Source organism: Rhinolophus hipposideros (genome assembly GCF_964194185.1).
Source record: "Rhinolophus hipposideros genome assembly, chromosome: 21".
Taxonomy (NCBI): Eukaryota; Metazoa; Chordata; class Mammalia; order Chiroptera; family Rhinolophidae; genus Rhinolophus; species Rhinolophus hipposideros.
Window position 1 is genome coordinate 36,001,212 of NC_138067.1, and position 256,191 is coordinate 36,257,402.

General features: G+C 49.8%; 19 protein-coding genes across 44 annotated transcripts; 9 read left to right on the forward strand and 10 right to left on the reverse strand.

The window, feature by feature from the left end:
• Positions 1-10,141: 10,141 nt before the first annotated feature.
• On the reverse strand, positions 10,142-23,734 carry PRODH2 (proline dehydrogenase 2). The gene is made up of 10 exons (XM_081032126.1): positions 23,532-23,734; positions 23,259-23,455; positions 22,932-23,070; positions 22,763-22,849; positions 15,742-15,822; positions 15,504-15,659; positions 15,261-15,427; positions 11,804-11,914; positions 11,313-11,398; positions 10,142-10,387 (listed from the first exon to the last, which is right to left on the reverse strand). Exons 1-10 carry the CDS (start codon positions 23,706-23,708, stop codon positions 10,203-10,205), a joined length of 1,386 nt encoding a protein of 461 aa, XP_080888252.1. The 5' UTR covers positions 23,709-23,734; the 3' UTR covers positions 10,142-10,202.
• A 6,062-nt stretch (positions 23,735-29,796) lies between these two features.
• Positions 29,797-48,641, reverse strand: NPHS1 (NPHS1 adhesion molecule, nephrin). Its single transcript, XM_081031894.1, has 29 exons — positions 48,042-48,641; positions 47,717-47,932; positions 47,518-47,640; positions 47,188-47,316; positions 46,636-46,717; positions 46,168-46,271; positions 45,850-45,977; positions 45,589-45,760; positions 45,243-45,400; positions 44,839-44,983; positions 44,612-44,736; positions 43,216-43,402; positions 42,892-43,021; positions 42,564-42,736; positions 41,983-42,123; positions 41,763-41,903; positions 41,122-41,243; positions 40,039-40,210; positions 39,784-39,940; positions 39,537-39,688; positions 37,787-37,898; positions 37,521-37,702; positions 35,881-35,937; positions 34,046-34,165; positions 33,883-33,907; positions 33,699-33,774; positions 33,445-33,538; positions 33,244-33,353; positions 29,797-31,267 (listed from the first exon to the last, which is right to left on the reverse strand). Exons 1-29 carry the CDS (start codon positions 48,097-48,099, stop codon positions 31,136-31,138), a joined length of 3,723 nt encoding a protein of 1,240 aa, XP_080888020.1. The 5' UTR covers positions 48,100-48,641; the 3' UTR covers positions 29,797-31,135.
• A 2,945-nt stretch (positions 48,642-51,586) lies between these two features.
• On the forward strand, positions 51,587-59,528 carry KIRREL2 (kirre like nephrin family adhesion molecule 2). Of its 2 annotated transcripts, XM_081032497.1 has the most exons (16): positions 51,682-51,868; positions 52,103-52,252; positions 52,797-52,946; positions 53,110-53,270; positions 53,677-53,827; positions 54,105-54,210; positions 54,329-54,477; positions 54,799-54,926; positions 55,016-55,148; positions 55,452-55,552; positions 55,715-55,934; positions 56,402-56,506; positions 56,831-56,934; positions 57,243-57,308; positions 58,575-58,613; positions 58,883-59,071. In XM_081032497.1, exons 1-16 carry the CDS (start codon positions 51,817-51,819, stop codon positions 58,952-58,954), a joined length of 1,887 nt encoding a protein of 628 aa, XP_080888623.1. In that variant the 5' UTR covers positions 51,682-51,816; the 3' UTR covers positions 58,955-59,071. The 2 variants fall into 2 exon arrangements, with proteins under 2 accessions (XP_080888622.1, XP_080888623.1); XM_081032496.1 differs by having other exon boundaries at positions 51,587-51,868; positions 58,575-59,528.
• A 1,018-nt stretch (positions 59,529-60,546) lies between these two features.
• APLP1 (amyloid beta precursor like protein 1) lies at positions 60,547-69,687 on the forward strand. 4 transcript variants are annotated; one of them, XM_081031389.1, is made up of 17 exons: positions 60,547-60,816; positions 61,729-61,872; positions 62,703-62,835; positions 63,051-63,163; positions 63,398-63,531; positions 63,641-63,825; positions 64,275-64,405; positions 64,774-64,848; positions 65,745-65,903; positions 65,982-66,110; positions 67,002-67,101; positions 67,889-67,996; positions 68,259-68,285; positions 68,474-68,544; positions 68,789-68,851; positions 68,984-69,127; positions 69,244-69,687. In XM_081031389.1, exons 1-17 carry the CDS (start codon positions 60,670-60,672, stop codon positions 69,340-69,342), a joined length of 1,962 nt encoding a protein of 653 aa, XP_080887515.1. In that variant the 5' UTR covers positions 60,547-60,669; the 3' UTR covers positions 69,343-69,687. The 4 variants fall into 4 exon arrangements, with proteins under 4 accessions (XP_080887515.1, XP_080887516.1, XP_080887517.1 ...); XM_081031390.1 differs by having other exon boundaries at positions 68,262-68,285; XM_081031391.1 differs by having other exon boundaries at positions 60,552-60,816; positions 67,892-67,996.
• A 4,372-nt stretch (positions 69,688-74,059) lies between these two features.
• Positions 74,060-80,356, reverse strand: NFKBID (NFKB inhibitor delta). Of its 2 annotated transcripts, none has more exons than XM_081030962.1 (12): positions 80,250-80,356; positions 79,595-79,695; positions 79,342-79,402; positions 78,671-78,888; positions 78,220-78,410; positions 78,035-78,140; positions 77,771-77,917; positions 77,616-77,667; positions 77,374-77,522; positions 75,801-75,917; positions 75,324-75,488; positions 74,060-74,740 (listed from the first exon to the last, which is right to left on the reverse strand). In XM_081030962.1, the coding sequence occupies exons 4-12, from the start codon at positions 78,674-78,676 to the stop codon at positions 74,687-74,689; spliced, it is 987 nt and encodes a 328-aa protein (XP_080887088.1). In that variant the 5' UTR covers positions 78,677-78,888; positions 79,342-79,402; positions 79,595-79,695; positions 80,250-80,356; the 3' UTR covers positions 74,060-74,686. The 2 variants fall into 2 exon arrangements, with proteins under 2 accessions (XP_080887088.1, XP_080887087.1); XM_081030961.1 differs by having other exon boundaries at positions 80,183-80,356.
• A 2,121-nt stretch (positions 80,357-82,477) lies between these two features.
• Positions 82,478-84,064, forward strand: HCST (hematopoietic cell signal transducer). The gene is made up of 4 exons (XM_081030464.1): positions 82,478-82,593; positions 83,128-83,151; positions 83,567-83,713; positions 83,946-84,064. The coding sequence occupies exons 1-4, from the start codon at positions 82,551-82,553 to the stop codon at positions 83,984-83,986; spliced, it is 255 nt and encodes an 84-aa protein (XP_080886590.1). The 5' UTR covers positions 82,478-82,550; the 3' UTR covers positions 83,987-84,064.
• Positions 84,065-84,239: 175 nt separating this feature from the next.
• TYROBP (transmembrane immune signaling adaptor TYROBP) lies at positions 84,240-86,977 on the reverse strand. Of its 2 annotated transcripts, none has more exons than XM_081031291.1 (5): positions 86,856-86,977; positions 86,441-86,467; positions 86,162-86,296; positions 85,928-85,974; positions 84,240-84,470 (listed from the first exon to the last, which is right to left on the reverse strand). In XM_081031291.1, exons 1-5 carry the CDS (start codon positions 86,914-86,916, stop codon positions 84,405-84,407), a joined length of 336 nt encoding a protein of 111 aa, XP_080887417.1. In that variant the 5' UTR covers positions 86,917-86,977; the 3' UTR covers positions 84,240-84,404. The 2 variants fall into 2 exon arrangements, with proteins under 2 accessions (XP_080887417.1, XP_080887418.1); XM_081031292.1 differs by having other exon boundaries at positions 84,276-84,470; positions 85,928-85,971.
• Positions 86,978-102,136: 15,159 nt separating this feature from the next.
• LRFN3 (leucine rich repeat and fibronectin type III domain containing 3) lies at positions 102,137-110,311 on the forward strand. The gene is made up of 3 exons (XM_081032386.1): positions 102,137-103,268; positions 104,690-106,123; positions 108,463-110,311. The coding sequence occupies exons 2-3, from the start codon at positions 104,706-104,708 to the stop codon at positions 108,917-108,919; spliced, it is 1,875 nt and encodes a 624-aa protein (XP_080888512.1). The 5' UTR covers positions 102,137-103,268; positions 104,690-104,705; the 3' UTR covers positions 108,920-110,311.
• A 4,896-nt stretch (positions 110,312-115,207) lies between these two features.
• Positions 115,208-129,233, forward strand: SDHAF1 (succinate dehydrogenase complex assembly factor 1). Of its 3 annotated transcripts, XM_081030404.1 has the most exons (3): positions 115,208-117,471; positions 120,223-120,314; positions 125,068-129,233. In XM_081030404.1, exon 3 carries the CDS (start codon positions 125,339-125,341, stop codon positions 125,693-125,695), a length of 357 nt encoding a protein of 118 aa, XP_080886530.1. In that variant the 5' UTR covers positions 115,208-117,471; positions 120,223-120,314; positions 125,068-125,338; the 3' UTR covers positions 125,696-129,233. The 3 variants fall into 3 exon arrangements, 2 of the variants coding, with proteins under 2 accessions (XP_080886530.1, XP_080886531.1); XR_013992090.1 differs by lacking the exons at positions 115,208-117,471; positions 125,068-129,233 and adding an exon at positions 122,966-123,532 and having other exon boundaries at positions 119,746-120,314; XM_081030405.1 differs by lacking the exon at positions 115,208-117,471 and having other exon boundaries at positions 119,767-120,314.
• Positions 129,234-131,001: 1,768 nt separating this feature from the next.
• SYNE4 (spectrin repeat containing nuclear envelope family member 4) lies at positions 131,002-135,775 on the reverse strand. Of its 3 annotated transcripts, none has more exons than XM_081030725.1 (8): positions 135,397-135,775; positions 135,074-135,224; positions 134,426-134,569; positions 134,036-134,215; positions 133,692-133,940; positions 132,787-132,864; positions 132,167-132,214; positions 131,002-132,064 (listed from the first exon to the last, which is right to left on the reverse strand). In XM_081030725.1, the coding sequence occupies exons 1-8, from the start codon at positions 135,522-135,524 to the stop codon at positions 131,858-131,860; spliced, it is 1,185 nt and encodes a 394-aa protein (XP_080886851.1). In that variant the 5' UTR covers positions 135,525-135,775; the 3' UTR covers positions 131,002-131,857. The 3 variants fall into 3 exon arrangements, with proteins under 3 accessions (XP_080886851.1, XP_080886849.1, XP_080886850.1); XM_081030723.1 differs by having other exon boundaries at positions 134,021-134,215; XM_081030724.1 differs by having other exon boundaries at positions 132,156-132,214; positions 134,021-134,215.
• A 151-nt stretch (positions 135,776-135,926) lies between these two features.
• On the reverse strand, positions 135,927-141,379 carry ALKBH6 (alkB homolog 6). Of its 11 annotated transcripts, none has more exons than XM_081030726.1 (7): positions 141,100-141,181; positions 140,230-140,339; positions 139,882-139,950; positions 138,490-138,550; positions 137,971-138,122; positions 137,652-137,768; positions 135,927-136,361 (listed from the first exon to the last, which is right to left on the reverse strand). In XM_081030726.1, the coding sequence occupies exons 1-7, from the start codon at positions 141,122-141,124 to the stop codon at positions 136,098-136,100; spliced, it is 798 nt and encodes a 265-aa protein (XP_080886852.1). In that variant the 5' UTR covers positions 141,125-141,181; the 3' UTR covers positions 135,927-136,097. The 11 variants fall into 11 exon arrangements, with proteins under 11 accessions (XP_080886852.1, XP_080886860.1, XP_080886856.1 ...); XM_081030734.1 differs by having other exon boundaries at positions 137,652-137,788; XM_081030730.1 differs by having other exon boundaries at positions 140,261-140,339; positions 141,100-141,175.
• Positions 141,380-141,588: 209 nt separating this feature from the next.
• Positions 141,589-153,803, reverse strand: CLIP3 (CAP-Gly domain containing linker protein 3). Of its 2 annotated transcripts, none has more exons than XM_081030721.1 (14): positions 153,646-153,803; positions 153,119-153,340; positions 149,946-150,085; positions 149,764-149,857; positions 149,390-149,551; positions 148,864-148,982; positions 147,744-147,980; positions 145,458-145,593; positions 145,179-145,304; positions 144,387-144,530; positions 144,195-144,318; positions 143,924-143,988; positions 143,508-143,580; positions 141,589-143,128 (listed from the first exon to the last, which is right to left on the reverse strand). In XM_081030721.1, the coding sequence occupies exons 2-14, from the start codon at positions 153,279-153,281 to the stop codon at positions 143,074-143,076; spliced, it is 1,638 nt and encodes a 545-aa protein (XP_080886847.1). In that variant the 5' UTR covers positions 153,282-153,340; positions 153,646-153,803; the 3' UTR covers positions 141,589-143,073. The 2 variants fall into 2 exon arrangements, with proteins under 2 accessions (XP_080886847.1, XP_080886848.1); XM_081030722.1 differs by having other exon boundaries at positions 153,119-153,357; positions 153,646-153,801.
• A 1,558-nt stretch (positions 153,804-155,361) lies between these two features.
• On the reverse strand, positions 155,362-164,149 carry THAP8 (THAP domain containing 8). Of its 4 annotated transcripts, none has more exons than XM_081030739.1 (4): positions 163,478-163,703; positions 158,043-158,235; positions 157,419-157,811; positions 155,362-155,906 (listed from the first exon to the last, which is right to left on the reverse strand). In XM_081030739.1, exons 1-4 carry the CDS (start codon positions 163,558-163,560, stop codon positions 155,778-155,780), a joined length of 798 nt encoding a protein of 265 aa, XP_080886865.1. In that variant the 5' UTR covers positions 163,561-163,703; the 3' UTR covers positions 155,362-155,777. The 4 variants fall into 4 exon arrangements, with proteins under 4 accessions (XP_080886865.1, XP_080886864.1, XP_080886866.1 ...); XM_081030738.1 differs by having other exon boundaries at positions 155,374-155,982; positions 163,478-164,149; XM_081030740.1 differs by having other exon boundaries at positions 155,379-155,982; positions 157,982-158,235; positions 163,478-163,692.
• A 125-nt stretch (positions 164,150-164,274) lies between these two features.
• On the forward strand, positions 164,275-206,568 carry WDR62 (WD repeat domain 62; the record flags this gene model as incomplete). Its single annotated transcript, XM_081030737.1, has 32 exons — positions 164,275-164,451; positions 167,051-167,142; positions 168,017-168,079; positions 172,602-172,659; positions 172,892-173,062; positions 173,868-174,005; positions 174,435-174,617; positions 175,937-176,097; positions 177,562-177,751; positions 184,692-184,829; positions 186,324-186,502; positions 188,182-188,273; positions 189,885-190,010; positions 192,930-192,997; positions 193,077-193,198; positions 194,039-194,114; positions 194,832-194,943; positions 195,039-195,102; positions 195,794-195,919; positions 197,411-197,544; positions 199,083-199,135; positions 201,074-201,292; positions 202,348-202,475; positions 202,788-202,891; positions 203,239-203,349; positions 203,643-203,777; positions 204,066-204,177; positions 204,291-204,432; positions 204,513-204,573; positions 204,756-205,415; positions 205,965-206,122; positions 206,234-206,568. 32 exons carry the CDS (start codon positions 164,275-164,277, stop codon positions 206,495-206,497), a joined length of 4,617 nt encoding a protein of 1,538 aa, XP_080886863.1. The 3' UTR covers positions 206,498-206,568.
• Positions 206,569-210,772: 4,204 nt separating this feature from the next.
• OVOL3 (ovo like zinc finger 3) lies at positions 210,773-212,474 on the forward strand (the record flags this gene model as incomplete). Its single annotated transcript, XM_081033170.1, has 4 exons — positions 210,773-210,866; positions 210,941-211,005; positions 211,722-211,923; positions 212,239-212,474. 4 exons carry the CDS (start codon positions 210,773-210,775, stop codon positions 212,472-212,474), a joined length of 597 nt encoding a protein of 198 aa, XP_080889296.1.
• Positions 212,475-212,499: 25 nt separating this feature from the next.
• Positions 212,500-214,171, reverse strand: POLR2I (RNA polymerase II subunit I). Its single transcript, XM_081033171.1, has 6 exons — positions 213,666-214,171; positions 213,533-213,587; positions 213,157-213,230; positions 212,997-213,071; positions 212,825-212,876; positions 212,500-212,609 (listed from the first exon to the last, which is right to left on the reverse strand). The coding sequence occupies exons 1-6, from the start codon at positions 213,722-213,724 to the stop codon at positions 212,547-212,549; spliced, it is 378 nt and encodes a 125-aa protein (XP_080889297.1). The 5' UTR covers positions 213,725-214,171; the 3' UTR covers positions 212,500-212,546.
• An 82-nt stretch (positions 214,172-214,253) lies between these two features.
• TBCB (tubulin folding cofactor B) lies at positions 214,254-225,082 on the forward strand. Its single transcript, XM_081033169.1, has 6 exons — positions 214,254-214,503; positions 214,905-215,048; positions 218,059-218,155; positions 218,849-219,040; positions 221,754-221,826; positions 222,016-225,082. The coding sequence occupies exons 1-6, from the start codon at positions 214,390-214,392 to the stop codon at positions 222,128-222,130; spliced, it is 735 nt and encodes a 244-aa protein (XP_080889295.1). The 5' UTR covers positions 214,254-214,389; the 3' UTR covers positions 222,131-225,082.
• Positions 225,083-235,028: 9,946 nt separating this feature from the next.
• On the forward strand, positions 235,029-241,518 carry CAPNS1 (calpain small subunit 1). Of its 2 annotated transcripts, XM_081033116.1 has the most exons (11): positions 235,029-235,150; positions 235,853-236,073; positions 237,027-237,060; positions 237,333-237,422; positions 237,612-237,669; positions 237,763-237,827; positions 238,531-238,599; positions 238,702-238,780; positions 238,911-239,027; positions 240,738-240,796; positions 240,952-241,518. In XM_081033116.1, the coding sequence occupies exons 2-11, from the start codon at positions 235,871-235,873 to the stop codon at positions 240,976-240,978; spliced, it is 801 nt and encodes a 266-aa protein (XP_080889242.1). In that variant the 5' UTR covers positions 235,029-235,150; positions 235,853-235,870; the 3' UTR covers positions 240,979-241,518. The 2 variants fall into 2 exon arrangements, with proteins under 2 accessions (XP_080889242.1, XP_080889243.1); XM_081033117.1 differs by lacking the exon at positions 235,029-235,150 and having other exon boundaries at positions 235,739-236,073.
• Positions 241,519-242,174: 656 nt separating this feature from the next.
• On the reverse strand, positions 242,175-243,858 carry COX7A1 (cytochrome c oxidase subunit 7A1). The gene is made up of 4 exons (XM_081033118.1): positions 243,729-243,858; positions 242,966-243,052; positions 242,760-242,844; positions 242,175-242,307 (listed from the first exon to the last, which is right to left on the reverse strand). The coding sequence occupies exons 1-4, from the start codon at positions 243,741-243,743 to the stop codon at positions 242,252-242,254; spliced, it is 243 nt and encodes an 80-aa protein (XP_080889244.1). The 5' UTR covers positions 243,744-243,858; the 3' UTR covers positions 242,175-242,251.
• Between the last annotated feature and the right edge of the window lie 12,333 nt (positions 243,859-256,191).

Here is a 256,191-nt window from a genome sequence, read left to right on the forward strand (position 1 = left end):
TGCCACAGTGCTGAGGAAGGGGCCAAGAGGCCCTCCCACCAGGGCCCATTTCTCACTTCTGCATGCTGGAGAAGGGACCTCTGATCAGCTAAGAGCTAGCCTCCTGCAGGGAAAAAGGCTGAAGCTGCCAGCCAGTGGCCATGGAGCTCAGGATGGGCCTGGGTGGGGGATGGGGTGAGAGATAGGCTCAGGGTCTTAAGCTTCACCTGCCCTGCTTGCCTTCCCTGCCAGCAGCTTCCGGGGTATAGGAAGCCTCCCTATGGGTCAGCAGGCAAGAGGTGGGCTTCCAGGGCTGGGGGTCCAGCCGAGCAGCCCTGAGTGTGGGCCACCACAGCCTCTACAGGGCTGGCATCTTGGCTGAGAATTTTTGCTCACACTGCTCCACAAAGCCGTGGCTCCCAGCAGGGAGGTTGGGTCCTGAAGGCTGGAGTGGAGGGCAGGACCCTAGGGGAACCAGTGTTGGTCAGGGGTCACAGGTCAGTGAGGGGACATTTGGGATCCCATGGGGGTCCCTGATCAGAGGAGAGACAGCCAGTTAAATTGGGGTTGGTAACAATGGGGGAAGGTGTCACAGGTTAGGGCTTGGATGGTCACACAGGACTCAGGGTATCTATACTGTTGAATTTGGCTCCAGGCAGTGGTGCAGGTGACCGCAGTGGTGGGGCTGTGGCCTGGCCAGAGGCCAGCGTTGGGACTGGGGCTTTTGTCTAGAGTCAAGCTGCTGGCCAAGTCCCCGACTGGGCCCCTCTGGACTCTGCTATGGCCTGTGACCTCAGGAGTCTCCGGGGCCTGCAGAGAGTGATGGCAGAGAGCTCACGTGGGTGACCAAGGTATCCCACAGCTCCCTTGGTCCTCCACATCCCTGTCCTGGCTTCTGCCTGGGATGGGAAGGGGCTTAGGGACGTCACAGTGGGCACAGGCCTGGGTGTAGTCTTGGCTCTGGGAGCCACTTCATAGTACAATGTCTCCGGGGGAACAGATCAGTTAGTTGGAATGGGGAGGGGGTACAGCTGAGCTGTGCCCAGCGCCTGCTACCTCCCCTCCTTGCCCTCTAACCTGGTGGGGAACCATGGGTGCAGGGCACAGTATGGTCCAATTCATCTGGAAGCTCACCTCAGGAGTCGAGTCCTGTCGAAAGGAGACTGGATGTAGGGACATGGTCCCTGCTTGAGGTTCCATGGCTACCACCCTCTCCCCCCCCCGCCAACCTGTCCTGTACCTGGCCATGGCTTTCTGCAGCAGCTATCAGGTATTGTGGAGGCTGCCCCAGTGGTCAGCAGGCCCTCGGCCCAACCCAGCCTGCACCCTGAACCAAGGCCTAATAGGGGACTGGCACCAGGGGTTCCAGAGCTGGGCTCTCACCTACTTCCAGTTTAGCCTTCACCTTTGCAGCCCTGGGCAGCTCTCCTGTGAAGAAGCATAATTGGAAGACCCAAACAGGCGTGGTGCCTCAATGGGGTAAGGTGTAGGGTCCCTCCCTGGCCAGTGAAGGCCTCCCGGGCCAGGATGCAGGAGTTGCAGTGGTCTGCGGTGGTGGCAGGCATGTCACCACAGATGAGCTCAAGTGGCAGCCACGGGTACAGTTCAGTTCAGAAGGCAGGGGCAGCCCTGGGGTAGCCCTGCTGAGGCCGATGGAGGCAGAGGAGCCAGGTGAGCCAGTGGCTGCTAGAGAGGGACGCTGGGCAGGCAGGTAAGACGGGCACTCACCTGGGCCGCAGCCAGTGCTGGTGCAGTGGGATTCATGCTTCAGGCTGCTCACCTTGGCCAGGCCTGGTGGCACCAGCTGCACAGCATGTGAGCTAAGGCCACCATGAGCTTGGCAGTGGGCCTGCAGGAACAGCAGGGCCTCTAGCACCTGTACCAGCAGGCAGCCGGGCAGCAAGCGGGCATAGTACGAGGCCACCCCTCACTCAGTCTCCAGGGGTTGCAGTACCACATGTAGGGAGCCAAGCCACAGGGGCTCAAAGAGAAGGCACAGCCCCAGCAGGTCTGCCAAGGAGCTCAGTGCCATCAACAGCAACAGATTGGGGTGGTGCAGGGCACTGGATGAGAGAACAGGCTACACGGGAGGAGGCCCCAAAACTGCATGGGGTGGGCGTTGCCCCTGGGAACAGATCACCATGTGCCAAGGGCTGCCAATCTACACCAGCTACCAGACAAGAGAGAAACAGACCCTGGGCCACACAGCCTGGCCGTCAGAGAGCCAGCACCCGGTTTGTACTCCATTTGTGGTACCCCTCCCTACACCCACCTCCTCTCTGCAGCCTACAAGACACAGCACACAGAACTGGGCACCCACTTTCCAGGGGAGGGGATGGTCACTCCAGTAGGAGGGCTCCATGCCGGATGCTGGCCCAGAGGTGGAGACTCTGTAACCACGGCCATTGCCACACTCCCTGGTCTTCTGTTTATGAAACATGAGTCAGAATGCAGGAAGGAGACTGGGCTGGCCTGGGGAGAAAGCTGGGGGTGGCAGTGCTGAAGGTCAGCCAACAGCACCTCAGGCTGGGTTCCAAGTGCCTTCAGCTGCCACATGATCACTGAGTGGCCCCTCCACAGGAGGCTGAAGATGGGGAGGGGAGAAAGTGTACATCTGAGACAAGGGGGTTTTCCTTAGGAGGAGAGCAGGAGAGCTGGACTCTTCCCAGAGCTCTTCTGGGCAGCCAGGCAGGGGTGTGGGAGGGACTGTCTCTCATTTGGCCAAGAGTGTGCGGGCACTGCCCTTTATAGGCACAGTCAGGCTCGCCCTGGGCTGTCAGCAGCTCCTTGGGGTCCACCAGGGGGGGATGCCTGTTACCAGCCCCCGTGGCCACAGGACGGTCAGCAATGGATGGGAAGCAGGACTGTGAAGCATGAAGAGGACAGGAGTGGTCCCTGCTCCCCCACCCTCTCTTGCTTACCTAGCTGAACCCCAAGGCTAGGATTTGGTGGGATCTCCTGATTTTCTCTGGCCTTGGTGCCCTGGGGTAAAGGGCAATCCGAGAGTAAGTCTGGGGTAGCTTGGAGTGGTGGGTGGGCAGGCTTCACAGTGTGGATAGTTATCTGTCTGCCTGCATCAGCTGCAGCGAGGACAGGGAGCCACACAGGCTGTGTCCAGAGCCAGCCTGCAGTGGGTGCCAAGTCACCGCCATGCACTAGTGCTGACATGTGGGCACGGCAGAGTTGTAACAGCTCCAGCACCTGGATGGGGGTCATGTGGGATGAGGTAGGGTGGAGTTGCTGGCCCCAATGGCCCCACCCCACCTGGGCCACTGCTCACCTCCTGGCACCACCCTGCTCTGCCCAGTCCCGAGGAGTGTGACCCTGCTGGTCGTGCAGACGCAGGTCACCCCTACCTCCAGGAGGTGCAGCATCACCAGGCTGCGGCCAGAGAAGGTGCCTGAGGGCACAGGTATGCTGCCATCGAGGCAGAGGCTGCAGTAGAACAATGAGAACAGGAATGGATTAGAAAAGGACAGAACAGAGACAAGAGGTGGCAGGATAGGCGCATTGAGAGATGAAAGGAGTCAATGAACATGGTAGGTGGCTATCAGGACAGGAGGGATCGCTTGGGGACCTGGTGGGGTCTTTGAGCGGCTCCCTGTGAGCGTGGGAGGCACCAGGAGAATGGGAATAGTCATTGGAGGACAAGAAGGGGTTAATTGAGAGGACAAAAGGGGTCACTGGAGACAGGAGGATCATTAGGGGATGGGGTCATGGGGGCTGGGATGGGGCCCTGGCTCTCCAGGGCTCACATTCAGGGCCCTGGGAGTGTGGCAGCATCACCACCTGTTCACTGATTGGGGTTGGTGCCAAAGGCTAGCAGGGCTGCGTGGCAGAGCTGTGGCCCAGTAGCATTGAGAGGAAGAGCCCCATCTGCCCAGCAGAATTCTTACCATTTTTACCTGGACAACTGAGGGGCAGCGAGGCTTAGGCCTGTCCCTGCCCTTTACTCCAGGCAATACCTTTGCCAATTCCCAGCCCCACAGTCCCTCCTTGACTGGGTGACTCTTGACCCCAGGTTCCATCCTTGTGTCCTAAAACCATGCCCTCCAGCTTCTGGGGACTCTGCCTCAGAATCCATCTCAATGCAGTGCTCACCATTAAGTCCAGAGAGTTGAAACAAGGGGTGACATCTACCTGCCATGCTGACATCCATCCCCCTTCGCAGAGGTCTCAAAATCACACGGTTACTCAGGGGCCAAGAGGAAGTGGACTTCACTGGAGATTTGGGTTTACAAGAGCCTTGTGCACTGCCGAGGGCAGGCAGCCTCCACCCAGCTCTAATTCAGTGTATGTACAGGTCCCATCCAATGCTTTAAGAAAAGCAAACTCTGGATTTTATCAGGAAATCTCTTGAGTTTATTTTTGAATACTGCATGTAAGAGCAGAATCCAGGTAGCAACCTCCTCTGTACCTCGGTTTCCACAGCCTTGCCAATTCTCTCCCTCCATCATCCTGCTCAGATCACCCCTCCCAAGCCCTCATCTCCGCACCCAACATGCCCCAAGCCCTATTTCTTTGCATTTATCATCCGAGTTCCTCTTCCTCCAGGCCCTATCCCATAATCTCAGGGAGAGCAAATGCATGGCATCCTTATCCTTGCACGCCTATGTTCTTGGTAGACATGGCTAATCAATCATGCATTTGGTCCAATCCAGCTCGGTCTCTGCCACAAAACCCCTCCAAATGAAGTCCCTTGGGAACCTCTGAATCTCACACTCACTGCATCTTATTTTACTCAGTAGTCCACCTCTTTTGCAATGACACTCTCATTGGTTTTCTGCACTTGTTTTGAATAATCCCTGCAGAGGGAGCTTCTTAAAACACAAATCGTTTCTTGATATATATATATATAATTATTACAATGATAAACATTTCATGTACAGATACTCTTACATAAGTTGTTCCAAAAACAGAAAACCAGAAAAAGAGGGGAGGGCTCATTTTATGAAGCTAGTATGGCCTTAATTCCAAAACCAGATGAGAGTTTCCGGAACCGGAAAATGAAATATCTCAATTCCATTTGTGATCATCTATGAAAACCTCTAAATAAAATAAAAGGGGTAACTCAATCAATTTATTTCCAGAAAGCAAGGATGATTCCACAAAAGGAAATCTATCAGTGTAATAAAACACATTCGTGGAGGAAAGGACAAAAATCATGTTTAACTCAGTAGATACAGAAAAGGCAATTGATAAAATTCAACACCTACTAAGGAAAAAACAGCTCAGAAAACTAAGACTAGATTGGAACTTCCTTAATTGATAAAAATTATAAACCAAAACCCAAAAGCAAGCATAATATTGAATGCAGAGACTAGACTTATTTCCCTAAATATCAAGAACAAGGAAAGAATTGCCCATTGGCAACAAGGTTTGGGAGTTCTGGCCAACACCTTATGACAAAAAAAAAGAAAGAAATTAGTTTCAGGATTGAAGGGCTGAGACCAAACTGTCGCCATCTGCCGATAATAAACAATTACTACCATTAAGCAAGTTCAGAAAGTGGCCGAATACACAATCAATTTACAAAAATGAATGAAAAACAGAAATTATAAATTGGGTAATATTAATTCCCTGCCTACAACTCCAATGGTTTTCCATCACACACAGAACAAAATTCATATTCATTTTGAGGCCCTTTCCTGTCTGTACCTGCTGCTTCTTCAGCTTTGGTCCTCTCCCTGAGTCCCTTTGTTCCCTGCTGCTACTTACACATACCCAGTTTGTTTTGACGTCAGGGCCTTCGCACTGGCTATTCCATCTTTCTGAAATGCTCTTCCCCAGCTTTTTGTATGATTGGCTCTAATACTGTGAGACTCAAGTATCACTCCACCCATAAGGCCATCCTTTATAGTGTGTCTACCTCATTCTCGTCACTCTCTTAAATTCCCATAATAAATTTCATTCACAGTGACCCAGAAAGTCATGTTTGCTCCTAAATCTCCATCACAGACAACAAAGCCCGGCACACAGTAGGTGCCTAGTACAACTTACTGGCCAGCTGAAATTGCAGCCTCCATACTGCCCTTAAATCCCCACAGGCAGTTTCAGCAGCCAAACCCTTACCTCTCCTCAGGAGGTGAATGAGGCCCCAGCCTGGACCCCAACAAAGCCAAGCTCCACGGGGAGCTCAGGGAGGGCGTCTGTGGCCTCTTTGTAAGGGTGAAACTTGGTAGATCAAGGTAACTAAACTTAGCCAGTTTACAGTTTAATATTCAGCTGTTTCCTCTTTGTTTCTCCCCTCACTGATTAACTGTGTTTCTCCCCTCACTGATTAACTAACTCCGTTTGTTCCCTTTCTCAAGGCTACCCATATCTTACTAATTAACATCCTAACCTGAAAAAAACAGCGGCTTCTTTTATCTTCAGGCACCCAGGTATGGGGATTTGTGATCTCAACTCCCTAGGAGTTCGTGATAATTTTCCGGCTGTGGACAGTAAGATTTAAGATAACACTGAGACAGACCCGCGGCCTCGTTAGAGGCCAGGGGACGACTTCTCAACGATCAGCCATGAAGCCTGCTTTCCTTTGTTCTTTCCCATTTACCTGCCTATAAAAGCCCTTAATCATTTTGGCCCCGGGAAGGTGGTTCTTTAGACATGAGTCTGCCCTCTTCCCTAGCCACCAGCATCTAGAATAAAGGATGGTTTTTCTCCTCACCAACTCTTATCACTCTAGTGTTTTGAACTCCTCGGGCAGCAAGCTGCACTGAACCTGAGTTCCGTAACATCCTGACTCAGTCAGCTCCTGGGCAGGGATCAGCTAGGCTGTCTCAAGAGGGGAGGAGAAGGAGAAGAAAGAACGCAGCTCGCTGAGAGTCTGGGGGCAGTCAGAAAGGGAAAGGGATTCACGGGGGTGTCTGATTTGGAGGGAGGCTTCCGAATGTGAAAGGAGGGTAGGCTTTGAGAAAGAGCTGCATACTGGATCAGGGGTCTAAGGGATTCTGAGGGTGGGGCACCATCTGGGGAGGGGGTGTAAGGGTTGCAGGGATAGGGTCTGGGCCCTGGAAAGGAGTGGGAGGGAGCCTGGCAAGAGGGTCTGAAGATTACCTATGGGCTGGAGGAAGAGGGGCCTGAGGGTTAGAATCTGAGAGGTAGTGGGGTCCTACCAGCTGTGAGAGGGAATCCAAGGGAGGACAGTCTAAGGCACGGTCTGTGGCCTCTGACAGGATCTGAGGGCGGGGGTGCAGGCTGAGGTTTAGGGAAGCATCTCTGTGCTGGGGTGGAGTCCACCGGCCAGAGGAAAGGACTGAGGGAAGGAAGGAGTCTGAGGACTGTATCTGTGGGCCTGGGGAAGGATCTACAGAATGGAGCCAGGCTCTGATAAAGGGGTGGGGCTTGGGGCTGTAGGAAGGGTGGGGAGGAAGGGGGTGGTCCAAGGGCGGGATCTGAGGGCTGGGGGTGGGGTCTGGCCTAGAGCTTAGGATCCAGTAAGCTCTAAGAAGGTTCTGGGGCCCAGACCCCAGTCCTGGAGGCTTGGCACCTACCGTTGGGCTCTGACGGTGATCCCCATATGATCGCCACGTTACCCTGGAGCAGCAACTCTGGCGATGTGGGCGGGAATCCTAAGCGCAGGCGTATCAGTGGCCTCCAGCCACATTTGCTCTTGTGCAGTGGGCTCCCTCCCCTGACAAGCACTAGTACCCCTACGGCCCTGAGATGACCAGAGAGAAGAGACAGTGATATCCGCCACAGAACTGTCAGCTGCGCCCTACGTGTGACCCGCTTCTTCCCCCCTTTCCAGGATGTGTCTGAGGTGACCGGCCCTTCCTGATTCCCGGGCTTGGTTGTATTCTTCGTGTGCTTCTCACCCACTCCTACGGCCTGTTTCCTCTCTCAGTCCCTACCTCAGCCTCTCCTCTTTGCCTCAGACCTGGAGCTCCACAGTACCCTGGACACCTGGATAGCCCCTGGGACCCTTATACTCCCCGGGTCCCACACTGGCCTCAATATCTCCCCAAAACTGCCTTTCCTCCAGGATTCCCATCTCAGGGTTGGCCCCACTGTCCCCTCTTCAAGCCAGAGCCCTGGGCCTTTCCCTGACCGGCTCCCTCCCATCCAGCCTATCAGCACCATGGCCCACTCAGCCTCCTGATTGACCTTTCTGCCAGCCCCTCCTTCCTGTCCCACTGCTCCTCCCTATGGGGATTTCCTACCCCAGCTTCCCCTGGGCTCCCAGCCTGTCTGCTTCCAGCAGTGGTCCACCCACCACATGGCAGCCAGGGGTGTCTTCCTAAAGCAAAACCTGACTCTGTCCCTCCCTTGCTTGAAATCTTCCCGACTCCCCAGTGCCCTTTGGATGAGGCTCAAGCCCTGTAGTCTGGAATCTAGGACTGCGTCATCTGGCCCTGCCCATCCTCCATCTTTGTCTCTCCACTCCCCAATCTGTTTCACACTTCTGTTTATGCACAAGGCCTTGCCTTTGAATGAATGCTGTTCTCAATATTCACTTGGTTATTCTTATGAATTTTCTGGGAAGCCCTCTTAATCACCAGGTACCTCCTCTGGTCTTGCCCAGCTTTCCTCAAAATCACCCCGATGCTCTGCTTCAGCTTCTCTCATCGCAGCCTGGACCACTCTGGGCTGTCACTGTCTAAAGATGGGTCTGTCTACCCCTAGTAGACTAAGAACCCCAGGAGGCCAGGCCTGCGGTCATCTTTGTGACTGTTGTGTCCCCAGCATTGTTCAGCTCAGAGTCTAGCTCAGAAAGGGCCTCAGAAAATGTTATTAAATGAGAGTGGTTTGCCTCTTCCTTCTGTCCATCCCTGCGTGTGTGACCTTAGCCCAGTGTAGAGAGCATATAAAATGTATTATATATGTTGGATTGAGGTTTGCAAAACAAGTTGTTTTGCAACTTGTAGGGACAGGACTATGGCCGCACATGTGTGAGACTGATTAGAATAAAGTAAAAAACATGTTTTTGTGTGAAACTGAGCATAACAAAATTGAGTGATAAACACATTTACAAAACAACTTCTGGTCATCATCTAAGAGGTAAAAAACTCCTGGAAAACCACTGCTGGCAGTAAACAAGTCCAAGGAAAAGAGGACAAAAGCAGAACTTTAGAGCGATGCTGTGAGTGGTTGACTGGGCGCTCGGCTAAGACCCTCCACGTGGCTCCGGGTGAGACACTATTTGACCGAGTCCTCTGTGAGGTGCAAATCCCGATATTCCAGGACTCTCCAAAATTCATCCTTGCAAGACCAGCTTTCTTCAGTCCCCTCGTGGGCCCAGTCGTCTCTTCCGGACCAGGGACCTTCACCACCTCAATTGACTCTGGGACTTGGTTCGTTATTAAATTCTATTCTATTCTGTATAACCTTCTGTGCTTACCAGAGCATTGGTTCACAAATAAAGCTGTGTTATTCACTGTGGGGACAAAGCCCCAAAAAGCAGTGTCCAGGCTCTCGGCCTCACATAGAAAGGTGCTGGCTTGGGTAGTAAATGGCCATCAACTGTGATCAGATGGCCATCAACTGTGGCTAGTTGGCCGTCAGCTGTAATCCGCAAGCCATTGGCCACTAATATAACTGCTGTGGCTACGCTAGCAGAAAAGATGGGGGCTAGCAAGAGCAGATTGCAGAGAGGCGGATGCCGCCGGTGAGAATATAGTGGTATGACTCCCCTACTTATGGCTCCGTGGGTGTTCCTTTTTGGCCTCACCATGTCCTGCGTTCTTATGTGGGGAGCGGGACCAGAGACCCCGCAGGCCGCCTGGCACAACACTCACTCTATCTGAACCTGTGTGCCGGGACTTTGTTCCCCACTTGCGTCAGGAGTACCACGCAGGGACGTAGGGCCCTGCGGAGGGGTTAATGTCCCCTTGACTTTCAGGAATAGACTGAAATGTGACGACTGCCTTTACATGCGCTCATAACAGCCAGCCTCCAGATTTCAGTGCCTCAGTGTCTGTTCATCTGGGCATCAACTGGAGTGAAGAAAGTTCCTGCATCAGCCACTAACTGGCTGAGTAGAACTGACCCCAGGCCCATCACAGGATAGACTGCCTCAGCATTGGGGGGAGGCGTCATTAGTCTCTGATCAGTGCCCTTGCTATGCTCTAGGGTTACCTAAAGGTCTCTCTTGAGCTGCAGAGTGCCCTCGCTGGCCTGGCTGAGGTCGAGATTAGCCGTTCCCCAAGGAGGTGGCCTCAGTGCAGGGCAGCAGCCTGGGCAGCAGCTCAGGACCTTTATTGAGCACATAACCCCTTGGGGTGCTAATGGGGTACCCTCAGGCCCCGCCCCAGCAGCCTCCGCCGAAGTTCTTGGCTGAGTAGCTCCCGTTCCCTGCGGGCACCCTGTAGCACACTCCGGTTCTCCTGGGCCCTCCGAATCAGGTAGGGGATCACCTCCTCCAGGGAGCCGTAGGGGATGGACTTATACACGGTGTAGCCGGCCTGCCCTGCAGGAAGAGTGTTGGCAGGATGTGGACTCGTGTTTGGGGAGAGGCTCCCCCAGGCCCCATCCAGAACAGAGACTTCCAGTTCTGAGAACATGGAAGACTAGGTGAGTTGGACAAAATTTCCCACTGAAAAAAACTGAAAATTCTGGAAGAAACATTTGAAAAATTTTAAAGTGCTAGCAAGAGAATAAGGAATTTACTAATCCAAGAATTAAGAGAAAGTGAGAACCAGAGAGGGAAGGGATGCCCAAGAAGCCCTTCTGCCCTGAAAGCAAAATTGAGCTGCTATTTGATGATTTCACAGAGTTGAGGGGCTACAGAAATGGAGGCCCAGAGCCTGACCAGGGGGACCGATGTAAAGAAGAACTTCCCCACACTAAACTGGAACACAAAAATGAACACCCTCAGAGTAAGGGTTCATAAGAAACCACCCTTCCCACCTCCCCCACTCCCAGGGAATGGCCCTGACTATAAGTAGAGCAAAGAAGAAAATAGAGAAATCAATCCCTGAGAGGTGGCCATGGGTTAGTCCCCTCACATATTTGCAGCCCAGATTTGTATCCCAGGGATGCCTCAGGCTGTGAATTTAAGGTATAATAGTTTTGTACCCTCTTAGCATCTGGCAGAAGAAAACAAAAGCTCTGCTCTCAGGCCCTGGGGAGCAACATGGTAAAGATAATGCCCACAGGAAACAAGACACCATGATAAAGAACCAGCAAAAACAACAGAGAGCAGGCACAGAGACACAGGTCTGCAAGGCCTTTAGACACTGGAACAACACATTTATCTGGAAGGGTCTGGAGACTAAGCCATCCTCATGGCCAGGGATTGGTTGAGAATGGGGGAAGGGCTTTGGTTGAGGGGAATGAGACCTGGGGCTGGGTGGGGCATAGTAGTTGTGATGGGGAATGGGTCATTCACATACCCAATGCCAGGGAGACGTGGTCACTCATCCCCAGAAGTTGTCCAAAACAGACAGGCCCATCCAGAGGAATGCCCAGCTCCCATATCCTACAGAAAAGGCCACATCATCAATCCAGACAGTGGCTGCATCCAGAGCTGAAAGCCAGTAGGCACCCACATGGCTGTTCCAGTTATTTAAATATTGAAATACTTCTAAACTTAATGATAAGTAACAATTGCTCTGAGATCCCTGAGAGCTCCCCAGTGAGCCCCAGCTCCTTCCCTGGAACACTCTGGCCTCCCCATGCCCTAGTAAATAAGGGGCGATGCATTGTTCAGTGGGGTCTACAAGACTTACAGGTCAAACAGGGATTAAATATTTTTCATATCTTCCCCAGAATCCCTCTGAACCTACTGTCCCCACACTGTTCCTCTTCTTATTCCACATCCACCACCCTCTGCCCATCCCTGGTATGTGAGCGAGGGAGACGAAGGGAGGGGCCCACCTCATACCGTTTGGTTGCCTGGTAAACAGATTCCTCATTGTGGGAAGCCACCATGAGGTGGCACATGGGGCCACGCTGGGACACATGGGTCAGCATCAACTCCAGACAGCGGCTGTAACTAAAGAGAGATGCTCTGTTCAGCTATGGTACCTGGTGAGTGAGGGTCAGGCCCCAGGGACTGGGCATTTCTGTTCTTGGGAGGTGGGATGTCGAAGGGCACGGACTGTGTTGTCAAGAAATACCTTCCTTCCACCTGGACCAGCTGCAAGGGACATCCCTGCTCCAAGCCTTTGTCCTCTCTTATAACAATGCGAGTTCACCTAACATGAGGTCGTGAGGATGGAATGAGAGGAGGGTGTACATAAAGCCTTTGGCCCAAAGGCAGTCCCACAACAAAGGGCCACATCACACACACAAGATGATGTTAACCCAAGGTCATTCACTGTCGTATTGTCTACAGAACATGATTAGCACAACCCAAATGTCCATAAATAGGGGACTGGCTAGATGAACAATGGCACACAGAAGATAGTGGAGCGCTATGCAGCGGTAAAAAGAACGAAGGCAGTCTGGGCACTGATACGGAAAGATGCAAAGACTGGCAAATGCTTTCTGAGCTTGCTGTAGGCCAGCAGCCCCCCGACGGCCTTCATGTGTTACGCTATTGCCCTCCAGATCTGTTCTCTGCTCTTTTTTGTCCCTCAGGAAGCTAACTTCTACGTCCTGTATCACCGATGGAGTCCTAGGAAAGAGATCAGAAGGTGGAAGTAGAAAGAGCTCAGGTGTTTTGCCTCTTAGCCCCCTCTCTGGCCCCCCCGACTGTCCCATGTGTGGCCACACCTCCTCCAGCATGGCCCCTCTTCCTCACCTACAGCACAGAGGTCATAGCAGTCTCAGATTTTTGGGTTCCTGAGCACGTCAGCATTCCCTGTGGGTTCCCTGAACCATACTCCATAAATCCAGTTCCTTCACTAACTTTCCTTTAGGTAAACCCCTTCGCATGGAATCTGTTTCTTCTGCGACCCGGTCTGACACACATATATTCACTCATCTCATTCTCTAATCAACTCTATGAGGTATGTGTTCTTGTTATCCCCATTTTACAGAGGGGGAGATTGAAGCTGAAAGAGGTTAAGTCTCTAGTCCTCAGGTCACACGGCTAGAAGTGGCAAAGCTGGGATTTGAACCCAGGCTACCTGCTGCTCCAGGGCCTGAACTATTCTTTAAGATGCATGGTAGCTGAATGAAACAGCAAGCAGTATGTGGGCATGATGCCTTTTGCACACACACACACACACACACACACATACACACACACAATCTTTGTGTTTGCCTGTATATGCATAAAGGAACTTGGGAGACACATGTAAGAAACTAACAAAAGTGGCTACCTAAAGGGGCCAGGGATACTCCATGATTAGATGGGGATTTGGGTCAAAATGAGATACATCAGTGTATTCATTTTCATAAAATTTTGATTTTTTGAATGACGTGAATGTATTACTTATTTGAAATGTATATTAAAACATGAATGGTACCATGCCAGAAAGGATGTGCAGAAATTGGAACTCTCATAGAGTGCTGGTGGGACTGTAAAATGGTGCAGCCGCTGTGGAAAATCATCTGGCCTCAAAAGGTGAAGCAGGGAGTTACCGTGTCACACAGCGATTCCACTCCCAGAGAATTGAACTTTCAGGAGAATTGAAAATGTATGCTTATTCAAAAATTGTACGTGAATGCTCACAGCAGCATTATTCACAACAGCCAAAAAGTAGAAACAATCCAAATGTCCATCAACTGATGAATGGATCAACAAATTGTGGTCCATCCATACAATGGCATGTTACTGAGCCATAAAAAGGAATGAAGCGCAGATACATACTATAACATGGTTGAACCCTGAAAGCATTATGCTGAGTGAAAGAAGCCAAATACAAAGGCCCCATATTGCATGATAGCATTTGTATGAAATGTTCAGAATGCGAAAATCCACAGAGACAAAAAGATTAGTGGTTGCCAGGGGCTGAGGGGAGGAGGAAAGCAGGAGTGACTGCCAATGGATTTCTTTTTGACGTGATGAAAATTTCTGGAATGAGATAGTAGCGATGGTTGCACAACCTTGTGAATATACTAAAATCCACTGAATTGTACACTTACAAATCGTGAATTGTATGGTATGTGAATTACATGGTGCTTGCCTGGAAGCCCTCACTGACCTTGGATACAAGCCTAGGTTCCAACCATGGCTTGGCCACTTGCCCTGAGAGCTTGGGTAAGTCTCTGCAGCTCTACAAAGCTCTCCTTAATCCGCTGTGAAATGGAGTCAGACTTTGTAAGCTCCTTGAGGACAGGACCTGTGGGCCACCTTGGTTGCTACTGTGACCAGAGTCCAAAACAGGTCCTGACCTAAATCAGACTCTCAGCAAGTATGTGTTGAAGAAATAAATTCCTTCTGCCCAGAGCCATGGAATGGGGATCTAAGGAACTCACTCACATCTTGCCCCCAGCACAGGGCGATTTGAGGTGGGTAAGAGAATGTGGGTTCTATAGCCAGTCTGCCTAGGCTCAAATCTTTGCCCTGCCACTTACTAGCTATGTGACCTGGGGTAAATGATTCCCCCTGTCAGTGCCTCAGTTTCATCCTCTGTGAAATGGGGATGATAATACTAGTACGCACTGTTCAGAGTTGTTTATTTAGTCATTCAGCAGCTCTGTACTGAGTGAGCATCACCATGCAACAGGCACAATTTTAAGCACTGAAGGGTCAGCAGTGAACAAATCAGAAACCCCTGCCCTCCTGAGCCCACACTCTAGCGGGGGAGACAGACAATGAGCAATTTAATATGAAACTGTATAAAAACTCAGTTGCCAATAAGTGTTAAAGAGAAAAATAAATCCAGGAAGAGAGTGGGTGAGGGGGTGTTCTTTTTTACAGGGAGGTCAGGGAAGACTCCCTGAGAAGATACTAATAACTAAAGACCTAAGGAGGTGAGGAATTGAGCCATGCAGCTGTCTGGAGGGAGAACGGTCTAGGCAGTGGGAACAGGAAGTGCAAAGGCCCTGGGGAGCATCAAGGACTAGTGAGTGAGGGGAAGAGTGGAAGGAAAAATTGGAGAGGTGACGGTGATCAGATCATGTAGTGCTTTGTGAGCCACAGTAAGGACTGGAGGTTTAGGGAGGGTGTAATGGGAACCACGGAAGAAGTTTGAACTGAGGGAGGGACGTGATTTGATGGGGTATAAACAAGCTCCTCTGGTTGTACATGGAAGACATAGTGGGAAGTGGGGACAAAGAGAAAGCAGCGAGCCCAAGGAGGAGGTTGCTGTTAGGTGGGAAGTATCCTGGAGCCGGGAGAGGGAGTAATGTGTAGACACACACAGGACGTTCAGCATCATGGCTAGTGAACTCTAGTTAAAGGTCAGATGTTATTATTTGTCTCAGAGGCTGGCCTGACTCAGTCCTACCTCCGACTGGTAGCCTCATAGTCCGGCTGAGTAGGATCTTCAGTCCCTTGGAGCTGGGCCACTTTTCTCTCCTTGTCCAGATACGCTCCTCGTACCAACTTTACTCCAAAGGCCAGGCCAGCCTTCTCTGCAGCCTCAGCGTCCCGCCTCAGCTGCTCATGTGTGTCCTGGCAGAGCACACAGGCAGCTTCAGGTCAGGACGCTGGGACTCTAGCCGACAGCCCCCTGGAGCGCACCACACACCTTCAGATAGGCCTGGTAAGTGTTCCACACCCAGGGCCCGCCTTCCCTGGGGCTGTTACAGCGCAGGGCCAGGGCAGCCACCAGTAGAGAGAGAGCAGGATTCAACGAGGTGTACTCAGCATCTACCAGGAGCCTCACTCGCTGGGCCCGGGCGTGCTGAGGGTGACAGAGACAGTGGTCAGAGCCCCACGGGTACCCAGCAGGCGCAGTGGAGCCAGGTCACGGCAGAAGGCGTTACCTGTACCACTCGTTGCAAGCGGCTCAGAGAGGCCTGGAGATGCTGGTTTTGCTCAGTGCTGAGGCAGGAGACATGGAGGTCCTGGGGGAGGGCAGCAGGGGAGGCAAGAGCAGCTCAGGACTTCCTTTCAAGGCCTACATCTCCTCTCCCCCACCACCAGGAAGGAGAAAAAGTTTAGAAATTGTCAGAAATTTGAAAAGTTGTTATATCACATATATACTGTTTATGGAGGTGTAATACAGAGCTTAGAGCCCAGAATCTGGGTTTGAATCCTGGTTCTGCCGCTTATTGTATGGTCTTGAGCAACTCGTATAACCTCTCTAGCACTCAGTTTCCTCCTCTGTAAAATGGAGATGATAATAGTCGCTACCTCAGAGGGTTGTTGTTGTGTGAATAAAAATGGATTAATATGTGAAATGTGCCTGAACATAAGGACAGGACAGTGCCAGCACATAATAAGCATTCAGTACATGTTGTCATTATTATAATAATAGGTGACTGCATATGCTATCTCGTTTATTGAATTTCCACAATGATCCTAGTAGACAGGTGTTATTCCAAACTTCATTTTCCAGTGAGGTAACTGAAGCTTGGAGAGAGAAGTGACTTGGAATTGATCTATAGAAAGTGCTTAGAGAAGTGCTTAGCTCATAGTAAGTGCTTTAAACGTTTCCTCTTATTCGTCTCTTAGGCCCTCAATATCCTCATTAAATGCCAAAGGTCTCATTGCATCCCACAAAGTGTCCACCCAGTCTGGCCCCTCTGCTTTCACCTCCTTCCACTCTGTCTTGCTCTCTGCCCTCCAACCACAGTGGCCTCCCTGCCATTGAATAGGCCAGATACCTTCCCACCTCAGAGCCTTTGCTCTGGCTGTTCCTTCTGCCTGGAACTCTCTTTCCCCAGAGGTCCACTTACCTCTCCTCCAGGTATTTGTTCCAACATCTGCTTCTCCATGAGGTTTATCCCTGGTTTACATTTGCAACTCCCTATCTGGGGCTTTCCTTTCCCCTTCTTCAGCCTTATTTTCCCCTACAATGCTTATTTATACTTGTTACATATTGGCTTTGGTTTTAATTATGAAGTGTTTCTTGCCCCTTCCTGAGTAGCAAGTGAGTGCCTTGAGAGCAGGGAGTTTGTCTTGGTCATTGGCTCCTCCACGCCTAGCACAGCCATCTGGAACATGGCAGATAGCCAATAAACATTTAGGCAATTAATACATTTGTAACATGGAAATCATAATTGTCTGTAACTCACACTCTTGTTATGGGGATGCAGAGAATGAATGTGAGCTGCTGGTGACTCAAGGAGTCCAGTTGTGTTCAAATAACTTCTTTTGGGAAGTTAAAGAAAGAGGAACAGGTGGGATTTAGCTTCTATTCTATCCAACAGGGTCAATATGGATGACGCAGGACTAAGTCTGCTAATAGAACTCTCCCTGGGGGCAGGTTGATCTGACCATGGCACCCACCCTCATCTTGGGGGAGAAAACTCTCTTCAGGAGGAGGGAAGAGCTGTTTCCTTGAACACATAACAGTAGTCCCCCTTTACTGAGGGGGATACGTTCCAAGACTTGCAGTGAATGCCTGAAACCACAGATAATACCAAACCCTATAGACTCGTATACTATGTTTTTCTTCCTATGCATTCATACATTTTCACTTAGAGGAAGCACTTTATGGCTTCTCTTTGGCATATCTGAATTGCCAGCATCACTTCTCTTGTGCTTTGGGGCCATTCTTAAGTAAAATAAGGGTGACTTGAACACAAGCACTGTGATTCTGCAACAGTCGACTTGATAACTGAGACGGCTACTAAGTGACTAATGGGTGGGGAGCGAATACAGTGTGGACACGCTGGGCAAAGGGATGAATCACGTCCCAGTGGATCAGAGCGAGATGACATGGGATTCATCATGTTACTCAGAATGGTACAAAATTTAAAACTTATAAATTGTTTATTCTGGAATGTTCCATTTAATATTTTCAGTCCACAGTTGACTACAGGTAACTGAAACTAAAACTGCAGATGAAAGGGGACTACTGTATGAAGCACTTAGGACAGTGAGTGGCATGTTGTGAGTGATAAATTCTCCACTGTTAATTTATTGTTTAAAAATCACTTGCTTCATTTATTCACTCATTCATTCATTTAGCATATATCGTATCTTGTTTGGGTGCCAGGGGCTGGGGATGTGGCAATAAACAGGAATGTGGAGAGCAAGGATGGGTGGGGGCTCAGATCTGAGATGGGAGGTGGTAGGGCTGTCTCTGAGATGGAGACAGGAAGAAGGAGTAAGTTTGAGGAGACTCTGAGGCCAGTGTGTGACCCAGCAGCTCTGAGGGGCCAGGGGGATGCCCAGGGTGCTCAGGGTTAGGTCTGGGGCTTGAGACAGAAACACGGGCATCATTAGTGCTGGCTGGGGAAACTGAGGCTGTAGGAATATGAGAAGGCCTCTTTGAGGGGAATAAAGAGTGAAGGAGGAGGGAGACAGGACTCCATTTTTAAGAGACAGGCAGAGAGATTTTTTCCAGTCAAGGTGGTAGAGTACGTAAACACGGCACTTACCTCCTCTCAGGACCACATCAATTACAACTAAACCACAGAACAACCATTATTGAGAATCGCCCGAAGTTTAGCTGAACCGAAGCCCTACAACCACAGCCATATAGAAGAAGTTACCTAAAGAGTGATAGGAGGGGCAGAGACGCAGAACAGACTGGTCCCACACCTGTGTGTGACCATTAAATATCAGGAGAGATATCTCGGCTGCAGAGTTCCCCCACAGAGGAGCAAAGGGTCCTGGCCCCACACCAGGATCCCCAGACCAGGGTTCCAGTGCATGAGAGAGAAGTCCCTGTAACTTCTGGCTGTGAAAACCAGTGAAGATTGTGGCTGAGTGTGACAGAGGGCGGCTGGAGTCCTAGGCGCTCTTCTTAAGGGGCCAGTGTACAGACTTGCTCACTAAATAATTCACTCACACTGAGCTCCAGCAGTGGGGTGGTGGATAGAGGGGCACCAGAGATGTACAAAGGGGAACTGAGTTGTCTGGTTTCAGGGTGAGGGTGGGAAGGGCAGCTTTCTCCAGGACAGAAAGGAGCTGGTGGAAGCCATTGTTTCTTTGTTGAGTCCTCCCCCTCCCTGAATGCAGACGCAGATGCCATATTTGAGACTCTATCAAACTGGCTATCAACTTTCATCTGCTCCACCCTAGATATTCCCTGAGACCCTGCCCCACCTAACTTTTGGGCACACCCAAATCGCTTCCAGTGGCTTTTGCATATAAACAGCCTGCATTGGCTCATGCTTTGGACTTTCCTAAAATCTCTCAAAGGTTCATAAAACCCAAGAAAGCAGCATCTGGGTTCAGCCTGTCTGCTCTTTCTGGCTGAGCAGCCCTAGGCCCAGCATTAATGATAGCTGCCCTTGGTTTAAGACTTGGCATCTCGAGGTACCTCCAAGCACAGCGTGGGTGGTGGATTGCTTTGTGGCTCATGCCAGTGAGCCCAGGCAAGGCACAGACTGTGGCTGAAGTTGGCCTGCATTGGTCCCCTCCCAAGAGGCCCTAGGGCTGGCAGGTCCAGTGGCCAGCTTCTAGCTGCCTCCAGGGATGATATACCCAAAGGGCAGATTGGACAGGCACCAGAGCCTTGCTTAAGTGAACCCTGCTCTGCACCCCAGCTTCTCCACTGTACTCAGAGTCAGTCCTCACAACAAATCAGCCTGAGGGTTCATCCCTCCCATTGACATGCAAGCAGCAACCAAGGCTCAACTACAACAGGAGGGCACATACAATCCACAAAAGGGACACACTTGAAGCACCCAGCTCTGGTGATCAAGTAGACTGCACCACTGGGTCCCACAGGACACCTACTACATAAGGCCACTCTACTAAGACAAGGAGGTTAGCAGCCCTACCTAATACATAGAAACAAACACAGGGAACCAGCCAAAGTGGGGATACAAAGAAGCATGTTCTAAATAAAGAACAGAACAAAGCTCTAGAAAAAGAACTAAACAAAATGGAGACAAGCAATCTATAAGATGCAGATTTCCAAACACTGGTTAGAAAGATGCTCAATAATCTCAGGGAGAACTTCAACAAAGAGGTAGGAAACAAAAATGGAGATAGAAAACATAAAAAAGAACCAGTCAGAAATAAAGAATACAATAACTGAAATGAAGAATACATTAGAGGGAATCAACAGTAGATTAGATGAAGCAGAGGACTGAATCAGTGATTTAGAAGATAAGGTAGCAGAAAACACCCAAATAGAACAACAAAAACACCCAATTACTTTAAATGTAAATGGATTTAATGCTCCAGTCGAAAGATAGGGTGGTTGAATGAATAAGGAAACAAGACCCTTACAAATGCTGACTATGAGAGACTCACTTCAGATCAAAAGACGCACACAGACTGAAAGTAAAGGGATGGGCAAAAGATATTTCATGAAAATGGAGACAACAACAAAAAAGCTGTGCCAGTATTGCTGGCCTAGCAATACTCATACCAGACAAAATAGTTTTTAACAAAACTATTTTGTTAAAACAAATGCTATAATAAAAGACAAAGAAGGACCCCATCGTCCCACTTCTAGGTATTTATCTGAAGAAACCCAAAATGCTACTTCGAGGGGACATATACATCCATTTGTTCATTACAGCATTATTCACAATGGAGGCAGCCTGGGTGTCTGTCAATGGAAGAATGGAGAAAGAGTAGGTGGTATATACTTGCATATACAGTGGAATATTGCTCAGCCATGGAAGAGAATGGGTTCTCACCATCTGCAGTGGCATGGATTGACCTGAAGGGTATTGTGTGTTGGGTGGAGTGTGTCAGACAGAAAAAGACAGATGCAATGTGATTTTGCTTACGTGTGGAATCTAAAGAACAAACAAACAAAACAGAAACAAACTCATAGATACAGAGAACATTTTGATGATTGCCAGAAGGGCAGGGTGTTGCGAATGGGTGAAAAAGCGGAAGGGATTAAGAAGTACAAATTGGTAGTTACAAAATAGTCATGGGGATGTAAAATAAAGCATAGGGAATATAGTCACTAATATGGTAATAATTGTATAGTGCCAGGAGTGTACTAGACCAGTCAGGAGATCACTTCTTAAGTTATAGAAATGTCTAACTACTATGCTATACAGCTGAAATTAATATAAAATAATATTGAATGTCAACTGTAATTGAAAAGTTAAAAAACAAGGAAAAAGGTGAAGGGGAGTAAGAGGTTAAAATTTCCAGTGTAAAACAAGTAAGTCTTGGGGATGTAATGTATAGCATAAGGAATATAGTCAATAGTATTGTGATAGCATGGTACAGTGTCAGATGGCTGCTGGGTTTATTACAGTTGCTGATGATCACTTCTTTAGGCAGGTAAATGTTGAATAACTATGATGTACACCTGAAACTAATATAACATTGTACGTTAGCTATATTTCAATAAAAATCTTAAAATAAAAAGAAAGAAAGAAACAGGCAGAGAAAAACCTAACAAAGACTGAGAATGAATCATCAGTGATTTTAAAAAGAAAACCAGGTGTGATAGCATTGGGGAAGCCAAGGGAAGTGAGTGACACAAGAAGGAGGAAGGCCCCTCTGTTCATTGCAAAGTCGGATGCCAGTCTGGTAGGGCCTTTAAGCCTTTAAAGCACCCTGGGAAGTAGTTGGTAACATTGTCTTCACATGAGTGAACTAAAACTAAAGAGATGAAACTTATTACATTCCAAAGTCAGTTCTCTGAAACACTAAGTCCTGTTTCTATGTGTTTTGTGACATATTTTAAAAAGTACAAGTTAAATAAAATCAAGATTGAAAAAAGAAACATCAGCATGCCCCTGATGCATTGTTTGGGGGGATGGAGACTTGGAGGCCACCCGGGTGTCCATCCCAGCAGAGGTAAACCACACAGCTAGAAGCAGCAATTGCAAGCAATGCATTAGATGTTCACAAAGACACTTGAATAGACTTTAAAATCCAAGTGCTCAGTGGAAAAAGTGTGAAACAGAATGAAATAAATAACATAACACTATTTACGTACATCTTAAAACACATCCCCCAGATTGATGGAGAAGGACATGAGGGACTTTCTGCAGTGATGGAAATGTTCTATAACTTGATAGAGATTTGAATCGCTCAGGTGTTTGCATTTGTGAAAGCTCATCAAATAGTACATTTACAATTTGTGCATTTCATTGTATGGAAAATTTACCTGAAAAGAAATAAAATACTATAAATAATTATCAAACTCTAATTAGTGATATGCATTCTGAAGCATTTGAGGGGGAAGTGTACTGATGTTTGCAACTTACTTTGAAATGCATTGAAAAATAAGATGGATTGATGGATGGAAGCAATGGAGAGAGGGACACATATGACCTAAAGCAAGTATAGTTATGATAACAGTGGCAGGTATATGGGTGTTCACTACAAAATTCTTTCAACTTCTCTTTATATTTGAAAATTTTCGTAATGAAATGTTGGAAAAAATATGCCCCTAAACAGTATATACTTGGCAAACCAAAATCATAATAACAAAGAGATATACATTATACAAGATGGAGTGGGTGCCAATGGCAGGCAGGGTAGAAATAGGACATGGAAATAAAAAGGAATGAAAGAATGGATGGATGGATGATTAAATCAGACCTCATTGATCTAATGATAATTTCCAGCCATCCAGCACACACTGGCATAGCTGAGTTGATTGATAAAATATTGATATACTTTCTTCTGGTTGAGAAAGATCTTCTGTCTCTCACTACTCACAGCTCCCAGCCCCTGGGCCCCTCCCCTAGAACCCCCAGATGACCCATATTCCATCCATTCCAACCATGCCCCAGGGCTATAACCACATTTATTCTGATTGATCTGAACCTGGAAAGTAGTGGTAGTTAAATAAGTTTGAATATCCCACTTGCAGGAATCTGCTACATCCCAGTCCAGGGACTCTGCTTCCCCGAGATTCCCCACCAACCATTCACATCTCCCCCAGCTTGAGATCCTTACCCGCCCGGAATCCATGGCTTCTGCGAGCCTCTCAGAGCTCAGCTCCAAGGAAGCCCCTGGCCTTCTGATCCACGAAGTTAGCTCTTTCTGGAATGACGTGGCGAGTAGAGTGGTGAGGGGGACCTGGTAGGCAGCCACACCCTCCCCCCACATCGAGCCCATCGCTTACACAGAGGCGAGTGCTGGTCAGTGCCGTCACCTTCAACTGCATGAGGATGTTCCCAGTTGGGCCAGGGTTCTCCAGAAGGCCTCGTGACAGGTCCACACACCGCAGCATAGCATTGAGGTTCCCCTCATACCAGGCCTCACTGCTCAGCCAGAGGGTATCAAGTACTGGAGCCCGTTAACCCCTTTCCGCCATCCTCCCAGCTTGCTAGGGCTCTGGCCCCCTTCTCATCCAGTCTTAAAATTTTTTTTAATATAACCTCCCATGACAAGCCAGGGACTAGGCACATGTGGACTGTGATGGCCCCATGAGGGGATTGTGCTTACTCACCCAGTCTTGACAGCTGAGTCTGGCTCCTCTTCAGTGGGCACTGCCAGCAGGGGCCGGAGGCCTAGGGTCTGGAGCTGTTGGACACAGCCCCTCACCTCTTCTGACGTCTCACCAGCCACAAACTGCCCATAGATGGATGCTCGAAGAAGTGCGCCTGAGAGTCGGGAGCCCAGGAGTCGCTGAGACCAGGCCTGGAGCTGGCGGGACAGGGAGTGAGGGCTCAAAGCTGGCCTCTGGGGAACCATTAGACCAGTCCCCAGGATCACTGCTCACCGCCAGGCCGTGGGTGACCAGCGGGGGCCAGGCACACAGCCGTAGCACCAGCAAAGCCCGCATCAGTTCTCCGGTGCCCTTGAGGTGGAAGGCCCCACCGTCAAAGCTCAGGGCCTGCCAGGCCCCAGTGGAGGGGCCGGCCTGGGAACAGAGCACTTGACAGGTCCGGAGCATCATGAACCCTCAGCACTACTACGCCACGTAAAGGGGCTTTGGAGGCAGCAGGGCTACCAGTGCCCCTTGCCCGGCCAAAAGAAGTGATTCATTAACCAGGCAGTAGCCAGGGAAAGGCAAGTCTTTAGGATCACTGGCTCCTTGGGGGGCAGTTAATTATTAACTGATGAGGACAGAGTTCAGAATAACGGGGACAAGAAAGGAACCCCGAATAACAGTCCCAACAACCCTCAGCATCACACCTCGCAATTATTAGGTGCCCACCATGTGCCAATGGGTGCTAAGTGAGAGCTGGGCTCTGGGAGCAAGGACCTCTGGGTTCAAGGCAGTTTGGCTTTGTGTCTTGGGAAAGTCACTTGACTTCTCTTGTTGCAATTGCTTCATCTTAACATGGGAGAGTGCAGTTATCGAATAAATTTGAAAACACACGTAACCTCTAACCCAGCTATTCCATGCTAAGTATATATCCTAGAAAACTTGAACATGATCATTCAGAAATATATATAGGAAGGAATGTTCCTAGCGGTGCTCTTTGTGATAACTCCAAATGGGAATCACCCAACTGTCCATCAACTGAAGAACGGATAAATATATTATGGTATATTCGTACAACAGAATACTACACAGCAATGAAAAAGGAACAAACTACTGATACAATCACATGGACGCCTCTCACACATATAATATTAAGTGAAAGAAGCCAGGCACCAAAGAGGACGTGCTATGTTATTCCATTCAAAAAACGTGAAAGTAGGGCAAATGAAGCACTAAAGTTTTGGGGCTACATACATGGGTGGTCCAAGTATAAAGAAAAAACAAGCAAGAAAATGATTACCACAAAAGTCAGAGACGTAATTACCTCAGGAGTTGGGAAGAGTTGTCACTTTGTAGGGGCTCGTGAGGGCTTCTAGGTCCTTTTTCCTTAAACTGATGAGGATTTACAGTTGTTTACATAAGTATTTTGTAAAGCCATACATCTATAGTTCATACTCCTGAATGTAAAATACATTGCACAATAAAGAGTAAAAAATAATTCATCGTGGGTGGGGGCATGAGGATAAAAAACATTAATCATAGTATCAGTCTCACAGGGTTGTTATGAGGATCCAGTGAGTTCCTGGAGAGACATAGCCTGGTACACAATATGGGCTCAGCATATTGGCTGTGATTGTTACATGCCGTGCGTGAGCAGTCTTATTGGTGCCTGTGCTCCTGGTGAGGACACACCATCATCACCCTTGTGTCTGGGGACCCCAGAAACCACCTCATGTTCAATGATTCACTAGAGGGACTCACAGAACTCAGAAAAGCTTTTTCACTCCTAGTTATGGTTTATTACCCTGAAGGGATACAGATTGAAAATATCAAAAAGAGGAGGAGCATAGGGTCCAGGAGATGCCAGGCACAGGCATCTAATTGTCCTTTCCCGGTAGAGTCAAGTGAACAGCACCCAGCTCTCCCTGCAACAGGGTGTGACAACACACATAGAGTACTGAAACCAGGGATACTAACGTGAGCCTTGGTGCCGAGGCATTTTATTAGGGGTCAGTCACATAGGCATGGCTTAGTCTCCAGCCCCTAAAGAGAGCTGATACTCACAGTCCAAGGTCCCCAGGTAAACCAAAGCACTCTTATCAAGTAGGATCTTCCAAGGGCTTAGAGGTTACCTCCCAGGAGCTGGACAAAGTTAATCCTTTATTGAACAGCCCCATTCACAGATGTTACAAGAGGCTCAGAGAGGTAGAGATACCGGCCTGAAGTCACAGAGCCAGCTGGTGGCCAAGTGTGGGCTGAATGACCTTGTCCTCTAGACCCTAGGCCTCAAGATTTTAACCAATTCTTTCTGCAGTTTTTTCCTTCCGTACACAATTCACAGAACTGAGTGACAAGACTCATTATAAATCTAGCAAAGCCTGAGCTAAAAGAGTCTTTAAACTATTTTTTAAAATTACATGCACAGTTTATATTTAAAAATAAAACAATATAAAAGGGGGCAAAGTGAAAAATTAGTCTTTCTCCCACTCCTGAATTTCAGTCCCTCAATTTCCTTCCTTTAAGGTAATAGGGTATCCTTGCAAAGATAGTCTGTGCATAGAATTGCACCTGTATATCTCCTTTATTTATTACATAAATAAGAAAATTATACTCGTCCCTTTACACATGAATTTTTTTTTACTTAACAATGTTTTTTTAAAAGATCATTCCTGTCTCAGAACTTATAGCTCTGTCTCAAAAATTGAAAGAGTCTATATTATTTCTTCGTTTAATCTTTGATAGAATTCACCAGTAAAGCTATTTGGGCCTGGAGTTTTCTTTTTGGGAAGGCATTTAATCATGAATTCAATTTCTTTAATAAATATAGGACTCTTCATATTTTGTATTTCATTTTGCATTAGCTTTCATTCTTTGTGTTTTTCAAGGAACTGTCATTTCATCTAAATTTTCATATCTGTTGGCATAAAGTTATTCATAATATTTTTATATCCTTTTAATGACTACAGAGTGATAACCTTTTGATATTTTTAGAATGCTATTTTATTTATTTTTAAAAGATTTTTATTAAAAATATAGCTAACAAACTGACTCTGGGTGGTGAACACACAATGGGATTTATAGACGATGTAATACAGAATTGTACACCTGAAATCTATGTAAATTTACTAACAATTGTCACCCCAATAAAATTAATTAAAAAAAATATATATAGCTAACATACAATATTATATTAATTTCAGGTGTACATCATAGTTATTCAACATTTATGTACCTAAAGAACTGATCACCATAATAAGTCCAGCAACCATCTAACACTGTACCATGCTATCACAATATTGTTGACTATATTCCTTATGCTGTACATTACATCCCCAAGACTTATTTCTTTATACTTGGAAACTTGGATCTCTTATTCTCCCCTTCACCTTCCCCCCTTTTAAAATTTTCAACCACAGTTGACGTTCAATACTATTTTGTATTAATTTCAAGTGTACAGCATAGTGGTTAGATATTCATATAATTTAAGAAGTGATTCCCCTGACTAACCTAGTACCTACATGGCACTATACATAGTAATTACAATATCATTGGCTATAATCCCTATGCTTTACATTACATCCCCATGACTATTTTGTAACTACCAATTTGTACTTGTTAGTCCCTTCACCTTTTTTCCGTGGCCCCCAACTCCCCTCCCATCTATTAACCCAATTAATCTAGTACCCATCTGACGCCATATATAATTATTACAATATTATTGACTATATTCCTATGTTATACCCTACATCACCATGACTACTTTGTAACAACCAATTTGTACTTAATCCTTTAACTTTTTTCACCCATACCCAACCTCTCTCCCATCTGGCAACCATCAAAATGGTCCGTATCTATGAGTTTGTTTTTGTTTTGTTTGTTCATTTATTTTGTACTTTAGTTTCCACATAGAAGTGAAATTATATGGCATCTGTCTTTCTCTGTCTGACTTACTCCACTCAGCACAATGCACTCTCGGTCCATCCATGTTGTTGCAGATGGCAGGATTTCATTCTTTTTTATGGCTGAGTAATACTCCATTGTATATATGTACCACCTCTTCTTTTTCCAGTTAGCCATTGATGGACACCCAGGTTTCTTCCATATATTGGCTATTGTAAATATGCTTCAATGAACATATGGATACACATGTCCCTTTGGATAAGTGTTTTGGGTTTTATTAGATAAATATCCAGAGGTGGCATTATTGAGTCCTTTTTTGTCTCTTGTTATAGCCTTGGTTTCAAAGTCCACTTTGTCTGGTATAAGTATTGCTACCCCACTTTTTTTTTTCTCATTTATATTTTCACGAAATATCTTTTTCCTTCTCTTTACTTTCAATCTGTGTGTGTCTTTTGATCTGAAGTAAATCTCTTATAGGCAGCATATGTCAGGGTCTTTCTTTCTTTATTTATTTTGTTTTATTTTATTGGGTAACAGTGCGTTTTTTCCAGGATTAGTCAGCTCCAAGTCAGGTTGTCGTCCTTCAATCTAGTTGCGGCCAGCACAGCCCACCATCTCATGTGGGAATTGAACTGGCAACCTTGTCGTTAAGAACGCACACTCTATCCAACTGAGCCATCCAGCCTCCCCAGGTCTTGTTTTCTTATCCATTCAGCCACCCTGTGTCTTTTGATTGGAGCACTTAATCCATTTACATTTAAAGTCATTGTTGATAGATATGTAATTATTATCATTTTATTATTCATATTTTTTTCTTCTTCTTAATGAAGTCCCCTTAACATTTGGTTTGGTGGTGATGAACTCCTTCAGCTTTTTCTTGTCTGGGAAGTTCTTTATCTGTCTTTTGATTCTAAATGATAGCTTTGTTGGGTAATCTTGGTTGTAGATCCTTGCTTTTCATCACTTTGAATACTTCACAACAATCCCTTCCCGCTTGCCAAATTTCTATTGAGAAATTGGTTCACAGTTTTATAGGAGCTCAGCAGCAACCATGGAAGGTTCTTGAATGACGGTCCCAGATGGTCTGTCTGTGGGTAATTACCCATTTTGTGATGAGAGGGAAAGGGCTTTAATTTAAGTACAGAGGCAGAGTTCTAAGTGGGAGAACAGCTGTGGGGCCAGAGTCTTCTCATTGGTTCTGACTGGGTCACCTGATGACCCTAAGCCAATCACTGGGGTTGGAGAATAAGACACTCTGGTATATCCAGATGATATGCCTATCCATGGAGCCCCAAGTTGAGTGGGCTAGATACAACACACAAAGCCTAGCTGAAATGGGGGACTAGGAACTGCTGCTTCCCAAGAGTCACCACGGAAAAGGGTGAATGGACATTGGATGACAGAACAACTGGGCTCATGACTGATTATGATGGTCCCGGGAGAGAAAACATAAAAAGAACAGAATAGGGATTGGCATGTGGAAACAGCTAAAAAATGGAGTCTGTCGCTGTTTCAAGTATTCAATGGCTTCCTGTCACCCATAGGATAAAGTACAAACACCCTAAGATGACCTTCGTGGTTTATCATTGCCCATCTCACTGGCCTCAATTCCTGCCTTGAGTGTTATTTTCCAGCAACAATTTTGGGAAAATCTCTCTGCACACTGTGTTGCTGTGGTCCTCTATGCCTCCATGCGTTGCACAGCTACTTAGCCTTGAATACTGGAGCTTGGTGACCACTTGCAGAGGTCGCTTGCACCACCCCCAAGTTTTCATCACAAGCACATACCTTTTCGCTGAGCTCTAGACCCCAATATACAACCGCTTATTTAGAATCTCAGGCTAGAATGGCTTTTCTCAAACGAAGCGGTACTGCCCCCTGGTGGGAGTTTGAAAATTTGCACAAACGTTATTGGTTGCCATAGTGATTGGAGAGAGCTGCAGACTTTTAGAGGTCAGGGACCAGAATGCCGGGCACTGCGTCTGCGTCTGCGTCCTGAACAACTTGAAAAATGTCCTTAAATGCACTCTCATGTGGACAAAAAAAATGTTTTATAATTACCTGAAATTATTAATATAACACTTATACATGCATGAAAATGTTTAGTATGGTTGAAAATATACTGACTTTTTCTGAAATGAAGCTATGATGTAAATACCCCGGGTGCCCAAAAAAATTGTGTACATGTGCCTTGTATTCATCTGTTGTTATTGGTATATATTGAGTATTATAATTTTAATAGTTTTTTTCCTTTCTTAAAATGATTGTATACATTTTTCTGGCACCCTCTGTATAATGAAAATTTTTTTTTGTTCAGCACAGTACCACAGGCTGCTCGCCATATCAGAAAACCACAATTCCAGCTATAATGCCATCTATGAAATGTAATGTAAAATTGTAATGATGCGTAACACACATAAAGAAATGTGCCCATATCACAAGTGTTCAGTATGACAAATTTTCAGAAAGTGGTATCTGTGTAACTACATAGCACCCAGGTCAAGAAACAACAATATCAACCTCCTAGAAGTTCTCCTTGTACCCTAGTGCAATCACTCTCTCTCTTTCCCCCAAAGGTGACCACTCTTGACTTCTACTGCCACAAATTAGTTTTGCCTGTTTTTAACTTTAAGTGGATGAAATCATACAGCATGTTCTCTCTGAGTCTGACTTCTTTGATTTAATATTATGTTTGTGACAGAAACAAACACATAGATACACAGAACAAACTGATGTAAGTCAGGCTGAAAAAGGTTGGTATAAAAAGTATAAATTAGTAGTTACAAAATAGTCACGGGGATGTAAAGTACAGCATAGGGAATATAGTAAATAATATTATAATAACTATGTATGGTGTCAGGGGGTACTAGATTTATTATGGGGGTCACTTCATAAATTAAATAGATGTCTAACCACTATACTGTACAAGTGAAACTGATATAATATTTTAAAAAAAATTTTATTGGTGAATATTGGGGGACAGTGTGTTTCTCTAGGGCCCATCAGCTCCAAGTCATTGTCCTTCAATCTAGTTGTGGAGGGCACAGCTCAGCTCCAAGTCTAGTCGCCGTTTTCAGTCTTAGGTGTAGGGGGCACAGGCCACCATCCCATGTGGGAATTGAACCGGCAACCTTGTTGTTAAGAGCTTGCGCTCTAACCAACTGAGCCATCCGGCCGCCCCAGGAGGCTGTTTTTAAAGTCACCTCTGTTGAGGTATAATTTGTGTACCATAAAATGAAGTCATCTGAAGTGTACCTTTCAGTAATCTTCGACAAATCTATACACCCATGTAACCACCACCAAAATCATAATACAGAACATTTTCATCACTCCCCCAAAATTTCCCCATGACCTTTTCCAGTCAATTCCCTTCTCATGACCTCAGACAACCACTGATCTGCTGTCACCATAGATTAACATTGTCTGTTTTAGAATTTCTGTAAGTGAAATCATAAAGTCTGTATTCTTTTGTGTTTAGCTTGTTTTAATAGTCTATTTTATTTTCTATAAAGTCTATTTATGTTTATACATGTGTCATAGTTTATACATCATGCTTTAGAAACTGTGGGAAATGATAAAACAAGTAGGACATAACAATAGGTCACAAATTCTACTTATTATTAGCTATTTCAGATGTAGTTAAACTCAAAATGAACTGAGCTTTTAATATGTCTTTCCCCACTTCTGAAAGTATTACTTTAAGAAGTATAAAAACCTTCAGAATAACTTTTCATTATTATCTTTTACAACTCACTGTGTCCCTTCGAAGAAGTTTAGTTTTTAAAGCTAACCCCAGGAGGTGCCTTGTTTATACTTTGATACTAGCTTGAATCATCTTTTGTAATGTATACACACTCCTCCATGCCCTCTCCTGAAAAAGTCCAGTCCCTTTGTGTTTTATGGGGCTCACTTATCAAGCTCAGCCCAGGCTGGAATGAAAAGGACTACTGGAATATTATGTCCTGCAGTATATGAAAAGGTTGTTGAGAAGCCTCTCACACCAGATGACCCCTCAGCTCAAAGGGGAGAGAATCAGGTTCCATAGGGTCCAGATCTCCTGCCACTTGGTCATAGATTCCTCTTGAATCCTCATACCTGTCCTCAGGCCAGTGGAGGTCACGGGGTCCCTGACAAGCAAACATGTGGTTAGAACCATAAAGAGATGCTCTGTGGGTCATCGTTGCACCTCTGGAGGAATATACACTTCTACTCAACTTCCCAGAAAAAAAAATGTATTACCTTATAATTATGGAAAAATTCCAACATATACAAAGAAGAGAGTGATTATAATGAACTCTTATCCTGAACCCCCATATATCCATCACCTAGCTTCGATATCAACATCTGGCCAATCTTGATTTACCTATATCTCTATATTCTCATCCCTCACCCCCACTAACTGGATTATTTTTAAATATGTCCAAGATATCTCATGATTTCCTGTCAGAAAAATAATTTACGTGTCAGAAATATGAAACTTTTAAAAACCCACAATATCAGCTATGGAAATTTTGGAATATGAGTCATGATTCTGTTAGTCGTACGAATTTCCAAAACATTTCCTCATCAAAAGAAAAAAGAAAAAAGACCATGTAGGGCAGTTCTTACTAGAGATGTGCTTTGCCCTAAGATTAGGAGAAAATGGTTGTTTCAGCTCAGCAAATTTTAGAGCAGATTTGCCCATGGGCCACATATGGCCTGCTGCCTGTTTTTGTACTGTTGAAGAGCTAAAACAGTTTTACATTTTTTAATTGCTGGGAAAGTATCAAAAGCAGAAGAATATTTGTGACATATGAAATTCAAATTTCAGTGTCCAAAAAAAAGTTTTTTTGGAAGTTAGCCATACTTGCTTGTCTCTGTATTGTCTATGGCTGCTTTTACATACAATGGCAGAGCTGAGTAGTTTTGAGGACAACATATCCTGCAAAGCCCAAAACATCTATTATCTGGTCCTTCACAGAAAATGTATGCAGTCGACATCTGTGCTTTAGAGAGCACGTGTGTTTCAGCACCGTGGACAGCATTTTAGGCTCCTCAGTTCTACCCTGGTAGGGAGAACAGTGCCCTGTTACAGAGGGAAATCCTTGTCTCCTAGGTACCAGCATTAGCCAAGGCCACACCGAAAGGTAAGGGTTCTGGGTCCTCACCTCTCTTACTGTTGGGCAGTCGATGGGGTTAGTTGATGGTCAAAGTGCTTGTCTCCTGCTTTTGTCTACCTGGCCACCATGTTCATTTCTCTCTGGGCTGTGGATTGAGTGGGGCTGGCCGCTACTCCTGATGCCATGGGCAGGCACTGAGCCAGACCTGTCCAATTAGCATATTCCATGCCCTGCCTCAGTGGTTCACCAATGAGAATGTGACCAAAGCTAGACCAATAAATGCCGGAAATGGGACTTTGGTGCTATTGGAAAAGAGGCATTCTCTTGCTTTGAAGTTTTCTAATCTAATAGAATACAAACCTGGATTTTCTAGGGACATCCTTAGGGAGTAAATTCTGGGTCCAACTGGGTAGGCTTGAAGACAATTCTATGACTTGACTTTTCAATTGAGTGGGCCAAGAAATTCTTTCTCTATATTTCTCTGATTAACCAGTGTGCTGGAGATGGCTACTATCCAACGAAATGCATACTTTCCTTCCTCCACAGTAATAGAACTAGAATGAGGCATATAGTTGCCAAGATAGGCTACATTTCTCAGCCTCCTTTGCAGTTAGATGTGGTCATGTGACAATATTCTCAGCAGGGGAATGAGTAAAGTGTACAATTTCTGGGCTCAGACCATAAGGCAGGGTTGTACCTCCATCACATTCTTTTTCCCTCTCCCACTGGTGGAAACCCCCAGTGAACTGGTCCATCCGTGCAAACTTGGATGATATGCTAGGGGGTGGCACAGGACAACAATGGAAAGGATTTCTGTAAAAACTATGTGCAGAAGGGCCACTCACCTATGTAAGAAAAAAATAGACTGTCTTCTTTAGGCCACCGCGTTATGGCCAGCCCTGTTCTTTATTAGTCAGCTAGCTTACCCTGACTAATATAAGCAGTAGGATATGGGGTTTGGGCACTAGCCAGGAAAGACTTCTGCTGATACAAATTCTCCTCACCATTGGTACTTCATCATAGAGGGGTCCCCAGGCTCCAGATGGGGAGTACAGTCTTTCCACTTCATCATATAGGTGTCCAGGAAAGGCCTCCTCTTCAAGACCTGTGAAACCTGGAGTGGAAAGAAGGTGTGATCAAGAGACCCAATCCAGCTGTCAGGGGTATCTATGAGTTGGGGGAGTTCTGATGTGGTCATAACTCACCTCGGGGATAAGACACCTCCTCCAGCATTGGTGGCAACTGGGGGCTGAAGTCCTTCATAGAGTGATAATATGGTTCTACATCTGTTGTGCTAACCTGTCAACACCCCCATCCCCAAAAGAAAAACATATGAAACGCTTCCATCCTCTGACTCCCTATTTCCTGGAAAGGGCAATGATAAACCTGAAGCTAATAGCAGAATTTTAGTCCCAGTCAGTTCCCCGTCAGAGGGGCTATCAGGAGCACCCCCACTCACCGTGGAGCTTCGAGTGTCCCGGTCTCCAGACCAGTGGCTCTCCTCATATTCATTCCTGATTTGGTCCTCCTCCGACCTTCAAGGATGGTGGTATGGGGGGCAGTTAGGTGTTGAATCCCTGAGACCTGTCACCTCCAAACCTCCTCCCTCAGAGCCTTTCTTACAGAAAAATATCCCCACTTACCCTGCCTCTGTCTTCTCTGAGATGCCTGAGGGAAGCAGGAAAAAAGGGGTCAGTGACACCCCCTTCAAGCCCACCTGACCCCAGAAAACCTTTGATATGCAGCAGCCCCACGGCTCACCCTCACCCTCGGGCCTCCATCCCAGCGGGGCAAGTGTCTCCTCACCCTCAGCAAGACGTCTCAGTCTCCTCTGCCACAGGAATGCTCCAACACAGGCGGCATTAGAAAGCAGCAGAAGACCACCAACAGCAAACAACATGGGTAGCAGGGGCAGCTCTGAGAAGCCTGAGGGCAGAAGGTACCACCCTCAGTGAGTCCACAACAACTGGCTCTAAGCCTGGAGCGAATTTCTCTGAGAAAGCCCCTTCCTGACCAGGTAAAGCCCTTCTCCTAGTTCAAGGAAGCAGATGGACAGGGGTTTCCATGTCCACTTCTTGCCATCCCAGGGCCAGTGGCTCTTTTCTCAAGTCAAGCCACTAGCTTTGCATGAGCCCTGTGTAGAGACTCAGGCAGAAGCTTCAGCTCCTTAGCTGGGTACTCAAGACCTTCTGTGATCTGGTCTCTTCTGATGTCTCCAGGCTTACCCATGAACCATAGACCCTTGTAGTGGACCGTCCAGCCACACAAACTAACCATGCTGTTTCCAGAATCACTGAGGCAAGCCCACACCCCTAAGCCTTGGAATAGTCAGTCAAGTGTATGTTCTTAAATGTCCTTTCTCGACTTCCATTCACCCTTCCAACTCCATCTCAAATGACTTCCTCTTTGTACAAACTTACATCCCGGACAATATCAGACTCCTCTGCCATACCCCTGAGGACAAGACTAAGTCCCTCTAAGTACACATCTCCTCAGCATCCATTCCCCCATCTTCTGCTAACAGCACTCAATTTCCTTTGAGGAAACAGCCACTCCTCTGCTCTCAGCCTGTATGGCTCTGCAGGACTCCATGGAGGACACATGGCTCAGCCTGGCCCATAACAGCACCCATTCCTTTCCACATTGATCGGTTCAGGGACCAGCATTTGACCCAAAGTGGATTTTTGCCAAAACATTCAGGACATATCTCCACAGGCTGCTAAGAAGTGGAATGGAATGAAAGCTGGAGGTGTATGTGGGACTTCTTTGTACCCTTGATGAAAGACCCTGAGAAGGAAGCCATTAGAGATGAAGGCAAAGTTGAGAGAGAGTAAGAATTAGATCCTTGGTGAATTTTGGGAGCACCTGAATCTAGCCAGACTTGGAGTTTTTAATTTCGTGAGCCAAGCAATTACTTTCGTTGTCAATAACAGCTGAATTTCTGTCATTTGCAACCTTCTCCTCAGGCTCTGTAAGAGATTGTTTGCAAAATGGTCATAATTTTCTTCCTGTATCCATACTCTTGAGTAGTCTCTTCTACACTGACTCTGAGTTTAGTTACTTTACTTGCTTCAGCCACTGAGACAATAGCAAATGTGACAGAATCAGATGCTTAAAAGGTGCTTGTAAATTGGAGCTTGCCCTGTCTTGCTTCTCTTGGGACTTATAACCACCTCCATGGGAACAAGGAGTGACACGTGGCCCAGTTATCTCTGTTGTTCCAACCAAGAGCCAGATTGTCAGACATGTGAAGAGGAGGCCATCCTGGACCAACCAGTCCCAGCTGAGCTGACAGCTGACTGTAATCCAGACCAGAACTGTTCAGCCACTCATAAAATCATGAGAAACAATGTTTGTTGTTATAAGTGCCCATGTTTAGGGCAATTTGTTATGCAGCAAAAGCTAACTGATACAGACTCTCCACAGGCATGAAATCCGCTAATTCTTTCAGAATTAAACTGAATTAGGGAGAGAGCAAATTTATCACATCCAGGCAAGAAGAAGAACTAAAGAAATGGGGGGAGGACCTACAAGGACAGAGCAAAGTCTTAAGGGGCAGTGTCCATAGGCAGAGGGAGCGGGGTTAGAGACCAGAAAGTTCTGTTCTCAGGGGAGAGTTTTACAGGAGATTGAAGACTTGCCTTCAGGCTGCTCTGTGGGCAACTGAGAGTCAGGTTCTCCAGTAGGCTGGTCTAGACCTGGGGGTTGGGTAAAAGGATTGTGAATTAACACCAAGAATCTGGTATAAGTCTTAAATATTTCTCAGTCTCCTATTAAACTTCTCATCCCATTGTGAGACTCATGGGAATAGGTTTATAACTTCCCAGAAACATTTCAAAAAGAGCTGGAAATGCCTGTAAGAATGACAATGCTATTAATAGCTATTCCAATGCCTATTATAATTAATTATTGATGAATGCTTTATGGTGTGCAAGTTCCTTTTAACCTGAATTGTCATTTTTTTAGGTTAACCAAAAAAGATGCTGGGCTCTAAGGATACCTTAATAGAGGTATAACTTCTAGAGCAAGGGAGGTGAATATAGTACTTTCTGATTTAGTACTTAAAGGGAAAACTGGAATGGGGCGGGGGGAGGAGGGGAAGAGAGAAAGGAAGATTATAGAGATGGGAATCGATCCTTACTTTCATGGGGTAAGAGACTGCTCTGTCAAAAAAGGAAAGACAGAAAGAGGGTGCTTTCTTGGGGCAAAGTAAACAGAAGGTGAACAGGAGGCATTTCTTAAACATTAGCATTTACATAGCACTCACTTTGTATAGGGCCCTTTCCTAAACACTTTAGATATATTAACTCATTTAATGCTCACAATTGTCTGAGATATATATACCTTACTTTCAGAAACTGAGGCACACCTTATTTTTAAAAACTGAGGCTCAAACAGGTTTAACTGAAGTTCAAAGAGGTTAGGTAACTTGCTTAAGGTGTCACAACTAGGACTCGGCAGAGCTGGAACTATAAGCCAGGCTTGTCTCTATGATTAACCACCATACCACAGAGCCTGTCAGAGGTAAAATGTTCCTATTAGTCATATTCAAAGAACTTGTCCATTTCATAAAAGTTGTTGAATTTATTGGCATAAAATTGTTCATGATATTTTCTTTTATCCCCTTAATGTAATGTCCCTTCTTTCATTCCTGATATTAGTTAACTTGTGTTTTCTCTTTTCTGGTTTTTGTTTTTGTTTTGCTTTGATTAATTTTATAAAAGTTACTGATCTTTTCAAAGATAAAGCTTTTGGTTTCATTGATTTTTCTCTGTTGTTTTTCTGTTTTTGAGTTCACCAATTTCTGTCCTTACCTTTATTATTTTCTTCCTCCTGTTTACTTTGGGTTTAATTTGCTCTCCTTTTTCTAGTTTCTTAAGATGGACTTACAGTGTCAATTTGAGGCCTTTCTTTTTTTAAAATCTAATATAAACACTTAATGCTATAAATTTCCTGCTAAGCACTGCTTTAGCTGCACCCCACAATTTTCGTATGTTTTCATGTTCATTCAATTCAAATTCTTCTAATTTCCTGTGTGTCATTAATTGTATTCTGACAGTATAATTTAGTGACTAAAGACTATTCTTTGGAGTTCATCTGCCTGAGTTTCAATTTCATCTCTACCTCCTTCCAGCTGTGTGACCTTCGACAATTTCCTTAACCTCTCTGGGCCTCAGTTTGTTCATTTGTAAAAGGAGAATAATAGTACTGACTTCACTATATCATCCTTTAAGTCCTCTCTAAGGAACTCTGCAACGTGCCCAAGATTGTCCCTTCCCACCTGGGGTGGTGAAAGAGATCTGGGATCCTTTGTCAGCTAGTCCGCTGTCCCCCAGGGCATTGCTGGCCAGTAGCCAGACCCTGTATCGAGTAGAAGGCTGCAGCCCAGTCAGTGTGAAGGTGGTGGCCTGGGACGGTAGGACATCCATGTAACGGAACCCTGGGGTTCCCAGAGTTTCATACCTGCACGAGAGAGAAGGCAGTCACTCAGGGGGGTGTCCCCAGTCCTGTTGGCTGCCACCCCTTCTTGCCATAACAGGGACACACCTGATTTGGAACTTCTGTGGCAAGCCCCCATCAAAACCAGGCTTCCACTCCAGCCCCACTGAATGTGGGGTCATGCTCATGACCTTTAATCCCGATGGAGGATCAGGGCGGCCTTTAAGGAAAAGGATGAGGAAAGCAGTCAGAAGATACAAAAGGACTCTGGAAGATCCCTTTCAGATTTTTCCTAAGAATGATTTTAAATAGACAGTCAATTCTCATTATTCACGGGGGTTGTGTTTTATAAAGTCATTGTGAACACTGAATTAGCAAATACCAAAACATTGCTGCTTAGGGGAAATGCAGAGTTAGGTTCCTACAAGCCTATAGTCACAACATTTTTATCAAACAATCACTACATGATCTTGTTTTATGTGTGTTTCTATTGAAAGACACCTTATTTAATATATCACGTGGATTCATTAACATTGAACTCTTATTTGTCAACAGTGCTATAACTCATGCCTGAATGAAGTTTTTCTAACAGAAAGATTTTATTTTCTCCACAAGGCATATAACAGCCTTCTTGCACTTAACAACACCCAACAACACTTCAGCACTATGCTTAGGGGACATTTTAAATAGCAAAGCCACTAACAAAAAACGCAAAAACATGTGGCACTGAATAGAGCTCGAAAACGACATGCATTTACGTATGAGAGCTGAAACAAGAAGACAGAATGTGGCTTTGTTCTATCCCTGCTGAGAATGTGCTCACTGGGTGACTCAGATTTTTCGCCCATTCTGTACATGTCCCTGAATGATTGAGAAAACAGTACGAGTATTGATTTTGGGGTTACAAATAAATTTTAGCTAGTAAACAAATTTGCAAATAAAGACTCCACAAATAATAATGACCAACTACTGTGTTTCCCCGAAAATAAGACCTAAGCAGAAAATAAGCCCTAGCACAATTTTTCAGGATGCTCATAATATAAAATAAGCCCTACCGTATTTCCCTGAAAATAAGACCAGGTCTTATATTAATTTTTGCTCCAAAAGACGCATTAGGGCTTATTTTATATTATGAGTATCCTGAAAAATCATGCTACGGCTTATTTTCCGATTAGGTCTTATTTTGGGGGAAACACGGTATGTAATATATATGTTTCTTGTAATGGATTTTTTTGTGCTTCTCTTACATCCATTCCCCTCATTCTTTCTTGTTACCAAACCTTGAATATCCTTTGGAGAAAAACTCTCCCACATTCTCAGGCCACATGCTTCTGATGGAAGTGACTCTGCTCCTTATAGAATGGACATGTAACCCGGCCTGGACAACCAGAGTGTCTCCTTCCCCTGACTACATGGTTGTTTCAAGGCTAGGAGCCAAGTAGAGCTAATAAATCTTAATTCTAGTACTTTTATACCACTGTTAGGAAGAGAAAAAATTCTCTTTCCTCTAGGAAATCTAACACCCACTTGGAGGAGCCTTAGAAGAAAGCCGACACAGAGAAAAGCAGACCTGATAGATGGAGAGTTCTTGATGACAGCTGAAACTAGATCTGGTGACTCCTGAAAACCTACTTTTGAGTCACTTGGTACAATAAGTCCCCCATCCTTTTTTTCTTTGTTGTGGGGTCCCCTGCAGATCCAGTCTCCACTAGAATGTTCAGGTCAGGCAAAAACTCCATTCTTACTTATAAACACTTCTCAGGTTTCAGGAATGCTGGCAGTCTGGGGACAACTGGAGACTTAAGGACTGACCCAGGGAGCCCCTTCCCAACACCCTCCCAGCCCCCTCCCACCATACTGATGCTGACGAGTTGAATATTGGTGTGGTCCGAGCCAAGGGCATTGGTGGCTGTGCAAGTGAAGAGGGCATAATCATGGGCTGCAGACACATTGGCAATCGTCAAGAGACTGCTGTGGACGCCACCCTGGTGGTATGTGTGCTCCGTGTACCTGGAGAGGAGGTATGGCAGGAACTCAGGGAGAGTGATTGGGGCTGGGAGACCAGAGTTGGGGCTGGGGTGCTACTTGGTTGGGCCTGGGCTCACCTGGGATCCTGGAGATCCAGAGGGACCCCGTTTTTAGACCAAGTGAAGACGATGTTGGGGACACCTCGGGCACGACAATGGAGAGTGGCAGAACTGGTGCTGTCTCCAGCTGCAGCCACCTTACTTAGGGGAGTGGGATGTTCCACCTTGGGAGCAACTAGAAGGGGTTGAGGGCCAACGTGAGGCATATGGAAGAACATGAGTGTTGTGGGTTTAATGGCAGGCCTTGAAGTCAAGGGTAGGGGTGTAACTCACATCTGACGACAAGACGGACGAGCCCTCGGGCTGGAGGTGCCACACCATTGTCCACGATGCACTGATAAGCACCAGCCTGAGCCAGCTTGGCATCGTGAATCCGAAGGCGCCCTGTGGATCCCTTTGACATAGTCTCCATGTCATCCAGGCTCTGGTCTTCCTCCTCTTCTCCCTGGAGGCCCAAGACTCAGGGAGATGGTGCCCCCGTCTTGCCCCAGCTCAATTATTCCTCAAACTGGGTGCCTTCTTTGCCCACTCTCCCAGCCACAATCAACCTTTCCAGAGCTAACAAAGGAAAAATTCCCCCTGTCATCCATTCATCCATCCATCCACTTATCCAACCATTCATGCATGGAGCCATTTATTCACTTATTTGTTCATCTATTTAACCGTCCACTTATTCATTGATTCATCCACTTATCCATCCATCAGTCTATCTCTCCCTCCATGCATTCATCCATTCACCCATTTATTCATCCAACCATTTGTATTCCTTCTATCCATCCATCTGCTCACCATTCTATCTCTCCACCCATCTACCCCATCTATTCACTCATATGTGCACACACTCATAAGCACATGCACCATTGATTCATCCAGCTACCTATTTATTCATCTCTCCATCTCTCCATCCATCCATCCATCCATCATCCTTTAACAGACATCTTTACACTGATGGTGTATCTATCCATCCACGTACTTTCTAATCTAATCCATTCATCTACACATTTCTCTTATTTAGTCATCTAGTCACTCATCTATTTATCCATTTATCTATTCATTCACTTGTCCCTTCATCCATCCGTTATTCCATCCTCTCATCCATCCATCCATCCACCTGTTTATCCGCCCATTTACCTATTATTCCATATACCCATCTACCTGCCTACTCACTCATCTGGTTATCTATCCACTCATACATCCATTTATCTGCCATTCATCACTTAGTTCTTGGCGCATGCCCTGTCGAGTACATATAGTTATACAGGGTCATATAGATGTGATCCCTCCTCCCAAGGAACTCACAATCAAGAAACCACCTCTCCCAGTCCTACCCCCATTTACCAAAGGTTGGCTCCTCACCAGTCTCTCCCAGCTGAACATCTCCGGAAGGATGGGATTGGCATCAACAGTGCAGACTATGTCCACAGAACCCCCAATATTCACCTCAGTGGGATCCTGGAGAGCTCGGATGATGGGAGCGTCTGGAGGAAGCAGGGGCTTGAGGAAGGCATTCCGGCCCAGACAGGCCATGGTGGGAGAGGGTCTCAGGTGGGAGAAGCATCTTAAAGGTCTCCAGGAAAGTTATGAATGTGACATAGTCTAGCCTTTTATGTGGTGCTCTTGGAGTAGTACTCAAGGTTAGTGAAGTTGTGCCCACCCTCTACTGTGCCTCTGTAGTGACAAGAGTAAATCCAGTGAACTTCCGGAATTGTGCGGAGGTGGGGCTTCCACAGTGGGTTTGATGGGAGTAACACGCCCATGTAGGTGGGTCCCCTGTCTAGGCAGATTCCACATAGGATCTCTCTAGTAGGCAGTGGAGCCAAAGTGGGTGTGGTTCAAACACAGGTGGGGCTCCCGGAGTGAGTTGACTCTCCCTGAGTCGGAGGAGCTTCCACAACAAGGAGACTCCACAGTGGGCAAGGTTCCCTGGGTGGGTGTGGTTTCCATGATGGGTGGGGCAACCAGAGCCGCCTAGTTTCCTAAGGTGATGGGGGGCTCACAGTGTACGTCCAGCCGCACTAGGGCTTCAGCGGTGCCCTCCGAGTTCTGGCAGTGCAGCTGATAGAGGCCGTCGTCAGCACGGGTCACATTCCACAGCTTCAGAGCTCCACCAGACAGGATGCGATGCCTGGGGCCGCCAGCTGAAGGAGGTCGGGGTGAGGGGGTTGCTAGGCCCCCTTTCTGAAGCCCTGCACCCCTCTCCATGCCCATTTTGCACACCTGGGCTGAGGCGGTAGCCCCGGAAGGTCCAGTTGAAGGCCTCTGGGGCCGGATTGGCAGATACCAACACGGGCAGTAGTGCTTCACCCTGCTCCTCCGCAGTCACTACAAGCACCTGCTCCCCCAGGAACTCTGGAGGGTCTGCGCCGCCAGGAGTCAAGATTGTTCTTAAGGTTGGGGTCCGGGATGGATTTGAGATCAAGTACAGGTATAAAGGGTTAAAGTCGGGGTTGCAACTGGATTTAAGGTTGTGGACAAAGTAACAATTAAGTTCAGAACTGAGCTTGGGGGTTAGGTTCAGGCTCGAGGTTAGGATCCAGTTTAGGAAAAGGGTAAAGGCCAGAGTCAGGTTTAAGGATGGAGAGCGAGTTCAGGGTGGGGGTCATGGTCAGAGGTTAGGATAGAGAACAAAGGCAAGATGGGGTTTGGGCAGGATAGGAGTTGGTGGAAGGTAGGGGTCAAGATAAAGGTCAGGAAACCTTTAAGGTTTAGGGTGGAGGTCAAGGACAGTGTCAATGTGAAGACTCAAGTGGTATATTGTCAGGAGGAGATCAAGAGGGGTTCTAAGCTGGTGCACATACACAGCACGTTGAGGCGGTAGAAGGCGCTCACGGTTTCCTGTAGCTCAGGGCTGTGGGCGCGGCAGGTCACGCGGTGGCCGTGGTCACGGGATGACATTCTCAGAAGGACGCTCCTGGCAGCGGCAGAGCCTTTGAATGGCGCACTCCGGGGCAGTGCGGCCATGTCTTCCAGCCTGTAGACGCAGCAGGGGGTGGTTGGATCAGGTCAGGGCTAGAGAGGGTGGGAGTAGAGCAAGAGGTGGGCTGGGGACTGGGCAGGACCACAGCATTCGGAAGGTAACGGAGGGTGGCCAGCACCAGAGAGGGACGTGGCCGCTCGCACTCTCACCTCTCTCCCTCCTTGTCCCAGGACAGATTAACGGGAGGGTTGCTGCTCACGCTGACGCACGTCAAGTTTAAGGCATCCCCGGGGCGCAGCGCTGACGCGTTAGCCAGGATCGTCACGTTAGTTGGGGGAACTTTGAGAACCAGAGGGAGGAACGAGGCTCAGAGGCTCAGAGGAGGCCCGGCCCGCGCCGCCCAGCCCCGCGTCCCTGGACGGGTCCTGCGCGAGTCCTGCCCCTGTGGTATCCCCTGTTCCCCCAGCTGGCTCTGGCTCCGTTCCCCGACGCGGCCAAGCCCTCCCACCCGCCCCGGGCGTGTGTGCCCTCACACTGCACCACCAGTTGCGTGGAGGCGCTGAGCTGGCCCGCCTTGCACGTGAACTTGGCCTGGTTGTCAGTCGGGCCCGTGACCAGCACCAGCTCACGGGAGAAGGTGCTCCCCGACTTCTCCAGACTTCCTAGCTGCACCCGCCGCGGCTCCTGGGGCTGCCGTGGTTCTGTCACCGTGCGCGAGTCCTGAGGCAAAGACTGGCTGGAGGGCAGTGGGTAGCCCTGCCATCCCCCCACCCCCGCCAGACGCCCCCGTTGGGTCAGCCGCTGAGCTGGCCCAGATAAAGCTTTTGTGTGATGAAGGAAAGGCACTCCCTTCCACGGGCAGCCGGCTAGGGCACGGGAATAGGGTCTAGAATCGATCACCCTCAATCCAGAATCTCTCTGCCTGACCTGGAGGCCCGGAGCCCAGCGGCTTTGCTGTCTGATCCCGCCTCCAGGCCCACGCCTCACCCCAACCCCGCCTCTTCTGCTCTCCCAGAGGCCGGCAATTGTTCCTGCCCCATTCCTCAAAATCCATTCCAGCTACATTTACCAAAGACCACACTCCAGGAAACTCCCTTAGAATTCCCAAGCCTTTCCCAGAATTCCATCGTTTTTTCCTATCCTTAGTTCTTTTTCTTGAAATTCTCATTTTCCTCAAAGATTTCCTTCGATCTCTCCCTGAATTCCATTGTCTTTCCACAGATTTCTGAATCCCTCCCCAATATTCTCTTATTATCCTCATTTTTTTTGCTAGAATCCTTCGTGTGGCCCAGAGTCTTGGCATGTCCCCAGAATTCCATCCAGTTAAATGTAATTCCGTTTCATTCCTATAACTCCTAGTCTTTCCCCCGGAATTTCCTCTTGCTCCTTAACTTCCCAGGATCTTCCCAGAGTTCTGTCAGAATTTCTTTTAATTTTACCAGAATTTCATTTACTTATCTGCAAAGCCCAGGAATTCAACTTAATATTAATTAATGGATTTTCAACGTTCTGTGCAATTGCTAGTCTTTCCCAAATTTCTAGCCTTTGCTCATTGTCTTTGTTCTTGGAATTCTTAGTCTTTCCCTAAAAATCCCTATCATTTCACCTGAATTCTGAGATTTCACCAGAATTTTGTTTAATTTTAATAAAATTAATTGCCTTTTCTTTAGAATTCCCAATCCTGCTCCAGAATTCCTTCTTTTAAGCTAGAATTCTCACTGAATTCCCAGAATTCCCGGAATTTTCCTAGGATTCCATTGAATTAGTATGTCGTTGTGTCTTTTCCAATTCCCTGCCAAAACTCAAAATCTCCAATATTTTTAAAGAAATTCAGGTTTTTCCAAGATTTCCCAAGACTTTGGAGGAAAGACAGGGCTTCATTCTTCCCCCACATTCCTGGCCACCCCACAGCCATTGCTGGGCACCCACCTTGTACCAGGTGAGGGAGGGGTCTGGGTTGCCTCCAATGGCCAAACACACCAGCCTCACCCGGGTCCCAGCCCGAAGGCGCTGTCCTGCTGGGGGCCCCTCAATCCACAGCTTCTGGGCCGGATCTGTGGGAAAAGCCAGAGAGAGTGGCTTTTCTGTCTGGGCTGGGGCCTGAGGGTGGGGTCTCTAAGGCAGGGAGTACCCCTGGGACGAGGGTGGGGGCTCACATTTTACGTTCAGGGTGAGCGACTTTTTGAAGGTCTCCTTGGTGAAGGCCTCGCTAAAAGCCTCACAGGTGAGAGTCAGACCATTGTCCTCCCGTCGCACCAGGAACGTCAGGTTGGATATGGAGATGTGGCCACCATGAAGACCCTGGCAGGAAAGAGCTTCAGATTGGGGAAGAGGACACTCTCATCCATGGTACCAGAGACCTGAGTCCACCCCAAATCCCAGCAGAGACACGTGAAGCATCTCAACCCCCTCTTCTGTCAGGCTCTGGAGACCCGAGCCCCAGTCCATGCTCCCCAAGGACCAAGGGTCCCAGCTGCCAGATCGCTCTTCTCCGAGATCCAGGTATCATGCCCTCAGCAACTTCCTCCCTCAGACCCAAACACCTGGCCCCCAGCCTCACATCCATGACAGTCTCCTCTGTGGGCAGCAGCTGCCGCCAGCCCAACCACCATCTCAGCAGGACCCGTGGGCGACTGGACTTGGTGATGCATGAGAGAGTCACATTCTTGTTCTCAGACTGGGATGCAGATCCCAGGATGGTAATGGCACTGGGGGGAACTGCAGGGATGATGGGCAGAAGAAAGACACGAAGCTTGGCCGGATGCCTCACAGACCAGACCAGACAGACGGGGATCTAGGGACAGCTGATGAGGTCTTTGGTATCAGACAAGCATGATTTCGGGGCACAAACAAATGGTTCTCTGGGGGCACAAACTGACAGAGGGGCAGCTGGCACCAGGACTCACAGGTGACTTCCAGAGTGACCCCACATTCCTGGACCCCTTCCGATACACTGTTGTGGGCCTCACAGCTGAGCCTCGCCCCATGGTCTTCTGGCCGCACGATCATTACTAGCATACTGCGGGCCACTGCTTGAGCATGCTCTGTGCCCCACGCTGTGGACATGGGCTGGCCATTCTGGAGACAAAGACAGGCCTAGGCCAGCTCCGGGGCCGCTCCTGGCCCCCGCCCTCCTCCTCACCCCACCAGCCTGCCTCTTCCCTCACCTTTAGCCACTGCAGTGTGGCTAGCGGATTCCCTCCTCGGGCCATGCACAGGAGCTCCAAGCTCTGTCCTGCCCGCACATGTCCCTCCTCCAGGCCTGGCCACTCAATCACTGGGGCTCCTGGGGGGACTGGGGAGCAGTTATCACTCAATAGGCCTGGGGAGCCCATCCATTCTTTCCAGGCTCCACAATCTGCCTCTGAACTCCCATGTTTCTCTTTGAAAGCCAGAATCTTTCATAATCCCTGTGCTCCCCCAGAACCCCCCCAGTTCCTGCTCCCTGTACCCAGTGCCCACAGCTTACTCAGTTCCCCACTTACACAGAACATTCATGGTGATTGAAACCTTGATAGGGGTATCCAAAGCTGGGCTGGACCCCTCACAGACCAGTAACTGCCCATTATCCGAGCTCTCGGGTGTTACCCTGGGTGGGAAGTTGGGGTTCTAGAGTCAGAGTCATCACCTGAAATTTAGGGAATCAGGGTGAAGAGGTCCCCACACTTGGTATAAGTCTCCATGCTGATTCCCTCAAGGAGCTGAAGTTCCATGGAAGAGATTTGGGGGATCAGCAGTGAGAATTGGCCCACACGTAGCCAAAATCTTGGCACTTGACCTTGGTACTCTGGTACTAGGGTTCCCATGAAGAAGTGTTTGAGTAACAGGGTGAAAAATTGGGTCCCATATGTTCATACCTGACCCAAGTTTCCATGCTTGAAACCCTGGGACATGGAGTTTTCATGGAGAAATTTAGAGGTCAGGCTGAGGGTGGGGCATCCCAACTCCCATACCTGGCTGTGGCCTCTGTGGTGAAAAGCTTCTCCTGGGACCCCTCATTCACATTAGCAGAGATGTCAGAAATTATTCGTCCACCTTGGGGCAACAAGAAGGCAGGAGGGGGTGCCAGGTTCCCCCCAAGGAAGGTCTTGGGGAGCACGGCCTGGCAGTCATCAGGATGGATATACTGCCCCCCTCTCTGATTCCGGAGGAAAAGCACTAACTCCATTCCCTCCACACAATCAGGCCGCCATGAATCCCAGAGTCCGCAGGGCTGGATACTGGGCCTCTCCCCTTTCTTCCCGTCCTCGCGGGGTGCATCACCCACCCCCATTACCTCGGCTTCTCATGTTTGCAGCAACAATGACACCCATATCTCTGGAGCCTCTGCCTCTTCCCTGTGATCTCCTTGGTGCCTTTCCCTGGATGTCCCCTCCCATCCTCCAGGTCCCACACTGGCCTCAACATCTCCCCCAGCTGTGTCCCCATCTCAGGAATGTCATATTTTCTGGGGCCCCTAGGAGGACACTGGGCAGGGACACACTCGTCCCCAATGCCACACTCACTCTGGAGGAACGCGATGTCAGGTGCTGGCTTTGCATCCCCAGAAACACAGCTGATCTCGTATTCCTGCCCAGCTACCCACGTGACTGTGCTCCCTGCCTCTGGAGTCAGCTGAAGCACCTTGGGGGGCACTGGTGAGAAAGAGTCTGGGATAAGCCGCCACCATGGAGAAGGATCTGAGGATTTGGGCTTTGAGTCTCATGGCTCATGAAATGAGTTCTGCACCTCGCATCGGAGGAAGGAGAGGATTGGGGGCTGGGACTCCTGGGCCTTACGGTAGGGAAGGGCTGGAAGTTCAGATTCATGGGTCCTGGGGGTTCTCTCACCCATACCCAGGACAGAGAGGATCACTCTAGGAGACACGAGCTCAGGGCCTGTCTCTGAGCGGCCAACCTGGCACTCGTACTCTGCGTCGTCACTGAGGTCACATGCTTCAATATGCAGGTGGAATTCACCTGCAGGTGGGACCCAAGGTCAGGGCCATGGTCAGCCTATGCTGGTGACTCAGGGTGTCAGGCTTTGATCTCTTACCTCTAGTAGGGTCCCCTTCCAGGTGGTACCGCGGAAAGCCGGGGATCCTAGGATCAGGGCCTAGGAGTAGTCCATCTTTGGCCCATTGCACCGCACTGCCAGGGGCACTGACCCCACACTGCAGCTCAGCAGCAGCCCCCTCCACCACCGTCATGTTTTCAGGTAGAGCCCAGAAGCCTCGGGAGGGTGAAGCAGGGATCTTCAATTGGGCCAGGCCTAGGGACACAGGAAAGTCAGCAGGAGAGGGCAGAGTGTCTGTCTGGAGAATGTGGGTGGGAAATGAGAGACTTTTAATGCTGGGTCACAAGGCCCGCATCCCACTCACCTGCGGTCAGCAGCGCCATGGGGAGCAGGGGAGCCCAGATGGGGATCCTCAGGGCCATTCTAGGTCCTCTGCCTGTGGCTCCTGAAGTGCCCGCTGCCTGCCCCCTGTGTCTTCTTCTGGTTCTCTCTGGGTCCCTCTCCCTGTGTCTTTGTCTCTTGCTTTTCTCTTTGTCTCTCTTTTTCCATCTGTCACTTTCTGTTTCTTTGTTTTTATCTCTTCCCACGAGTCAGTCTCTCCCTCCCTCCGTCTCTTTCTCCCCTCCTTTCTATCCCTCTCCCCTTCTGTCTTTCCCTCTCCCTGCTCTAAGTCCTCTCCACTTTCCCTCCTCTTGCCGGTGTCTTTCTCTCTCTCTCTCTCCCTAAGGCTCACGCTCTTTCTGTCTGCGTTTCTATCTCCCTTGCCATCAGTATCTATTTCTCTTTCTTCTGTCCTGCTACCCTCACCTCTGTGTTCATCTCACCACTCACAGCCCCTCAGGGGAGACCTGCTGCTCAGACTTCGGCAGGCTCCACCAGCCAAGGAGAGCGATGAGGCCAATGAGCTCAATGGCAGAGATGTGCCTCGTTCTGGGACCCAGGCTGATCCTGTCCTTGCGCTGTCACCTCCCCCAGGCACCCTCTGGAGTCTCCAGCTCAGGGCCTCTGCCCAGCAGGCTCCTCCCGGCTCAGCTGGAGCATGAAATCCCCTGTCAGCACATGCCAGGCATATTCCTCTGTGCCACCCCAACCCCCATGACTCCAAGGGCCTGGCTTGGGCCAGGGATAAGAGGATGCAGGTCAGCCCTAGGCAGTCCCAGCTCAGCATGGGGAGCAGAGAGCTGGGCCTGGAGTGGGGATAGGGCTCCCCACCTCCTCCCTGTCCTGGTACATGACCTTGGCAAGTCCCTTCTTTGCTGAGTAGACATTATCCCCTCAGTGACATCAGGGATGTCTGCTGGAGAGTGTGCAAAAGTGTGTGTGAGAGACTGGGAAAGTGCAGATGTCTGTGTGCACGTGTGTGTGAAGTGCATGTGAGCATGCGTGTGAGTGTGGGGAAGAAGAGAGTGAATTGCGATCTGTGAAAGCATGTGCAGAGTGTGTGAGTGTGTACAAGTGTCTAAGGTGTAAGTGTGCAGGGGCAGGGCAGTCAGAGTGGGTAGAAATGAAAGGTAGGGTCCAAGGCCACCAGCACCAAGTGTGGGTAAGCATTGAGCCCAGTGTGGTTACCCTTTGTCAAGGGCCTGTCAGTTCTGGTCCACGTAGCTTCTTTCTGTCTCTCCAGTCTCTTCCGTGTCTGTCTCTCTCCCTCCCACTATGCATCGCGATTTATCTTTCTCCATCTCTTTGAGATTCTCCTGTCTGTCTGTCTGTCTGTCTGTCTGTCTCTCTCTCTCTCTCTCTCTGCATTAGGAGGTTACATCTTAGTCAACATTTAACAATGTCACTGTCTCTCTCTACATGTGCCTCTATGTGTCTCTGTTTTGCTGTCTTTCTGTTTCTGTTCTCATCCCTATCTCTCCCTTCTACCCCATACTCTCTCACACACACCACGAGCTCAATAAATATTGGTTCTCCGTCATCCGTTGACTACACCTCTTTCTTCTATTTCTCCATCTTTGAGTCCTCCTGATTGTCGCGTCTTTAAATTTTACAACCAGGGCTAATTGGCCTGCCCTCCCCACCCCAGGGTGCTCATGCACGTTCACATAGGATAAACTTCTTCTGCCTGCTTATCTCCTGCAGGAATTGGAACTGCTCGTTTTCTCTCTCCCCCCATGACTCCCCTCCCTTGTTCTTGCTCCAGGAACAAGATGAGACATCTGGCCTGAGCTCCATCCTTGATGCTCATTCTAGTCTTTCTTCTTCTATCCCATTATTGCCTACTGCCCTCCTCCTACATTTCCTCTCCCAACCCCCCCCCTCCTGGGGAATGGACTGGATGCAGAGCTGGAGGTTCTGTCATAAGGGCCCTCACCAGATGGTGTCCTTTGGGGCCAGGGTGTAGAGGTGTCAGTTTCTGGGACCTTTAATTAGCACAAACCTTCCACCCTCCACTCTGGCTGTTTTCCTTCTCTGGATGCTCCTGGGACCCCAGTCTCTCCATCTTTCCATGCCTATGGTCCCAGAGAGCCAGAAAGGGGAAGCGATGTCAGGTGTTTAGAAAAACAGCCTTACTACCTGACTTCCTCCCTAAGCCTCAGGAGTACTGGCTCCAAGCTCATCCTATTTCAAAATCCAAGCGTTGGGTCTCCAGAACAAAAGCGAGGAGTTCAGACCCCCACATCTAGAAGCCTGGGCCCCCAGGACCCAGCCCTCTCAGACTCAGGAGTCCAAGCCCACAGCCCCTTCTCCCCAAATTTCCCGGAGTTCAGGACTCCATTTCCCGGCTCCCCATTCCCCCCCCACACACACACACACAGGACTTAGGGCAGATGTTCACTGTTGATTTTCAAATCCTCCTGAGCCTGTGTGGGGGTGGGAGAGAGATTGGTGCTTAAATCCACTCACCCTAAGACTTAAGACCAGATTTTCTGAACCCCCATCATCTTCTTCCAAAGACACTCTGCTGCAGGCAGATGACCTAGTTGAGTCCCCAGCTCCCCAGAACTTGGAACGTCTCAATCAACAGAGGTCTGAATCCCTAGTCTAAGAATCTTGGAAGTCCAAGCCCCTGCCATTTAGGGACGCAAGACTCTGAGCTCAGGAACAACGGAAAACCCGAGTGTGCACCCCCAATCTCTACAGGTTCTGGAATGTCAGACCCAGGTTCCCAGGGCTACAGGCGCCCCTCAGTGCCTCCGTGTCCCGCCCACCTGCCCGGCCAGCTGCGCAGCGCACCGGTGGCCTGCAGCGTGGGAACGCCCCAGCTGGGCGGCATGCAGCCGTCAAGACAAGCTGCGCGGTTCCCAGCCTCCCTGCCTGCCCCCGCCCGGGCACCGCCGCCTCCCAGCCGTCTCCAGGCAACTACGGCTGAGTGGGGCAAGAGACTGAGCCCCGACTACCCGGTCTTGGGAAAGGAGGGGCTGGGAGCCTGGATTCCAGGATCTTAGGACGTGCTATGGTTCGCAGCGGTAACAGGCAGACAGAAGGATATTTTGAGAAGGGATTTTGTGGCGGGAAGAGCAGAATCCCGCTTCTTCTCGAGGGTCCCAGCTGCCCCCTAGGAATCCCAATGGCCTCTTCCTGACCCGAAGCCTGGCCTCCCCAGGGCGCGGAAACTAGAGAGGCCCCAGGGGGCCCCATTTATAGCTCCGTTTCCACTCTGCGCGGTCCCTGCAGGACCTGGGCTGAGCAAGTTTCTTCCACTCCCTCCCCTCTCTCCTCCTCACCCCGTTGCCCCCGCCCAACTCTGGCAGGGTGCAGGTGTCCAACCCAGCCAGGACCCCCTCCTTCCATCCAGGTGTTCAGGCTCCCATATACCAATTGGGCTGGGGCGCCGGCCGCCGGCAGTGCCTCGGTTCCTGGGCGTCTCAGCCACAGGAGTTTCTCAATGGGAAGAGGGCGGGTCCCCCAGGGGGTGGGGTGCGTTGGGGCTGGGCGAATGGGATCAGACCGGGGTCTCCCAGAGACGCGGCGCAGGCAACTGGCCCGCATTTCCGAACGTCGGAGCCTCGGCTGAGCAGACTTGAGAAACTCCAGGCCAAGGAGGGACAAGGGGGGCCGTAGCCCGGGGTGAAGAATCGGGCGCGAAGGGGTCTCCGGGCTAGAGTGGTGGGAGGTGTGCTGTCGAGGAAGCCGTTGGCAGGGAAGCCAGCGCGATAGCAAGTGTACTGGATCTTAGGGGACACACATTCAGGATGCTGGTTCCCGCCCTGCTCGTTCTGTTCTTCTGCCTCAAAGGGCATGCAGGTACCGCGAGCGGCCGGGGAGGCGGTAAATATGGGGAGGATGGTTTGACAGCTGCTGCTTTACTGGGGTGAATGGGGCTGAGGGCTCGGACTCCTGGATCTGAGGGAGAAGTCTGGAAACCTGGGCTTCTGGGTCTGAGGAAAGAGAGGGTTGGGAACTGGACTCCCGGGTCCTGAATGAGGGAGCTCTTGGACATGCTAAGCTCAGCTCTGCTCCTCGCTCCCATTTTCCTAGGCCTGTTGCCCCACTTCTTGCACCAGCCAGCTGACCTGGTGGTACTGCTAGGGGACGAGGCCCGGCTGTCCTGTGCCCTCGATGCGTACTCAGGGCTGGTTCAGTGGACTAAGGATGGGCTGGCTCTAGGTGGTGAAAGGGACCTGCCAGGTGAGGCTTTCTCTCTACTCAGGGAGAGGCTGGCTCCAGGGTGGAGGTGTTGGGGTTGGGCTATAAGTGAAGTATCTATTTTGACATTTTCAAGTTTGGGAAATTAGTGGGCTCAGGTAAACATTTGGGAGTCCTGAATTTTTAGCTTATACTTTTGGTGTAACCCATAAAGTTTGGGGGTTTTTATTTTTATTGTAAATTATTACATAAATGCAGAAAAGCACACAAAACATAAATGGAAGATTTGCCAAATAATTGTAAAGTAGACACCCATGAAACCACTACCCAGGTCCAGAAGTCCTCCTTATTCCTTTCCCTTATTATAGCCCACTCCCTCTGCACCCCAGAAGTAGAATCTAATCTGACTTTTATGGCAATTGTTCTCTGGCTTTTTTTCTGAAATTATCACCCCCAAGTTTGAAGTGAATCTGGATTGGGAGAGGGTTAGTGTCTTGGCCCAGCACCCACTTTTGGTAGTGTCTTTCTGGTGTGGGATGGGGCTGGGAACTCAGAACCATGGTGACTGCCTCTTCCCTGATTCCAGGGTGGTCCAGATACTGGATATCAGGGGATGCAGCCAGTGGCCAGCACAACCTCCACATTAGGCCTGTGGAGCTAGAGGACCAAGCATCATATGAGTGTCAGGCTACACAAGCAGGCCTCCGCTCTCGACCAGCCCGATTACACGTGCTCGGTGAGGACCCAGCCCACTCATCCCCAGGAGCGCCCAAGGGGGAAAGCCAGTCCTACTTGGGAGTCTAAGAATCCAGGGAGCACAGTAGAGTGGTCAGTTAGAGCTGGGAAGCTCAGGGTCTCTGGGCCCAGGATCCAGCTCTGACCCCAGATCCACCCCACAGTGCCCCCAGAAGCCCCCCAGGTGCTGGGTGGCCCTTCTGTGTCTCTGGTTGCTGGGGTTCCTGCAAATCTGACCTGTCGGAGCCATGGGAATGCACACCCCACCCCTGAGCTGCTGTGGTTCCGAGACGGGGTCCGGCTGGATGGAGCCACTTTCCATCAGGTCAGATGCAAGTCCCTGTGCTAGCCCTTGCCCATTTAGGGAAATGTGGGGGTCCACTCAGACCACAGGCTCATTCAGAGGAGAAAAGGGCCTGGGAGGACAGGAGTTCAAAGGTTGGAACCTTTGGTGTGTGATTAAGGATGACGACTCTAGGGCTGGGCTACCTGGGTTCAAATCCTGGCTCAGTCATTCGCTAGTTTATTGATCTTGAGTAAGTAACTTAACCTCTTCTGCCCCACAGTTTGCTTATCTGTACAATGAGGATAATAGTAGTATGCACCTCATAGGGTAATTTATCGTGAGGATTAAATAAAGTGATCCTTATAAGTGCCTAGGAGAGTGCCTGACACATAGTAAGCACTATATAAGGGTAGATGAAATCATTATTATCATTCATAACCTCCAGACCCTGCTGAAGGAAGGGACCACTGGATCAGTGGAGAGCATCTTATCCTTGACCCCTTCCAGCCGTGATGATGGAGCCACCTTGGTCTGCCGGGCCCGGAGCCAGGCCCTGCCTGCAGGAAAAGACACAGCCATCACCCTGAGCCTGCAGTGTAAGTGCAGTTGTACACTGGGCCCTAAGATGGAGGTCCTTGGGGGAAAGGGGGGCTGGAACCTGGACTCCAGGATATGAAGAAGGAAGAGCTATGGACCTGGAGTTCCTTGGGGGGAATTGGGAACTGGAGGCCTGCCTGGACTCCTAGCTCAAAGGGGAGAGGGGACTGGGGATCCACACTCCTGGGGTAGTGGGGCTGGGAATTGGACCCCCAGGTTTTCAATGGAGATGTTCCAGGTCCTTGACCACTGCTGATTATTGGCCCACTTCCACAGATCCCCCAGTGGTGACTCTGTCTGCAGAACCACAGACTGTGCAGGAGGGAGAGAAGGTCACTTTCCTATGCCAGGCCACAGCCCAGCCTCCTGTCACGGGCTACCGGTGAGGACCAAGATCACCTCTCCACAGCCAGAAGCACAGGCTTGGGGAGGGCAGTACTGGGACATGAGTAGGTGTGCCTGGGGAGCAGAGACAACACTGAGTCCCACCACCTCCACAGGTGGGCAAAAGGAGGCTCCCCAGTACTCGGGGCCCGAGGGCCAATGTTGGAGGTGGTGGCAGACGCTTCATTCCTGACTTCACCAGTGTCCTGCGAGGTCAGCAACGCCGTGGGTAGCGCCAACTGCAGCACCGCCCTGGACGTGCAGTGTGAGCCCCGGGGGATCGGGGGATCGTGGGTGTGATCAAAATGGGACTAGATTAAAGGGGCCGGAGGCTAGAGTGGGGCATGGCTGCGATGGGCTGTGGAAGGAGGTGAGACGAGCATAGTACGTAGGCAGAGTTTGGCTGTGTTGAGTGTTGAGTCAGTGCCAAAGCGGAGCTGGGACGGGGTGAGGGCAGGACCAGGGCATGTAAGCAGAGTCGTGGACAGGAGCCCCATACTTGGGTTCTCGAGGGTGCCCTTTCTGAACGGCGAATCCTGGGTCAGATGTTTCAGTCTCCCCAGTCACGTGACCCTCTCTCCTCCAGTCGGGCCCATTCTGTTGGCAAAACCGGAGCCTGTGTCTGTAGACGTAGGGGAAGACGCCTTCTTCAGCTGTGCTTGGCGCGGGAACCCGCTCCCACGGGTAACCTGGACCCGCCGCGGGGGCGTACAGGTAAGGCCTGATCTGGGGCTAGTGGTGGTGGCAGGCAGTGGATGGAGCTTCCTCCAAGGTCCTGTCCCTGACGACCCTTCTTATCCCAGGTGCTGGGCTCTGGGCCCACGCTCCGTCTTCGGTCGGTGGGGCCCGAGGATTCAGGTGACTACGTGTGCAGGGCTGAGCCGGGGCTCACGGGCCTAGGGGGCGGTGCTGCGGAGGCCAGGTTGACTGTGAACGGTGAGAGAGCGCTGCTTCCTAGAGGATTGGGCAGGTCCTGGGACCGGGATGGGCGAGGCGCCCAAGTCTAACGGGAGTGGGAGTGGCCTTGAGAGGGGAAGCTTTATAGGGCCCGACTGGGGTTACCAGCTGGACCAAGTGACAGAGAGCCTCGGAGAGAGCTCCGAGAGCTTGGAAGTTTGCTGAGAGGCGTGGCCTGGTTGGTTGGGGTTAGTGGGCAGTGCCTGCGCCCGCCTTATTGAAAACTGGCTTGGGGGGGAAGGCGGGGTCTCTCCTCTGATTAGTCCACTATCTCCAAACCAGCGCCCCCAGTCGTGACCGCCCTGCACTCGCCGCCAGCCTTCCTGAAGGGCCCCGCCCGACTCCAGTGTCTAGTCTTCGCCTCCCCGGCCCCAGAAGCGGTGGTAAGGAAATGTCCCTGCTCTCCTGACCCACCCAACAGTGATCCCTGACCTCCCAGCCAGAACCCCCAAATTGCGTGACTTCCTCTGATTTTCCCGAACCCCTCCCCGTCCCCTCCCGCCCCCCCCCCAGTCTTCTCTGACCTCCCTCTTTTGTGCCCCCAGGTTTGGTCTTGGGATGAGGGCCTCCTGGCGAAAGGGTCGTGGGGTCGGTTCCTGGTGGAGACGTTCCCAGCCCCGGATAGCTATGGGGGACAGGGTCCAGGTCTGATTTCTGTGCTACACATTTCGGGAACCCAGGAGTCCGACTTTAGCCAGGGCTTCAACTGCAGTGCCCGGAACCGGTTGGGTGAAGGAGGCACCCGGGTCAGTCTGGGCCGCAGAGGTGAGACCCTAGGCCTGAAGACCCCAGATCTGAGGATGCCACACCCCCAAACGCCCAATCCCCAAACCGAGCACCTCCAAATGCAGAGAGCCACCCCCAAACCTCGGGAGCCTCAAAACTATAAGTCCCTTGAATTCTGAGACCCCCAAACAATAAATGCCCTCAAATAAGGAATCCTAAACCGAGACACCCGTCCTACTCAGGGACCCCAAAGAAAGGAACCTTCAAAGTTAAAGTCCCTCAAATTCTAAGATTCCCTAAAGCCAGGGAGTTTAAACTTGTGGAATCCCAATTTCATGAGCCCTTAAGCCCAGGAACCCAAGCTAGGGGACTACAAACCTTGGGTAGCCCAAGTTTGGCAACCTTTTGAACCCAGAGACCCCAGCCCAAGCCCTAAGTCCCTTTTCCCCAATTCCTCCTCAGTCTTCAGCTCAGCCTCCTCAGAATGTTCTCTCTTCTCTCTGCAGACTTGCTCCCCACTGTGAGGATTGTGGCTGGAGTGGCCTCTGCAGCCATGACACTCCTTATGGTCATCACTGGAGTGACCCTTTGCTGCTGGCGCCATAGCAAGGGTCAGTACCCAAGCTCCACCCCAGCACCCTTGCCCCCACCCCCACAAAACACATTCACCCTGCCCACTGACAAGCCAGGCCTTGGGACCTTGTCCCAGTGCTGCCTCCCGTGGGGCTTGGCTCACTTTCAGCCCCTGGTTCTTCCTTCAAGCCCTAACTCTACTTCCTCAGGGTCACACTCCTTGCCCTCTCAGGCCAGGGCTCTAATTGGTTCCTAGCTCCTAACCCAATCCTGTCTCTTCCTGCTCATTGCTCTCCACAAACTGTGACCTGCCCCATGGCTTAACTTTGTCTCCCCACCAACCCCACTGTTCCTGGCTTCAGCCTCTTTCTCCAAGCAAAATAACCTGGTGCGAATCCCAAGCAGCAGCCATGGCTCCAGTTCTCGGGGCCCTGAGGAAGAGGAGATAGGCAGCAACGAGGACCAGGTAGGAAGCCAGGGTCCCCAGACCTGACTGTGCCTCTAAAACCAAATAGTAACCCAGACCCAACTGGGCCCCTAAACTCAAATTGGGCTCAACATTGACCCCAGACCCAAATGTCTCCCAAATCCAAATACGTCCCTGACCAAGTTATTCCCTAGATCCAATATGTCCCCAGAGCTCTTTGTTTTCCTGAGTCTGGACACCAGCTCCCTCCTGCCTGGTCTCCACTATCCAGTTGAGGGTCCTTGGGTTCCGGACCTGGGGCAGGAGGATCCTCTAACAACTCCCTCTCACTGACTACCCGACCCCAGGGCCCCATTGTGCAGACTGATCACAGTGACCTGGTTCTGGATGAGGAGAGGGCTCTGGAGACCAAGGTGAGTGTTGGGAAGGTCGGACTCACTTCTCTGTGTCTCCAACTCTCTCCCTGCTTCTGTCCCCTCCTTTTATGTTCTATTTCCTGCGGAGCTGGGACCTAGCCCCCTCTGCTCTCTGCTTCCTGCCTTCTGAACTATCTCCACCTTCACAGCCTCAGTTTGCAAGTCTGCTGACTCTGCCCACATATCTGTCCCAGCCATGGCCTTCATTTTGAGCCCTAGGCCAGACCTGTTTCAGGCCTGGATGCCTCTCCCTAGTTGCCTCCTCCAGCCCCCTTCCACCTATCAGGTCCCACATTGGCCTTACATCTCCCCAGACCTGCCCTTCCTCTGGGGGGTCCCATCTCAGGACAGCCCCACTACTTCATTCCCCAGTCCAGAGCCCTTCTCTTTCTCCTCTGTACCTTGCACATGCTTTCTGCTATTCTCTTGGCCCAAAACACTCCCACCTTCTTTCCCACACCCACCTAATTCTCTCCCTCCATTCCTCTGGTCTCAGACATTTCTTGTTCTATAAAGCCCATGCTTCCCTCCTCACAGTCCTGATCATTCTGTCTGTGTTTCAACTGTCACAGCCAGGATCACTCTGATCTGGGTTTCCCATCCCAACTTGATCACTATGCTGAAGGTTCCTCCATCACAGCCCTCGTTACTCTGCCCAGGCTTCCCCATCATAGCCCTGATAATCCTGTCTGTGCTTCTCATCAAGCCCTATCACTCTTCCTGTGTTTCCACCATTGAAGTCCCAGCCACTCTGCCTGTACTCCCCCCATCAGAGCCCAGGCCCCTCTGGGCTCTGTCTAGTGATCTGTCGTTTCCCCTTTGGCCTGGGATCTCCATGAGGGTAGATCCCGGTCTATCCTAGTGATAGATGTCTCCAGGAGCAGCACAGGGCATGACATGGAATCAAAGTCTTGGGACTGTTGGGCAGATGAATGAATAAAAATCTTGGTCTCAATCTCTCTCTCTCTTGTTCGCCCTCCATCTTTTTCTATACCAGCAGACCTATATCCCTCTGTCTCTGCCATTCTCTGCCCATCTCCTTCTGTGTCTTTGTCTCTTATCACTGTTTTTCTGCCTTACTTCGTCTTTCTACTAGTCCATATGTCTGTCTCTCTGTCTCTGGGTCTCTGTCTGCTTTTGTTTCTGTTTTTGTTTTTGTTTTTGTCTCTTGCTAGGTCTGGCTCTATCTCAGTGTGTCTGTCTGTTAGAGGCCCTCATACCCCTATACCCTCACACACTCACAAATCCCATTTATCCCCTCAGGACCCAACCAATGGTTACTACAAGGTCCGAGGAGTCAGTGTGAGCCTGAGCCTTGGTGAAGCCCCTGGAGGAAGCCTCTTCCTGCCAGCTCCCTCCTCCCTTGGACCTCTGGGTACCCCTCCATTCTATGACTTCAACCCACACCTGGGCATGCCTGCCCCCTGCAGACTGTATAGAGCCCAGGCAGGTTATCTTACCACACCCCATTCTCGAGCTTTTACCAGCTACATCAAACCCATGTCCTTTGGAACTCCAGATCTGACTCCTGGGACTCCCCCCTTCCCCTATGCTGCCTTCCCCACATCTAGCCACGCACGTCTCCAGACTCATGTGTGACATCTCTTCAACTGAGGAGTGCTGGGATCTTCAACTTGCCGTAATGGATTGTCCTGGTTTCTGAGGAACCAAAACAAGTTGGTGACCTTACTCCTCCAAAATTGAACATTAAGGAACAGGATAGATCATTACTATTGCCTGGGTCATTGGTGTACAGTTTGTTCGGCCAACGGGAGGCCCCAAGTGGGAGGAAGATGGCCCCTATGCCCACCTATTCCCCTGTGTAAAAGAGATTCAAGATGCTTACTGGGCCTTTTGCAGAGGAATAGGGACAGGAGGTGATAAGAGTTAGAGGCAGGGATGGAAGTTGTTTCCAGAAACTGAAAGAAGATATTTCAAGATAACCACTTGTACTGAGAAGAAAGGTAACATAGGGTAGATTAAGATGGAGTCCAGACCAGGACCTTTCCTGGCTGTCCCTGAGGGGCACTTTGCTTGGCCAATGCTTGTGCCGGCAAGATGGCTGTTCACTCTTTGGGAAGCCAAGATGGCTACCATCTTGATTCCTTCTACCTTCCTTAAAGGCCCTGGAAGAATTGGGCCCAAGGAATGAGGATAGGGTGAGATCTGCCACTGGGTGGGGGTGGAATCTGGGGATCAAAATATTTATGTTTAATTAAAAAAAAAGTCAAAGAAGTGACTGTGCATTCAGGATTCTCTTGGCCTTATTACCCTCCATCAAGGAAAGGATCCCTCAAGCCTGCTCCAAAGCCCTTCCTCTACCCTAAGCTATGAAGTGGCTTTACGAGCAAACTGGGAGCTACCCCCAAACCCCTTGCTACATATTTAATGCTCCAGGCTCTTTTACTATATACATCTACACAAACATACATGGACAAATGTACACATATGACAAGGCTGCCCCAGTTGGCTTGGGGAGGACAAGTATTCTACACTGTCGTTTAAGGAGACAACACAGTGAGACCTGAAAGGGAGGCAGGGGAGGGAGAGGCTATGGGTGGGAAAATAGAAATACCCTGGTACTTAGAACAAAGATGGGTGTCCAGACCCTTGACCTGAGGTGCTAGGTACCTGACTCAGGTCATCCTTTAAAAAGGGGCCTGGGGGCTTTTTGTCATGGATCCTTGAACTAGGAATTAAAGGTCCAGACACCTGAGGGCCTTTGGAAGCAAAGCAGAAGGCCTAGGGCTCTTGGGTCTTAGGGAGAAAGGGCTGGGAGCTTGGTGTCTGGTCCTGAGAGAGACGGTATTTGGGACCCAGACTCCTGGATCTGAGGGAGAAGAGGACTGGGTCTCAACTACTGTGTTTTTGACTGGGGAAATTTTGGAGGCCTGTATTCCTGGGACCTCAAGAGAGGAATTTGTTGGGGGTAGGGGAGTATCTCTGACAGTCCCTGGAAGAGAAAGAAGCTGATTTGTGAGTGTCTGGGTCCAAGGGAGGAGAAAGCTGGGGATGAGGATCCTGAGGGAGCACATAAATCCACAACCGTGGAGCCTATGACGTAGCCTCCTGGCTAAGCCCTAGCATGAGGTGGGACACCTGGAATCTCAAGGGGACGGGGGCTTGACGCAGGCCGCCACCCAAGGTTTCGGAGCTGCTCCACATTGCGCAGAGCTGGCACGCTATTGTCCTGGCCAGGAAGGCGGGGCCGGCGTGGGGCGGGGCTGGCGGCGCCGGCGCAGCCCGGGGGCGGAGGGAGGAGGAGGCGGCCGTGGTGGCGCTGGGAGCTCTTGTCACCGCTGGGGCCGGGCCGGGCAGGGCGGGAGTGCAAGGGACGTGAGGGCGCGACGGCCCAGACATGGGGCACGCCAGTCCCGCCACGCGTGGTCTGGGCCGCCGCCGGGGCCCGCCGCCGCTGCCGCTGTTGCTGCCACTATTGCTGCTGCTTCTGCGCGCGCAGCTCGCCGTCGGGAGCCTGGCCGGTGGGAGCCCCGGCACGGCCGAGGTGAGACCCGGCCGGGTCCTGGGGGATGGGGGAAGGGGCGGGACCCGGCCTCTGGACCCCCACGCGAACATGTCCAGGGCAGAGAGTGCAGTCTTTCCAGCCAGGTGGCCGGCCCCCAGGCACCCCTAACTACACTAGGCATTCATGAACCCAGGAATCCAGGCCCCAGCTCCCCATCGTCTGTCGTCCCAGGCCCCTCCCACCCCCCAGCATAGGAACTGTCTTTTCCAGAGCCCCTGGCCCCAGAAGTCCCGTCCCCTCAGACACTCTAGACCTAAGTGATTTAGCCCCAGCCCCTTCCCACCTGAACATAGGGCCCACCCAGGCAGTAAGACACTTAGATGCAAGAATCTAGGCCCCTTGCATCCTCTGGACCCATATGAGGGCCCTGCAGCCTCCCTGGACCCAGAAGTCGGGGCCTCGAGCCACCGCCCCCCCGACCCAGGATGTAGTTCTCCAGCCCTCAAGGACTTGGTGTCCAGGCCTGCAGGGCCCTGAAGCTAGGCCTTGTCTGTCGTCTTTGCACCGAAGAATGGGAGCCTCAACTAGGGATGGAGAGAGGAGGGGCCAGAACGCCTGGGTTCTGACCTCCTCCCCCGCGATTCAGATTTAACCCCTTCGGGCTTCAGTGCGGCTGCGCTGGAGTGGGGGCGGAGCCTGTCTTCGCCGCAACAAAGGCGCGAGAATCCTGGGGGACCCAGGTCGCCATAGCAACAGGAGAGCTGGGGCGATCCCGCCCCGTGGGAACTGTTTCCCGGGAAACCGTACCTCTACTGAAGCGGGTGCATAGTCCTTGGTGGAGGGGACTAGTTATGGGGGTCTAAACATCTGAGTCCTAGAGAGCAAAGGACCAAGGGACTAGTATGCCAACGTCCCCCGGGCCCTCACTGACCTCTCCGCCTCCACACCCAGGCCCCGGGATCTGCTCAAGTGGCTGGACTATGTGGGCGCCTAACCCTTCATCGGGACCTGCGCACCGGCCGCTGGGAACCAGACCCACAGCGCTCGCGACGCTGTCTCCGGGACCCGCAACGCGCGCTAGAGTACTGCAGACAGGTGGGCGGGACCTACTGAGATGGGCGTGGTGAGCGGGGTTCAGGTGCTGCCGAGTAAGCCCAAGGGAAGCTAGACATGCAAAAGGCTGGGGAGATGAGGGATCTAAGAAGGCTTGGGAAGCTAGACAGCGTGGCTAACAGACAAAGTTAGGGTAGGGCAGGACCTGTTTTTGAGAAACTAGGTCAGGAAAGCGGAGAGCCGTGCAAAGACTACCTAAGGAAAGTATCCCTCCCATGAAATGAGGGAGTTTAGCAGTAGGTGGTGGGTTCCTTAAAAAGTAGGAGTGTAGGTGGACGTGGCCAAAGAAGAGGCGGGGCTAATACAGAAAGACCTTAGGGGCCAGCTAGATAGGAAAAGGGGTGGAGCCCAATGAGAGTGGAAAGTTAGGAGGCGTGGCTATGAAAAGGCAAGTCTAATACAGAGAGAAGGGACACTTGCTGCAAGTACAAGCAAGGAAAGAGGCGAGGCTTAAAGGTTGGTGGAATCTATGGAGAGATGAACCTGACTGGGGAAGGGGGGCCAACTTGACGAGAAGAGAGGTGGGCTTAGAGAAATTGAGCTTATGGGCGTGTGGAGGGAACCTTTGTAAAGAAACTGGACAGGCAAAGGGAAGGGGTCTAAGGATGGCGGAGCTTTTAAGGGAGTTACTAGGAGGTGTGGCCAATGAGCCTGTGGGATTCAGATATTTAAGACCGGTTCTTTACAGAAGTAGGGCCTAAGAATGAGAGGGCCTTATGAACACTGAAGCCTTGAAAAGGGAAATGGCCAGTTATGAAGCACAACTGGTAGGGGCGGGCAGTGGGTTGATCGCCTCCACCCCGTGCCCCCAGATGTATCCGGAGCTGCAGATTGCACGTGTGGAACAGGCGACACAGGCCATCCCAATGGAGCACTGGTGCGGGGGTGCCCGGGGTGGCCGCTGTGCCCACCCTCACCACCAGGTTGTGCCTTTCCGCTGCCTGCGTGAGTCACAGGCTGGGGGAGGGAAATGGAGGTGGGGGTCTTCCAGGGGCGAGATTCTGGACCCCAGTCTCAAGGCTCACATTAAGGAGATGGATGCCTGGGTCCTGAGTGGGGCATAGAAGCCTCTGAAGATAAAACAAAAAAAATCTGAATTCGGAAGAGAGTGGGGCTAGTGGCTGTGGGCAGGTCTCACTCTGGTGCCCCCTATTCCCCAGCGGGTGAATTCGTGAGCGAGGCCCTGCTGGTGCCCGAAGGCTGCCGGTTCTTGCACCAGGAGCGCATGGACCAGTGTGAGAGTTCAACCCGAAGGCATCAGGAAGCACAGGAGGTCTGTCAGAACGCTGGCCCATCTAGCCTCACCCCCCAGACCCTGGAGTCCAGTCCTCTAACACCCTCCCTCTCTAGAACCCAAGAGTCTGGGCCTCAATCCCCTCTTCCCACCAGACAGAACCAGGAATCCAGGCTCCTAGCCCCATCAGCCCCCAAGACTCTGGCACTCAGGCTCCCCCTTTTACCCTTTCCTACTCCGCAATCCTGGCACCTGGGCCCATTCTTCCCACAGGCCTGCAACTCCCAGGGCCTCATCCTGCATGGCTCGGGCATGCTTTTGCCCTGTGGCACGGATCGGTTCCGAGGTGTGGAGTATGTGTGCTGTCCCCCTCCTGTGACCCCCGACCCGTCTGGGACAGCAGTTGGGTGAGTGGGAGGGAATCTTCCATTCCATCCCAAGGCTCCTGAGACAGGAGATGGAAGCCTGGGGGCCTGGGCCAGGGTTCTTATTTCCTTGGGTCTTTTGCTCCCTCAGTGACCCCTCCACCCGGTCCTGGCCCCTGGGGGGCAGAGTAGAGGGGGGTGAAGATGAGGAAGAGGAAGAATCCTTCCTACAGCCAATAGACGATTACTTCGTGGAGCCCCCACAAGCTGAAGAGGAAGAAGAGAAGGAAAGAGTCCCACCTTCAAGCTCCCTCTCTCCTGCAGAGGTCAGCAAAGGTGAGGCCATTTCTGAATCCCTAGTCCCCTCTATCCTGGAGGGAGGGTGATTTGAGAGAGCCTTGGTGTAGGAGAATCTTTGGGAGGAACCTGTAGGGGAGAGGTCTGATTCGGGGAATGGAAGAGATGAGAGCAGCTTTGGATAAAGTAGAGGTGGAAGGGCTGGCCTGTGAAGAATGCAAAGAGTGAGAGTGGTTTGGAGGTACCTGGAAGTGGAGGAGCCATTTGGTAGATCCTAAGGATTATTTTGGGAAAACTTGGAGGATGGTGTAATGGATTCCTAAGCTTTGCAAGAAGAGGCCTAGTATAGAGCTACATTCCCATGATGCCAGGCAGCAGCTATGGACACATGGTGGTCTCCAGTGCACTCTGGGAAATGTAGTTCTCCAGATAGAAAAGGTGACCTGGAGATGGGATTTAAGCTGACCTCCTGATCCCTGGCTTTGCAGTGACTCCTACCCCAAGGCCCACAGATGGTGTGGATGTGTACTTTGGCATGCCTGGAGAAATCAGTGAGCACGAGGGTTTCCTGCGGGCCAAGATGGACCTGGAGGAGAGAAGGATGCGCCAGATTAATGAGGTAATGATACTGGGAGCCCCAAGATCCCCTGCAACACAGAGCTTCCTACATACCAGCAAATTCCTCAGGGACAAGTTGGGACTACCTCCAAAGACTCCCCAAGCCCCCATCACCCCTCAACACCACCCCTAAGATGACGAGGGATCCTTGACTCTTAGAATCCCATTGAGCTGCCCCCAGATTCTAAGGGAACTCTGGTGCATGGTACTCTTCTACCTTAAATTCCTCTGAGTCTTCTTTTCTCTTGGGAACCCAAGAGCCACTGCAACTTAAGGGATCTGAAGCCTATGAGGTCTTGAAGAGGGATTGGGGACTCACCGGGTGAAGCAGGGTGGATTCTAGGATCCTGAAGTTACCCCTGCCCCCAGGTGATGCGTGAATGGGCCATGGCTGACAACCAGTCCAAGAATCTGCCTAAAGCTGACAGACAGGCCCTGAATGAGGTAGGCCAACCTGCAGCGGGTACTACTCATTCATGCCTGTCCACTACCTGGGACACATCGGGTCTCAGCCTGGCTCAGGCCTTGTCCTGGCCTCGTCCAGTCCCACTCCTTTCTATTTACATCAGCCTCTCCTGGCCTCACCCCTACATTTAGCTTCACCCCTCTTGGCCTATGTCAGACCTGACATTACTCTCCTTCTCCGATTGGCCATGTTTTGCCCTGTCTTAACTTGATCCTTACCTCTAAGGGCTGTCTCTAGAGTCCTTTCCCAAGTTGGGCCTCCTGCAAATGCAGCCAGTCCCTCTCAGCCTCTCTTTGATACATTCTTGTCCTTGTTAGCCCCAGCCCCCTGTCTTTGGTCCTGCCCCTCTAATCTCACTTTTAACAATCCGTTCTCAGTAGGCACAGCTTCATGATTCTTCATCCTGCCCGTATCATCCTCACCTTGGTTCAGGCCTAACCCCTATACGAGTAGACCCCACTCAGGTTATCCCCATTCCCTGACTCTTGCTCCCCACCCCTACCATTCTCATTTAGACACAGCCTGTCTCCAATTGGCCCTGCCCAGGCCTAGAGCCCTACCTTTCCTGCAATACTTGCTCCCTTTCATCTTAACACGGGCCAGCTCTGTTCCTAGATTGTTCCCACTTAGTACAGTTTACACCCTCAGCTTGGCTACCAGTTGGCCTAGTCCTTCCCCTGCTCTACCTGGCCCTGTAGCCCCAGCCCCTCAGTCAGCCTCCTGTGATCTACTCCCAACCCCAGGTTGACTCTGCCTAGACCTAGAGCCACTGCACCCACTTTGCTTAGCCCATAGCCTGGCCTTCCCAGAATGCCATTGACCCAGGCTTTCACCCATCTACACCTCTCCTGATCTATGCCCACCCCCTCACCAGCACTTCCAGTCCATTCTGCAGACCTTGGAGGAACAAGTGTCGGGCGAGCGACAGCGCCTGGTGGAGACTCATGCCACCCGAGTCATCGCCCTTATCAACGACCAGCGCCGGGCTGCCTTGGAAGGTTTCCTGGCAGCACTGCAGGGGGATCCACCTCAGGTGTGGGAGCTGTGGGGGCAGAGGGCAGTGGGTGAAAAGGGTTGGGGCAGGCCTGGGCAGCCTTCATCCTTTCCACAGCCAGAGCGTGTCCTGCTGGCCCTGCGGCGCTACCTGCGTGCAGAGCAGAAGGAGCAAAGGCACACGCTGCGGCACTACCAGCACGTGGCTGCCGTGGATCCCGAGAAGGCCCAGCTGATGCGCTTCCAGGTGCTCAGATTCTTCAGCTCCCAAATATCCTGCTAGCCTTCAGACCCCAGTCTCTTTGGACCCCATCCCTCAGACTCTTTTTTTGTCCCTCAGGCTCTTTCCCTTAGACTTCCTTCCTATCCCGGGAATGCCCCCCCTTTTGTGTCTTGGGACCCTTCCCAGTCCCTTGGATCCCTACTTCCTGACCCTGGAACACTGCTCCCCCTCCCGTGTCTTTGACACCCATCTTGTCCCTTGGATTTCTACTTCCTTTTCCAGAATCCCCCTCCTGTGCCTTAAACCCTATTCCTGTCCCTCAATTCTCCTTTCTCATTAACCCCACTTGTCGTCCTTGGAGCTCCTGTTCTGTGCCTTTAGATTCTAATTCCTGTTTCTTGGAAGTTGTCTTCCTGTCCATGAACACTCTACTCTATGCTCCTGAGCTCCAAGTCTTGCCCTTGAACCACATCATTTCTATATGACCCTCCAAATCCTACTTCCTTTTCTGGAACCCCCTCAAACCTCACTTTCTATTCTTCAGACCTTACTTTCTGCCCCTCCTACCCACTTGCCTCTGCTTCCTATCTTCTATACCATATTCCTTATATCCTATACTTACCATGTCTCCTGTACCCCAATTTTCCAGCAACTACTCCTTTCCCTCTACCTTACTTCCTTTCCCAAGCCCTTTACTTCCTGTCCTGTGCACATCTTTTTCTTTTCTTTGTATTCTGCTTCTCCTCCTCCATTTTCCTTCTTCCTGTGGCCCAATTCCTGTCCCTTGTACCCTACTTCCTATTGTATGTGCTACTTGTCCTTGAATCCTATTGCCCTTCCTCCTTCACCCTGCCTCAGTTTCCCTATCTCTAGCCCACATTGCCCAGTTCATTCTCCATACTCACTCCCCCACAGGTGCAGACCCACCTCCAAGTAATCGAGGAAAGGATGAATCAGAGTTTGGGGCTGCTTGACCAGAATCCCCGCCTGGCTCAGGAATTGTGGCCCCAGATCCGTGAGTGCATATGACCCCTGCTTCCCATTCCAGATCTGTAAGGGCAGATGCTGACCCCTAATCTTTGACACCACCCCAACTTGAGTTATCTATTCCTATGTAACAAACACCTGAACTTACTGGCTTGTCAACCATCTCCTTTGCTCTTGAGTCTGCTGTCTGGTCTGGGTTCCGTTGGGTGCTTCTTCTGCTGGTCTTGCCAGTTACTACGTCTGGCTAGCAGGTCAGCTAGTGGCTCAGACTTTGGCACGAATGGGCCTCTCTACCTTTCCATGTAGGCTCAAGGCCTCTCTTCTCCAAGGAGCCCCTCCATGTCATCTTTCCAGCAGGGTGGCTGGACTTTCTACATGGTGGTTCAGGCTCCTCAAACCTGAAAGTGGAAATTGCCAGGTCTTCTTAACACTCGGGCCCACATTCTGTTGGTTAAAGCGAGTCACAAACCCCTTCCATATTCAAGGGAAGAGGCCTACACAAGAGCACAAATACCAGAAAATGTGACCTACCACAGCCCCCAGAACTATTGTGACTTCCCATTGGATGCCCCACACCTTACCCCAATTCTCCTGCTCTTTAAGGAGGCCATTCTCTTGAAACTTGAAGCTTCATCCTCCCTGCCAGGGGTGCTTCCAACCAGCTCCACACTTTCCCAGATCACACTTAGGGCCGCCCCCAATCACTTTACCCTTAAGGTGCCATCCATTCATCTAGTTTTTTGTTGTTTGCTTGTTTGTTTTTGTGGAATCCCTATGCTCATGACCTCAACCACCTTTCTGCGTGCTTCCTTCAGAAGAACTCCTCCACTCCGAACACCTGAGTCCTAGTGAATTGGAAGCCCCTTCCCTCGGGGGCAGCAGTGAGGACAAGGGCGGGTTGCAGGCTCTGGATTCCAAGGATGGTGAGTTAACCCAAATACAGATAAACCCAGTTTTTGGAAACAGGCTCCAACCAACCTCATTTCTAATCCCCCAAAGTCTGGGGGGAGTCTCAGCTACCACAATGAGTGGGAGAGGATGGGGAGGAAGGTCGAAAGTTGTGGAGGCCTCTATAGGATCCTTCATCCTCCGGCCTTGGCGCTGGGAGGGTGTTTCTCCACCCTTTCTTCAATGAAGCCCTCCTCTCTTCACTGTTCCCCCTGCCTTGCCTCCTCTGGCTGCCAGCAGACACCGCCATGGCCCTTCCAAAAGGTGAGTATCTCACAGAGTACACCCCAGCCACCAAATCCTATTGAGTCCCCAAGCCCAGAATGGAAAAGGGTCCATATATTTGAGACCCCATTCCTCCTGGGGTAGAGTTCGGTGTCCCTCCGACCCCCTCCTCAGGCGGGGCAGCACCACTCTGGACTCTCAGGAGTGAGCTAGGACTTGGGGGGTAGGGTCCACAGAACAAGATGCTGCACCCCGTGGGAAGGAGAAGCTGTCCCCCCTGGAACAGTATGAATGGAAGGTAAGTCAGCCCTGTGGGCTCCTGAGGGAGGCCCGGGGAGGGAGGCCTGGGGAGGGGGCCTGGACTCCAAGGTCTGAAGGAGGAGGGTGCTAGGGGTTTGGATTCCTTGGCTTAAGGGAAGAGGGGACTGAAGACATGGACTGCAGAGTCCCAGGGAAGAAGAGGGGGATGCCCTCTTTAGCTCTGGAGGAGGAGGAGTATGGAGCCCAGACTCCTGGGTCCCTGACACCTCCTGCTTCCCCAGGTGAATGTGTCTGCTCCGAGGGGTTTTCCTGTCCACTCATCGGAGATACAGAGAGATGAGCTGGTAAGAGGAGGAATATTTGGGGTACCTAGAAGGAGAGGTCAGAGGTCAGTGGCTACCGTTGTGACTCCCAAAGCCACACGGGGCCCTGGTGAGCCTCAAAGATGACTCCTGCCCCATCTCCTCTCCCTGCAGGCACCAGCCGGGACAGGTGTGTCCCGAGAGGCCGTGTCTGGTCTGCTAATCATGGGAGCGGGTGGGGGCTCCCTAATCGTCCTCTCCATGCTGCTGTTGCGCAGGAAGAAGCCCTATGGGGCTATCAGCCATGGAGTGGTGGAGGTGAGAGACATAAAGACATGGTATAGGGAGGAGTTCCAGAGGTTGGGCATGGAGGGGCTGTAAGATCTCTGGTCAGGTCCCTATGTTCCACTGTCCCTGTCCTGCCCCTATTGCAGGTGGACCCCATGCTGACCCTGGAGGAGCAGCAGCTTCGTGAACTGCAGCGCCATGGCTATGAGAACCCCACTTACCGCTTCCTGGAGGAACGACCCTGAACCAGGCCCCTTCACCCCTCTGCTTGAACCCACACCTTCCCTCTTCCTGGAGCCCCAGAACCCCAACTCCCAGCCTGGGGAAAGGGTCTTGAAAAAGTTCATTTCACACCCTTGTGAGGGGGCTGGAAATTCTTATTCCCTTTCCAATTCCCAATCCCATTCCTAAGAAATCCCCAGGTATTCCCAGCTGCCTCCCTGCTTGGGACCTCCTCACCTTAATTTATTTTGTAAGTTAATTTATTGTTCCTTAAGGTGACCACCAGCTTGATTTCAGTGTCTCTTGTTCCCTGAAATTTATCCTCCCACGTGTCCCCCACTAACATCCCAATAAAGTCCTTTTCCCCACATGGCCATCCTGCAGCTCTGTGGGGAAATCGGTGAGTAATCATAGTTCTGGAAGCTGGTGTACATTCCTGTCCAGGGCTCCTTCACCTCTTTAAACAATAGTAGGAGGGATCTTTAAACTGGGTAGGACCTAGGATAGGCTCTTGCTCCCACCCTGGAGCTTTCCGTGGTGCTGAACAAGCCACCACTTCTAGGCCCCTACCGGCTGGGTCCCAGGGTGGACTCGGGGCTGGGCTCTGGCAAGTTCCCCCTGCCTCCTACTCGCCCTCATACGCAATTACACATACAGCAGCCACCCCCAACCTATGAGCCCAATGAGGGCCTGGGGACCTTGAACCACTATTCCCAAGTATTTCTAATACTTCATCCCTTCTTGGGAATGTGATAGGAATCCCCTTAGGGTGTGGAAATTATAGTTATGTATCCCAGAAAGGGTTATATGGTGTCTGCAAGCACCTACTGAAATTTATTTCCTCATGTGTCCCATTTTGTGACATGTTAGAGTTATCCCTTTACATATGCTGTTACCTGTCCCAGGAGGGTTATTATGAGGATTAAAAGGGTTAATATTTGTGGAGACATTAAAACTATGCCTGCACCTTCACAAATATTTGTTGAATAAATTTTAAAACAGTATGGCAACAAACACTCCTATGGCACTCACCCTGCGCTCGGCACTGCTCTGAGGCCTTTATATGTTGGCATACTTTCATCATTACTCCTACCCATGAAGTAGGTACTATGACTAGCCTCATTTATAGATAAGGAAATAGAGGCAAGACGTTACATCACATTCTCAAGGTCGCCATTTAGGAAAAGTCGGAGCTAGGAATTCAACTCAGACCACCTGGTTCCAGCATCCGTACTCTTGGCCATTTTGCTAATCTGCTGTCTAATAATTTGTAGCTGTCCTATATGGGGTTAAGGTTGTGCACTACAAAATTCCAAGTGATACACTCATCTCCTAAATATTGTAGATTTGCATTTTTACCACAAATTCCCAGCAGATGGCAATAATGTACCTTGTTCTAACGTCAGCACAGCACACAATTTTCTGACAGATGGCTTAGGGCGGAAGCACCTATTTCTTATTCTCTCAAAGGATCTATGAGCTTACAGTGGCTCTTCATAATATATGCATGTAAATGCCAGTCTTGTATATTAAAAATTGACCTGGTAGGTATTGGCAGGAAGATGCCTACATGATTCAAGTTGGATACAATGTCACAGCTTCATTAGAGAACCCAGTTTGCAATGTCATTTGATTATACCTTCACTTGTCCTCAGAAAACCCTAGCAGGAGTCTATGACTAGCACTAGAAGCAGAGGAAAAAGTTGCCTTTCTGGTTTGACAGCCAAGGGTGATCAAAAGGCAAATAGTGGGTAAGGAGCTCCAAGCAGGTGCTATAGCAAATGAAAGACATTTTTGCTCAATATACTCAGTGCCTGATTCCTTAATAATGCTTACATTTTAATAGCGATTCTTGGAGTAATTAATTTAAAAACACTGTTATTGGGGTAGCCGGTTAGCTCAGTTGGTTAGAGCATGGTGCTAAGAAAACCAAGTTTGCCGGTTTGATCCCAGCATGGGCCACTGTGAACTGTGCCCTCCTTTTAAAAAATAAAAAATAAGGGTGGCCAGGTGGCTCAGTTGGTTAGAGCGCGAGCTCTCAACAAGGTTGCTGATTTACTTCCTGCATGAGATGGTGGGCTGCGCTCCTGCAACTAACAATGGCAATTGGAACTGCGCCCTCCACAACTATGATTGAAAGGACAACAACTTGACTTGGAAAAAATTCTGGAAGTACACACTGCTACCCAATAAAGTCCTGTTCCCCTTCCAAAATAAAATCTTAAAAAAAAAAAGACAATAACTACTAAAACTTGGAAATGAATGCACAGAACAAAAGGGGATAATTTGTGACAACAAAAACATAAAGGTGCGCCCCCCCATACATAAACATTAACTTAAAATGGATTAAAGACGTAAATATAAGACCTGAAATAATAAAATACATAGAAGAAAACATACGAGGTCTGACAAGTTCGCGAACTTGTTGCAGCAATGTTGCTAACCTTTTTTGATATCAGAGGGATTATTCATTATGAATTTGTACCAACTGGACAGTTAACCAAGGTTACTATTTGAAAGTGCTGAAAAGGCTGCACTTTCTGAAGTGCTAAAAAGGCTGTGAAAAAGTTAGACGACCTGAACTTTTCGCCAAAAATTCATGGCTCTTGCATTACAATAATGTACCAGCTCACATGGCACTGTCTGTGAGGGAGTTTTTAGCAAGTAAACAAATAACTGTATTGGAACACCCTCCCTACTCACCTGATCTGGCCCCCAATGACTTCTTTCTTTACCCAAAGATAAAGGAAATATTGAAAGGAAGATATTTTGATGACATTCAGGACATGAAGGGTAATACAATGACAGCTCTGATGGCCATTCCAGAAAAAGAGTTCCAAAATTGCTTTGAAGGGTGGACTAGGAGCTGGTGTCGGTGTATAGCTTCCCAAGGGGAGTACTTCGAAGATGACTGTAGTGATATTCAGCAATGAGGTATGTAGCACTTATTCTAGGATGAGTTCGCGAACTTAATAGTCAGACTTAGTAGGTACTAAACTTATGGACCTTGGTCTCAGAGAAGGTTTGACCCCAAAGGAAAGGGAAGCAAAAGCAAAACTAAATGAGTGGGACTACAACAAACTAAAAAGCTACTGAACAGCAAAAGATATCATCAACAAAAAGACAACCAACTGAATGGGTGAAGATATTTGTAAACAATACCTCTGATAAGAGGCTAATATCCAAAATATATAAGAAATCATACAACCCAACAACATAAAAATAAATAACCCTGTTTAAAAAAAAAGGGCAAAGGACCTGGACACTTCCCAACAAGGCATAAAAATGGCCAACAGATATATGAAAAGATGCTCAACTTCACTAGCTATTAGGGAAATACAAATCAAAACCACAATGAGATACCACCTAACACCTGTTAGAATGACTATCATCAATAAGATAAGTAATAACAAGTGCTGGAGAGGATGTGGAGAAATAGGAACCCTTGTACACTGCTGGTGGGAATGTAAATTGGTACACCCACTATGGCAAACAGTATGGAGGTTCCTCAAAAAATTAGGTCCACATGACCAAGCAATCCCTCTTCTGGGTTCTACCTCAAAATTTTAAAAACATTTATCTGTAAAGATATATGTACCCCGACATTCACTGCAGCATTATACACAGTAGCCAAGACGTGGAAACAACCTAAATGTCCTTCAATGGATGATTGGATAAGGAAGAAGTGGTAGTTATACACAATGGGATACTACCTAGCCATAGAAAGGATGAAATACTGCCACTTGCAACATGGACGAAGCTTGAGAGTATCATGCTAAGCAAAATAAGTCAGATGGAAAAGGACAAGAACCACAGGATTTCACTCATATATGGGATATAAAACAGGAAGCAACAAACTCATAGATACAGACAACAGTGTGAAGGTTACCAGAGAGGAAAAGGGTAGTGGGGGGAGGATAAAGAGGGTAAAGGGGGGTCAAATAAAAGGTGACAGAGAGAGACTGGACTTTGAGTGGTAAGCACACAATTTATAGATGGTATATTATAGAATTGTACACTTGAAACATATAAAGTCATTAACCAACGTCACCCCAATAAAGTTAATTAGAAATTAAATAAGGCTTTCTGGGGTGGGGGCCCTTGGGTGATGAGATTGGGATGGAGGCAGAGCAGAGGTTGTGGGGCACATAAGAGAAGGGGACATTGTGGAGGTCTTAGTTTAGTTTTCTCCAGAAGCAGATGCTGAGGCAAGGGTTTGAGATCATTTGGAAGGGGTGATCATTGGGAGGGGAGGCAGGAAGTGACGTAGAAAAGGGAAAGCAGCCAAGAAAGGATATGTTATCAAGTCAGAACCACTGTGGAGAACGGGGGCTTACTTCTGTTGCGGAGCTTTGAGAACCCATGTGAACACGCACCTACAAGTTATCCCCACAGACAGGTGAGGGACCTGGAGTATTTATACACCATCTCCTACCAGTCACTGGACGAGGGCTATTGGAATGGAAAGTTGCACGAACACCCAAGCATGGAAGGCTCACCACACTCATACTTGGGGCCGAGTGGGCACCCGTGATCTGAGAGTACCCACAGGCAAAGCTTCATGTGCACACTGGCAGTCAAACCACCATGTGTTGATATGGAGAGGGTGATGGGATACGGACGTGGCACCCAGTGTCTGCCACATGCCGCCACCCAGGCACATCCATCCAAACACTCCTCGGCCAGGCACCACAGCCACTCCCCTGCACTAATACCTCCAGAGATTAGACGAGGAGAGTTCGAGTCCAGATTGAGTTTAATAGGGCGTTTCAAGGAGGGATTCACTGGCGATGCAGAGGTCTGGGACAGGGGCCCGGCTGAGGTCTGAATTAGAAAGCAGTAGGACCTAGGGGACTCTGATCCAGGAGAGTCCTTCTTACGTCTCAGGGTTAAGGACCTGAAGGGTGTGGGTCTTGGGGAGGTTGGGCGATTATCTGAAGAGCTCTACTGGGAAGGTACTGGGAATTGTTTTGGGATGTAGGGGAATATGAAATTCCCCTACATATAGTACCATGTAGGGGAATTACATCTCGGGTTCCAGGTGCGAAGAGCTAAATTAAGGGAGGAGATCCCAAAAGATCCCACAGGGGAAAGGGTTAGGAGTCCAGGGTGTTTCACAGAAACAATCAAGGGGCCTCGATTTCACAGAAATCATCAAGGGGGCTCCTTGTGGGGGGGGAGGGATATCATACCACCCCAAATATTGGGGACTGTTTACCCCCCAGCAACCATTTTGGGGTTTTAATGTAAGACCCCAATGGCAGGATATTCCATATACATTATCATGGATTTGCAACATTCGCATACGCTGGCTGTCCCACAGGACGGTGGGGACTGGAAAATCAGTCCAGGTTCTGGGTTTGAGTCCTAAGAGGACAGGCCTGGGGCTGCCACACGGCTCCTCTTCAATAGCTGCCGGAGCTGTGAACAAGACAAGGCAGGGGGAGAAATATTGGAGGTTGCCATGCAAGGAGAGGCGGGGGAGGCCCAGCCGGTGAAGCTGGGGGTTAAAGAAGAAAAGCTGAGTCGGGTCAGTTGGGCTTGAAAGTCAGAGGTTCAGAGTTAAGATTTGGGGGTAGGGGTAAAAGTCTGGGTTCACACTTTGAGAAAAGGCGCAGGAGCCAGAAGTGGGGATGAAGGGAAAGGAGTTGCTGGTTGGGAGTTCCCACCTTGGGGCTCACATTGAGGACTGGGAGTTGCAGGGTAGAGACATGGGGTCAGAGGTCACATTTGGGGATCAAAGGTCACACCTTGAGGTCAGGATTTAGGGTTGGAAGTAGAGGTTAAGCTTTGAGGTCATGGTTGAAGTAGAGGTCAGAAGTCATGATTACAAGATAAGGGATCAAATACTGGGATCAGAGGTCACATTTTGAAGTCAGGGTTGGATAGGGGTCAGGGTCACCTGCTGAGATTCTAAGTCACCCTCTAAAGTCAGGAACGCATAGGGTCCGGGATTCACCCTGGTAGGTCGGAGGCCCCTCTGCAGTCAGGGTTCAGCACTCACCCCCTCGAGGCCCGGCCCGGGCCGCAGCAGGTGGACAGGCTGCTCGTTCTCCAGGTTGCGCAGTGTTGGATCCGCCCCAGCTGCCAGCAGGCGCCGCACAATGGCCTCCTGGGGCGGCCCAGGGGGCAGGGCAGCTGCCATGTGGAGAGCTGTGTTCCCATGGGCCTGGGGACAGTGAGGGGACGTCTGGCAAGGATTCAGACTCAGCTGGCCTGAGCCCTCAACATCACACTTCACATTCTGCCACATCCATGGCGCACACTTGTTCCTTCACGTCCACATCCCACACACACTTTCACGTTCCAGAACCTCCTCCACAACGACATTCCACACACCTCTATCTACGTCCATGTCCTACACGGTCCCTGCCCAGGTCCCATGCGTTGTCCCCTCAGCCACAGCCCACAGGACTCTCAACATCCCACCGCCCTCTCTACCATATCTCTCACTTCTGCACAATCCAGCCTTGACCCCCACCTTCATGTTGACAAAGGCCCGCAGGTCTCCCCGTGGCAGCTCTAGCAGTAGCTGAACCAGGGTGGGGTTGGCGGCCTGCACAGCCAAATGAAGAACTGTCTTGTTGCTCTTGATCTCCTGCGGGGAGAGGAACGGCAGAGGTCAGGCCAGTCCTCACACCCAGGCCCCGTCCCAGAGCCCAAAAGCCTTGAGAGACCCTGTCTCTCCTTTGCAAACACTCAGGGGTACCCTTATACAGTTGTATGTGTTGTGCACTATACAAGAATACAACATTTAAGGAAGTGCCGTTCACATCATACATATCCCAGAATTGTACATTTTATTAAGATAATTTTCCAGCCCAAGTGTCTTTAAGAAAAAGGCTCCTTTCCTAATCCACAAAGTTGCTCTCTGGGCTAGCGGCCGCCCTGGCCATCCCACATCCTATTAAGTATTAAGCACAGTAAAATGCACCCACATCCCACATGGACTGTACTTATCTATAAGGATGGGAGTTGAGCAGCATTAATTAGTGAACTAAGACTATATCCACTTCCATATTGAGCTGTTCTCTTCATATTTTAGAGCAAATAAAGCCACTTTCTACAATGAAACTATTATGTGCCTTTAAAGAGTCTGGAATAATAATGAACATTTAACATGTTATGTGTTTATACAGGGCAAAACAACCTAGTTGGCTCACCAAATAAATTATGAAGAGAAAACAGAGATGGAGGGGGAAGCTCTAAATTACGAGTGACTTAAAAAGACATATCATTGCAATATGTGGGCTTTAGTTGAATCCTAGTTTTTGGGGTTTTTTAAATGAAAAAAATAAGTGTATGTCACCTTAGAGCCAAACAGAAATTTGAACACAGTCAGGATATTTGACATTATGAGATTATTAATTATTTTAAAGGTGGAATAATGGTATTGAGGTTAAAAGACTTCTTATCACTTAAAGATACACAAATATTTATGGATAAAATTATATGCTTAGATGTACTTAAAAATAATAAAGTGGAGGAATACGGGGCAGGACTGGCTATGAGTTGCTGGTTGTTGATGATTGGTACACAGAGTTCATTATACTATTTTCTGTACTTGATCTGTGTCAAAATTTTTTAACTGAAAAAACCCCCAAAAACCAAAAACAGTATGTGGATGTTTAATTCTCTCAGCCAGTCTGTAAAGGAGCTACCATCAGGGGAAAGAGAATAAAATAATTGTTAAAAGCTCGATTCTGGGATCAAACCACTTGGGTTCTAATCCCTCTCTGACACTCACAAGCTGTAAGATTTTTGACTGCTTGTGCCTCAGTTTCCTTATCAATAATAAATAACACACACGTCAAAGGGTGTTTGTGAGGATTCAATAAGTTAATCTAAGAAACTCAGTGCCTGATGAATAGGAAGTGCTTGATAAATGTAAGCTAAAATCAATAATATTATTTCCAGTTGACATGTGGGGCAGAGAACAGTGAATAATGTGCTCAAGGACACACAGCTGGGAAGAGGCAAAGTCAGTGTTTGTTTGGAGCCCCTGGACATCCCACACACCCTCCTACGGACCAGCTGCCCACAGCCCAGCTCACCTGACTGGTGTGGTCAGCACCCATGTGCAGCAACATCTGGACGCAAGACAGCCTGTCTCGAGCCTGGGTACTCAGCACCCGGGGACATAGGTCAGATGGGTGCATAGCAACATTGAGGGCCAGGATGGCTGTGTGGAGTGGGGTGAGGCCTGTGGAATGGAGATAGTGAGGGCTCTGCATCTGGAGAGCCCACCCTGCCCAGCTCCACCTGCCACACAGGCCCTGCCCACCACCCAACTTACCCTCGAAGTCTCTGGCTTCTAGGTCAACCCGAACCCCTGAGTTAATCACAGCCTGGGAGGAGAAAGCAGAGCACTGGATTAGGGTCTTTCTAGGCCTCCTAACCCTGAAAGCTAGGATCTGGGCAACGAGTACACCCCAACTGCCATGGCCATACCGAGAGGACTCCTGGGAGCCCATAGGTAGCAGCCATGTGCAAGACAGAACGTCCCTGATGGTCAGAGGCATTGGGCTCCGCTCCCAGGTTCAGTAGATCCTCAACAATCAGGGGTTGGTTGGCAGCAGCAGCCACCAGGAGAGGGGTCTGCAGGTGACAGGAAAGGTCAGTCAGGCCCACAGCCTCTTTCCCTCCGAAAACCAGGAATCCAGGCCCCCAGACCCTCTGTCCTCATATTCAGGAGTCCAGACCCCTGGCACTCACCTTGCCCTTATGCTCACGAATGTCCAGACGTCTATATATTTGGAGCATCTCAGCTGCAGCATATGCTGCCCAGCGAAGCCCCCGAGCAGCGAACAGGTGCAGAAGCCTGAGGACAGGTGGGGGCAGCAGTGAGCATAGCCCCCCCACCTGAGCGAGGATCCCAGACTCCATTCCCCTATACTCACGTGTCTCCCTCCTCATCCTGGGCCAGCAGCTGTTGTGGCCCCAAGGCCAGCATATGAGCACGGGCTGTGTCCAGGGATGGGCCAGTGACCACAGGGGGCAATTGTGGGGGTCCTGAGGGGAGTCCGGAACCTTTCCAAGATCCCGCCTGTGGCATAGAAGGTTCTGCATGAAGTCGAGTATCCAGGGGATCCTGAGGATGTGGGTAGTGAGGAGAGCTAGTCAGCTGAGGATTCCTTCTTCCCAACCCACCACACCCATAGACACCTACAGAGCGCCAGGTAGAGTGGCAACGTGTGCCATCTGTGCCAAGTAAACTTGGACCTTTGGGCCTCAATTTTGCCCATCTGAGGAATGGGATCTTACTCCAGCCCCAGACAATTCAGAATGTTGCATGAAGGCAATTGGGAATTTTGGGGCCCTTCAGTCTCCTGTCCCCACTCTGTATCTCACCTCCATCCCCAAAGGAAATGAGCACGGCCGCCCTGGATCCAAGGGTGGGTAGAAGTCAGGAGTCAGGAAACTCTCAGCAGCAGAAGTAGGGTAAGAGTAAGAACTGTCTGTGTAGGTAGCATGTGTGTTGGGGTCCCAGTCCAGAAAGCTTATGGGGGGGACCAGGCTGCCAAGTCCAGAACCCACAGTCTCCTGGTGTGCTGAGAAGTGAGTATGGCCTGTGTGTGAGAGAAGAAGCAGGGGCAGTCCTGGTTACCATAGTTAGGGAAGTCACAGCCAAGGCTGGAGGACCTGTATGAGGGCCTGGAGTCTCCTAGGGTACTGAAAGCTAGTACTTCTGGGACAGCGAGGGGCTGGGACCTAGAATCCTGGGACATCACGGGGTTGGGAGGTTGGAATTCTGAGACCTGGACTCCTGGGACAACTCCTACGGGTTAAAGGCCTAGACTTCCAGAGCACCAAAAAGTTGGGAGGCTGGGCCCCTGGGACACAAAAGGACTGTGCACGGATTACTGGGCTGCAGAGAATCTGGAAAATCAAACTTCCACTGGGTCCCAGCAAGATCAGGGCCTGACTCCTAAGTTCCCCAAAGTTCCAAGAATTGGGATGTTTGAGTCCCTAAGGGAAGCTGTGGCTGGAAGCTAAGGGACCAGGTGAGTTTCCAGACTTACCAAGCTCACCCTCATTCACAGAGGGGGCCAGGGGCTGGGCCAGGGGAGGCGGGAACTGTCCCTGTAGAGACATAAGCCAAAAGAAACAAGGGTGAATTTATCTGGCAGATTCCTCAGCATCCATTCCCCACCTATAGGGCATCTAAGGACTATGTCCCTCATGAGCCCTGAGGATCCAGCAAGCCAGCAAGTCCCTGACCAACAGGACATGGCCTCTAGCGAGCTGTGGTTGACAGGGTTTCATGGGCCTCACCGGTGCCCCACCAGCGTCAGGCTGTTGCTGGCGCCGCCTCTGTTCTTCCAGTAGCTTCTTCACCGTCTGGGATGGGCAGTGGCTGCGCTCATTCCGGCTCACTGCGGGGGTAGGGGGAGAGAAGTAATCAGACCCAAGTGCGCGGGAGAGGATTTGAGCGTCCTCCTTGCCCTCCCGCGCGGAAAAACTGGCACACTGATGCCGACCGAGAACTCCAAAGCCAATCTAAGATTTAGGGTGCGGCGCCCGCCTCCGCCGTTTCCTTCCTTTTGCTCCGCAGTTTCCCCGCTGACCCAACTTTCCACCAGCGTCGTGGAAACTGAGGACGGGGGAGGAGGGCGCCCCTCTGCGCTCCCGCTACTTCCGCGAAAAATGCCGCCACCACCCCACCCCCCAGATCTCCCACTCCTGAGGCCTCGGCGGTCACTGGACATCACATCCTGGACTTCCCAACATCTCTGCCCAAGAAACTGCTCAGATATTCTTTCTTCGGGAAACCAGACGTCCCCAGCCCCTCTCCGGGGGAAAACCTCGATTTAGTAGCCCCCTAGCTCATCAGAGATCCAGACGTCCGGACCCCACCCCCACCTTCAGACCTAGGAGTCCAGGCCCCATCCCGCAGTCGTCCAAGCGTCTAGCACCCAGGAGTCCGGACCTTCAGCCTCCTCCTTCCCTTGGACCTGTCCTAGTCCCCATACGCCTCGTTCGCCCGGCCCAGGAACTTGGGACCCTCAACCCTCCCTCTTCCGAGTTCTGGCGGAGGAAGGGTTAAGCGGTGTAGGGCAGACTCGAAAACAGCCCAGACGCGACGCGCTGACGTCACGGCGCTCACGCAAGGGAATCTTCCATCTCCCCCCTGCCTCCCTCAGTCCGGCGCCCCAGGTGTCCGGCTCCGAGGTGGGGCGCGCGGCCAAGCGTGGCGCTTGTGGAATCCCCGCACGTGGGGAATTCCTCCTCAGCCCGGGGACCCGGGATGGGTGGCGACTCGGGAAGTCCCGGGGATGGGACCGAGTCACAGCCAGCGTGGACCCTGCGGCCAGGCGCCAGACCTCCACTGAGCCCCGCGGCTGATTTTAAAGAACCACGCCCCCAAGGATTTAATCCGGCCGGGCTTTCTAGGGGAAGGAGTCCAGGCCGCCAGCCCCCTCCTCCCACAGAACCCAGGGGTCCGGGCTCCCGGCCCCTGGGACCCAGCGTCTCGGGTCCCCAGTCCCCTTTCGCCCCCAGGACTGAGGAGTTCAGAATCCCAGCCGGTCCTCCATCATGACCCCGGAGTCCGGGCCCTGTCTCCCCTCCAAACACCGGGTACCCTCAATCTCAGGACCGAGGACATGATGCTCCAGCTCCATCCCTCAGGGTCTCAAGAGTCCGACTCCCAGCCCCTCACTCTTCCGGGGCCGAGTGTACCTCACCTCCCCATCCCTCAAGTACCTCGGGGATTCCGTGGCGCGGATTGCGGGCCCCCAGGGCCCCGACCTCGGCGCTGCGCCAGCCTCGCTGTTACCCCGCGGAGCCGCCGCCGGGTCCCAGATCTTGGGTCTGGTCCCCCGCGAGTTTTTAAACGGGGGTTGTGGCTCCGCCCAGTCCTGGGCAAGGCCCCGCCCACAGCCTGGGAGTCCCCGCGTCGCGCTTGAGCAAACCCAGACTGAATGGGCGAGGCTGACTTTGAGCACCCGACTCCTGAGTAGAGGGAAAGGAAGAACTGGGGGCCTCCCTACCTTTGGTCTGAGGAAAACGGGCCTGAGATACTGGACTCCAGAAAAAGGAGGGCACTGGGGGCCTGGATTTCTGGTTCTCTGTCCCGGGGTCCTGGAGACCTCCAATACTGGGCCCTGGGCTGGGGGTGAGGGTGGGGGCAATATTACTGGGTCCTAGGGGAGGAGGGGACTTGGGGTCCGGACTTCCAGTTCTTCAGGGAGGACAGACAGGTCCGTAGGTAACAGTGATATAAGTGGACTCAAAATTTTCCCTGTTCCCCACATTGCCCTCTCACTTTTCATAGGTCAGTTCTCATTTACGTATTCATCATTTAAAATAATGTGTTACTGCTGGGGAAGCCCTTTGCTGCTGGGTGCTGTGGTGTAGCTGTAAACTAAGCAGGCAGGAATTCCCAGCCCTCAAGCTGACTGACATTCCAGTGGGAGGTGGTTCTCAGTTCCCACCTTGGTGACCATCCACAACACTGACCACGTGAATCATATTTCTCCCGTGCTTTCAAGACTCCATGCTCTCCTGGTTCTCCTCCCTCACTTGCTGCTCCTTCTCAGTTTCCCTGGCTGTTTCCTCCTCTACCCCCATGGGGGATGGGTTCTCTGTCTCACTTTCTTGGTGATCTCATCCAGTCTTGTGGCTTTAAATACCATCCATAGGCCATCAACCCCCAAATTTACATCTCCAGACCAGACTTAACCCCTGAACTCATAGAGGCAGCTGTAGTCATTCAACTTCTCTATAGGGAAATCTATCGCGAATTTCCAAATCAGTGGGCCAAAACCTCAGCAAGTACCCCTCCCCCCCAAAAAAAAAACTGCTTCCCCTTCTTCTCCATCCTATCAAAAGATGCTCCATCTTTTCAGTGCTCAAGCCAGAGGCTTTGGTCTTCCTGGATCCCTCTCTCTCATACACACACTTACGTACTCCATCAACAAGTTTTATTGGCTCTACCTCCAAAAAATCTTTCCAGAATCTCCCCAGTGTCCATGCTGTTGTCCACTTGTCACCTCCCACCTGGACAATTGTAGCAGCCTCCATGGTCTCTTTAATCCTCCCCCCAGTTTGTCCCCAAAGGCAGTCACAGGGACCCATCACATCTCCTCCCACACACACACAGGAAACAGATGGTCTTGCCACCAACAGGGTGACATCCGCTATTGCTGCCTCTCTACTCTCCCACTGTTCCTCAGAACATCTCTGGACCAAAGCCCTTTGCCAGCCCCCTTCTAGCCCCCAGCCCACCATGGTCCCTCAAGGCAACATCCTGTTCCTGCTTTTGCTGCCAGGTGAAGCCAGCAATTATGGGGGGGGAGGTGTCAGGTAGAGTATTGTGAAAGGGGGTGGCTTGGATGGCATCTGAAGGGAGGGGTGCTGAGTGCAGGTCCTTTTCCCAGTGCTCCTTCCTTTCCCAGAGATACATTTTGCTTTGCAGGGGGAGGGGGGGACTGGGGGGAGGGCGTTCATCAGGTTGGGAGTAGGAATAGGGTGCTGGGTAGGCATCAGGAATGACTGAATCCAGGCATCAGGTTGTTGAGGCAGTGGCTTGGGCTCATCTGTAAAACTGCCTGTGTGTTGGGGGTGGGGGGGGAGCTGAGTTCTGGAGTGCCTATCCGTTAATCTCTCCCTTTCTCACTGCTAGGTCTTTGCCTCTTCTGATTTCCAATCTCTCTCTGCATCTCTGGGAGCTCCCCTCCCATTTGGCCCCTCTTTCTCATTTGATCTTTCTGGAGTGGAGGTTACTTCTCAGGCCATCACCTTTCCCTACACCTTATTTTGGGAACCACCTCTCCCTACTGACTAACTTTCCTCTCTTTCCACAGTGGCTACAGCTCAGCTAACTCCAGGTGAGAAATCAACACTCCTTCCCTTTTGCCATGCTACTTCAGGTACCACTTCCTTCCCTAAAGTGTAGCCTGAGGGTCCTGGAACACCCCCAGCGGCTCTCCCGGTCACCATCTTACCTCTCATCCCCAAATCAGAACCCTGAGATGATCTGCAGACCCCCCAGATCCCCATTTCACCAAATTGAAGCCCCAGGGATCAGCCAACCCTCCAGACTCTCTTCAGTAATACCCACAAAGCGCAGCATAAGTCTCACTATGCTGGGGCAACCCCAGACTCTCTCTGGATTTCTATCTCCCTTTTTATTCCCAAGCACAACCCAGGGAATCTGGGACACCCCAGGGACTTCCTCTGCCCATATGCCCAAAGCACAGCCCTGAAGGCTTGGAACCCTACTCAGCCATCTTCTTGTTTTAGCCCCTACCCTCTCAGGTTCCTGTTTCGGATGTGGGCCCCTCTCCCTGCCACTCCTGGCGGGCCTTGTGGCCATCGATGCGGTTGTGTCCCTGCTAATCACCGTGATGGTGTTTGTATGTGCACGCCGACTCAGCAGGCCCACCCAAGGTGCGGGCTGGGACAGAGCAAGGCCTGGTGGGGTGGGGGTGTCCCTAGGGAGGAGGTCCCCATGGAGGGGGCCCCCGGGGAAGCCCTGGAGGCACTGCTGGGGAAACCCTGGGGGCACTGCTGAGGGGAACTCCTGAGGAAACCCCTGAGGCACGGGGTCCCCACGGAGGTAGAGATGTGTGTATGTGTGTGGGGGGGGTCAGGCCTCATGCTTTCTCTCCCCCACCCCCAGGAGATAACAAAGTCTACATCAACATGCCTAGCAGAGGCTGAAACCCCTGGAACTGCGATCTTTGACTTCTGAGCCTCTCATCCTCTATTATGTGTGGTGGCACAGGAAACCCACTCCCCTCTTTGGATTGAAATAAAGTGATTGAAATACCTGACTTCTAATTCTTCCTCAAAGAACCCCAGGGTCCCCAAAGCTTCCCTCCCATTTAGCTGTTTCTGGGTCCATGGCCCAGCCTCCCAGAACCCCACATATCCACATCCCATCAGCCCAGGGATCTGGAATAACTCAACAGTGCTTTGAGCTCCATGTTTATTTGGGGCTGGGGTGGGGAGAAGTCTGATATCTCAGGGGGGGGGCACTCTGTGGATTGTATCTCGGTGGGAGTAGGAATAGGGTGCTGGGTTGGCGTCAGGAATGACTGAATCCAGGCATCAGGTTGTTGAGGGCAGTGGTTTGGGCTCATTTGTAATACTGCCTCTGTGTGTTGAGGTCACTGTAGACATCTGACCTTGGACCTTGGAGTTCCTAAAAGGATGGCACAAGGTGAGGACCATCAGCGGAAGGGGCCACCAAACAAACTTAAAACAAATCCAGCCTCCTCCCAGTGGCCTGCAAGGCCCCTGGTAGCTTCTTCAACCTTGCAGTCATGTTAGAGATCTCGATTTTATTCAAGTGCATTCAAAGTTCCCCTTTCTCCTCTGCCTCATCGTTATGCCCCAGCTTGAGGGCCTTGGCACATAACGTTCTCTCTGCCTGGTTCCTTCTCCCCCTTCAAGTGTCAGCTCATGTCATTTCCTGAGAGAGGCATTTCTTTATTTCCCAATCTGTAGTTTCTTCCCCCCACACCTCAGTCACTGTCACCCCAGCCTGCTTTATTCCTTCCTGATGCCTTCCAAAATGATTTGATTGTTAATTGGCTTTAAGTCCATCTCCCCAATTAGGACATAAGCTCTGCTGCTGTGTTTCCAGCACCTAGCACATATAGGTGCTCAACAAATTCCACCAAAGGTATGAATAAAATGGAGCAATGCTTTGCCCTAAAATTTCACTGCCCCCAGTAACTGGAAAGCCTCTTCAGTCTTCTGGACCTCACAGAGCTGGACTCGAGATTCTTGCACTTCATAAAGAGACTTTTTATCCACAAGTGAGGCAAAGCAAAGCTGGTTGCCAACAAGTAAAACAGAGGTCCCAGAGCAGGGCTCACAGTTGCGGGGGGGGGGGGGGGTCTATGGCCCCAAGAGGCAGGCGTCAGACAGAACCCCTGAAATCACATGCACATGGCCAGTCTGGGTGTGCATGTTTCTGGGGAGGGTTCTTTTTGGCTTCCATTAGATTCTCAGAGGAGCTCATGAGCCCCTAAAAGGTTAAGAACAATGTTGATAGAGAGGCAGGAGATGGAAAGATGCCTGTATCTGCATCATGGTTCTTAAGAAAAGTTTCAAGGATATTTGCACCAGCCTTCAATTATATGCACAATTTTGTGTTTTTGTGTGGATTTTTCTGAGGAGTCTCTAGCTTTCATCAGCTTCTCAAAGGGACTCAGTATCTCTGCCCTGCAAATGGTAGATAGAACTCCTCTCTTTGGAGTTACCAAACCAGGGCTGAATTATATCCTCTGCTCTTATGAGAGCTTCTCCTGGAAATTAGTCTGTCCCAGGAGGGGCTTTTCCAAAGGAATTCGGAGACTGCTTTCTGGCTAAGGCCTGCACTTGCCTTTGCAAAGGCAAACCATCCCTGTATTTCTTCTCCACACATTTTAAGCTGAGCATAAGGTGATAATTCATCACTGAAAGTAGTTTGGGACAGATGCCTCATTAGTCTTCAAGAATTTGAGGAGCTGCTGAGAAAGTGGCTTTAGGGTATACATTCTAGAGGGACTGGGGGCAGGGGTGGGGTGGGGTGGGGTGTGGTGGGTGCAACGTTTAGGACAAATACCCACAGGGCAGGACTGAGATGTGAGGAAGAGAAGCTGGTTTCCTCACCTGATAAGGCGACTCTGTCTCCGGGATGCGCTGTTTCTTGGTCACTGCTAGAGATGGGGAGTGTGGCAGAGTGAGTGAGAAGACAGACAAGGTGGTGAACTGGGACCATTTGCTTCGTGCAAAATCAACCCCTCCATCAACATCCCTTTGGATGGTTGTGACTTGGGACCTTACCCCTCCCCTCCAGACAAGTCCTCAGAGTGTCCCATGCCATCCCCTACCAGCCCCACTCACCCTCTGCGGCCCCTCGCCCCCGAGGGACCAGCCGGCCCAAGGAGTACACGGCCAGGGCGATGAGGAGGGTCAGCACCAAGTCCCCCAGTACAATCCCCGCCAGCACACCAGGGCTCACCACGGAGCAGTTGCATTCTGGGAATGTATGTGGCACTGGGGTCAGGGGAGGTCAATGGGAGTTGGGAATTGGGAGGAGGTGTCAGTAGGGGGAGGTTTGGAGAGATTTGGGAAGAGACAGAGATGAGGAGTAGGGAGGGGAATTTCAGGATCTAGGCATACCGCTTTGTGCCTGGGCAGGGCTGAGACCTGAGGAGAGAAAAAGAAGGTAAACTGGGGCACGAGGCTATGACTGGAAGGTGGGTGTAGAAGCTGGGGAGGGTGGGTCCTGATAGCAAGGGGGTGAGGGTGGAGTCTGGTAGAATCTGTGGCCAGTGTAAAGGCCACTGGACTGTATTATTTCTACACTGACTTGTCCTATTACAACACCCTTAGAGTTCCCTCTCCCTGCTTCTATCAGAGGCCAAATGTTGGGGGCTCAGGTTCTGGGAGAGACACACAGGGTTTGGGGGGCTAGGGATATGCTCCTTTCCCAACCCTCCCCTCCCCTTAGGTTCTCTCTTTCCACCCGGTTTCTTGCCCTGCTCCAAGCTGAGCCCAGGGACTCAGGAGGCAGTTGCAGAAGCCCCCAACTCACCACCCACAGTCAGAAGGAGAGGCAGGAGCAGGAGCCTGTTGGAGGGTCCAAGGTCCCCCATGACGCAGTGACGCTGCTGGACACTACAGTCCAAGGGCCCGTGGGATGTGGTGTAGCGTCCAGCCCAGAGAAGGAGGAAGTCTGAGATGGGTGGTGGCAGGAGGAAGGAGGGGACGATAAGGGGAAGAGGGACAGAAAGAGATAACAGCAGAAAAAATCAGGCCTAGACACCGCACAGACCATGCTACGGCCTCCAATGGCTGAACATGAAGGGCAAAGGGTATGTGTGTCAACTCGTCCTCCATCCCCGATCAGGGGTCAGACATCATTGTACCAGGAGGACCAGTGGCTGGCTATGATAGAAACCAGCTCTGCCTCTCCTAGCTGGGCAACCTTGAGTAAGTACGTCAACCTCTCTGGGCCTCAGTTTCCTCATCTGTAAAATAGGGAGTAAAATAGTACCTACTTTGTAAGGTGTTGTGGGGATCAAATGAATGAATGTTTCTAAAACAGAGACTGACACTTTTCAGCCTTTTATAAGCACCAGCTATAATTATTAATCAGAACTTTGTGATGTTCATAGGATATTAAATGAAAGCTGTTAGGATGTGGGCACTAATGATGTGCAGGCACTCTGTCCCAAGTGTTAACTCATTTAACCCCCACAACACCCTTCTGAGGTGGATGCTCTTATCATCACCTTTTTACAGAAAAGTAAAGACACCTGCCCAAGGTCACACAGCAAATAAGGATGGAAATGGAATGCAGGGCCCAAAGACAAATATTGACCCTTAGAGAGAAAACAAAACAGAGCCAAGATGGAAGACAGTGGAGGAGAAAACGAGAAAACGATGGTAAGACAGAGAAAGAGGGAGAGGAACAGATAGTGACATAGATATACACATCACAGACACAAGATTGGGGGTGGGGTGAGGCAGGTGGGAGACAATGTGGTGACCACTGGGCCAGGCTGGGCTGCCCCAACCAATGAAGAAGTGGCTGGAAGTGAGGACAGAGGGAGGCCATCCAGGAGACAAGGACTTCCAGCCCTTGGCAGGAGCCTGAGCTGGGGCTGCAGAAGAAGGAACCTGAGGTTAGAGCACTGAGGGGGATGGGCCAGCAGCAGGAAGCCCCCCTCCCCCATCCAGGCGTCACACCCCACAGCTCTCTGGGCCTGGGCTCAGGAGAGAAAAGAGGAAACTGGATGCTGGTCATGGGACAGACACTAAGTGGCCCTGTTGGGGAGTTGAGGGAGGGAGGGGATTCGGAGTCTAGAGGAGGGTCAGGGCCCAGTCTCCAAGGCAGCACTGGCTTCTAACTAAGAGAAAATTCTGAGGTGTACTAAATTGAATTACAGCAGGCAGGAGGGTGGAAGGAAGAGACAAGAGAGGTTAATCAGTTCACAGTTAAAGGGCAAAAGCAGCAAAAGACTGCTCACATTCCTGAATGAGTGTTGAAACTTGTGATTAACTTCCAGCAGGCTATTTCTGCAATTATCTAGAGAACGGTGGAGTAGCTCTCTACCAGGCACCACCAACCCCAAGCACCTCAGCTTTTGCTTATGCGTGAACTTTCAGGACTGTTGCCCACAACCAACCCCAAACAGTAAATACTTCTTCCTTATGGACAATACATCTATCCCAGAACTAGCCCTGCCTCATCTCTTTATCTCTAGCCAATGTAAAATCTTTCAAAACAACTTACATCTTTCCTCTCCAGACTCATTGTACAAAAGGGCCGTCAACTCCAGGGTGGTGGACCTGTTATCTTCTCCATCTAACCCTGCTGTTGGTGGTTTAGACTGCATACTCCAGGACCTGGTACTTTTCTGGTTAGCACTTAGCTCAATAAATGCTTTCTTTTAGAAAAGCTTTTGGCTGTGAAAGGTTTTTTTGTTTAACGGCTGCCACGGCCCATACCTGGCTGAGTCCTGCTGCTAAACAACCAACACGCCTGCCAGCATGATGACTATCAGGTCTGGGGTAAGCATGAAGAGAATAGGCCCTGCAGGCCCGACTGGCACCTCAGGCCTTTCAAGGTGGTGTCAACTGAAAAATAATATCGACTAGGTGTTTGGTCACCAAAAAGGATTTATTTGGGAAAAAGAAAGGGTTGCAACCCAGCGGAAGCACATATGGGAAACCACATGTATACGCTGGCCTGCGTGCCAAGATGGAGGGGTATTTATATAAGGGAAAAGGAAGCCAAGGGAAGGGGAAGTTAGAACCATCGAGCTTTATTATAAACAGAGTTCTTCCTTTAGGGTTCTCGCGTAGGGTTCTTGTGATTACGTAGAGCGGGAGAACTTCCATAAGCCCTAGCTCCTCTCATAGTCCCTCCTATGTTTACTTAAAGTTTCAGTTCATCTTTATCAGTGGCTGGAGCAGAGTGAGCCAGGGATTTTCAAAGACCAGGGCAGGCTCTGAGCCCGGAAGGCCCTGATCTGACTCTGGTATTCACTGGCTCCCTGGCTTGGCATGGGAGCAGACTGTAGGGGGCAGGGACAGGAGCTGGTGGCCAGGTTGCTGCAATGGCCCGCTTTATTGTGAGGATTTTGGGAGGTCTATTAGAATGATGCCTGCCTGGCACACTGTACATGTTCAATGAACATTAATAATAATAATTATTATTATTATTATTAGTATACTTCAACTATCCAGTTGTGGGCTCACCTTAATACAAATCTTTCCTCAACCCCTCACCCTCCTGATCTGATCCTCCCAACTCCAGCTAGGCCTGGGCTGTCCCCAGAATTCCATCTAATAGCCGGGACACCCAGGCACCATCCAATCAGAACAGATGTGGCCTGGGTCAGAGTCCCGAGTCCCCCTTTTGTTGCTGAGATGTGGGGAAGTCTGTGGTGTCCCAAGGGAATAGACTGGGGTGGTGACAGATATCTGTGGGATGTGGGGTAGAGGCTCTTTACTAACCAAAAGAGATCTCAATATTTTGGCAACCGGTATGACTGATTGTACTGCTGTAGACCACAGAATGTCAGCCTGGGCGAGTCTCTGATCCATGGTCTCCACTGGGTGAAGGAAGAGACTGAGATGGAGGGTGCCACCCCACTCCTACAGTGCCAGACTCCAGGAAGCAGGGCAATCATCCTGGCCCCCATGAGATTTGTGAAGTGTCTCAATTTCTCCGGGCAGCAGCCCAAGAGTTGGGCAAGGCCAAAGCTGACTTTCCCGGAAAGCAGGCAATGTGTTGAGCTTGTGACAAGCTCGCCTCTGTGGAAACTACAGGACTCCACACTCTCCCTGCTTACATTTTTGCCTCCTACAGCCCATGTTACCCACAATAACCAGAGGAAGTTTTTTGAAAAATCAGACCAAGAACCCAATTTTTTAAATGGCCAAAAGATTTAAAGGCACACAACAGAATAAGAGATTTGAACGGTCAATAACATATGGAAAAGCACTCAACATCATCAGTCATTAGGGAAATACAAATTAAAACCACAATGAAATACCACTACAAACCCACTAGAATGACTAAAATTAAAAAGACTGACCCTATCCGTAGAGATGTGCAGCAACTGGAAATCTCATACTGTTGGTGGAAATATAAAATAGAACCACCACTTTGGAGAAGAGTTTGGTAATTTCTTAGAGAGTTAAACACTCACCTATGCAGAGATTCAGCAATTCCATAAAAGCAGACATTACCCAAGAGAAATAAAAACATAAAGATCTGACCGTCCCTCTATCTTCCTCTCCTACCTCTACCTCTCTTCCCCTCATTTACCCTACTCTTACTACACTAGCCTCCTCGCTGTTTCTTGAACCAGTCTAGCTCATTCTCTCCTCAGGGTCCTTGTACTTGCTGTTCCCCCTGCCTATGATGCTGTCTCCAAAGTCTCTGTATAACCGGCCCCTTCTCACCCTCTATGTCTCAGCTCAAATGTCACATCCTCAGAGGCTTCCCCTAATCACCACTGCTCAAGGCACCTCTCACTACCAATTTAATTTTCTTCCTGTATTTGTCACACCTGAAATTCTCTAATTTATGTGTTGTTATTTCTACTGTCTGCCACTTCCTCTGGAATGGAAACTCCGCGAGAACAGGGACCTTCCTGCCTTGTTAACTGTTGTGTCCCCCGTACACATAGTAAGATGCTCAATAAATATTCCTTGGATATTGGACTAAATGATCAACAGTGATAACAGGACAGATTAAACAGGGCTCCTCATCTCTGCACAGGTTTAAGTGTATCCCAGACATGTCCGCTGTTGTTTCAAGAAGGGCGCAGCTCACAGTGACCCATGCAGGGATCGAACCGGCAACCTTGGTGTTATTAGCACCACGCTCTAACCAACTGAGCTAATTGGTCACCTCCCCATTGTTGTTCTTGAATTGATTGCTTAGCAGATAAGAATGCTAGCATACCCCAATATCCTCCTGTTCCTTCTTCCACAGAATTTTTAGCAAGGCATCTGGCCGCTAGACTAAAGACTATATTTCCTGGCCTCGTTTGCATTTCGAGTGGCCATATGACTGCATTCTGGCCTATGGGCAGAATGGGAAGTGAACAGGGAATTTACAAGTCATAGCCTTTGTGGAAAGGTACACTCTATTCCTTTTCTTTGATTTTCTCATTTGCTGGACTTTGAATGTGGGAGGGATCATTTTGGAAAAAGTGAATGATGGCAACATCATAAGGACCAAAGAGCAATAAGATAGAAGGAACCTCAGTGCCTATCATCTTGGAGGAACCACACCAGCCCTGGATTGTTATATAGAGAAACTTCTACCTTATTTAAGCCACTCATGGTATGTAGTCTCCAAAGATGGTCACCAAGAATTTCTTCCTCCAACATGCACATGCCGTACTCACACCAAGAAGTAGAGAGTCAAGTTTTCCTCCACTTAAATTTGAGCTGACCTTGTGACTTGTTTTGACTAAGAATGCAATGGAAGCAATGCTGTGCCAGTTCTGAGCTTAGGCCTTAAGAAGCCTTACAGCTTCCACTTTTACTTTATTGGAACTCAGCTGCCATGTTGAAAAGAAGTCCAAGCTCCCTTCTTGGAGAGGGAGGCTGTACATAGAGGCCCTAGAGAATGAGACATGGTGTGGAAACGCCATGTGGAAGAGAACCAAGGCTCTGCAATCGATAGCAAGTTCCAAGGCTCCAGACAGGTAACAGAATTCACCATGGATCTCACATGCCATGCCAGCCACCATCCAAATGAGTGACCCCGGCAACACCATGAAGAGCAGAAGAACCACTAGTCAGTTCACTGAATCATGGGAAATAATAAATCTTTTTTTTTTAAAGATATTTTTATTGGGGAAGGGGAACAGTACTTTTTGGGGAACAGTGTGTACTTCCAGGACTTTTTTTCATGTCAAGTTGTTGTCCTTTCAGTCTTAGTTGTGGAGGGCGCAGTTCAGCTCCAGGTCCAGTTGCCGTTACTAGTTGCAGGGGGCTCAGCCCATCATCCCTTGTAGGAGTCAAACCCGCAACCTTGTGGTTGAAAGGACGCGCTCCAACCAACTGAGCTATCCGGGAGCTCAGTGGCAGCTCAGCTCAAGGTGCCTGTTCAATCTTAGTTGCAGGGGGAGCTGCCCACCATCCCTTGTGGGAGTTGAGGAATCGAATTGGCAGCCTTTTGGTTGAGAGCCCACTGGCCCACGTGGGAATCGAACCAGCAGCCTTCGGAGTTAGGAGCATGGAGCTCTAACCACCTGAGCCACCGGGCCGACCCAATAAATCATTGTTTTAAGCCGCTACATTTTGGGGTGGTCTATTACAAAGCAATTGACGATGCAAACAACACTACCATTTGGGGGACTTTGTTACTATAGCCAAATTTATATCCTATCTGCCATAATTTCAAATGCCTGGCTTGAATAGCTGAGTTTAGAGGGTGAAGATGGTGGAGATTTGGAGGTTAATGCACACATTTTTTTAAGGGAAGGCTGAGCACCCAAACATCAGAAAAAAAGGAGGTAATGGAACTTCAAACAGATCTGGACTGACTCCAGCTCTCTCTCCATAGACTGCCTTTGCTTCTCGCTTTGTTCAGCCTTCTCTGTTCCTTACAGAAGCACAGTTTCTGCCATCAATAGCTCACTCGTGCTGGTCCCATGATAATATCGTCATCATCACCATCATCAGGGCTAAGCTTAGCTCAGCGTGAATTACCTGCCCACCCTAAATCAATCACTTGTGGCAGGGGTGGGGGTGAAGTCAGTAAGAAAATGACAGGATCCATGAGAACACTAAGATGGAGGAGGGAGGAACAGTCCTTAGAAGCAGCATGTAGGAAATGCCCTTGGTGCCTCACCCATATTCCCTCAGCATTTACCATTTCCAAGCACACTACCCAGCTTCCAACTCCCTCCCTGCACTGTGACTATTTTCTGGAGGGCTCTTTCTGACTGCTGGAACCCACCTGGTCCAGGATGAAAAGGGTGAGGGAATTAATGATCCTGGAAGCAGCCCCGCTACCAATAAGGGATGGGAGTTGAGGGATAAATACCCTAGCCCACTCACCCTTGGATGGAACAACTCTAGGATTCTACACTGTCTCCCAGACCTCCCCAGAAAGATTACGATCCAATTGCCCTAGATAACACACCCTTCATTGACTCACCCTTTCCTCTCTCCCTTCCCCCTTCCCCACCAGGGTTCTCTGAACTCCCAAGTAAATAACTTGCACTTGAATCCTCTTCTCAAGATCCTGTTCTGGGAGAACCCACACTAAGACAAAGAGAGGAGTATAATTCCCAGAAGGAAAGATGGGCACTGGATCATCAGCACAATAGATATACATGACATCTCCCATCCCTGCCCCTTTCTCAAAGAACTTGCTGCTTCACAGTTTGAAAGCAGGAACATGCCTGGATCTGGTCATTAAACCAAGGTTACATCTGCCCCAAACGTAGCAGTCAGGGTTCTTAGTTGCGTACAGTAAAAGCCACTATAATTAGTTTAAACATAAAAGGGGGTGTGTTTAAGGATGTTAGGAAGACCACATAGGCAAATCTGAAGAACAAAGGAGAGAAACTGTTCTTTCCTAGAGGAAAGGGGGGAGTTGGGAGGAACTGTCACAAGGGTCCATTGGAGGAAACTCAGAGTTCAAAGTGCAGTGGCTTTTCACTGGCTGGGTGGTGAGTCTCTCAGTTGCTGAGTTGTTGCCCAGCAAGGAGAAAATCTTCCTTCCTCCTGCTGGGATAGTAAAATGGAAAACATCTTTCCGTTAGAGATACAAGGTATGGCTCTTCCTGTTGGGGGTAATTGACGATAAGCTGTAGGGTGTGAGAGCTCCCCCTTCAGGCCCTCTTGACTCCAATTTTAGTTGCGGTTGCCTTTAATTTCCACTCCAACAAATTGTCATGTGATGCTATGCTGATGCTGCTGGTCCACAGATCACACTTTGAAAACCACTGGTCTAGAACAACACCTTCTAATAGAAATATAATGCAGGCCACATATGTGTTTTAAAATTTCTAGTAGATACGTTTAAAAAGTAAAAACAGGTGAAAATAATTTTGATAAAATATTCCACTTGTATATTTTATTATATTATTAATGTATCCCAAATACTAGCATTTTTACACATTATCAATATTTTTTTTCAGTTCTTGAGATATCTTTACTTTTTTTTAATTAAGTCTTTGAAATCCCAGTGTGTATTTTACACTTACATCACATTAAGACTAGTTAAGCCCTCAATGGCCATTTGTGTGGTTGGCGGTTACCATATTGGACAGAACAACACAGGCTCGTTATTGCAGGGCCAGTGAGTTGAGGTTGGAGAATTGCCTCTTGAGTTTAGCAACAAGGAAGGGCTTTAGCCATACATCATATCTTTTTTTTTTTTTTTTCGATTTTATTGGGGAAGGGGAACAGGAGTTTATTGGGGAATAGTGTGTACTTCCAGGACTTTTTTCCAAGTCAAGTTTTTGTCCTTTCAGTCTTAGTTGCAGGGGACGCAGCCCACCATCCCTTGCGGGAGTCGAACTGGCAACCTTGTGGCTGAGAGTCCACTGGCCCATGTGGGAATCGAACAGGCAGCCTTCAGAGTTAGGAGCACGGAGCTCCAACCGCCTGAGCCACCGGGCCGGCCCACCATATCATTTTTGTGTGTGTGTGGAATAGAGGGAGAGAGATGAAGGGGAGAGCGTGTGGACACTTCCTTCTTCAAGTTTGGCTGTCGTTTTATAATGGATGGATCAGGCTAACAATACTCAAACCCAACACTGGATATTAACATTACAAAAAAAAATCCAGACATTTTTAAGTGCCTTCTGATAGATGAACGTAACATCACCCATGAAGTATACTTACCCCAAACTGAACCTGAATATGACCCAGCCTCTAGATCTATTAGTGGGCAGGACACACAGGGGACAGAACATATTCAAGGACAGCAAGTGCATCCAGTCAAATCAGACTGTGAGATGAATGAGAGGGAATGGGAAACTGTCATAGAATAAGACTTAAAGAGGTACCAACAAAATACAACGCACATATTCTGTTTGGATTCTGACTTAAACAAGCCAACAGTTAAAAGACACTTATAAAACAATCGGGGAATTTGGAGATGGGCTGGATATTAGATAATATTAAGGAATTGTTCGTTTTTAGGTGTGATAGAGGTGTTATGATTGTTTTTTAAATGAACCTTATATTTTTAGAGATACATGTGTAAGTATTTATGGGTGAAATTATATGATGTCTGGGATTTGCTTTAAACGAATTCGGTGAGGAGGGAGGCAGAGAAAATAAAACAAGATTGGCCATCTGTTGATAATTGCTGAAGAATGGTGATAGGTACCTGGAGGCTCACTATACTATTTTATATTTGTGCATGGTGTAACATTACCATCATAAGGTTTTTTTTTTTAAAGGTGTGTGTGTGTGAGAAAAGAGAAAAGAAGGGGAAAAGATTTTTTTTTCCTTTAAGACTGGATGGAGCTCCATGAACAGGCTGGAGAGCTGACAAGGGATGGCAGAGCTGCAGGAGAGCCGGAAGGCGGCCGAGCGGCCAGGACATACACAGTGGTGGGGGTCTCGCTTTTCCTAGAGTAAGGGACTGCGTAGCCTCCACCGCTGCCCTAACTTATGCTCCGACGGCTGTGGCTCCTGGGCCAGAACGTCGGTCCCTATCCACCTGTTAAGACCCAGAGGGTCGACAGACCGCCCGCGCCTGCGCAGCACACCCTCCTTGGAGCGCGGGGTTGTCTTTACACCCCATAATCCCCCGCGCCGCTCTGGAGGCGCGCTTTCTGAGACGGCGAGGCCTCCGCCTCCAGACTTGAGCAAGGTGAGGCAGAGGGTGTCGCCTGGCCTTCTGGGAAATGCAGTGCGCATGCCAGGCAAGGTCCACTGTTTAACCCGCCCACGGGACTACGCGACCCACAATCCCTGCGCGCGCAGCAGCTGAGCGGTGGGTTGCTGCCCCCACGTGGCGGCTGAGCGACCTGGGAGTGGTGCTGAGAGGGGCAGGGATGGGGACGGGGCTGGGGACGCCGAGGGTCGCCCTAGGAACTTCTGGGAGACCTTTCCAGGCATGAGACTCCCAGTCCTGAGCCAAGAAAGGGTGGTAGTGGTGAAGAAATTGGAGGTCGGGCCCTCTATGAGGATTAAACCACAGTCACAGTTACCTGCATGTTATTATTATTACTATTACAGCTAGTAATTACAGAGTAAGCACTTAGGTGCCAGACACTGCTCCCCACCCTTTACATATTATCTCATTTAATCCTCCCAACAGCCGTTTGTGGTACTATTTCCACCACCAACCCTCCCTTTACAGGAATTAAGCTGAGGCCCACAGAAGGGAATAACTTGCCCAGAGTTACTCAGCGGCTCAGTGACTGAGCTGGGGTTTGAACCCAGGCTGTAAATAAAGTTTCAGAGTCTGTGTTCTTTATTATGAATAAAACACCCTTTGATCACTCTATTAATCTAATCCCAAAATTGTAATTAGCACATGAATCAACTCAAGATGGCAATTAGCATGTGGATCTCTGAGTTGGTGATTTCCCACATATTCCTGCCCAAGTTTGTGATGTAGCCCAGTTCTAGGACAGAGTTGACAATCAGCATAGATTTATAATTAGCTCATAAATCAGCACAGGCTTGTGTTCATAGGGACCAGATTTCTGATTAGCACTTGAATCAGCAGTGGTGTTAGGAGCAGGAATCATTAGGTTTCTGATTAGTACCCAGATTTACACTCAGCGATTATCTTCATGTTTAGAAAGCCGTATCCCCTTTTGACCTAGGTGACCTCTTCAAATGTTGCCCCATCCCTCCCCTGAACCCTTACTGCCACCCCCATGATCACTGATCACTGGCTGGCAGACTTGGTGGCTTCCTTGTTCCACCCCTCTCCTCCCTCTTGTTCATAGTGCAGTATCACAGTGACAACCTCGGGTTCAGAAATTACCTGTTCTTCTGTCTTATAAGGAGACCCAATTCCAAAGGACTGTGTCTGTTTCATGGGCATGTTCTCAGCATTCAACCTGGAACACAGTAAGGGCTCAATAAATGCTTAGAGTAAAAGCGTTGGAAACTCACCATCATCCTTTTGCACTGACCTAGAGATTTATCAAATCAAGCCAGATTCACTTTGTCCTCAAAGGCGTCATATTTGTGATCAGCCACTCCAAAGACAGGGGCCAGGATAGGTGTGTGAGTAGTTAGTGTGGGGCTAGGAACTTCTTCGTGGAGCAGCAGGGTTTGGTGTAGAGGATGAAAGAAGGTCCCACAGCCTCTTCCTGCTGCTGCCTCTCCTTAGGTTGAGGATCTGGTGGTGATTGATGTTGAATCCATTATAACCCACTCTCTTTGCATAGTCATGACTGGGAGGGAGCTGCCGAGCCTGGGAATATGTTCTCAGCCTCCTTGCATTCAGGGTTGCCATGTGACTAGTTCTCTCCAATAAAATATATGCAAAAGAGAACTTTGCAGGTCATTTCTGGGCCAAGTTCTTTTGTTGTTGTTGTTTTTTTGTTTGTTTTTAAAGATTTTGTAAAAAAAATTTTTATTGGAGAACAGTGTGTTTCTCCAAGGCCCATCAGCTCCAAGTCGTTGTCCATCAATCTAGTTATGAAGGGAGCAGCTCAGCTCCAAGTCCAGTCGCCGTTTTCAATCCAGCCACCCCTCTGGAAGTTCAGCCCCTCTGGAAGTTGAGCGGCAGCTCGTTATCTTCAATATAGTTGTGGAGGGCACAGCTCACTGGCCCATGTTGGAATCGAACCAGCCACCCTGTTCAGTTTTTCAGAGCTCACGCTCTAACCAACTGAGCCATCCGGCCTCCCCCTGGGCCAAGTTTTTTTAAGAAGTTGGTGAAACTTCCCCATCCTGTCCCTTCCATTTGCCGAGTGGAAGCAGGTAATTCTGAGCCCCAGAAAATAATGAGGCACAAAATTAACAAGTATGGGATATAAATCACCAGATGGAAGACAGCTGCCAACCAAGCAGGACATATGTGGCGAGAAATAAACTATCGTATGAAGTCACTGAAATTCAGGGGGTTGTTTGTTACAGCAGCTGGCATTACGCTCACGAATGCATTGACTTTTCCTCTCTGGGCCACTGATATCAGTAAAGCTTGAGCATCAGTCATTCTGTAAAATGAGCCTCTAACCCCCTATTATATTGGTCAGGCTTTTATATGGCAGGTCCACACAGTGGCCCAAAGTTCCTATGTTTGCTGTCTAAAGTTGTCAGTATATTTCTCTCTATTCTTTGCACAAATGTAAATATTTCCCCATGTTCTTATGGAAGTCTTCTTCTATGTTAATACCTGGAAATCCTTAAAGCAGACCCTGAAAGTTGCAGTAGGTCTTCCACTGTGCATAACCTCATGCACAGGGTCTGTGTTTGCTCTGGAGAAGTTGGTGCTTGCCTGGGACCCATCAGTCTGATTTAGGGTGATTAGTGTATGTGTATGGGGGATGTACTCATCTTCCTACCCCTCTTTTTTGACTCTTTCGTATGGGGGTGCACCTTTAGGCCTGATCTTTAAAGTGAGTCCCTAGTCCTCAGTGCAGATTCATGTGTTAATTACAAAGTTGAGCTAATTCCAGTTAACCCCATTGGCTGTACTTGAGTTGGTGAGTACTACTAGTTGAGGATAAAGGGACACCACCTTCATCCCTCCTTGCTTTAATGCCCACCTTGACTTGGAAGGTCCCTAAGTTTATTTATAAATTGACCTTATTTTGGCCGACAGACTGCATTGATTTGAGAATATGTGCGCACATGTGTGTACCCATCCCTTGCAATTGTTTGATATGACTCTGAATATGTTCCTTGTGTGTGTATGTGGGTGTGTGACTCACACATGCGTGCAAGAGAGAATCTGTGTGCAGAGTGTGTTTCTGCACATGTTCCCTCTCACGTGCCTATGAGTCTGTGTGTGTTTCAGAGGTGCGTGTATCTAAGTGTGTACTTATATTTGAGCACGAATCCAGGTATATGGGTTCCATGTGCCTGTTGTATCCATGTGTGTTCTGGTGAGCCTCTGAGTATATGATGTGCATGTGTGAGTATGGGTGTATCTCCTGTATCTGTGTGTATTTGGGCAGATTCTGTGTACGGATGCTAGCAGTCTTCTTCTCCCCTAGGTTCTCTCAACTCTCTGGCCGTTTAACTTCATTCTTTGTGCTGTGATTGTTCCCATTGCTTATGCCCCATTCTCCAGATGTTGAAATTAAGTAAATGCAGCAATTAAGCAGAGTCTCCTAAACAACCATCCCGCCAGGATCCCATTCCAGGAGCTGATGAGCCCATGCACAGTACTATCCAGGCACCCCAGGGCCCCCAGACTGCACATGCTATGGCATAAGCCTCGGGTGAGCTGCACACAAAATAGAGAGGCCCTTTGTTCACATGCTTCATTTGTATTTATCATTCAGGTCTCAGCATAAAGGTCCCCACTTCTAGGAAGCCTCTTTGGAAGACAGAGGAGTTGGACTCTGCTTCTGGGGCTCCCCATCCCTCTGCTTCCCCCATCAGAGCCTTGAACTCTCAGAGCTGTCTGGAGATGTGTCTTTCCCCGCTTTTTGGAACATGAGCTCAGCGAAGACAGGACCTGGTACTGTCTCTGTCACTATTTTTCTGCAGTGTCATCTAGCACACAATCATACCCAGAAATCTATAGTAAATGCTGAACTAGCATCTTTACCTCTGCCTGTCTCTGTTTCTGAACCCCTCTTTAAGTGTCTAAATACGTCGGTCTCTTTGGCATACATTTGGGGTGCTAATCCTCTCAATCCATCAGGTTTGGGCATAGCTGTGGTGGACAGTTCCATGCACATTACAGATGTTCCTGGTTTAACCCAGTGGTTCTCAAAGTGTGGTCCTTGGGGAGGTAGCATTAACAAAACTTGGGAACTTGTTAGAAATGTAAATGTTTGGGCCCCACCTCAGACCTACTGAATCAGAAAGTCTGGGGGGGGGCCTGGAGGACTATAGTTAACAAGTCCTCCAGGTGATCTTAATGTGGCTATTGTGTGATGACCACCGATCTGGCTCACACAGGCACCCTCCGTGATTTCCTGCCTTAGATCTTAGATGGCTGTCAGTGCCAGCCCCTCCCTCCAAGGGGACAATCATCACCCAAGGGGATAAGAATGGAAGAATAAACGCCCCAGCCTCTCTGAACTTTGCAGGTGGAAAGGGGGCGGCGGGCAGGGGGAATGACAGTTCTGATGTGTTCTACAAGCTTCCTTAATGTTCTCCAGCAGAACTGAGTCCTAGTTGCCCAGAGAGATGACCTCATCTGCACTTTCTGTTCACTTTCTTCCTCATCTACCTCACTCTGCCGCCTCCTTTGCCCATTACCTGGGATCACCCCCCAAATCAGAGAGTTCCACTGAATTCCGATCCCAGTCTGCCTGTGGGATTATTATCTTCAGGTGTTTCCTTCTGCCTCTCCCACCTCCACCACTTCTGTAGCATCTCTGTAACTTCTGCGTCGTTTTTTCTGAGTGTCTGCCTAACCAGTATCCACTGTGGAGGCCAGGAGCACTGATGAACTTTGCTAATGAGCCGGAAAGGCAGGCCTTAGAGCTGAGCTAATTTTAGCTGCAATTTTTCAATACACGTGCGTGGAAAAGGTTAAAAGTCTGTTTTGAAACCTTCAGCAGAGTTAGGGATGCCAGGGTGAATGTTCCTGCCCCCAACAAGGTCGTTTCACTCCTCCATTCAAGTGTGGGATCCCAGGGGTGGTTTGTGACCATCCAGGTTCCCGCAGGGTAGAGACATGACTACAGGCCACTGCCTACATCCCTCTATCTGTGACACCATCAACCAGGAGACATGTGGGACCCTATACCCTCCCCTCTCCTATCTTCTCACAAGCATCAGGATAGGAAGATACCACTCCTGGTAAGTCATGTGTTGGTACAATTCAGTAGGATCTTCTGTGGGGACAGTGGACGTGAGTAGGGGACAGGAGAAGTTAGTGGACACACTTCTCTGGGTCATCCTGGCAAGCCCCCTGCCTCTGTCCCACTTCCTAACTTCTCCTTTCTCCATGGGATATCTGGTCAGTGTGTCTTGATATCTAGCTTTAATTCCAGAGGGCACAAGGTCTTGGACCCAAGTTTTCCCCTTGCAGCCAGGGCAAGGAGTCTTGGAGGGAACAGAGTATTCCCTCTGGCCTGAAAGAGGGAAAGTCCAGGTAAGGCAGCTCCATCTGTGGAAAGGACACCCAGGGAGGTGGTGCTGAGACAGCAGGGTGGAAAGAGACAGGCTGGGGCCAAGGGAAGGGTTCTGGGATAGAGGGCCACATTCAAGGCTGTGCATGAGAACTGGACACACACACACACACACATACACACATACACACACCCATCCGCACAGCTGAGTTGCCCCACTTCAGTCTCTCTCTCTCTCTCTCTCTCTCTCTCTCTCTCTCTCTCTCTCTCTCTCTCTCTCCTCTATCCACTATGTCTCTGAATTTCTCTATGTTTTTGTTTTCGTCTGTCTCTGACTTGTCCTTGTGTCTGGTCTCTCACTGTCTCTGTGTATCTCCTTCTCTCCTTGAATACGTCTGTGTCTTTTTTCTCTGTCTTTGTCTCTCTCATTCTACTCCTCTCTGTCCATCAATCGAAGTCGGCCCATCTTTTTTATCTCTGGCTCTATCTCTGTCTCTTTCTGTATCCAAGGATTCTCGTTCCCAATCAGCGTCAGGGCGACTCCCTGGGAGGGGGGCTGGGGACGCGCCTTTTGAGAGAGGGAGGGCTGCCTACACCTTTAAGCGCGGGAGCGCGCGGGGCCTGCGCCTTTAAGCGCGGGCGCGCGCGCGGCCCTAGGTTCCCGGCGAGGAGGCCGCGGGAGCACCGGGACCCGGCTTGCCTGCCTGGCCCCCGCCCGGCCCCCGCCCCGGCTCCGGCGGGGGAGGGGTCTCTGAAAGCGGCCCCTCCCCCCTGCGCCCCCGCCTGCGCTGCGGTGCCCCTCACCCGGTGTGTCCCTGTCTGTCCGTCTGTTCGCGCCCAGGCCTCGCCCCACCCCGGCCCCCGGCTGCCTGGCCGCCCCCCATCCCCACACCGCAGCAGAACCCTTTCCTCCAGTCCAGTCTCCCCTGCAGCCTGGGAAGCAAGCCGGGACGCCGCCGCCCCAGATCCAGAGCCGGCACCCCGACATCGGGGTCCTACACCCGGAGATTGGATCCAGAGATCTGGAAACCCGAGCCTGGGATCCTTGTCTGGGGCTGGGACCCCAAGACCTGGAGACTGAACACCAATATTTGGGGCTGGAATCTCAACATCAATTCCTGGGACCCCAATAGCTGGAGACTGAACCCCAAGACGTGGAGCCTGAACCTCAAAATTTGGCATTTAAAACACCAAATCTGGAGCTGAACTTTGAATTCTGTGCCTGGGACCTTGAAATCTGGCATGGAATTCCCTTGTCTATCCCCTGGAACCCATTATTTGGGACCTGAACCCTGAGATTTAGGCCTCAGATTCCAAGATCTGAACCCTGGCATTCCAAGGGGCCTAAAACTGAGTTCTGGCCTGAAGTCCTTGCTGCAAACCTGAATGCTGAAATTTGGGACTACAGACCTCCAAAACTTGACTTAGAACCCCAATATCTGAGCCCAGCACCCAGTATTGGATCCCAGGACTGGGCTTGGAACTTAGAACCTAACCTCTCTGTTTGGCTGTTTAGCACCACAAGACTGGAGCTGGGCGACCCTAATTATGAACAACCCAAAGTGGTGCCTGGGTCTCTAAAATTGGATCCTAGAAGCCCAATATTTGGGGATCTGGTACGCTAAGTACCAAGGTCTGGAGACTGCGACCACATAGCTGAGACACAATAATCCCTGTACAGAGGCCTTGGGGACAAGGAAGGCATGACCAGGTCCCCCTCCAGAGCCCTGACCCCTGACCCCCTTGGAGCCTGAGGACTCTGCTCCCTGGGGCAACTTCCAGCTCAGGTAAGGCCCATTGTGGGAAGGGACTGGGGAGGAGCTTTGTGGCTGGGGGTGGAGGTAGGTGAGGATCAGGTACCCCCCGGCACCCTTGGGGTTTTCCCTGGAAGCAGACACCCCCACCCATGGGTCTGCCTCCAGCTCCTTCTCTGCCTCAGACATTCTCTGGACATTTGGCCAGCTCTGTCCCTCTCTGATCTCCTCTTCTCCGTTGGTGGCATCTCCAGGTCTCTGACCCACCCCTAGTCCATCCTCTAACTTCTTCCCACCATCTGTCTTGTTTGACCATCTCCAGCTGCCTCTCCCGTCCACCACTCCTCTCTCCCATCTCCTTTTTCCACCTCTCCTCTCTCTGACCATCTTTGACACTTTTGTCCACTGTTCCTCTCTCTGGCCACTTCTTTCAGTGACCATCTCTGTCCACCTCTTCTGTCTTTGATCATCGCTAGCAGACCTGTTCACAGATCTTCTCTCCGGCTATCTCTGTCTACTATTTCACTCAGTGACCACCTTTGACATTGTGTCTGCTGTGCCACGCTCTGATCATCTTTCACCAGCTCTCTTGTCCTTGTCCAGTCCTGACTTGACCTGTGACTGTCTCTGACCATATTTGACATCTCTACCACTCTTCTCTCCAGGCACTTTGGTCCATCTCTCCTCTCTGGCTTCCTCTGTCTGCCTTTCCTCTCTGACCATCTTTCAACGTCTCTCTTGCTGTTCTCCCACCCCTGGCCTTAACTGCCAGCTGATGACTATCCAACCATCTCTGGCCTTTATTAACCACTTCTCTCTGTCTCTCTGATCATTTCTAACATCCCTGCCTGCCTTTCCTCTGATGACCTCTCTCCACACCCATCACCCTACCCAGCTCTCCTTTCCTCTCTGACTACTTCTCTGGCTTTTGACCATTTCTGACCACCCTTGACCATCTCTCCTGGATCTGACCGCCCCTGACCACTTCTCCTCTCTTTGTCCACTGCTCTTGTTCTCAATCATCTATAACCACCTCTCTTCTCTGGTCATGTCTGACTACTTCTAATCACTCCTGCCACCCTGACCACCTCTTCTCTCTTTAGCCATCCTTGACCATCTCTCTGTGACCATTTCTAAAGCCCTCTGGTTTACCTTCTACCCATCCTGACCAACCCTCCCATTCTCTGACTCTGACCATTTCTAACCACCTCTCTTCCCTCTGACAATCTTTGTTCATTTTATTCCATCTGTTCTCCCATGACACATCTCTCTGAGTCTTTGACCATCTTCTCTGGCTTATGATATGTCTGATCTTTCCTCTCTGACCATCTTTAACCAACTCTTCTGCTCCCATCCCACTGTGACCTTCTTTCCTGGTCTTGGACCACCCCAACCCCCTCTGGTACCCTTCTTCTGACCTCAGCCTGCCCTAATGCCTCCCTTCTTCCCTGTAGGCCGCCCCTGCCCGCGATGGCCGTCTTCCCGCTGCTCCTTTGCCTGCTACCGCTGGCCCCCGCCTCGTCTCCACCCCAGCCAGCCATCGCCCCATGTCCCCGTCGCTGCCGCTGCCAGACACAGTCACTGCCCCTAAGTGTGCTGTGCCCGGGCGCAGGTCTTCTGTTCGTGCCACCGTCACTGGACCGCCGGGCAGCTGAGCTGCGCCTGGCGGACAACTTTATTGCGGCTGTGCGCCGCCGCGACCTGGCCAACATGACGGGCCTACTGCATCTGAGCTTGTCACGTAATACCATCCGGCATGTGGCAGCTGGTGCCTTCGCTGACCTTCGCGCCCTGCGCGCCCTGCACCTAGATGGCAACCGGCTGACCTCGCTGGGCGAGGGTCAGCTGCGTGGCCTAGTCAATTTGCGCCATCTCATCCTGAGCAACAACCAGCTGGCAGCCCTGGCAGCTGGTGCCCTGGATGACTGTGCTGAGACACTGGAGGACCTCGACCTCTCCTACAACAACCTGGAACAGCTGCCGTGGGAGGCTTTGGGTCGCCTGGGCAACGTCAATACATTGGGCCTTGACCACAACCTGCTGGCTTCTGTGCCTGCCGGCGCCTTTTCCCGTCTGCACAAGTTGGCACGGCTGGACATGACCTCCAACCGCCTGACCACCATCCCGCCTGACCCACTCTTCTCCCGCCTACCACTGCTAGCCAGGCCCCGCGGCTCACCCGCCTCTGCCCTGGTGCTGGCCTTCGGTGGGAACCCTCTGCACTGCAACTGCGAGCTGGTGTGGCTGCGGCGGCTGGCGCGGGAGGATGACCTGGAAGCCTGTGCCTCCCCGCCTGCTCTGGGTGGCCGCTACTTCTGGGCTGTGGGTGAGGAAGAGTTTGTGTGTGAGCCCCCCGTGGTGACTCACCGCTCGCCACCCCTGGCAGTGCCTGCAGGTCGGCCAGCTGCCCTGCGCTGCCGGGCAGTGGGGGACCCTGAGCCCCGTGTGCGTTGGGTGTCACCCCAGGGCCGACTGCTGGGCAACTCAAGCCGTGCTCGCGCCTTCCCTAATGGGACGCTGGAACTGCTGGTTACCGAGCCGGGTGATGGCGGCATCTTCACCTGCATTGCAGCCAATGCAGCTGGCGAGGCCACGGCTGCCGTTGAGTTAACCGTGGGTCCCCCCCCACCCCCCCAGCTAGCCAACAGCACCAGCTGTGACCCCCCACGGGACGGAGATCCTGATGCCCTCACCCCGCCCTCTGCCGCCTCTGCCTCCGCCTCTGCCAAGGCAGCTGATACTGGGCTCTCTACCGACCGTGGTGTCCAAGTAACTGAGCATGGGGCCACGGCTGCTCTCATCCAATGGCCAGATCAGCGGCCTATCCCAGGCATTCGCATGTACCAGATCCAGTACAACAGCTCAGCCGATGACATCCTCGTCTACAGGTGCAGTGTCCAGGAAGTGGGCAGCGTGAGTGGGGGAGTGAGGTGGAGGGAGGGTTAGAGATATGCTTACCAATACCCAGGCGGCATAGCTGAGAAATGAGGCTACAAGGGTCACAAAGGAAATCACATAGCAAAAGCAAAAGCAATCTGGCAGCAGTGGTAAAAAGACATAAGGCAGCACACGTAAAAAGTAACCAGACTAGAAGAGTAAAAAGTTAGTTGGGAGGCAAGTTTGGAGAGATACAAACAAATTTAAGTAGTAAAGGTAAAGAGAAAGCTGGTGTATCCAGATGACAGGGCTAGATACAAGCCAGACTGCAGGAAGAAAAGGAGATCGAGCAGGAAGGTATGGGGATCATGGGAAAAATGAAATGAGGCAGCCCTGCTGCAGAGGAACTCAGGCCAGAGGTCAAAAGGAAAATGAGGGAGGAGCTTAAATAGAGACTTGGCTTTGGGTTTGAGTAGTGGGAACTGCTCCACGTGTTTGGAGTTCATATATGGTGACGTCTCGATTTTTGATACTCTAAATCAAATTAAACCTAGTTCAAGCTCCACCTGCTAGGTGAACAGGAACGTTCAGTTTGCCACTGTTGGAGATTCCCTTCTACTATTGTTGCAAACATAAAACCTGGGGCTTACACTCTTCAAGAGGTGGGTCAGTACTACTTCTGCCCCTGAGCTGGAGAGTGCTTGGAATATCTGCTGTGGCCACATGTGGTCAGTAGTGGTAGCTCTGCCCTGGGTGTTGCTGACACCTCTCATCCAAGTCCAGCCTTGCATGGACAGCTGTGGATGGCTCCCTGTTCTCACTGCCAGGCTGGGCCAAGGGTGCAGTCAGCAAGGCCGGCCTGCAGAGGACTGGGCCTCCCTAGGCCTAGGGTCTGCACCTGTAAACCTAGCACCTCTGTCTCCTTTCCCTCCCCAGGGGCCCATACCCCAAGGGATCGTCACTTGATTTCCTTTTCAGTCCTGGAAATCCAATGAGCTCATTGTACTCCCTTTCACAGGCAATACTCAATCTAGTCCATGGAGGGCCCACACCTGAAAATCACACAAGTCTTGTCCACCATGCCTGGCAGGGGATAGGATGAATGCTTTCCTAGATACTCACCCTCCCACAGACAATCATGGAGTTTCCGGTACCTCCTTTAGTAAAGCAGTTTAAGAATAAAACAGATTATAAAAACAAGTTAAATCTCCAACAGGATGCTCTGATACAAAAGGAAATATAGTGGAATTGGGTGCTAAGGATAAAAGGAAATAGATAAAGAGAAACCAGGCAACAGAGATAAAAGGGACTCAGGAAGCAGAGCTGGAAAGAAATAAGGCAACAGGGAGAAAATGAAATCAGTGGTGACTGAGGCACATCAGTTTAATGAAAATGGTATTGAATGATAGGACTCACTGGAAAGCAGGCTATAGGTACAATAATAATAAGGCAGCAGGCTAAGAGGGGTGTTCATCGGCAGGTTAAAAGGAAATCAGGCATCAGCAGTGTGGAGGGATCAGGCGGTGAGATTAGAGAGAATCTAGTTGTACACTAGAGGAAAACGGAAATCAGGCACAGGCTGGAGGAAAGTCAGACGGGAACAGAAGACGTAGAGGGAGACTGGGAGGTGGAATTAGAGGGAAATTGAATGGGGGCTAGAAGGAAATGGGCATTATGTTAGAGGGAGGTCAGACAGGGTTAGAACAAAATTGGGCGGTGAGCTGGAGAGATGTTTGGCCGCAGGGCTAGAGGGAACTCAGGTGGTGGGCTGGTGGGAAAGTGGGTGAGGGACTGAAGGAGCTCAGGCAGTGAACTAGGGGAGAACAGGATGAGGGGGATCAGAATGAAATCAGGCAGCGGGGTGGAATAGAATTGGGCAGCAAAGCTAGAGGGAACTTGGGCTGCAGCCTGGTGGGAAATTGGGTGGCAGTGCAGGATGAAAATCAGGAAGCTGGGTATAAAATGAAACAGCACGGGGACAACTCAAGTGGTGGGCCACAGAGAAACTGGGCGGTGGAGCTAGAGTGAAACTAGGCAGAAGAGCAGAGGGAAAGGGGGCAGTGGCACTAGAGGGAATTTGAGCATTGAGCCCAGAGGGAGATCAAACTGGGGAATTTGAGTAGAATGCGACAGGAAAGTGAGACAGTGGGCTCAGGTAAAATTGGCTAACAGGCCACTGACTAGGTATTAGTCCAAAGGGAATTCGAACAGTAGTTAGAGGGAATTCAGAAATCAGAGTGAAATGAGGCAGCTGGCCTGGGGGAAGTCCTCTAGACTGGAGGGTGGGGACAGAGTGCAGGGTGGGTGCTGGGCAACTGGAGACCTGACCCCGACCTGCCTGTCTCTCCAGGATGATCCCGGCTGACAGCCGCTCCTTCCTGTTGACGGACCTGGTGTCAGGACGCACCTACGATCTGTGTGTGTTAGCAGTATATGAAGATGGTGCCACAGGGCTGACAGCCACGCGGCCAGTGGGCTGTGCCCGCTTCTCCACCGAGCCAGCTCTGCGGCCTTGTGGGGCCCCGCACGCACCCTTCTTGGGCGGCACCATGATCATCGCACTGGGTGGTGTCATTGTGGCCTCGGTACTGATCTTCATCTTCGTTCTGCTCATGCGCTACAAGGTGCACGGCGGCCAGCCCCCAGGCAAGGCCAAGGCATCTGCACCTGTCAGCAGCGTTTGCTCCCAGACCAACGGCGCCACGCCAGGCCTGCCTGCCCCTGAGCCCGCCGCACCCAGGGCCCACACCGTGGTCCAGCTGGACTGTGAGCCCTGGGGGCCCAGTCACGAACCCATGGGACCCTAGCCTTGCACCCACCTCTATGGCCCTTCTGGCCCAAGGGGTGGCAGGACCCAGGCACGCTGTGGGACCTGGCCTCAGACTCACCAAATTGTTCATGGTTTTTAAAACTTATGGGGAGGGTGTCAGGGGCACTGGGTCACAACAAGAAAGTCCTATTTTTCTAAGCTTGGGCCTGGGCCCTTGCCCTTGTCTCTGTCTGTGGGGGTTGGGATCATGCAAGGGTCTGGAGCTGGGGGTGCCTCCTCTGGTGAAAGACCTGCCTAGTTCTATCTGAGGTCCCTGGATGAGGCTGAGGATGGTCATCCAATTAGTCAACAAACATTCCTCGAGCATCGTCTCTGGGCATGCCCTATGCTGGGTGATACTGTGACCAGACAGCCCCAAGCCCTGACCTCAGATGGTGATAGCTCAGAGTGATCAGAAATGTGGTGATGAGGGAAGGCTGGGAGACTGTGGGAGTCCAGAAAAGGAGTCTGACTCAGCCTAGGGTGTGGTCAGGGAGGGCTTCCTGGAGGAGACATGTGACCCGAGAATGACACCTGAAGGAGATCATTGGGCAAAGAGCAGAGGGAAAGGTGTTCCAGGCAGAGGGCACAGCATAAGCAAGTACTTAGTAAGTGCTAGGCACTGGGGGTCCTGTGATTGAGGTGAGGCAGGATGGGTGAGCAGGATCCAGGACCTCCAGGCTGAGGAGCTCAGACTCTGGATTGTTAGTATTGGGAGCCATGGATAATTCTATGCAGGGGAGGACAGGGTCAGTTTGGGGTTTTAGGAAGATCCTTCTAGCTGTCATGAGAAGGGTGAACCAGGGAGAATCATGAGAAGACTGAAGCAGGGAGCTTGGGGGAAGACCAAGTAGGGACCTGGGTAGGTAAGGACAAGGCTGGACCAGGGCAGGGCTGGGGAAAACAGTTGGGGTTAGGTGAGAGAGGCATTTCAGGAAGCTGCGTGAATGGGTTATGGAGCTGAAAGACCATGCGGAGGGACTCGGCCCAGGGCTCTGGCTGGGGAGGGGACAGTGGAGGTGCTCTAATGCAGAACCAGGGAGAAGGGGCAGATTTGGGGAAGGTGCTGAGGCCAGTGTGGGACTTGGTGGATGTGGGGGGCCCAGAGGACATCCACGGGGTGGCAGCCAGAAGGTGTCAGGACCCCTGGTCTGAGGCAGAGGCTGGGGACAGAAATGAGGGCTCTGTCAGCAGTGATGGGGAGACTGAGGCCACCAGGGTGGTGAGATGGCCTCTGGGACTTTCCATGTTTGGGGGACAAAGCAAAACCTAGACTGAAAAACAAAGACTAAACAGGAAGAGCAGAGTGAAGCAAACCAGACAACTCAGAACCAAGTGATTATTGTGCTTAATGATGTCAGGACTGCAGTGAAAACAGTGAGGAGTCCAGTAGGCCTGGTGCCAGACTCCGCTGATTTGAGAGTAGGAGCTAAGAAAGTGTGGACGGGGGAGTGTAGACCTGTGATTCTATGGGCTTAGAGCCTGGTTCAGGTGGATCTGGGCCTTTCTGTCCCATGTCTTTCCAGGGCTCGTCCTCACTCTGTCTTGGACTGCCCTAGGCCACCCTCAGACACCCGGAGGTTTGGACGACCAAACCCTGGGTCTTGGAAAAGGGCCTCACTGAAGATCCAGGAATGGGATGAGCAGTAAGGAATACTGCTCCTTGACCTCAGGCTACTTGTAGTGGGCCCAGACACAGGTATGCGAAGGGAACTTGGGTCCTGTCATTTTGCTCTGGACTGATCTGGTGTGAGGAGCATGTGAAGAGGGCCCAAGACCTGAGTGGCCGTTCTCATGATGTGCTGTACATGACTCGTCTTCATGGGATGACATCCTAGATTCTGTTGCCGCTTTCTTGGTGGGCAAAGGCCTTGGAAATGATCCCCTATTGGCCACGGGAACAACCTGAGTCCCAGGGACCTGGTCTGACTCCCAAGTCCCCCAGCAGCATCATGAGGTCCTCCCTCCGATGGCTGAGGTCAGGAGAGGCCATCAGGGACACTGAGGGATCCTGGGGAAAGGGCCCAGGGAGGGAGAGGTTTGGATACCTCGAGCCACCTACCGAATACCCGATGCTGCCATGAGGGGGAGCCAGAGGGCACATTCCTCAACCCTCATTTTTAAAATGTTATTTTATTGAGTGCCTATTTGTGCTACGTTCCGGGTACTCAATAATGAACAGTTACAGGCCTGTCCTGCTCTCACGTCCTTCACCATTTGGTGGGGAACAAGTGCTAAATAATCACACAAGCAAGTGTGAAGCATCTGTGGTGACAAGTGGGGCCATATAGGAAAGATACGTGGAACTGTGAGATCCTGTAACCAGGGGATCTGACCCAGGAAGAGAGGTTGAGGGAGGCTTCCTGTAGAAAGTGAGGCCCCAGCTGAGATCTGAAGGATGCTGAGGTTGGAGTTAACTATGCAGGGGGAGGAAAGGGCATTTCATGCGAATAGAACAGCGTGCACTGAGGTCCAGGGGCTGATGGACGCCTGGTGAGTAAAAGGTACTGCAAGAGACCAGGGAGCTGCAGTGGGATGAGGGAAGGGAAGTGATGTCGTGTTGATGCTGGAGAGAGAAGGGGGCAGGTGATGCAGGCTCCTGTAGGCTACTGGGATAAGTCTGGATTGTATTCTAAGTGCCATGAAAAGCCATTGGAGGGTTTCGAGCAGTGAGGAGAGCTGTGCTACCTGATCCTAAAGAAGCTGCAATCGTGGGTCTGGTTGCACGTGAGGGACAAAAGGGAAGCAAGGAAACCAGGAAGGAGGCCACTGCAATGGTCCAGGCAGAAAGCTGACCCTACCCAGGTTGGAGCCTGAGTGGATGGATTGGAAAGAGATTTGAGACCACCTCACTAGAGGCCTCCATAGGGGATGGAGAGGAAGGTATGGACCCCTGTCAAACTACCCAGTTCTCAGGCAAAATTGCAGAGAGACTGGGGATGAAGAGTTGTGGGACCTTGGATATCTGATATCCAAGGATACATCCCTTAAATGGGGGAGCTGACCTCTCTGCAGCATAGGAATTACTGACCTTTTCTAGGTTCAAGTACCAGGCAAACAGTGGATCGGGGCTCAGCAAGGCAGAGGCTGTGGCTGATCAGGGGGGTTATGGACAAAGAAAATGGGCCCAGAAGGGGGACACACACCTAGTAGTAGCTTATTACATGTTTGGAAGCAGGGAGGGTAGGAGGAGTTATGTAGGGGCAGACTGGTCCCTCTGACACGGCCCCCCACTGCCTTCCCCACAGTATGCCTGGCCCATCTCCCACCCCCATGCAGAAATAATACGACTGTAGACAAATGATCACAGGTATCTAGAATTTAAAGTTAAAATGTAGCTTGTCCAACACTACCCAGCTGAGTCCACCAGTATCCTGAGCTCAGTGAGTACTACTCCTTCCACTGCTCCTCCCCTGTCTGGCTTTGAGAATGCCCTGCACATTTTTGAGACCAGCTTTCCTGGTACAAAAGACCAAGTTACTGGAGCATTTTTTTTAAGTGACTGATCCTGACAGCAGGACTCTGTCCTGTCTGTGTGTTGCCTGATCCAACCCGTGTGTCTGAGTGTGGCTAATCTGACAGGCCAAGTGTCTGGGCATACCTGTGATCCCTTGCAAGGCCTCAGCTCATGCCAGGCTTTTACAGCTCTTTACATGGGCATATATGTGGGAGAATCAGATGAAGGGGTCTTCTCAGTGGGTTGAACGTGGGCATGGTTCCTTCCCTGGTACCTGTGCCTTTGAATGCCTCACAAAAGCAAGGATATGTATCCATGCTTGGTGTTGCCCTGACCTGTGCAGAGTGATGCTAGTGACCCGCACAGCCCCAGGCCCTGCCCTCACAGAGCTCCAGGCCCATGGAGGATACAGATACTCACCAAACAATGGCAGCCCAGAGTGGTCAGGGCTGGGATGGGGGAAGCACAGGTGAGTGACTAGGGCCTATTTAAGCCAAAGGGACTTTGGGAGTCCAGAAGGAGCTCCTAACTGAGCCTGGGATGGGAAGTGGAAAGGGTCTAAGATTTCCTGAAGGCAGGGCCAGTTTCATGGCAGTATGACCTGTGGAGCCACACAGCCCCACTTTTAGAAGGACCCTGTGCTTTGTTGAATGCCTTGCTGTCACTATTGTGAAACTTTTAATGATTTTTGAACAAGGGACTCCACATTTTCGTTTTGCACTGGGCCCTGCACACTTGAAGGATATACAAGCTTTGCGCAGGGGCAGTATCGTAGCCAATAGGGTTTATCCAAGGCGCGATTATTGCTAATTGAAGGATATATAAAGAGAGCCAGGAGAAGAGAAGGTCTTCAAGGAGACGACATCGTGTGCAAAAGACAAGAAAGGAGGAGAGAGGATTGTGCGCTTGAAGAGCAGGTCAGAGTTCTGTGTAGCTGGAGCACAGCATGGGAGAAGGGGGTGGATGACAGGTGAGCTCATCAAGTGGGCAGGTGCCAGCTACCAGCCTGAGGAGCTGGGACTCCATGCCAAAGGCACTGGGGAGCCATGAGGAGGGACAGGGTCAGGTTCGGACTTCAGAAAGATCCATCTGGCTAGGGTGGGGAGGGGGGCTAGGGCACATGGCAAAGAACAGGTTGGGGTGAAGGGCTCAGTTGCCTGGGGGGGTTGGGAGTGTCTGGCTGCTGTGGGCAGGCTTATGAAGAGCCTTGAATGCTTGGTGACACCAGGAGATTGGCTGGGGAGACCCCAAAGCCACAGGATGAACCCATAGCTTCCTTTTTACTTGAAGAGTTTCACTGTTGAGGGTGGGAGAGGGGGCACAAGGGTAGGTTATAGGCTATCACTGGTAAGTACTTGAAAATCTTTTTATATGAGAACTCACATGGATAGACTAATCGAGATGAATGCAAAATTGGCAAGAATTTAGAGTATAAATGTGAGACTTCAAAGAACTTTATTCTGGGTATATTCTGGCTTCAACTCTGTGGAACCCTTCTTCCCATTTCTCTGGATAAAATATCAGTTCTTTGGGAACCTCCTCTTCATCCACAGCCCTCAATGCTGTAGCCCCAGGGCTGGGAACCAACCCCCTTCCTGCTTCTCCATTCACCTTCTAGGGTATCACCCTCCCTACATGCCCTGCCGCCTCTGTTTTCCTTCTCTGCTAATGACTCTACATCTCTGTCACCAGCACTGGCCCCTCTCCTAACCCCTCAGGCCTCTCACACCCACTGTATCCCACACTGGCCTTAGCTTCTTCCCAAACCTGCCCCTCTTCCCGGTCCTGTCTCAGGGCAAACCCTCTCAGCCTCCTGAGTGTCCCTCCCATCTACCCTTGCTCCCTTCTCTGGCCCCATCCTGTCCTAACTCTGACCTCACCTGCCTGGGACCCTGCATCTCCTCCCTCTGGGCTCCAGGCCTCAGTCCCCCCACCCCCACCCCCAATTCTGGCCCAGGGAATTTCCCTAAAGCCAAACATGACCCTACTCTGCATAGAACCCTCCTTAGTTATCCATGGTTCCTGGACTTGAAGGTCTTGCCCTCCCTTTCCCAGCTCTGTCTCTGGCATATATGTTCCCCACCTCCAGCTGGAAGGAAATGACTGCTTGCTGAAAGGCTCACACTTTAATACTCCCAGACCTGCCCTCACATTGTTTCCTGTGGTCTTGGTGGAGCCTTCCCTGTCTCCTCTGCTTGTGATGAAGAGCATGGGGAGGATCTTAAGCAGGTGAGAAATGACGCTACTGAAAAAAGTGGGTTCCTTCTTCAATTCTCCACTACTCCCTCTACCAAAGACAAGGGTTCTGGGGGAGAAGAGGCCTAGGGGTACAGGCCCCTAGGACCTAGGGGAGGAGGTCCCGTGCCTCTCCCAGTCTGGAACCAGCCTTGTCCTTCTTCCTGGATCCTCCATGGAGGGTGAAGTTCCATTGTTCTCCAGCTCAGACTGTTCTGGGAGGATGGGAGTGATGTGGAAGCCATTGTCTTCCCTTAAGGAGCTCCACCCCAAATCCTCTAGATCCCCACCTCTGTCAAATGGAATCCCCTCCTGCCTCTGCCTCCAGTCACTTCCCCAACCTAGGAGTTCAGGCCCCCAGCCCCCTCCTCCCTCAGACACAGAAGTCCATTCTCCATTCCCCTCCTTTCTCAGTATCCAGGAGTCCTGGCTTCTCGCCCTCACCTCCCCAGTACCTCAAAGGTTCAAGCCTGAAGCCTCTCCCTCCTCAGCAGGCTCAGGAGGCTGCCCCTCTTTTCTTAGGAACGATGGTATTCTTTTTTTGTTTTTGAGAAATAATAGCACATGTTCAAGTATATGAATGGAACCATGGTATTCTTGCCTTGCCCCTTTTGATATCCTAATTCGTAATTTTCTGTCTCAAACTTGGACCCCTTCCCCCCCCAAGACAACCATGTCCTCCACACCCAAAGGCCCTCCTCTGAAGAATTCTTTCTTGTCTCTCTTTTCATCTTTATATCTCTCCCCCACTCTCTCCATTCCTTACCCTGTCTGTCCTTCTCCCCACACCCATCTCTCCATCTGGCTTGTATTTTTTTGTATTTTTCCTCTCTCTTTTAGTGTCTCTGCTCATCTCTGTCTTTCCCCTTCCTTTACCTGTCTCTCCCGTCTTCTCTGTCCCTCCCCTTCCCTCTCTGTCTCTCCACCTGCCCCTTCTTCCTATACCGCTCACATAATTAGCCCTCATTATAATCAATGGTACCACATCAGGCTGGAGTCAGTGCTGATGAGGACATCCGTATGCTGACCCAGGGAGAGTACTGAGGGCCATGCCCAGGCCTCGGGGACTATAAATGCCCCCACAAGGTGCCTGGCCGCAGCCCAGCTCCTGGCAGGTGAGACTCCCAGTCTTATCTTTTTCCCTGGGCTCTGAGGCTGAGCCCTTCTCTGGGCTTCTCTTTGTGCTCCCCTCTGGTCCTGCAGGGGGAGGGCTGGAGGACAGACTAGCAGAAGAGATTACACTGATGAGCCTTTATCTCTGTACCCCTCACCAGCCATGGCTGTCCTCACACTTGCCCTGCTGTGCCTTGAGTTCCTTAGTGATCTGTGGGGAACACCGAAAACAAGTGAGCTGGTCTGGATCTGGACCAGTGCTGGCTGGGGTTGGGGGGCTGCCTGGCGTGGATCTGGGCAGGGGATTGGCCACAGGAGCTTCTTGGGACAGGGCCCTGGCCAGCTGAGACAAGGGACTATTTGGGCCGATTCTGGGGCAGGGAATTGGCCAAACTGGTTGTGGGAAAGGAGCTGGGACAGATGGTCCAAAGAAAGTGACTTTATTTTAAGCTAATTTTTATATATTAGACATTTTCCCATGGCCTTTTATATATATTATCTCATCTAATCCTCTCATAGCTCTGTGAAGGGTGTGCTAACATGCTCTTTTACAGATGAGACGACTGCAGACCAAAGAAGTTAGGTACCTTGCCCACGTTCACGTGGCTAGAGAGTGGCAGAATCAGCATTAGAACTGGATGTATTTGGCTTCAAATCCACCTGATGATGCTGACTCCCTTCTCTCTCCTCCTGGTTCCCTTAGGCCCGGTGGCTGCATTTGTGGGTTTCCAGGGCAGTCACCTCATCATCACAGCTTTCTTAGAGAAGGGGGGACGGGGAGAAGCCCAACTTCCTGCTGTTCGTGTTGCTACCACCGCTGACAGCCATGCACGCGCGTGGGCGTGCCTTCCTGGACACGGTGCAAGCACTTCCGAGCCAGCTGCTGGGTAGTTGCTCCGTGGTGGTGACACCGTCACTGCAGGCCCAGGAACGGCACAGGAGTTTGCTGTGGTGGCCTCAGCATGGAGCACGCTGCCCGCCAGCCACTCCTCCTGTACTGTGAGCCCCCTTCCAGGCGCGGTAGGTGCAGAGCGCAGAAGACTTGTGCGGCACCTGCATCGTGCCCATTTATTTCGTCGCATTGCTGGCTGGCCACAGTTGCCTACAAGCGGGAGACCAGGCCTGTGGCCACATAACCGAACAACTACTATCCTAGGGTTCCTGGGACGACTATGCGGTGCCCCAGTTTGCTCCCGCTGACCTGTGTACGTGGCGGTTGGGGCCTGAGCAGCCTGCATTTGGGGGACTGGGCCCACGCAGAAAAGGCGCAGGTTCTGAGCCCTGGCGCGTGCTGGGCTTGGCGGTGGACCCCGTGCTCCCGCTGGTGATGCGCTTCTCGGCCCTACCATCCCTACTTTGCCTACGTGCCCTTGGTGGGCGCGTTCAGCCCCAACTTCGCGCTCACCGCACAGCCGGACTTTTCCGACGTGGCGGCGCTGGTGGCGCGCGAGCCCACCCCGGTGCTCCCGGACCCGCGGCTGCTGTCGGACCTGCACTGACGCCTCATTCCCTCCGGCTCAAGCCGCATCACAGGCAACATCCTGGCAAAAGCCAAACCCCGGCTCAGGGCTTCGCCTGGACCGACGTGGTCTCCGGGCCGAGGAGTCTCCGGGCCCAGGAGTGGGCGTGGCGCCGCGCGCCGCCTGGAGATGCGCGGAAGGGGGGGGGAAGGGGCGTGATCCGCTTCGGCACCACCTACGGAGCCGGCTTTGTGACCCACACCACGCGACAGCCGATGATGGCGAGTAAGCAGCCCCGGGGCTCAAGAGAGGTTGGCAGGTGATGGGATTCCTGGGGTCAGGAGTAGGGCAACACATTCGATTGATCACAGAGCAGCCGGAGAGAGTTTAAAAATGCAAGTCACGTTCTTCCTCCACCCAAAATCTTCCCATGCAATCATTGCACCTCACTCCCAGCAAAAGCAAAATCCGTGCAGTGTTTTAAGAGGCCCCATATGATCTGTTGTCATCACCTCTCTGATCTCATCTCCTCTCACTCTTGCCCTTCCCTCACTCTATTTTCCAACCACCTTACTTTATACTCCAGGGCATTTGCACTGGCAGTCCCCAGGGTATCCTCATGGATCACTCCCTGGCCTCCTTCAACTCTGCTCAAATGTCACCTTCTTACTGAGGCCAACCTGACTAATTTAAAATTGCAATCCCTCAGCACCTACAATCTCTAGCCCTCCCCTGCTTTTTTTTCACAGCACACATCACTTTCCATATACCTACTCTCTTTCTCTGCTACTCACTAGTTCCTTGAGGGCAAAATTTGTAAAATTTTTAAGTAAGTTTTAAGAGACACAGTTTAACTGTACGATTTTTAAGTGTCCAGCCTGATGAATTTTTACATGTATATACATACTGTGTAACAACACCTCGATCAAATTATAGAACATTCCCATCCCCTTAAATAGCTCCAGGAGGTCAGATTTTTACAAAAAATGTTTTGTTCAAAAAAAAAGTGTTTTGTTTACTGTTGAATCGCCAGCACCTATGACAGTGCCCAGCACTCAGTAAATATTTGTGTAATGAATAACAGTAATAATTATAATTATACAATAGTAATAATATAATAATAATAATAATAATAATAATAATAATGATTTGTTAAATATGTGCCACTTCATATGCCAGGTGCTGGGCTAAGAGATGTAGTTACTGCAGAAGGTCACATGCTCTTTTTCTTTATTACAGTGTAAAATGTGAACAATAGGGTGGGGGGAAGGGATTAAATAATAATAGTATTGAGTGCTTACTCTTTCTGCTAGCCTTTGAGGTAGACTCTACAATAAGATTGTAGTAATTCCTTTTTTCCTGGAGTGGGAATGGGGGAAGGGCCAGAGCTCAAATCCTTTTCTTTTTTTGTTAAAATTTTTTACTGGGGAATACTGGGGAACAGTGTGTTCCTCCAGGGCCCATCAGCTCCAAGTCCTTGTCCTTCAATCTAGTTGTGGAGGGCACAGCTCAGCTCCAAGTTCAGTCGCTGTTTTCAATCTTAGTTGCAGGGGGCGCAGCCCACCATCCCATGCGGGAATTGAACCGGCAACCATGTTCTTGAGAGCTCGCGCTCCAATCAACTGAGCCAGCCGGCCTCCCTTTTGCCAAATTCTTTCAGCTAGAAAGTGGCAGAGCCAGGATTGGAGCTTGTGCTTCCAGCGCACAAGTTTTTAACCACCTTTTTTTGTTTGTACTGCCTCACAGGACTTATAAATAGCCCTGACTTATGAGCTGAGTGGTAAGTGCTTTTATATATAATGTATGTACATTATACAATGTATTCCTAATAGCCACCCTGGAGGCAGGTCTTTGTATTATCCCCATTTTATAGAGAAAGCAGTTGAAGTTTGAAAGCAAGAAATCACTGCTCAAAGCTACACACTGAGCAGGTGGCAGCTGCAGACTCAGTGTAGCTGGACACTGACCATGGTTCTAAATATATTATACTATGGGACTCAGGATTTTCCCGTAACCCTGAAATTAGGAGGCTCCCACCCAATCTTTTCCAGTCTTGAAAAACAGCAGGAGATGAGAGAAAAGCAAGGGGATACTCAGAGGTTTCTTAGAAATGAAGACATGGACTTCAGTTCATTTATTCACAATCATTCAGAGTTCGACTCTGGAGTCCTGAGGTCTGAACTAAAACCGTACTATAAGCTGTGTGATCTCCGGCAAATCACTTCACCTCTCTAACACTCTATTTTCTCCTCTGTAAAATGTAGATAATAATACCAACAACATCATAAGGTTGTTGTGGCATTGTTTAAAAATGAGTGAATAGAACAATGGCATGCAGTAAATATTTGCTTTTCTTCAGCAATCTTTTTTTTAATATTTACCTCAGGCCAGACCTGTTCCAGGCACTGGAGATGCAACAATGAACAACATAAACAACATTCCTATCCTGGGGAGCTGACACTTTAGCTCACATTCTAATCCACATCAAAGCTCTGTATTTTGTATCTTAATGGAAAATATGCAATGCCCTAGTTACTTTGTAGATGGCTGACTTCATGCACTAACAGCTATGAAAAAATAACTCCCCTCCCTGGCAATTAGGGCATAACATATCTCCAATTTCCCACAAGAACAGGTACACACACATACACACACGCACACACTACTGTTAAGTCTGCTTAATGTGGAAAGCCAGAAAGTCCTCACCAGCCAAAATCGACATACAGATGTGTTTGCACTTATTGGCACAGAGATTCTTAAATAGTTGATATAGCTGTCTTTAGATGGAGCCTGTGCTCTCCAGCTCATCAAAGCTACACCAAGCCAGCGCGATCATTTCTGTAATGTTCCACAGCCCACTCTTCTCTTTCTGCTGATATGGGCCCACTTCATTTTATATTGGGAATCCTGATAAATTCTGAATGTTGAGTCTCTGATGTCAGGAACCCGGGAGGGCGTGGATGTGGAGGCAGGTCAGGAATGAGATTAAATGTTAGGATCTAATTCTCTTGCATCCTCTCCTCATTTCATCTCCAGACAGTCTGACTGAGGAGTATCCGAACCCTCTCATGGAATCCATCCCCTCCTGGAGTCTTCTCTGATGATGCCATTCCAGTTGTCAGTCTCTGGTAAGAATCATGCATGCTCCAGTGGGACCACAGGTCTTCTTGTGAAGTACAAGCCTAGGTGTGTACCCAACACCCAAGCCACATCTGGACCTAAGACCATCCGGTTCCAAGATGATATCTCTGGAGGACTCCAAAACAGTGTTTATCTCCAGCTCTAAAATCAAGGCAATGGCCAAACCAGGATCAGAGAGCACACCTAAAGCTGACCCAGGGCTTGCACAAGGGGCTGTGAATGAACCCCGGCCTGAATCTGTAGCTGTGGTTGAACCGGCATGCACCTGTCCCCCTGCCCTTGCCCGTAGCTGATCCAGAGTCCAAATCTAAGAAACTGTCTGGATCTGGGTCAGAAATGGTTTCAGTAACCAAGCCAGGGCTCCAGGTGGTAGCAGTGATTAGCCAGGCTGTGACGAAACCAGATCTTGAAACTGTGTCTGGGTCCAAAATGGTATCTGTGGACAAATCAGAGACAGTGGCTATCTCTAGTAAGGGGCAGAGGGTACCTGCTAGGCCTCCAGGCCACCATACATCTGCACTTTTTATGGCTACTCTTTCCCCAGGCCCGGGGGCTGCACCTACATGGTGAACCATTGCCCTTAGGCCTCCATGCTTTCCAGCTGTGGTCTCCCACCCTGGAGGTAGACAGCCCATGCACTTTGTCACATTGCACATGTTTGGGATCACTGTCACTACTGTCAAGCATGAGTTTTGCTTAGTCTGGGTAAAAACAATAGTGTATGAAACCCTGGGAAACTCCATCCTTCTCTGTCTCTCTTTTTCATCATCTCTAAAATGGAGGCAACATACAGGTCCACAGTCTCTTATCTAAAATGATTGAGGCCCTGTGCATTTCAGTTTTTGGAAAAACAAATGGTCATACCATGCGAATGCCATATGTATTCCCAGTGGGTGTTACATAATCACAAATTTTAATATCTCTGCAGTGAAATGTCTGAATATTCACATTCAGTAGAATAAATCAAGATTTTAAGTGACCCCACATAAGTTCAGGTCAGCTTTTGCTGCCAATCAAGTTTTAATATCAAACACACACACTTTTCAGTCTTCAGACCACTTTTGCATTTGAGGACTGTGGATCTCTTATCATGTTTTTGTGGGGTGAGAATGGGTTAACATATGGAAAGCACTTGGAACAGAGTCCAGCTCATGGAAGTGTCATCTGGAACCTGCAAATTTTCTGAGATTTGGACATATCCTAGGACCACATGCAGCCACTGGCAAGCCCCCAATTTTTCCTCAGAGAAGATTTAGGGGCATTGCCCTGGTTGGAAGGTTGTGGGGGCCTGACTATATTTAATCAAACTGATAGAGGTTATGAATGTACTAAGGCACCTCTCAGCACCCCTATGGAAAGATAATGGACTCTGGATCCAATTGACCTGGGTTCGAGACCAATCTTGGCCACTTGTTATCTGTATGACTGTGGCCAAATTAGTTAACTTCTCTGGGTCTCAGTTTCTTCATCTGTGAAATCGGGACGATGAAAAGACCTAGCTCACAGGGCTGTAGTGAGGGCTAAAGGAGCTAATATACGGAAAGTTCAGAAAGTGCATGAGGCATGAGCTGTGATGCTCCATACTCCCCTCCACACGTCTTGGGAGCTCACCTGCCACTCAGGAGTTCCCCAAGTGCTCTTATGGCTCCCCAGCACCCAGCAGCCTCCACTACAGGTACCCAGCACCCTCAAATTCTCAAAGCTCCAGATTTTTACTCTCACCAACATGGACGCCCATCTCCTAGGGACCTGGTATTCCTGAGTTCCTTCATCAATTAAGGAATGTTTTATTAGTATGTACCAAACTGTGTTCAAGACACTAAGGACATGTCTATAACCGAGACAGATAAAATCCTTGGTTTCGTGGTGCTTATATTCTATTGGAGAGAGATAAGCCATAAATATAAATTAATTATATAGCATGTTAGAAGATGGGACGTGCTAAAGAGAAAAAATAGAGCAGGGAAAGTGGGATCAGGATTTCTGAGAGTGTAGTTTTCAATAGGAGGGCATCGCTGAGAAGATGACACTTAAGACTTAAAGGAGGTGAGGGAGAGAGCCACGTGGATATCTAAGAAAAGAGAATTCCAGGCAGGGGGAACAGCAAGTGCCTAAAGTGAGAATCTGCCAGGCATGTTAGAGGAGCAGCAAGAAGCCCAGGCGGAAGTGGTGGGATTGTGGTGCAGAGCAGAGGGGGAAAATATGGGGGTCACATTGTATACAGCTATATGGGCTCTTGCAGCAACTTTGGCTTTTATTTTGTGTGAGGTGGGAGCCAAGGAAAGATTTTGTACAGAGGAGGGATGAGATTTCACTTGGGTGTTAGTTAACAAGATCCCCTTGGCTATTGCATGAGGCACAGGCTATGGGGCTTGTGAAGAAAGCACTGGGAGACCAGTAAGGAGACTGTTGCAATAGTCCAGTCCAGACAGGAGATGATGGACATTGGACCAGAGATGGACGTTGGAGGCAGTAAAGGAGAGTAAAAGATGGCTTGGGAACTTTCTGGGTGGGAACTTTTTTATTGGGGAATATTGGGGAACAGGGTGTTTCTCCAGGGCCCATCAGCTCCAAGGCATTGTCTTTCAATCTAGCTGCAAGTCCAGTTGCTGTTTTCAATCGCCGTTTTCAATCTTAGTTGCAGGAGGCGCAGCCCACTGTCCCATGTGGGAATTGAACTGGCAACCTTATTGAGAGCTCCTGCTCTAACCAACTGAGCCATCCGGCGCCCCTCTAGAGGCTCCGTGGCAGCTCATTGTCTTCAATCTAGTTGTGGAAGGCACAGCTCACTGGTCAATGCGGGAATGGAACCAGCAACCCTGCTGTTCAGAGCTTGCGCTCTAACCAACTGAGCCATTCGGCCACCCCCTCCATAGCCTGTTAACGTAGAACTGTTCTCCCATGATTCTCTGATCTCACATTGATCTTCATTGGCTCAGTGTCCTTGGCCTATCTCCCATGACCCCCTAGACCCCACATAAATTTCACCCTGGACTTCTCAGGATCCCCTGACCTCACCTTTTCCCAAGACTTACTGAACTTCTAGGAACTACTGAGTGATCAAAGTTGTAATAGGGGTAGCACAGGCCAGAGTGATCAGGGCTGGGAAGGGGCAAGCACAGGCAGGCTGTGGGAGCCCAGGGGAGGTGTCCCTAGTTTAGGGGATCAGTGAAGGCTTTCTGAAGGAGGTGACAAATGAGCTGAGCTGGGGAAGAGATCAGGGAGGAGCATTGCAGAACAAGGCCAGGAAAAGGGAGGGACTGTGGTGAAAATCAAATAGTGTGTATAAAATAGCCCATTAAATGTCCACGGACTTAGGGTTAGGAGGCTGTGAGTGACCTAAGAAATGACAAGATCCACGGAGCAAGGGAGCAGCACCTGGATTGCTGGGTTGAGGAGTGAGACATAAGAGGAGACAGCAAACATAGACATCACTTTTGACAAATTGTCAGTGCCTAAAGGGGAGAATAGAAATCAGCCAGGAAGAGGCGAGGTTATCCTAGAACTGGTTTATTATTATTGTGATTTTGAGAGGGGAGAAACTCAGGGATGTTTAAGTGCTGATGGGAAGAAGCCAGACAAGGAGGGGTTGGAAATCCAGCAGAGAGAGATGCCAGGGTAGATAATACCTGGCTTTCTAAGAAATGTGGAAGCCAGAGAGCAGCAGGAGAATTGGAATCTGGGCAGACAAAATGGATACTATTTATAAGTAAGAGAAAAACAAACTGAAATCCCATGCCGACAAATACAACCCAGTTGTGAATTCGAGGCTAATTGTAGGAGTGGAAAGATGGGCCAGCAAGAGAATAGCTGGGGTATCTGCCACAACCTGGCAGGTAAGCTAAGCCAGAACCTTTGGTTAAAGGGTCAAGAGATCCCTGACTGTGTCTTTTAAACGGTTAGTGTAACGTTCGGCTAATGACTCAATCTCTGTGCCTCAGTTTGTTCATCCACAAACTGTGATAATAAGAATAGTACCTACCATACAGAGTAGCTGTGAGGATACATGTAAAGTGCTTGGCATATACTAAGCTATGACTGCTCTTGCTGCCACTTTTATTCATATATTATTATTGGAGAGGCAGCATACATATATATATATATATATATATATGTATGTATATATATATATATATACATATATATATGTGTATATATATATATATATATATATATATATATATATATATATATATATATATATATATAAACATAGGTCATGAAATCAGACTCCCTGGGCTCAAAACCTGGCTCCGCCACTTACTAGCCATGTGAACCTGGGCACACTATGTTATTTCTCTGTGCCTCAGTTTCCTTATCAGTAGAGGCAAGAGGCATATAGTATAGTATATATAGTATATAGTACTGCAGCTCTATCTTGTCAGGGTGTTGGTGAGGATTTAATATCATTTAAAATAAATGCTTAATACATTTAAAAATATTCACCATTTTTAAAAAATATATTACATAAAATATAAATTAGGTGACAATATATTAAAATATCGATTGCATCGTGCTATATTGTCTATTTTATCATATTAATATACACTCATACATTATCTTATAAAAGAAATAAGGGAGGAGGGCAGACAAGGCTTCCAACTTCCAGCTCCCAGCACCCAGGAGTTAGGTCAGAACCTCGTCCCCTTCCGACCCAAAACCTGAGTCCGAGCACCAAGCTCCCCCACCTCCACCGCCACCCCACCCCTTCCTTTTCCTCCTCCTCTTCCGGGCTCCCAGAACGGCTGTCCCCTCAAGGACAAAGATTCCCTTTGGGGCAGGCCAGAGAGCCAGCAGCTCCGCCCCTTACCCGCAGCATTGTGATACGTCACAGCCAATAGGACGCGACGGCCAATAGGGCGCGAGCGATCCGGAAGAGAGGAGGCGGGAGGCCAGGGTTTTGGAGCGCGAAGCGGAAGTGCCTGTGGCCTTACACCCCAGTTTGTCCGAGCGGTGCTGCAGTTCCATTGCTCCGGCCGTTCCCTGCGCGAGCCCGCAGCCCAGCTCTACCATGAGCCGGCTCAGCCGGCTCCAGAGGCAAGTTCTGAGCCTGTACCGCGAGCTGCTGCGCGCCGGGCGCGGGAAGCCGGGCGCCGAGGCGCGGGTGCGGGCCGAGTTCCGGCAGCATGCCTGCCTGCCACGCTCCGACGTACTGCGCATTGAATACCTGTACCGCCGCGGGCGGCGCCAGCTCCAGCTGCTACGCTCCGGCCACGCCACGGCCATGGGCGCCTTCGTGCGCCCGCGGGGCCCGATCGAGGAGCCCGGCGGCGCCGGGGCCCGCAAGGCCCCTCTTGAGGATGGCGACGGTACGAGGAGCCCGCTCGACGGAGTGGGGTCACCGGAGACCCCGCCCAGTGCACGGTGACAGACGGAAGAGCTCACCAGATGACACAGGAGAACCTAGGGTCCTGCCTGACAGCGTGGAGAGGACCAGGGGACCCGCCTGATGGAAGATGAGAGGTCTTGAGAAACTAGCCCGATGTACTGGGAAAATCAGAGAGCCCTCCTGGCGACGGGGGTGGCCAAAGACCACTGTGATGGATGGCGAGAGAGGTCCGACCTTGTCCCACCCGTGGTAACTTGTTGGACTTTCCTATGAGGACTTGGGGCGGCCAGGGTTGCCAGCTGGCTGTGTCAAGCCGAGAGCTACTTACTTGAAGGCATGGGGAGCCAGGATGCTCCCCGTTGGACGGAAGGAGACTGGTACACCCTTCTCTTGACCCCCGCTTCATGAACTCCCCTCTCTGCATTTAAATCTGAGAGGGGCAAACTTTTTGCTGTGGAATTTGAGAATATGCCTTGATGGACGGTGAGAAGCCCGAATACCCCTTTGGAAAACTTCCCCCCATTAATTGCAACAAACGAGGACTGGTGAGGAAGGGGTTTGGGGTTTCTCATCCCAGCGGATCACTTAAAGACCCTTCGAGACTCTATACCTACTGGTTCTGAGAGGGAACCCTCACTCCTGCAACCTTCTGTCCTCAGGACTTTTGAGCAAAGGGAATAAAGTTGGGGATGCGTTTACTTTCTTTTGGTAGTCTTTAAGATTTTATGTCTTTGGGATTTTTGAAGAGACCCCCCCACACACACCAAGGAGTACCCTCTGGGAGGAGTGGGTGTCTCTTCCCCTCTGGAACCTTCTAGACTGGCCTCTCCTGGGCAGATCCAGGGGATTCACCCTGGCTTGACCCTAAAGAAACTCCTTAATGGAGATAATGAAGTGGGAGAGGAAATGGTGAAGCTGAGGCCTGGCTGGTAACCCCTGACGCAATAGTGGGACCTCAAACCTGGTTAAGGAGTCCAGCCTCAGCGACAAGCTGGGATTTTTGTCAGCAAGGCCCAGGGGTGATAGATGGACCCTCTCCTTTGTCTGTGTGGGCCTGCCCTAGACATTTTTTAGGGTACTGCATTTTGCAATCCTGAGCTGTATGTACACCCAGGTCAGTTAAGTAAGTGGAAAGCAGCTGAACTCTTAGCAGATGTATTTGAGAGGAAGAGGAGGCTTAGGAAAGTTTCCGAGACCTTAGACCAAAGGGAGGATGGCCAGAAGAGAAACAGTCTCTGCTCTAATGCCAATGGGGGAGGCAGATACCCAAATAGTTATAAAGTGGGGTTGAAATTTGAAGAATTATAAGGACTTTACCAGAAGGCAGGGATAGGCTTCTAAGCAGGAGGACCAGTGTGGGCAAAGGCCTGGAGGAGGTTAAGGGGAGAAATGCAGGGTCCCAGCTTGGGCCTGCAGTGCCCCAGGGCACAGGCTTTGCAGCTCCTAGTTTAGTAGTTTCTGGTTAATACTCTTGTCACTTGGGGCCTTCTTCACCTTGTTCATCTCTCAGCCTCAGTATTTTTCATCACGGTGATACTGTTAATCCTCCCCTGGCTCCGTCTCAGAGTAAAAGCCAAAATCTTGAAAGTGGCTAATAGGGTCCTACCCATTCAGCCCCCATTATTTCTCTGCATTTCCCACCTCTCTTGCTCACTCCTGGTTTCAAGATCTCGAGCGCTAACAAGCTCCAGGATGGGAGCTTCTGGCAGCGCTGCAGGCAATGAGACAGTTCCCTCTGGGGCTGGGCTCCTGAATCGGGAGAGGAGACATTCCCCCCTTCCCTCCCCAGGTGAATGGAGTTTGCCTGATAGAGAGGATGGGAGGGGTGTTGTAGGTGAGTGGTGATTAAGAAGCTTGTTCACAGCAGGTTGTTTTATTTTTAGATCAATACTTTTTTTATATGCCCAGCAAAAAAGGAGAATAAGTGAGCAGGGTGGAGATTTTACAGGCTAATAAGTTTACATTTAAACTTTGTGGCCCATGCAAAATTGTTAATTGGAGAATGTGTAAATTATACCTATAACTTTAGAATTTGGATATGCAACTAAAACTGTACACAGCTTGGAATAGTATTAAAATCTTATGATTTATAACCTCCCCCCACCCCCCCAAAAAAAGCTTGGACCTCAGAACTGGAATGCCTGGGTCTGAATCCCAGCTCCACACTTACTGATTACGTGATTGTGGGCAAGTGATTTAACCTCTGAGCCTCAATGTCCTTATCTGTGAAATGGACATCCCACAGTGGCACCCTCATGTGGCTGTTATGATGTTACAGTGAATTAAGTACATGTGGCAGCAGATGATAGTGTCCCCACCGCAGGACCCTCTTGCCTACTTGAGTTCACTTGGCAGCTGCAGAAGAGGGTTCCCAGGAGGCTTCCAGTTTCCTGCCCTGAGCGCCAGCATCTCTGCTCCTCTGCTTGAGGGCTTTCTGGGAGTTATAGGAGGTGAGGTGGGTCAATGCTCTCAGGGGAAACACTCAGCCTAGGGGACAGCAGTCACTGGTGAGAAGATTGCAACATGTATTCCACAAGATTCCGCAGAGGTCCCCCATGGGACTGAGTCCCAGTTGCCCACAGTGGCTACCACTCCATGAGCACCCTTTTTGGCTTTCTTCCTGCCTGTCTCTCCCCCTACTCCCTAACTCCTTCCTGGGATCAAGTCCCAAATAAAGCACCTCACCCAAGTGCTTTGCTCCACGCATGCTGTTGTAAAGCCCACGATGGGTACTCTCGGTGCCTGCTGCTGTGTTTTCTACTCTGCTAAGGCCCGGGTCAGCGCTTCTCAACCCCTTGGCCCTGTCTGTTAAACAAGAATCTCCTGATCTAAGAAAATTGCTATAAAGGACTCTACATAGCAATATTTAAAATGAACAATTGCTAAAATTAATTTCACCTGTTTCTACTGTTTAAATGTGACTACTAGAAAATTTGGAATAATTTTGAATATGAATTGTGGGTTAATAATAGAACTGAATTGAGTTGTTAAATTTTCTGATTCTGATAACTACTCTAATTGTGTAAGAGAATGCCCTGTTCTTAAGAACGATACACTGAAGCATTTAGGAGTAAAGAGTATCATGTCTACAACTTACTCTCAGGGCCTTTGTACTTGCTGTTTCCTCTACCTGGAATCCTCTTCCTCTAGGTCTGCACTGTCCAGTACAGCAGCTGGGGGCCACTTGTGACTTGAGCATTTGAAATGTGATTAGTGTGACTGAGGAATTTCTTTTTTTAATTTATAAATTTTAAGTAATTTAAATTTTAAAACTGAAGCAGTGTGAAATATTCCATTAAACAACTTAATGTTTGGGTAGGACTACATTTTATTCTATCTGTTGAAAATTAAGTGTCTGAATTAAGATGTGTTATAAAATGAAATACACACCAGATTTCAAAGACAGTAAGAAAAAAGGATTGTAAATACCTCATTATGTATTTTTGTGTTGATTACATATTGAAGTGATAATATTTTGTATATACTGGGTTAAATAGAGTATAAGTTAAATTATTTAAATTAATTTCACCTGTTTCTACTGTTTACTGTGAAAATTAAAAGTAACATTTATGCCTCACATTGTATTTCTATTGGACAGTACTACTCTAAGAGTCCATGTGGCTTATTTCCTCACTACAATTGGCTATAAAGACATAATTAGAACAGTGACATAATTGTCTCCCTGATGCGTTCCTCAACCACCCTAGTTAAATTGTACCCCCTTTCCCTTGGCCCACTTTAGTTTTCTTCTTAGCAGTTATCACTATCTAACCTATTACATATTTCACCTATTGCTTTTATTTACTGCTGATTTTCCCCACTAGAATCTCAGCCCGACAAGAATAAGAATTTTAGCCTGTTTGGCTCAAATAAACTCTTGTAAAAAAACCAGTAATTTTAGCATGTCTTATTCACTGTTGCCCTTGCCCTATTCTTCGATCGCGCTTCGAGCAGACACTCAGCAAATATTGAATGAAGGAATGACACAGACTTGCTTCATTACCCAGTCTGAGGGGTCCAGGTCTCCAAGACTCTGCCCACCCTATTTGTGGTGACTCCAGGGAAACTGCCTCCTCCTCGGTTAGGGACAGAAACTTGGCCTGGCATTTGAAACAGGACAGACAGGTCTGCATCCTGACTTGTCCCCGAACCTGGAGACTCCCAGAAGCTGCTGCTTCCCTGCCCCCTCCCTCAGTGTCCATCCCCCACTTCCAGGATTTTCTCTAGAGACCTATTCCTCCCCCACTTTTAGTACATATGGTTCAGGCAGGGCGGACTACAGCCCCCAATGAAGCATGTGACACTAGCCAAGGGAGCCAGCTCTGGGATTTTGGTTGGAACTATAAGGGAAAAGTGATTCTCCTATTGGCTGCTAAATGAGGGGGATGTATGCTTGGAGGTTTTGAGAGACACGCTGGCCACCACCAAATAAGAATGAAGTCAGATCAGAGGAAGGAACTGAGAGATGGAGATAACGTTTGAGTCCCGGAGCCAGTAGTGCTTGCAATCCTGAACTTTTCAGTTACCCACAAAAATAAATTTCTGTTTAAATCAGGGAGGTTTGGGCTTCAGTCTCTTGCTCCCTGTGTATCCTCAGGCCAGTGACTTCCTCTCTAGAGACTCAGTTTCCCATTCTGTTAAGTGGGGACACATCATTGGGTGGCTGTGATAATTAAAGGAGATGGGATCTATCTTAGGTACACATTCTGGAGCCTAGCACAGGGTTCCCGCCTCTGTTCTTGCGTCTTATTCTGCTGTACTTCTTGTCCCAACACTTTTAGCTCTGGGGAGGGAATGAGCTTAGACACCTGAGGCTGGGTCCTGGACTCCAGGACTGAACCCTGGAAATTCAGCTTGGTGTCATCAAGACCCGGGGAAGAGGGGTTTCACAGTCCTGCACCAGTGACAGCCCAGCCTGGGAGCCCACCATGTAGAATGTTTGAACAGAGCACCAGTATGGATGCAGGTCAGGCACCTTGCCAACATCTCCTGCACCCTTTCTGTAAATACCTCTAGCTTCCTGTGGCAAGCACCTGTGCTTTGCCTGAGGGGACTTTACAGACAGGAGAGGCTGGAAGTTCTGGGGAACTGACAACTTCAGTAACCAGTGAGCGATGGGAGCTGGTACATAAATGCCAACTTCTTCGAGCCTTGGGTAGAACCACCTGGAGTTTGTTCCATACAGTCTCCTACAGGTCCCTAGTGGGATAGCACCCCTGGTGCCCAGAGCAGCAAGCAGTTCATCAGCTTTCTTCCCCGGCTTACTTCCCCACTCGCCTATCAATCTGCCTAGGATCACCTTCTAAATAAATTACTTGTGCTTGATTTTTTTTTTTATTGGGGAAGGGGAACAGGACTTTATTGGGGGAACAGTGCGTACGTCCAGGCCTTTTTTTCCCCAAGTCAAGTTGTCCTTTCAATCTTAGTTGTGGAGGGTGTCGTTCAGCTTCAAGTTGTTGTCCTTTCAGTCTTAGTTGTGGAGGGCGCAGCTCAGCTCCAGATCCAGTTGCCGTTTTCTAGTTGCAGGGGGCGGAGCCCACATCCCTTGTGGGACTCGAGGAGTTGAACCGGCAACCTTGTGGTTGAGAGCCCACTGGCCCATGAGGGAATCGAACCAGCAGCCTTTGGAGTTAAGAGCACGGAGCTCCAACCTCCTGAGCCACCGGGCCGGCCCCTGTGCTTGAATTTTTGTCTCAGGGTGTGATGGGCTGTCATTTCTGTGTTCCAGGCGCAACGCAAAGGGATCTGTGGAGGGAGCTCTCCAGATATATCAGGGCTCTATTCCAGATTCTGAGTACTGAAGCACCCGATAGCCTCGTACATCCTGCTGTAGACTGAATCTTGTGTCCTCTCAAAATTCTTATGTTGAAATCCTAATCATGATGGTATTAGAGAGTGGAATCTTTGGAAGGTGGTTAGGTGATGAGGGCGGAGCCCTCATGGAAATGATTAGTGCCCTTCATCTCTTTTGAGACCCCAGAAAGCTCCTGCCCTTTCTTCGATGTGAGGAGACAGCAAGAAGATGGCTATCTATGAACAAGGAAGCAGCCGCTCAGCAGATACTGAATCAGCCAGCACCTTGATCTTGGACTTTTCAGGATGCAGAACTGTGAAAAATATATTTCTATTGTATATAAGCCACCCCTGCTATGTTATTTTGTGATAGCAGCCCAAGACACATCCTTTGACAGTTACCATTTATTACATATGTCTGGGCTGTGTACTCAGATTGGGGGGGGACCATTGACATAGCTGAGTACCAGGTAAGGTGTCCTGGCCAGTCGGACGGGAGAGCAGCAGGGGCCCCCTGACTGGGGCAGGAGCAATGTGGCACCCACCAGGAGAAGGAAGAGGACAAGGAGGAAGAGGAGGAAGGTCAGGGGCCGTCTGGGTGCAGGAGCGGGGGCTCTGTGAAGGGAAATGCAGTGTTAAATGCACGGAGGGCTACAACCATGAGCCCTGTCCCCTACACCCCCAGACCATCTCCCAGGCATCTCACCCAGAATCTACCTCCAGCATCACATCCTGGAGATTGGAAGATGCTTGCCTCTTCTTGTCCTAAGGATAGATAGCAGCCAGCAGCAGAATGGATGAAAGTGACACTTAGTGTGGACTTTCCATTACTACTATAGACTTATAGGGCTGGGCTTATTTCTCCTCCTTTCCTGGCACCCCCTTGATTCCCCAGGAGCCTTCATGGGCTTGGAATATCTCCAAGTGTAGTGGATGTCTATCTGTGCCTTCCAGCCAATCCTCCTTTTGCTGGTAACAGTGGCTGAATTTGGCAGCAGGGGTGTCACACCTCCCTGCTCTCCTAACCCCACACCTCCACCACCATGATTGGGCATGTAATCCAGATCTGGCCAATCAGAGCCCTCCGTTGGCTTGACCACTGTGATTGATAGGCCATGACACAAGCTGGGCAAGTGGAGTCAGCCCTGGAACTTTGGTGCTAGTAGGTCAGAGGCACGCTTCTTCTTCTGGGTGGGTAAATTAGTGGAAAGTGAATGTGTAGCTTCTGGGGCAGCAATTTTGCTGAGAAGGAATCCACCTTGGGGAAGTAGATTTGAGAGAGGGAGGGACCGAGTCTGAGATTCCCAAGTGGTACACCTCGCTGAAGACCAGCTCACCTGAGACTTCCGAAGCAGGGAGCGCCTTCGGTGACCTGCTAAGTGTTTCTGGTGGCTGAAACCCGACATAAGTATGTCCTGTGGGGGAAGAGAGGTGTGGGGTCCTGGGAGAACCACTGACAAAGAGACAAAGAGACCCAAGGTTGGGGAAGGGCCACCATGGGGGGTGTCATACAGATGAGATTCTGGGGGAAGAGAAAGATCTTGGGAAGAGACGAAGAGAGGGGCAGTGCCAAAGGAACCAAGAGAGGAGAGACATTATTCATTCATTAATTCAACAAATATTTAATGAGTGTCTATTACATGCCAGGCACTGTTCCAGGAGCTGAGGACATAATGGCAATGGAAACAGGCTAAGTATTGGCATCCATGGAGCTTTTATTCTAGCAAGAGTGAGACACCATAAATTAATAAATAAATGTATAATGTCAAGATGTGGTAAGTGCTGTTAGGAAACAAAGAGGATAAGGAGTGATAATGTTTGGAGGCCAGAGCAGGCCTCTGTGAAGAGCTGACATTTGAGGAGAGACTGGAATGAAGTGAGGAGGCAAGCTGGGCATGCATCTGGGGGCTTTGAAACGGGAGTGAATTTGGAATGTTTGAAGAAGAGTCAGGAGGCCAGTATGGCTGTAGTGAGGTAAGCCAGGGGGAGAGTGAGAGTAAAGGAGGAAATGTAGACATAGATGAGACAGAAACAGAAAGAGTGAGATAGAGGAAGATACAGAAACTGAAAGAGACGCAAGGAGGGAGGAAAACACTGAGACACCAAGAGAGAAAGAGACACTGAGAGAGACAGAAGGAGAGACAGAACCACCAGCCCTCCATGAGATGGAAGGACCTTTCTAGGAGGTACACAGAGGTATCCTATGGGTGCCTGGGTGGAGATGTCCCCCACCTGCTCTCACCTCAAGGCCTTGTCCCCTGCTCTGGGGGCCCCTGTGGCCACATAGCTCACAGGGAGTCCCTGGTGTCCAGGCTGTCTTTTGCCCCAATGGCTCGAGGCCCCCAACGTCCCCTGCTGGGTCCCACTCCAATTCTGCGGGAGTGGGGAGGCTACTGGGTGCCCAGTGTCCCCAGACCCCACCAGGTGCTGGCCAGTCCGAGTCCCCCTCGACCTCTAAATCCTGGTCCAGTGTATTGGCCTCCTCAAACACCTGGTCAGAAGACAGAGGTCAGAGGTCATGGGGGTTGTGGAATTGGCACCAGGGCCGGGGACAGCCAGGGTGGGCCATACCAGGCTGTAGCTGACCAGCTGGGCCTGCAGCTGCCACAGCCGCCGGAAGATGCTGTCTCGGTGGGCTCTGAATGCCCTCAGGACCTGCTGCAGGGATGCCCGGGCCTGAGGCTCACTCCGCTGTGCCAGCCCCTCACCAAACGCCAGCAGTGCATCCACTCTCTCAGCTGCCCCACGTAGGTCTGCCTGTAGGGTCTGTGGACACATGGTTGGACACCACTACCTACCCCCCAACCCCCGCCACACATACCAGGGGCACCAGAGACCTGGCACCTGGAGTTACATGCCCCACTTTCCTACCCAGACACCTGGAACATAGAATAAACCCATTTCCCACACAGAGAAACAGGCACCCACTCCTGAATCTCTGCCCGCCCTCCCACATCTTGGCCTCCCATTGCCCACCTGCAGCTGGACCATCCCGCTCTGGGCTGATGTCCAAGGCCCCGGGCCTCGCTCTAGGTCCTGCAGCTGGAGACGCAGGCCCAGCAAGCAAAGGTGCAGGTTGTCCTGCTCAGCCTCCAATACCTCCCAGCCAGAGATGGGGCTCTGGGGAACACAGGGCCTGAGTCAGTGCTGGTGCACCAAACAAGACCTTGCCCCCACTCCCATTACCACCCTTCTTTTGCAGATTCCCGCCTTCTGGATACTTCTCTGTAGCAGAGTCCATCTCTGGGTCTGTACCAGGGCTGCTCCCACCTGGATCCTTCCCAGTGGAGCAATGCCTGGGGACCTCTATTTCAAAGTCTCCAGGTTTTCAAGGCTCCTGGAAACTTGGACACATGGGGTCTGGGGGTCTGGCTGGGGAAGGGGTGGTGGAACTGGATACCCCCACAAAGAATGGGACTACACCACGGCCAATGATAAAATAATTCTCTCAGTTTGAAATAACTTCTACAATGATTGGTAAAGAATATATTCTAGAGTGTCCCTCCCGCCACAGGTGCCCAACTTTTCCAGAATCATCACCTCATCCCCAGTGTGGAGGCCAGATTCTGGGGGACAGAGAGGAAGTGGGGGCTGGCACAAGGGGCCTGGGTCACCTCAGCTCACCTCACGGTGTTTGCTCACAGCCGAGTCCTCATGGGAAGAGGGTGTTGGCAATCTGGGGTGACCAGCAGTAGGCTCAGTGTCCCTCAGCCCACCCTGGAAGTGCTCGGGAGGGTCCAAGGAGTCCTGCCCCAGTTTCTGGGCGTGTTCTGGCCTGGGAGGTAGAAGACATTAATAGGCCCTTGGTGAGCCTGGGTGCCTATTATCTACCCAACCCTACCCCTGCCCCCAGCTCCCTCTCCCCAGGTGATCACAGCCACAGTACCTCTTACCTTTAAAGCACCCCTGCTACTGCCCCCAGTCTGTTAGGACCCCCAGTGCCCTACCTGATTATTTCCTCTCCAGAAGCAGGGCAGATGGTGCTTCCGGCAATGTCCACTTCCCTAGGGGCTCCAGGGGGGTGGTTGAGGGGCTCCGAAGAGGGTCTAGGGTCCAGAGGTGGGGGCAGGGCCATAGCTGGAGGTCTGGGGATAGTCTGTAGGAGCCCTTTTCCTAGCCAGTGGTGTCCACACACACCTCCACAGTAGGACTCACCAAGGCCTGTGGCAGCTGGAGGCCCAGGGGCAGGCTCAGCTCCACCTCCTTCCAAGCGAAACCTGGACCCAGGTAATTCGATGCCTGCTCAGATGGCAGTGGCACTACTTAACTCCTTCCTCCCTAGCGGACCAGTAGCTTATCTTCCCAAGCTAACTGCACCCCACCCAAGGCGGTTCCAGATATAACCCTGCTCTCTCAAGAGTCTTGGACCCATACATCTGACTCCCACGGCCCACACTAGTTATCTAAGGTCCCAGACACAGCGCCCCTCAGGAACAGGGCACCTAGCCTCCCACCCCCAAAAATCCAAAGCCAAAGAAAGATTTTTGTTGGTTTATTTGAAATGGGGCCTTTGCCTGTGATTCCCACAAAGTTATTGGGAAAATAACCAGGGGGAGAAACCTCTGCCCCAGGATTTCAGGGTTGCAGGATCGCAGCTGTCCGGAGGAAGTGAGAGCCTGGGAAGCCCAGCGGGTCCTGGGGCCAGGTGTCACTTGCTAAGCAGGAGGCCGGCGCGCAGCACGCGGGGCACCCGGCGGATGGTGAGCGAGACACGGGTGCCGCGGACCAGGCAGGCTCCTGGCCGCGCCGACGGGCAGGCAGCCGCGTTGAGTGGCAGGGAGGCGGTGTCGAGCGGGTCTACGCGGGCGGCTGCGATGCCGTGAAGGAGACGCGTGTAGGCGGTGTCCCGGAGCACCAGCAGGCTGCGCGGTTCCAGCAGCAGCGAGATGGCCGGCCGCGGAGGGGGCCGGGGCTGCGGGGCAGGTCGACGGTCAGTGGGTCTCCAGAAGTCGGGGTTGGGATGGGCGAGAAATTAGCAGACTTTGGGAGTCCAGGGAGCGAGGGTCAGCGCGTCCCCAGAGGCAAAGGCTGAGAGGCAAGCGTGCTCCCAGGGACATAAGCTTTGGGATGAAAATCCGCGGGTGCCAGGGCCAGGGCTACCGGGAACAGGAAGGGGGTGCCGGTGGGGATTAGCAGTCCCTCGGGTGAAGCAGGAACTAGGCTGCAGATGGGGGGCGTCTAAGGGAACTGCAACTGGAATCTCCAAGCGGCTAGGGCGGGGACAGGGGGATCAACAGTCCCAGGGAACTGGGTAGAACTGGGCTGATGGCTTGACAAAAGCCGGAAAGTAGGGAGGAGAGGGGGATAGAGTGAGGCAGAGATGATCCAGAGTGGTCTGGGTGTTATCTGTGGACATCAGGATGTTTGAGGACACCCGCAGAGTAGGTGGGGTGGGGTGAGGGTGAGGGTGGGGGTGGGTGAGGGGAGTGTGTGGGGGGTATCTAGGAGCATGTAGAGCTAAAAAGGGAAGTCCTAAGGAGCAGTGGAGTTAGGGTGTGTGTGTGTGTGTGTGGGTGTGTGTGTGGGTGTGGGTGTGTGTGTGTCTGGGCGGGTGTTTCTGTGAACACTGGACTGTAAGAAATGCACCATCAGAGAAAGGTCAGGGAAGCTGCTGTCATGAGCAGTTCTCACTGAGGACGGACAGTCAGGCTATGGGGGGTGGGGTGGGAGGGTCTTTGACCAGCCAGTCATGGGTTGAGGTGCCAAGGTGAATCTGGGGATGCCCTACACAGCAGATCACATTATTGGAGTGGCAAGGAGGTCAGTGTTAGGGAGCCCTGTGCAGTGGGCGGAGTGTCAGGATATCTGGGAGGGCATCAGGGACATCCACGAGTGAATAGTGTTGGGGTACCTGAGGATATTGGTGTCTGCTGGAGAATCCGGGAGCCGTGCATGGGGTATATGGACCTTGGGCTACTGGAACACTCTGAATGTGTGGAGCCAGGGGATCTCTAGGGTGCTGGGGCATTCCAATTGGTAGGTGGGGGTATTGGGGGTGTCTGTGTATGTCAAGATTTCTAGGGCACCCTGCAAGCAGACAGGCTGGGGGTCTGGGAGGGTGTGGGTGCACTCCATGAGGGAACAGGGGAAGGTGTCTGGGAGGATATCAGGGTATGCTGCAGGCAGGTGAGATTGGGGCCTCTTGGAAGATGTGGGATGTCAGAGTGCCCACGAATGGCTTGGGCAGTGTCCCAGGGCCCACCTGCTCTGTAGGATCATCATCCTTTGGTTGCCGCGGCTCGTAGAGGTCCAGCATGGTGTGGGAGCCCAGGCTGATGGTGCTGACGGTCGGGTAGTACAGTGGCCCATCCTCGTGGGGCTGGGGAATGGGCACCAGGGCTGGAAAGGGCAGAAGTCCACACCCCGCAACCTCTGGGATTCAAGGGGGGCTCCCCAGCTGGGTATGGGGGTGGGGTAAATGCTTGGTTGGGGTATGTGGCTGCTTAATGAGAGTAGAGGTGGGTCAACATGATGCCCTGTGGATCAGCAGTCTGGGGGTTGGGGTTAGGGTGTGTGGTTACCATGATGCCCTCCCCAGGCAGATACTGGTTCACAAGGACGTGGTTGGCTGGGAGACCCCCAAAAAGACTGAGGTCAGACACTTTGTCCACGTAGCGCTGGAGCCACAGGGGCAGTCGCTCAGGAACCATCCCCCGAGGATGGGGGAGCCCACCTGAGGGAGGGCAATGGGGTCCTGAGGGCACCCAACCAAGGAGCCCTGGTACCTGAAGCTCCCATTAGGGATATTCCCGGGGTTGGTAGTACACTGACCTCCTCAGAGACCCCTGACTCTTTGGAGATTACCACCCAAGCCTTAAAGGGTTTTCTGATGCCTCCAAACCCCTGGATCCTTTGAGACCCCCAACTTGTAAGAAAATTCCCTAACCCCTCAGGAACTCCACTGACCCCTCAGAATCCTCCTGGCCCTTGGGAACCCTTGAACTGTGAAGGGCCCCCGATATCTTGAGACAAACCGACCTGAACCACCTGCTCTGGCCCACGTCCCCAAATCACCCATGCCCTCAGGTGGGAATACTTACCCCAGTTCTGTAACTTCCTCCCGGAGAGCTGGGTCCACTTTGGCTTTGGGGCATTGAAGACCTGGGAGGTAGGGAGGGGATCATTCCTTTTTCAGGACCACCCTCTCTGATTCTCCCACCCAGGCCAACATCCGGGTCTTTACCTGGGGTGGAAATGGGTCATCTCAGGGTCTGTGGGCTCTTTCTCTGGGATAGAGAGTTCCCAGGATTTTGCTGTTTGCCCTTTCCCCTGTGGAGGCTGCTGGCCCCAAATCCTACCTGCGTTTACTGGGATTAAGGAAAAGAACCAGGGCTACACAATTGTGGTCTGAATATACTCAGAGGCCTGGCCTAGATTGGGCTCTTTTAGCTCAGTAAATAGTCTAGACCATGTAATTTCCTGATTCCTGGGCTATCTCAGAATACTCTGACTTCTGGAACCTCCTTGTTCCCATCACCTGGGGGAGACAATGTGCTACGTTGTGTTATCTCAGCAGAGCAAAAAGAGTACTTTGAAAATTCTCCACTGCCAAGATCCCAAGGATCTAGAATCGGCAATCTCCGAGAATTCCAAGAGGTCTACACTCTACTCAATAATCTCCTCATTCCCTCTATGGAATGGGGCTGGAACGGGCTATGTTCCAGCCCGTGGGGGTGCTGCAAGAAAACAGCACAAGTCTGTTTTCTGTGGCTAACGTATTCCTGGGGCTCAAAACTAGACAGGACTAGTTGGGATAGCACAGGGAAGATCTGTGCTCTATAACTAAGAGTCTGGGGCTGCAAGGGCTTCTCCCAGTCCAGGACTCTGTTTTGAAAATTCTGTTTTCCCCAAACCTTAAAAGTAGAATACAGACTGGGTTATCTCAGCACAGGTGGTCTATGCTTGGAAACCTTGTTCCCAAGATTCCAGTCTATGCTGAGTTATCTCATCAGAGGAAGAGTTTACACTGTAACATTCTGAGGTCTGGGCTACTTCAGCACAGAAATCTGAACACTGCAAATTCTTCATTCCCCAAATATTAAGGGCCTGAACTGGGATATCTCAGCACAGAGAGTATGTGCTCTATAACTTCCTTGTTTCTGAGGCTCTGGGCTTGCCCCGTGCTGTTCCAGCACTAGGAATCTGATCTCAATAACATCCTTGTTTTGGAATCTGGACCAGCCTATCTCAGCACAGGGAGTGTGAGCTCCATAGAACACCTCCTTTCTAAGAATCAGTTTGGTTTCTTCTAAGCCTCCTGGGAAAAGCACTTACAGGCCCAGCAGGTCAGAGAGGAATAGGGAAGGTGAGGGATGAGTGCTGTGTGGCACTCTGCTTACTGCCAGGACCTTCACTGTAGCCTTGGGGGTTCTTACACAGGACCTGGGATCTGGAAATATGGGGGAAAACAGACCAGAAGGACATGGGGTCACCTGTCGAAGCAAATACTCCTCCTCTTCCTTGGAGATGAAGTCAGGGACATAGTAGATTACAGGTGGTGCCTAGGATAGAGAGATCCCCCTGAAGGTGGGGCCCTTCGACCTACACAGGTGCCCTAGCATCGCTGAGCAGTCCCTCCGTCTGGAGTGAGGCTCAGGATGTCCTCAGATAGGCCCAGACCTGAAGTCAAGTGACCAATGCCCATTTTGGGGGTGGGAAGCGGGTGTGAGGGAAGGGCTGGGCCCTGCGAGGCAGAATGAACTTGGAGGGGACAGTACCAACTCACAAACCCAGGAGTCAGCCTGCCTATGCCCACTCTACCTCCCGCCTCTAGTCCCCACCTTCGCCCTCTGCACCCCCAGTCCTGACCACCTGCTCCACCCTGAATGTTTCCAGGGCTGGGACCCTGGAGTCCTGATCCTCCATCGACACCAACTCCATGCACCCAGTCCTGTGGGAAGGGGAGGACATGCTGAAGTCACCAAGCCTCCCACGCTCAGGCTATAACCCTGCTTTCTCTTCTGTCATGGGCCAGGGCCTCACCTCCGCCCTTTAATCAAACTAACCTGGTTTCTAAAACCTGAGTCCTCAGCATCTGAAAAGCCACCCAGACCCCTTGCCCGGACACAATGAGCACCCAGAACACTCACCCAAACTCCATCCACCAAAGGCCTATCAAACTACACATATTTGCTCTCTCAAGCCTTTCACATCCTGTCACCCCACTGGAAGCCGTTCTCCAGCGCTCCACACAGGGTCCAGGGTTGTACCCGAGCCCCTTTAAATACCTTAATTTGAGACCCCACCCTAACAACTTCCGACCTGCAGCCATGAGCCCCATTCCCTAACAGCATTCAGTCCCCACGGGCCCCCCTCCGGCTGCAAGCCCTTTCAGATGCCCCATTCTGAACCCTCCTGTGCCCCCAATCCGAGTCTCCTCTGACAAGTCCACCCAGTCTCTTTGGATCTCCCCATTCTGGACACCCTCTGATTTTCCCTCCCGAGCTCCCCTTCACTGCAGCACCCTTGGACCTATATAGCCCCGAGCCTGACTCCTCTCCAACCTTTCCTTCCTGAACTCCTGAAGACCCCTCTGAGTCTCCTAGGACTGCACACTGAGCTTCCTCGGACCGCTATCTGAGCTTCCCTGGATCCCCACCCTCAGCTCCCTTGGACCTCTATTTCCGCCCTCTTCCACCCACAAAACTGACCGTCCACCAGCGTCCCCTCCAACATCCAAATTCAACACCCCCATTCCTTTCCCAGCCACTTCCGCCTCCACGTCCCTGACGTAGGAGTCCTCAGACCAATGGGAACTCTCAAAGCCCTTAAGGGTCCGCCTTCCACCCAATCGGCGCTGTCACTCAGGGTTGCTCGGTCCCTTCACCCTCGTTCAGGGATAGGCTGTTTACCTCACGGCCTCTGAGCCACTGGGGACTTTTCGGAGACGTCTTCTGCTGGCACCGACCAATCAGAGCTTCAGAACGGAACCTGTCCATACTGCGGAGTTGGCCCAGATAGGAGGGGCAGCCGAGGCGACCGCAGGAAGGAGGCCAGACTGCGAGGACTTCCCGCAGGCTAGACCATCCTATGCCCAAGCAGCAGGGAAGCGAGATTGAAGATTGCCTCTCCCATCCTCCCTCATCAAAGGTTAGGGAGGCAGGGCCGGAACTCCCCAAACACTGGCCTGACACAGAGAAGCCATAGAAACGTCTTTATTGAAAGGAGCAGGGGTCATGCTGAGTTCAGGGACATGCAGTGAAGGGGCAGTCGTGAGCTGTCCGTGACAGTCAGGGCTCCAGGTTCGCCCTGGACTCTTGAGCCTTCAGGGTCTCCCTCAGGCTGTTGGTCTGGCCTGGGTGAGGTCCTTTGGGGCCAGTGACTCAGATTTGGTGTTTTGGACCTGTGACCAAAACATAGATTGAAATGGGGGGCTCCAGGATTTGGGATTCCCCTCAAGGCCTTGGGGTCTTTCATGTATTACAAATGGAGGTTTTAGGATTTGGGGTTCTCTTGCGGCTAGGGCTCTTGGAATTTGGGTGTCTTGAGATCAATGAGATCAGGGCATTGAGGTCCTCCAGTTTTCAGGGATGAGCATTCCTGTTTGGGGTCTACTGGTGCCTATGACTAGGGCTTGAGGGGCAGTGGGAGCCCGGGAGGCATATCCTGACCGCAGTCTCCTCCATCCCAGGCACAAGGACCTCCATGATGTGTTTCCTGGGGACTTGGGATTGGATTTTTAATATTGGGTATCCCTGGGGTTTTGGGGATTCCATGGTTTGGGGGTCCTGGGAATTAGGGCCTTGGGGTCTTCTAAAGGCTGTAGGACTTAGGGGTACAGGGGAGCTTGGGACGTATACCCTGGCGTTTGGGATCCCCAGTCTCAGAATGGGGTCTCCAAATTTTGGGGTCCCCCAGAGGGGGAAATCATTACTTAAAAAATAGACAATTTTCTGGGAACCTGGCCAGCACAGGAGCTGTGGGCCGTGTGGGGTGGGCTTCATACAAGGCACTGGGGGTTTGTTGAGGGTGCAGTGGGTAGGAAGGCTTGGGGGTCCTGTAATTAGCACTTCCAGGACTATTTTGGTGTCTGTAAATTGGAGGTGACAGTGGGCTGGTTAATGCGAGTCTCTTCTTGAAGGGTTAGAACAGGGATCTTTATTAATGGAGGGGGGGTCTCTGATTGCAGTATAAAGGTTTTGGGGTGACCATGGGGGATCACATCTTGAGGGGGCTGATGGTAAATGTGGGATAGTGACATAAAGGTCTGTAACTCTGTTGTTCTGGAGGTGTTATCTGTTTATTTCAAGGGGACTTGATGGGAGGGTTCTTATCCAGTGATGAGTGACTCAGGAATGTTCTGCTATGTAGCGTTATGTGGAGGTCACCTTAATTTGGGGTGATGTGGAAATCTGTTAATGGGGGCTCTGCTCTGAGGGGTTGAGGATAGGGACTAGCCTCAAGGTGCTACACTCGGGGAATCATTCTGGGTAACATCGGGTCTGTATTTGGGGGGTTTTCATGGGGGAATCTGTTAATAATGGGACCTCAGTGATTGAGGACTGGCTAATGGGGGATCTCTATTCTGAATGTGTTACTGGGAATATCTATCTCAGGGTGACTTGGGGGCTCCTTGTGTCAGGAAATGCTAGAGGCTGTGTCTCTTGGTCAGGCATCCAGGGCCTCTAAGACTGCATCTCCGCCCTCAGCATCCAGGGAAACCAGCAACAGAAGAGCAATCTGGAAAGGAGAACTGTGTCACCCCGATGCAGGGGCGGGAACATCTGGATCTATCTCCCTCAGCTCTTCCCCAAGTGTTTGGGATTTGGCCTTGCTGGATTCTGCCTCTACCTCTCTGGCTGTGCCTTCTCAGGCTCCTTTTAAGGGGCAGGTAGAAGGTATTCTGCTTCCTTTACCTGCCCCTTAAAGGTTGAATTCTCCAGAATTCAATGTGGGGCCTCAATCCCTAAAGATTGTTTCTGGGTAAGCTGACTAGTCACACGTTTTCCTAACCTCTATTTTCAGCCCCAACCAGAGCTCCAGACCCTTGTGACCAATGGCCTATGGAAGCCTCTTCCTCAATATCCCACAGAAGACGGGGCCAGGGTTGGCTACGAACCTGGAGATTGAATTCTCTGATGCGATGTCCTTTGGGGTCCGGACTGTCGTGAAGGTGCGTTTGGGCTGCGTCACTGAAGTGGAGGGCAGGGTCTCAGGTGAGGTGACGACAGACCTACCAGTGCCCTCAATACCCACCCAAGCTTCTGAACCCTCCATTCCCAATACCCACCTGGACCTCTTTTGTCAATAATATTCTGTGTCCCCCAATACCTACCCATGTGCTCTGTGCCTGCCCAGAGCCTTGTCATTAACACCCCATATCCCAAAGCACCTAGCCTCTTTGGGATTGTTTCATTAGCGTCCTGGATCCGTGGCCCCAGTTAAATACTGGGGATCGCGTCACTGACATATAGCATGACCCTTCTTCCTACCCCCAAACCCACACTCTTCCCCACACTGTAGCCCTCAACTCACTTGTCACTTGATGTACTTTTTTGGCTCCGACATTATCCCCAGGGGGGTCAGTGGATCCACCAATCCTGGGGAGACATGGGTGGGAGGAGTCACAGCCAGAGGTCAGGGTCTGACATGGAGCTGGGGGCCAGGAGGCCAGGAGCCCACATGGAAAGAGCTCATGTGTGGGGGTAGGTATCCACACTGTCCTGCTGGTCTAAGAGGAGGAGACACCTGAGGGGGATCAGGGTTCTGGGGGATACCTCGGGTTAAGGTCAGATTTTGGGCTCACCTTTGAATTCGGGACGCTGGTGCAAAGACTCCATGCTTTGGGGGGCAGGTGAAGTACCGGACACCGAAGACAGAGCCATCGTGCTTGCCTGTGGGCTGGTCTAGTTCAATGCCATACCAGTAACCTGCAGCAAGAGAGTGTCAGGATGACTCTAGGCTCTGTCTGCCCCACAGCCCAGATTCCCATCCTCACCTGGGGCAAAGTCTGTCTTTCCGTAGAAGCGCACAACCCCTTGCTTCTGGCCTGCTACGAGGACTTGGTCTCCAACCTCAGCCTTGGCTCCGTCGCGCTGCTGCAGGCTGCCCAGAGACGGGGATGATGGGGGCTTCTTCTTGCCTGGGGGTGGAGGGTACGGGGGTGGGGGTGGGGCTCCCAGACACCAGCCCACGGGACCTCATGCCATCAGAAAGCCCAAGGCAGAAAGTCTGTCCTGGCTCCAATCAAGGGAACTCCAGAGCCTTCCCCAGAATTGCAGGGCTTTGGGCTTGGAAGGAAACAATCCCAGCTGCCAGAGAACTACGGGAGAAGGCTTTAGGCCTGAGGGCAAACTAAGTCAAGAACCGGGAGAATCCCAAAATTCTTCCTTAAAGCTGAGGATATTTGGGCCAAGGGAAAAACTGAGGGACAGACATCAGGAAACCAAAAATTGTCCTTTTAAAATGCAGGAGGGAGAGGGGTCTGAGGATAACACATGTCACTAAAGCCAAGAACACTATAGATTCTTCCCTAAAACTGGGGGAAAACTTTTGGGCCTGAGGGGAAACTAAGTCATAGAAAGCAGGAAACCCACGGGTCCTTCCAAGAACTAGGTGGGGCCAGTACTAAGTGAAAGGAGAAACTGAGTCACAAAACTCAGGAATTCAGAGATCATCCTCTAAAATTAGGGAGTTTAGGTCTGAGGAGAAACTGAGTCACAGAAGCTGGGCTACCCACAAAATATCCCCAAGACTGGCTCTCCTCACCCCTAGGGCCCCCCCCTCTGACCTCTGTGTTCCCTGCGGCCTTTGCCTGTGACACGGGAGAAGTCCATCCGGGGAGTCCGAGGTGTGGAGGTGACAGATGAAGGGGCATCTATTGCCTTGGAGATCTTGGACACAGAGGCAAAGAGACCTGGGGGGACAGAGCCTGGGCTGGGAGTTGTCCAAATTTCTGCCCTATGGCCTTGCCCCACCATCATTCCCCGACCCTCATTACCCACTCCGCAATATCAGAACTACTGAGTGGACCCCATCGCCAACCCTTTTGGGCCCCGGTGGAACTGACCCTGTTTGGGAGGGCAGATGAAGTACCGGACACCCCCAACACTGCCATCATTCTTGCCCTCAGGTTCATCCAGCTCCACGCCCACCCACTGGCCGCTGGCGAACTCCGTGGTCCCGCAGAACCGCAGCGTGCCTGTCTAAGGAAACAAGACAGGCTTGGAGGGACCGTGGGAGGCCATGCTAGATCACTCCCACACAGGCAGCATGGTGAGGTGGACGAGGGAGCCCCAGGCTCAAATCTCAGCTCAGACATCACCATTTACTAGCTGTGTGGCTTAACCTCACTGTACCTCAATGTCCTCACCTGTGAAATAGGAACAAACATTGTGCCCACCTGATAGGATTGTTATAGAGCTCCTCTGTCGAGTGCAGTAAATAGCCACCAGTCAGATATGACAATTTAACTACAATTAAGTTAAAATTTCATTTTCCCAAACTAGCCACATTTGAAGTGCTTAATAGCTACATGTGGCTGTGGCTACTTCCCTGGACAACACAGACACGGAACATTTCCATCATCACAGAAAGGTCTATTGGACAGGGCTGTTCTAGAGAAATGCAAGTCCTCAGAACAGGGCCAGATGCTGAGTAAGGGATCAGTAAGTGTTGACTATTATTACTCTTCTAACTTTGGTCCAGAGACCTCCTGGGTCTCAGTTTTCATCTGGAAAATGAGGATAACAACCCACCTCATAGGCTGACTGTCTGTTTGAAACATTTTTAACATATGTAAAGTTGCTTAGCTGCAGTAGAGTGTGGTTATTACCATTGTGCGAGTCTCCTTCATCTCTCTAAGCCTCAGTTCCTTGTCCATGAAATGGGCTCATTGAGAGTGCCTACTTTGGAAGGTTGATGGGGAGATCTGAGCAGTGCCAGGCACAAAAAGAGCATTTAGGATGCACTGAGCCCTGTTCCAAGGACTTTACACATTTTAACTAATTTAAACCTCATACCACCCCGAGGTGGGTACTGTTATTAGCTCCATCGTACAGATGAAGAAACTGATGCCCAGAGAGGCAGAATCACTGGCCCCAAGCCCCAGAGCTGGTGAGATGTGCCGGAGCAAATCCCTGAGCCTGAGCTCATAACCACTGTGTTATCCTGCTTTTCTAAGGGGCAGGGATGGTTATTACATATTTTCAGACAAAGGGTTTCACCTCTATGAGCCACTTACAGTCTTCGGTTTGTAAAATGAGGACAGTGAACCCATCCTGCTTTCAGAATTGTCACATGGATTTGATTAAATCATGGACAGAAAGCTTTCCAGGTGGGGTTGCTACATGCACAAACCTTGATTAGGAAACAAAATGTGACTTTTATGATTTCTCACTGCATAAGAAACAAAATGCAGATTCCTTCCAGTGGCCTTCAGGTCTGGTGTGATCCAGCCCCTGCTGACAGCTCCACCTCATCCTCCAGTCACACTACTCCTTCTCTCCTCTGGGCCTCTGCACCTGCTATTCCTCTGGCTCCCGATTTTTGCAGGGTGAGCTCCTTCCCATCCCAGCTCACATATCATCTCCTCAGAGAAGCCCTCTTGGAACACCCCAGCTAAAACCATCTTTACTCTCAGTCAGCGACAATTTACTAAATCCAAGTATTTAATGGTTTTCAAAGCCCTTGTTGCTGCGAGAAATTATGTTATGGGTTTAGTTTATTGACTGTTTCTCCTTTATTAGAAATGAAACTCCATAAGAACAGGGCTGGGGCTGACACAGCCCTTTATTCCCAAGAATTGGCTGGGTCCAGCTTGGAGCCTGAGGGACCCAAGTAAATGAATCGAAGTTGGAATGCCTGGATGAAGATTCTCTGCCCTCTGGGCCTTCTGACCTGCTCCCACTACCTGAGACTCTTCTCCCGGCTCACTCCTCCTCATCTTCACAAGAATGCATCCCTATCACACCCCCAACCACTCTGATCTGTACTTTTCCCCCAAAGTACTGACCACTCTGGGAGCAGAGGTGGGCCCTAACTGGGGACAAAGCCCAGGGGGACCCAGATGGAGCAGAACTGCACAGATCACCCTTTGCTTGTGCCTCCCCATGATAGCTACAGCTGCTCTGGACTGTCGCTGTCAGTTGATGGATCTCTCTTCCCCCTGGACTGAGACCTCAGCCCAGGGCGGGGCACAGAAGAGGCACTCACAGAACCGTTAGGTGAAATAAATACTGTGTGAATCCCTGGGAGAGTGGGAGGACAAAGGGGCAAGTCTGCACGCTGCCCGAGGACCCGGCTCCGAGGGATGAGGCCTGAGTTCTGCCCTCCCCCACCCTGTCCAGTTCCTGACCTTCTGGCCATCCAGCAGCACACGGTCTCCCAGGCGCAGGCCCAGTGAGCTGAGCATGAGATTGCCTGGGACGTTGTCATAGTTGGGTAGCGTGACCTTGGGGAGAGAGCAGGAGAGTGGCACAGCTTCCTCCAGCAGCGTTCGTAGCTCCTTGGCCACCAGCGCCGCTTCTGCCTTGTCCAAGGACATGTCCATGGGGTCTGGGACCACCTCTGCTGGCACCTGTCCCTTTCGGTTCTGTGGGCCAATGGGGAGAGAGAGGGTGAGGACTCAGTGGCATAGGCTGCATCCCCACTGAGCCCATGCCCCTAGACCCCAGGTCCAGGTGAAGCATAGGTAGGACGAGGTCACACTTTGGGCCAACGTGGGAATAAGAAGGAGTGGGGCATTAAGATACAGACCATGTCCCCAGGGAAGTCCACCCCTGAGACCTCAGGCTGGGGATGTCAAGTAATTGGGGGTGGCACTAGGGGTGGAGTCAATAAGGAATGAAGGTTACACTTAAGTGCTATACGTCTCTCCCAGGCCAGGAATGGGGCCATATGAGAGATGAACATTGAAAATGGGCTCCTATAGCACTGGGCCAGGGGTCCAACTGAGCCAAGGGGAAAGGAGAGACGGGGCACAGGTATCACTCCAAGATATCTGTGCTTGGAATGCTTCAGCGTAATGGGTATAGGGGACAGGACCTGGAAATGGATAGGTTGAGGTCAAAGTCATATTGAAGACTTATGCGGGGTCCAATCCTCTCATTCACCAAGGAGCTCAACTAGACTTTCTTCATGATCTCAAAATGTTGTCTACAGACACAGTCAGCCAGGACTGGAAGACATTTCTTGCTGGGTGACCCTGGACAAATCACTCACTGTCTCTGCCTCAGTTTCCCCATTGTAAAATAGTGCTCATAATACAGTTCGCCTGACATATCATGTATACTAAGTAAATGTCAGCTGTTATTTCATTTGTTGAATGTATAGATGATTTTTATAATATTTTGAGAGCTTCCAGAGATACAAATGATCAGGGCCCCCCTCATCTTCTGCAAAGGCCTGCTGGCCTGGAAAGAAATGTGGGGAGAAAGGAGAAGGAAGGTAACAGAGCTGGGCCAGGGTGACAGTACCCGAAGCGCAGGGTTGGCACCGTGCTCCAGCAAACATTTGGCCGCACCCAGGCACAGGTTGGAGGCAGCAATGTGCAGGGCTGAGCCATGGTTGAAGTCACTGCACGTGGAATTCACCACTGGGTGGTGGGCGAGAGGAGAGATTCAGGTGAGAGCCCTTGGCACCCCGGCCATCCCCCTACCTTCCAGCTTCCAGAAGTCCATCTCTTAACCCCCTCCAGGCCCTAGTGCTTCCTGCAGAGCCCTGCCCCTCCCTTCTCAGCCATGAGCCTCCCAGCCAGCTCCGGCCCTGTGGGGTGGACACTGAGCCCCATCTCCCATGCCTCCTGCCTCTGGCCTCCCAGTATCTCCTCAATCTGGACCCCTCTCCCCACCCAGCCAGGCCTCAGTTTGGCCCCATCACTTGGCATCCCTCCTCCTTCACTCCATGTCCCCTGCCCCAAAACCCTGGGTACCCTTCTGTTTCCAGGCCTCCTCTCTTGCTGGGTCCTGCCTCCCACCGCCAAGCCTGGACTTAACCCCTCACCTCGCGGCCGTGAGCTCTTCAGCAGCACACAGACGAGGTCGGGAACATCGAAATAGGCCGCGTAGTGCAGCGCGTTCATGTTGGTCCAGCGGCTGCGCAGAGTCACGTCTGCGCCCAGCACCAGCAGCTGCTGTGAGAGGCGCACTGCCGCCGCGGGGTCCCCTGCATGACAGTCTCGGTGAGGTTGCGTGCTGTCCTCCAGAGCATGGTCCCAGGGCCTGGGGAAGGCCTTGGGCCTCAGGGGCTGTACTGTGGGGTCTTAGGCTGCGGGTTCAGGATAGGGACCTGAGGACAGAGGTTCTGGGTGGTTTTGAGGCTGTTGGGTCTGGGGGTCTTGGTTTTGGGGCCCGTGGTTTGGGGGTTTGGGCCCTCACCAACTCCGTGGGCCCCAGCCTTGCACGCATAATGGAGCAGAGTCATGTCAGTCAGCCCATCACGATCGTTCACATGGCAGCCTCGACGCAGAATCTGGGGGTGTACCAGAGGTCCATGGAGGCTTACCTGAACATGTGAGGGACCCCATGTTCTCCCCCTATGGTTTCCCCAGTGTTTTTACCTCATTGCCGATGACATCAATCTTGTGCTGAACTTGGGGGACCCACTGGCGCACAATGGCGAACAGCTCAGGGATGGTGGTCTGTGGGTCAAACAGAATCTCCTGGCATGCCGGGTCATTGGGGTCGAAGAAAGTGAAGGCTGAGGTGGCGAGAGATCCAACGTCATCCCAGGCAAGCTGACCCCGTCCTCCCATCCTGAGGCAGGGAGCTCTACGTCTTTGCCTTTCAGATGCTCTCTAATGTAGGGTCTCACGTAGTGGTACGTAGGCCACAGGTATATTCCATGCGGCCAGCATGAGGTTTCAAAGTCAGCAGTTTTCACAGAAAAATCTGGATGCCCAGTATGTCTTGAAAAATTGGCAGATTGGGCAATTCCCATAAAGAGCAAACACCACCCCTTGAAAGAAGAGTGTGGTAAGGGGTAAGGGGTGTAGCATGCTCAAGTCTCTGCACCCAAGGGGGCTGCTATATCTCTAACCCACTGTTGCTCTGGCAGAGTAAGGGCACAGGTTGGCTAAATCTCCAGGGTAAAAAATAATCATAATAAAACCCAGAAACCCTAGCTTTTAAGAAAAATCTCCCCAATTTTTCAATGCTGGGCAGACCACATAAAATGTATGCATGGTTAGGATCTAACCTGTGGCCAGCCAGGGTGGTACCTAAAGGGACTTCCATCTCCCTCCACTAGATTCTGATGAGAATTGCTCTCTGTAGTAACATCAGCACCCAGCACAGAGCCTGGCACATGGCAGGAACTCAGTGCATGGTGGATGAATTGAATGATCCAGAGCCCAGGGAAGTGCCGCATGGAAGGTGTCTCCAGGAATCAGCCTGTGTCCTTTAAAATCCCCAGTCATAAAACAGCCCACCTTGGCTCAGAACCCTGCCCTGGCTCACATTCAGAATATAGACCACAGTCCTCACCACTGCCCACAGGCCCTGCACTAACTGGCCTTGTCTGCTCTTTCCCCTCACCTCCTCACTCATTCCCCTCCAGCCACACTGGCTTCCTCTGTCTTTCCAACACACCAGGCAAATTCCTGTCTTAGGGACTTTGCACTTGCTGCTTTTCTCGCCTGGGATAGTCTTCCCGCAGACCTTCCCAAGGCTTTGCAGGTCTTTGCTCAAATGTCACCTCTTCAGAGAGGCCTCCTCCACCACCCTGTCTAAATCAGCACCTCTGCCCTTCTCCATCTCCTACGCTTTTTTGTTTTTTTAATCACAGTACATATCACTACTTAATAGAACTTGTTTACACCTCCATCCCTCTGTTTCTCCTTCCCTCTTTTCCTCTTTCTCTTCTGCCCTTTTTTCTTCTCTTACTTTCTCACTTGTCTCCCTCACTAGGACAAACACTATGTTCCCATTCTGCCTTAGTTCCTCCCTTAACTCCAAGGCCCAGCACAAAACCTGGCGTGCAGTAGGTGTTCAGTCGATCTCTGCTGAATTAATGTATGGATTTAATAAACAAATGCATGAGTTCCTCTTGGAGTCCACTTTAGCCCTCTCTCTGTAATGGGCCACATTTCCAGATTCCTTCACCTTCTGTGACCAATACTGCTTGTAGAACAAGCAGTATACTTATTCTACAAGCAGTATTCCTGGGGTAGGTGGGGTGGGGTGGGGTGGGGGGCAGCCTAAACCCTCTGACTTCCCACCAGGCCAAAGACTCCTGCCATATCCAGGTGTATTCCAAAGGAGATTTTCCCATTTACCAGGGTGGACCAGCTGCCCCGGACATCCAGGTAACTTTCTTATTTTTGTATCAGACTGAGGTCAACTTGTTGCTTCTCTGATCCTCCTCTAGTGGTGACATGTCCACAGATGCCAGACGTCCTGCTTTATCCTGGTAATGCCTCTTCTCTGAACCTGGTGCCTAGTTTCTGAACCTCAAAGCCAATGTCTTCTAAAAGGTCCCTCTTATATAAAGCCCCCAACTCCAGCTGAGCCCCACCTTTTCTACCTTGGGGACAGAGGGTGCTTTTAAACATATAAATCAGACCTGCCACTCCTCTGCTTTTAAACACTGCCTCAAATGCTCTCCCTCCATCACACTTAGAACATATCCAAAGTCCTCACTGTGCCTTTAAGGCTCTTCCAGATCTAGCCATTGCCAACCTCTAACCTCATCTCTGATCACTCCCTAACTGCAGCTCCACGAGCTTTCTGTTCCAAGCTCAGTCCTGCCCCAGGGCCTCTGCACTTGCTGCTCTCTGCCTGGAACTCTTTCTCCAGCTCTCCTATGGCTGATTCCACCTCGTGCTCTGGGTCTCAGTCTTAATGCCACCTGTCAGAAAGACCCACCGTGACCTCTCTGTCTCAAGTTGCTGCCCTCTAGCCATTCTCTATTATATTTCCATCTTTTCTTTCACAGCACTCACTCTAATCTGAATTTACACGATTTATTTATCTGTTCATTATTCAGTCTCTTCTCTCCTGAGAGCAGGGATCACACCTGGATTGCTCATTAAATCGCTATCACCTCGAATAAAGCTTGTCACAGAGTCGTAGTAATGGGTAAATATTGCGTAGTGGATGATTAGATACTTTCAGTTTCTCCAAGAGACCACACTCTCAGTTCCACGCCTAACTCAGGGCTTTTACTCCTGTGGTTATCCCCGCTAGGGCCCCTTTCTCCCAAACCTTCCCTGGTTAACCCCCAACTCATCCTTATGTCTCCCTCAAATGATACCTCCTCAGAGAAACCATGTCTTTAAAAGCTCCTGCAACATTCAGTTCTTGGCAAGCACAACTCTGATGTCTTGTAATTATATACTTATATTTTTATACTTATTTGTGTGTGGTCATTATTGACGCCTGTGAGTTCTCTCAGGGCAAACACTGGGTCTGTCTTGCTCAATGCTGTGCCCCCAGCTCCTAGCACAGAGCCAGATCCACAGCAGGCTTTCAACAAATATTTGTCGAAGGACTAAATGATTGAACGATGTATCATGAACCAAAGATTAGGATTATTCCAATTCCATTCTCCAATGGGTGAATGGATGAATTAATGAAAGGGTGGGGGGGAGAATCCAAGGACTTAGCAGCTAGGATTCCTTGTGACCACTTTCAAATACCCCAGCCTCCCACCATCACCATCAGCAGAGCTCAGCTCAACCTCCCTAGCCATCCAAGGCTTCAAGCTAGATTCCAGGGCGGGGAGGATGGTTACCGTAGTCCTTTGGGAGAGGGGCAGGTGCAGAGGGGTGCACAACAGGCTTCTGCCTTCGCTCCTGGGTGGGGCTGGGGGCCTCGGGAACATGTTCATCCTCTTCCTCTTCTTCCTCCTCCCCCCTGAGCGGTGGGGCCATTGGGGCAGGATCTGTCTTAGTCATGGTCCTCGGTGGCCCCCGGGGGGGCGGATGCAGAGTTGGGGGTGGCCTTCAGGCAAATCCTGGAGGCAGAGGTCAGCTAGAGAGGGCACCCCACAGGCCCCGGGATCTCAGCCTACAGAAGCTCCCAGGGCCCCACGTCCCCAGTTCTGGATTTGGAGTAATCATAAGGATGCCTGTTACCCATAAGAGGACCCTGGTATGTGGGCCCAGCGCCTTTCACTTCTCCCAGGCCCAGCCCCCCATTCTTCTCTTCTCGCGTCAATCCCGGGAGTCTAGGCCGCCCCCTCCCCGGGTTTGTTTATCTCAGGATACAGGATGGTTCGCCCCTCCCCTTCTCCGAGAGCCTCCCCTCTACCCATCTTACCTTGGGAAGACCGGGCTGGAGACCAAAGCTGATACTAGGGGTACAGGAATAATGGGGTGTCAGTGTCGGGGGAAGTGATGGGTGAGGATAGGGAGACAGAGAGAAGGGGACGAGGCCCAGACTCAACGAGGGATGGGGGTGGAGAGGGAGGGGCGCTGAAGGCGCATGCGCGGTGTTACCCCTAATCAGGCGCGGTGGGGGGGAACGGGGGTGGGGAGGAGGAGATACTGGGAAGCTGCTGGCATTAGTTGAAAGGCTGGTGGCAGCCGCGGGGAGAGAGGATAGACACAGAGCGCGCGGAGAGGAAGAAACCGTGGACTCGAAGAAGGATGTCAGACACGGAGACGAAGGGGAGAGATGAAGCAGAGACGGCAAAGAGAGAGGGATGTAAAAGTGGGCGTAGTTCTTTTTGACCCCCACCCCCACGCCCGTGATGGAGCCTTCCTGTAGGCCTATAAACCGGTCCAGTTAGCGAAGGGGATCTCCGTGTTGGTGGTGATGGGTATTTTCTCTCAGATTTCAGAGCTGGCCCCTTCTCCACGATTGCTCTATATAAGGGGGTGTCTCAGAGGGATGATTCCTATGGTCATCAGCTTTCGTCATTATCATCACATAGTTGTCACATTGCACTTACCACGCCCAGAGAGGTTAAACCACTTGCCCAAGGGCGCACAGCAAGTAGGTGATGGAGCAAAGACTTGAAACCAGACAGCCTGGCTATAGTCTGGGCTTTTTGTCACCACGCTACATGGCTGTAGCAGGGTCTAGGGGACAGATCTGCCAATGGACCCCTCCAACCCTCTCAGAACATTTACCTTCCCCAGGAAGGCCTGGAGCCAGCCCAGGACCCAGGCCTTCCTTGGCTGTCTGTCACACCTGCCTGGCTGTGGCCTGCACTGCCCACAGTAACCCTAGCCTAAATAGGGTTGGGTGACTTTGTCTTCTACCCCTGATCCTCCTAACAGGCAGGGCCAGTGGCTCCATATCCAAAATATTTCCAAAATTTTGTTCCTCACCCCCCACCCAGGCCCTCATCCTGGTCTATCCTTCATCCTCTCCCACCTGGACTATGGCAGCAACCTCTTCCCTGTTCTCCCTGCTCCTCCCTTTCCTCCACAGCCTGCTCCCTACATGCAGCCAGAGGGACCTAGCACCTATCACGTCAGGGCCCTCCTCGACTCAGGCATAGGTTTGCTGCACCTCACTCCAGGTACAAGCCAATGTTCTCAACCACAGCCCACAAGGCCCTTTGTGAACTTTCCCATCATCTCTCCAATATCGTCTCCTCACTCTCCCCCTCAGTAACTCCATTCCAGCCACATTGGATTCCTTGCTCCTCTTCACCCTAGGATCTATGCATTGGCTTTTCCTTCTGCCTGGAATGTTCCTCCCCAGATACTAGGTTCCCTCTTTCTTCTTTTAGAATTTTACTTATTGGTGCCTTTTCAGTGAGACCTTTGCTCTAAAACTGCACACACCCCGACCACCCCCCACACTCATTTCCCTCTCTGCTTCAGTTTTCTCCATAGCAACAATGCCCTCCTCCAGCTGACACCCTAGATGTTGGACATTTGCAGGGGCTGTTGTCCCTGGAACATCCAGGCCACATGCTTCCAGGCCAGCTCCTTCTCATCATCCAGGTGCTGCTCAAACATTATCTCCTTAGAGATTCCTCTTCACCACTCCCACCCCACCCCACACAATTACATTTTCATTCAGTCTTTACAGCATTTATCAGAATCTGAAATTATCTTGTTTATTAGGTTACTAGTTCATCTTCTACTAAAGCAGAACGTGAGCACCATGAGGGCAGGATCTTGTCTGCTGTGTTCACTGCTGTATACCCAGCTCAGCACCAGTCTCGGCAAGGGGTATGCAGGGCTCTTCAGAAGCAGGTAAGTGTCCAAACAAACAACCCTTGTTCTGCTCTGAGGCTGTTTTATTGACTGCAAAGATTCAAGCTGAGGGTGGCAGGCACCTGGTACCCAGGGGAATCAGGGCTGATGGGGATCTTGGGCCCACCTTGGCCCTAACGTTCGTTCAAGGGGTACCTAGAAGGGAGTGGTGGGAGCCAGCCCCATGAGGGAGGCTCTCCTACGCCCCAGGATGGGTGGCAGGGCTGAGCCATGCCCCTATGTGATCAGTCTCTTCCTCTGTCTTCTATCGTCTGTCAGATGACATTGTCTGTACTGGTCCTTATGCACTGGGGGTCTGACAATCCAGGAGCTCAGGCTTGGCATCCAGTGTGGGAGGTAGAGGACCTTGGGCAAGGACCACAGCTATGTCAGGCTCTCCACAGATGATGGTGAAGGCTTGGGATTCCTCAGGTCCAGAGAACTGGGCAGTCCCAGGCAAAGTGGTAGAGATGGAGAACACAGGGGAGTGAGGGGAGGAAAGGAGGAAGGCGGGGGAGAATGATGAGGAACAGGGAGGCCAAGGTGGGAGGGGGTGTCAGGAAACAGAGAGAGATGTGGGCAGAGAGAGATATGGGGAAACAGGGAAGCAGATGTGACAGCCAGCGAGACATTCATGGGGGAATAAAGAGGTATGAGGAAACAGAGATGAAAGGGGACAGAAACATGAAGAGACAGATATGGGGATAGGATAAATGTAGGGGCAGAAAGATAGGGACATAAGATATGGGGGACACAGAAAGATGCAGTGAAGAAAGACATAGGGAAATAGGGACATAGATGGGAGGACACAGAGATTGGAGGGCATGAAGACAAAGATGAATGGAGGAAAAAGGAGGAGATTGAGAGACAGGGATCGAGTGGGGGTAGGGGAGGCAGAGAAAGACGTTAAGCCCAGGAGCCCTGGAAGGCTTCATGAAAAGCCCCCAGCCTGAGTTTGAGCTCTGTCCTTGCCCCATTGTATGGCCCTCTTGTGCCCCAGTATGATTCAGGCCACAGTCTCAAGTATAAAGCTCCAGGGGCAGCCACACTGCAGCTCCAGCTGACTGCTACTAACTGGGAAATGAACCCAGTGCTGTTAGATCTGCTGAGCCTTCGGGAAAGACCAGAAATTATTTTAAAGCACTTCAGAAGTCATACAAACAATATCTGTGGGCCATGTCCAACCCACTGGCTGTCAGGCTGAGACACCTTAGCTCAGAGGTACTGTCAGGGTTCCTTTCTGAACCCCTCCTCCCACCTCTTTTGTCCAGGCAAGGCCAGAGCGCCGGGATCTCAAGCTTGGCCTTGGGGTTTTAAGCAGAGAAAAGGCCTGGACAAACTTTGATTTTTAAAGACATGATAACTCTCTTCCCCCTCAAAAAAATATTCAGCAGTAAAATAGAGAGGCAAAAGGGCCTTAGATAGGGTGTGGGGGACTCTAGCAGAGCGGTTGCAAACTCAAGCTCTACAGGGGCCAGGCAGGGAGTCTCCACCAGGAGTGCACAGGCCTCTTCTGGAGCCAGAGACCTGCTTTGAATCCTGGCTCTGCACCTTACTGGCTACCTGACTTTCTGTGAGTTACTGTATCATTCTGTGCCTCAATTTTTCCATCTGGAAAACTCAAAATCATAGTGAATTTTTAGTAAGTTGTTAACTCTGTCTGGTAGAGAGTAAGGGCTCCTTAAATATTACTAATAAGTGGAACAGCCAATATTCTGCCTTGACCAATAGTTGCTTGGTATTACCAGATTGGTTGTTTTTCTTGCCAAGAAAAGCTACAAATCTGGAAACATGAGTGAAATGTTCTGATTTCTAAATATTGGGCTCTAGCTTAAAGGAAAACACACATGCTGTGTGGACCAGTCAGGCCGCACTCACCGAGCGCAGCAGGTTCTGGCGTACCAGCATCAGCAGGCTCTCCCTATGCAGCTGCTGCCCCAGCTCTTCTAGAGCTCGCAGCTGGGCCTGGTGCCGTTCCTGGCGCTGCTGCAGCCTCTGTACCCGCCGCTGCAGCGCTCCCAGCGCTGAGCCCAGTCCAGCCCTGGGGTGCTGGTAGGGGACTCCAGGGCGCGGCCCTATGGGAGCCGGCGAGATGATCAAGGGGGTCAGAAACATGGTGGCCCTGGCCTCGGGGTCTCCGGATGCTGGCTCCAGCATCACCAAGTGTACAGGGCCTGGTGTCGTGATGGCTGGACCTGGGGACAGGGACGTGGCCTCCTGGGGAGGCGGAGGCACGCCTGGCTTCTTGTTGCTTCGAGGAATCCGTTGCCTCTAGAAGACAAGGCATGGGGTGAAGGGTGGACATCAGGGCTGGAGTCCAAGGGAATTTCCTCAGGAGGGGAGGGTTGGGGTGGGTCAGACTACAAGGGGGCTTCCCTCAGGTAAGGCCAGAGTTTAGGGAAGAACTCTCAGGAGAGGAGGGCTGGGGACCAGACTCCCACCTGGGGAAGAAGGGCGTTGGGAAGTAGTCAGCCTCCAGCAGTGGGACCTCCTTGCGCTCACCTTGGCAGGCGGTTTCCCGGAGAAGATGGAGGGCACCGCATCCGGCCGCAGGTAGCGAACACCCCAGCGCCACTGGAAGCAGGAGGGTGTGAAGTGCTCGCTGCACAGATGCTGGTGGCAACTGGGCACCCAGTGCTCACAGCCCATATGCCGCAGCCAGGCCTGCAGCCGGGGGCCATCCTTCAGTGGGAACCTGCCGGGTGGTGGGGTCAGCTATGTCAGGTCCAACCCCACCCCTCCCTGAGAACAGTCACATCCAGAGATCCCTGGGCTTCAAACCTCTGCCTTCCACCCATGTCACATTCTCTCAATCCATCTTTTAAATACCCAGCATCAACCTGCATCTCCCACTTCCGCTGCCCCTCTCATCCAGCCTCTACCCTCTCTTAGCTGGGTTTTTGCAGCAGCCTCCTTCCTGTTCTCCCTCCCACAGCCACCTCCCCCCTCCCCCTCAGTTTGTTCCTCCACAGGAACCTGAGGGAGCAGTTTACAAAACTGGACAAATCTATACTGTGGCAGATTCTGCATTCATGGTGGGGAGGTTATAGATTAAAAGACATTTAAGAGGGGACCGGCCCGGTGGCTCAGGTGGTTAGAGCTCCATGCTCCTAACTCTGAAGGCTGCCAGTTCGATTCCCACATGGCCCAGTGGGCTCTCAACCACAAGGTTGCCAGTTCAATTCCTTGAGTCCCGCAAGAGATGGTGGGCTGCGTCCCCTGCAACTAAGATTGAACACGGCACCTTAAGCTGAGCTGCCTCCCGGATGGCTCAGTTGGTTGGAGCGGGTCCTCTCACCCATAAGGTTGCCGGTTGGACTCCCACAAGGGATGGTGGGCTGCACCCCCTGCAACTAGCAATGGCAACTGGACCTGGAGCTGAGCTACGCCCTCCACAACTAAGATTGAAAGGACAACAACTTGACTTGGAAAAAAGCCCCGGAAGTACACACTGTTCCCCAATAAAAGTCCTGTTCCCCTTCCCCAATAATACAAAAAAAAAAAATCTATGTCCCTGGAACCTGCAAATGTAATATTACATTTCACGACAAAAGATTGGATTAAGTTAAGGATGTTGAGATGGGGAAATTATCCCAGACCATCCAGGTTGGCCTTAAATGCAATCACAAGTATCTTCATAAGAGGAAGGCAGAAGAAATTACCAGACAAAAGAGAAGGTGACATGACCATGAAGGCAGAGATTGGAGAGATGTACCCACAAGCCAAGGAATGCCAGTGGACACCAGAAACTGGAAGAAGCAAGAAACAGATTCTTCTCTAGAGTCTCCCAGGGAATGCAGTCCTGCTAACCCCTTGATTTTAGCCCAGTAAAACTGGTATAGACTATGAGAGAATAATTCCTGTTTTAAGCCACCAAGTTTGTTATAGCAGCTACAGGAAACTAGTATAGTAATAAAGGGGGAAATAAAAACATATATTCAGATTTGCTTGTATTTGCATAAAGAAACACTGGGAAGCACACACAAAAAAACTAAAGAAGTCACCAGTGGGGAGGAGGTGGATGGGATGGACAGAAATGGGGGCCAGAGCAAGAATTCTCAGGCAAAAGGGAGACAGAGAGGGCAAGGTGGGGGGCAGCTGGTGAAAGACGACAGAAGGGCTGATTCAGAGAAGAGCTGTGGCACCCAAAGACCAGAATAGCAGGGCCCACGGCGGCTGCAGTCCCTTTAGCCTCGGTCTTGTTGGTCATCTTATCTAGAGCATGGAGTGGCATACACTGCTAGAAGTTCTTTCCTTCCTTACTAATGTTAACTCAAAATTTCTTCAGGGTGATTAAATGCTCAGCTAAAAGACTACATTTCCCAGCTTCCTTTGCAGTTGGGGGTAATCAATGATAAAGACCCCAACATTGGGTGGGGTTTCTGGGAAGACTTTGTAAAGGGGACTGACTCAGTTTAGAGTTTCAGTCCCTTTTGCTTTTCTTCCCTTTTCTTGCTACCAGGAATGGTAGGGCACGATGGCTGGGGCACTGGCAGCCATCTTAAATGGAAGCTACCTGCTAAGATGATAGAGCAGAAAGAGAGGACCCTCCTCCCTGATGACCGTGAAAGCCTCTACACCAGTGATGGTCTGCCAATCTCTGTCCTTGTTTTATATGAGAGAAAAATCAACCCTGTGGTAGGTAGACTGTAGTATTGTTCAAAATATTTGCTGACCATTCCCACATGAAAATTACACATTTCCACTCCACTGACCCTGTTCATAGACCCTATGGCAACTGTACATAGTAGCCAGATGACTGTATAAAAATCAGTTTATGTCTGTGTTATTTAAGTTGCACCAATGGCTGTCAGGCTGTTCCTCACAAAGGCTAGTTCATTTCCATCTCAAGGCCCATGCCTGAGTCAGTCTTGCAGAAGCCACTTAGCTAAGAGTTGGGTGAGGAGCAGGCTTGCCATAAACTTATTTTGGCCGACAGAGTGCAACTGACATGGGTCACTTCTAAATATACAATTTACCAGGAGCCATTGGGTGATTCTCCCCACTTGCTCTTCTCCCTAGCAATACTCCACATAGGGGCGGCTTCTTCAGCCTGAGTCCACAATTAAGATAGTATGGAGTAGGGCTACAAATGACCTGCAAAGGGCATAGTGTGAGCAAGAAATAAACCTGAGATTTCGTGAGTTTGTTACTACAACATAACTTAACCATGCTGATTTCTACATACCCCGTTTGTTTAAGCCACTATTATTTCAGGACTTTGTTACTGCCAACCAGATCCAATTCCTAAATGATACCCCCTGATTAGAGATGACTGTCACTTGTTCTTGAAGGGCCTAAAACAGAACTAATGTTTCCTTTGGCTGCTGGGCAAGTTATTTCCTGGCAGCCACTTTCCCTGATATGTTTCACCTTGTTCCTACATAGCATCCATGCCCTTTCCTGAATTTCCTTTAGAAACTGCTCTTCATCCAACTATTAGCTAAGTGGCTTCTGCAAAACTGACTCAGGGGTGGGTCTTGAGGTGGAAATGGACCAGCATGTGTGAGGAACAGCCTGGCAGTCATTGGTGGGACTTAAATAACAGACATAAATTGATTTTTATAAAGTCATCTGGCTACTTTGTATCGTTATCATTGTTCTCCTTCCTATTATGTGTGAAACACTTAGAATAGTGCCTGGCATACAATGAGTGCGTCTAAGTTGTTGTTGTAAGGGAGGCAAGAGTGGAAGCAGGGAAATCAGCAAGCAGTTATCACAGTGTTAAGAGATAATGGCTGTGACAGCAGAGGGGACAAGAAGTGGTCAGACTGGGAAAGTGTTTTTATTTTCCTTATTTCCTACTAGTTTAGTTAGGAGTTTCCCATTTGTGTTGCCATTTATAACTGTGTTGCCAAGGTGTTAGGCGTTTTGTTGTGATTTTTACAGGATGGGAATGTATCCAAAGGGTAGGGTAAAAGGATGGGATAATGGACTAAATTGAGGGCAATGGTGCTAAAGAAAAGAAAGGATTATGGATGATGTCCAGATTGTGTATTCATTTCTTTAATTTCGACCCCTCACCTATCCATGAGCTCTGTCAGGGCAGGAACAAAATCTGTCAGGGTCCTTTGTGTCCTGCAGGAGCTTGCTTTCTCCAGGGAGACACTCAGAGTTGCTGAATTAACAAATGGTGCCAGAATGATATATTTTATAAAGCAAATCTGGACACACTGATTTAGATTTAAAGACTCATATGCAATCCTCCTACCCTGTACCAGGGTCCCTCAAGGCATTTGTACTGTTGGGTTTCCTGGGGAGCCCATCTGAAATGCGTTCATTGAATTCATCCAACAAATATTTACTGAGCAGCCTCTATGTGCCAGGCACAGTTCTTGGTGCAGGGGACACAACAGAGAATAAGACAGACAAAAATCCCTACCTTCATGGAGCTGACATTCTAGTGGGGGAAGACAATAAATGAATACATCAAATAGGTGGCTTGCCAAACAGTGGTAAGTGTAAAGGGAAAACTAGAGCAGGAGGCAGATAGGGAGAATATGTATGGATCTGGGAGAGGGTTATCATTTTACATAGAGTGATGATCATAAAGGGAAGAATTTTCCACACAGAAGGCACAGCACAGGCAAAGGCCTTAGGGCAACAATGTGCCTGGAGTGCTAGAAGAGCATCGAGTAGGCCAATGACACTGGAGCAGAGTAAGGGGCAGGAGGGACATGAGGTCAGATATTGGGGATCCAGTTCCTGTAGGGCTTAATAGGCCTGCTTTCTGCCTGCTCCAGCCTCATCTTCTTGTCTTTTATAGAGTGAAGTGGGAGCCAGGGGAGGGATCTGAGCAGAGAGGAGGACGATGATCTGACTCAGGTGTTCACCAGATCCCTGTGGCTGCATGTGGGGAGTCTCACCAAACAAAGGAAAAAAACAGAAGTATTATTTGGGTTTGGGGGAAGAGTGAAACTTAGATGAGATATAAATAAAAGTGGATAGGCTCAAAGCAAAGTAGAACTGTGCGCAAAGGGATCAATATCAAGTCTGGATTGTAAAGTGAGCCCAAGATCCTGTCCACCAGGAAGCAATCAAGTTTATATAGATGTGGAACACTGTGTCCAGCAACGCCTTACTTGAAGCTCTGCACCTGGATTGTAAATCAAGGCTGCTTCTCTATGTCAAAGTGACTTAACTCCTCCAGGCGTTATAAGTGAGATGTCCAATTCTTATTGATATAACTTCAAACAGCAAAGTTTAGTCTATGATTTTAGAGAACAAAGTTTCCTAGTGAGTAAGAAAGCAGTAGTCACTCAAAGAAGGGAAGTTGTGTCACTTTACATCTGCAGCATGTCCCTGAGAAAAATATAGAAATATTTTTTCCTATTAACTCTTCATCTGGCTTTTTCCCGTGTCTATTATTACAGCCAAATAAATGGGAAGGCCGACTTTTTTACAGTTCAAACTAATTTTTACTTTCTCAAGTGTGGGGAAAGAGAAGAGGTAAGGATGATTTTAAGGTTTCTAGCCTGAACAACAGGAAGGTTGGAGTCAGCTATTAACTAAGATAGGAAAGGTTGTGGAAGGTTTGGGAGGAGGCAAGATCAAGAATTTGGTTTCGGATGTTTTGAGTTTGAGATGGCTCAAATTCGTGGAGATGACCCCTGGTCAGTTGTAGGCTCTTACAGAGCCTGGACCAACCTCACTTCTCCCTACACAGCACTCCCCTTTTTCCGCTCGCCCCGTTCTCTGCCTATTTCCTATATCAGCACCTTTGTATGTGCGATGCTTACTGGTGAAATGCTGACAATACCGTCTCTTCACCCTGCTAACCCTGCTTCTAGTATATATGCTGCCGAAGCGAGCACGCTAACCCTGCTTCTAGAGGCCTAAAAGCTGGACCAGGTGCGGGAACAGCTGCATTTATTATAGGGCCCCGCCCCCTACAGGGCCCCGCCTCCCTGCACGCCCCGCCCCGCACTTGCGCTCACTTGTAGAAGCTCACAGGGCGGTTGTCGGCGCCCAGTCGGCCGGCAGTGTTGGAGCAGTTCGGAGCCCAGCAGTACTTGGGCATGGCTGTCCAGCCCCGTTGAGTTTTGCACAGTCTGCAGCCACACTTTGGTCGTCTCCGGGAGCCACCGAACCCGCCCCGCCCGCGCGCTCTCCTCCTGCTTCATGTGAGGAGCTGGGTGCCTCGTCACGTGCCGCGGGAGGGTCGAGAGCGCCTGCGTACTACCCGGCCTGACGCCTTGCCACAGCTACGCCCTGGTCACGTGGTGAGTGGGGGAAAAAGAATACGTCTTCTTCTAGCCACCCGGACTTTGTCACAGGTTTGGGGAGAGGTGGCGTCACGGCGTTTCTGAGCCAGCGCCAAATCGTCAGTCTCTTTCGGCTCCACCTTACATTTACATCCGGGAGATTGCCACTGCGCGTATAGTCACCCTGGGGCAGCAGCAGAAAGTGAGATGAGGCGACTTTGGTCTTAGTCACGTAAAAGTTAAAACCAGTATGTTTCAGTGAATGATGAAACACAGATTGGATTAAAAAACGCCACCATGCTTGGTCAAGCCTCAAATATACTAATTGTGGCTCCTCCCCGCCAGACACGCCTTTCCGCCTCTTAGCCCTCATTGGTCAAAAGCGCCACCGGGCAGCTCTGAGATTGGCCAGACCAGTGGCTACCGCATCCAATGGGCGGCAGCGCCGGTTTTCCCGCGGCTGTTCGTTATTCGAGTAGGTCTTGGCGGCGGCGGTGGATGAGTAACGGTCGCCCGGTTCCGATACGACGATGGCGGCCTTGGGCTCCGGGGGCTACGCGCGGAACGATGAAGTCGAGAAGCTGCCATCCATCATGGCGGGAGTTCCGGCGCGGAGGGGCCAGTCCTCCCCGCCCCCCGCTCCAGCGCTCTGCCACCGGCGGCGGACGCGACTCCCGGCGGCGCCCGAAGACACGGTGCAGAACCGGGTAAGGAGCTGCTTGTCCTGCCCTCTCCTGGTCCTGCCCTTAGATCTTTGGCTCCGCCTATCAGCTCCTGACTTTTCCACTCAGGCTGCTCTCTGGACCCGCCTCAGATATAAGCCCCGCCCCCTTGATCAAGGCTCCTCCCACTTTCCGTCTCATTCTCTCGGGTACTGTCCGTCATTCCTAGTCCCACCTCTCAATCCTTGGCCCCACCTTTAGCCCTTGGACCATTTCTGGGTTCCTCCCTGGTCCCATCCTTCAGAGTGTATTTTAGTTCTAATCACCTCCTAGTCCCGCCTTCCTGCATACATATCGCTTCAGTCTTTAGACTTCTTTCTGGGCCCTTCCATTTTTGTTGACCTCGCCCCCGCCAGGTCTTTAGGGTCCTGAGGCCTATTTGCCCCAACTCTCCCTCACCTGTATCCCTCCTTTCCTTACCCCCTGCCATCTCTCTTACCAAGGTGGGATTCTTACTCCATATTGCCATCCAAAATTATGGAACGGATGTAATATTTGTAAAATCTCAATAGCGCTGCCTGGAGGGGAGGGCATACAGAATAGTTCCCTAAGTCCTGAGACACAGAAACTTTGGAGACTATTTTAGAGTAGGTACGTAGAGGGAATTCCATTAGCACAGCAACAATTTAAAAAATTGTTCTCCAGCTCCCTGAGCCACAAAGTCTGCTTTTATAATATGCAGATAACAACACCCATACCATGGAGTTGCAGGGAGACAAAATGAAATTGTGAATATGACTTGCATAGCAAGAGTCCAGATAAAGGGTGGATACATGATAGCTGCTAGTAGATCTTGTTTCTGCTTCCTGCTGCACTTTGATTTTTATCACCCACTCCTGGCTGAAAGGCCCTGAGCAAGTGGCCCCTGCGCACCTGTCTGGCGGTACCTCTCTCATTCACCCTCTCACAAAGGTCCACTCACACTGTCCTGTCTGTTTTCCTGAGGCGCCAAGCTCTTTCCCTCCTCCTAGCCTTTGTGTTTGGTGAGTTCTTTGTCTGGGCTGTTTGTTGCAGTCTACCTGGCTGGCTCCTCATCCCTCAGGTCTCAACCCCAGCCTAAAACAGACACCCACCTTCATCTCTCACCCAGCGCCCTATATTTCATAGCCCTCATCTTGTATGTTCCACCTGAAAGTGCCTTATGAGCTCTAAACTATGTATAAAGTAGAGGAATAATGATAAGAATACATCTTAAAATCTCCCTGTTAGGAACTTTTCTGTGTCTCAATTTCCTCGTCTGTAAAATGAGGATAATAGTATAAATATGCTCTTATAGAGTATTTGTGAGGATTAAGTGAGGTCACATATCTTAAACACTTAGAACAATACGTGGCACATTGCAAATACTCTATTAGTGTTAGCTACTACTGTTATGATTGTGTATTTTGGGTAATTGATGTCATTTATTTTCCTTGTTTGGTGGTGCAGAGTCCACCTGGCTTGCAAAAGACCTAGTCTGAAAATTACCAGTTATACTAATGCCCAGTAGTGTTGATTGACAGATAAAAAAAGTGTCATTGCTTGGTTGCCTGGATTAGAGTCCTGGCACTACTTCCTGGATGGCAACCCTTCTGGGCTTCTGTTTCCTCACCTGTAAGATGGAAATGATGATGACAGTAATGACCAAAGCACAGGGTCATTGAGAACATTAAATAAGTTAATAGTTATAGGTATTTGAACAGTACCTGGCTTCTGGTAAATGCTCAATAAATGTTAGCTATTATTGTCTTATATTTGCCTTTCATTTCTGAGGCCAAGGACTTGCTTGAGAATATTTTACTTTATAATTAGAAACTAGTCTATTCAAAATATGAAAATATCACAGTTCTGTTTGATCAACCATGATGGGGGCTGGCCCATTTAGCTTACTTCGCTTAGAGAATTTTTAAATTTTAAATGTGATTGTTCACTTATTTCTTTAGTTGGTGAACCTCTAGACTATAAATTCGATGAGGGAATGGACAGTGTCCACTTTTGCTCACTGCTGTGTCTCCCCTGCAGGGCCCAAAGTCCTGGCTTTGGAGCCAGACTACCTGAGTTTGTATCCCCATCTTGCCACTGCAGGTGTGGGACCTTGGGCCTCAATGTCCTCATCTGTAAAATGGGGCTGATAATAGTGCCTTCTTCCCTGGCTTGTTGTGGGGGGGTTTCAGGTCTTTCAGCCACACAAAATACTGAGAAATTATTTAAAGGTCACCTCCTCTGTGTGGCCTTCTCACCTTCCCCTGTGCTCCCAGTTTCCTTCCCTGCTTTGCTTTTCTCTATTTCTCCTATCATCACCTGATATCTATTTTGCATATTTTTTCTGTTTTCTTGGAATGTCCTTTGTCCCATTGCCGCCAGAATGTGAGCTCCAGGAGGGCAGGGATTTTTATCTGTTTCCCTCACCATTCTATGCCCTTCACCGGGTGCTGTGTATTGGTCAAAGGAATGTTGCGGAAAACAAGTCTTAGCTCATGGTAGATGACCATAGAAGCTCAGTGAGTGTATTGAACATCACAGGAACTGAATGGGTGGCTGAAGTGGCTATGCCACAGGGGGCCTGCTGGGGCAGGTGCTTTTGACTTGGTCCTTTTCCCTGCAGGTGTCACTGGAGAAGGTGCTTGGCATCACAGCCCAGAACAGCAGTGGCCTAACCTGTGACCCCAGCACAGGCCATGTGGCCTACCTAGCAGGGTGAGTGAGTGGGTGGGCCTCAGCCTTTCCATCTGTAGAATGCAGAAATGCTGCCTACCTCTAAGGGCTGTGGAGAGGATTCCATGGGTCCATCTGTGTCTGGAACAGTATCAGGCATGTAGTGAGCGCTATGAAAGCCTGCAGGTGAGAGGTGGCAGCGATTATGGGAAAGACAGATGGTTAGGACCCAAGCTGTGGCGTCAAATGACCTGGATTTGTGTCCCAGCTCCACCAAGTACCCCTCTCTGACCCTCTGCTTCTATGTTTATAAAACAGAAATAGTGATACCCTCCTCTTGGGTAGTTGAGAGGACTGAAGGACATTCTGTAACTGTCTATCCCACAAATACTGATCTACCCTGACACTGTCCTAGGCACTGAAGGGACCCGAGACTCTATTACTTAGTCTTGGGGAAGTAAGCAGTCCAGGGTAGAGAACAAGGGCAGGCTCTTGAGTCTGACAGGTAGATATTCACATCCCCACTCTGTCCCAGACCTACTGGGTAGCCCTGGGCAAAGGACTTCTTCTCTCTGGGCTTCAGTTTCTGCATCTATAAAATGGGACTAAGATTCCTGACCTTACCTGACAGTTGTGAGGATTTAAAAAGATTGTGCACATAAGGTCTTTATTAGCCCAGGGCGTGGCGGGATAGTTACCACAAAAGACGTGTTGCCTATTTAAGAATGTATTAGTAATAATGTAAAGTGCCCTAGAATTCTCAACATAAACACCTGGAAGAGGAGGTGACCAGAGAGAGAATCTTTTGCTCCAAAGGAGCCTTGTTTATACGTGGGCTCTCTTCTGTTGGGAACAGAATCATCCTTGAACCCCAATACTCCCCTCAGTTTGGGCACATTTTCCTCTTTCTCCCCAGCTGTGTGGTGGTGATTTTGGACCCCAAGGAGAACAAGCAACAGCACATTTTTAACACTGCCAGGTAGGCTGGGGCATGGGTATGGGGTAGGGGTGGGACCAGGGTCCTGGCATATCACCCCTTCCCCACATTCTGTGGAAAACCTCGTGGGTAGGCGACTCATTCATTCACTCACCCGTCAGTTCAGCAACATTCACCGAGTATCTGTTCTGTGTTAGGTACTGTCCTTGTTGTTGGGGACACAGCAGTGAACCAAAGAGGAGAATCTCTGCTCCCTGTAGAGCTGACAGCTCAGCAGGGAAGACAACTTATCCCGAATGGCTAGTAAGCCCCCTGTGACCATTGCTATGAAGGAAGTGATGGAGACGTGTTAGGGCAGCTTTGCAGGCAGAGAGTGGGGGGAAAGCCGTAACAGAAGGCTCTGGGAAGGCCTTCCCAAGGCTGAGACCTGAAGGAAGTGAGGGGATGACCCATGTGAAGGTGAGGGAAGAGCATTTCAGGCAGAGTGAACAGCAAGGGCCAAAGCCTGACAGTAGGTAAGACTCTCAGTTTGTTTGAGGAGCCGCCAGGGATTCATGTGCATGGAACGGAGGAGTAGATGAGGGACAGAGAGACAGGCACCGGCAGAAGCCACATCACATGGGTCTTGGGGTGGGGGGGTGGATGCTGATTGCAAAGAGAAACCACTGGAGGGCTGTTTATAGGCTAGGAATATGCTTTCCACATCCCAGCCCTCCAGCGCGCTCTATCTCCCTTCCCTGTTTGACTTTTCTCCACAAAATGTACTCCTTTCTCATGTGCTATCTAATTTCCTCACTGATGATATTCATTGTCTGTCACCCTTCCACAGTGTGAGGGCAGGGACTTTCTTTTAGTTAATTTCTATGCCCCTGTCACTTAGAGTGGTATCTAGCACATTGATGGCACTTATTATTTCATGACTGAAAGTGATTTAGAAAGAGCCCTCCTGCTGCCAGTTTATTGGGAACGGCCCTTGGCCCTGAGTAGGCCCAAGTTGGTGCCCAGCGGTCTGCCTTGGGGCTGCTTGATCACTATGTCATCCTGGGGCTTTGGTCCCAATTGGGTTGTGACCTTTGGGGACTGCACGTCACTCAGTGGCATAGCTGAAGCTTAGCTCCTGTGGCCTGCTTTCCCAGGTGAAAGGATAAGGTGTGGGTTTTCCCCTTCCCTTACAGTTCCTAAGCTAGATTCCTTAAGATATGGCAGGTCTCTATGGTGTGGCAGACACAGGTTCCCTCTTGGAAGGGGCTTCTTGGACGCTTGGCTCCTGACTGTTGGTTCTGTCACTGGTGGCGTGGGCAGAACTGGGTTCCAGTGATTTCCGGTGAGACCCTTCTTTCCAAGCCTTGGCATCCTCTAAAACAAAATAGCTACCTCCTATTGTGAATGTGTTCTGAAGGCAGCAGTTGCAAAGCAGAGTCCCTCAGACTTGTCTGAAACAGTGTGTTTTAAAGATTGGACTTGGTTGAAAATATTTAAAGTTTTTTTACACAAAAATCCATCTGTCTCTTTCATTTTGGAAAAGTGAGAGATTCTGGTCCCTGGGGCCCACATTCCCGTATGGCAGTGATGTGCTGGAGCTTCATGGAATTTGTCAGAACTCCCATCTCAGCCAGTCCACCTTGGCCAATCCATCTCAGCCTCCATGTTGCCTCCCTGATGCGTGTAAGGATTGGAGTAGGTAACCTTGATCTGAAGCAGATGGCATGAAAAAGGTCCACTCTCAACCACTGATGGGTCTGTCTTAGGAGGTGGTGTGGCCACAGTAGAGGTTTTACCCTGGCTGCAATTCAGTCACCTGACCCCGGTCCTCACTCCCAAAGAAGGCCTAATTATTGGTCTGGAGTGAGGCCTGGGCATTGGCAACTTTTAAACTTTTTATATTGAAATAATTTCAGACTTACAAGAACAGTACAAAGGGCGTATGTATACCTTTCACTCATATTCCCCAAATGTTAACATTTTACCATATTTGCTTTATCATTCTCTGTCTATATACGTATTAATGTTTGAATCATGAGAGTAAGCTGCCGGCATGATGCCCTTGTATCTCTAAATACTTCGGCGTGTATTTCCTGAAAAAAAAAAAAAATAATAACATGGTCCTTCAAAACTACAATACTTTCAACAAAATCAGGAAATTAAAATTGGTACATCACTACCATCTACTCCTCAGTCAAGTTTCACCATTTGTCCCAAAAATGTCCTTTATAGCAAAAGAATTCTGTCCAGAATCATGCATTGCATGTCATTATCTCTTTATTCTCCTTCAGTCTGAATCTGTTCCTGCATTTTTTCTTAATATATATATTTTTAAAATTTTATTGGGGAATATTGGGAAGCAGTGTGTTTCTGCAGGGCCAATCAGCTCCAAGTTGTTGTCCTTTAATCTAGTTGTGGAGGGCGCAGCTCAGCTCCAAGTCCAGTTGCTGTTTTCAATCTTAGTTGCAAGGGCACAGCCCACCATCCCATGCGGGAATTCAACCGGCAACCTTGTTGTTAAGAGTTTGCTCTCTAACCAACTGAGCCATCCAGCCACCCCTCTGGCAGCTCCAGCTTGTTGTCTTCAATCTAGTTGTGGAAAGCACAGTTCACTGGCCCATGTGGGAAGTGAACCGGCAGCCCTGTTGTTCAGAGCTTGCACTCTAACCAACAGCCATCCGGCTTCCCCTCTTCCATCTTTTCTTGACTTTCGTGACCTTGACACTTTTGAGGATTACAGGCCAGGTATTTTGTAGAGTGTGCCAACATTTGGGTTTGTCTGATGTTTTCCTCATAGATAGATTCAGGGTCTGCATCTTTGGCAGGAACTTCTCAGAAGGAATGCTGTGTTCTTTTCAGTGCATTCTTCCTATCACGAAGTTCATAATGTTGATCTCTCCTATGACCAGTGGTGTTCACTTTGAGCCCTTCGTTTAGGAGATGTCTTCTAGGCTTCTCCACCGTGGAAGCCTTTCTTTTCCCCTCTGATTAATATCGTAGGGGGAGCTTCTCTGAAATTCTGCGGATGTTACCTTGTTCCTCACCAAACTTTCACTCATGAATTTTAGCATAGCTTTGACATTTTTCTACAAGCTCTCTAGGGAATTCTGACATGTAGCCAGGACTGAGAACCTCTGACCTTGGGGCCAGGGCTCTGCCCTGTGTGGTTGGATAACCTTGGGCAGGGGAGTTCCCTGTGTTGAGGTCTCCTCATCCAAAACTGGCTGAGAATCCTGACTTCATGGAGCGTGTGTGAGGAATCAGTGTAGTGACGCCCATATAGCATTTGGCAGAGGGCTGGGCATAAGGTCAGGGCATGTGACAGTCAGGTTAGGAGTAGCTGCAAACAGTAGAAACCCCACAACAAACATGGTTCAAACACGGGCATGCTCTTCCTGCATGTAAGAAGTCTGGAGGTAGGTACCCAGGGGGCTGGTGTCTATTCAAGCGTCAGGGATCCCACTCCTGTCTTTCTGTTTCCACCATGACTATTGTAAGGCTTCTGTTTTTGAGGTCACTGCATGACCCCAGATGGAGTTCTGACTGACATGTCCTCTTTTCAGAAGGGGAATGAGTGGGGAGCAGGGCAAAGAGTTCCCTTTGAGAAGCTTTTCTGGAAATTGCACACAGCACCTCTCGTTGGCCAGACTAAGTCATGTAGCTGTACGTGTGTAGCTACAAGAGAGGTGAGGAAATGTACTCTAGCCAGGAACATTGCCATCCCAGTTAAAATTGGGGTTCTGTCAGTGAGGAAGGAGAGGCGAGTGGATGTTGGGTAGGCAGCGCACCTTGTCTGCTGCTGTAGGAGCGGTGGGAAGCCACCAGAGGGTTGAGTTGATGATGATCCATGTTCTCTGAGATTGTCAAAGACTTAGCTCAGAGCTGCCTGCACACTCATTTACTCATGTGAGGGAAACAATTGCTAGACTGTTAAGGAACAGAGACGAAAACAGGGTTAAAAGAAAGAGGAGAGAGAAAAAAGCAATGCAGTCTGGGAATAGTGAGACTTGCTGTCAAAAATCGTGCAAACTGGTCTGGTCAACCAGTCTTTGTGCGGGCTAGCTGAGAGTATCAAGGACAAACACGTTGGTTGTTGATCGGTTTTCTAGAACACCTTGAGCAGTTAGCAGTAGAGCACGTGCTGCAGCTGTCTCGGTGATGTCTGCTAGGGTCCTCCCTTTAGCACTACTTCCGGAGTTAGGCCAGGTCTGTGCTATTTCCTGCATCTGAATTTCTCAGTGTTACAGAGCTGGTAGGGTCTTAGGGAGCCCACCCCTGCAGAGGGAGAAGAAGGAGAGTCCTCATTCAGTGTCTACCCCATCTGGGTTTGAGGTTTTAGGGAGGAAAGGGCCTTTGCTTTTACAAAACCCCATGCCCCTTTCTCCTGGCAGCAGGGAATGTAGGAACACACTGTGTGCTATGCTGGGCTGGGCACACTGGCAGTTCTGGCTCCATGGGAGCTGCTGGCGCTTACCTCTCGGCCGGAGCGAGCCGGGAGCAGAGTGCTGTGAGCACAGCCAGGCTGAGGTCTGGCTATCCACCCTCAGTGGAACCAGTGATCAATCCCTTTCCTTGCCCCCAGGAAGTCTCTGAGTGCTCTGGCCTTCTCCCCTGATGGGAAGTACATAGTGACGGGGGAGGTGAGTTGTGGTCGTGAATGGGTGGGGAGGGGTATTGTGGCCATTCTTTCTATCCCTCCTGGGCCTGGGGAGTCCGTGGAATAGCTCCTTCCTGGGCCAGAAAAGCCTCGTGGCAGATGGGGGAGGTGGCTTTTGGGCACACCCTGGGGCAATGCCAATTTCAGCCCTGCCAGCCCCTCTAGCCCTGCCTGGTGCAGAACCCAGCAGCACTTCATGGCCCCACCTTCCCCAGAACGGGCACAGGCCTGCTGTGCGCATCTGGGATGTGGATGAGAAGAGTCAGGTGGCGGAGATGTTAGGCCACAAGTACGGCGTAGCCTGTGTGGCCTTCTCCCCCAATATGAAGCACATTGTGTCCATGGGCTACCAGCACGACATGGTACTCAACGTCTGGGACTGGAAGGTGAGCCAACTGGTGGGCATGTGGGCAGGCAGCTAAATGAGATAACGGGAAAGTGCTCACTCATCCGGCAAACATTTATTGAGCACCTACTCCGTGCTGATCCCTGTTCTAGGCACTTATTGTAGGGCATCTGATGAGTTCTCCACGATGGAATATATCATTATTTTTATATTGACCAGCTGTGACCTTGGTCAAGTGACTCTCTGTGGGTCTGTTTTCTCTTCTGTAAACTGGATATAATAGCATCCATCTCGTTGAGTTGTGAGAATTCAATGAGCTGATATGTAAGACTGGACCCTGGAACAGCTAGGGGAGGACTTGGAGTCGACAGAAGTGGGTACCAAGTCCTGGCTGTGTTCCTAACCTGCTGTGTGACCTTGAGCACATGACATCCCCCCTCTAAGCATGGCAGGGTGGGAGAAGGAGCACCTCCGTGATAGGGCTATTGAGGGAATTCCATGAATTATGCTGTAAAGGGCTAAGCAGGGCCTAGTGTCAGAGCCCTGTGGCAGCCATGCTTGTGTTGTCCTTACTTCCCAGCCTCAACACCTCGTATGGGCTGTAGAGCTTGGGCAGAGTTCTGGAACTTACTCACATGGGAACCTTTCCAAGCCTCAGTCTCCTCTGTAGTGGGAATGATAAGAGCGCCACACATAGGTTTTCCCATAAAGCAGCTCCCTGGCGGGCCCAAGGAAAACAGACTTGGAGCAGGGGAGAGGGATGATACCGGGCTGAGGGCACAGGCTGAGAGCAGGCGTCCAGGGGGTGGGTGGTGGCGTGAACTTCTCTGCACTGATTCTTCCAGAAAGATGTTGTGGTGGCCTCCAACAAGGTATCATGCAGGGTCATCGCCCTCTCTTTCTCAGAGGACAGCAGCTATTTTGTCACAGTTGGGAACCGGCATGTGAGGTTCTGGTTCTTGGAAGTCTGCACTGAAGCAAAGGTGAGTTTTTGTCCCTGCCACGTCAACCAGCCTGGGAAGTAACCATAAGGGGCAGTATGGCCTTGTTTTTTTTTACCTGAGATTTGGGGGAAGTGGTCTCAGAGGCTGTCTGGCCTCGGGGGTTCTGGCTTCTGCTTCTGGCCTGCTCTCCGAGTGCGGACTGGCAGGCCCTCCTGGGAAACCTCCCTACCGCGTTCCCCTCCTACCCCGACCATGGGGCCAGACCTCGTTCCTGGACTGCTGCCTTCTAGCCACTCTGCCTGGAAATGTGTGTTCTGTTTTTTCTTGCCTTCTCCTCCACTTGGAAGAGTTCCTTAGCGTAATCCTGTTTAGTTGCATTGTATCCTCTGGTTATGAGAGGCCTATCATGACCTTGTTGGAGTCTAAGCCATGTGGACGTTGTCTCACTGTTCCCTGCTGTGCCTCCAGGTGACAGGTACAGTGCCCCTCGTAGGGCGCTCAGGCATTCTCGGTGAGCTGCACAACAATGTCTTCTGTGGTGTGGCCTGTGGCCGGGGCCAGATCGCAGGCAGTACCTTCTGTGTGTCCTACTCGGGCCTCCTCTGCCAGTTCAACGAGAAGAGGGTGCTAGAGAAGTGGATCAACCTGAAGGTACCCCACCCTCCCTCTCTGCTTTCAACGGGGGGAAATACTCTTTCCATGACATGGTCTCCAGGGACGCTCAGCAGTGTCCCTGCCTGGTAGTTGACCATACCAGCTCTGGATATGACTTCAAGTTCTGCTTATGTGACTCTGGTGAATGACTTTCCCTCTCTGAGCCTCAGTTTCCTCATTTGTAAAATGGAAATACTGCCATATACTTCACAGAGTAGATAAGAGAGCCACATGAGATAATATAGGTAAGGCGTTCAGCACAGTGGTACCCTGTAATGGGGTCAAGGTTATAATTGCTTTCCCATCACTGTTTGATTCCGTTCACATTTCTCTCCTTTGAGCACTCGTGGCTAGTAGGACTACCATTTTTTTTTTTAAATCTGAGGTATCATTGACTTAATAATTCATTTTCAGTCAAAAAAGACTATACCAAAAACAACTAAACTAAAGGATGATACATCAATAAATGGCAGAACCACTTTTCTTCAGGATCTGATGGTTTGAGTCCAAGCTGTCTTTCCATATCCATGTTTGGATGCCCATTTGGCTAGCGACAGGAACATCTGGGTTTCCCTCCTTTTCCTAGTCCTGCTCTTGTGACTCTTCTCCAGCGCTCACCGTGAGAGTTAATGGCATGGTGTCCAGCATATGGAAGAATACCGAGTTTTATCTGTCTTTCCTAGTTGGTTAAACATCTTTTTAGTTTTTCTCATTTGCTATAATCCTCTTGCTAGAACTCATGCAGCTTTTAAGCATGTCAGAAGCCATTGACAGATAGATGTGTAGCCCCTGAGCACTTGTCTTAAATGACTCATAAATTAAGTCCCTGTAGATTTGGGAAAACTCCAGAGTTCTGGCACTTCCTGTGCCTTCTCTCTGCACGTCCTGGCAGGACAGACAGACCTTCCTGGATACAGTAACTTTTTTCTGTGCTGCTTTGAAGTATAATCTCTGTAAAGTTGTTTTTAAGCAACAGGAAATAAAATTTAAACCTAAAATTCAACCCTGTTACTGACCTTTCTGAAGTCACAGTGTGCTGAACACATATTTTCCACCCACAACTGAATTCCTCTATAGGGAGCAGTGACAACCCTGTCCCAATTCATGCTTCCGTCTCCCTGCAGGCACGTTTCCTTCAGTAGTGACCTTATGCCATATCCTGGTTCCAGAAATCTTACAATTTGCTGGGATGGAGTTCTTAGACCCAAGAAACCATAAGGCTTTTTTGGAGGCCCAACGCTGTCCTGTCAGTCCTCATGTCCCTGAATTGGGCCACACAAATCACAAAGTCCACTTGGGTCCCTTTACCCCCACAGGTCTCCCTGTCCTCCTGCCTCTGTGTCAGCCAGGAGCTCATCTTCTGCGGCTGCACCGATGGAATAGTTCGCATCTTCCAGGCCCACAACCTGCACTACCTCGCCAACCTGCCCAAGCCACACTACCTCGGGGTAGATGTGGCCCAGGGCCTGGACCCCAGGTACTACCTGGCAGGGGGCGGGCGAGGGGCCCAACCAGAGTCTGTGTGCTCGTATCCATCTGTGTTTCCACACTGGCCTGCCCCGGGCAGGAAACAGGATACAGCTATAGTGAGGCAGCAAAATCTCTGCCACTGAAGTCTTCAGTTTAGTGAGGGAGGGAGCTCAGTCATACACAAGTTATTACACCAATAATAAATGCTTTGGTGAAGTAAAGCAGGGCCTCAGGAAGGAGAGTGTCTGGGGCTTGGGGCTGTATTGATTGGGTGGCCAGGGGAAGTCTCTCTGGTGAGAAGGAGCCACTGTGGAGTCCTGGGTCCTGACAGTAAGTGGAAAGGCCATAAGGAGATAGCATACTGGGCCTGGCATGTTACAGGAACAGCTAGGGGCTGCGGCTGGAGCCCAGTGTGCTGTGGGAGACCGGAGGTCTAAGAATTGATGGATCTGGTGGGAGGAGCTTGTCCATTCTCTGGTCCATGGGCAGCCACTGGGGATTTCAGGCATTGGCATTACGTGATCAGACCTTGAGCATTAGACCCCTCTGGTTGTCATGTCAAGAGTGGGTGGAAGAGCTAAGCTATGACATACTTTTCCTTTGTTGTAAGTAAGTTTTGTGGGAACGGGAGCTACCTAAACAGAGGGTGCTACATGGCTGGGGCTGCCTCTTTGTAGAGTGCCAGACACTACCTCCTGGGTGCCTTTTCTCTCAGAGCCCAGAGGGGCTATTGAGTATCTCAAAGGACAGAGGGTAGATCAGCAACCCACAGTGGTGTGTTACAGTGGCTAGGCTGCCCTGCTCTGTGAGGCTCTGCTATGTGCTGTGTGGCCTCAGGCAGGTCACTGTATCAACCTGTCCTTCAGTTTCTTCATCTGTAAAATATAATACCTACCTCTCATGGAGATTGTAGGAATTCAGTGCAGCTAAAGTTCTTGGCGAGGCATGCAAGTAGGTGCTCAATAAACTAGCCTTTGTAGGGAAGCCCCAAGCCAGGGGATGGCTCCCCCGTCCCCTTGCACAGAGATTTTTGGTCACGTGTTGGTGGGGCCCACGAGAGAAAAGGCCTGAGGTACCGTGTTTCCCCAAAAATAAGACCGGGTCTTATATTAAGGTTTGCTCCAAAAGATGCATTAGGGCTTATGTTCAGGGGATGTCATCCTGAAAAATCATGCTAGGGCTTACTTTCTGGTTAGGTCTTATTTTTGGAGCTTGTGTTAGGTGAAATGAGGGGAGAAAAATGTTAACAGGAGTCGAAAATTCAAATGCTCTCAGGGGTTAAGTGGAAACTTCCACTTTACAATCTCTTAGAAACAAAACAAAGGAAGAAAGAAGAGGGAGAAGTGGAGTTGGAGTAGGAGAGATGAACCACCATGGCATTGCTTGGCATGAGACAGCTTAGGTGTCACCACAGGCAGCTGTCACTGCCCACAGTGACAATGATGATTGATGACCTGTGTTGTGTTGTTAGCTTCCTCTTCTGCAGGAAGGCAGAAGCAGTCTACCCGGATACAGTGGCTCTGACCTTCGACCCCACTCACCAGTGGCTGTCCTGCGTGTATAAGGACCACAGCATCTATATCTGGGATGTCAAAGACATCAACAAAGTAGGCAAGATATGGTCGGAGCTCTTCCACAGCTCCTACGTCTGGAACGTGGAGGTGAGCCCATCTCTCTTTTCCATGCCCTTGCTCAGCCTCTATCTGGGGAGTTTCTTCAGATTTTGGGGAAACCATTCAGCTATTCCTTCAAAAGATACTCATGGACTCCAGCTATGTGTTGGGTGCTGTTCTAGGTGCTGGGGACACAACTGGGAAGGAAACTGACAAAAGTCCTGTTCTTGTGGAGCTCACATTTGGGTGGGAAAGTAAACCCATAAACATCACCAATATATAACATGCCAGGTAGCTGTACCTCTCGGAAGAAAGATGAATTATAGTAGGGGAAAGACGGACCACGAGTGCTTGTTATTGTAGAAAGGAGAGTGGTCAGGGAATGCCTCCCTGAGGATGTGCAGCAGAGACCTGCAGAAGTGAGGGGATGAGAGGCACATGGCCACCCGGGAGAAAAGCAAGAGCAGAGGTCCTGCAGCAGGAGCCTGTGTCTCCCAGAGAGCCTGTTGCGGAGGCCATTTGTGTTGTTTGGTGCTTTTTTTATTTGTGTTGAAGTTTTTATTTTCCAAGAATGAAATCTGTGGGGATTTTTTCATTCTCTAAAGCTGTTCTAAGTACTCCTTGCAGATAAGATAAGACAACTGGTGGAGAAAGAATTATATTCTGCTTGTTTTTTTCCCCCTGAAAATTTCTTCTACTAGGAATGTTTGTCCTAGAGAATTTATGTTTTCAGTGGACCAAATCAGGATTGGGAAAAATAACCTAATCCTTTTGAATAAGCGTTATTTAGCCTTTTGACCTGCTTAAATCCATTTGTCTTTGTAGATCTGATGCTTCTGTTGCTAGCACTTCTCTCACTTAGCAAGAATGTTCTTAAATAACTTTAAAAATGTATGTGTAAATAGTTCCTCCTTGAAAAAAAGATGAAATATTACAGATAAAGCTAAAATCTCTTCGATCATTCCCCCCCCCCCAGTCCTGCTCTTTCTCACCCTCACCCATCCCCTGTGTCTGTGAGAACTAGAATTATGGAATGATCAATCCAATAGCTATGAGCATCCCTAGCACCCAGACTGGTGATTTTAAAATACCAATTCAAATTGAAAAACCGAAAAAACAAAACCCAAGGGCTTCTTTAAGAAATAGCTGATTCCAGGATTGGGACAAGAAATGTAAAAAATGAGGCTGGAACATCTTGTCATCCTAGATTGCAAGGTAGCTATCAGACTATTAGGGTCATGTCCCCAGGACTCAGGAGCTAAGGGGGACAGGCTGTATGTTTTTTCAGTTCGTTTTCTGTGTACCTGCTTGTTAGTTATTCATATTTAATATTTATATAAATATAATTTTATTTATTGATTATATAATTATGTATATAAATATCATTTATATGTAATATGTATGTGTATCCATCCTCAACAAAAGTATTTGTGGGTGGATCTTTTTATCAGTTCTGAAAAATTCTCAGCCAGTGCAGATTTAAGAACTGCCTCTAGTCCGTTCCCTCTCCTTTTTTTTGGGGGGGGGAGGGGAACAGGACTTTATTGGGGAACAGTGTGTCAATCTTAGTTGTGGAAGGTGCCATTCAGCTTCAACTTGTTGTCCTTTCAGTCTTAGTTGTGGAGGGCGCAGCTCAGCTCCAGGTCCAGTTGCCGTTGTTAGTTGCAGGGGGTGCAGCCCACCATCCCTGCGGGACTCGGGACTCAAGGAATCGAACTAGCAACCTTGTGGTTGAAAGGACGTGCTCTAACCAACTGAGCCATCCGGGAGCTCAGTGGCAGCTCAGTGGCAGCTCAGCTCAAGGTGCCATGTTCAATCTTTAGTTGCAGGGGGCAGAGCCCACCATCCCTTGCAGGACTCGAGGAGATGAACTGGCAACCTTGTGGTTAAGAGCCCACGGGCCCATGTGGGAATCCAACCGGCAGCCTTCCGAGTTAGGAGCATGGAGCTCTAACCGCCTGAGCCAACGGGCCCAGCGTGCGCTCGCTCTCCCTCTCCCTCTCCCTCTCCCTCTCCCTCTCCCTCTCCCTCTCCCTCTCCCTCTCCCTCTCCCTCTCCCTCTCCCTCTCCCTCTCCCTCTCTTTCTCCCTCTCTCTCTCTCTCTCTCTCTCTCTCTCTGTCTCTCTCTCCCTCCTTCTGTAACTCTTATGTACTATCTCTCTCTGTCCTTCATATTTTTAAATAAAACAGATCTAGAAAACCACACAAAAAAATGTACAGTTTATCAACTATTGTTAGCACCTATTGATGCTCATTGCCTAGATCATTTGCCCATTGGGGGTTGCAATATGGTGATATTCTAATTCTATCACTTCTTTTTATTAGTTGAACTACTTATTTGGAGACACTTCCCCTCATCTACCATTTGGTCACTCAGTGGTACACTTCATATAGGAAAGGCAGAATGAATGCTTGATTTTTTTCCCCCTTTATTTAACAGTTTTCAAGATAATGAATTTGTTCCCTGTCCTCTACAGGTAACTAGTTGCTTTCTTTGAATATCATTATAAACTCGTACATTTAAATATATTGGATATATTTTAATCCGTTGTATTATTAACATTATTGGAACTCAAATTGTTCCGTCTTTGGCCAATGGGGGAGCCTCTCCCACTTAGCTCCGAGTCCTGGGGACATGACCCTAATAGTCTTTGATAGCCACCTTGCTATATAGATGACAAGATATTCCAGCCTCATTTTTTACATTTTTTGTCCCAATCCTAGAATCAGCTATTTCTTAAAGAAGCTCTTGGGTTTTGTTTTTTTGGTTTTTCAATTTGAATTGGTATTTTAAAATCACCAGTCTGGGTGCTAGGGATGCTCATAGCTATTGGATTGATCATTCCATAATTCTAGTTCTCACAGACACAGGGGATGATGGAATTAGAATATGCCCAATTAGCCATTTACTTTTTCCCACGTTATATATTCAACAGTCTCAGAATGATAATTATTCAATTTCTAAAATAGTTACAACCATTTTTTTGCATACGTTCTCTATATTCTCCCCCAATTTTCAAAATAATTATGCTGTATCTATGTGATCTGATCATATAGCCATTATATACTATAGTCTCTCCCTATTGACCCCATTTATTTTGGGGAGGTATAAGTGTACATATATATATTGTGGTAAATACATATAACATAAAATTTGCCTTTTAAATCATTTTATTTTTTTAAATACTTTTTTATTAGTTTCAGGTGTACAAAACAACATAATGATTAGACATTTACACCTCTCACAAAGTGATAATCCTCCCAAGTCTACTACCCCTCTGACATCGTACATAGCTATTATAATACCAGTGACTCTATTCCCTATACTTGCTGTACTTTACATTTTGTGACTATATATGTGTATATATATATGTATATATATATACATATATATATATATATGTATATATATATACATATATATATATTTAATTATAGTTGACATCATGTTAAAATGTACAATTTAGTGGCATTAAATACATTCACAGTGTTGTGCAGCCATCACTACTGTCTAGTTCTGGAACATTTTTATCACCCCAAAAGGAAACTCTGTACTCGTTAAGCAGTCACTCCCCATTCCCATTCCCCTAGCCCCTAGCAACAACTAATCTGCTTTCTGTCTCTATGGATTTACCTATTCAGAATATTTCATATAAATGGAATCATAGGATATGTGGACTTTGTGACTGGCTTCTTCCGTGTTGTGACTGGCTTCATCCATGTTGTAGCATGTTTCAGTGCTTCATTCCTTTATAAGGTTGAATAATATTCCATTGTATGGATATGCCACCTTTTGTTATCTGTTCATCAGTTGATGGACATTTAAGTTGTTTCCACCTTTTGGCAATTGTGAATAGTGCTGATATGAATGTTTGTGTGCAAGCTTTGTTTGAACATATGTTTTCATTTCTTTTGGGTATATGCCCAACAACAGAATTGCTGGGTCATATGGTAATTATGTTTAACTTTTTGAGGAACCACCAAACTTTTCCACAGTAACTATACCATTTTATATTCCCACTAGCAATGTAAGAGGGTTCCAATTTCTCCTTCAGTTCTGTCAATTTTAGCTTCATGAATTTTGGTCCTCTGCTGTTCGGTGTGTATATCTTTGTATTTGTTATATTTTCTTGGTGATTGACCATTTTATCAATATATGATACACTTCTTTGTCACATGTAACAATTTTTGACTTAGTCTATTTTGTCTGACATTACTATAGAGATGTAAACTTTTACCGTTTTAGTTACTATTTCTATGGAATATATTTTTTCATACCTTCACTTTCAACCTGTATGTGTCTTTGAATATAAAGTGAGTCTTTTATGGACAGCATATAGTTGGATCTTTTTTTAATGCATTCTGCAATTATTTCCTTTTGATTGGCGAGTTTAATACATTTACATTTAAAGTAATTATTCGTAAGGTAGGACTTACTCTTGCCATTTTGCTATTTGCTTTCTATATATCTTATATCTTTTGTGTTTCTTTTTTCTTTTTTTCTTTTAAAAACAAACCTAAAGGGGGTTAATTCTTTTAAGATTTTATTGGGGAAGGGGAACAGGACTTTTATTGGGGAACAGTGTGTACTTCCAGGCCTTTTTTCCAAGTCAAGTTGTTGTCCTTTCAATCTTAGTTGTGGAGGGTGCTGTTCAACTTCAGGTTGTTGTCCTTTCAGTCTTAGTTGTAGAGGGCGCAGCTCAGCTCCAGGTCCAGTTGCCGTTTTCTAGTTGCAGGAGGCACAGCCCACCATCCCTTGCCGGACTCGAGGAATTGAACTGTCAATCTTATGGTTGAGAGCCCACTGGCCCACAAGGGAATCGAACCGGCAGCCTTCGGAGTTAGGAGCATGGAGCTCCAACCGCCTGAGCCACCAGGCCGGCCCTTTCATAATTTCTTTTTGATTTTTAAGAATTTCCTCCTTTTCACTGTTTCTTAATGCCTTATCTCTTGTGTTTATTCACTGTTGGGTTCCTTTTAATTTGGCCTTTATGTCTCAAATGATTTCTTCATTTATTTCTAACTGAATTTTTATCTGAGTTTTTTTTTTTTTTTTTATTAGTTTCAGGTGTACAAGACAAGGTAATACTTAGACGTTCATCATTTATATCCCTCACACTGTGAACCCCCCTCCCCCCATCCACTATCCCTCCGACCTCACACTGAACCATCACATTATATATATAAAATTATAGTTGGCATTCATTAATGTTTAGCTTCTGGTGTACAATGCCATGATCGGGTATCCACAGTATCCCTGAGGTGGTCTCCCAAATAGGACGCATGTCCATCGGATACCCAACAAAATCTTTACAACATTATTGAATACCTTCCCCAAATTAATTTTCAAAAAAACCCTGAGGCCATCTTGTGGTTACCAGCTGCTTCCAAATCCCTTCACCTTTCCCCTTATCCCCAACCACCCCCCCCACACCCATCTAACAACTCTCGGTTTTTTCTTTGTGTCCCCAAAACTGTTTCTGATATCTGAGTTTTTTTAATGATTTAGATTGTTTTTCATATTTAGATAATTTCCTTAATGTCTTTTAGCTTATTTTGAAATAGTAAGTTACAGTTTTGACCTGTTTTATGGAAATGTGTTTCTGGTGTGCTCTTTTTTTTTATTTTAAAGAGTAACTTTATTTCGGACTTAGTTTTGGTCGTCTTCTTGTTCATGTTCACGTGATAATAGTTCTGAATTTTTTGAAGTTGATTCAGGACAGGTTTTCTAACTTCCCAAGAAAGAACTCCATCTTTTGATTTTCATACTGTTTAAAAAAACATGCAGCTTGCTTAGTGATATTTCTTTGTTATATTCCTATTTATGTGTTATGTCCCTGCTTTTATCTGAACTTCCTCTTTACTTTGTCTTATCCCTATCCTGATCAATTTTGTTTTCACTCTGAGCAGTTTCCTTACAGTGTGGGCCTTTGTCCTGGAGGTCCTTTGTCCTAGCAGGTCAGTTTTCAAGTTCACAGGGCCTTGACTGCTCCGGCCCCTTTAGACCTTACTGCCAAGCCCTTGCACACAACTACAATTGAAGTGGATAAAACCCTCCCAGTTTCAGTTGCTGTTCAGTTTGGCCCATTGTGCTTTCCAGTGAATACCTAGCTGGCTACTTTGGCGTTATGCTGTTCTTGGGTCTGTTGGGTGCCTCACTGCTTCTCTCATATACGAGTACACGTTGATAAGCATGTAGGTCTTATTACTGGAGGTAGTTTGTCCCTACCTGCTTGTATTTTAGGAATTATGAGAATAGCTAGTTTTGTAGTAAATGTTGTCCATGGGGTTTGGTTTTGCTATCTGATTGCTCTTTTTTATGTAGGGATTTGGATTTAAAAATCGATGCTGCTGCTATCGTCATCTCAGAACCCAGTCTTCCATATTTTGAAATCTCTTTATATGTTGTCTCTTTGTCTCTCTGAACTGCATTTTGAGTAATGTTTAGTTCTTTCTTTCAATTCATTTAATTTTCAATTATGTCTAATCTTTGGTTTTTAATGTTTTATTTTTCAGTTCTATAAATAGTTCTATTTTGTTCTTTTTCAGCCCTGCTTGGTTATTTATTGTTTCTAGTTTCTGGCTGCTCATACTTTTAATCTTGTCAAAGTTCTACTTCTTTAAGCATATTAAGTATAGTTATTTTATATTCTATTTGATGATTCCAGTATTTGAAGGTAGACTATCATTTCTGCTGCTTCTTTCTCATGTTACCTTGTTTCCTTTTGTGCTTTAATGAGCTGCCCATTTTCCTTGGAAATTTATTTGTGGCAATGTTTTATGGCCTAGGCTACAGATGGTACCTGGACAACGTATGGCAGCATTTTGTGTTCTTTTTCTCTTGATTATTTTTAACATAGAAAGCATTAAACTATGCCTGTTTATCTGCAACTTAATTTTTTTCCACCAAAATGCAACAGTATATCTAGTGCTGTCATTGAAGTAGTTGTAATGAATTGCCCTTTGCTTTATTCTCCGGGAACTGTAGGTATATCCTGAGTTTGAAGATCGGAGAGCTTGTCTGCCATCAGGATCTTTTCTGACTTGTTCCTCAGACAACACCATTCGCTTCTGGAATGTGGATAGCAGCCTTGACTCTCCCTGGCAGAAAAACATCTTCAGTCATGTGAGTGGCTTCATTATGAACCATCTTTTAGGAGGAGCAAAGACATACTTTAAACTAGGATATTGGGGCAGCAGGGAGTCTCACAGAACCTTGCTGTTTGGCTTCACTAGGGACAGGAACCAGAAACCAAGGCAGGCCACTGTCTGTCTCCCTCTCTCTTGTTTCTCTCTCTCCCTCTCTTTCTTTCTGAGTGGCACAGCCTGCTCTCTCTGCCAATCAGTAGCTGCTGTCCAGGTGTGTCGACACAGCTACTCCAGGCAACCCAACATGCTCAACAGTAGAGAAATTTCTCCCCAGACCTTCAGCTAGAGCTCCCGGGGAGAGCACCTGATGAACCAAACCAGGCAGGGGCTGCCCCTGTCTAGCTAGCTGCCATGCGGTGAGGACATGGGTGGGATTGCTGGCAGGACCCCAAAGAGAGCCATGATGGGAGGTTGGGGAGAAAACACTTTGCTAAAGAAATGGTTTGTATTGCTATGTTTGTAAGGGAGTTTCTTTTAGGAGCTGAGACCGGAATGTAGTATTTATTCTGCAGAGACTTATTAAGGTCTGTGCTAGCGCCATGCTACATGCTAGGGGCATGTCAGTGACTAAGACAGACCCTTCTGTACTCGTGGCACCCACAGTCTAGTGTGGGGAGGTAAACAGTGAACCAATAACTGCACAAGTTATGATATACTGACAATGTAATCACCACGAAAGAAAATTGCAAAGCGCTAGTAGGATACATAACAGAGCCATCTGATCTTTTCTGTGGCATCGGGCAGCTTTCTGGAGTAAGAGACAACTAAGCTGAGACATGGAGGATTGGGAGGAGTGAAGAGGGGAGGGGAGAGTGTCCCACATCAAATGGATAACCTGTGCAAAGGCCCTGAGGTGGGAAAGAGCTTGGTGAATTGGGAAACCTGAGAAGTCAGTGAGGCTGGAACAAAACAAAGCCCTTCATGCAGGGTGTGTATAACAAGTGCTCCTTTACTGCTCCCCTCACCCCCACACAATACTACCATATTCTCTTCTGCACTTGTGATACATGTGTTATATTTGACTGTACACAATAAAATAAAAAAAAACCAAGAGGTAGACGTTTGGTTTTTTTGATTCATAAAAATAGTCTGGAGGTAACCATTCCAGGCAGTTATGGCAGCTGTAGGAAGCCCATAGAGATCTAAGAGCTTTCTAGCTCTCCATTTTACAGTTTTGAAGGAGTGGCCCTTGTCCTAAGCATCCAAAATGGCTGTTGGAGCTCCAGTCATCACATCAAAATTCTAGGCCTCAGAAAAGGAAGCAGAAGGGTTCTTTATGCTTTACTTTTCATTGATCAAAATTTATTCACAGAGCCACATCTAGCTGCAAGGGAGGCTGGGAAACATAGTTATTATTCTGAGTGGAGTTCTGTCACTAATGAAGAATGGGAGACTGGCTATTGGAAGACAAAATTGCAGAGGTGCTTCAGAGCTGCTCACAGCACTGACCTTAGCCCTGTCCTTCCTGCAGACCCTGCTGAAGGTAGTGTACGTAGAGAACGACATCCAGCACCTGCAGGACATGTCACACTTCCCAGATCGGGGGAGTGAGAATGGGATGCCTATGGATATGAAAGCTGGTGTACGAGTCATGCAGGTCAGTCCTGATGGCCAACACTTGGCTTCAGGCGACCGGAGTGGAAATCTGAGGCAAGTGGGCCCCAGAGGGTATCCAGTGTACAACTCCCAGCTCGGGCTCGGGTACTCAGGGCAGTGGGGAGAATCCCCGGCCTTCACATTTCCGGCTTCCTGTTGGGAATGAGGGGCTATGAGTAGCAATTATGTGACCAGCCACCCCTAGAAACTGTCTTCCAAAAGGGCTGAAATGTTGGTAGCTACCAGGACCTCAGCAGTTGGGACATGTGAAGTTTGCCTACAGAGTAGACCAGCAAATTTGCCTGACACTAGGACAGGATGATACTATACTAGCCATGTGGTACCACTGCTGAACCATCAGAGAAGATGCCAGCTGCCCCTTGGTGTGTGTGGGGGGGGTGGGGGGGTTGTCCTGGTTGCCCTGGGAGAAGGCCCAGGAGGATGGGACATTTGAGGGCTCATTTCACATTGCAGAGATTTTTCAAGATGTTACGGCCCAGTATGTGCTGACAGAATAGTAGCCTGTCACAGGAACCAGGTTTACGTTGATGAATGATAGCTATGACCACCTGGGGGCTGAGGGATGGAAGGGACGGGGGGGGCAGAACAGGGTAGCATGTCCTCCATAAAGGGGCATCCATCATGCAGCACCAGGAGTATAGGCTCCAAGTTGTCATGTGTTCCCATTATTCAAGAAGAACAGAAAGTGCAAGGTGTTTTTTCTGTGAAATTTCTATTTTTAAATGCTGGCAACTGTTCTGATATCAGCCATGCATGAGGCAAACCGAATGTGCCAGCGGGCAGCTCGTATTGATGGTGCTCTGCTGTGAATGGTGAAAATAAGAACTACATGGGCATAGCACTCTTTCCCTAGGCTGGCTGCTGGCCTGATACTATGTATATCGACCAATGTACCGTGTTTCCCTGAAAATAAGACCTAGCCTGACTGTCAGCTCTAATGTGTCTTTTGGAGCAAAAATTAATGTTAAGACCCAGTATTATATTATATTATATTATATTATGTTATGTTATGTTATATTATACCGGGTCTTATAGTAAAATAAGACCGGGTCTTATATTAATTTTTGCTCCAAAAGATGCATTATAGCTGATGGTCCAGCTAGGTCTTATTTTTGGGGAAACATGGTAGTCCTCTCACTGACCCTCTGATGTAAGTGCTTTTATCAGCGTCATTTTCTGAAGGGTTAATTGAGGTAAGACAGGCCAAGTGGCTAGGCTAAGATCACACAGGTAGATAGCAAAGGAACTGGGGTGATTATCTCTTTATTTCAATCCTGGATGACCTGTTGATTGATTGATTTCACTTGGAAAGAATGAGGAAAATCTAGATTTAAGATTCTTAAAGAATGAGAGATTGGAATCAAATGTTCCCACCCATATGTCCTATTCTTGAATGTGACCTCTGACCCCTGGTCCCTGCCCCACACTCAGGGGTCACCTCTGATACAACTCTGCCCTAACCCTTGTTCCCCCAGAGGGCTGTCCCAGGTCTGGCCCATGGGACCACAGGGGTGGGTGCTCACTGAGCTACTCCCATGTTCGCAACTGCTTCTGTTAAGATGGCAGGTTTCTAGATGATAAGAGTGGTTGGGCATCTCTAGACTAGTTGGCCAAAGGCAGGGTGTTCCCCATGTCTCCTACCTGGCAGTGGCAGAGTACCTGGGGTGGGAGTGGGGGTGGGCAGAGTACAGCAGGCAGTTTATGTCTCCCAGGATCCATGAGTTGCACTTCATGGACGAGCTGGTCAAAATGGAGGCCCATGATGCTGAGGTGCTGTGCCTGGAGTACTCCAAGCCTGAGACAGGTGAGCCCACGGCAAGGTGGCGGGGAGAGCAGGGGAGTGTGCCCCCGGCAGAGCCCCAGAGAAGGGGCAGTTGGTATGTGATAGGGCTGTGAATGATGGCTGAATGTCCTGTGTTTAGTAAGGGCCCGTCTCGGGGCCCTGAGAGCAGAGTGATTAGGACTCCAGAAGGCAAGATACTGGTAGCAGGACTTGACTTGTTTACCCCGGTGCCCAGCACCCCAAACAGTACTCAGACTACAGAGGTGAACGAGTGAATGTGTAAATGAGTTCATCCTATACTGGAGAAGATAGATCCACAGTTAAACATGTTATTTTCAAAAACTTTGATGCCTACCAAAAAATTGCAAGACTATTACAATGAATACCCATATATTCTTCACCTAGATCCCCCAAGTTTTTTCTTTTAAATTCTGTCTGACCCTGTGACTGTATGATGACTTTATCTGCTTCCCCCTCTCTATTTCTGTGTTTGTGTATGTACATACACACCACATATAATTAGATAATAGCACATACATTATTGTTGTCTTTTGTTAAACTATTTGAGAGTAAATTGCAAGCATGATGCCCATTCACCCTTAAATGTTTCTATAAGCATTTCCTAGGAATGAGGTCATCCATTTACATGACCATAGTACTCAGCAAATGTGGGAATTTCACTTTGATGTTATATTGTCATCTATCTTAATGGTCCTTATTCACATTTTGCCAGTTGTCCCAATTATGGTCCTTTATTAAACCACCTTTATTTTTCCAATCCAGGTTTATACTTTAGTTGTTGTGGCTCTTTTGTCACCTTTATTCTGGAACATTTCTACAGATTTAACTTGTCTTTCTGCAGAGTATAGCCTAGTCATTTTATTTGAATTTCCTTCAATTTGGATTTGTCTGTTTGTTTTGCTCATAATTTGATTCCAATAATGCACTCTTGGCAGGAACATAACATAGGCAGGGTTATGTCCTGACGTGTTAATGATCTTTCCCCTGCTCTTTCCTTCCTCTTCCCCTGCACCTCTGTGCCACCAAAGTTTCATTACATCTCTTTTCACTCAGTACACCTTTCCTGAGCTCACCTCCACCTCCGTTCATATGTTAGGCCTACCAGGTGACCCGGGTAGGCACTGTCTGAGGAAGCCAGCAGGGCAGGTGTAGTGGCAGAAGGAAGTGTGGCAGCAGGTAGGTAGTCAGTAGGGCTTGGACAAAGCCTGTGTAGCCAGAGCTCAGAGAGTTAGGGGGCAACATTTTCAGGAGGCTGTGAAATTGGTAGAGCTCCACATGGAGTGCCAAGGAGTTGGACTTGGTAGGAAGGAGTGCTGGGCTCTGCTAGGATGTCTGCTGTGGGCACGAGTGGAGGATCATCCCCATGTACACGAAGATTCATCCTCCCTAAACTGGTGGCGTGGGATATGAAATGCCAGGGTTTGGGGGCTCTGGAGAAAGACTCCACAGAGCTGAGGGAGCAGCCCCCTTCTGGGTTTGGGGAAGTTAGTGGTAGTTATAGAACCAGAGACCCCTTCTTCAAGGCCCGGACAGCTCAGTCATGCTGCTTTCTGGGCGGCCAAGGCGTCAAGCAGCCTCCCGGGAACCCAGGGCCACCCTCTGCACTCACAGGGCTGACCTTGCTCGCCTCGGCCAGTCGGGACCGACTGATCCACGTACTGAATGTGGAGAAGAACTACAACCTGGAGCAGACCCTGGATGATCACTCCTCCTCCATCACAGCCATCAAGTTTGCGGGTGAGCCCCTTCCTTCCTGCTTCTGGCATCTCATTAGACAGGCTCTGATGGCTACAAGTAACAGCAAAAGCTCCCTTTAGCTTAAACACAAAAGGGAGAAACAAATTCTGCATTCAGGCACAGCTGGATCCAAAGGTTGAATTTTTAAAAATTATCAGGATTCTGTTTCTCTGTTAGCTGTGCCTTTCTTTGGAGGGCAGGATCTCATTTGTCACTGAGCCACTAGCAAGAGATTGCCCCTCTTTCTATCTATTTTGACAAAAATTGGGAGCTTCTCACAGCACCGACTTTCCTTTTGCTGGCTTGAGGCACCTGCCCTTTTCAGAACAGTTATCGGTGCCAGAGCTTTGGGGTGTTCTCTTTGGCTAGGTCTGACTCATGTGCCCAGCCCCCGCCTACCTCCATGCCTGATCCAGAAGGACTGGCATTAGGCAAGTGCTGCACCCCAAAAAGAAGTCAGGGTGCCAACCCTGTGAGGGGGCAGGCTGGGCATTGGTGATCTTGGCCGAAAAACAGGTGACAAGTGTTGGAGGCTGATTCTGTGTGGGGACGATCCTTGCACCATCCCGGCAGTTTGCTTCTTCCTTACCCCATTTTGCAGCCAGACACCAGCTAGTAGGTGCAGGCCCAGGATGTTGCCTGAGGCTGTCCTTCTCCAAAGCCCACGCTCAACCAGGAAATCAAAGGGATTCCTCCAAGACTGAAAAGATTCAGTATGGAGATCACTGGCTCTAAGGGATTCCAAGGGGAAGGGAGGCAGGCCCTGTGGCATGTAACTGATTGGAACCCAAGAACACGTTCAAAACTATATTTAAGAATATATTCATTGGGAGAATACATTCAGGTACTCTATCTAAATTCTTGACCATGAAGTGTGACTGAGAATCTATTAGTGTCCCTTAGTCCTCCCCACTTACTGCCCTACCTCTCTCTAGCTACAGTGATGGGAACTGTGCAAAAACAAGTTAACAATGTTTGATGTATCTTGATGGAGACCTAACAAAAACTGAGGCATTTTGGCCAGCAGTGACCTCACCTTTAATGAATGGTCTACATTGCACAGAGGTGATGACTGGACTGGGGGTGGCCCGGGAGTTGGCCCGGGAGTAGGCCACTTTCTGAAGCGTGTGGGCCTTCCTTAGAGCCCCAGCCAGCCTGAGAGGATACAGCCCCTAAACCCAGCCTACATATGTCCTAACTCGTCAATACAGTACATCTAGTTTACAGGATACAATCATGTGCCTCAAAACAATGTTTCAGTCAATGACAGGCTGCATATATCAATGTGGTCCTGTAAGATTATAACAGAGCTGAAAAATTCCTATCACCTAGTGACACTAGCTGTCATAATGTCGTAGCGCAACTCACATCATAGAGGTCACGTGTGTGTGGTGACGCTGGTGTAAACAAACCTACGCTGCCCGTCGGATGAAAGAGTAGCACAGACAATTATGTACAGTGCATAATACTTGATAATGATAATAAATGGCTTTGTCACTAGTTTGTGTATTTACTATACTTTTAATCATTGTTTTAGAGTGTACTCTTTCTACTTTGTTATAAAACAAAGTTTCCTGTAAGACAGTGTGCCGTGTTACGCCGGCACCAGGAGTACAGGCTCTAAGTTGTGTGTCCCCGTCGTCTAAGGAGAACGGAAAGTGCAGGGTTTCGTACTGGCAGGAGCCTCATACTTCTCGTGTTTACCGTGTCTCTTGATTGCATCATTTTCTCTAGTGCTGGATTTAATCTTGTTGTTCTGTGCAGTAACACGCAGTACAGGCTGGTAGCCTAAGAGCGGTAGGGTGTACCATCGAGGTGTGTGCAAGTGCTCTGTGGTGTTCTCACAATGATGAAATCACCAAGCGATGCATTTCTCAGAACGTGTACCCATCTTAAAGCTGCGCATGACTGTAACACAATCAACAGCCACATCAAGGTTCATAGTCGGTATGAACGAGAACGCGCACACCCATTGTTTATAGCCAGCGACTCTTCTGGTTGTTCACAGTCCTAACATTGCTAAGTGCTTGGCTCCGGCACCCCTGGTTCAGCAGCAGAACATTACCAGTAATTTGCAGGCCCTCTCTGGGCCCCTTCCATGTCACATGCCCTGCCCCACACAGGGCTCTCTCCCTTCTGTGAGCCAGTGACTCCTGAGTGACATCTGAACTTGTATGTCAGGCCTGAGCTCTCTCGAATGTCCTGTCATCTGTCATACCAAAGCTCTAAGTATTTATTGTCTTTTCATCCTCACCACAACTCTGTGAGGTACTTGTGCTGTTATTCTTATTCTATAAAGAAAGAAGAATAATAAAAGCAAGGACATCTGTAGTGCTTACCATGGCAGCCACACAACTTCTTGGGGCAGGAGCTGTTACAGGCCCCATTGTACAGATGGGAAGCTGAGGTTTGGAGAGGAAGCTGGGTTCAGAGCAGTGTGTAACCAGAGAGTGCCTGGCTTCAGTCCTGGCCCTGTCTTCACTCTCTGTGCCCTGGGATGAGGACTGTGTGACTCTGAGCCCCTGGGTCACATTTGTACAGGAAGAGGGAGGCACATGGGGCACGGGGCCTGGCCTGAGGTGTGTGTGGATGTTCTGATTGTTCTTGATGGCGTGAGCCTCCCAGGGGTCTGCCTGTCTTAGATGTGGTGCCCCTTCTGTGTCCCTGGCCTTTGTTTCCCCATCTGCCCTTGCTCTGCAGAGGCCTCCCTTGCAGCTGCTCCATCTGCACCTCCTCAGACACACAGCTCACATCTTACAGAGTCCTGCCTGTACTCAGTCCCCACTTCACCTCTGGGAAACCCTCCCTGACGTCCAGCAGAGATCCCTTATAGTGGACTTCCCTAGGTAGGATCCCTGGCCCTAGTCAGGCCCAGGGGTGGCCCTTCCCTGCCTAATACACTGCCGCCTCCTCTTCTAGGCAACAGAGACATCCAGATGATCAGCTGTGGGGCTGACAAGAGCATCTACTTTCGAAGTGCCCAGCGGGTATAGTTGGGGGGCCTCTTTGGGGGCTGGGGTGGGGCCTGTCAGGGTTGTCCTCTGAAGGCCCCACCTGCCCTGCCAGGGCTCAGATGGGCTTCACTTTGTCCGTACCCACCATGTGGCCGAGAAGACCACCTTGTATGACATGGACATTGATATCACCCAGAAGTATGTTGCCGTGGCCTGTCAGGACCGCAATGTGAGGTGAGGAGCTGCCCTGGGCCCTTAGTCAGCCTGGCCTGAACTGCTTTCTGAGTGGGGCCTGTATGGAACCTAGCTGCATCGGTTTTCTCATGAGCTGTCTGCTTTCCTTGCCCCTGCTCATCTGGTCCCTGAGAAGCGGAGTGGGGTGGAGGAACCCAGCGGGTGTTTCCTAGGAGCTGAGCTCACCCAGCGCTAGCCTCCAGATCTGCAGAGGGTTCCTTCTGGCTCTCCAGAAGCTATGTGGGGCGACTGAGAGGTGCTGATGTGGCTCATAAACTTACTCATCCATCTACACTCCCTGAGCACCTATCTGGGACAGATGGTGCAAGAGTTACAGCAGGGAGCAGCGCAGCGCCAGGCCCTGCCTCACAGTCTGGTGGAAAAGACTCAGACCCTTCCCCAGACAGTGACAGCACGGAGTGGTCAGGGCTGGGATGCGGGGAGCTTAGGGGCTGAGGGGCCCTGGGGAGACACACGACCCCACCTGGAAATCAAGCTGCACTTGATGATGGAAGGACATGGAAGAGTGAGCCAGGGGAGGGGAGAAGGAGTGTGCGGGGGCGGGGCATGTGCTAACAGGTTCTCCACCTCCATCTGTTCAGTTCAAATTGGGTGCTAGGCACTCACCTTGCTCTGTGGTCGGGGAGATGGACATTAACTCAGCCGGACACCCCAATACATAATCTCTGTGACCTCACCCTGAGGTGGCATCTCATTCTCTGAGATGGGATTTCAGTGCAGGCCTTGGATGGGGGATAAGAGGTGGCAGGGGTCTTATAGGGAGAGGAAGGAGAGGGTAGGCAGGTCCGTGTTGGCCGTGTTTTGCCCTCATGCCCCCAGAGTCTACAACACCATGAATGGGAAGCAGAAGAAGTGCTACAAGGGCTCCCAGGGTGATGAAGGATCCCTGCTGAAGGTGAGGAGCCAGGGCCCTATGCACAGACCCCCATGCACAAGGTCCCCCTGTGTCCGCTGCCCCAATGGGCCACCTGAGACCTGTGTCCTCCTCGGCACCTGATCAAAGGGTCACATGCTGGCCAGGGGTGGACCAGACTACTTCACCTTTATTTGCTGAGCCCTTCGCCAAATGGGGCATTTTGAGTGGCAACAGAATGGGGTGGGAAGAATCAGGGAGGCCTGGGCTCCCTCATCAGGCTTGTCCCCTGCCTGTGTTATCCAGGCCAACACAGGGACCTTCTCAGAGCCTCTGGATTAGTTAGGAGTTCAGGCTGTAGGGTCAGACCCCCTCTCAGCTCTGTCTCAGGCTGACTGTGACCTTGGGCAAGCGTCACCTCCTCTCAAGCCTGTCTTATCATCTGTAAAATGCAAATACAAAGAGCCTCTTGTCATAGGGTTATTCTGTGGAGGAAATAAGTTATACACGCACAATGCTTAACACAGGGCCTGGCTGCCACCAGTACCATTGTTGCGGTTGTTAATTTCTTTACCTGTGAAATGGGAGCAGGAGTTTCTACCCTACAGGGGTGCGTGCCATGAGGGTTATCTGGGATGAGTCCACATGCCAAGCATCCAGCACAGGTGGTCTTCAGTCAGTGGGGGCCGTGATGTCTGACCCGGCCTCACATCAGGGAAGCAGCAGGCAGCCCAGGCATCACTGTCCTCTTCTCGGCAGGTCCACGTGGACCCCTCAGGCACCTTCCTGGCCACAAGCTGCTCTGACAAAAGCATCTCGGTGATTGACTTTTACTCGGGCGAGTGCATTGCCAAGATGTTTGGCCATTCCGGTGAGTGTGCCCCCATACAGCCTTCTGACTCAGAAGGCCAGCGTTTGAAACTAAAAACAAAAAACAAACGCACAACTTCTCTGCTCTGTTTCTAGAAATCGTCACTGGCATGAAGTTCACCTACGACTGTCGTCACTTGATCACAGTATCCGGAGACAGGTGGGAAAGGCCTGGCTGGCCTCCCTCTGGGAGCGGTGGGGAGAGCAGGGGCTCAGACACCAGCAACGCGGGCAGAGAGCTCTTCTGAGTGTTCCAGCTTTCTCTCTCTTTGGATGGGTGCACCTTGGTGTCACACCCAGACCTAAGTTCAAATCCCAGGTCTGCCACTTACTTACTTGTGACCTTGAGCAGGTCATCTCCCCTTTCTAACTCAGTGTGCTCCTTTGTAAGAGAGATGACACCATCTACCCTGAAAATTGTATGGTGCGAATCAAGTGAGATGACTATATATGTCATCCTGACATGTTTCCTTAGGTAGATTGTGTGTGTGTGTGTGTGTGTGTGTGTGTATACACACATATATATAGTATTTTATATATACGTATATATAAAATAAATTACTTAGCATGTGGTTGGTGCTCAAAGAAGTACCTTTTGTTGCTCCCTTCAATTTACTACAATCCTTCCTCACAGCCCCCTTGAGTCTTGACGCCCTCAGAAGGGGCCCTGGTTAGCTGGGGTGCCCTGCAGCCTACCCAGGGTGTAGACCTGACGTGGTCCGGAGCCTCTGCACTAAGATAATGGGGTGTTTTCTGGGAGGGACCAGGGAAGGGTGTCTTGGCTGTGGTGACCCAGGTGGCTCCATAGTCACTGTTCCTCCCCCTTCCACGTCTCTCTCTGGCCTCTGCAGCTGCGTGTTCATCTGGCATCTGGGCCCGGAAATCACCAACTGCATGAAGCAGCACTTGCTGGAAATTGATCACCGGGAGCAGCAGCAGCGGAACACGAAGGATGGGAAGTGGAGCAGCCACCCCAGGTCGTGGCAGCCACCTGTCCATCCCCATCTGTCCTCCCCCAGAGGAATATTGTCCTGCCCGAGGCCCTGAGATGAGTGATGCGGGGGACATGGCCATGGCCAAGCCAGCCCTGCCCTTTGTGTACGCTCAGGCTAGTGGGGGAGAGGAACTTTGCATACAGAGTAATGATAATACACGTGGGAAGGGTTTGGAAGTGGGACAGCAGAGTGCTCAGAGAGCCTATGAACACTGATGGGGAAGCCCCAGGGCGCTGTGGGGACCAGAGGAGGCCCCTGCTCCCGCCGGCCATGGGGAGGGAGGTGGTCAGGGAAGGGTCTAGTGGAGTTGAGTTGCCTTCATATTCTTTAAAGTCTTTTGCTGCAAGACCACTTTTATTTGGAGTGGATTCATGTTCTAGTTTTCGATTTGGGATTTGGGTTTGGAGGTCTCGTTTTGAGTAGATTTTGGGGTTTTTCTTCTCTTAATCCAGGAGCTGTCTCTGTCTTGAGGCTTTGCCTCCGCTTGGGGAGCGGGCCTTGACCTGGGCGGCCTGTCTTACAGTGGTATTACAGATCTAGGCACCAAGGGAGAGACAGCTCCCTTTGGCTCCTGGTTTTGAGGCTCACAGCTGGAGTAGGGTCCTGGCTCCAGTGCCCACCTCGTGTGAAGCGTGGTTTAGACCCCTGTACTCCAAAGGAGCTAAAATCTCACTGCTACCCCTCACTTCCGAGAACAGAACCAGCAACTCAAACCCCACTATCTGCTTTGCTTTCTGTCCCATTGCTGTGGCCCTTGGAGAGTTTGTCTTATTTTTTGAGCCCAGCCTTTTTCTTCTTTCTTTCTTTTGCCACCCTTCCACCCTCCCACCCAACCCCCAGTTTGGTCTTTTTTTTTAAGCTATTGTTTCTCAGTCTAGTTGTAGGGTGCAGCTCCCTGGCCCATGGTGGTATTATGAGCCTTGTGCTCTGCTCTGCTGACGCAGTCGGTTGCGTTTGTTGGTTAGCGGCTCACAGCAGCTCTCGTCTGCGGGCCGCTCATGATGGCTGCCGTTCACATGCTGGCTGCCGGCTACTCACGCTAGCCACCGGCCACTCACGGTAGCACACGTCAGCACACAGCAGCCCACGGCAGCCCATAGCAGCTCACACCGACCTCCGGCTGCTCACCGCAGCGCAGCTCCAGGGAGAACTGTTGTTCACAGTCTTACCTGTAGAGGGCGCAGCTCACTGGCCCATGTGAGAATCGAACCGGCGGCCTTCGGCGTTAGGAGCACAATGCTCCAACCGCCTGGGCCACTGGGCCACCCCTCCAGCCTTTCTTATATCTCATTTACTGTGTTGATATATTTCTAGCAGAGCAGTGTGGCAGATGAGACCTCCCAGCACCTTCTTGACCAGAAGTCTGTCCCATATGTTCATGTGCAACCTAGCACGGGGCCCAGTCCTAAGCAGGTCCCCCTAGCACCTCATTTATCTGTTTCTCTTCCTTGCTGTCCTTATTCCCGGCTTCAGGCAGGAGACCTGTGCATCCGTACCCAGTGAGGTTTGCTCCCTAAGCCCTGGAGAGCAGACAGAGGATGAGCTGGAGGACGAGTGCGAATCTGAAGAGTTGCTGAAGACACCATCCAAAGAGAGCTTGGATCCAGGTTGGGAAAGGGGCCCATCCAAAGGGACCCTCTTTTGACCTCTGTCAGTGTAGGAGTCATTGCTGGGTTTTGCCCACTACTTTGTTTTCGGAGCCTGGCATATACTGAAGCTCAATAATCATATTAGGGCTCTCAGTGTATTAGCAACCAGACTGTCATAGGCTTAAGCCTATGAGATTTATTGGTTCATGTACGTGAAAATTTCAGAGGATTGGCTTCAATCATAGTTGGATCCTGGTATTCAGGTGATGTTAAAGGAATGTATTTTTCTCTATCTCTTGGCTCTACTTTCCTCCATATTGGCTTTTCTGTCAGGCAGACGCTCCCTTTCCTGGGAGAGGTGTAAAGAATATGTCCCAGGGGAAAACCAGAGTGTGTTAATCATAAGACAGAACAGATTCTGTTGTTCATGCAGAAGAGAGAGTGGTAGCTTAATGACTTTATAAAAGGCCAGGCCCTCTGCATATTTCTGTCCCTCTGTGTCTTCCTTTGGCATAGGCCCTCGTGGTTGCAAGATGGTTGCTAAAGTTCTAAGCACTGGAGGCATGGTTTAATATTACATTCCCTCCTATTGTCTCCTTTAGAAAGGAAGTTTTTTTCCAGAAGCTCCCGGCAGGCTTCTCTCAGGTCCCACTCGCCATGATTGCTCCAGCTTTGAGAGAAGCTGAAACAGTGATTAGCACTGGCTGCTTTTAGCGCTTTTCCCCACCAACAAGGGGAAAACAGGCATGGGCCAACTGGTTAGTAGCTGGTTAGTAGGCAACAGCAATATGAGAATTTAGCCTTGGAAAAAAATCCGAGTATGGTAATTTTCTTCGTTGCCACCCTCGCTTCTGATCCAATGTTCTCTCCAGGGTGGCCACTTTTATCAGTTTGGTGTGAATCCTTATAGGCCTTTTCCTGAACATTTATATACATATATGTATATATCCATAGGATACAGTTATATTTATGTCCATAATTATGCCGCAGTTATCTCAAAAGCATCTTATCCACCTGTATGTTGGTGGATACAGAGCAGAGGCCTCTCTTTTAACCAGCAGCATAGTAGGGTATTCTAAGTTGTACCCTCTGAATGGGCATTTAGGTTTTTTCTAACTGCACGGTTGTGAAGGAGGCTATGCTGCCCACTTGTGGGCTACCTCTTGGGACATGTGTGAGAGTTTTACTCCAGGACGGAGGCCGAGGACTAGCACGGCTGGACCCTGGGGTTAGTACACTTTTTCTTTTAGAAGAAAACTCCAGGGGTCCTCAAAATCCAGTTACTGCCCCACACCCAGCAGTCAGTGTGAAGCCTTCCTTCCCCCATACTTTTGCCAACATTTGATAGTCTGAAGCATTTTACTTTTGGTCAGATAGTATGGGTAAAACATATCCCACGGTGTAAATGCGTTTCCCTGACAGGCAGTGAGGTTGAGTATCTTTTGATATGTCTGTGGGGTCCTCTAGTGTCTGTTTGGAGAACTGCCTGTTTGTGTATGTTGCCCATGTGTCTGTTGGGTTTATTCTCTTCTCGTGGATTCCATGTATCCCTCCAGATCCTCGGTGCCTGCTAACCAACGGCAAGCTGCCACTCTGGGCAAAGCGGCTGGTGAGTCTGCCTGGAGACTGGGATGCCTGGGGGCTGGCAAAGTAGGGGTGCCCTCTATGCACTTGTTTCCTCTAGGGGCCTCTTTCCCCCTCCACGTCTCTCCTTTCCCTGGAGAACCCCATCACGCTTCCAGTCTCAGCTTAGCTAGCCCTTCATTTATGCAACACGTATTTACTAAGCACCTACCCTGTGCTGGGCCATTAGATACAGCAGTGAGCCAGGCAGACAAAATCTCTGCCTTCACGGGTTCATTTTCTTGTGTGGGGGGATGGACAGTAATCCACATTAAACAGATAAAGAGTATAGTATTTTGGGAGCTGATAAGTGCTATGGAGGGAAAAAATTGAGAAGGAAATAAGGAATGTTGGGGGAGGGTGACAATTTTAAGGTAAGCAGGAAAGGCCTCACTGGGACGATGATATTTGGGCAGAGCTAAAGTGAGGAATGCAGGTCCTGAGAAAGATGTTGAAGATAGAGAGAACAGTCTGCAAGGGCCAAGGCCATGAGGCAGAATTATGCTTAGCATGTTCAAGCAAGTACAGGGAGTCTCTGGTCCCTGGGTTGAGGGTGGATGAGGGGAGAAGGGCTCAGAGAGTCCACGGGGGCCACATGCTGTGGGGCCATGTGAGCTCCGGTGCGTTCCCTCGACATTCGTTGTTGTCCTTCTCCAATTGTTTTTTTCTCCATTGCCCTGAGTGAGACGGAGGCAGGGAAGGGCTCTGAGCTGAGGACAACCATGATCTAACTCAGGTGTTAACAGGTCCCTTTGGCTGCTTGTGGGAAACAAACTCTGAGAGGCAAGCAGGGGCACCAGGGAGGAGACTGCTGTGATAATCCAGGCAGGAGAGATTGGAGGCTGGACCAGACGGGAGAAGAAATAGTTGGATTCTAGAGGGATTTTGAAGATGGAACCAAATGATTGGATGTGAGGGAAAGAGGGAGCGAGACGATGTTAGGATGCGATGAATGATTGTTAACTTGGCAGAAGGGTAGACGAGGAGCTGGTGGGTTAGCAGTTGGCAACAGAATCCTCAACCCTAGGTTGGAGGGTTTATTTCAGGAACAGTGTCAGACCTCGGATCAAAGCCTAGATGTCTGCTCCACAGGGAAATCCCCCCGCCATCTGATTCCCTGCAGACCAGGTCAGGGCATCTGGCCATGCTCTCCCAGGCCCCCACGCTTCCTCTTATCAGTGTACATTACGATTGGAATTACAGTCAGCAAATAATCACTGTGCACTACTCTGTGTGGGCTCTGCTCTAAGTCTTTTATATATATTATCTCGTTTAGATCTCATTGAGGTAGGGGATTTTCATATCCCTATTTCACATGTAGGGAAATTGAAGCCCAAAGAGGTTAAGTAACTTGTTTAGGGTTATATAACTAGGAATCAGAGGACGTAGGATCGACCCTAGGCAGGCTGGCTCCTGAGCCTGAATTCTCAAACACCCACCCTCCAATGTCTGTCAAGCAACAGTCTTGGTAGTAGACAGCGGTGGGCTAGACCATGGTGGGAGGAGAAGTGGCTGTATCTTGGATGTGTTTACATGGCAGAGCTAAAAGAATTTGCTGAAGAAATACAATGTGGAGTAGGAGAGACAGAACAAGAGAGAGGAATGAAGGATGACCTCAAGGTGTGGGGCCTGAGCAACTGGAAAGAACAACTTAGATAAGGAAGGAAGCTTTAGGAGGAGCAGATTTCGGGGGAAGATTAGTTGTTTTCAGCATGTTCACTTTGAAATACCCACTAAACATCCATATGGATCTGTAGAGCGGTTGCATGTGATTTCTAAAGTTTAAGAGCAAGGCTCAGGCTGGAGATAGATGTCTGAGAGTTGTTTCTGAGTAGTATTTAAAGCCAACAGACTAAGTGAGGTCCATGCAGTGTCCTTGGTCCTCGTTAGAGCTGGCTGCTTGACCATCCCCTGTCACCCTCAGCTAGGAGATGACGATGTGGCAGATGGCTCAGCCTTCCACACCAAGCACAGCTATCAGCCACATGGCCGCTGGGCGGAGCGGGCTGACCAGGAGCCCCTCAAGATCATCCTGGATGCCTGTGACCTGGATTGCTACTTTACCCCCATGAAGCCCAACAGCCTGGAGGACTCCATTCTGGAAACAGTGGAGCCGCAGAGCCTGGTGGGCCTCCTGAGTGAGGTAAGGCTGCCTGCCCCGCCCGGCCTGCAGCCCCTGCACCACGACTGCCCTCTCAGGACTTGGGGCCTCACTGCTTTCCTTTTGAAAATAGGGCTGCCTGTCCTACTGTAGGGGTGCGAGAGGATTACCTGAGACGGTAGAGGGCAGGAGGGTGAGCCCCAGGGCTGGAGCACAGTGAGACCTCCCAGGGCAGACCAGAAACCTGGGAGGCTGGTCACCTTGGGGGTTAAGAGTTTGGGTCAGAGAGCAGGCCTGTGCAGGAGTGGGGGGGGGGCATTTGAGCAAGTGGAGCCCAGCCTTACCCCTTCCAGGCCATGTGACAGAGCAAGGCTTGCCTTTTTGAGCTGTAGTTTTCAGAAATACGCACATTTTTTAAAAAGATGACCAAGAAAAAAGATTTCAAAAAAAGGTCATTAAAAAATAGCCCCCAGGGGACCTTTACAGGAATCCAGTGCTAAGAGCGGCCTGAGGTCCCCTTAGAGGTGCTGAAGCAGTTTTCTTTAGCTGTTATTCTATTATTTTCCAAATAAAATTCTTTTCTATCCTATGTTTTCTTTTTGTTGTGGCATTATATATGTATGTATATATATAATATATACGTACTATATATATATTATGTGCTCAGATCTTAGGTATATAGCTTGAATAATTAATTGTTACCTGTGTATATACCTATGTATATCCACCACCCAGGTCAAAATATAGAGCATTTTCTACCTCCAGGAAGACCCCTGTGCCCCTCCCAGTCAGTCCCTCCACCCAAGGTAACCAGCATTCTGACGTGTCTCAGCATGGATTGGTTTGCCTGTTCTTGAACTTCATATGAATAGACTCTTAGAGGGTTGGAGCCATACCATTTCCTTGTCTGTAGAGGGGCTGATGCCAATGCAGTGGGGGCACAGAATGAGTTCACGGTGAGCAAAGTGCTTGGCCCAGGGAGCGTACAGCAGTCGGGGCTGCCATTATCCCTGACGTCTTTACCGTAACACTCAGCAGCTTGCAGGGGTCCTGGTTGCCACAGCTGCCTCAGATGGCTGTACCTCTTCACCCCACAGTCAGAGAGTCCCCAGGAAGATGGCTGTGGGGATCCCTCCTTCCTGCCCCTACAGAGGGAGTCCTCTGAGGCCAACGAGCTCACCATCTACTCCCTGGAGGCGGAGGTGACAGTCCCAGAGACAGACAGGTAGGTGTCCTTTGTACTAAGGGGAGCCCTAGTTGGCGAGCGGAAGCCTCAGCTGACAGGTACACCCTAGAAGAACTGCTCTCCCAGAGGGGCATAAGGCGTGGGGCCCTGAAGGGGCAGGAGCCCAGCCCTGTGGCCTCACTTGCAGCCGTTTCCCTGGTTCTGGATGGAGGTGCAGGGGGCCTTTGGGAGGAGGCAGGAGAGGCGAGGTGCTCCCAGGAGGAGCAAGGTGCCGATGTCGGGTTCTGGGTGGAGGCCTGTTGTTTACTAACTAGTATGTCATCCTTCACCCCACCCCTATTGGCACTGCAGCAAGTACTGCGAGAAGGAGGTGGAGCAGGAGCCTGGAGACCAGCAAGGTGACTCCTACCTCAGGGTGTCCTCCATCGGCTTGAAGAATCAGAGCCCACCGGAGGGTGAGAGGGCCAGGCAGGGACCCTGCTGTAATCTGATTATCTGGCCAGGCCTCTTTCTGGGCACTGATGATGACCTTGACACAGTCATTCTGAAACTGAGTCTGTCACAGAAGACAGACGTGGGCCCTCCTGTCACCTGACTGCCCACCAATGGGAGCCCAGCTCTGACACTTCCTCCAGGTGTAACCTTGCTGGTCCATAAAAATAGAAGCCGGGTATTATCACCCCCATTCTCTAGATGGGGAAACTGAAGCCCAGAGAAACTGAGCCACTGATCTGACTCACCCAGAAAGGGCCTGGCTTTGGGCTCCTGACACTCCCCACCCGCTGCTGCTCTGCTGTTTCAGATTCCGGGGAGTCGGAGACCGACTTAGAGTGCAGCTTCGCTACCATCTATTCCTCCCCTCCACAGCTGGACCCAGACCCTCGGTTTGACATGCCAATGACCCCCACACCAGGTAAACGGGGGCCAGATGAGGGGAAGGGCAGTGTATGGCCTTGGCTAGGAGATGGTCATGATGCAGAACTACTGGCCCCAAATCAGCCCTACACCTGGCGCCTACTGAGCCTTGATTTCCTCACCGGGAAGACAGCCATTAGTTTTTCCTTCTCGGCCTGGTGGCAACAAGGTGTGTGCTGGGCGAGTCCAGCTGTCTCCATTGTTAAGTCTGTGGTGTCTTTGTCAGGGTGTCTGCCATGACTCATGGTGTTGAAGGTTCTCTCCTGCCAGCCCCCTTTTGCCTCTCTCCAGAAGGCCCAGGAACCACAGAAGAGTTGACCCGGCCTGAGGTGTCAGGCATATCCAATGGCTCCCTGCCCCACACCCCTGAGCAGGAGAAGTTCCTCCGCCACCACTTTGAGACGCTTACTGATGCCCACCCTGAGGGTAGGGCCCTGCCCCTCTCAGCTCTGCCTGGGCATGCCATCCAGTGCTGGGCACAGTGTGGGCGTCTCTGGGCTAGGGCTTTCCCCAGCAGGGCTGGTAAGGGGGGTGAGAGGGCATACGTTTTATCTTAAGGACTGAGCTGCATAGTTTCCTCTCCTTGATCCAGTTGCTCTGTGTTGTCTGTTGATGGGGTTTTCTAAGGATCTGCCTGCTGGTCTGTGGGTCTGCCTGGGCGCAGGGCTGCTTGGCTGGAGGGATTCTGAGGGCTCCTTCGGCATCTTCCCCTAGAGCTCTTCCACAGATCCCTAAGAGACATGAAGGCCTCCGAGGAGGAGGACTTTTTAAATCCCCGGCTGAGCATTTCAGCCCAGTTCCTCTCACGCCTCCAGAAGACATCCAGGTAGGAGCTGGCGAACTAGTGAACCTTCCAGCTTTCCTTATCCCCCCAGGGCGGGGCCGTGTCCTCTCAGGTACCCTCAGAGCAGACACAACCACCTGGTTTGCTCCCCATAGGCTCACTCATACCTTCCCTCCCCGGCTGTCCCTGCACCTCGTGAAGTCCCCGGAGGTCAAAGTCACAGATCTCGGGGGGAGCCAGCCCAGAGCCGAGCCCCTGAGAGCAGGTACTGGCTACGCCTCTCCAGGCAAGACCAACGTGAGTACTGAGGTCACCTCCTTGGGACATAGGCCTGGGAGCCAGGAGACCTTGTCCTCACCTCAGGGCTGTGTTTGCAGGTCCTCTCTGGGGAGAAGGCTCAGGAGCCCCTTGACACCCTAGAGGCCTGGTGCTCACAGAGTAAGTGTCCCCATCCCCAAATGAATAGCCCCAGCCTTCTCAGCAAATGGCCCTGGGTGCCCAGCTGAACCATGGGTAGGGATGGACAGGCTCCACTCAGACCCTGCAGTCTCCTGGGGTGGGGCCCTATCCATTGGCTCTGCGGCTGGGGTGTGAGAGTGAACTGGCTGCTTCCTTTATAGCGCCCTGCCTCACAGGCCTGGCATCCCGTGTGCCCTCCTCCTCAGTGCTGCCCACAGACAGGAAGCCGCTGACACCCACAGCCCTACCCACTCCGGGCTTGGCTCAGGGTCTTCACACCTCCTCTACCTGCTCCTACATGGAGGCCGCTGACAGCTCCCATGCCAAGATGTCACACAGCATCTCCCTTGAGGACAGCGAGGACCCTGTCCTGGCTGAGCTGACCAGGCCCCTCCACAGGCCCTCATCCATGGGGGAGCTGGCCTCCCGGGGCCAGGAGCTCCAGGCCATCACCACCGTGGGAGCACCCAATTCTGACTGCAAGGGCCACGAGCCTGCCCAGCCCTCCCGGGGCAACCATGAGGTCCGGGCCAGCCTCAAACTGAACCTGTCGAGCGTCTATGATGGGCTCTTGCTGCCCCCACTCCCACTGGAGCCACCCACTAGTTGTGTCTGGTCCCAGGAACCTGTGGCCACACAGCCCGATGTCACAGTCATAGCAGCTAGCTTCCCGGCTCCCAGCCCCATGGATGGGAGCTCCCTGAAGTTCCACAACTCCACCTTTCTCCCAAGGCTCCCTGAGCCCCTCAACACCCCTGCTCACCCTGACAGCCCCCAACTTCTGGAGACCAGGCCGGGGGTCCCTGGCAGCATCACCCCTGGTGAGTACCACCCTTGGGATCAGGAGTCGTCCTCTAAGCTTACCCCCTGTAACAGCTAGTTCAGCTCCAAAGGTAGGCACTTGACCAGGCCACAGGGTGGTGCCGTTCGTTTATTTCCTGAAATACTTAGTGAGCAATTTGTATGTGTTGGGCTTTGTTCTAGGTCCTGGGAAACTGGGTCATGGTGGTAAAGGAGCCTACAGAGAATTGACCCCTTAAATGAGGGAACTGCCCAAACTAAATCTATGAGGAAAATGTTAAGTGTATCATGAAGTGGTATGTGCTAGGGAGAGAAGTAAGAGAAAGGGTTTAGGGAGTGAGAAGCGGGGACAGTGGTTACAGTTTCAAACAGGATGATGAGAAAAGGCATCAGAGAGAAGGTGGCATTTGAACAGAGGTCTGCAGGTAGGGAGGGAAGGCAGCCTTGGAGAATGAAGGAAGTGTTCCAGGCAGAGGGACAGCAGTTGGGATCAGCCCAGCCACTCTGGCTTCTCTTCAACCAGCTAGAAAGTGGAGGCGTCTTTCTCATTCCCTCCCCTCCACCCCTAGATGCGCTCAGTCGGATCCGGAACAGCCCTGGACACTGGGGGGAGCCCAGGGTGCCAGCCAGGCGCCTGTCCCCAGCTCCCCTTGAGCTGAGCAGTGTGGGGACCATCGTGCACAAACTGCAAACTGCCTTCCAAGAAGCCCTGGACCTTTACCACCTGGTGAGCCAAGCCCTGGGGTCGGGAAAGGGCTGAGGGGGTGCACTGGGACTGGCCGGCCCGGATGGCCCCTAACTGGGACTGGCCGGCCCGGATGGCCCCTAATCCTTGCAGGTGGTGTCTAGTGACCAGGTGAGCACCGAGCAGCAGCAGGCACAGACTGAACTGGCCTCCACCTTCCTTTGGATCCATAGCCAGTTAGAGGCCGATGACTGGCTGGTTGGGACTAATGTGGCCCCAGCCCAGGCTCTACCCAGCCCAGGTCCCCCCTCCCCACCTACACTGTGCCCCCTGGCCAGTCCAGATTTGCACGCCCTGCTGGAACACTACTCGGAGCTGCTGGTACAGGCTGTGCGAAGGAAGGCGCGGGGCTACTGATGGCCAGCAGCGCTGCTCTCTTCTCATGAAACAGGTGTTTTAAGCAAATAAACCGACAGCGCAGAGGAGTGATTCCTGATGCCTATCCTGGCACATCCACAGAGCCCCCTGCAGGTGGATAGAGGGAGGGAGGGTGGAGAGCAGTGCTCTTTGGTGGTCCAGCCCCAGGAATGCTCTGAGGCCCAGGTCCCATGCCCTGTTCTCAAGCTGCATCAATGGGAACACAGGACCAATGTTCAATGTTCCCAAGAAGTTTGGGAACTGCAGTAATGAGGACCCTGGCTCCCATGTCGCTTATCCCCAGCCCACTGAGCTGCTGGGGGATCACACGTGGTCCTTGCCCAGTGGGGCCCAGCTGTACCAGAGGGAGGGGCCGGCCCTTCTTTTCTACCCCCTACTGATGCCCAAGAACACACTGGAGCCGCTGCAATCACCCTGTGCCAGACCCTGGCCACAAGTACATGTTGCCACTCCACTGACCCCGGGGCCAGGCCCAGGCTGGATCCTATGAGGTCCAGGATTTTGTCCCCATCTGCAGCAGGGAAAATTGCAGAGAGACAAACAGGCTCATCCACTAGACAATCTGGGCAGTATGCCCAGGCCATCCAGCAGCTGAGCCTGGTAATTCCTTCCTCAGCAAGAGGATTGTGTCTAGCTTCAACATCCCATGAGCTCCCAGCTTCCCCAAGCAGCAGGCATGGCCCACCACGTAGACTGCTGTGGCCTGAACCCCCACTTCCCTGTGAGTTCCTCCCTGCTGTTTGGTGGTCACAGCCCACCAGAAACAGGCTTGGAGAGGCCCAGTGCCCAAGGTCCCAGAGAGCTGAGACTTGAACCTAGGCTTGCCTGGTGGCAGAGCCGGACACTTCAACTTGAGGACATGGCCCTCTGCTGCCTCCACAAACTGACACATCAGAACCAATCATTCCTGCCCCAGTGCCTATCACTGTTCCACACATTAGAGGTTGAGTGAGGAATGGGACAAGCAGTGTCTGTCCTTGTGTTATTCACATTCTAGAGAACAGAACATACAGAAATCAAAATGATAACTAGAAGTAGGTAAGCTGAGGGAATTCAGTGTACTGATGGAAGGGTCAGAGAAGGCCTTTGTGAGGTGACCTTTGAGCTGAGGCTTGATAGAGAGCATAGGCCATGTGGACATCTCAGGAAAGCATCCAGGCAGATAGATTGGCCAGTGCAAAGGCCCCGTGAGGGGGTCAAACGTACATGTGAGGCATAGCAACAAAGCCAGGCTGGCTGGAAGGGAGTGAGCTAGAGGAGAGGCGGTGGGAGGAAGAATGGGTTCTACCAGACAGGGCCTTGTTGCTTGGTGACATTTAAAACCAAGAAACATTCACAATACAATTTTCCCCCCTAAATTAAAATCCCTGATCTTGGTGTTTGGGGAGGTGCCCAGTCTTGTTTATTTTCAGCCCTTTCCCTGCCTCAGTGAGCCCAGGTGGTCCAGGTAGGCTGCACCTCTGCCAGGAAGCTCCCTACACAGGCCCACATGCCAGTCCCGAAAGATGGGAGACCCACTCTCTCCCTGCCTAGCTTGACCACAGTTGCCTAAGATTTCTGAGGCAAGGTTTGGCATGCAGGCCCCTGAACACCCAGGGGACCATCTTGAGGCTCTGTCCCTGGTGGAATTTACCCCTCATGCCACCCTGTGTTATAGTTAAGACTTCAACTTCAAGTAGCAGACACCTGGCTTACAGGGGTGGGGGGTAGGGCCACACTGTATGGACATTTGCTCTTGATTATGTTTCTGCTCTGTCACCCTCTATGATTGAGTTTCACGCTCCAGATTAGGTCCTCACAGTTGCAACACGGCTGCCATAGCACTTAGCAGTACACCCCTACCAACCAGTAGAAAAGCCACGAAGCAGGCTAGCTGTCTGGGTAGTGGGGAAAACGCAGACTTCCTACATGCCCGCCTCTTCGGAGTAGTTCCAGGCAGTAGGAATGGAGATTGCTTTGATTTGCTTGGACCAGCCACCTCTCCTGTCCTGGACATGCTGCTCAAACCAAGCTGGGTTCTCAGCACAAAAGGAGGGTGGGCTGGTAGTTAAAGAGGACCCAGTGTGTCTGCCACTTTCCACTTCCTAGTGGAAGGACCAGACTTTCCTTGGACAAACCAGCTGGTTAAGAAATCACTGCTGATGGATGTGTGTGAGAGTGGTTTGTGGACCCACAGGATCCACTGGGAAGACAGCATCCTCACGTGGGATATTTCAGAGTTTAGCGAAGGAGCCATTTGCAAAGGAGTGAGCAGGGAAGAGTGAAACCACAGCACCCCAGACTGGTAGCAGAGGAGAGCTGTGACAGACCCCCACTCTAGGCCACAAGGCACAGCGGAGCAAAATGGGACCCCAAAGAGCAAATCCTGGAGAGAGGGCTGCCCTGAGGGGCGCTGTGTCCCTGGCAACCCCCCCACCCTGGGAGGTGGGGGATCCCCTTCCACATCGTCAGGACTCCCCATTGTCCAAACACTACTAGAAGCCAGAGAAGTATGGCAGCCCAGGTGATGCCCACCCAGGTCAGCCTCCCAGGACACAACAGGACAGAGGGGGGCTAGGGACAAAGACACCCAGCCCCAGATTTCTTCCCTAATGTGTTTTCAGCAACAACACAAATCAATCACCCCAAGAGACATGTGTTGGGCATGTCTCCCCATTCATCAGCTCATTCTTCAGTGCCACCTGCCCTCTGTATTCCACATTGGGACGGATCCTACATACTGGGCTGTCAGACCTCTGCCAGACACACCAGTCACGGCTGTTATGAAATCCAACAATTGTGAAATGGCGACACTTAAAACCCTGTTGTACAAATGGGTCAACTGAAATGCAGATGCTTGCCTAGCCACCCCACCTGTTCACGCTTCCTAACAGTCCCTTTATTTATGTCTTGCGATGTGCTAGACCCCATGCTCAACATTCTCCACACATGATCTACGTGGATCTTTAACACAAGCCGGAGATAGGGAGGTACATTAGTTCCACTTTCCAGATGAAGAAGCAGGCTCAGCAAGAAATGACCTGACCTAAGTCCTGCAGAGAAAAAGTGACAAAGCTCTGGGCTAGCAGACTCAGTGCTGCCTCCTGAGTCAGCAGGACTGACTCAGGGAATGTGAAGAAATGAATAAATATTGGTTCTTCTACCACCAAGCCTTTGTATAGACTGTTCCCTCTGCCTAGAACACCCTCTCCTTTCACCCTAAACCTCCACCTCAGGGCTCACACCCTGAAAGTTGTTCCTGAACCTTTAGGTTGGTTCAGGAGCCCCAAGTCTCCTGGGTTCTCCCCAGCACAGCTTGGATCACTCTGCCTGTGCTTGCCCCATCGTGCCTTAGTCATTCTGGGCAGTCACTGGTGTCTCCCCCATGGACTAAGTGTTCATTTTCAGTGCTGAACTAGGCCTGACCTCTAGTTGGAGCTCAGAAAATTGTTGGGTGAATAAATGAAAGTAACTGCACGAGGTATATTCAAAATCCTTAACCCGTGTTTAAGAGGTCAATGACCAATGTAGAACAACAGTCTGGTCAGAGTGCTGAGGTAGGGTCCTGGGAGCCTCTGACTGTGTTTGTGGAACGTGGGAGAGTGGGGGAGAGGTGTCCCAGGTACTCACTAGGAGCTGGACTATTAACAAACCAGTAGTTTAATGCCTGCTACACCTGAACAGTGTGCTTCTGGCTGACCGTCAGCTCTGGGCATCTGAGGATCAGAGAGATGAAGCTTCCTAAAGATGCACAGCCTGGATCCTCACTTTGTCCTTATCTATTAGAGGGACCTGCTGTCCCTCTATCCTCTGGAGCAAGCAATCACAGTCACCCTCTCCCCTGCTTCCTCAGCTGCTGTGATTTGAATAACCCAGCAAGCTGTTGGATGTCCTGTGGTGACTGATTTGCCTGGCAAACAGACCCTCCGGTCCTTGGCCCTGCTGGTACTAAGGGAAGACACAGCTCTACTGGGATCTGTTCCCTCTTCTCACCCCAAAGAGCTGCCTAGGCTCCAGTCTTGCCCTTGCTCCATCTTCTTTGGGGTCCTAGCGCTTGTCTGCCTCTGGAGGCTGGAGAGTGCCCCCAAGACCTGCCACAGAAGGGGGAAGAATGTAGGCCCCAAGGCAGAGGTAACTGGAGCCAACTAAGTCTGCTCCCTGGGCTTGTCATGAAATTTGCATGGAGCGAATAAGAGGCTCCGTCATGGCTGCCCCCTCCCTTCCCACCTGAAATAGTCATCCTGGAGCTGAAACATCTCACCATTCCTGGAGGTGATGCCCCGTGCCTTCCTGGTCAGGAGCAGGCGTCCGCAACCACCCAACTGGAGCCAGTTGCCTGACCAGCTCCGGGGAGATGCCTATGTCCCAGGTGAGCCCCTCACTGGGCCTGGAGGTAAGGAGTAGGGGAGACACCAAACATCATCCTCTGGCTTCTCTTCTCAGACTGCAGCAACCTTGAGGGGGCACCAGCACACCAATCCTCTGGCCTCCGGGACTCTTGGGCGGCGGTGAGTCTGCAGCTGGCCTACAGGACCCTGCTCTCAACCTCAACAGAACCTGACTGCCCCATCCATACTCTTCAAGCCCATTGCATATGTCCCTCCAGCCTCAGGACCTTTTCACCCATTGTTCTTTCTGCTGGGAATGCCTTTCTTTTCTAAGTAGTGAGCTGTTTGGCTTCATCCCAAGCACCATTTCCCCAGGGTGGGCAGCCACAGCTCCTGCCTCCAGGAATCTCTGTTTCATGGGGCAGAACAGGATTCAAGCTTACAAGTGGATGGCAATTTGCTTTATGTTGGAGGATCAAACAAAGTGACAAGAGTGGGATGGGGGATGGAGTTTGATATTGGGGCCTTTCAGAAGGGGTGCTTAGCTGGGTGTGCTCAAGATTATTTCAGTGTTTATTGAGAGCCAGGAACTTCTAGGCAATGGGTATTCAGCAGCAGTAAGACAAAAATTTCCTACTTCCTGGAATTTATAACCCAGTGAGGGCTGCAGGTATTGACGATGAAATTGGAAGATATATAGGTATTATGTTGGAAGATGGTATGTACTATGGAGAAATAAAAGCAAGGTTAAGGGCAATGGGGATGGTCAGGGAAGGCCTTGGAGAGAGGGTGGCATTTGCGCACACAAAATCTCTGGTCTTCCTAGACATCCTTGGTTCTGAGTTCTAGGCATTCCATTTGCTCGTGTGTGTCTAACTCTTGTGTCCCTCCCACAGCCCATGCAGGGCACTTTGGTCCTCACTCCCAGGGGCCCTGGGACCCTTGGCTGTCCACTCTGCCCCAAGGCCTTTCCGTTGCAGCGCATGCTGACGAGGCACCTCAAGTGCCACAGCCCTGCCCGACGTCACATGTGCCGCTGCTGTGGCAAGGGATTTCACGATGCTTTCGACCTCAAGCGCCACATGAGGACTCACACCGGTGAGCAATGGTAGGGGCCTGCTGAGGGATGTAGAATGAAGACAGGTACTGGTTACAGGATTCAGGTCCCAGACTGAAGGGTACCAGGGAAAGCACCCCCCACCCCAGGGGAAGGAACATCCCGGTGAGGACAAAAACACAGCTGTCTGGCCCACGTTTGTGCTGGGCGGGGGTTCGCAGACGGTGGGATGTAGGCGGAGGAGTCTGAAGAACTTGGAGTAGGAATGGGAAAATGCTCACGGAGGGCAAGGTGAGTTGGCTTTAGTCTGGAGGCCACTGCCCTGTCTGTCCTTTCCCTTTTGGGTTATCGTGCAGGGATCCGCCCATTCCGCTGCGGAGCTTGTGGGAAAGCTTTTACGCAGCGCTGCTCGCTGGAAGCACATCTTGCCAAGGTGCACGGGCAGCCAGCCAACTACGCTTACCGTGAGCGTCGTGAGAAGTTGCACGTGTGCGAGGACTGCGGTTTCACCAGCTCCAGGCCAGACGCCTACGCACAGCACCGCGCCCTGCACCCGCTGCTTGAGACTGCGCACGGCTCGTCCAACCCATGAGAGGCAAATAAAGACGGGACATGCATGCACAGAACAGACCATTTATTACATGTGGGGGAGGCTGGTTCAGGTTCACTCGGTCCAGCGGTGGCCACAGTGTGGGGCCGTGCACACGTAATACAAGCGCATGGCGTCCTGGCAGAAGAAGGCACGGTTAGGAAGGGTCTGGACCCACAGCAGGGCACAGCAGAGCCTCACCCCAAAAGAACAGACCACAAGGCCTTCCCCATTGTTAAGGGTCCAGCTCAGGACGCCAGGAAGGGTAGTTTCCCCTCCCAATCGGAATCCCCGCCCCCGGAAAGGACCACGATCCCCATATGCAGAAAGCCTTCCTCCCGCCAGCTACTCACCTCCGCCCGGGCACTGTGCGACTGGAAAAACACCGCCTCCTTGTGGCCGCACCTGAGGCCACAAGTCAGTCACTGGGAGCCGGCCGTACCCTTTCCTCCTCCTCCTCCTCCTCCCCTCCCCGTCCGGGGAGGCCAAGCCGCTCCCCCTCCCGCACACCGGGAGCGCGCTCACTTTTGGCACGGGTGGTCCTCGGTCCGCGGCAACGTGGGGTCCTGGGACACGTCAGCGATGATCTGGGTCAGTTCGCTGAGGGAGCACAGGGGGCATAGTTATGCTGACAGGGGCTCCTAAGCCAACGACCCGGTCCCCCGGCCCCGGTCCTGCCACTCACTCCACTTCGTGCGTGATTTTATTGACGTAGATGCAACTATTGTCGGCTTCCTGCTGGTAATCACAATTCCGGCACTGCGGGAGGGCGAGAGTGGCGGACAGGGGATCACGAGGGGAGCCCGATGGAGCTGGAAGGGAGGGCAGGGTGTTCCCGGCGGGGGGCGGGGGGGATGGAGCCTGGCGGTTGGGATCATAGGGGGGTATCGAGGGATGGGCAAGACGGGAGAGTCGGGGCACTCTGGGGACAGTCAGAGGTGACAGCAAGACCAGTCGGGGCGGAACAGTGAGTAGGGATCGCGTGGGGGAGGGCGGGCGGGCCACAGCGGGGACCGGCAGGCCGGTGGGGAAGACCGGGGCAGCCGAGGGCTGGCGCTCACCGCGTAGAGCAGAATGCGGTTCTCCTTGTCCTCCTTGGGGTAAAGCATATTGTTGCTGTGGGGAGGGGGCGGTCAGAGATCAGGCCCGGGGCCATTACTTGCTCCCCTTCCACACCTGCTGCCCCGGCCTCACCATTCCTGGCAGAATCGAATACCCACGAAGCCCGGCTCGTAGGTCCCGTCCGGTTCCATAGCGTCGTACCGCCCGCCAAGCCTTCCGCGCTTGCTCCGCCGCGCGACAGGTCACGAGAAGGGTCAGATCTAGACGCTTCGCCCAACGAGGGGCGGCGCTGCGCACACGTACTGGCTGCTGGCGGCTTTGTACTCGGCTCTCCGCGCTGATTTGATCACTTGTTTCAGTCTTTTGATATCCAGTCTTTTGCTTCCAACCTGTAGGCCTCACTTCCCCAGTTAGTAGACCCGTATGGCACGAGAGCCGGGAATAGGATGTGTCACGTCACTCACAAAGCGCTGAGCGTAAATGAAGAAGCCATTGCTCTTTACTGGCCGAAGGCCAGTGCACATGCGCGTGTCGACCGGCCGCGACTGGGGTAACTCCTGCCAGTCCTTCCTCTCGGCTTCAGCCTTCGCTCGCCGGGGCCGTTTCCCCGGCCGCTATTGGAAGAAACGTACACCCATGGCAGGCCTCTCAGGATTGGCTGGACCTAACTTAAGAATAGGGAGAGCATCTGGCAGTAAGGAGACGGCGGCGATTGGAGAATCATCCTTGCGGGAGAGCGTGGATTGGCCAGGTCGAGAGCAGGGGGTGGGACTGATATCCCAGAAGCGGCGGCGGCGGCTGCGGAGCCGGTGTGAGGAGGCAGACCGCGCTGCGCACCCCGACAGGGCGCGGCGACATGGAGGTGACGGGCTTATCGGCGCCCACAGTGACCGTTTTCATCAGCAGCTCTCTCAACAGCTTTCGCTCCGAGAAGCGATACAGTCGCAGCCTCACGATAGCTGAGTTCAAGGTGTGGCCGTGGAGGCGGGGTCCGGAGGGGCTGGGCGTGAGGCTTGAGGGGCGGGGCAAAGGAGAAATGCAGGGGCTTCCCGAGCGCAGGGAGGGTCCAGAGATAAACCTACGTTGCTGAGATTGATTGTGGACGGGGCCTCAGCGTGGCAGGGCCAGAGGGAACATGAAGTTTAAGAGAATGGGGGCAGATCCCGGAAAATCAGAGGTTGCAGAGGGCGGGGGCAAGAGCAGAAGGAGCTGGGTCTGGGATAACCAGGTGGGTCCTAAACGGTGGGTCTCTTGGAAGAGCGATGATGAGGTGCTGGTTATTGATGCAAGGGGCGGAGCCTCAGGTCAGAGGGCGGGGCCACTGACAGCCTTCTAGCTTTCCAACCTTTCCCCATGCCCTACTCTTCGCAGTGTAAACTGGAGCTGGTGGTGGGCAGCCCTGCCTCTTGCATGGAACTGGAGCTGTATGGAGCTGACGACAAGTTCTACAGCAAGCTGGATCAAGAAGATGCACTGCTGGGCTCGTACCCGGTAGATGATGGCTGCCGCATTCACGTGAGGCCTCCCTACCTGAGACCCCTCCCTTCCATTCATTTATTTATTTAATAAAAGCTTGCCATACTTTGCCCTATGTGATAATCAAGATAGACACCCATGGAACCCCAAGTCCAGCATGGAGAGAGACAGACCCATCACCACACAGTGACAACAAGAGTGGTCTGGGTTGATGAAAGCCCAGGGGACTGGGGGTACCCAGAAGAGCTGCCTCACTCCATCCGGGAGTATCAGAGGGGGCTTTCTGAAGGAAGGGATGGATGCCTGAGCTGAGACCTGAAGGATGAGGAAAGGGCAACTTAGGAGAAAAGGTGGGAGAGGTATGTCAGCTGGAGGAAGCAGAGTGGACAGAAGCCTCGTGTGAGGTGGGTCAGGGGGAGGGATGAGATGTGTTGGGAGAAGCCAGAACACAGAGGACCTCTGCATGCATCAGCTCACATCTTCTCGATCCTCGTCTCCCCCACCCAACCCCCCACCATACTCCTCAGACATCTCAGTATTCTAGGTGAGCTTCGTGTCAGGGCCTTTCATCCTTTGCATGTACTATACCCTGTGCCTGAATGTGTTTTTTTATTCCCCTATGCCCACATAGTTCACTCCTTCCAATCTTTACTCAAATGTCAGCTTCCAAGGGTGAGGCCTTCATTAACGTCAATGTAAAATTTAAACCTTCTCCTTTTCCTGCTTTATTTGATTTTTGTCCTTAGCTCTTATCATCGTGTGACATACTGTGCACTTTCCCCCAGCACCTGGAACAGTGCCTGGCACAAAAAGGATGCTCAGTGAATCATTGTTAGATGATAAGTTGAATCCATAAAATAAGACTTGGACGATGGTATAATTAACCCTATTTTGCAGAAGAGAAACCTTAGCTTCAGGATGGAATATACTTTCCTGAGGATGAACTATATCTAGAATTTTTACCTTAGTCTGCATGACTCCAGGAGTCGATGTGCCCAGAGAATTGGTTCTTTTTTTTATCTTGCATTTATTTAGTAACTGTTTGTGGAGCATCTTTGTTACCCCCAGGGTATAGCTGTGAGCCAAGTCTGAGAAGGTCTCTGTGTAGCTCTGTCCAGTGTGTGGGATAGATGTTAGCTAAATAGTCACAAGAACAAATGTGAAGGGCCAGTGAGGTGAAGGCCATGCAGGAGGCCATCAGGAGCTGAGAGATCCTACACGGAGAGACAAGACTCATCAGTGGGGTCTCGGAGGACCTCCTGGAGGATGTGCAACACACCCGAGGAATAGGAAGAGTTAACTAAAGAAGGAAAAGAGTGCTCCAGGAGGAGGGTACAGCATGTGCAAACTCCCTGAGATGGGACGGAGCATGGTGGGTACAGGGGACTGAAGAGTGGCCACTCCTGTGGCAGAAGGAAGTGGGAGCCAAGGAAAGACTCTTGAGTCAGGAGAGCCCTGGTCTGACTCAATTGTTCACAGGCTTCCTCTCTGTGTGGGGAGCAGACTGCAGAGAACAGAAGGAGTGGGGAGACCAGGGAGGAAGCTGTTTCCATAGTTCAGATGACGTGGTGGGGTGGGAGTGGGTCAGGACTGTGTTGGGCCCACAGTATTGAGACTGGCTGACCTGGGCAGTCTCAACCGAGGGATATTGGTGGGCCCGGCGTGGGCCGTGGCCTCCTCAAACAGGAGGTTTTCACATGTGGATTCAGGTATAGACAGACCTCTGACTTCTGAGCCATTCAAGGAAGGTTTCCCAGAGGTGGTCTCTGGGGAACTTTTATTTTTTCTAAAACTTTTCTCTTTATAAATATTACCTATATTCGTTGCTTAAAATAACAACCTCAAACTTACAAAAATCCCTAGTACAGAGAGTAGAAATTCTTAGTGATCCTTGACCATAGATAAAAGCCATTTCTCTTTTGCTGTGTTAGTCCAGTCGTTCAGGCCAAATACCTCGGAATGTTTCCTGACCCCTCTCTTCCTCACACCCACATCCAGTCTATCTGGGCTCTACCTACAAAATCTATCTGGAATCTAAACTCTTTTCTCCCTCCACTGCCCCGTTCTGACCCAGCTTCCATCTTCTCCTTCCTGGACCTCGTAGCTGCCTCCTCCCTGGTCTGCTGCTCCCATCCACACCGCACAGTCTGCTCCCCACACACAGGCTGAGGGAGCCTGTGAACCCCTGAGTCAGGTCAGGGCCTCCTGGCTCAGAGCCTCCCGAGCTGCACCTCATTCCTGGTCAAAGCAAAGTCTGCAGTGATCTGTTTCGTCCCGCCCTCTCCCCCGGCTCACTCCACTCGAGCCACAGGGGCCTCCCCGCAGTTCCTCAACAGGGGCTAAGGACAGTTCTACATCTGGGACTTTGCTGTTCTTCTCATCCCTCAGGCTAAGACATACCCTCCTTTTGGCAGGCTTCCCTGACTACCCTTCCCAGGCTCCTTAAGTCTCTTTATGGTATTTTTCTACATTGAACCTTGTTATCTTCTGGTGTGTAATACATGTACCTGTGCGTTTGTTTATGATTGGTCTCCCAGCAGAATGAGCATGCCTTATGTATTTTTGCACCACGTCCCTAGCACCCAGCGCAGGGCCCAATTGGGAACCTTGGAAGAGCTCAGCAAGTGATGCGTGAATGAATATTGAGGGTGGTACGAAGAGATGCTCCAGGGTCTGGAGGTTGGGGCCAGCCTAGGATGATCCCAGAGGCCCAGAGAGGACAGATGTTCTGCTCAGAGGGCTTGTGAGCAAGATCTGAGCTCTGCCCTTTTGATTCCAGTGACTGGGCCATCTTCTGGGGCAGATTCAGCCTCCACTGAGAAAAGGGCGATGGCAAGATGCAAGTGTAGATACCTGCTCTCGTCCCTTCTGCTGGGCTCAGAAGATGAGGGAGGGCTGGGGTAAAGGTGAGGGTAGAATGTAGCTTACCCTAGACGATAGAGCCTTAAGTCTATGGAATGCTCCAGTGTGCAACTGAACCACCTGCCCCAGCATCCCAGGCCTCCCTGGCCAGACCCTGGTCTCCACTGACCTCCTTCCCTCACTACAGGTCATTGACCACAGTGGTGCCCGCCTGGGGGAGTATGAGGATGTGTCCCAGGTTGAGAAATACAAGATCTCACAAGAAGCCTATGACCAGAGGCAAGGTATGGAGCACACGGGTGAATGGGGGTGTGTGGGGGCCAGAGGAAGTGTGTGCAGGTGGGCGGAGGTGTCCAGGGGCCGACAGAATAGACAGGGATGTAGGGGAAATTGGTAGTGTGGGCAGTAGGGGCAGATATGCAGGGGAGAGTGGAGGGGGTGGCGTGAGGTTGGTGTGGGGACAGATAGGGGCTGGGAGGTGTGAGAGGATGTGGGCAGGCAGATGGGTGCTTGGGAAAGCGAAGGGGGCATGAGAGGGAGGGCTGGGTTGTGAGGGTTCAGGTGTGGGAGGAATTGTCAGGGTCACATGATGGGGCAGACAGGGTGGGGGCAGAGCATGGTAGGATATGAGGAGTGGACAGGGCAGTGTGGTGATCAGTACAGGCATGTGGGTAAGGTGAGGGATTCAGAGGCCGGATGGAGACGAATGTGATACTGAGGGATGAGGGGCGATGGGGTGATGTGAAAGACTAGGGGCGTGCATCTTCTCTTTAGTTTCTGGGTTGTGGGGAGGCTGCAGGAATCCTGGGGAGAGGCCAGGGCTGTGGTGGGAGGGTTTGGGTGACAGCACTTTGACACCTAAAACAGAAGAGTTTCTCTATGAATGTTGGCCCTATGTGGGTGGAAGTTTATCTCATGAGGCCAGAGGCCCTGCCCAGGAAACCAAGGCTGACCCCCATGCCCCATCCCACCCACAGACTCAGTCCGCTCCTTCCTGAAGCGCAGCAAGCTAGGCCGATACAATGAAGAGGAGCGGGCACAGCAAGAGGCCGAGACCACCCAGCGTCTGACAGAAGAGAAGGCTCAGGCCAGTGCCATCCCCATGGGCAGCCGCTGTGAGGTGCGGGCACCTGGGCAGCTTCCTCGCCGGGGCACCGTCATGTATGTAGGTACGTGGCCCACTGAGGCCTTATGCCCTGACCTGAGGTGGGCAATGCTGGGGACGCAGCTGTCAAGGAGATCCCAATTTCGTAGGAGAGACAAACACAGCAGCCGATGGTGACAGCCCCGAGTGTTCATGGCAGAGAAGTGGGAAGCAGAGACAGAACGATCTGGGTTGTGACAGAGGATGTGGAGGCCAAAGTGATCAGTTCTGAGGCGAAAGCACTGGACACAGTGGTCAGAGCTAAGATGGGGGAAACGTGGCAGAATTATTAAGGCCGTGATGGGGAAAACACAGGCTCAAGTGATCAGGGAGGGATGAGGGAAGCTTAGGAAGTTCTGTGAGCTGAGAGGAAGTACGAAACCTGTCCTTGAGAGTAATCCAGGAGGGCTTCTGGCGTGGGTGGGGGTCAGGGGCTACCTGAAGGAAAGGAAGAAGTGAGCCAATTAAATAGTGGAGATGAGAGTTCCAGACAAAGGGAGGAGTAAGTGCAAAGGCTCTAAGCAGGAACAAGCTTGTCCTGTCTGAGGCAGAGAAAGGAAGTCAGCGTGTTTAGTGGGGAGTGAGTGAGAGGAAAGGTAAGAAGTGAAGTCGGGTATGGGCAGGGCTGGTCCGTGCATGGCCTTGGAGACAGTAGAGAGGAGTGTAATTTTTTGTTTTTGGGTTTTTTTTTGCAACAGCTTTATTGAGATATAATTCATGTATCATAAAACTCAGTCATTTAAAGTGTACATTATTCATTCATTGGTTTTTAGTATGTTCACAGAATTATGCAACCAATACCACAATCAATTTTAGAAGATTTGCATCACCCCAAAAAGAAACCCCATAATCATTAACAGCCATGCCTCATTTCTGAAACCCCAACTCCCCCAGTCCTAGGCAGCCACTAATCTGTGTTCTATCTCTATAGAATTGCCTGTTCTGGATGTTTCATATAAATGAGATCAGACAATATGTGGTCTTTTGTGACTGGCTTCTTTCACTCAGCATAATGTTTTCAAGGTTCATCCATGTTGTATCGTGTGCCAGTACTTCATTTCTTTTTGTTGCCAAATAATATCACATTGCATGGATAGACCATATTTTATTTTTTCATTCATCAGTTGATGGACATTCAGGTCTTTTCCACTTTTGGTCTATTACGAATAATGTTCCTGTGAACATTCTTGTATAAGTTTTTGTGTGGATGTGTATTTTCCTTTCTCTATAACTAGGAGTAGAATTGTTGGGTCACATGCTAACTCTGTGTTTAACCTTTTGAGGAACTGCCCTATGGTTTTCCATAGTGGCTGCACCATTTTACATTCCCACCAGAATGTATGAGGGTTCCAATTTCTCCACATCCTCTCTAACACTTACTGTTACTTATCTTTTTGATGATAGTTATTCTAATGGATGTGAAGTGGTGTGGCATTATGGTTTTGATTTGCATTTCTTTGATGGCTAATGATATTGAACATCGTTTCATGTACTTATTGGCCATTTGTATATCTTCTTTGGAGAAATGTCTAGTCAGATCCTTTCCCCATTTTTAAATTGGGTTTTTTTGTCCTTTTGTTGTTGAGTTGTGTATTAGTTTGCCAGGTGTGCCATAACAAAGTATTACTGGGTGGCTTAAACAACAGAAACTTATTTTTCACAGTTAATGGAAGCTAGAAGTCCAAGATGAAGGCCTTGGCAGGTGTGATTTCTTCTGAGGCCTCTCTCCTTGGCTTCTAGAAGGCCTCCTGGCTTTGTTCTCACATGGTTTCTCCTCCGTGTGTGAGACCATCCCTCTTGTCTCTTTGTCCAAATTACTTCTTTACAAGGACACCAGTCAGATTGATTAGATCCCATCCTAATGGCCACATTTTAACTTAATCACCTCTTTAAAGGCCCAACCTCCAAATATAGTTACATTCTGAGGTACTTGGAGGTTAGGGCTTCAACATGTGAATTGTGGGGTACACAATTCAGCCCATAACAAGTTGCAAGAATTCTTTTATATTCTAGATATTATACAGTTCCTTTATTAAATATATGATTTGCAAATGTTTTCTTTCATTCTGTGGGTTGGTTGTCCTTTTACTTTCTTGATAGTGTCCTTTGAAACACTAAAGCGTTTAATTTTTATGAAGTTCAATTTATTTTTTCTTTTGTTGTGCTTTTGGTATTATAGCTAAGAAATCAAGGCCTAATACAAAGTCACAAAGATTTACATTTGTACCTTCTAAGAGGTTTATAGAGTTACATCTTATACATTTAGGTCTTTGATGACCCGTTGTTTTTTTGTTTGTTTTGTTAATTTTCGTGTATAGTGTGAGGTATATACTTCATTTTCTTGCAGTTGTCCCAGCATGATTTGTTAAAAAGACTATTCTTTTCTCACTGAATTGTCTTGTCACCCTTGTCAGAAATCATTTGACTGTAAGCAGTGTGGATTTTATGCTGAGTGAGATGGGCAGACTTTGAGGAATTTGGGTCAAGGCAGTGGTGTTATTTCCTTTCTATTTTTACAAAGACCCCTTTGGCTGGGGCTGAGTAAACAGGGAGTCAGGGGTAGGAGCGGGGATACAAGTATAGGGGGCTACCATATTAGTCTGGGCAGGAGATTGCAGTGGTTCTGGGTTGGTATTAAGGAGTGGTTTTTCTCCAGGATGGGCTTTATCGTCATTGGGCAGGCACAAAAATGGGGTGAGCTACGTCTGGAGGTTTATTTGGGATTCTCTCTTGGGCAGGACTCACAGATTTCAAGCCTGGCTACTGGATTGGCATCCGCTATGATGAGCCACTAGGGAAACACGATGGCAGGTAATAAGTATTTCCACTCAGCAAATGTGTGTGTGTCTGTACCTGTGTCTGCTTTCATATGTGTGCATATATGTGTAAGTGCATGCACGTACTACTGGGTGAGCCTTTCTATCCTAGCATCTGGGGAGGGAGCCATGTTGGGGACCCTCTGGACCCTCTGACCACTGCCTTCTCCATCATACCCTGCAGTGTGAATGGAAAACGCTACTTTGAATGCCAGGCCAAGTACGGTGCCTTTGTCAAGCCATCACTTGTGACAGTGGGGGACTTCCCGGAGGAGGACTACGGGTTGGATGAGATGTGACGCCCAATGTGATGCCCAAGGAAGGACATCCTGCCCCAACTAACTTACCCACTTATTGCTCCTCCCTGTGTGTGCCCATGGCCTTCTTCCCCTGACCCCTTTTTTTGTTTTAATTACTTTGTCCTTGCCATTGTCTTTTGAGACTTGTGTATTAAATTTGCCCCAACTAGAAAGCGTTAGGAGGACTTGATGATTACAGGAGGGGCTGGGGGCAGCTGGGTAGGTGAGGCTGAAATAGGGGGTTGGGCAAAGTAGATGTTGGGCAGGATGAGGCTTTATCCCTTAGCTCGTAGCTCGAGGCCCATGAGACTCTTCTTTGTCCTTTATTAGTTACTATAATATTCTGCTGCTATGACAAATAGGCCCAAAATAATAGTGGCTTTCACAAGATGGAAATTTATTTCTTCTCATGTCAAGTCTCATGTAATCAGCAAGAGCTGCCGGTAATACGGTGACCTCTCCATGTCAAAGGCCAGTCTCAGTCTCCATATATCTTGTTGCTCTCCCATCTCCTCCTGATTCCCACCTCATGTGCTCCAGACCCCAGAGGAGGGAATTCCCCTCATCTTTAAGGAATGTATACGTACAACTCAAAACTTGTTCCTATTTCATTAGCCAGAATTTTGTCTCATGGCCACTTATTAATTGCAAAGGAGGCTGGGAAATAACAGTTTTTATTCTGGGAAGACATGTTCCAAGCCAAATATCAGATGTTCCTGTACTACAGAAGCTGGGGAGAAGGGATATTGGGGGTTAACAAGTAGTTCTACCACAGTCCCTGTGGGTGGGGGAACCTTATCTATTCATTTAATACAGTTGACCCTTGAACAACATGAGTTTGACCTGTAAGGGTCCACTTATACATGGAGTTTTTTCAACAAATAATGTAAATGTATTTTCCTTATTTTTAAAAACATTTTCTTTAGCCTACTTTGCTGTAAGAATAGTATATAATACATATAACATAAAAAATATGTGTTAATTGACTATATTATCAATAAGGCTTCCAGTCAACAGTAGGCTATTAGAGTTTCTGGGGAGTCAAATGTTATATGTGGATATTCGGTTGTGTGGGTGGTTGGCACCCCTAACCCCCGTGTTATTCAAGGGTCAACTTTATTTGAAAAAAGAAAGAAATCTAAAGTCTTTAGAAGTAGCATGAAGCCTTTTATACCATTGTAGAACTGGGCAAAGAACACTGTACCCTCAGGTATGTGACATGTACGCATACAGCCCGAATCACACCATGCGTGTGTCTGCATGTATAGTAACCCCTTGTTGGCTCCTTGAAGGGATTCTTGATGGAATGGCTATTTAAGGGATTCTACTTAATTGTTGCAGTTAATTGTAACTGCTGGAGAAGTTGGCAGTGGCAGGAGCAACCACAGTAAGCAGAATGAGGTTGTATTGTCTGAGGGCTGAAGGGCTCTTTGGGGGAAGTTGCTCACATCCACATAGAGCCTCAGGTAGATGCACTCTGATGCCCACCGTGATATACACACACTCACATACACAGAACACACACCTAGCTTCGCACTCCCAACACCACTCAAAACACAGACACGGGAGGTCACATGCAGAAACACAGTGCACAAAGTCTCTCTCATGGGGGAGCCACACATACACAGATTCATATCAAACACCCAGTAGGAATAGATATAAACCTACACACACACAAATCAGTGTTGTCAATATACAAAAGAACAAATAAAACTTTGGAAAAGGACTCTGAGGCTTAGGTCTCTTCCAAGTCAGGGAGTTGTCAGAGTGAGGAGCATCAGAGGGGCATCCCCAGCTTCCCAGCCAGCACCTGCCAACCAGAGTTCAGCCAGGGTCCGACAGAATTAGCCCAGCTAATGGATCAGCACTGAGGACCTGAGACTCACTTTAAGATTTGGCCTCAGAGTCCACCTCCATTGAAGCCAAAGGGTAGAGGCCAGGAAGATATCGCCCAAAGTTATAGCTTTGAGGTCGCAGAGTCACTGTGCATGAGGATCTGCCAAGCTGCAGTGGAAGATCTACACACAAACTTCCAGGGTGTGCTTTCATGCCTTCCAGCTGTCAACATGAAAGAAGCTGGCCCCAGATAAGAACATGGGGTAACGTTTAAATTGTTGATGACAATAGAAGGGATCATGCTGGTAATTTCTATAAATAGGAAACCTACATGTGCTTTGTAAAAGTTGATTACAGGGATTAGAGAGTCACTTATAGAATGGCCTGGTGCTTTAGCTTTAATGGTATCAGGGGGCCCAGAAAGGAAGGAGATAGTGGTCAGTGTGTTACGGTAATACTAGCTGCTATAACAAATACCCCCTTCCCCACAGTCCGATGCAGGGATTCTGGTTGATTGGCAGCAAGCTCCATGTGTTGATTCACACACCCAGACTCCATCTTGTGGCTCCATCATTTCCATGTGCTCAAAATTATCTGCTTCCAGCTGGCAAATAGGAGACAGTGTGGGGAAGGTTCACCATATACTTTAATAACCTGTTCTGCACATTTCACTTCTGCTCATACTGTATTGGTGAGAACTTGTCCGCCGTGCAGCCACCCTAGATGCAAAGTGGGCTTTGGAACATACTCCTGTGCTGATTAGCTTCTTCCCAACCACTACTATGAAAACAGGACCACGGGTTTTGGCAGCCCCAGCATTGACCACCCTCTACCTGTGACTAGATCCATAACCTCAGGGGAAGCGGTAGGAAGAGGCTGTGGGATTTCCTTCCACCAGACCCATTAAGTCCTCCTGCCCCCCAACAACTACCCTTGCCTTTTGCACCATCCACCTCCCTCCCGTTAATCCTCAGGTCAGTGCTGATGGAAGACAGTGAATGTCCAACCCTGTGCATTTTTTGAGCCCCTGTTGTATGTCATGCCAGATGCTGAGAACACTCATGAATCAGACGCAGTCCTTGCTTGGGAGTTGAAGACAAAAACATAATTACCAAACATTGCCTCTTGTTTCTTTTTTTGGCTGTGATATTTCATTATGAATGAGGTTGCTGGCAGTGGCGGAGGGAGAACAAAACTGCTAAATCTGCTGGGTGGTGCTGGTACAAAAGAAGGGATGGGTATGGGAAACATTTGAATCAAAGTCACATGAACAAAAGGGCACAGGGCTTTGTAGGTCTGAATCCCTTCCGTGATTCATGCTGATCAGAAACTTGATCCCTGTGCTAAATACAAACTTAGGCTGAATGCAACCTTTGTGCTGGAGCTGGGCTAAATCACTAACTCAAACGTCCCAAAGGCCCACTTGAATTGATTCATGTACCAATTACAAACTAGGGATAATTCAGTCAGTAGGTTAAGAGGTGGTGTAACTTCAGTGAAGAAGCACACTCTGAAATTGGATAGCCAGGTCTGTCACAGCTGCGAGACTGAACAAGTATTCCTTCTCTTTGGATTTCAGCTTCATTCCTATAAAGTGGGGCTGATAATAGTATCTACCCCAAATGATGGTTGTGAGCATTAAATGAGCTCCTAAATGTAAAGCGCTTAAATTCAGAGCCAGGCACATAGGTAAATGCTTACTCAGTAAGTATCAGCTGTAGGTATAAAAGTGACTATACAATATTAGAGTCAACAGTTACTATGCTGGCTTTCATTTAATCCTCACTGTGGGCCCTGTCCCCAATTTCTTCACCGTTTCCCCTCCCATCCCACCTTTCCTGGCCCAAGTTTGAAGGTAATATAGTTTCCCTGGAGGACACAGGCCTCCCAAGCCTAACCCTGCAACCTCAGCGTCCCCAGCTGCGGCACTGTTCCAGACACCGGCAATTACTGCTCAGCTGCCACGTGGGGGCAGCAGCGTACCGCGCGCGGCGCTTTGTTCCGTTGGGTCGCAGCTCCAGCTTGGCACACGAGCTGAATTTTCCAGAAAACCTAGCGACACTCTCAGCCTCACATGGCTCAAGTCTGGAAGTGGAGGTCTTGCCTCCCTCCCTGACGCGCGGGGAATTGGGTGAAGGGATTTGGCTACCACGTGGGGGCGGTGCTGCGCAGGCGGAGGCGACCAGCCGATCCTGCCAGCTTAATCAGTGGGAACCGGCGTTCTGGCGGAGGTGCTGGAGCTGACTTTCTGGCCGCAGTAGAAGAACCCAGATGGCCTCTCTTCTTGACCGGAAGCCTGCTGGCCTGTCTGCCCTCCCTCCCGCTTTCTTGCATCTCAACTGGTCACCTTCCTGGGCTCCTGGTCAGCTCTCAAGCCGGGTCAAGATACTCCCATCTTAAAGGAAAAAAGTCCCTTTTCTTCTCTGTTTTCTTCTTTGGTTAAACTTTTTTTTTTTTTTTGTAACGTATTAAGGGATTTTAAAATTGGAGTAATATAAAGATCTCTTAAGTACCTATCACTCAGCCTCAGTAATTGTCAAGATACTCGTATGGCCAATCGTGTTCAAATTTTCTGGCCCTTCCCTTCCCCTGCTCCCTTATAATGAAGTAAATCTCAGGCAACATATCATCTCATCCAGAAATGTTTCCATATGTGTTTCTAAAAGGCAAGGGGTGTCCATCACGCCTAACAAAAATTGCAGTAATTCTTTAATGTTATCTAAATTACGTCCAGTGGTCAGAAGGCCCCAATTGTTTCATAAATGTCTTATTACTGTTGGCTTGTTCAAGTCAGAATCCGAAGTGTCCACGCGCTGCGTTAGACTGCTACCTCTCAGTCTCACGCGGCAGCAGTTCCCCCGCTCTCTCCATCTCCCTGTAGGCTGCCCCAATCTGATTGGGCTGGTTGCACCTCTTTAATATGCTTTTCTATCCCTGTATGTTCTACAAACTGGTAGATCCAAAAGCTGGGTCAGATTCAGATTCAATTTTAGGGTAAATATACTTTATGGGTGGGATTGAGTTCTTCCATCAGGAGGCACATACCTACCATCTGGTTGTCGCTCTTTTTGTGACATTAAGATCCAATGTTGGATTCTTGCGTTGTCTGCCTGATGTGTCCATTATCAAACCACACCCAAACTTCAGGAAAATGGTGTCTACATGGTCCTCCCTCCATCCCACCCCTCTGCTCCACAAAAACTAAACTTTTTATTGCTAAACTCAAGAGGCAATTCTTCACCTCAGCTTACTGGTCCTGCCACGACATTTAGATGAGTGGTTCTCAAATTGTTGTGTCTCAGGACCTCTTGGCACAATTAAAAACTCTTGGGGACCTCAAAGAGCTTTTGTTTATGAAGGTTATATCTGTAGATATTTACCACATTAGAAATTAAAAGTTAAAAAAAAAAAGAAATTAAAAGTTAAAAAATAAACCATTACATGTTAACATTATTAACGTTTTTAATAAATAACTTTTGAAAAAATTAGAAGAGTGGCATTATTTTTCATTTGGAAATCTTTGTAAAGTCTGGCTAAAGAGAAGATAGTTGGATTCTCATACCTGCTTCTGCATGCAAACTATTGAATACTATCATGTAGCCTCTGGAAAACTCTGCACACTCATGAAAGAATGAGAATGGAATAGGAAAAGAAGACTTAGTATTATTATGAAAATAGTTTAAACCTCAAAAAACCCCTGAAAGGTCTCAAGGACTCCCAGGTGTCCCCAGTCTTGGAAATATCCAAATAGTACCCACGGCAATCCTGATTTCTGGCTGCTGCCATATTAAGACATCTGACAACACAAAGCCTACTTCTCTACTTGGCCTGGTGGGCTAGATCTGTTGTACCTGTCAGCGGCTAACTCATAATAAACAGAGGGGCGTTAATACATGGAGGTGGTTATTCAGTAGATGGAGGAGCTGACAGGCCGAACAGGAGCTGGTGAAGCAACTGGAAATTAGCAGCAGTGGGAGGCTGCTGCCACTGTAGGCTGGAGGAACAAAGGTAGGAAGGGTTACCTGGTAGAAGCTGGAAACACTGGGGGATTGTCGGGCTAGTAGGAACTGGAACTGGAACTGGGGAGGAGCCACAACCAAAGGGAGAAAGAGGAGAATTACCCTGTCCTCTTCCCATCTCCAGTCTCTGGCTGTTTCCCATCGGCTGAACTCCAGGTGAATATAGATGAAGGGAGAGACAGGGAATTGGGCCTAGGATGCGGGCAGAAAGGGGAGAGTGTAGAACAGGTGTGGGTGTAAATACAGCCCAGAGCAGCACAGCATGGTACCTGGTGCCCCAGGGTTCCCACCAGGCCCTGTTCTACACCAGGCCCCGCTCATTGATTTACATACATTACATGTCTGGCTGCTTTAGGATTAGAGTTAGGGATTCTGTTTGCAACCCTTGTTGTGGAGGTTATATGTCCACAGATTCTGTGACACATCTCTCTTTAAGAGCCCTCCCTTGAGTGTGGGCTGGACTCACTGCCTTGCTTCTAAAACGAATAGAAGACGGCAGAAGTAATGGTGTGTGACTTCGAAGACCAGGTCATAAAAGGCATTGCATTTTTATCCTTGTTACCCCTCTTGGATCACTTGCTCTGAGAAAAGCCAGCTTCCCATATTGTGATGACACTGAAGCAGCCCTATAGAGAGTGGTCCATATGGTGAGAAACTGAGGCCTCCCAAGAGTCAGCAAGGAACCGAGGCCTCCTGCCAACAGCCCTGTGAATGGGCCAGCTGGGAAGCTGATCCTCCAAACCCGGTCAAGCCATGAGATGACTGCATCCTGGCCAGCAATCTGACTACTTCCTCATGAGAGACCCTGAGCCAGGACTACCCAGTTATGGGTATTGCCATTCCTGAATTCCAGAGCCATGGAGAATGTGAAATCAGTATGGTTTTAAGCTGTTAAATTTTGGTTTTAATTTGTTAGCAGCAATAGATACCTAATGCACCAGTGTTCCAATTATCTACTGCTGCATTAAACTTCAGCAAGTTAAAACAGCTGTTTAATTTTTCCTGCATTTTTGTAGGTCAGGAATTTAGGAAGGGCTTAGCTTGGGATCTCTCCTGTGTTTCAGTCAGAAGTTGGCTGGGGCTGGAGTCATCTCAAGGCTTGACTAAGCTGGATGTCTAACGTGACTCAGCAACTTGGCCGGCTATTGGCTGGGAGCCCCGTGAGGACTAACTAGAGAATCTCCATATGGCCTTTCCAGCACAGTAGTCTCAGGGTAGTTGGACTTTTTGTGTGATAACTGGCTTTCTCCAAAGCAAGTATTCTAGGAGAAACAGACAAAAGCTGCATGGCCTTTTCTGACCCAGCCTCAGAAGTCATGTAGTATCACTCCGTCTGCTGCCTATTGATCAAAGTGATCACAAACCCACCCAGATTCAAGAAGAGGCCACATCAATCCCAATTCTCCATGCAAGGAATATGAAAGCTTTGGTGGTCAAGCTTTAAAAACAGTCCAACCTTGCTATGCAGAACATTGTTTAAGGTACTAACTTGGGGCCTTTTTTCTCCTCATTGTACACATTCTCTTCTGATCCACTCTTGTGACCGATACAGGATTAAGGAACTGTTTTCTGGTTACCTGTGGGCTTCGCAGAAAAAGGGATTACATGTTTTTCACAATATAAACAATCAATGCCAGCACAGGGCCTGCCACTTTGTATTCATTCACCCATGCATCTACTCATTCCTTCATTCACTCATTCAACAGATATTTATTGAGATCTTATGAAGTGCCAGGCACTTTACTAGGTACTATGGTTACAGCCGAGACCAAAGCAGACAAAATCATTGTTTTCACGGAGCTTACATAATTTAAAGTGTGGTTTTAGTGTAAGAACAATCCATTGGATAATGTAACTGAATGGTTTTCCAGGCTAGAGAATGTAAGAACTTGTAATAGGCTAGACGCATCGTGTCGCGCCAATTGAATCGATCTGTCACCTGTTTGGGAGAAAATATCAATTTGGAAATTCATCTTACATGATATGCCAAAATGAATTCCAGTTGGAATAAAGTGGTGTGTGTGTGTGTGTGTGTGTGTGTGTGTGCTGAGAGGTGGTGGTGGGGAATTACACATGAAAAGCTAAAGGTTTTCACCAGCAAATATTGAATGACTTCTGTATGGGGAAAGACTTTTTGAACTTCAGTGTAGTGGGGGAACAAACCACCAAGGAAAAGATGGATGAATTTGTCTGTACAAAAATCAGAATAGGGGAAGAGGCGAGACATAAGGCCTCTTGAGACCTAGGCTGGGAAATATTAAACTGTCCTTCCACCTCATTCTATTGGTTAACGACAAGGCCAGTCAAGCTTCAAGCTTCAAAGGATAGACACCTTGATGTAAGATGCTGCAAAGTCAGATTGTACAGGTAAGGACACAGGGAGGGGTGGAAAATTAGGCAATTTTTGTAATCAGTCTACCACAGAGCTCTTTCTTCATGGAATGTATTAGTTAAAGTAAATAATGCTAGCTGCTTTTAACTGAAGAAACTTTAAAACTCAGTGGCTTAATAAGTCTATATTTTAATTCACACTATAGTCCAATGTAAGTCAGTGGGGTCACTCTGCTCCACAGAGTCTAGCAGAGACCCAGGCTCCTTCCATGTTGTGGCTCTGCCTACCTCTAGGTCCTCAGAGTCCCCTCTGTTGAGCCCATGGATGTTGAAAAAAGTGAGGACCACTTGTGGGAGGTTTTTAAGGTCAAGCCTGGAGACTGGATGTGACACATCCGCTCACATGCCGTTGGCCTTAAGTCGGTTACATATCCATACAAAATTGCAATAGATGACGAAAAATGTAATTCTGTGTGTGGAAGAAAAAAGGGGAGCAGGTTTAGTCAAGCAATTAGCCAATCTCTGCCACATATTTTGGGACATGCTTTATCTGAAAATAGAAAAGGGTTACATTGTTTATTTATTTCCTTGTTTATTGTGTGTCTTCCTCTGCTAGGACATAAGCCCCAGGAGTTTTGTTCACCTCTTCATCTCCATCACACATCTGGGAGCCTGGATTTAGTAGGCACTCAATAAATGTGTATTGAATGAATGAATGAAAAAAATTCTAGTAACTTTCAGATGATGGAATATTATGAACACACAAAAAATTATATTTTTAGGGACATGGGAAATTGCTCTCAGGGAGTATACGAGTATAATAAATCTCTGTCTTTCTCTCCCTATGGCCTGTTAGTTCTTTCTCTGGAGAACCCTGACTAATACACCATTGAAGGGAGGGCACAGGAGGTACAGTAATCTGGAATAGTCATCACATAACTATTTGGCATCAACCATGCTTGGGTTTAGACCTGGATCTGCCATGCCCTCAGGCAAATGACTCCACCTCTCTGAACCTCCACTTCCTCTCATGTTACTTCCTTTTTTAGAAGGTTGTGAGAGGCCTTCCAAGACATACCTGTAAATTACTTACTCTAATCTGGTCCCATCAAGCCCTCAGGAGGCATTAGTTAGGACAGTCATGACTATTGTGAGTTTCCTACTTGGTAGCATTGTAACATTAATATCATTGAGGCAGCCAATTGTGAGGATTAAAAGCATGAGCTACAAAGCCAGATTTCCTGGGTCTGAATCTTGACTCTAGTACTTATTAGCGGTGTGATCTTGGACAAGTAATTCAATTTTTCTGGTTTCCTCATGGACATCATAACAACATCTACTTGCAACAGTCAGAATAGGCTAGGTTACACTGTGGTAACAAATGAGCCCCAGATCTTAGTGGACTAACACCTCAAAATTTATTTCTTGATCACAGAAACAGGCACAAGTCCTCCATGCCATGGCTCCGTGATCCGGGTAGCTTCCTTTGTGCAGCACCTCAGTGCTTGCATAGCTCCCAAGTTTGCCTAGGCAGGAGGTGAGAGCCCAGAGCATCCTGCACTGGCTTTGAATGCTACACTGGGAAGTGACACTTCCAACATTTCCACTCACATTTTATTGGCCAAAACAAGTCACATAACCATGCCTGAGTTTAAAGGAGTCAGGAAGATGTAATGCTTGCTGTACTATCTCATTGATGGTGCTGAAAATTCAATGAGAAAATCCCCACAAAATATTTCATACATTCAACAAATACTTGTGTACCTAAGATGTGCTGGGCACTGTTCTAGGAACTGGGTACATAGCTGTGAACAAGACATCCAGAAATCCCTGCCCTTGAAGAGCTCACATTCTAGTGGGGGAGAGAGACAAGAAAGTAGGTAAATAAGTAAACTACTCAGTATGTAAGCAGGTGATAAAGAGCAGTGTGGGGTGGGATAGGGAGTGTGGGGCTTCCTGAGGTGACTAGATGTGCAGACCTGAGGCACTGAGGTGGGGCTAAGAGGGTCCATGTTCAGCTGGGAACATCCAGGTCAAGCTGCCAGTAGGGCTTCTTCCGCCTTTCTTAAGAGGGAGGAGATGAGGGCAGAGAGGAGACAGAACAGAGCACTAGAGACTTGGTGCCCATGGTGAGGACTTTGACTCTTATCTGGAGTGAGGTGTAGTCTAGGAAGGGCTATGAGCCAGGTGGGTCCTGACCTGACTCGGGTTCACATGCTCCCTTTGGTTGCCTGTGGGGAGCAGACTGTGGGGACAGGGACGTGAGCAGAAGACCAGGGAGGAGGCGCCTGTGAGGTCCAGGAGGCAGAGGATAGAGGTGGGGGGTGGGGAGGAGTGGAGGAGGAGAAGAGTTTAGATTATGTAGGTAGAGTCAAAGAGGTTTGCTGATGGGTTGGAGTGGGTGTGAACGAGGTCAAGGATGACCCTGGGGTGTTTGGTCTCAGCCACTGGAAAGACAGAGATGCCATTAACCTAGGTGGGGAAGGCGGGGAGGAAGCAGGTTTGGGAGGAAGGTCAGGAGCTGTTTAGGATGTGTGAAGCCTGAGGCACCTCTAAGACCCCTACACAGACGGTGAGTAGGATGCAAGATACAGGAGCCTGGAGACGCCTGGGCTGAAGATAGAAATTTGGGTGTTGATAGCCTAGAGATGGAATTTATGCTACGCACGTGAGGGAGATCCTCTATGGCATGAGTGGGTTAGAGAGGTGGACCAAGGCCTAAGACTTGGAGTTGGCCAGGGTTAAAGGTCGGGGACACAGACCTGGATCACAATATGATTGTAATTGGCAGTGAGTGCTAAGAGAAAGAACAAGTTACAAGCATGTAACTGGAAGCCACACCTACTCTCAGATGTGGGTGGAGACAGGGAGGGCTTCCCAGGAGAGGTAACACCTGAGCTGACACCCAAAGCCTGAGGAGCTACAAAATCAGGTGAAAAAGGGAGAAAGTGTTGCAGGTAGATGGCACAGTCCATATGAAGGCCTGGCAGCTAGTGAGCCCTGGAGAGGGCAGAGAACAGAAGCTGCTCAGTCTGGCAGGGAGGGGTGTGGTGAGAAGGGAATCTGGATTAGTCATCACCAAGAGTTTTGGTATAAGCCAAGCCCAGCTTCAGACCTGGTCCTGACACCCTCTGTGACCTCAGGCAAGTGACACTGCCTTCAGAGCCTCCATTTTCTCTCCTATTAGTTCCTGCCTCATAGACAAGGCTTGTGTAGGAGTTCCTTGACCTGGCCCCAGCAAGCCCTCAGGAAGCATTAGCTGTGACTGTGGGTTTTGTCTATTTTGATCTTATCTGAGATCATATTCATTATATTATTGAAGAATCAGTACATTATTAATGATGTACTGATGTACTTAATTATGTACTTAATTATGTACATTATTAATTATTGAAGAATCAGTTCATATTAATTATATTATTGAAGAATCAGTACATTAGGGTAGTGGTTAAGAGTAAGAGCTAGGGAGTTTAACTTCAGAGCTAGTTTACTTATTTTAAAATGGAGAGTGTGTAGCATCCATCCTATAAAAGTTATGAGGATATATGAACTGATACATGTAAAGTGTTTAGGAGAGTGCTTGGCAGTTATTTTTACCAGTATTATCTAAGGATGAGCCAACCAACTGAGGAAGTCAGGTGAGCAGGAGGGAAGAGCACGGGTTACAGACACAGAATAAGAGCTACTATTTACTAAGCTTTAATCACTTAATCATGATAGGGGCCTTGTGAGGGGGCCCTGGGAAAACTTGTTCCCATTTTACAGATTAGAAGATCGTTGGGCACAGACTTCAAATCACTTTTTCTGTATTTCAGTTGTTAGGGGGCAGAAGCAGGATTCAAACAAGCCTAGCCAGCCTCCAGAGGAGAGGCTAATGGCCAGATGGCCAGACTGCCCGGTAGCTAGATTTAGCTCCTTCTGAAGAGCCCTGAAAAAGTACTGGATGTGTACAGGTCGGAGTCTGGAACCAGAGAGCAAGAGAAAGGCCTCCAAAGGCGTCTTGAGTTACCACTTTCCCTAAGTTTCTGCATTCCAGCGCCCACCACCCGACTTTGGGAAGGCTAGCCTCGGAAACCAGGTCTTGGCCAGCAGACTCTTCCTGTGTCCGGGCTCCTCTTTAGAGACTGAGGTGACACTTTGGGCCTGTTCAGGAAAAATTATTCTGGGGACCCTGACTTGGGGGTGAAGTAATGCGGGTGGAGGAGGGCACAAGGCCGCTTTCGTAGGCGGCGAAGTCCTACCCGCAGTTTGACTGCCATCCTGGCTGCTGCAAGGTCCGGGAAAAGCTAATCTACCCTTAGTCATTGCCAGATGCGGATGCCTGTTCCCGGACTGTGAGCCAAATAAAACTCGGGGTCTTCAGATGTTGTCTGTCGCAACAAGGCCAGGATGGGGGCCGGGTGCCAAGAGTCCCGTTTCGAGCCGACAGAAAATCACATCTGTAGCCGGGTCTGGAGGCCGGCTTCGGGGCGAACATTCCCATTACAACCTGCGGTGTCACTCTGGAGTTCTCGTCCCCGGGTGTCTTCCCCGGGCTGGCGAGATGTAGGGACAACCTCCGACCTATGAAGTCAGGGCCGGGATGCAGCCGGCGGCGCCGGAAGAATGCAGGGCTGGGCCCAGGCGGCCTCGTCCCGCTGGCACAGCGGGCCCGCGCGCGCAGGCGCAGTGTCAAGGCCCGCTCTAGGACCGCGCGGACGCTGCCTGGGCGGCCCCCTAGAGCCTAACCCGGTCAAAGTCGCCTGAGTCACCGGCCCCGCCCTACCAAGCCGGACACAGCCAGAGGCCCGGGAGCAGCGCGGAGGAGCGGACCAGCGGACGTGTGAGAGAGGCGGTGAGCGCCCTGGCAGGCTCCCCCTGTACTCCGTAATCCCGGCCCTTACGGCTCCCAGACCCCACAAGACCCCAAAGTCCCGGCTAGATCCGTGCTCCCAGTTCTAATGGAGAACCCCGTTATCCCGGGCCCGGGGCTTACACCCACCATCTTAGAGCGGAGCCCACAGACCGGGCGGTGACACCGTAATCCCGCTGCTGGGAGTACCTAAACCTTCAAACCCACATCCTGGATTTCCAAAACCCTGTCTCGGGGGCCTCCAGGCCGAGAATCTGATCCACGCCCCTGAACCACCCACGACCCATAGTCCAGTTCTCTGGGGCTCAGATTCGGGCGTCCAGACACGTCCAGGATGCCTTATACCAACTTGGGAGCCCCGAGAACCCCACCAGACCTGGACCCCTACCCATAATGATGCCTACGTGTAGACTCAATCCAGGCCCCTCAGTCTGACCGGGACCCTTTCAATCTGGAGGAGGTTTCGTACTTGATCCTCCGTCCCTATCGCACCCACCCGAGAACTGCTCTCCTTCAGAAGCCCAGACCCCATCCCGAATGGACTCTTCAAGCCCCAGCCGGAGGATAGGTCCTCGCCTGGAGGCCCCATATTACTGCCACGTCCAGCTGCCAGAAATGCGTATTTTTGTGGGGAGGGGGCGGGCTCTGGGCGAGGAGGCCACCTGACCCCTTTTTCCTCCTTAGGAACTTTGAGTCGTAGCCATGTTCCTGGTTAACTCGTTCTTGAAGGGCGGCGGTGGCGGGGGAGGCGGGGGCCTGGGCGGGGGCCTGGGGAATGTGCTCGGAGGCCTGATCAGCGGGGCCGGAGGCGGCGGCGGAGGCGGTGGCGGCGGCGGCGGCATCGGCGGCGGCGGTGGTGGTGGAACTGCCATGCGCATCCTGGGCGGGGTCATTAGCGCCATCAGGTAGGGCGGGGCCTGCGGGGGCGGGGCCTGGCGGAGGAGGCTTGTCCGGGAAAAATAGAATGGGGTAACCTGGAGATTGACCTGGAGCCTTAATTAGGCTGGGCGGGACCTGGGCTGGGAGGCCAGCCTTGAGGGAGCGGGCCCTAATGAGGCTGACCGCAGTTTATGAGGGCAGGGCTTGACATGATTTTTGGGGAGACGCGATTGACTGTTGATGGGTCCCGGGTTTGGGAGGTGGGGCTTAGGGAGGCTGGATATCGCCTGCTTCCGCTAATCTGGAAACGAACGTTAAGGGGGCGGAGCCAGTGAGGCGGGGTGTCGCTTCATGGGGGCAAGGCTTGTCAAGTGGGCTTTGTGCTGACTTCTAGGTGGATAAGTGAGAAGGTGCGCCCTGAAAAGGCCGAGGCCTACTGAGATAGGAGAAAGGTTTTGAAGGGGCACGGCCTTGCCGGGAACTGGCTGGATTAAAATAGAAAAATGTCCTAGTGGAAGTAGGGCAGGTTGTCTAATTCGCCTAATTAGGGACCTAATTAGTCTTGGCCACTGAGCAGTGATCCCTTGAAGGGGCAGGAAATAATGGGGCTGGGGTGGGATGTTGGGAAGACACAAGCATTCAGGAAGCCCTAGGGATGGAGTAGGTTTCTAGACAGATACGGAACCTGAGGAGGTCGGAGCCCCGCGAAGCTGGCGCAGCTTTTATAGAGTACGCCCTTCAGGGGGCTGGGTCTGTTGAGGAATCTTGCATTGGTAGGAGTGGAGCCCACCGTAGGGGGGTGAGCCTGTTAGTTTCCTGGCAGGTGCAATCAGGGCAGCAAGGATAGGGACACGTGAGGACAAGGACAGATAAGGCAGGCCAAGGGTGGCAGGCTGGGGTTTGGGGAGGTTGAGGTGTGGGGGCTGGCTCTACCAGTTGGACGCCCCTCCCCCTGGCGCTAATTCCCGTTTCCCTCCAGCGAGGCAGCTGCGCAGTACAACCCAGAGCCCCCGGTAAGCCGACCTCCACAACTGATGACTTCTCACTAAGAGGCCTTTTCCAGCACCCCTCCATGTCCCTTTAGAAAAGCCCCTCTCCCTTTTATGATATCCCTCTTACGAAGTCTCTCCCTTTCCATGTCCTCAAACTTAGCTATTACCTACTCCCTATTCACTGACCACCTCTCATTCTTTTGATCACTCAGCTACACTGCCCACTCTGACTTTCCCACCTAGGCCTGTACTGCCCCTCCCCTTACTTGCTCTGAGATCTTCTCCCTCTGTAGCCCCCACGAACCCATTACTCCAATGTCGAGGCCAATGAGAGTGAGGAAGTCCGGCAGTTCCGGAGGCTATTTGCCCAGCTGGCTGGAGAGGTAAGTAACCCGGGGTCCCCAGACCTATCCTAACCCTTCCATGTCTTCCGTTGGGTGGCCCTTGCACATACACACTCAACCATGGCAATCCAAAAGTTCCTATCCTTAAGAAGGTGCCTATCCTTAAGAGGCACCTTCATGACACTCCCAGACCCCTTTCCCTGATCCACCCCTAATTTCTCCCTGCAGGACATGGAGGTCAGCGCCACAGAACTCATGAACATTCTCAACAAGGTCGTGACCCGACGTGAGTGACTAGGGTCAACACATAGGGCAGGTTTAGAGGCATGGCAGCTGGGGTAGCTGTGACCTCTGGCCTCTGTCAACCTGTCCCCCACAGACCCAGATCTGAAGACTGATGGTTTTGGCATTGACACATGTCGCAGCATGGTGGCCGTGATGGATGTATCCTTAAGGGCAGTATGGGGGAGGCCTTGTGTGAAGAGGGAGTTTTCTGAGAGCATGAGTGGGAGCCAGGATGTAGCTTTCATAAAATGTGGAAGGATAGGAATTTGGATTCAGGTCTTCCGGGCTTAAGAACCCAAGCTTATTATAACTGCCATAGATATGTGCACATGCATATGTGTACCAGGGTACACCCATATACATGAAGATATGTGAAGGCGTATGCACAAGAAAATATGTCTATTTGCACATGGGCCAATCATTAGCTATTCTTGGATACATGTGCACTGAGCACATAAGGCAGTGCAGACATACGTACATATATTCATGTCATGTGATCACGTACGTGTGCGGCATAGAGTTAAATAATGGCTCTGCCCCTTAGCAAGGTTACTGAGCCTCTCTGTGCTTCAATTTGCCTATCTGTGTAATGGGTGAGTGATAATGTGTTAGATGTTACTATGATCTTACACAAGTAGACTTTTCAGCTCTGAATGTTTCTGTCTCTGACTGGAGAATAATACTGGTAAAATATGTGTGGATAAAATGAGAAATAAAGCCACACCCAAGGTGATATAACGAGCGTGAGATGGGAGCTGGGGTTTTAGCCCAGGTTCCCCTGATTGGCTGTTATCATTGTTGTGTACACAGGGTGTACAATGCATGCATTTGGGTACAGCTATTCTTAACACCGTTCTACCAGAGTGACACGACAGGAAAGCTGGGTTTTGAGGAATTCAAGTATTTGTGGAACAACATCAAAAAGTGGCAGGTGTGTGGTGACCTCTGAAACTCCCAGCACAAAGACTCCCAAGCTATGAAGATGCCATGACCCAAGATGCTCGAATGAACCCCAACCTCTCTGTCCTCACAGGCCATATACAAACAGTTTGACGTTGACCGTTCAGGGACCATTGGCAGCAGTGAACTCCCAGGGGCCTTTGAGGCAGCAGGTATGGCTGGAGGCACATGGAGGGGTTGGGGGTGGGAATGATGAGGCAGCCTCCACTGAGCCTGAATCCTGGGGCTGGGAGTAGATTGGGCCATGTGGCCCCCACACCTGAGAGACTAAACCGTTGTCAGGGTTCCACCTAAATGAGCATCTCTACAACATGATCATCCGACGCTACTCGGACGAGGGAGGAAACATGGATTTTGACAACTTCATCAGCTGCCTGGTCAGGCTAGATGCCATGTTCCGTGAGTAAAACCACAGCTGTCTTCCTGGGTGGGGATTTTATTTGTTCAGCCTCCACTGGCCGAGGTCTTTGAGCCTAACCCTGAGGTGGGCAATGGTAGGGGCACAGCAGTGACCAAAACAGCCCCAGATCCTGCTCTTGTGTTACTCATAGTCCAGTGGAGGAGAGGCAAATCATCAGTGACAGCTCAGAACGGTTGCTGCTGGGATAAGGGAAGCTCATGGCATAGTGCGTTTAGATTTGTGACTGGGGAAGGTCTGACTGCTTCAAACTTAAGAGGCACCTGATGTAGCCTGTGGGGTCAAGAAGGGCTTCCTGGAAGAAGACACATGTGAGTTGAGACCTGAGGGCTGAGGAGGAGTGAGTGACCCCAGTGAGAAAGTGGGGACGAGTGGTGTAGTGGGAACAGCCTGTGCGAAGGCCTAAAAGGGAAAGAGAAGATGGTACTTGTGGTGTTTTTTGTTGGATTCAGTTCAGAGTGCTGAAGAGGGCGTGGGATAGGGAGACGCCTGTTAGGAGGGGTCAGTAGGAACTGCATCATGAATGCTCCTTTGAATACCAATACACTGAATCCTTAAGACCGCCCTGGGATGTGGAAATTATTGTCCCCATTTTATGGAGGAGGAACCTAGGATTCAAGGAGACAAAGTTGCTTGCTCAGAGCCACTCAGTGAGGAAGTTGCGAAGCCAGAATTTGAACTCGGACATGTCTGAGAGTTGAGTGAAAGGAAGCAAGAGCACTGGACATGATCAGGCTACGGAGGGCTATGAATGCCAATTTCAGGGGTGTTCAACACTACTGGGGGCAATGGAAAGCTACAGTAGATTCTAGGCAGGGGAGGGACAGGGTCCGGTTTGGCTTTAGGAAGATGCCCTGACCTCCCAAGAGTCCAGAGAGGACAATGCATTAAGAGCATTGGTAGAAGAAAAGGGACAGGTATGTCAGGGACGTGAAGGGAACGTGGGAGTGGACAATAGGGCAGATGATGCCAAAAGTCACATCAAGAAATGGCCATTGGGGCGGCTGATTAGCTCAGTTGGTTAGTGATCGCGCTGGTAACCCCAAGAAATGGCCATTGGATTTACCAGCAAGAGGGTCAGTAGTAACTGCATCGAGTGCAATATCTAGGCCAGCAGGTGTGTGGATGCCTGAGGGTGGTAACTGAGCAGTGAATGAGAGCTAAGAAGCAAAGGCATTGTGGGCATCTGTTTACCTAGGTTTGGCTGTGGGTGGGGAACATGGAGTGGAGTTTCAGGGCAGGAGTGGGAACCACGCCAGAGTGTCGGGCAGGAAGTGGAGCCTGCAGAGCCTCCTTCCAATAGTTTGCTGAGGCTGGCACTGGAGGGGTTAGAAGTAGGTGGGAGGCAGGGAATTGGGCAGAGGGTGACGGGGGGGGGGGGGGGGGGGGGCGGCACAGGTCGGTTACATGGAGGCCATTATTGAGGCGGGTAACAGCCTGGGTTTCAATCCCAATTTCCTCCCTTTCTCACTGTGTGACCTGGAGCACATTACTTCTCTGTGCCTAATTTTCAAATGACACTTAACCTCACAGAATTAGATTAAATAAATTAAGACATGGAAAACACTTAATGGAGTACTTGGCCAGAGTTAAGAATTCAATAAAGTACTAGCCATTATTATCGTCATCCTATATATTAGTATATTTTTATTCTGAAGGCCAATCCCCCCAACCCTTCCGTTTTCCTCTAGGTGCTTTCAAATCTCTTGACAAAGATGGCACTGGACAAATTCAGGTGAACATCCAGGAGGTAAGAACTCCCATTCTGTGATGTGGGTTCCTAGCAGGGATCCCTCCCATCTCTGAGCTGGGCTCTCTCCCTGCTATTTTCCCTGGGTGAGGGCAGACGGCATCTGGTACTCCCGGGTTTCCTGCTCCTCACTCTCTGTGCCTTCCTCTCCCCAGTGGCTGCAGCTGACTATGTATTCCTGAATGGGAACCCCAGACCTCTCCTGTCATCACCTCACCGTAGGAATCACTTTGGACTCTTCAGTCTCTCCCAGGGCTGAATGTGTCTGCAGTCATGTCTTCATGGGGCCTGCTGACCCACTGGCCTTTCTGTATTCTCTCAGCCGTTGGCACCTACCGTAGCTTCTCAGTCAACAGCCAGGCCCAACATGTCCCAACGTGCCATGTCCCAAGTCACCCCTGGCTCTGAGACACTCTAACACACCCTGCCCCACAGGTCGCCGCACCCCCGGCACACCCATCTCACACCCACTCCATAACCCTTCTAGTGCATCTGTGCCAACCCCAACACTTGTATTGCTTCTACTCCCCAAGGGCCCTTCTCCAAGTTCTAGGAGGATCACTCCAGTACCTATGCACCCTGGCACACCTGTTCAGTTACCACCCAGGCAGCAGAACTCCAGGCCATAACAGGCCCACATGCCCCAGTGCCTTTGTCTGTGTTCTGCTCCCAGCCTGCCAAGCCCAGGAAGAAATAAACGTACCCCAGTTGCTGCTCTCTGAGACTTGCCTCCTGTTCTGAGAGTTGAGGGGTGGCTCAGGCTCTGTCTGGGGCACAGGGAGTCTGGGTCCCAGGGGTGGGTTGGCGTTGGTTTTGTTGGTCTTCATATCTATCCCCAAGTCTGGATCTGCATGTCGCCTACTCCTTTTATCTTTTTTCTCATACTGGATCCTAGCTGAGCTGTAGTCTCATTCTTGCCGAGATGCCTCAAATTCTGTGGAAGCTGAGATTGGGACCCAGAGGCCTGGGTGATCTCTGCTCCTGCTGCAGGAGCAGGGCTAGTGGGAGGTGTTAGTGCCACCCCTGGTTCTGTTCCCCAAGGCCATGTTTGCCGGGCTCTCCTGGGCTTGAGTTTGTCCTCACTTGCCTATACCTTTGTTTTGTCATGACGCATCTTCCTTCCCACCCTCAGGCCTCTGCAGGGACAGGGGCTACTATCCCAGGATACAGAGTCTGTCCTACTCAAGGACACCACCCCAGGTCCCCAAACTTCGAGGGGCAACCCAGGGCTGCCTTTTGGAGTCCTTCACTCCTCTGGGAGGGTTGAGAGGCAGCGACATCCTAGGAATAGCCCTGGTCTAGCATGAAGGACTCAAGGCTGGGGCAGTGGGCTTGCTAGTGGGAAGATGGGCTGAGGGACACACACAGAGGCCAGAGCTGGGAGGGGTTCCCCACGAAGCCAGCACATTTATTGATGTTTGTTCGAGTCCCTTAGGTCCTGTAGGCTTCTTGGTCTCATTTCTTGTGGGGGAAGGAAGCCCAGCCAAGGCAGTACAGGCTGTAGATGGTGCCTAGGGAGGGAGTGCGGGGGATACAGAATGAGACCCGAATAGCTTCCCCAAACCCATCTCAGCCTTTAAGCCTCTCTGCAGACTCCCTAATCACCAGTGTAGATCCAGCCCCAGTTAAGGCTCCAGCTCCCTCCCCAAACTGCACTCAGGTAGGGAATCCCCAGTCTTTGATCCAGATCAGGCCCTGAGCTTTCTCTCCAGCTCGTGCCTGGGCTCCAGACCCCCTGCTGGGGCAGATCAAGCCCTAGGGAGCTCCCTCCCTATTTGCCAGCCTGGACTCCAGTACTGTCCCCAAACCTAGCCAGCTCAGACAGAACCCAGTTCCTTCCCTAAACCCCAGCTCAGACGCTAGTCAGCCCTCTCCCCAAATCGCGGCCTGGGGACCAGACCTTCCACACTCCAGCTGGAACCGGCCTCCTGCAAGCTCAGGCCTAGCCCGGCCCCGCACTCACCCCCAACACACAGCGCCATGGTCAGTCGGTACAGGACGTTGTCGATTCCCCCGCCTTTCAAGTGCACCGGGAGGTCATTGTCCTCCTGGATGTTGAGGGCGTCCAATAAGAAACGGGAGCTGGCTGCTGCGTAGACGGCATCCCCGCCTTCCCCGGCGATCTCGGGGCCCCAGGTTTTCCCCTCGCCCCGCCCCTGCTCCGCTTACCTGGAAGAGTTTCTGTTTCTCAGCCACTCGGTTCTCCAAGCGGTTCCGGGCGGTTGAGCTGAAGGAGCGAATCAGTGCCTGGGAAACCTGGGGGGAAGGGGTGATGGGGTTTTGGAAGCACCTGGAGAGGAGTTTCGAAGTGGGTCCCGCGAGGGGTGGGCTGGGGGGAGACGGTCCCAGGCCATGGGAGCTTCCCAAAGGCAAGATCAGAATTGCCAGCATGAGTGGGGGAGGGTGTCCTGTCAAGAAAGGCCCAGAAGGGGACTCGCGTCCAGAAGGTCTGACTTGGAGGTTACCAGGCTGTCTAGAGGGTTCTGGAAGAGGAGCGGACCCAGAAAACAAGCTCGTGATCTGCGGGTCCAAATCCTGAGATTTTTTTAGGGGGAGGGTTTCCTGGATTAATGGGAGGAGCCCAGATCCCGGCAATTTTGGGACTTTACCTGGAGTACCTAATGGGGTTTCCAAACAGCCTAAGAAGTCGGGGGGAGAGAAAGGGGGTGTTAAATTCCCAGTACCTGGGTCCCAAGGCGTTAGGGGAGCCCTGGATGAAGGAAGAAATTCAAACCCGGGGCTTTGGGCCATGTTAGGTTTCCCGGCTGTCTCAGAAACTCTTGGATTGGGAGCTGAGGGGTTGGGGGGTGCCCAGGCTGTTTAGGAGGGAGTCTCAAACCCTGAAGGGGGCTCAGGTTCCAAGGCCCCAGATCCCGGGATGGTTAGGGAGTCTTGTATTGGGGATGAAGGCTTCCAAGTTGGGGGCCCTCACCCGCAAGGCCCTCATCTTGCGTCCTCCTCTTCGGCTGGAGTCACCTCCCCTCTACGCCCAAGGACATAGAGTAGCCTCTCCGCCCCGGGAACCCCAGGCCACGCCCCCGGCGCGTCACCCGACCGCCCAGTCTCGGGCGCCGGAGTAGGGTGGAGCCGGGAAAATCTGGCGGCCAGATTAGGATTCATCCAATAGGCGAGCGAAGACGTTCCAACCCCGCGACCCAGCCAAATGGTTGAGGCACCCATCTATTACTCATCTCGGAATTTCCATTGGTCCAAGTGGAGAGGAAAGCGGTACCAGGGAATACATTTTTGCTTTGTTTCTGCGGAGATACTGGCCTAGGGCAAGTGCATTTCCTCCCCGGGATCTTTCGGATCTCCTCCTACCCGGGTTGGTACTGGAAAGCGAGTGAGGGCGCAGGTAAACTGGGGTTCGAATTCCTTGTTCTATGTTCATTGACCGAATGATTGCACCTCTGAGCCCTGGTTCCCATATCTAACGTGGGGCTAAGTCAGAATCTTCAAGATTTGCTGAGAGCAAAGCTGAGTGAACAGTTATAACCAAGCTAATAACTACTGCACAGAAACAGATAAAAACCGTCATTTTTACTATTTCCTAACAAGGTTCATATATAAAATATTTTTATGTTTAGTTAATTTCGTTTTATCATGGAAAACTTCAAACATGGGTACAAAATGACTCCACTGCCTGGGAACTGTCTTTGCTTCTTCGTGTCTTACCCTCATCGCCATGCTCAGTTCTCCACCCTGGAAAACAATGTCACTGCTTTATTTATCTATCTGTTGGTTTTAGATTCCCTAGCTGACATTGCATCCCTAGCACCTGGCAGGCACAGGGGTGGACTTGATAACTATTTGTTGAAGGAAATCTAATCCAAATGTTCTCTCACTCCCACCACTTAAAAAGTAGGACCTCAGTGCTTCTAGTTTCTAGCCATCTCTAGAAATCCCAGGGGATCCCCAGGGAGTGGCCGTTTTGTGCCCACTCACCTAGCTACCCCTGTTATCTGCAGCTGTAGCAATCAGTGTTCAGGGAAGAAAATAGAAATCTAGCTCGGGATAGGAAAGGTTGAAAAGTCTGAGATTGCCTTCTAACCAGGACTACTACCTAATTTATTGGGCTCTGCAAAATGAAAATGTGGGACCTCTCATCCAAACAACAGGTAAAAAGTGTCATTAAAAATACACAAAGCTTTTTTTCATTCTTCCATGATCGCTGTCAACCTGTCATGGTGTTTTTAATGTGCTATTTAATGCGGTGCTCCCTAGAGCAAGGGGTACTCCTGGAGTGAGTACAAACACTCAGGGGCGCCTGGGGGACTTGCCCTGCAAATTTGTGTGTGCCTACATGTGTGGCCCACTGGCTGCCGGGTTCCCTTCTCCCCACCAGCCACTGAACTGCCCTGGCCAGAGGTGGAGGAGTCAAACCAGGCATCTCCTTCCCACAGGCTTGCTTCCCACAGGGTAATGGCAACTTCCCTGCAAAGAAGAGCTGGGGGCCTGGATCAAAGATTGGTGAGACACTCGGTCCTGCCTGGTTGCCTGCTGACTGTACCTGGTGTGCCAACTGAGGAGGGGGTGGCTGCCACACTGCCCTGCCCTCAGAGGCCATGGGGGTATGTGTGTTGGACCTTGACCTTCCCTACACCCATGCCCAGGCCCTTAGGAGTCAGAAGAGTAGGAAGCCAGGTTCCTGTCTCCGGGTGGCAGAGTGGTGGGAGGAGAGAATGAGCAAGTCCCTGGTGCATTGTCCGCTGTCCCATCAGACTTCACTTACAAAACACAAAAATCCAAGAAACCATTATTAAGAATTTCAAGATGGCAACTGCAGAGCATCAAACCCCGAGCACGGATCCCTTCTGAGTGGGGCCCTGTGCAGCAGCACTGGACGTATGTCTTGCTTCTAGGCTAGTCCTCCAGGAATGAGTCTCAGAACACCTCAAAACTGACCTGGGAAAGCTGTTGCTCTGAAGCTGCCCCTGCAGGGGTGAAGTTGAGACCACACCCCTGTAGCACTGACCTAGGGTGAGGAAGCCCAAATCCAGAAGCTGCCGCAGCCATTGCTCTCCTTTAGGAATGGTTTTGTCACCTTACAGGACTAAAGGGCCCAGACTCAGGATAAAGAGTCAGCTGGGAGATGTAAGCTATGCTGCCCTGTATTAATTAGCATGAAGCCTTCGTTGCTTTAATTAAAAGACACCAAAATACTGTGGTTTAAAGAAATGAAACTTAAAAAACATACCAACCAATCTCAATATGTTGACCTTATTTGGATCTTGATAGGAACAAATAGTTAAAAATAAGTTGACATTTTTGTGAGACAATTGGAAATTTGAACAAAGATTGACTTTCCTTCAACATTTTATTATGAAAATTTAAAAGATAGAGGAAAGGTGAAGGAATCTTATGGTGAACACTGATATACCCACCACCTAGATTCCGTAATAAATATTTTGCTACATTTGCTTTATCACATAATTAGCAAACATATCTCTTATCAATCATCAATTGACATCAAGGTGTATCTCGTTACTGAATTTACCTGTTTAGTATTGTCCCTCATAACAACCAACAAATTTCAGTATGATAGCTCCAATCTTCAACAAAATATATTTAAAAATTCAGCTCTATGATGAGCTTCCTTTTAACAATTCTGGCAGCATTTTCCAATGCATCTAATGAGATTTAGAAGAATCTCTTTGGGTGTCAGCTTTGTTATATAAAGAATCGTTCCTACAATTCTTCCAGCAATTTAATAACTCCACTGTGTTTTCTGATCATACTCATAGCTCCACCACTTGTAATTCCTTTACAATTTTTCCAGTTTACTGTAAACTGATTAACAATGCATTTTTCTAATCCTGTTAGGATATTCAATCCTGTGAATATAAAGTTAAATTTAAATACAACTAAACCTCCATAAAATTATCTTTCCTGATATGTAACATAAATTAAAAGCATGTGCAGTTTGGAGTATTAGTGCTCTAAGGAAATAGACCATCAAATCTGTGCCAGACTTAATGGCCTAAAAAGAATTGCTTCTCAATATTCTTTTTAAAAATTAATTAATTAATTAATTTAAAAATTAATTAATTAATTTTTGCTTCTCAATATTTTACAACAGTATAAATTTAATAAGATACAGTCTTACCACTGAGAGGTAGAGTTTCTAATTTATCAGCTGATTTACCATTGAAAAATTATACACACCATATCCACATACCAAAATAGAATAAAAATTTTGGCTGGTATCCTGCCACACCAAATGCAAGTAAATCCAATAAAAATAAGACATCATTAACAGTCATAGCACAATTAAAATATTAAGCTGAGCACTTCGACCTTTTTCTTTCTCTGAAAATATCAGGGCTCATCACAGCTCAACATCCAAAGGAAGCAGACTCAGGGATCTGCAGGAAGTTTATCAGGTCCTAGAATGGGATGAACATCTGTGGGGAGTGAAGGCAGCAGGACTGGTGTGGGGCAGAAGTTGGGCTGCAGTGCAGCTACAAGCCTTATTAAACCCCATGGGGAGCTGTGGAATTGGGATGGAATGGCCCTACAAAGCTGCCCAATTTGGATAATAAGGCTGATGAGCCCTTGTATCCCCATCTACCAGTGAGCGCATGAAAAAGGGGCCATTATTGTAGGAAAGGCTAAATGGAAATACTGGAACTTCCATTCCCTTCCAAGATAGTAAATCACAAGCAATACTGCATACTTGCAGGAACTGCAGAAAGTAATGCTACAAAAAAAAAAAAGAAAAGAAAAGAAAAAAAAAGACTTGAAAAAAGCAGGGATGGTGATACCTATCACATCTTATTTATATCACCAGTTTGGACTATTGCGAACTTAACCAAGATGGTGGCTCCAATTGCCACTATCCCACATGTAGTATTTTTATTAGAAAAGGAAAATGAACATATTCCCAGGCACATGGGGTGTAGCTATTGACCTGGCTGATGCCTTTTTCTCTAGACCAGTTTGGAAGAACTACCAGAAACAATTGTATTTCATCTGTATACCTTCACAGTGTTGTCTCTGGGCTATTTAACTCTCTTGTTCTTTGCAGAGATCAGAGGTTACTTTCCATAGAACATCTTTTCTGTCCACAGAAAAAAGAGGCACAAAGCTTGTTAAGCCTTTTTGCATTTTGGAGGCAACATATGTGACATGAGAATGTTCCACTTCAACCCAACTACAGAGACACTTAAAGCTACAAGTTTCTAGTGGAGATCAGAACAAGAAAAGGCTCTGTAGAAAGTTCAGGATGTACTACAAGTTATTCTACCACTTGAGCCTTTTCCAGCAGATCCAACAGTTCTTGAAGTGTCTGTAGCATTAGGGACGCTGTATCATGGCTCTGGTAAGAACCAGAGGACAATCATGAAGCCGACCTCTAGAATTTTGGAGCAAATGTATGTCCTCCTTTGCAGATAATCATTCTCTTTTTGAGAAACTGCTTTTGTCTTGCTACTGGGCCTGGGTAGAGACTGAAACCCTAACCATGGACATCAGGTGACCTTTCATCCTGAGCTCATCATAAGCTGTGTGTTGTCTGACCCATCTAGCCATAAGGCTGGGTATGAGTAGCAGCAATCTATCATCAAATAAAAATGGCATATAAGAGACCGTGCATGGGCAGGTGCAAAAGGCACTAGCAAGTTGCATAAACAGGTGGCTCAGACTCATGACACCTCGATCCATACCTATAGTCACCTGGAGTTGTCCTTACAATCGATTGACTGAGGAAGGAAAAACTTGAGCCTGGTTCACAGATGGGTCTGCATGAAATGCTGGTACTACCCCAAAGTTGATAACTACAGCATTAGACCTTTACTCAGAGCTGACCCCGAAGGACCGTGGCAAAGGACAATCCTTTTAGTGGGCAGGCTGTTGAGCAATACATTTGTTTTTTCTCATTTGTCTAGTATGAGAGATGGCCAGAAGTATGCATCTGCATAGATTCAGGGACATTACATTACTAGTGTTGGTCAGGGACCTGGAAGAAACAATATTGGAAGGAGTGGAAGTGGGAGTGGCTCGTCTTACTGTTGTACCCAATAACTCACTTGCAGAACTTTTCCTTACTGTCTTGGAAAATCTGGGCTTTCTTAATTTGAAGATCTTTGTCCCCAGGGAGAATGTGTCCACTAGGGATACCACAATGGAGTCACTGAATTGGAAGATGAGATTACCACTTGCACATTTTAGGTTCCTTATGTCACTGAATTAATGGGCCAAAAATAAAAGGGGTGAGAACAATCTACTGTTGGAGTCATGGATCTCCATTGCCAAAATGAAATTGGGTTGTTTCTACTCAATGGAAGCAAGAAGACTATGTGTGGATGGATCCCAGGGGGTTCTCTGGGGTCATTTCTTAGTACTTCCATGCGCAATAATGATGGTTAATAGTTAATGGGAAAGTTATAGCAACCTAAAAAGGCAGCATAATTGAGTCAGACCTTTTGGGAATAAAGGTTTGAGTTCATGTATTGTAGGCCTAAAATTTCATGACTTGACATCTTTGAACCTCACAGGGCCCAAATGCCTAATGTTTTTGAGTTCCCTGCTTTTGCCAGATACACCGCCCTACCCAGAGGAAAAGACTCCCCACCTGGTTAATTCCTGTATCAGCCAGAGCAGCTGCCTCACCCAATCCTCAACATAATGGGTTTCACCTCTCTGCCAGTGAAATTATTTAAACAAGCCAATGACTTCCTTTCATGGGAACTGAGGGTGACCCCACTCTCTGGTTACTATAAATCCTACCTCACGCAGCTACTGTTTATTCACTCTGTTCCTGAGTGTAACCGCCATTTGGGCCCTGCGTGGCATTCTGGGTCCTCCTCTGGAGCTATGAATGTGTTTGATTAATAAACTTCTGTTTGATCTCACCTGTTCAGTGTTGGGCATCATGGTTTTGGCTGTCTTGTAGTATTTAGGGTGGCGGAGCCCTCCCTTACCAATGCAGTTGTGGGGACAGAGTCCAAGAGAGCAGTTTCCAGGCTCTCTGCCTGGAAAGGTGCTGGCTTGGTGTCGTGCAGGGTCTCAGCTCCCACTCCCCGCCCAAGAACGCAGGACACAGTAAGGCCAAAAAGGAACACCCACGGAGCCATAGATAGGGGAGTCAAACCAATATATTCTCGCTGGCGGCTGGGCTGGAGACACAGGAAGCAGGATCTACATAATCTGCCTAACAGCAGCCCGCGCTTGCCAGCCACCATCTTCTTGCTAGCCCCCATTCCTTTTCTGCTAGCGTAGCCACAGCCGTTATATTAGTGGCCAATGGCCTACGGGTTACAGCTGACGGCCAACTAGCCACAGCTGCTGGCATCTGATCACAGTTGATGGCCATTTACTACCCGAGCCAGCACCTTTCTATGTGAGGCCGAGAGCCTGGAAACTGCTTTTTGGGGTTTTGTCCCCACACTTGGTTATTAGATAGCCATCAGCTGTAATCAGATGGCCACCCGCTGTGGCTGGGTGGCCATCAGCTGTTACTGGTTAGCCATTTGCCACTAATATAACTGCAGTGGCTACCCTAGGCATTGGTTGGTTGGCAGAGAAGCGGACGGCAGGATTGCTCATCGTGTGGAACCTGCTTCCTGTATCTCCAACCCAGCCGCCAGCGAGACTATAGTGGTATGACTCCCCGATCTATGGCTTCGTGGGTGTTCCTTTTTGGCCTAGCCATATCCTGTGTTCTTATGTGGGGAGCGGGACCAGGGACCCTGCATAATACTTGGGTAGCAAATGGCTATCAGCTGTAACTAGTTAGCCACTGGCCACTGATATAACTGCCATGGCTGAGCTAGCAAGCGCAGATTGCAGCTAGCTAGTGGGTTGATTGGTTGGTTGGCAGAAAAGCAGACTGCGGATTGCAGCTAGCAAGTGGGGTTTGTTGGCAGAGAAGCAGACGGCAGATTGTGGAGCCTGCTTCCTGTGTCTCCAACCCAGCCACCAGCGAGACTATAGTGGTATGACTCCCCTATCTATGAGACCCTGCATGATAGCAGTGAATAGGATTCAATCAAAACAGGTCACTCCACCAGGTAAAGAACCTAGAGGATCTGAGGTTCTGACTGAGGGTGGAAATACAGAATGGGTTGGGAAACAAGGAAGCCATAGATATCAATTATGACCCGATACGAAATGAGGATTATAGTGACTTTGCATTATTTTCTTTTTGTTTATGATATATATGCATTTATCTGTATAAATCTTTGTGCACTTTTATTTTATGTGCAAGTTGTTGGAAGTTAGTTTACAATTTGGCCTTTTACTAGCATTCAGTCAGACTGCGACTGAATTTGAGGATAATTAATGTAGCCATTGATGGACACAATGATTCTTGCTTGGGTCTGTGTATCTCCTCATTTGGGGGAAATGGTGAGAACTTCTTTTGTAAGAAGAACAGCTATATCTTTTTAGGTACAAAGATAAAGGGTTTTTTGTTGTTGCTGTTGTATAGGAGTGCATAAGTGTATAGAGGGTGCATATGGATGCTGGTTAGTCAAAGGAGTAGATTGTGCTGATTATGGATTTATTGCCTTTAGCTCTAAATTTACCCTTTTTGTCTGCTCTGTGAAAATGGATATGGGCCCATTTAAAAATATTTTTCCTTTGGCACCTGGCATGATGCTAAGCTTTGTCAATAGAGGTTGATGAGGAGACACTGCAGACTGAAAAAGGGTTTTGCTTCCTGGTTCTGTTGCGCTTGATTGCCAGCTTCCTCCAGCGTGTTTGGCTTCTCCAGGGCCAAGCTTCAGCAGTGTGGGCTGTTTCTCTAGCACCAGGTTCCTTCCACATGCTCAGCTTCTCCAGTCAGGGTCCTGCAATGCACGGCAGCCAGCGACACCTAGTGGCCAACAGCTTCCTAGTGAGTCCTTTGCGTGGTTTTGTAGCAGAGTGCCTCGGGTGAGATTCTTCCCCTGGAACAGTTGTTCTTGGCACACTAGGGGTGGATTTCCAAAGGGCAAGATTCTCAAGGGCAGATTTCCAGCAAGATCCGCTGGCACAGCACCACAGCGACTGTTCTGCCTTTCAGTGAACCATTGGCCATGTCCTCTCCAACAAGGTCTGGATTTAAGAAGGGCTTTTTCCTTGGGTCTTCTACATCCCTAAGGGAACTGGGGAACTTGGATGGCCCCACAGAGTTGCCCAAATTGGGACAATGAGACTGGAATCCCCAGCATCAATCAGTCACTGGATATAAGTGTGCCTGGGAGGAGGTACTCGTATTACATTGAAATCTCTACTTGAGAGCACTCACTGGGAAGAACTCAGTTTCAAGGCATCACTAGCCAGTGCTCTAATCAGATGAAGGATTGAATTCCTTGGTCCTGAAGCAGTGATTGGAGCAGCGTGTCACAACATCTTATAGCCATATCAACAGGTAGGGGTGCTGTATGTCCACGTATGTTTAATTTGTTTTTGCAAGAATGTAATTACAGAGACTATATGGTGGTGTGTCATTTTCATTAAGTTTTATACATCTGATAAAACCATATTTTAAATAATCTTTATTGCAAAGTCTTGCATTTGTTTTTCATAATGTAGCTCAGAAAAGTCTGCTGAATTAACATTTTTTCCCCTCAATATTCCCATTATATGCTTCCAGATCCAGCAGTGGAACTTGAACACATCTCATTTCGTCATTCTCTTTTTTTAAAATAATTCAACCATCCATTGTAAGGACAATTAATAGTAGTTCAAATAAGACATACAGTTTGATACTTTTAAAAGTCTCATTTGATAGTGGCCTTCATAACTGAAAGTCTGTAATGAAACTGTTGAAAATTTGTGTTGCCAACAGCAGATAAAATTCTCCTGCATTTCACTTCATAACTAAGTAGAAGTGCTAGTATGAAAGTAAACTCAGAACTTTGACTAAAGGGGTGAACTTTTCTGCAAATTAAAAAAAAAAAAGCATATTATTTGTCACCATTACTTCCTTCCCTTTCTCCTCATACACAGGAATAGTTGTGAACCTTTTGGTTAAAGATATAATAAAAGAGTCAAGTACAGTGCCAAGAGCATCCAATGGGGGAAAGAATAGTCTTTTAAACAAATAGTGCTAGGGCTACTGGTTATCCACACGCGAAAGAATTAAGTTGGCTGCTCCCTCACATCATATACCAAAATTAGCTCAAAATTGATCAAAGAGCTAAAGCTATGAAACTTAGAACAAAACATAGGAGTAAGTCTTTGTGATCTCGGACTAGGCTATGGTTTCTTAGACATGACACCAAAAGCACAAACAACAACAATAACAAAATACATAAATTGAACTTCATCAAAAACAAAAACTAGTACATCAAAGGACACTATCAAGAAAGCAAAAAGACAACCCAGAGAATGGAAGAAAACACTTTCAAATCATATATACAGAATATAAAACGAACCCTTACAACTCAAAATAAAAAGGCACAAAAGCCAATTAAAAAGGGGTAGAGAATTTGAATAGACATTTCTCCAAAGATTAAAAATATTGAACTACAAATGAAATCTCAAAACATATTAATTTATAACAATCTAGTTCTGATCAATACCAACTTAGCTTCCGTAGTGTTCAAAAACTTTGCTCCTACATAGCCTCATCCCTTGTACTACAACGTATTCTCTCAAATTACACCTTTATATAGTCTGCCAAGATTTGTAATTATTGCTTTATGCTGTTACCTTTTAAATCAGACACAAAAAAAGAAGAGTTACAGACAACTACACATTAGTACTGCTTTTCATGTTTATTTTTGTGGTTATCTTTCCCCGTGTGTTTTACTACTACTGTGTATTTTAGTTATTGTCCAGTGTTTTTTCCATTTTAGCTTGAAGCATTTCTTTTGGTTCTCTTGTAATGCAGGGCTACTAGCAATGACTTCTTGATTTTTGTCTAAGAATGCTTTAATTTCTCCTTCAGTTTTGAAGGATATTTTTGCCAGATATAGACTTATTGGTTGAGTGTTTTCTTTCATCCTACTGCCTTTTCACTTTCATGGTTTCTGATGAGAAATCAGATATTAAAATCTTAATTGAGGGCTGGCCCGGTGGCTTAGGCAGTTGGAGCTCCGTACTCCTGACTCCAAAGGCTGCCCGTTCGATTCCCACATGGGCCAGTGGGCTCTCAACCACAAGGTTGCCAGTTCAACTCCCACAAGAGATGGTGGGCTGCGCGCCCTACAACTAGCAACGGCAACTGGAACTGAACTGCGCCCTCTACAACTAAAACTGGAAGGACAACTTGAAGCTGAACGGCACTCTCCACATCTTAGACTGAAAGACAACAACTTAACTTGGAAAAAAGTCCTGGAAATACACACTGTTCCCCAACAAAGTCCCGTTCCCCTTCCCCAATAAAATCTTTAAAAAAAAATCTTATTGAGGCTTCCTTGTACATGATGAGATGCTTCTTTCTTGCTTTCAAGATCTCACTTTGTCTTTGGCTATATATACTAAAGACCTACCTGTGTTGCAATTCTGTATTAGCTAATGTTCAAAATGCTGCCAGGATTTTGTAAATTAGGTTTATATTTCTGATAGTGTGTGCTTTTAAGCTTTTCTGATGCTTTTCCAAGAGAATGTTACTGTTTCCTAAAGGCAGGATTTCTACTTGTGTATTTTGAAAAGAGAGTGCAAATTTGGTTTCCATCAGCTTTTTCCTTGTTTTCATATTCGGCATTTTGAAAACATATGGAATGTATTTAATTTTGCACTACCATTTGTGAGCATATAAATAGGACTTGAAATGTATTTTTCATGTTTGCTTCCCAAGGCTGTTCCAAAAACAATATGTCATTTTATTACCTTTCAATAATACAATAATTATAAATATTATTAAATAATATATACCATACATAATATATAACATATTATTATAATATAATAAATGATCATTAAGGAATAACTTCCTAAAAATTTGTCCAACCAAACACCCATCAACCTTGGCCATTGTATCAGTTTTCTATTGCTGCTGTTATAAATGACCACACAATAGTGACTTGAAACAATGCAAACTTTTACAGTTCTGGAGAGAAAAATCCACAATCAATCTCATCGGGCTAAAGTGAAGACATTGGCAGGGCTAGTTCCTTCTGGAGGCTCCAGGGAAGAATCCGTTTCCTTATCCTTTCCAGCTTCCAGAGGCCTCCTGCCTTCCTTGGCTTGTGACTCCTTGAATCACTCCAATCTCTTGTTTCCATTGTCACATCTCCTAATACTCACTCTGATCTTTTGCCTCCTCCTTATAAAAACCCTTGTGTTTACATTGGGCCCACCTGGAGAATCCAGGCTAATCTTTCCACCTCAATATTCTTCACTTAATCAAAATCCCCTTTGCCATATAAGATTTTAGGGATTAAGATGTGGTTGTCTTCGGGAGGCCATTATTCAGCCTTTCACAGCCGGTTATTTTGGAATGGAGCTGTAACCCTGTCCGTGAGTGTGAGTGAAACAGAGGCCTGGCACAGGGACTGACCATAGCAAGCGCTTCAATAGTTTTAAAGGACTTGAGGACTAGTTTGGCTTTTAAGCAACTTCAGTTTTTGTTTTTTCCATTGTCTGTGAATATTGTGGCTTTTTCTTTCTGCCTGTCTGAGGTATCTTATTGGGCTCTGTAATAACCTTAATGTGCGTTCAGATCCTGGTTCTGCTGCTTGCTTGGCTTTAGCCACCCCAAGTCTGATTCTTTTTGGAAAATGGGGCTGTTGCTACTTCCCCAGGCAATGTGTATGAGAGAGGGAGAAGGGACTGATCCTCAGCCAGTAGGGTATGAGGGGGCTATATATGGGTGTCAGAGGGGTATATGGGTGTCAGAGAGTCATGATTGATTCCCCAGGTTTGCAGGAGGGTTCACATAGTCAGGTGAGTCTTGGACCCACTTCCCTGTTCTTCCCCAGCTGTCTCAAGACCCTCACCATCCCCAGGAGGGAGCCGGAGCCAGGAGATGCCCCCTGGATTTCGATGGCTCTGTCCTCAGTTACAGGTCATCCACGTTCCCTGAATATTTATTCACCCTCAATAAATATTGTTGAACTGAGTTTGCTTGCCATGGCCTGGAGCATCTTTCCTTCCAGGCACCACACTAGGACTCTGGGCATCTAATGGAGGGTGACGAACTGCCCAGGAAAACCTCCTGTCTTTCCTGGTGCCTTTTTTCACCCAGTCAGGCTTTTCCCCTCAGATTCTTATTTTAGCAAAGCCAATTAAGCCAGTGATGTTTCTAAACTGTCAGAACCGCTTTTATTTCTATTGAAGTAGGAAAATGAAAAGTAAATTGATGTGCTTGACACTTTATGTTAGGAAGTCTACTACTGGATTTTTTGTCAGGTGAAACATATATAAAGTCATGATTAATTTTCACACTGAACATTATCTGAATAATGTTTCAAAAACAGGTTGGTGACTAAAAGGGATCGAATGGATCCTTTAGTTTCTAAAAG

Bases quoted from the DNA above. Each gene is read 5' to 3' on its own strand.
- PRODH2 (XM_081032126.1), bottom strand. From the start codon at position 23,708: ATGATGCTCCGGACCTGTCAAGTGCTCTGTTCCCAGGCCGGCCCCTCC. The intron at 15,428-15,503 runs GTGTGTGGTGCG...GTGCTCTGCCAG, and splicing joins CTTACCAGGCCTATCTGAAG to GACACACATGAGCAGCTGAG. The intron at 10,388-11,312 runs GTATGTGAATGA...CTCTTCCTGCAG, and splicing joins CCACGTCTCCCTGGCATTGG to GGCAGGCCGGCTACACCGTG.
- NPHS1 (XM_081031894.1), bottom strand. From the start codon at position 48,099: ATGGCCCTGAGGATCCCCATCTGGGCTCCCCTGCTCCCCATGGCGCTG. The intron at 44,984-45,242 runs GTGAGGCTGGGG...CTTTCCTGCCAG, and splicing joins CAGAGGAGACTGTCATGGAT to GGTCTTCATGGTGGCCACAT. The intron at 44,737-44,838 runs GTGAGCCCCCAC...CTTTTCCCACAG, and splicing joins GCTCACCCTGAACGTAAAAT to ATCCGGCCCAGAAGCTGTGG.
- KIRREL2 (XM_081032496.1), top strand. From the start codon at position 51,817: ATGCTGGTTCCCGCCCTGCTCGTTCTGTTCTTCTGCCTCAAAGGGCAT. The intron at 54,211-54,328 runs GTGAGGACCAAG...CCACCTCCACAG, and splicing joins CCTCCTGTCACGGGCTACCG to GTGGGCAAAAGGAGGCTCCC. The intron at 55,935-56,401 runs GTGAGACCCTAG...TTCTCTCTGCAG, and splicing joins GGTCAGTCTGGGCCGCAGAG to ACTTGCTCCCCACTGTGAGG.
- APLP1 (XM_081031389.1), top strand. From the start codon at position 60,670: ATGGGGCACGCCAGTCCCGCCACGCGTGGTCTGGGCCGCCGCCGGGGC. The intron at 66,111-67,001 runs GTGCTCAGATTC...ACTCCCCCACAG, and splicing joins CCCAGCTGATGCGCTTCCAG to GTGCAGACCCACCTCCAAGT. The intron at 68,852-68,983 runs GTAAGAGGAGGA...CTCTCCCTGCAG, and splicing joins AGATACAGAGAGATGAGCTG to GCACCAGCCGGGACAGGTGT.
- NFKBID (XM_081030962.1), bottom strand. The intron at 77,918-78,034 runs GTGAGTGCCAGG...TGTCACCTGCAG, and splicing joins TTCGTGAGCATAAGGGCAAG to ACCCCTCTCCTGGTGGCTGC. The intron at 75,489-75,800 runs GTGGGGGTCAAG...CACTGTCCCCAG, and splicing joins GGGCCTTTGTCAACATGAAG to GCCCATGGGAACACAGCTCT.
- HCST (XM_081030464.1), top strand. From the start codon at position 82,551: ATGGTCCCTCAAGGCAACATCCTGTTCCTGCTTTTGCTGCCAG. The intron at 82,594-83,127 runs GTGAAGCCAGCA...CTCTTTCCACAG, and splicing joins GTTCCTGCTTTTGCTGCCAG to TGGCTACAGCTCAGCTAACT. The intron at 83,152-83,566 runs GTGAGAAATCAA...TTCTTGTTTTAG, and splicing joins TACAGCTCAGCTAACTCCAG to CCCCTACCCTCTCAGGTTCC.
- TYROBP (XM_081031291.1), bottom strand. From the start codon at position 86,916: ATGGGGGACCTTGGACCCTCCAACAGGCTCCTGCTCCTGCCTCTCCTT. The intron at 86,468-86,855 runs GTGAGTTGGGGG...TTCTCTCCTCAG, and splicing joins TCTCCTTCTGACTGTGGGTG to GTCTCAGCCCTGCCCAGGCA. The intron at 84,471-85,927 runs GTGAGGAAACCA...CCATCCTTTTAG, and splicing joins AGACAGAGTCGCCTTATCAG to GAACTCCAAGGTCCAAGGTC.
- LRFN3 (XM_081032386.1), top strand. From the start codon at position 104,706: ATGGCCGTCTTCCCGCTGCTCCTTTGCCTGCTACCGCTGGCCCCCGCC. The intron at 106,124-108,462 runs GTGCAGTGTCCA...CTGTCTCTCCAG, and splicing joins GATGACATCCTCGTCTACAG to GATGATCCCGGCTGACAGCC.
- SDHAF1 (XM_081030404.1), top strand. From the start codon at position 125,339: ATGAGCCGGCTCAGCCGGCTCCAGAGGCAAGTTCTGAGCCTGTACCGC.
- SYNE4 (XM_081030723.1), bottom strand. From the start codon at position 135,524: ATGGCCCTGCCCCCACCTCTGGACCCTAGACCCTCTTCGGAGCCCCTC. The intron at 135,225-135,396 runs GTAGGGCACTGG...TCTACCTCCCAG, and splicing joins TCTGGAGAGGAAATAATCAG to GCCAGAACACGCCCAGAAAC. The intron at 134,570-135,073 runs GTGAGCTGAGGT...TGTGTTCCCCAG, and splicing joins CTGTGAGCAAACACCGTGAG to AGCCCCATCTCTGGCTGGGA.
- ALKBH6 (XM_081030726.1), bottom strand. From the start codon at position 141,124: ATGTTGGAGGGGACGCTGGTGGACG. The intron at 138,123-138,489 runs GTAAGTATTCCC...GCCCTCCCTCAG, and splicing joins GAGGAAGTTACAGAACTGGG to GTGGGCTCCCCCATCCTCGG. The intron at 137,769-137,970 runs GTAACCACACAC...CCCATTCCCCAG, and splicing joins TGCCTGGGGAGGGCATCATG to CCCCACGAGGATGGGCCACT.
- CLIP3 (XM_081030721.1), bottom strand. From the start codon at position 153,281: ATGACTAAGACAGATCCTGCCCCAATGGCCCCACCGCTCAGGGGGGAG. The intron at 145,594-147,743 runs GTCAGGAACTGG...TTGTTTCCTTAG, and splicing joins TGCTGCTGGATGGCCAGAAG to ACAGGCACGCTGCGGTTCTG. The intron at 144,531-145,178 runs GTCAGAGGGGGG...CTCCACCCCCAG, and splicing joins AGGCCGCAGGGAACACAGAG to GCAAGAAGAAGCCCCCATCA.
- THAP8 (XM_081030738.1), bottom strand. From the start codon at position 163,560: ATGCCCAAGTACTGCTGGGCTCCGAACTGCTCCAACACTGCCGGCCGA. The intron at 158,236-163,477 runs GTGAGCGCAAGT...ACCACCCGGCAG, and splicing joins CGCCCTGTGAGCTTCTACAA to GTTCCCACTGAAGGATGGCC. The intron at 157,812-158,042 runs GTGAGCGCAAGG...CTTGTCTTCTAG, and splicing joins CCGGGAAACCGCCTGCCAAG to AGGCAACGGATTCCTCGAAG.
- POLR2I (XM_081033171.1), bottom strand. From the start codon at position 213,724: ATGGAACCGGACGGGACCTACGAGCCGGGCTTCGTGGGTATTCGATTC. The intron at 213,588-213,665 runs GTGAGGCCGGGG...CCCTCCCCACAG, and splicing joins ATTCGATTCTGCCAGGAATG to CAACAATATGCTTTACCCCA. The intron at 212,610-212,824 runs GTGAGTAGCTGG...TTCTTCTGCCAG, and splicing joins CGCACAGTGCCCGGGCGGAG to GACGCCATGCGCTTGTATTA.
- TBCB (XM_081033169.1), top strand. From the start codon at position 214,390: ATGGAGGTGACGGGCTTATCGGCGCCCACAGTGACCGTTTTCATCAGC. The intron at 214,504-214,904 runs GTGTGGCCGTGG...TACTCTTCGCAG, and splicing joins TCACGATAGCTGAGTTCAAG to TGTAAACTGGAGCTGGTGGT. The intron at 221,827-222,015 runs GTAATAAGTATT...CATACCCTGCAG, and splicing joins CTAGGGAAACACGATGGCAG to TGTGAATGGAAAACGCTACT.
- CAPNS1 (XM_081033116.1), top strand. From the start codon at position 235,871: ATGTTCCTGGTTAACTCGTTCTTGAAGGGCGGCGGTGGCGGGGGAGGC. The intron at 237,061-237,332 runs GTAAGCCGACCT...CTCCCTCTGTAG, and splicing joins AGTACAACCCAGAGCCCCCG to CCCCCACGAACCCATTACTC. The intron at 237,670-237,762 runs GTGAGTGACTAG...TGTCCCCCACAG, and splicing joins CAACAAGGTCGTGACCCGAC to ACCCAGATCTGAAGACTGAT.
- COX7A1 (XM_081033118.1), bottom strand. The intron at 242,845-242,965 runs GTAAGCGGAGCA...CTCAACATCCAG, and splicing joins AGAAACAGAAACTCTTCCAG to GAGGACAATGACCTCCCGGT. The intron at 242,308-242,759 runs GTGAGTGCGGGG...CTCCCTCCCTAG, and splicing joins CATGGCGCTGTGTGTTGGGG to GCACCATCTACAGCCTGTAC.